We start from the raw sequence: 288358 nt of genomic DNA, 5'->3' as shown, positions 1-288358 counted from the left end.
GAGAGAGTACGAAACAACCGAACGAGAACGTTTGGATTATATTTTAAAAAAAACGGTTAAACGCTTAGAAGCGCAATGTCATTAGATTACTATTTTCGAAATACCGTTCAGCATAATCAACGGCTGCCATAATGAGGAAACAGGATTCAAACATCACAAGTAAGAAGAACAATCTTGGAATAAAACTTTTTCCTTCCTAAAGACAACAGGTTGTCAATGTGATGTGCCCAGATCACTATGTCAAGCCATTTTCCACGGGCACGGTCAACGAGACATCGTCGCTCTGATTCACTAACCCTACTCGCCCCCAGAACTAACGGATTCAAATATTCCTACTTCCCTCGTAGAGTAACCGACTGGAATGTTTTAGCATTGGTAGAAGATAAAAAACATCATCAAACGTATACGCTTTGTGTTTTTATTTTTCTTTCAGCGATTTTTGTATTTGTATGCATTGTATCGCCCCCCCTGCAACTGCACAATTCTGAAAAATTAAAAACAGCGCCCGGGTTTTAAAAACACCCGAAACGGAAGTGACCTCACGGGACCACCTGATTGAACACCTTGCGTGCGACGTCCCTGCTGTTACAGCGGTATTCTAATGCTCTACCGTATATCCAGGGAGAGAACACACGTGTACCCCCTGCTCTTTGCGCCAAAAGTGCAGTTACTTCAATTCTAGAAGCGTCCCTCGCCGCAGTGCTGGCTGCTCCCGCTTCGGGGCGGCACTGCCAACGCATCCCCCCACCCCCAGCCTGGCCCTCCTGGCGGTGCGGGCAAAGCGCTGTTTTAACTGAAGCCCCTTGATAATATCAAGGGGCTTTAGTTTTAACTCCTTTGCTGCTCCATCTAACGAGCGTGCATGCCGCCTCCTACGGCCAAGCGCGGACGGGGCACGTCGGAGGTCTCAGGCGCAGCCCCAGCCGACCGGTCGAGTTCCCCCTGAAGGTTTTCATCGCTTTCATCTCGGGACGCAGCTTCCCACCGACGACTGCTGCTGCTGCTGTGCCCAAGTGTGCTACACCTAACGCAATGACGATAGCCAGCAGAACAGAAAGGGCACTGAAAACACGCCGCATACCCCCCCACCCCCCCAAAAAGAAAACTAACTACAGTTGAACCTTGCTGTATCGAAGGGGCCCCCGATTACCTGCGTTAAGGCCGTTGCTGGTACGCGACCTTGGTTGAAACTGTCGCATGCCAGCGGGCTTACCCGTCACTTCGTATAAGGAGGACAACACTGCTGGCATTTAGTGTGCCGCCGAAGCGCGAACCTTAACACGCGCACCGAGCGCCCCCCACGCGACCCAATATACGTACACCAACCGAATATGCCAGCCTTATTGACACACGCGCGCACGTATCTTCAACAGCCGCATGGGCCTCGGTGCATGAAAAAAAAAAAAAACGGGTCTCTGAGGAATATTGAGCTCCATTTTCTTGGCGCTGAAGCCCATACGGGCCGCTGTCAACAGGGCGTGCGGCGGCGGTGTCGGTGCTTGCGACACCTACTTTGGTTGGCTTCGCCGCACAGATAACGAGCACGCGGGCCAGATCCCTCCTCCACCTGACAGGGGTGTCTTGTGGAGAATGCGTACGCCAGACCGAAGGTTCTGATGAATGGCCGCCTTCTGGTCGGCGGAAATCATTTTACATTTTCGATTTCCTCCGCTTGGCCCTGTGAAACCAGCAGGACCACTACACCATTAAGCACCACCAGCGGACTTCCAAACGGTTTTAACCGCCACGCGACCAAGCTGGGAAACAACTGCTCACAGAAGCAAGGAAGCAGAGGCAAATTCGCAGTGGGCTGTGTGCTGCCAGGAGGTTGGACAACGGAGGAACTGCAGTTTGCCACAACCAGTCGGTATGGAAGGGCACCGTTACAGATTCATATACTCGGTGCGAGATGGCCACTGAGGGCAGTGGAGGTTTGCTGTACCTATTGTAGGAAAACTTTACTCGGTAACAATGAGATATCATATCCATAGGTATGAAAAAAAAAACTGGTATTCCTTTGTTATATCCATCATTTTGTCACAAGCAGTTTCATGACAGTGAGGTTAGACTAATGAATATACACTGTCAGTGCTGGCTTATGACGCTGGTAACTTGGAGGCCAACATAAAGGGACAGCACAGCAAGGCATTAAAAGATGAATTAAGAGTATCATGAACAGAAAAAGAGAAGCGTTGATTACAGTATAACTGCTTATTATAGCAAATCACGGGCAGGAAATGAGTTGGGGGAGGCCATGTAACTTGGACAACAGCCAACCGTTAAACGAAATGGATTGGTTGGTTGCGTGGCTATCGGGAAAAGTGCACTAGGGTGAGAATTGCCTGCGCCAGGACTCGCGGAAATGGATAAAGGAGGGAGTGAAAAAAAAGGAAAAAATGGAGGTGTAATGGACCCTTGCAGTGGAGAGCTCTGGATCAACTTTGACTACCTGGGAATACTCTCAATTTAGCCTCCATCAAAATGCAGCCCCCTTGAAGCCAAATGTCAGAGCCACTTGGGTGGGCCACGGAAATCAGCGGGTAAGGAACAAATAAACAGACTCCACGAAGAATCGGGAAGCACAGGTCAGGGAGATCGGCTTTTTCCTGCGGTGGATATAACCTGGCCAATAACGACGAAAGCTCCCTCCCGGAGACAATGGCAAAATCGAGCAAGCTCTTCACTCCCTTTCACCAAGCATTTGGCATGTACTCTCTTGTCATAAATAGCATGTTACTGGCATCCCTCAGGAAGCTGAAAGTAGGATGGAAATTAAATTCGGGACAGTGCAGAGAGCCATGGAAAATAAAATTATAGGTGCTAGGTTAAAAGACAGGAAGGCAGCACAGTGGGTGAGGAACAGACTCAATTTAATTATATTCCTAGGCGAAATCACGAAACAAATAGGAATGGCGAAGGCATGTAACGCGAAGTGAAGGTAACCAATATGGTCCCCTGGGGACTGAAGTCAAGTGCATCACGGGTGCAGCAGCTAGTCAGGTGGATGGATGAGGGTAGGAAGTCTGCAGGGATAAGGTAGCCACCGCTGGTACAGGACAGGGTTAATCGGAAGTGAATAGTACAGGCTTTTGTGCTGCAGTGGACGTAGCTATGCTACTGAAGTTAAGCGTGCAGTGATCGCAAATCTGACAAGCAACTACTGGGTCTCATTTGGCTCAAAGTGATTCCACATTGATGGCAGCTGATTGGCACCAAGTAATATGCTCAACAGACTTGAGAACTCACTTGAGAAGACCCTCCTCAGGAACGAATTTCTTCCCAAGCAAAGGAACAGCAAATTCAATCTGGCACAACATACAACCAACAGGTGCAGAATTCTACTTGTGCAAGAGAATTCAGTGTAACCCGACGAAGGCCAACAACCGGTTCTTAGTACACTATGGGTAAGTAGCCAGGCAATCCAAAGGGTCAGTCATGCACTAAAAGCATTTGTCTATCTACAAGCGCTTGAATTTACAGAAAAGCCTCCATAGAAGGAAGCAACTGTGTGCATCGTTCACTGACATCACTCAAATACAATTAAAGCAACCTCCCAGTGGCAAGATAAGCGTGGTCATGGATGGCATCTAACAGAGAGATAACTTCCGAGTGACCAAGATCCAATGTCAAGCATCAAGGCAGGCAGGTCAACGAAGCAGCGGATCATGCGTACAATGGTGGCCTAGAACATAGAAGTGATCAGAGCAAGAAGAGCGTGCCATGGCATTGAGCAGCACACAGCAGCTGGAGCAGCCCACATGTTCCAGGGCACTGCAAGAGAGACATCTGGGCAGGAGCAACGAGTATGTGTACTGTTAGGGCAGTTGCCCATCACCTCTATGCAGGTGTGGCCTGAGCATATGAGTATGTGGTGGTTGCGAGCACACCTAATCCATTATACTATTATAGCTGCAGCCCGCAGTAAGCAAACCAGAACACCAGCATTCCGAATTTCAAGCCTGAGAATTAAAAGTACTGCTTAACAAATTAAGAAGGCAAAAATAATTATCAACATGCAGCCTTGGAGCAAATTACTTCTGTTCTTCAAAATGTCTTTGTGAAGAGACCTGCTTGACAGTCAGAATCAACATTAACACAGACCAGATATGTTTAGATGACTAAAGTATGGGAACATCTGTTGGGTACGCATGCTTTCAAACTGGACCAGCTGACAAAGTGCTGCCAGACACATCAGTTGACTACACTTTCCCTTCTTGAATTATGCTTTGTGGCTTGATGAATTTTGAGCAAGGACGAAATAGCCCCAAGAAAAATGAAACCAGCCACTTGCATCCCCTTTGGGTCTACGGCAAGAAAAAATGTTCACAACTAGTGAAACAGCTGATGATAGAACAATATTGCACATTACATCACCAGCAACACTTCCACTGTGCTTTGTCAAGTTCGCCATAGGAAGTGTCTGGCTTCTAGGCTGGAAAGCAGCAACCATGTAACCATGCTTGCCAGTTGTAACTGTTGACATCAAATTGTTAATTCAGAGGTGACCAAGACAACACTCCAATGGCAATTAGCGAAGTGCATATTCCCATAATCGTTACGAATGTCCTTAACCTGTAAAGAAAAGTATTCACTTCCTATAATCTTTACATATACTGCAGCAATAACTGAAAATCTCTATGTGGTTTCCACCTGAAAGTCATGCGTCAGGAGCTGTCGTAAGCACAGAACCCCGCACAAACTGCCCAAATAGGCTCATACGTAACTGGGGCAGTTCCTTCTTTCATTTTCCGACATCTTTTAGCACGAAAGGCGACATAGCGCAGATATCAGCGAGATTTCGCGCGGTAAAGCATGCAGCCGTTTGCTGGAGGGAGGGAGTAGTACTGCGAGTCTAGTCCGGCAGCGTGAGGCGCTCGACAAAACAGGCCCGGTGGAAGGGTTCATTCACGGCGCCAATTTAAACGGTTCTTAAGAGCGAGTTCAAACAACTGGAGCACCGCTTGCGCGCACACGGCACACAGCAGCGACGTATGAGTGCACGGGGGAAGAGACGAACAAATCGCTACACAGTTTACGGCTTCTGTGACGGGCAGTCATGATTCCTTATCGCTCCAAATTGAGAAATATTCGCACCCGCGGGCGCTTTTCCTCGAGGCGAACGAGGCTTTTCTCACGCCGGGCAGCACAAGGAAAAGCAGGGTGCCTATAATGACCGTGGAAAAACTAGCAGGAAACCACTCGCGCCTTGGCCGGAGAGGAAAAGAGATGGCCTTTGCGATGGCCCTCGCAAAGCGCGCACTGTTCGCGAGACGAGCATCGCGTGACGAAAGCGTCCGTCATTCGCGAGGCCCCGACAGCACGCCGGTCGGCTCGAGCGTCGGCCGACGATAACGCCCGGCGGTGATGCGCTGAGGATCTCCCCGGGCACGGTGAGAGCAACGAGAGCATCGCTGCTACCGGAGCGCCGCCGCCGTAGCGAAAACCCGCACCCACGGCTGCAGCCGCCGGTGCCGTCGACCGGTTCACCGCGGGGAGGAAAACGTACTACCCGCTTCCTCGAGCGAAGAAAAAAATGGGCCGCGAGGCTTTTCCGCCCGTTCGTTTTAGTGCTATACGTATACATTCGCGGAGCAGGTGCTCTGCGGACGACGAAACCGGTGCGACGACGACACCGAAACGCCGGCGCTCACCGCCGAAGCACATCGGTGTTCACGGCGTCGATCAGAGAGGAAAAGGAGCGCACCCGCGTGCGTGCTTACCTGGTTCGCCGGTCAAAGTGGTCCACGAGCGCTAAAGACGCTGCCCACAACACTCGCCACGCACAACTCACACAAGTGCACGTATCATGCGGACGTCTCGCACCACTCACACCACTCGCGATGCGTCTGCGGCATACGCCCGGCTCCGCCAATGAGCGGCCAGGACGGAACAGACGACAGCACCTCATGTTATTCCCTGGCCAATCGCTAACCAGTTTCTAACCGCCGTAATTTTAGCTAACTGCCGAGCACTTTCCCACTTCACAAGATAAAAAAAAGCAAAAATAATTCAGTTGAAAGCTGGTTTTCAAGCGCAATCATACGAGTACAACGTCCTGATAGTCCTTTTTATATGTAGTTGTTGGCATGCTGCGCCATCTATCAAATTCCTTAGGAAGCTTAAAAAAGTTCTCTCTGTTCCGTTGGTTCTTATTAACGTGTTCCTTTTAAGACCCCACGAATTTTAGCATGACTAAGTGAATATTTAGTTATGCAATCGAAATTATTTCTTGAGGTATTGATCTGAAACAAACTTCATGAAAAACGGCGGGGAAATCAAACGGCTCATTACGTCTGCAAATTTTTTTTCCTGAAAAAAAATGCAAGTTCCTGACTAAAAGGTAGCAATGCGTAAGGCTCGTCGCACGCCATCATATGCGTATATACAAGACAATCAATGGATGTACGCGTTCTTGTTCCGCACGGAAGTTATGGGTGCCCGTGGCACATCTGAGCGATCTTCAAGCGTGCGCCTGCACGCATTTTTATCGGCCAATGTAGTCGTTATCTGTCATCAGCGTAAGCGTGCGACGGGGATGCGATGACGGCGTACAGTGGTTGCAGGGCTGGTGGAGGAAATCCGTGACGATGGTAAAAAAAAAAGCACGCAAGACAAAGAGAATTACAGGCTTGAAAAAGTGACTGCTAGCGTTTTCAACACGACATGCAATATTCTTTTCAAATTTACAGGCACAGAATGGTTAAGCCCGGTGTGTGGCTTATGTGGAACTCCCGGCAGCAGAATGCAGAATTTAAGACTCTTGTTGACTTTCCGCTGTCGGCGTTGATTCTCGGTACAATGTAGCCACACATCCTCTTTAAAGGAATGTGATTAACATTTTCCTTTTCTTACCGCCCCTCCAGAAGCATTTGAAATGAAAGACTTGATAGAAGTTATCAGACTAACCATTCCAAGTATAGGCTCACCAATGCCCGCTTGTTGACATTTTGGATTACATTTCTGGCTATGTGCTGAGGAATGTTATTGACACAATTTTTTTTTTCTGACAGAAAAATGGAAGAAGTATAACATTACGTTATAACATTAAGTGTAACATTACGTGCAAGACAACTCAAACACAGTTGAAGAAGTAGGAAATGCAGATAAAAAGAAAGTAGGCAAGCAACTGAATCAAACAAGTATACAAGCAACACTTTTACAATCATTGAAAAAAAAACAAGGGCTTAATTACAATGCACATTTCGCAAAGAGGAAAAAAAATACATCAGTGGAGTTAATGGTAGCAATATCACGTGAGAGTTTATTCCATTCGCGAATTGTTTGGGGGAAGAAGGACATCTTGAAGAAGTTCATTTTACACCTGATCTCCGTAATTTTAAAGGCATGATAAAGACGCAGAGAGACATAGACATTAATTCCCTCCGCACCCCCTTGTTAATTTGTAACGATTTTTTTTTTTGCGCCGATGGGCAATTTGTTTAATAGCGCCGGAAGAAAGGCATGCACGAGGAGAGACGCATCGTCCATAAGTGGCTTGCGGCGGAGGAAACCACGATTTCCACGTGAAAGGAAGCACAGCGAATACGACGACCGCCCAGGATTCAAAGCGCCAGTTTTGATTTGATTTGATTTATGGAAGTTTATCGTCCCAAAGCGACTCAGGCTATGAGGGACGCCGTAGTGAAGGGCTCCGGATATTTCGACCACCTGGGGTTCTTTAACGTGCACTCACATCGCACAGCACACGACCAGGTGGCTTATCGTTTCGCCTCCATCGAAACACGGCCGCCGCGGTCGTGTTCGAACCTAGTCACTCCGGATCTCTAGAATTTCGCCTCCATCGAAATTCGACTGCAGCGGTCGGGATCGAACCCGCGTCTTTCGGGACAGCAGACGAGCGCCATAAGCCCTGAGCCATCGCGGCGGCCCCGAAGCGCGAAGGCCAGGGCGCAAGCATGGGATGCGTGCAGCAACACGGTGGCGCTGCTTGGTGGCACCCAATCGAAGCCTGTGGCGTGCTGCCTAGTGGCAGCATAGAACAGCGCGGTTGCAATCGTAAAAGTTTCAGGATGTCTTGCGCGAACTGCTGCGTGGTTGGATGCTCAAATGCTTCCAAAAAATGCCCTCCATGGATGAAATTCTGCCGTTTCTCAAAACGACCATTCTTCCAAGACCAGCGGAAGCGCTGGGATTTTCAACGTACGAACGTTTTGTGATGGGCCTAACCAAGTGCGCCTGTGCGCGCAACTAAAACCTAATTGTGTTTATGTCACTTTATGAAATGGTCATGGAAGAAAGTGAAAACCATCACTGACTCAGGCGTATGCATTGGGCGGCTAGGGGGCAGTTGCCCATCCCCCTCCCCCCAACAGAAATGGCAAAGGGGGATAAAAATTTATTCCATAGTGTTCCCTGCTACCAAGATGACATGAAAGGGAGCTACCATGAACTTTAGCCCCCCTCCCCTTATGCAGAGACATATGCATGCCTATGCACTGACTCACCCACAAAGCTGATGCTTCAACTTTGAGTTCGGTTGGATCACTCTACTTGCTCACCGAATTCTTCAGCAGAGTACTCGCGACTGCGATCCAACTCATCGATCAATCATATGGGTCCCCGGCCTCCAAAGCATGCCATGTAACGAAGCCGCCCATGAGGCAGCCCGCGCACTCACTTACCGGACATGCACCAGTCGTTTCTCGGGAGGACCTTAACCCAGATCACAGCCCTCGTCTTTCTTTTAAAGACATTACTGAGCACTATCGTGCCGAACACCGGCGCTGCCCGGTTTCTATGAAGGGACTAGGTAAAGGTCGCGAACGAACTCTCCTTAGGCTTTTTACAAACACCCTGCTGTGCCCGGCGGTTCTCAAACACTTTGACTCTTCTTTTGACGGTCGCTGCTCATTCTGTGGGGAGGTAGCCGACACCTTTCACATGGTTTGGGCATGCAGGCAAAATCCTTCTATCCCCCATGACCCCTTCGCCTACCCGAGAGGACTGGGAGGCGGCTCTGCTCGGCTGCCAGGAACTATCGGCCCAACACGCCCTGGTTTGGCGGACCTGCGCAGCGGTCAGGACCAACGGGTTCCCTTAATGAGGGACTCCGCATTGTAATGCAAGGGGCAAGACCCACTAGGGACCTCTCCCCGAGCACCTCTCTGTACATATAGCTAAACAAATGCTTTTCACCACCACCATCAACATCACATACCGTCCCTCCAAACTCGGCGCAAAATCCAAAGGCTCAAATTAACCTTTTTACTGAAAAATAACAAGCTGTCTGTCGCTCCCCATTTGTATCTTACAGCGCTAACGCAGGGCCGGATTAAGAAGAATGGGGCCCTGGGCTAATGCGCATGCAGGCCCCCTTTTCTTATACTGACCCCCCCCCCCCCTGTCACCTGCTATGCTACTGGAAATATGCCATGTTTCATTTTAATTCCACCAAATTAAAAAGAATAATAATAATCGATCAACGGGATTATTATTATTGTTATTATTATTGTAAGGAAAACAATAAAACTTGCTTGAAACACGTGCTGTTGTAAACACCTACACATATGTTCACTTTGTGATTAATCTGCATTCTGTTTTCAGCAAAAGCTATAGGCTGTAAGGAAATGTTTAGTGCACTCAAGACGAACAAGAGCGTAGGAAATACAACACAGCTCAGATGTCGATCCTTCTGAAGCTAGGCTTTGTTTGCATCATTAAGTTTAATCCCGTGAGGAGACGCATCGTTGTATTCAAAACATTCTTTATTAAAATGCAAGCATCAGACTGCAGTAATCGTTATACACGTTACTCTATAAATATGCAATAGATATATACAATACTTAAGGCAATACAAACACCATAAAAATGCACTAGAATTCAGATGAAAATTACCAACCGTCATTACAAAACATTTGAAAATATTTTCGTTAAAGGTAAGATAAGCAAGGACGACACCAAATAAGCGCGGCACTATCAAAAACAACAAAAATGCAGTTGCTTATAAGCACGCTGTTGGGGACGAGGGGTCCTTGAGTGAGCTGACTCTTTCAGCACCGCAGGTCCCTTCTCCGAATGACGTTGTCGTACTTGGTTATGAAGGAAACTGTACAGGGGGTTTATTTTACATTATTTACAAGATTTTGGAACCCATTGGAGGGTGATGGGGGAAGGTCGGAGGATCTGAGAAGATCTGAGGATGATCGAGGATTCTTTTCTCACGGCACTCGTCGTCCGGTTTAAAAAGGGTCCGGTCCCCAGGATTCCCCAGGTCCGGGAATGTCTTCGCCAGGTTGGGCGTGGCCTAACTTGCGCTGTCGTACACACACACACACACATAGGGACACGGCCCCGTCACATGCCTCGCCGGAGAAAGAGGGTGCCGCTGGACAATCGCCCCCACCAGAGAGAGCGTGTCTTCGCTTCCGAACGACAGTTCTCACGCTCCAGCCGGACACGTCTTCCGGGAAGTCCGAATGGGCGAGGCGCCGGCGAGCAGGCATAGTTGAAGGGGTGCTCCGGGCCGCACGATCTTCCGCGAACAATGTTGTTTTCAAACGGCAGTGGAATCCTCCGTCTCGAATCCAATAAACCTCGCGAGGACCGAGCGTGGGAACCCAGATGCCTATCGCCGTGCAGGGACCCCGGCTGCAGGTGTCCTGGCCGAATACGCAGCTGAATCAGACCACCGGCTGTCGCCAGAAACCTTACAGCTCCTCCGCGGCCCGAAAAATCTCGAATGTCCAGCGTTGACGACCGCTGGGCAGGAAGAGATGAGATGGCGTCCGTGTTGGTCCCCTGGATTGCAATATCATCGCCCCCAAGGCAGAACCCAAAGCACCACCAACAAAGGAAAGCGCAGGTGGGACGTTCCAAACAGCAAAGCACTGCCCCACCCGCAAGCGCTCGGACTTCGCCAAAGAATCACCAGGCTTCTTCCATTGACAACAATACACTTTTTAAAAAAATTGTGTTCAAATTTGGTTTAATGTTGTGCCGACTGAGCGCGAAACATCTCCTTTTGAAACTGCCACAGCCGGATTACTCGGAACAAAGTAAAAAAAAACACTCACACAGGAGGAGATTCCTCTTAGTTCTCCCGCTTACATCAGTCTGCTCAAGCCATCAGCATTTCTGTGCAGTTTCCCCTTCTTATAACGCACCGAGAAATTGTACTGTTGGAGAGCCAGACTCCATCTGAGCAAGCGACCATTTTGGGGGGACATCTGTCGCAGCCACGTTAAAGGACAATGGTCAGTCTCAAATACAAACTTTGCTCCGTACAGGTAACACGACAACTTCTGCGCTGCCCAAACTAAACACGCGCACTCTTTTTCGGAAGCGCTGTACGCTTCCTCTCTACTGGTCAGTTTGCGGCTGATGTACAGAACTGAGTGTTCTTCATGGTCGTAGCCAACTTGGCTTAAGACAGCACTCAGCCCTCTATCACTGGCATCACACTGGACTATGAACTCTTTCCCATAGTCAGGGGTCCTGAGCAAGGGTCGGGACACGAGTGCTTCCTTCAGGCTTTTGAAGGCGTTTTCTTTTTGGTTATCCCAACTTACGTTAGTAGGTGCTCCCTTTCGCAAGGCGTCAGTTAAGGGACTAGCCCGCTGTGTGTAGTTAGGAATATATCGCTGGTAGTACCCAACTAATCCCAAAAATGAGCGAATGGCCGTTTTCGTCCGTGGTTGCGGAAATGCTGCGATCGGGGCAATCTTTAACTCGGATGGGCTCCTAGTTCCCTGGCCTACAACGTGGCCCAAGTACGTCACCTGTGCGCAACCAAATCTACACTTTTCTGCCTTCAGTGTCAGTCCAGCCTGTCGTAAACTGGAAAACACGGTCTTTAGGTGTTCTAGATGCTCTTGCCAGGTTTCCGAAAAAATTGCCACATCGTCTAAATAAGGGAGTGCAAAGCACTGCATGTCCTTCAGTACGATGTCCATGAGTTTCGAGAAGCTGTGGGGGGCATTCTTCAACCCAAAACTAAGCATTAAGGGTCGAAAGGTGCCCGCTGGGGAGATGAAAGCGGCATACCTGCTCGCGCTTTCTGAGAGGGGAACTTGCCAATATCCCCGTACGAGATCGAGGGTGGAAATGAATTTCGCGCCGCTCACCCTTTCTACCCTTTCCTCTATGTTGGGAATCGGGTATAGCTGATCCCTGGTAATTGCATTAAGGTTTCTATAATCCACGCAGGGACGAGGATCTTTCCCTGGGGCCTCAACAAGAATTAGCGGTGAGGTATAGTCACTTTCCGCTGGCTCTACAACCCCTAACTCCAACATGCGCTGAATTTCCGCGTCCATTATTTCTTTTTGCCGCGGTGATACCCTGTCGGGTTTCGACCGTACCGGCTCATCAGAGGTGAGCTCGATTTCGTGTGTCAGGAGGTGTGTCTTTCCCGGGCGACTGCTAAATAGGTCAGCGAATTCGCTCAACAACTGCTTTAGCGTGTCGACCTGTGTCCCGCTTAGGAAATCTGCATTCACGGAGTGAGCCAGAATGTTTTCCACGTTGTCACTAGCGTCCGCACCTCCCTTCCAACCCTGACTCTCGCTGTCCAGCTCTTCTGGTTCATTTAGAGTAAGATTGACGATCCCGCTGCGTTCCACGAACGGCTTCATCAGATTGCAATGATAGATTCTCACCTGCTTTCCCCTGCCTGGAACCCTTAGCGCGTAATTCGTCTCCGAAAGTTTTTGCAACACTTCTACTGGACCATCCCAGTGAACTTCCAGCTTGTTTTTTCTCGATGGCCGGAGGATCATCACGCGATCGCCCGCGGTGAAACCTCGAAGGCGAGCATTTCTGTCATAATAGACCTTGGCGGCCTCCTGGGCAGCTTTCATATTTCGATTTACTAATTCCCTCGTGTTGTTAAGGCGGTCCAGTAGCTTAAGCACGTACTCAACCCCTGTCTGGTTCTCTCCTGTCCCTTCCCACATTTCTCTCAGCATTCGGAGGGGAGAGCGGAGGGCTCTTCCGTACACGAGTTCTGCTGGCGTAAACCCCGTAGCTTCGTGGGGGACTGTTCGTAAAGCGAAAAGTGTGGCCGGCAGACAATCCTCCCAGTCTGCTTTATGCTCATAACAAAGAGCGCGTAGCACCCGCTTCAGCACCGAATGCCATTTCTCTACACTGTTGGACTGCGGATGATACACCGAGCTGTGCAACAGTTTTATTCCGCATCTTTCTAGGAATGTGGTCGTCAAGGCGCTTGTAAAGACCGTCGCCTGATCGGCTTGGATTTCGGCCGGAAATCCTATTCTCGCGAACACTAACAAAAGGGCGTCAACTATTTCTGTGGAGCTCAAGTCCCTCAACGGAATTGCTTCGGGAAATTTTGTGGCGGGACATAGCATAGTAAGCAAGTACTTATAGCCTGATTTCGTGTTAGGCAAAGGGCCTACTGTGTCTATTACAAGCCGGCGGAAAGGTTCCGAGATCAATGGAACAATTTTCAGTGGAGCCTTCCATGTCTCTCCCGGCTTGCCCACGCGCTGGCACGCATCGCATGATTTTACGTAGCGTTCTGCATCTTTGAAACAACCCGGCCAATAATATTCCATTAATAGGCGCTCCTTTGTTTTATTGATTCCCAGATGTCCTGCCCAGCCATTTCCATGGCAGAGACTCAGAATGTCCGTTCTGTATTTTTCGGGCACGACCAGCTGATCAAATGTTTTGCCTTTTCTGTCCTGGTAGTGTCGGTATAGTAAGCCTCCCTTCTCATGCATCGTTATGTCGCGTCCCGCGATGCCCTCTTTAGCTGTAAGGTGCAGTCTTTCCAAAGTGGGATCCTGCTTCTGTTCTTTTGTTAGGAACTCCCTGTTCACCTGCAGAAGGCGATCAAAACTACGCGATGTTGGAGATAAAACGGATCCTTCAGCGTTTTCTGATTCCTCTACCGACTTAGTGGTTGAAGTCCCTCGTCGCTCATTTGCTCGGTCAGCTGTCTGGCTTTCATTCCTCGTTGGTTCACTTCCCTCTTCATTTGATTGCAACGATATGCTGGCTGGTGCGTCTCTGGCTACCTGAGGTTCGGGAATCTGACTTAGTTGAGATGCGAGCTGACGAGTTTTCGATCTTGTCAAAGCTTGTATCACCCCGCTTCCGAGTTTCTGGCCTCTCTCGCGTAGCAATTGGTCTGATCGATTCGAGAAGAGGTAAGGATATTGAAGTGGCACGGCCTTCGAAACTGCGGCCTCAGTGATTAGCTCTCCAAACGGTCCACAAATTATCACTCTAGCTATGGGAAGGCATACACTGTGTTCTTCTACTGCCTGTTTTATCCACGAGACTTCTCCCGTAAAATCGTCCACTGACACGTAAGACGGGTGGACAACGTCCATCGTCGCGGCGCTATCACGAAGCACCCTGCACGGTTTCCCGTTAACGTGCAGCTCGTGCAGGTATGGCTTAAGGAGCTCTAGATTCTCGACGCACGAGAACACCAAACGTTGCTTTGTACACTTGGCTGCAAAGTGCCCGACACCATTGCAGTTGTAGCAACGAAATGGCCTACTAGCCTCAAACTCTTTTTTCGCGGCTTTGTCTGCTCTCTGTCTCTTCGCCTGTTCTTCACGCTTTTCTGGCGCTACCTTCGATGCCTCTGATTGCTCCGAACTTCTAGCACTTCGCGTCTTTCTGCTAGGCCCTTTATCTCACATCGCGTTTCGAGCGTGTGACGCACCCTCTTCAGTGCTCAACCTTCTGCGCGAAACGTACTCCTCTGCTAGCTCAGCGGCCCTTTCAACTGTGTCGACTTTTTCCCTGCCTTGAACCCACAATTTCACCACTTGGGGAATGCTTCGGTAAAATTGCTCAAGGCAAAAACACTCAATGATTTTGTCTCGGCTTTCATAAACCTCGGCTCCTTTTAGCCACTCTAGTAGATTCGTCTTTAGTCCATTCGCGAAATCCGGATAGCCCTCGCTATCGTTTTTCATTGCGTTCCTGAAGCGCTGTGGGAAAGCTTCGGCTGACAGCCGGTACCTTTTTAGCAGGCTGGCTTTGACTTTTTCGTAGTCAGCTGCGTCTTGTGTGCTAAGTCTCGCTATGACTTCAGCTACTTCACATGGCAAGAGTGTCAGAAGCCGTTGCGGCCATGTACTGCGAGCAAAGTTCTCCCTTTCGCAAGTTCTCTCAAAGTTTCCCAGGTACAATCCTATGTCCCTTCCACTTTCATAGGGCTCCATGAATCTGTTCATTCTATATGATTGTACATCGCTTGCTCTTTCAGGAGACCCCGCTCTCGTACTGTCGCCTTTTTTTCGATTTTCGCTTTCAAGCTGCAATCGCTTTAGATTTCTTTCTTCTTTTTCAGCTTCCAACTTTTGCCGTTCTTTCTCTTTTTCCCATTCCGCTTCCCTTTTTCTTTTTTCTTCCTGTACCAAATTCCACGTATCTACCAGCTGATCGTCATCTACGTGTTTTTCAATTGTCTTGCATATTTCAAGTTTTGTGATTTTTCCCTGTACTTCTATTGACAGTTCCTCGCATAACAACAGCAAGTCCGACTTTGACAATTTCATAAGGTCCATGACAATGCTTTCTCCGCTTTGGCAATGCTATCTTCAAAATGTCGTGAGATTACCCTTTCTCAATTGACATACACTTCCCAGTGATTCTAGATTATTCCCTCAAAATCTGAAGCCTGGCGAATCCTATAGCAAAATGCCGAAACGCTTACCGGTTGAGAAAGCACGATGTCGCACGGTCCATCCCAGCTGCTGCCAACCAGTTGTTGGGGACGAGGGGTCCTTGAGTGAGCTGACTCTTTCAGCACCGCAGGTCCCTTCTCCGAATGACGTTGTCGGACTTGTTTATGAAGGAAACTGTACAGGGGGTTTATTTTACATTATTTACAAGATTTTGGAACCCATTGGAGGGTGATGGGGGAAGGTCGGAGGATCTGAGATCTGAGGATGATCGAGGATTCCTTTCTCACGGCACTCGTCGTCCGGTTTAAAAAGGGTCCGGTCCCCAGGATTCCCCAGGTCCGAGAATGTCTTCGCCAGGTTGGGCGTGGCCTAACTGGCGCTGTCGTACACACACACACACACACACACACACACACACACACACACACACACACACATAGGGACACGGCCCCGTCACATGCCTCGCCGGAGAAAGAGGGTGCCGCTGGACAATCGCCCCCACCAGAGAGAGCGTGTCTTCGCTTCCGAACGACAGTTCTCACGCTCCAGCCGGACACGTCTTCCGGGAAGTCCGAATGGGCGAGGCGCCGGCGAGCAGGCATAGTTGAAGGGGTGCTCCGGGCCGCACGATCTTCCGCGAACAATGTTGTTTTCAAACGGCAGTGGAATCCTCCGTCTCGAATCCAATAAACCTCGCGAGGACCGAGCGTGGGAACCCAGATGCCTATCGCCGTGCAGGGACCCCGGCTGCAGGTGTCCTGGCCGAATACGCAGCTGAATCAGACCACCGGCTGTCGCCAGAAACCTTACAACGCTAAATATCACAAGAACAAACAAGAGACGAACAACGAAGGTTTGCATATCTTGAATTACACTGCTCAGCGTTTCATTGCCAACGTGGAGGCTGGGAGGCGACACAACTGACTTATTGGTACTATTCATGTATAGCGCGAACAGTCCTCTTTTAAAATGGCATCTTTCGCGCCTTCGCTTTGGCGAAATCAGATATAATTTGTTGGAAGGATAGATCGCGGAGGAGGTCACTTTCGATGCACATGATAGCAAGCGAGTTCACCTTGTCGTCAAGGAGGCTCGAACGAAGGCGATTCTATATCAGCGACCACTTGGAAAACGATCGTTCGGTCTCACAGTTTGCCGCGGGTATATACGCTTAAGTAAATTCGCAAAGCAATAGAAAGGTTCGGAAACACATCCATAATCTTTCTTTCGTGCGGCAACTTCATTATTCCCAGGGGACGCGTGAGCTGGCACACAGAGTTGTGCAGAAAGTTCGCAAACTGAACGATTTCAGCGGAAAATGCTGGCTACAAATAATTCATTTTTGTAGGTTTTCGCCAACTTCTCAGCCTGCTGTGCCAGAGAGGCCTCGCTCCCAACTTCTGCCAGCAATTTTAAGAATCCGAACCTTTCGCAGAGTTCAGTGTAGGCAGCCTTTCGCACTCGCAAAGCATAGCCTAGACTGTCACGTACTTACAACATTGTAGGTCTCTACGATAAACTTTTTTCTACCTTGTAGCGCACAATCGTTTTTTCCGTCCGGGTGCTTATTCAAAACGATGCGTTTGTCCTCATCCTGATAACATTGATTGGTACTTAGCATGCGCGTGCTCTCTCTTCGAAGGTATCAAAGAGAGGTCGCAAAGAATTAACAAAGCCTTCTAGAGAGCTCAGCAGGTCTGCAGCAGTTGAAATGTCTAGGCCTTATTTCTGAAGTGCTACGCTCGTTTTGTGAAAACGCCCCAAGATTACACTCCAGAAAATGCAGTCTCTAGTTTTGTCATTTTCTTGAAGAGAGAGTGCGCTTCGTTCCTAATGTCACCGTTTTCTTCCTCTTTCTTTGATATAGCTTCGAGGCAACACAAGACTGCATTGAAATTTTTCAGAATGGCCTTACATGATTCAGCGTGTCTTGACCATCTGGTCTCAGAGAGACTTTTCAAAACAAGCTGCTGGCCAGTTCCGCCCACGCTGTCCAAAAGATACCTCCATCGCTTAGGTGAGGCAGAAAAGAACACATACAGTCTCTGAAATACAGTGAAAAATTTGACTGCCTCAAGGCAACTGTCAACGCTACACACGCCAACTAAATTCAGTGAATGACCAGCACACGGGACGTAGACTGCCAATTCGTTCAAGTGTTTGATTTGAGCTAGCAGTCCTTTGCATTTTCCTGACATATTACTCGCATTATCATAAGCTTGGCCCCTACAATCATCAATTGAGATGTCATTGGTCGTCAAGAGGGACATCACGGTATCGAAAAGATACAAGCCGGTATGCGATTCGATTGGAACAAATCCAAGAAAGCGTTCATACACTTTCCCATTCAAGTAGTATCGTGAATCAACTGACAGCTGATCAACGTGAGTAAGGTCTGGTTTCGAATCAACAATTAAAGAGAAGTATTTTGCGCGTTTCACTTCATCAAAGAGACGTTCCTTGACAGCCTTTGCCATATGCTCGACAAATTCACCACACATGTTTTTTGACAGATACGATGGGTGACCTTTTTCTTTGGTCCCGTAGCGTTTGATATGCTCCTCTTGAAAGGGATCAAACTTGCAATGGCCTCAAGCACTCCCATATTATTGTCATTTCTCGGTGAACCAAAAATCTCCTCACTGCCCCTAAACGCTAGGTTGCGCTCAGCTAGAAGCTTAACTACAACGACTACGCTCTTCAACACCTCTGTCCAGTAAGCGGTCTCATGCAGTGACAAGATGATTAACCAGCTCCTTGTCAATTGTGCTGCTCGAGTTAGAGCGGGCGAGCCATGCTGCCACGCAGTTCCGGTGCTCGACGCTATTTTCATGTACGCAAAGCTTTTCTTCTGCTCTTTTCCAATAAAAAAGCCGTGCGTGGTGAAAGCACTGAGGTTGCTTGAAATCCAAAATATTTTGCACATGAAACAGTATACAGAACCTTTACAGCTTTACAGCCTTTCGCACGAAAAGATGAAGTGACATATAGCGTTTCTGAGTTTTGTATTGCCTTTCGGAAGACAGAAAATTTTCTGCCCGATTTCGAAAATACAATACAATGGCCCTTTCTCAAGGCATACACTCCGAAAGCTGTCAGTAATAACGTCTGGCCACTTAGCAAGGTCACTTCGGAGAATCTTGCAGCGTAGCTCTTGCTGTGGGGATTGTCTGTACTTCTGTGTTGCCGCAACGAGAAACCGACTCATTCGTCCTCTCGAGGCACACTTTGTGGGTGGGAACATGATTATTTGAAACCAAACTAACAGGAAACAAGTGAGTCGGTTCTTGGAGTTTTCTTTCCTGGCACTCGTCAGTAGAAGGAGGCTCATCGGGGAGGTTTGGCACCTGTTGATCAGCAGTAGTAGAAATCGGGCGTGGCGGACCGGACACCTGGAGCTCTGTGGCAGGGGCCCGGCCGAGTAGCATAGACGTTGCTGACTCAGGAACAGGACAGGGCTCGATTAGCGTCGGTTGCTCAGAAATATGGACGACTGAGGTTGGCACCATCTTCACAGGGTCCAGACAACCAACATGAGTCAAACCTTGCTTCTTGCCAGGAAAACGTGGTGATGGAGTTGGCAAGTCCTCCACAGAAGCACAGTCCATAATATTGGAAGTTTGACATGGACTCTGAGTAGAGCGATCATACTGCTCCGCGGAAGCTGCTTTCAGTAGGTACTTTGTCATTTCTGGTAGCTTTTTTTCACGCTCTTCTCTTTCTAACTTCGCCTTTCGTTTAGACGCACCACTTTGATGCTTCCGACCGAGCATTTCCGCATGAATGGGTGCTAATTGTTCACCGCACCGGGCACTTCGTCAGTCCGACGCTACCGCAGCTGTCCAACGGTGGCCGTCCCGATGACTGGCGCACGCTGCCTGGATGGTCCGTGGCTGACAGAGAATTGTGCGTCCTCCGGGAGCTCCTCAGAGTTAGCGGGCTTACGCAAGCTTAACCGGCGGCTCGGGGCTGAATCGCAGCCCGCGATCAACTTCCTTCCCTAGACGCGCGCCGCGTATGTCTGTTACTAGCGCCAAAGCAGGCGTTCACATACCCATAGAGTTCCTTGTACAAATTCCCTCCTTCTCCGTACAAACTCACTCCTGCTCCCGTTCCGGTCTCGTCTTCCTATTGGTTAGGAGCAATCGTCTGTTCTGGGAGGTTCTCGCCTTTTCTTTCGCCCCGTCGACGCCGAGCGCGAGAACGAAGGGGAGAGGGCGACTCCTAGCGCGGGCGAAGTTACGCGCCCTCCGTCACCTCTGAGTCATCTTTTTCAGCTTCTTTCTGGAAAGTTCGGCGGCCATTCTGACCTACTTTTTCCGTCGAGCGCGCGCGAGGGTGCGCAGCCACTAGGCAGGAATGGCCCTGGAGACAGGCCTTTGCGTCCAGCTCTCCAACTTCCCCCTTCACTCTTCCATAACCCTAGCACGAACAGTGAACATTCCATGCCCCACGGCACGCGGAAAAAAGCACGTGTGACGTCTTCTTTTCTTTCGTGCCTAGACTCTGCCATCAGACTCATCATCATCTGCTATCGGACTCATTCTCGTCCGCCCAAATTACCATCACGGTAAAGAAAAGTCGAATGGGAGGCGCTGTTGGGTACTGCAGCTCATCCTTTCTATGAGAAGGACAGCGGCGGAACTATTTGAGAGGTGGAGGGTGGCGTGGTGGTGACGAGGGGCAAGGGACATTTAGGTCCTCGTACCGCACTACATATTTTAGGTGTTTCCCCCTTGCTCCTCCTCTCCAGACAGCACTGGACAGACGGACTGACAGGAAACCACGAAAACTCTTCCAAGCAAACGCACCTCGCTTTGTAAGAAAGAGGGCCCCGCCGGAGTGGCGAGGGATTCCTTTTTTTGCAGCTCGACAAGCTCTCCCCCACTGATCAGGCTAAACGCATGCTGTTACAATAGGCGGGGGGCCCCGCCTGCTCGTTCTGGTTTTCTTGCTTCATGCATGTCGCTCGAAGTTCCGTTGTCCATGGTTCCATATACTAAGCAGGTTGGAATAAATGGGCCCCCTTCTCCTACTGTCCGAGGTGAGGCAACACCCTCTAAATACTTTCTTCAGGCCTCTCCAGGCCCTCCTTTCCACACGCGCTACGTCACGCCAAGTGTCCGGTCAGGCTGCTCACCAAGCGCGGCTCCGCTCCGCTCGGTTGTCTCCCTCGATGTGCTCGCGCTTGCCCGGGCAAGCACAGACACGAACGCAGTCTTGCAGTGAGCGTCTAGCTGCTGCTTGAGTCTTTCAGCCTGGCGTTGGGTGCATTTCCGTTCGCTCCTCGCACGGCTGTGTCTGTTTCGTGTGGCCGTTTCTTGTGTGGCGTGCGTACCTGTGCTAGCGCACGAATGGGAAACTGATTGCCTGCCGTGTAGCGAGTGCAACTTCGTGAAACATGGGCCGGTGCTGTGTTCCCGGGTGCCGCGGGAACTACCAGAATGGTCCCAAAGTACGTGTTTATTGCTTCCCAAGAGACGAAGTACGAAGAAAAGCCTGGTTGCGAGCCATTCCACGGAAGGATTTCACACCTACAGAGCATTCGAGGGTAAGACTCTGAAATATTGCTTAATAGGCGCTGGTAATTATCTTAGTTGTGAGCTGTCGCTCCCGGAAAGGCATGCTGTCTTTGTAGGCAATGATATCACTTCTTACACTTATGTATGAATTGTCCAGGAAGCATTTAGTTCTGTGGATGTGCATAAGGCTTGTGTAAAAGCTGTGTAAATATGTAAAAGCTGTTCACTATTCAGACTCTTTTTACTTAGTGTTTTAGGCAATGGAGAGTCATGGCGAATGGCCTTGCTTCATTTTCTCGTGCAGGTGTGTGAACTGCACTTCCACGCAGGCGACTTCATTACGACGTTGTCACACCAAGATGAACTGACAGGGAAAATAATAGAGGTGAAGCGTGACAGGCTACAGTTGAAGATTGATGCTGCGCCTTCTGTTTTTCCAAACTGCCCAAAATACTTGTCCTCAACGCCTGGACGGAGTGAATCGCCAGAGACGAAAAAAGCAAGAAGGGAAAACGCTGCTTTGCAGGAGGCTATGAGGAAGTCACTTCAGTCTAATGAGCTTGAACAGAAAAGAAACAAAGTTTCATCTTACGAGGAGTTCAAATCTAAGTTGCCTGGAATCTGCAACACGAAATTCTGGACCGTTTCTGTCGATGAGCAGTGCGTTAGGTTCCTTCTCATCGAGAATGATCCTTCACCTAATGTGAAATGCGCCTTGGTAGTTCTCCCTGATCTGTCACTTTCTGTTTTCTTGAATGGAGTGAAGCTTCTGTCGCTTCCTTCAGGCAGGATTCTGCCAGCTCAAGTATGCGACACCTCCAGCCTGTCCTTGCTGCTAGAAGAACTCGAGATAGGCTTGCATAATATACCTGAGGTGACGAAAGAGTCGAAACATACTAAAGTATTGCAGTTTGTCGGTTCACTGCTTGCAGACCTCATTGAGGACAGTGATACGACGAAAGAACAGTCTTCTTTGCTGAAATTTCTGGTTGAGCAGATAGAGCTTCTCCTCGCGAAACAGCATGTGTATAGCGCAGAGCTGCTGGTATTCGCCAGTATTTTGAATTCAATTTCTCCTCACGCATATCACTTCACAAGAGCTGCATCAAGAATCATTCTGCCCCATCCTTCCACACTGCGCCGTGTTTGCTCAAATTACAAAGCTGACCCTCTTGTGGAGCAAAATCAACCGCACTGTCTCTCCTACATCCGAGAACGAGTCAAATCAATGAAAGACCACGAGAAGACAGTGACCCTGATGATCGATGAGATCCACATAAAACCATACTTCGACTACAAAGGGGGCACAATAGTAGGATCGTCGGTTCATTCAACGGAACCAGCAACAACAGCCCATGTGTTCATGGTACAATCACTCCTTTCTGCAAACAAGGACGTCATTCACATATTACCTGTGAGCAAACTGAGCGCAGAAATTTTGCACGAGCATGCTAAGAACATAATCATTAATGTTGAGAAAATGGGGCTCAAAATTATCGCTGTGATAACGGACAACAATGCTCTGAACCGCAAGATGATGTCGTTATTTGCTACAAGTCCTCAGGTGAGCATTGTCTATCCCCATCCAGCCGATAACGCTCGCCCTCTTTTCTACGTGGTCGATCCTGTGCATCTCTTGAAGTGCATTAGGAACAATTGGATTAACCAGAAAAACCCTGGAACATGCCTCTATTTCCCTGAAATGGACTTGAGTGGAGCAATGCCCGAAGGGCCTCCTCGTATGAAAGCTGCTTCTTTCGCAGCTGTGCGGCAGCTTTATTCTTCAGAGAAGACGTCGCTTGTGAAGGCTGCTTACAGACTGAACGCAAAAGCCGTGAATCCAACCTCAATGGAGCGGCAAAATGTAAAGCTCGCTCTCGACGTCATTAATCAGTTTGTTTCAAATGCCCTCAGGACACATGGTTCCGCGTTCAAGATTCCTCAAGCTGAGTCGACTGCTCTTTTCATTGACGTTATCCTCACATGGTGGCAAATAGTCAATGTTAAGACCCCTTGCAAAGGCCAGAGGCTAAGGGACAGCATGCAAGACCCTGTAAGGTCTGTTGATGACACACAGTTAGCTTTCCTGAGCGGCGTTGTGGACTGGTTGGACGCTTGGGCAAGAATAAACATCACCAGTGGCTCGCTGACGAAAGAGACTCACAGTGCTTTGCGACTGACATGCTATTCTCTGGTAGAACTCTCGCGCTACTGCTTAGAAGAACTTCACTTCAAGTACGTACTGCTGGGCAAATTTCAGACGGATGCGCTAGAAGACCGGTTCGGCCGTTACCGCCAGCTGGCAGGATCACAGTACCACATTTCCGTGCGTCAGCTCTACGAATGTGAGAAGAAGCTTCGTCTTCAAAAACTTTTGACATTTCCACGCGAGGAAACAGAGTTTGAAGACGTAAGTGAGGATCTTGTCCCATGCAACTTTTCTGTGGCTGTCAGCGACGACGATATTACACACGCCCACTCTGACATGGATGCTATTGTCTACATTGCAGGATACGCTGCTCATGCTGCTTTAAAGAAGCTTTCATGTTCTGCTTGCTTCAGCACATTGGTGATTGAAAATCGAGAGATCGAAGCGGAAAATACTGCCATGATAGCTAACCTGTCGAGAGGAGGGCTGAAGTTTCCCCAGCCATGCACAGTTCACATGGTACTGATGACTAAACTAGTTGCAGAGAAGTTGTCTTTTGGAGCAACCGCGGAAGATTTTCTCTCCTGTAGAAATCAACGTGGTGTCGTGATTTCACAGACGATTTCCCTCCTGGACGAACACGACATTGAGACATGTGAAAATGGCCACACTGCACAAACTCTCCTGCGCTTGGTAGTACGCGTTGCAACCAACGTTGTTCTAAACAACTTTTGCAAACTAAGAAATGATGCCATACAAGACAATGCGCAGCAGAAGGCCGCAGCCCGGAAAGCAGCAACGCTTAAGAAGAAGTAAGTTTTATTCCCAAGCAATAAAAATGCTTTGCGCACACTTCATTGCTGGTGTCTCGTCGTTTTTTATTGTAAGGGTCAGATTAGCTGTACAAATACTCAACAGCGCAACATTATTGTGAGTGTCATTATTGCTGTGTGTGAAAGCTTTAAGCAAAACACAATACAGAATAAAACTAACACAATGCGCAGTAGACGGTGTTTTTTTTTTCAATGTTCACGAACTTCTACTTTAACAACTAGATATACGCATGTGCGGTCTGTGCGGATGGATTTTACCGCACGGCAGACATCATGTACGTGATAGAACCTAATAATTAGATGATTAATTGAAATTAACTAATCAATTTTTTATTATAATGACCAATAATGCGAAATTGGCGGCCGTATGCTAAATTGTTTATTATAAAAAACTGTATTAGCAGCTCGAACTTTCTTGACAATAAGGTGTTCTGCAATAAAAAAAATATATAAAGCAGATAAAATGATAGCCTAAGGCGCGCACAAACTAGCGAATTTCTTTTCTGCAGCAACGACAAAAATGAAAATGAAGGAATCACTTATAAGGCAGCTACGTACGGCAGTACCCGAATAGTGCAGACGGGCGCGGCGCGCTGAAATCGCGGAGCGCGGGGCCTGCACGGTCCCTTGGCGTGACGTCACGCGGCCGGTGGAGAGGCCTTAGCATTGAGAGGGTGTTGGGTGAGGCCCTGGGCTGCAGCCCCTTTATCCCCCCCCCCCCCTTATCCAGCGCTGCGCTAACGTCCTGAACAACAAGGAATAGGCACGCAGATTCGCTAACATAGTATACTTCGCAAGAACTAGCACCTTCAAATTTTCTTTTTTTTTTCCGCACCTTAACCGAGTGGAACCATGCAGCTCTCTAGCGACTGTGAATAAGAGCACAGAGACAAGGGGTAGAGAAAGCAGACATGACCGGCGCTGTCTAACTGCTGTGGCTTATTAGAAAAGAAATTTCATTTCATTTCATTTATTTACCCTCAGGGCCGTTAGGCGTTACAGAGGGGAGTGGGAATAACATACAAGTACAAAAAACAAAACAGCAGCAGAAAAATTTGAATATAGTTACAGCACACACTGGTTTAATGTCAATAACAGCACTAGCAAAAGGCAGCATTACACAAAACAAACCACAAAAGAAAACAGCAGCTAATAAAATAAAACATAGATATAGACAGAGACATATAAAATTAGTAACAGCGTTACGAAAGGCAACGGTATCAGTAATTTCAGCAATATCGTGGGGAAGGGGATTCCAGCTAACATAAGTTCTGGGTATGAATGAATCGTGAAAACATCTCGTGCGACAAAGAGGGATCCAAACTTCGTGGCGGTGATCAATGCGTGCTGAAATATACGATGGTCTTTTTATAAAAAATATGCTCTTTTTTTCACAACCAGGAGCGCATGTGCAACACCAGAAGACATACCACGGGTGACATACTGATACCTTGCTAACAAACCGCAGTTGTAAGTCAGCGCAGCTCCTGTCTGCTTCATCTGACCCTTGTCTGTGCGCTGTTATTCACACTCAGTAAGTATATAGCTCAGCTCGCCCTCTCACTAGCACTCATGCTTTAGAGCAAGCCGTTTGTTGGCCAGCTGTATACGTTGAACCTATGTTTGGTCCTTCTTTTGTGGTACACTATTCAAAATTATGCCCCTCCTGCTAGGACCCTTCACTATAGGTCTGCAGTATGACGAAATAAATAAATAAACAAACAAAATGGTCTAGTCAAAGTGCCAAAAGTTTGTTGCGAGCACCGCCTTTCTATAGGTGTGCACTAAAGCTTGAAAAACGCCTTCGCGAGTGCATAGTAAGCATAGATGCATAAGAACAAGCGGATTTCGCAAGTTTGAAAGCAGTAGCCCAGAAGATAAAAAAAAAGCATGAACGCGTCACGTAGTACGGATCAACTATACGTTAGCTATAAAGTGTGCGCGGCAGACCTGTTTTGTACACGTCAGCCAAAAGTATCTCTCTGGCGTCTCGTTAAGGCGCTGAACACAAGTAGTCACGGTGACCAACCCACCAGATGGCGCCTCCCGGTTCACGCCGGCTTGGCGAAAGCTCGCACTGCTCTGGGCCCGCGCTTTATTCTTTGACACACACAAAAAAAAAACGTGCCCAATTCGGAATAGTTTTTCGCACTTACACTCCTTGAAGTCCCTGTCATGCAGCGTCCACAGCACGGAAGGCTGCTCGTTTTACGAAGATTGAACACAGGCTGCATGTGACCACGCACAGAACGACAAGCAGCATATCGGCGAGACAGCCGCACGCACGTCGTGCGCGATGGCCGCAGCCGATGGTGGCGCTTTAGCAATGGCTCGCTGCGGTGCTTTTGGCCATGGGCGCAACAAGCCGCCAGCGTGAGAGGTGCTGGGGTGTTACCAACATCGAAGCCCATCGGCGTTAGTTTCCACGTCGGAGGCACGCAGCGCTTCGCTATGCTCGCTTTGGCGACCGGAAGATGCTTCAACAGCGAGGCGCAGTCTTCTTCCCACCTTCCGGTTACCGCGGGCTCTGCTACGGAACCTGAGCCGAGCCAGTATGAGTAATCATTTTGTTTTCTCACTTTCGCACAAATGATACTACTTGTTTTATTTTAGTTCTTGCCCTTATCTTCGGAATAAAAACCACAAGAACACTGTTGAATCAGTAGTTCAGCAAAATTCCATGGCTTCATATCTCGCGAAATAGCTAACATTTCTTAATATCTTACACAAATAAATATCGGGGAATAAAGTGGTCAATATTTTCTATCAGTAATATATTTGCATAACCAACCTTTTCAGAGCGAAAGCTTTACATCGCGACCAAAGCTCCAAAAACCGTTTCATTGCTGAAGCCTGACCTAAGTAAATAAATAAATAAATAAATAAAGCAGCCTTGCCGCGACCGCATTTCTAACCCGCGGCGGTGCGAACAGATCAGTTTGCTGGCCAGTGCACTACATGAAATATTGCCGCAGCCGACCAGGCCTTGCGTTGTTGTTGTTGCTGTTGCCTCTGAGCGATACCCACGGTGGGCGATTGGCTAGAGTTTGGTGCAGATCCAAGCAGGAGAAAAAAATCATCCGGTCTTATCTCAAGTGGCTCATAAATAAAAATTCAGGAATCTGGAAAAGCGAATAATGAATTTTGAAATATTTTGAGGAGATTGGAATGAAAATCGCGAAAAAAACGAGGTGAGAATTAAAATAAATGGTTTAAAAAGTAACAACAGTAAAGAAATAAATTTTGAGAGAAAAGTAAAGGGAAAGAAGGGCTGACGCAAAAATCCCCAAGTCTCGATCACATACCTGTGAAGAAGCGAACCTCACACACCCGCTTACGGGCATGCCCTTTGACGGTGGCACCGAAGGAGATCGGAGGACTGGAATAGTAAGTGGCAGCACTAATCGAGTGAGGGGAATTTGCAAATAATTAATTATCTGTTGTGCAAACCGTTTGCAGGAGAGGATGAAATGATCTAAGGATTCAACGTCCCCGCATGACGCACAAACATTCGACGACGGAACCCAGAACGGAATAATAAAGGTTGAGATGAGGAATCCTGCAGCGCAACAGCGTCATGGAAACCTCACATTGCCTTTATGCGCAGGAACGTTAGTTCCACGGGAATTTTGAATGTTCGAAATCCGCTGTAGCAAGGAAGCGCGCACGGCTCAGGTTCTGAGGCAGTTGGAAACGTTGAAGGCTTGACACAGTCAGCAGGCTAAGGTTAGTAACGATTGATTTCGCTAAGAAATCGGCCATCGAATTTGAAGTAATGCCACAGTGCTCTCCAATCCACTGAAAACTCGCTTCTTTCCAATGAAGGGGCGCAATGAACATTATAGGGGTCGGTACAAGAGACTATAGTCCTCGCGCTTTCAAGCGCCGGTGGAACTTTTTGAAGGACCAAACCCATAGCGAGAAATTCAGCGGCAAAAATTGGCGCATAATCTGGGACCCGGACAGAATAATTGAAATGCTTGGGAATAAAACCCACCCACTGCTGCTTTAATGTCATGTCGAGAAGCATCTGTAAAAAATAACTGCGTGGCTCAAATATTTCTTTATAACGATGCAGAAAGACACTGCTACGCATGAATCACCATGTGATATTCGCCTACGACTGCTAAATAATTTATAATTGAATTTTTACTGTCGTGCTGTTTCGGTTTCGTGTTTAAACAGTCTAACGATGGCTGTGACGTCAAAGAGTGCTTTTGTTTCGCATTAGGCATGAAAAAACGTGCATGTAATAACTGCTTCATCGTTTTAATTTACTGCAGTGCTGAAGCCAGCCTTCTTCAAGAGCCGGAATGACAACGAATGTGAAAGCAGCGATTATATTGCAGTTTTTCATGTCGCACGTGACCTGTAAGTACACGTTGACGTCACAGTCCTCATTCGGCTCTCGAAACCGAAACATCACGAGAAAGAAATGCGAATATAAATTATTTAGCGGTCGTAGGAGAATACGAGGTGGTAAACCAGGTATATTAATGCCTTACGCATCATTACAAAAAAAAAAATACGCAACCAAAATTTAGATGTCTATATACTCCTTTATTGGCGGAAGCCAACAGTAGCCGAAACCAAGGAGCATAGGGATGTCTTTTTTTCTTAATTTTGCAGCTTTTATCAATGGGACATTAATAAAAGGTTCGCTTACACTACACACAAAAATTCCCGAAAGCAGAAAATTTGTCAGCTGTCGCGGTAGCTCTGTTGGAAGAGCACCGGACGCGTAGTTCTAGGTCGTGGGCTCGGACTCCACCGGCGGTATGTGGTTTTTCTTCTGCTTTTATTAATCTCCCATTGATAAAAACTACAAAATGAAAAAGACATCCCTTATGCTCCTTGGTTTTGGCGACTCTTCGCTTCCGTCATTTATGTCATAACGAACCTCTTTTTCCATTCTCTTGTCTTCCATTTACCACCTTGGCATTCAAGTATTTTGCATATTGCGGCAGCGTTTGGTCTAAGCAAACAGATGAAGCAGCCTGCACATTGCTAACGCATTGCATGGACCTAAGCAAGACTGCAATTCTAGACAACAGGTACTCTGTAAACACAAATTGAGGCAGCTTGTATTACGGCCAATGTTCATCTATAAAAAAAAAAGCGGGGAGAGTCAAAAAAGGCCGCCACCGTCTAGAAGACGTTGAAGTAACGAGCATTGGCTGTTTCGTTTACTAGAATTGATATGAACGAGATTAAAGGGAGGTACATCCACGTCCTTCTTCAAACACACTGTGGTTAAACTTTCGCCGATACGTGCGCTCGGCGAGCGCACCTGAGAGGAGCTCCCGAGGGAGGCGGCTCATTACGGATGGATGGATGGAACACAAGAGCGTCCCCTTTGAAACGGGGTGGATTGCCACGGTGGGAGGGCACAGCCAATGAAAAGGTGGGAGGGCGCAGCCAATTTTAATAGCCGCCATCTTGGATTCAAGGAACCGAAACTATGCCGCAATTTCGTCCCCTGACTTCATACTCGCATAGTTCCATCTCTATCCATCATATTGGACCATGACGTCATCATTGACACGCGGCAGGTGGTAGTTTCTACAATCCTATTGTAGATGGCGCATCAAGTCTTAATGCGAGATGTGAATAATAATAATAATTGATTTTCGGGGGAAAGGAAATGGCGCAGTATCTGTCTCATATATCGTTGGACACCTGAACCGCGCCGTAAGGGAAGGGATAAAGGAGGGAGTGAAAGAAGAAAGGAAGAAGAGGTGCCGTAGTGGAGGGCTGCGGAATAATTTCGACCACCTGGGGATCTTTAACGTGCACTGACATCGCACAGCACACGGGTGTGCTGTTTTCTATTTGCTGCCAAAGATGGCGATGTGATCTCAGGGTGGTAGCAGACCCCACGAAATCTCGAAACGTGATGAGTAAGAGCTAACGCTCTTAAAAAAATTAGTGGAGCCACTCCCGGCACAGGCTCAAGCCCCCGTAAAAAGGTGCGCACTGTGAGAAGCTGGAAGCGAGTCTTTAAGTCTCGCACATGGGCTTCCAGAAAAGGGACTACATTTGCCACCAATTTTGGCAAACACAGACAAAGACGTAGAGCGCGCCTCTCCAAAAGTACCAGGGGTTGAATTAAACTGCAGCACACTCTCGTGCTGTACATTGTTGTTGTTGTTGACTAAAAAACGATGGCACATACCCACGGTGGGGGATTGGCTAGGGTTTGGTGCAGATCCAAACAGGAAAAAATTCATCCAGGCTTATCTTAAGCGGCTTGTAAATTAGGAAAATCTGAGAGAGAAAGAAATCACGAATTTTGAGATGTCTTGAGGAAATCGGAATGAAAATCGAGGAAACAAAGCGGTGTGCGTTGAATAACTGAATTTTAAAGAACTAATCAGAAACAAAATAATATTGAGAGAAAATTAAAGGCATCGAGAAGTTAACACAAGAATGTCCTGGTTTCAATAATATACTTGTGAAGAAGCTGGCGCACCTGCCTAATGGCATGCCCTTTGCTGTACATTGCACATCTTCATCATCGATATCAGATCAGCTTATCTTCGACCAGAACTTAACCTGAGTCTAATATCGTCGCCAGACGCGCCGACGAGCCAGAAAAGCAAAACGATGAGCCGACTGTTCGAACCCGACCGCGGCGGCTGCGTTTTTATGGAGGAAAAACGCTAAGGCCGCCCGTGTGCTGTGCGATGTCAGTGCACGTTAAAGATACCCAGGTGGTCGAAATTATTCCGGAGCCCTCCACTACGGCACCTCTTTCTTCCTTTATTCTTTCACTCCCTCCTTTATTCCTTCCCTCACGGCGCGGTTCAGGTGTCCAACGATATATGAGACAGATACTGCGCCATTTAGTTTCCCCTAAAACCAATTATTATTTTATTAGCCGACTAGGCTTAGCATATGTTTTCGTACGTCTACTCGGTTTAATTAGATACGTTAAAACCCTACCAATTTTTCTCGGATTGTTTCGATTCGGAGGGCTGAAGGAGTATAGACGCCTGACCTTTGGGTGCGTGTTTTGTTTTTTTGTAATTATGCGTAAGGCATTGTTATGCATGGATTACCACCTGGTATTCTCCTACGACCGCTAAATAGTTTATGATAGCATTCTTTCTCGTGCTGTTTTGGTTTCGGTTTCAACGAAGACTGTCACGTCAACGTCAATATCACACGGGGATTCATGCGTAGTAGTGTCTTCCGCATCATTGTAGAGAAATACACATGCCACCAAATTTAGGTGTCTATACTCCTTTCAGTCATCACAATAAAATCTGTAACTGCTGCTTTGTTCCAGCACGGGCGATAACAATCACGCCTTCGATTGTCAGCATCGTGCGCTGAATGCTGATCTCTGTTAGTAGTGTAATGTCCATGTTTAGCTTGCTGCGATTTTGTCTGAACCGCACAATAAACAATGATAAGCATTGTTGGAAGTTTTTTCTATAATAACAAAAAACTATAGGCAAAAAACGCGCACTATCGATTGTAATCGCAGGAATCTTTCGGCGCGGGGCGAAAAACAATTTATAACGAAGAAAAGGTGTTCTGCCTTAGAAAAAAGAGCGCCGAAATGGGCTATACCCCGCGAGAAACGAACTCTTTGAAAGAAATCATGCAGCAGTTAATAGCAAACACATTTGAAAATTCAATAATCACTATTGAATAATAATAACTATTTTACGCTGGAAATGAAGCGGCAACTTATCCAGAGCTCCTTCCTTCCTTTCAAGCGTGCAGCAAGGTCAGAGTGTAAAAAATCACAGGATTGCACTTGATGAAGAGCAGAAATACGAGTCTTTTTCCTGTCATCTTTTTCTCCCTCCATTTTTTTATTTTTTAATTGTTATTTTAATTAATAATAATAATAATATTAATAATAATAATAATAATAATAATAATAATAAGTGGTTTTGGGGGAAAGGAAATGGCGCAGTATCTGTCTCATATATCGTTGGACACCTGAACCGCGCCGTAAGGGAAGGGATAAAGGAGGGACTGAAAGAAGAAAGGAAGAAGAGGTGCCGTAGTGGAGGGCTCCGGAATAATTTCGACCACCTGGGGATCTTTCACGTGCACTGACATCGCACAGCACACGGGCGCCTTAGCGTTTTTCCTCCATAAAAACGCAGCCGCCGCGGTCGGGTTCGAACCCGGGAACTCCGAATCAGTAGTCGAGCGCCCTAACCACTGAGCCACCGCGGCGGGGCTGTTAATTTTTTCAAGATTTTATTTTTATTTCTTTTCACTTTTTATTTGTCGTTTCTAATTTTGTATTGTTATTTTGTTTTTATTTTTTATTTCATGGCATATATGTTGCTTATCAACTGTTGCTTAACCAACTTTTACATTTTATTTTATTAACGCGACAGCGTTAAGGAGCTCTTGTGGCAGAAAAGCCGATGTCGTCGGCGTCTTTGGGCGTGAGCGAAAAATGGAGCATCTCGGTGGACACCTAACCGCGCCGTAAGGGAAAGGACTTTAACGCGACAGCGTTAAGGATTAATTGATTGATCGATGAATTTATTAATTGATATATCGATTGATCAATTGATTGAATGGTTGATCGATCGAATTATTGATCGATTGATTGATCGATCGATTTTTCCTTCCCTTACGGCGCGATCCGGGTGTCCAGCGAGAAATGTGACATGCGTCATTTACTTTCCTTAAAAGCAATTGTTCATTTCATTTTCCTTCCCTTACGGCACGGTTCGGGTGTCCGCCAAGATATATGTGAGACAGGCGTCCTTTCCTTAAATTCTCCAACGGGCCACGCGTCGCGCCGAACAGGCGATGGCGTTCCGTGTACTCCTCGGCAACGCTGCGACAGGCACGCTGTCGCGTCTCACTCTTAGAGACGAAGCTTAAGCGCCCTCCACTTTTTTTAACTCACAAATTATGATTGACAGTTTGTTCGGACAACGAATGGCAGCAGCGGCAGCAAGCTGTGAACATCGTTTGAAAAACTGCTCTTTTTGCAAGTTATATAGTAGCGCTGTGTTTCCATCATCATTGTAATATCCTTTCTGCCGCTGCGCTGCCGCTCCTGCCATTTACTGCCATTCACTGCTTTTGCTATGCTTTTCTGTATTACTAAAATCCATCTTGCGAGTACCCCGAACCCGACCGCGGCGGCTGCGTTTTTATGGAGGAAAAACGCTAAGGCGCCCGTGTGCTGTGCGATGTCAGTGCACGTTAAAGATCCCCAGGTGGTCGAAACTATTCCGGAGCCCTCCACTACGGCACCTCTCTCTTCCTTTCTTCTTTCACTCCCTCCTTAACCCTTCCCTTACGGCGCGGTTCAGGTGTCCAACGATATATGAGACAGATACTGCGTCATTTCCTTCCCCAAAAAACCAATTAATAATAATAATTAATTAATAATTAATAAGCACCCCTGTACACTTGCAATAATGTCTGATTCTTGTCAAACGTGCAAATCACCTGAGGATGAGCCTAGTGTGGAATGTTCCAAGTGCGAGAGCATCCTCACTTTGTAAAATGTGCTGGTTTAACTAAGAAGACCTTCAAATCCAAGTATGAGGCTACTAAGAAAACGTGGCAGTGCCCATCATGCAGAAGTGCAGGAAGCAACAACACTTGTGGCAAAGAGGGCGATGACTCTGAAACATATATTAACCTGTCATTCATATCAATTAATCAAAACCTAGAGAGGCTGATGCCCCTGGCAGGAAAAATTGAGAGCATGGAAGAGAGTCTTAACTTCATATCTACGACGTTCGATGAATTTGAGCAAAAGTTCTGCCATCAAGAGGCTGACATTAGACCTAAAAAAGAGGATGACTGAGCTTGAAGAAAAAGATGGCCGGAAACAGGTAGCCCAAGCTCAGTTGGAAAAGGCTATACATGACCTCAAATTCCGGAGCAGGCAGGTGAACTTAGAAGTGCACGGAATAAAAGAAGCACAGAATAAGGACCTGACAGTCATACTAGATAACGTGGCTGATAAACTTCGAGTGCCTCACTTGACAAAACAGGAAATTGCACACGTTCATCAACATCCAGCCAAACGTGATAAGGTGCCAGGCATCACTGTGCGTTTCACGAGGCAAGCGATAAGAGAAAGCTGGATTAAGAATAGGAAAAACCTTAAGGAAAGCGATCCACCCATTTTCTTGCAAGAAAACTTAACACGCCGCAACAGAGAGCTGCTTCAAGCAACAAAAGACTGCGCCAAAGATAAAGGCAATAGGTTTACTTGGTATATCGACGGAAAGGTTTTCGTCAGGAAAGCGAAGGAATGAGTGCCATTCATGTGAGGGGAAATAGCGACTTGGATCGGTTATAGCATTTTTTATCTTATCTTTTGTGTTTTCTTCTTCAAACATAACCAAAATGCATCACATGTGTTATCTGCCCAATGACCTGAACCGTGTTCCGACATCGCTTAAAGCTGTTAACTTGAATGCACGCTCTGTAAAAAACAAGACAATATCTTTAGAGGAATTCTTTGGTGAATTTTCGTTTCCTTTTTTCTGTGATCATGCTCAGTGAAACTTGGAGCACAAATGATTCTGACATTTTTAGGATGGCCAACTATACAACTTACTACTTGAACCGCTCTGGTCTCCGTGGCGGTGGAGTAGCCTTATTGGTGTCTAATGACATTGAATGCGACAAGCTGGACTCGTATAGCCTAATTACTGATGATTTTGAGGTCCTATCTGTCTGTACCGACAGGTTCATGTTTTCGGTTTGCTATCGTCCTCGAAGGGAAATGTGGTTAAGTTTCTGGAATTGTCCGACTGCTTTCTTCCGTTTATAACAGACGGCACATACACTCCAATAGCTGGAGGGATTTTAATATTGATATGTTGAGGGACAATTCTTTGGTTAGAGACTTTAACACTGTCTTGGCTTCCAGCGGCTTCATTAACCTTGTAGCCACTCCAACTAGGATTACACAAGAACGCGAGTCTCTTCTCGATCTGCTGATTACGAACTCCTCCCAACCAATAGCTGACTCAGGTGTAATATCATGTGCACTCAGTGACCATCTTCCAGTGTTTAAATATGTATATAGGACAGGACCGGTGAAGTACCGAAAAGAAAGAGCTATGTATCAATATATAACTAATAATACCCTAAATTTATTTCATAGTTCACTGGCACAAGTTAAGTGCGATAGCACTGACAATACCAGTGACGTAAATGAGGCTTACAATAGGTTTCTCCATGTGTTTACGCAACTATACCATTTTATGTTTCCCATTAAAAGTGCATGGAACAAACCGTAAAACTCGCAAACCCTGGATAACTTCTGAGTTACACCATGAAATTAAACTTAAGGAAAAGCTCTAAAGGATCTTTTTAAACACACGTTCTGCAGATGACTTAAGTAAGTTTAAGAAACACAGGAATAGGCTAACAAAAAAAGCTACGTCTGGCACGTACATATTACTACGCGACATTTCTCGAAGTTAATAATAATTGGTTTTTTTTTGGGGGGGGGGGGGGAAAGGAAATGGCGCAGTATCTGTCTCATATATCGTTGGGCACCTGAACCGCGCCGTTAAAAATGGTCGCCCCGATTTGCTGTGGTCACGATTAAATTGCTTACTAATGCGCGAGCAACCGCACCCTGCCCCACGGACATTAAGGCTTGATAATAAAGATATATCTGGGATAGAGCTAGGAGATGCCTTTAACAACTTTTTCACAACCCTCTCTCATACCAACCTATCAGTGGCGTAGCCAGAAATTTTGTTCCGGGGGGGGGATCATGTTGTAGGGCGGCCTCCACATAGAATTTGTGGAGGAATCAAAGGCATGAAAAATAACTGCATTGCATTGCCATTGACAATGCCATTGTGTATTAGATAGCGCTACGCACTGTCTAGACGAGTGAAATATGTATTCTTTAAATAAAACAATGTATTCGTATGTCTTAAAAATCGTGGCTGACATAACTGATATTAATGGTGCCATGTTTTTGCGTATTTAATTAGTAAATAAAATATCACACGAAGTCTAAAACTAAATCAGTCCGAAACCAGCAATGCAGTCCATGGCGCTGGTGTGAAAAAAGTAAGGGCATGAAATGAGCAAGCACAGGACAAACATTTGAATCAATCTTTGTCGTTCAAGAACCTTTAGATTTTTGTACATATCCAACGGGCACGGAAAAATGTCAATGATGCTGTCCTTCGTTCCAGTGTACTGCGCAGCAGCCGCTGTCACCGGTCATGTATTGCGAGTAATTGCACAGAAATTTTATTCGCAACAGCAAGCACATGTATAAAGGAGTTCTGCAAAAATATATATTTAATTGCGAAGGTAAAATGGAGTATTATAAATGCGAAGATACAACAAGTCACTGTATGTATGCACAAAACCTCGCAACAAGATATTTAAATAGACGTATGTCTCCATTAAAGCTACGTATCGAAGCAAAAGTCACTGCGTACAATGCGTCAAATAGGGCAAATAAACATCTTGAGCAATCGCAGATAGTAAACTTTACACACGGAAAGACAGACGATCCAGGCAAGAACAAAACTATTATAGCAGAAGTCGCGATATGTACTTGAGCCATGCTGCGGTCGCGACAGCACCGTCTGGTTAGAATACAACAAGAACAACGCAGAAATCAATACGAAAGTATGTATTTTTCCACTGCATGCACGGCGACTATTATTCTGCACCCTTAATTACGGAAGGGTATTCCTTTGATTCAAAGAAAAACTAAAAGCAGATAGATAAAAAGGAAAGAAAGGGACAAACAAAAGCCACGAATGATGCCGCAAGTTGAAATAACCAATATAAGAGTGTCTATAGGTTGGAAGAAATCGCGTGGGCAGGGCTTTCAATGAGCAAGATCGATCAAAATCGGTTTTTGATGCCCTCAAGAATTTCTTATTCGCATGTTAATTTTGATCATGATGCTAACTCTTACAATGAACGGCACAAATTTCTGCGGCATGAACAGTCATAATTTTCGTAATTGCCCGTTTATGCCCGTAATTGCCGTTCGCGCTAGAATGTCTTCTAGTATGAAAAGGGCATTGTACATGACAAAATCCAGAATGACTTCCGCCGCCGGTGGTTGTTTTGGTCAGCTGTGCGTGACAGTTCGAAAAAATTGGGGGGGGGGGGGGGCTGAAGCCTCATACTCCCCCCCCCCCCCCCTGGCTACGCCCCTGCAACCCATCACATGTTTCTAATAGCTACATTAGTTCCTACAATAATAATACAATATTTTTGAACCCGGTTACGGCAGAAGAAGTTATATCAGTCATACAGAACCCCTTAATAACAGTCATGCCTGTGACATTGATGGCATTCAAATCAAGCCTGTGAAGCACGTTGTAGCAGTTATTGCCCCTTTTCTTGCGAATGTATTTAAGTTGTTTTACTACCGGTATATTTCCTGACAAAATACAAATAGCCAAAGTAACGGTTCTGTATCAGAAAGGTGACCGCAACGATTTAGGAAATTATAGACCAGTATCTATACTCCCTATCTTTTCGAAGGCTCTTGAAAAAGTGCTACATACAAGATTGTCTCATTTCATTTGCAAGCATAACCTTTTGTCACAAAATCAATTTGGATTTTGTAAAAATAAATCAACCGAATTAGCGCTACTCGAGCAAAAGGAATATATACTAACACAGTTTGAAAGGAAGGCCTTCGCTATTGGTGTCTTCGTAGTCCTTTCGAAGGCATTTAATCTAGTGAACCACTCTATACTCCTAAAAAACTTAAGAGTGTTATGGTATTCGACGACAGACCCAGATGCTTCTGAAATCATATCTATCGCACAGAAAACAAGCTGTATGCATAGACAATATGAAATCTGAACTAAAACGTATTACTTCTGGTATCTCACAAGGCAGTATATTTGGACCATTACTCTTTAATATGTATCTAAATGATATCTCTAACATTAACTCCGCTGCGAAAATTATTACCTACGCTGATGACACAAGCATTTTTTTACTGAAAATGATCTTGATGACCTTGTTCAGGAATACAATGAAACCATGACTGAATTACAAAAAAGGGTCTGAATCCAAATGTTTGTGTATAAATGATAAGAAAACACAAGCTGTTATTTCTCGTCCTAAATATAAAGTGCTTCCTTCCTCCATCGAGCTTAGACTGAGCTCGCGGTGTATAGATTTCGTTCAACAATTTAAATGCCTAGGAGTAGCTTTTTCTTCCATCATGACTTGGGATCACCATGTGGACGGTATAGCAACGAAGCTGGCTCAACTAACCGGGGTCATAAGTCGGCTGAGATATGTTGTTACAAGAAAAATGAAGCTACTCCTCTATAATTCCCTTTTCAGCTCCTATTTAAACTACTGCCACTTAGCGTGGTGTAGAGCCACGTATAGCTGTCTTCAACGTATCTATATTCTACAAAAAAAGTCCCTTCGTCTTACTTACAATGTCCCCTGGGACTCTCCAAGCGCGGATCTCTTTCTACAAAGTGGTGTGGTAAAAATTCACAACTTGTATAAATATTGCCTAAGTATCCGGTTTCGACTTTAAACACGTAGGGATGTAAACTACATACGTGAACTTGCTGAATTACACGCTCGAGAAGCCAGCTACACGACAAGGTATGCGGAGACTTGGGTAGTGCCGACTACTCGAATAAATTCAGGTAGAGAACGCCTGCAATTCACTCTTAATTCCCTCCCTGTTAAAGGAGACCGCCTGGAACCTCCGAGGAGAGGGGTCGCGTTTTTCCGAGCTCCCGCTGATCCGGCTCCCTATCTCGGCGGCAATCGCCTCCCAGCATCTGGCCTGAGCGTTCGCGCGCGCGCGCGCTGTTTCCTGGATTAGCGCGCTGTGCCTACTTCGCCGCCTGCTGTGTCCGCGCTCGCTCGCGGTCGCTCCCCCGTACCATGGAGGTGCAGGTGCAGGGAGAGACCCTCCACCCCCGGGACTACGACCCAAGGGACTGGACCCACGTCCTTAGTGTGTCTGCCCGATCCCAGGACCTCTGCACGTCAACAAGACCTGCTGCATGCCAGTCGCACCTGCAAGCCACGCGCGCAGCTGCGCAGCGTTCGCGGCAGCAGCCGCCGCTCCCGGCTGCTGACTACAAAATAATATTCCGGTCTCGAGGCGGGCTACAGCTGGACCTCCTTCCGCCCCGACTACTACGGGAAACGATCCTTCAAGCGGCGTCACAGCTTCAGGAGCAGACGCGTACCCGAATCAGGGTTCATCCTACAAAAAACACGTGCACCATAAGTATGCCCCTAAAAGCTGACGCACTCGCGCTAGTTCGCATAACGCACATAAACTACCAAGCTAAGGACTTCGCAGTCACAGGCTATATAGCACCACCGGACGGAGTGGTACGCGGAGTCATCACAAATGCATACTGGGAGGAGACCCCGACAGCTCTCCTCCAGGACCTCGTCACCGGCAACCCGGAAGCCCCCATCGTGGACGCCCGTCGAATGGGGGCCACGCGTTCCATCCTAGTCACCTTCCGAGCTGGACCTGTGCCACGCGCCATTCTTTATGGAGGAGCCCTCCACAGGTGTACACCGTACCGAGGGCATATAGAAGCCTGCACGAACTGCCGCGTCCCAGGCCACCGAGCGGATGTGTGTGTCCACACAAGATCGCATAAATGTCCCCGCTGCGGGAAATCCCATCCCAAAGAAGATGTGCCCTCATGTACCCCCAGCTGTATTCTCTGTAGAGGCCCACATTTGACCGGAACTGAGAACTGCAAAGCACGGGGCCGTAAACTGGCGTCCCCGAGGAACGCTCACTCTCCTACATCTAAATCGCGGCTGTCTCGCCGTGATCAACAAAGCGCAGCAAACGGACGCAGCTCGACGGCTTCCCGGTCAAGTTCCAGAAACCGACAGAAGAGCAGCAAAAACTCCTCGCGTCTCACTTGGGCAGACCGCGTTTCCGGCAACTCCACCCGTCATCCCCCGCCACCCCAGTCCTCCCAAGAAGATTCGAGAGACCAGGAACTCCGGGCCTTGCGCGACGAGGTAAGCCGTCTCTCCTCCCTTTTAAGCACCCCCACCCCTTCTCTGCCTACTCAACCCGCACCCCCTCTCGCTAACCCGACCTCCCCATCCACAGACACTTCCAGCACCCCTCCTGCAAAGAAGCATCGAACCTCAGATGCCTCACCGCCTCCCATACCCCTAGAAATAGACGCTAAATTCGCTGCACTGGATGCCAAATTTGACCACAAACTAAAAGAGCAAGACACCCGCCTTGAGGCCAGATTCAATCACCTTGCCGCCACCCTCACCGAAAAACTTGAGCAGCGCATGGACGCTATGCTTACCAAGATGATGGAGTTCATGGAACATAACCTTACCCATCGCTTCACCCAAATTCAGACCACCTACACTCCTCCCCCCCCCCCTACTCCCGCAAGCACAAACCCCTTTGCTGAACAACACACACCAATTGACACCCGTCTCACTCCCCTCCTCAACCCCCCTACTCTCCAATATGGCGGGACGGAGCACTAATTCTCTCCCCATTTTAACCTGGAACTGCCGTGGTTTCCGGGCCAAGCGCGCACCTAGCTCTGCAACTTCTCCTTCCCCCCCTCACGCCCACTCCCCATATCCTTCTTCTCCAGGAGACTGCACACCGGGCAACCCTCCCCAGCTACACATCTACACACTCAGACACCACTAGTAAACCCAGGGCGTCCACACTCATCCACCGCAGCCTCACCTATAAAACTCATAACATCACGTCTGAGACGCCCTGCGTGATCACTGAACTTATACATAACACACATACACTTGCCTCAATCTTTATAGCAAATATATACCACCCCCAGTCCCAGCCGATGGCCTCGCTAGAAACACTTCTGCGAGAGCTACACCACCTAGCGGGGAAACATCCTCTACTAATCGGTGGGGACTTCAACAGTCAGCATACTGACTAGGGATACAGAACCACGACACATCGAGGTCGCAGGTTGTGGCTGCTCCTGCAGAACCTCCAACTCACTGTTCACAACACGTTTCAGAAGCCAACGCGGATCGGCAACAGTGTCAGCATGGACACCAGTCCGGACCTGACGCTGAGCCGTTACATCCGCGGCGTTACCTGGAACAGAACTCAACATACATTGAGTAGTGATCATTACATTATACAAATCACTGTACCGTACAAGCCACCCCGTCACTCCTATACAACACATAAACTGGTTAACTGGGATGCACTTCGCGCTGCACGCACCACCCACTCAGACACTCCCATCACAGACATCGACGCCTGGGTGCAATCACTCAAGCATGACGTTCACCACAACACGCAACACATTGAAACGACCACCGAAACCCCTACCCTAGACACACGCCTAGCCCACCTCTGGGAGGCTTATCAGAGCCTCATGGAACGCTGGAAAGGCAATAAATACAACAAGACACTTAAAAAGCGGCTGGCCGCGCTGCAGACACAAATCCAACAACACTCGGAGGAGCTCTGCCGGTCCAACTGGGGACAGATATGTGACGGCATCGCCGGAAACCTGTCCAGCAAACGCGCATGGCAACTCCTTCGACACCTCATCGAGCCCACAAACACCAAATCATCAACACAACACCACGTGACACGCCTCATACACCAACATTTTAACGATCCCGAGGTCCTCATAAACACACTTCAGAATACATACACCTCTCCTGGTGCCCCCACACTTCTACCCGCCTACACAGGACCAGCCAATCCAACACTCGACACAGACATCACTGAGACGGAAGTCAGAGCGGCCCTCCTGACTCTCCGAACCAACTCCGCACCTGGTGGAGACCAAATCACAAACTCCATGCTGCGTAATCTGGACGACCAATCGATAACCCAGATTACGCAATACTTCAACCAGTGCTGGAGGGAGGGTATCCTCCCGCAGTCGTGGCGCCATGCGAAGGTAATATTCATACCCAAACCAAACAAAACACTTACACTTCAAAACCTTCGCCCCATTTCGCTAACCTCATGCCTCGGAAAGCTCTTCGAGCATGTTGTGTTAGCGAGGCTCACAGCGCACATGGCGGACAACCATCTATACCCGCATAGCATGATGGGATTCCGCCCCCATCTGTCCGCACAGAACGCCATGCTTCAACTCACACATGACATTTTCGACCCGCTTCTGCCTGGTCACACCAAGGCAGTCTTAGCTTTGGATCTCTCCAAAGCTTTTGATCGCATCGAACATCAGGCGATCATGACTTCCCTATCTCCATTGAATGTGGGTGCGCGCACGTACACCTACATTCAAGCATTCCTCACTGACCGCACGGCTGAGATACGTTTTGGCCCTCTCTCTTCCCCCTCCTACACGCTTCAGAGTATCGGAACCCCTCAAGGGTCCGTCCTCTCCCCCTTCCTTTTCAACATCCCCCTCATCCCCCTCGCCCGAAAATTGGCAACTATTCCCCACCTTAAGCACACTCTTTATGCCGACGACATCACACTGTGGACCACCCACGGCAGTGACGGCGTCATAGAGAACACCTTACAGGAAGCAGCCACCCTCACCCAAAATTATGTACAGAACATCGGACTGTCTTGTTCCCCAGAGAAGTCCGAACTGCTCCTCATCCGGCCTAAGAACCACCGCTCCCCCCGCTCCCCCATTGCCATCGAACTGAATGGGGACCCTGTACCGGAGGTTGACACCCTCCGCGTATTAGGCCTGCATATCCAGAACGATGGCAAAAACACCACCACCCTCAAGAAACTCAAGCAGGTTGCAGGCGCGATATCGCATCTCATCCGCAGAGTTTCGGGCCATCATAGAGACATGAAGGAGCGCGACCTTTGTCGCCTCATTCATGCCTTTGTCCTCAGCCGTGTGCTCTACACTACCCCATACCTAGAACTATCCAAACACGACATAAATGCTTTGGATGCCTTGATCCGCAAGGCATTCAAAGTCGCACTTCATCTTCCCCTCAACATCCCCATAGACAGATTACTAGGCCTGGGTCTCCACAACACGATCGGGGAACTCGTGGAGACCCATCGACAAGCCCAATACATAAGGCTTACACAAACCTCCACAGGCCGGTATATCCTGGACTCCCTCGGAATCAGAAGACCGGCCAACGACCCAACCCTCCTCCCCATTCCTCGATCCCTTCACCGAGAGCTGGTCATCAAGCCACTGCCAAAAAATATGCACCCTTCCCACCATGAGATACGCCGCAGAGCCCGTGCGAAGGCATTCCACCGAGTATACGGCTCCGAGGCGGACGCCATATGGGTGGACGCCGCCTGCACGGGTGACGAAGCAACCGCAGCCGTGGTGGACTCCTCTTCATCCGCCCTCCTCACACTACCTCTCCCCCGAGACACCGCCCCAGAGGCTGCAGAGGAAGCCGCCATCGCAATTGCCATCACCCGCACGGAAGCCTGGTACATTTTAACAGACACAAAAACTGCAATTCTAAATTTTGCGCGAGGCAGAGTCCACGTCCCTGCTTTTCGCATACTGGACTCGCCCGATGCACCCCCACCCCGCCATGTAGAGCTTATATGGGTGCCTGCGCACTCCGGGAATCCCGGAAACGCGGCCGCCAACCTTTTAGCCCGCGGTTCTTTAAACCGGGCTCAGGGGGCCTCGGATCGGGGATTCGCGAGGGAGCGAATGCACTCGTTCAGCGAGATGACGCAGGCCTATAGAGCCTCGCGCCAGCTCTACCCCCCGCCCCACCCCTCCCTAGATAACAAACACGCAACACTCTGGCGCAAACTACAGACACACACACTCTCCTCACCCCTGACCCTAGCCCACTATCATCCCTCCTTCCCCACTCCTGCCTGCACCTTGTGCCCAGAACCCTTCGCCTCCTCCCTCCACATCCTCTCCCTCTGCCCGGCGGACCCTCCCCCGCGCGGCCTAGAGGACCTCAAGACCTGGGAGGACTGGGAGACCCTGCTGCACTCAGAGGACCCGGCCGTGCAGACCATCGCCACAGGCCGGGCTGCCAGTGTTATGGACCTTAGGGACATAAACACTTGAGTGAAGTGGGGTCGTGCGGGGACCCAGGGGCATGCCCTGATTTCCTCTGGACCAAAAGTTTTTCTATCTCTCTCTCTCCCTGTTAAACAGACACGCATATAAAAATATTGACCTCTTTAGCTCGTCAAAAAAATCTTTCCGTGCTATGTACACTGACATGCAGTATATGCTTATTCTTTTTCTTTGGTATCGATCAGTGTCTGTCGAGTGTGAATGTCGATTCAATGTTCTATAACGCTGTTTCACTTTATTTTGTAGTTTCATTATTATATACCTGCCAATACGTTGACCAATTGCCTTTGTTTTATAAGCCTTGCTGTCCAGTCGCGGCCAAGCGAAAGGGGGCTGCGGATTTGTCAAGCTGTATCTTACAGCTTTTTCTGCTACTCCGCTGTCTGTACCTTTTCAAGACAGAAATAAATTTAGTTTGATTTGAACTTCCCTCCACAAACTTCCGTCCACGCCACTCGTGAGCCAAGAAAGGTTTACGTGTTACAATCGAGGGACACGTCACCTATTGCATCTGAGTCTTAGCTTCCCGTTCGAAGACACGGAGCTGATCACTGAACAGTGCACTAAGTCAAAAGGACAATCGATCGGCGTTCATAGTTCAGGAGATTCTCCTCATTGAGGTTAGCAAATAAGGCCACTGGTGCAACACTTGCAAAACAACATATAATGAAGGAAATTAAGCTTCTTCTTGACGGAAAAACAGTAAGTGCATGGATCATCAAGCAGGTCAGCAAGTCTAGTGCATCCAAGCTTAGTGAAAAGGCTGCGAAGAATGACGCCTCGAACTACACAAACATGCCTAGAACATTTTAAGCCAGTTGCAGATACTTTTTGAGAGATCCTAAATGAGGCTGCATGAAGTGCTGACGATCAAACTAATTTAATAAAAAAAAATGGCTGCGGCATCCTACTTACTTTTCAAGCATTAAGAAGCCCAGTGCACACAACAAACTGGAGATCCTGGCTGAGTAGTGGTGGTAGTGGTTTTATTAAAAATAATAGTAAAAAGGAAGGAAAAGATTTTTGCTAGCCCCGGCATTTGCCATCGATACTGAAGCACCTGAGCTGGGGCAGCGGAAATAAAGGACAGCAGGCAGAATGGAGAAATGAAATGAAAGAGGTGAAAGGACAGGAATAGAGGACAGGGGGAGAAGTAATATGTACAAACTATTTACACAATAAGTAATGTGTCCAGGTTGTGCGCGTGATTAGTTCATTTTAGAGGAATGAAATCACACACGCGCACAGCACTGTGCAGGTTACAACTGGAGTGGGGCGTCCAGTTATTAATCGTTCAAGGTAGAACTCGCGGAGCGTTCGGTCACTGCGTGTAACTACCTGACGGAGAACAGACGGGACGTCAAGCCCGTGTGTTCGAGGAATGCACAGAGGCTCACCAAAGTTCGCTCACGAGTGCGCGCACTGCCCTGCGGCCACAATAGCGTCTTGATGGAGTCTGGTAGTATGCCCTGCGCCCTATAGCCCTCGAGCAGATCGCGACGAGCATCGGCGAACGCGGCACATTGAAGGAGCAGGTGTTCTAGTGTTTCCACTGCACCGCATCCGTCACACACATCACTCGTCGCGATTCCGTGACGCACCCGTCGTTCCCCGGGCCACACGCAGCCAATGCGCGCGCGGAGGATCATTGCACGTTGCGACCGTGTAAGTGCGCGACAGCCGGTGACACTGTCGATGCGCTCACCTCCCGCGATGCGTGGGTCGGGGTGCTGCTTTCGGAGATGGTCGTGAATGGCCGCACGCACGTCCTCCAGCGCAAGGGGCAGATCGCTGGCAGGTAATCTGCCCCTTGCGCTGGAGGACGTGCGTGCGGCCATTCACGGCTGAGTACGTTTTCAGTTTCCGGCAAATGCGCATAACCTTTCTGCAAGGAATTGAGCTGACTGGTTGGAAGCATGGGGGTCGACGGTGAAGGCATTGCCTCTTTAAAAGGTGCAAACCTTTATTTCCATGCTCAAGAACCTTTCCTGAGTGGCCGACGAGTGCACCGACATCAATGGAAGCCAAATACTGAATCACTGCTTGCGCTACCTTCATGTCAACAGCCGATTGATGGATGCGTTCCTGGACGTTAAGTTATCCGTGACGCATCAGCTTCTTTGTAACCACGCATATCCTGAACTGGTTGAGTACATCTGGACTCGACCCAACCAAGATGGCTTCTTGTTCATTTGATGCGGCTGAGAACTGCTGTGGTCGGCACGGAGGGGTACAGGTTTTACTAAAGCAGAAATTCAACCCTCATTCTCTGGTACATCCAGAAATTCAACCCTCTTCTCTGATACATTCACTGCAGAGGTCCTTTACTCCGCTTGCCTTAGTGTGCGCTGCAGGGCTCACTCCGCGGCGGCTCAATGGAGAGGGGTGGCCTCGCGAATGTCGACAGGCTTCTGCTTCGCAGTGCCGACACGAGGTGGCGCCACAGTAGCCTTCTCGATAGGATTTGCTGTCGCTGTCGTGGCGCCGCATGTGAACTTGCAGGCTCGTTGTTGTCAATAAAGTTGTTTTTTTAGGGAAAGGAAATGGCGTAGTATCGCAGTATCTGTCTCACATTTCGGCGGACATCTGAACTGCGTGGTAAGGGGAGGGTTTAAGGAGGGACTGAAAGAAGGAAGGAAGAGGTGCCGTAGTGGAGGGCTCCTGAATAATTTCGACCGCCTGGGGATCTTTAACGTGCACTGACATAATAATAATAATAATAATAATAATAATAATAATAATAATAATAATAATAATAATAATAATAATAATAATAACTTTGCATCAAACGCACATGATGCCGGAGGCCTGCAGAAAAAGCTGCCATTAAGGCAGCTTGACAAGGCCGCAGGCCCCCACACTGCAACTACACGTAGTGGTCAGCAGTCATGAACAAATATATACAACAAAGTGTGAAACAGCAAGGAAAAGTTATTACATTGAAAAAAGGAAATTTCCACAAAACCTGACTGTAACAAGAGGGCACACAATTTCAACAAATCTCATCGCCGGAGATATAAAAGACGATACAAATCAAAGTGATGGTTTGATATAGAATTTTGGGAGACTATTTTGTTGTTTTGATGATTTTTATTTTTTAGTTCCTAAAGTAGTGACGAAGTTTCTTGAAAGCAATATTCTCGGGTTGTATGTTCTTCTTATGCGACGTATTTAAAAGTCTTGGTAACCTGTTTTTTAACATTTGTAAACCATATGTTGTCCTACATGTTTCAACTTCCCATCTCTCAAAATTTCGCGTGTTGTATGTGTTGGGATGATTTTTCAGGTTGGCTATCTGGCGCAAGAACAAGTACCATTTTTTATCTCTTCTTTGTATTGTTTGCACAGATGATAATCATGTAATCGTTCCGAGGGATAGCACATGGGGACACTTGCAACAGCACGTAGAAACTTTTTTTGCAGAACATGAATTTTGCGCATATTGTTTTGCGTCGTAGAGGCCCAAACTAAATGGCAATAATTAAGTCTTGAACAAAACAAGGTATTATACAGTAGCATCATTACATTAGGTGGTAGTACAACTGCATTTCGGTATATGATACCGACTACTTGCGAGAGTTTTTTGTTAAGCAGTTAATATGTGCATCCCAAGATAGGGTCTCGTGAAATATGACACCTAATGTTTTAATACAAGGCACCATTTTAGCTGGGGTTGATTTGAGCAAGACAGTTTGGCGAGTTGTTGTAGGTTTATTTCTGGCGTGAAATAAAACTGCCAACTACGTTACGTACAACTACGTTAAAGATTTTTTGACAGACAGGCGAGCTTTTTTAGTGGCAGGGGTATCCAGCTAGAAGAGCAAACGCTGGGAAGCACCGGCACCCCACAGGGCTCCGTCATCTCGCCCATGCTCTTCAACCTCGTCATGATCGGGCTAGCAGAAAAGCTACAAGAACTCGAAGACGTCCGGCACACCATATACGCCGACGACATAACACTTTGGGTGCACGAAGGCAGCGACGGTCACATCGAAACGGCACTGCAACTAGCAATCGAGACAATAGAGGAATACCTTGTGGGTAGGGGATTACGATGTTCGCCTACAAAGTCGGAACTCCTACTCTACCGCCCTACGCAGAGGGGCAGACCACCCGGGTGTGGTCGGAATGCGGCAACGACCAGACGAGAATACGAAGAGATCAGACTACGCACGAGCAACGGAGCAACCATCCCGATAGTGAACAGAATTAGGGTCCTTGGCATGATAATAGCAGCCAATGGCGTCAACGGCGAAACAATTACTAAATTACAGCACAAGACGGCTAACGCCATGCGAATCCTCAAGAGGGTCACCAGCAGAAGAAACGGAATGAGGGAGGCGAGTCTCACACGACTCATACACTCTTTCGTCATGAGCCATACTGTGTACGTCGCAGCATTCCACAACTGGTACAAGGGAGAAGAAACAAAGATCAACGTCCTCATCCGCAGGGTGTACAAGATAGCACTGGGTCTACCCGAGTCCACCAGCACGCAACGCTTGCTCCAGCATGAGCTTCACAACACGCTTACCGAAATCGCCGAGGCGCAGCGCACTTCACAACTAGAAAGATTAGCGGGCACGAGAGCAGGACGCCAGATCATGGAAAGTGTCGGCATCCGTTACCATGCACAACGAGGCCAGAAAGTCGCTGTTCCGGACGCGATCAGAAAAACTCTAAGAGTCGACCCGATTCCACGGAACGTCCACCCAGAACACAACCGGGAAGAAGAGTGGCCAGGGCCAGAGCTCTCCTACACAGCCACGGAGACGAAACGGGGACAAGGTTCGTTGACGCCGCGGAATACGCATAACGCTCGCGATTCGCGGTTGCGGTCGTCGATTCGAGTGGCGAAACGCGCATAACGGCAAGTGTAGCGTGCGAGCGCGCAGAAGAAGCGGAGGAAGCGGCTGTGGCCCTCGCCCTCACGGATCCGACGTGCACCACAGTTCTCTGCGACTCGCGACAAACGGTCCAAAACTTTGCCAAAGGATGGACCTCACAGACAGCGGCCCGAATCCTGAGCAATCGAAAAGTCCAGCGGGAGGAAGCTTTTCAGACCAGAATCCTGTGGTTCCCGGCGCACATGGGAGAAATATCGGACACATATCGCAACCGAAACGAGACGGCACACGCCAAGGCGCGCGAGCTCGCGAACCGCGCCGGCGACCGTCGTCAAAGACTGCACCAAATACTGACCACCTACAACGAAATTACCAAGGCCCTCTGCCTGGCCCGCCGAACCTTCCCTCCGCCCAACGACAAGCTGGACAGGGCGCACGCGGTGGCCCTCAGACAACTGCAGACGCTCACGTACCCCAACCCGGCACAATACCACATACTCTACCCCGGAACATACCCGACAAATATATGCAAGGTCTGCCACACTGCTATAGCAACTTTACCCCACATGCTCTGGGACTGTAGCAAAAACCCTGACGGTGCTAACTCCGGAACCCTCCCGCCGCGATGGGCCGCTGCCTTGCGCAGCCCCAGCCTCGGCGACCCAACTCTGGGTCGTCCAGCCGGCCCGCGAGGCGACGGCGAGGCAACACATCGTCGTCCCCACGTGGGAGACCTAAGGCCCCGTCGGCAAAAGCTCTGCAGGGCTTTTTAATAAAGTTGTTACCAACCAACCAACCAGCCAATAAAACTGCCTTTTTTGTATGTTTATTTTTAAAAGGTTTTCTTCAGTCCATTTCTCTAGCTTAGCTAGGCTTTCATTCGCATGGCGAATTCCTTGATCGGTATCATTTGCTCAAAAAAATAGACCCGTGTCGTCTGCGTAAATGATGAACTTTGTATCTGGAGCTACGCTTACTATGTCATTCACGTAGAGATTAAAAAGGAGTGGCCCAACATACTGCCTTGCGGCACGCCACGATAAACTGCTAGCGAGTCCGAACAAAATCCCTCTATATCTACAATTTGCTTCCTATTGTTTAAATATGATTGGATTAACGAAGCAGCCACACCCCGAAAACCACATCTTTCTAGCTTCCTTAGGGCGCTCGACTACTGATCCGGAGTTCTCGGGTTCGAACCCGACCGCGGCTGCTGCGTTTTTATGGAGGAAAAACGCTAAGACGCCCGTGTGCTGTGCGATGTCAGTGCACGTTAAAGATTCCGGAGCCCTCCACTACGGCACCTCTTCTTCCTTTCTTCTTTCACTCCCTCTATCCCTTCCCTTACGGCGCGGTTCAGGTGTCCAACGATATGTGAGACAGATACTGCGCCATTTCCTTTCCCTAAAAACCAATTATTATTATTAATGATTTTCTCGAATGTCTTTGATAGGACAGGTAATATGAAAACAGGCTGTTTTCGTGCTCTTTTCAGCTCTTTATCTAAACGATTGCGGTAAGTTCTAAACTTCTTCAATGGCGTCTAGATCCTTGTTCTTGATAAACCTGCTAAACATTCTATTTTTCTCACGTATTTTTGCTGCCAGGTAAGGGGTTATCCATGGTTTACGGATTTTTGTGTTAACTTTCAGTCGCACAAAAGGGAAACAATCTGCATATAGAGGTTTAAGAATATTAAGCAGTTCTTCGTAAGCTGCGCTAGCATCTGTTTTTTTTTTGTGCACACTATCCCACGATGCGCTCACTTTTTCCTGAAATGTGGAAAGGTTTTCTTGTGAAATACGCTGTATTAAACTTGCAGGCGGTTTTTTTTTTGTGCTGACCTTTTTGGTACAGCACAAAAAATAGGCAAATGATCACTAAACTCAACCTTAGTGGCCCCTGCTCTGATTCTCTCCGGAGTTATATTTGTAACGAAAATATTTATTAATGTCGAAGTATGTAGTGTCGCTCTTGTTGGGAGATTTATGACAATTCTAAGACCATTCGCCCTCAACAGAACATCCAGTTTCAGTTTTGAGGAATCATTGCTTAACATGTTTATATTCACGTCGCCACCAAAAATGAGGTCAAAGGGAGAATTGTTAACAAATTCAAAAATTTTTCTAAGTAATTCTGAATACGGGGTCACCACTCCATTCGGAGGTCGATAAGCAACGGCAAGTACAGTGTGACAGTGAGACAGTGATAGATTCTCTGTTAGACTTTGAAGACAGATGTGATGAAGCATGCCCAGATAAGCAGCCTTCAAATGCAGTGTAAAGGCCTTCCACTCATGAACCGAATTCAGCTTGTATGCCAGGGCATGACCACGATGCGCACGTAGCTAAAAGTGACGGTAGACTTTTTTTCTACCTAGCTGCGTACGTTGCACGGAAATGTATATTGAAGACAAATTACCAAATGTGCATAACCTTGGTTACAATGCAGCCTCCTGACAAAAAAATTTTCCTTGCGAGGCTGACAGACTACCGCAGGGCTGCTATACCCATCGGCGCAGCTTTATGGCTTTGTGTTGAAACTTGAAAAACTTCTTCACAGAATGGCTTAGCTAAAAAGAATTGCATTCCGAAAGTATTCTTGATGGGTTGGAAGTGGTTAGAATTAGACTGCAGCAAGAAGTTGGTTGCCCCGTTCACGCAGAAGATCCTCCCTGAAGAAGTCGTAAGGTTTCATTTAGTAACTATAGACTGCACTTCTATACCTGAAATGAGTTAATTAAAAAAGACAGAGAAAAGCGAACGAGCGAAGCACCATGAAATGAGCCGTTGCTAATGCTGCTCTCAAGTGCTAGAACGAGTTGAAGGAAAAAGAGGAGGAATGAGGAAATGAGCGAGCATAAATATATGCAGTGATGACAAATCTGCCTCGTTTGTTTCAAACAGCAGTGGCTGCATGGCTGCCCAAATAAATAAGAAGTCACTATTATTGTTGTGTATAAATGGCTTGCGGATATATGTCTACGTGCCGAATTACTTCTACCTATCGTTTTCCTGCCCTTCTGTTTTCTGTCCATCTCGGCTCCTTGCGAATGAAAATAATTGTTGCCGCCGTCACTCTTAATTCCGCGTTTGTCCCTGGCATGAATCAAATGCCGCTGCACCACATGCCACTACTAACGACGTTAAGTATTACTAGAAATAGCTGTACAACCCCTCGGTGTGCAATACATTATAATCTCCAGCAATACTCCCTCATGCAAAGTCCCTTGTGAACCTTTTAGGAATGAATAAACATGTGCCCGGGCCAGAAATAAACTTTAATTCAAGGTCCGCTTAGCCATTTTGGTTACACCCCCGCGAATGTCGCGATAATAATTCAATTCGTCGGCGTGGCTACCACGCCTACTGCGACGTCAGCCGAATGCGCCACTCGTTTTTACCAGTGAAGACGCGGGCAGCGCCACCGCGCGCAGCCGCGCCCTGTCGACACCGGCGGGGTCACCCCGAGCCGTGCCTGTGAGCACACTACCTAATATTCTAGTTGACTATAACGGAGGGGTACAGGTTTTACTTGATCAGAAATTCAACCCTCATTCCCTGGTACATCCAGAAATTCAACCCTCTTCTCTGATACATCCACTGCAGAGCTCCTTTACTCCGCTTGCCCTAGTGTGCGCTGCAGAGTCGTCGAAGGAAATCAAAAGGACTATTAATCCAGCCTCGTCACACTACTCTTTCTTCGGTAAGAGTCCTAAACGCCTGAGTGTCCTAAAAAAATGGAAGACGCTCTCGATTTAAAGGCGAAACTGGTCCAGCCAGGCAAAATTCTGTAGCTTTCTCATGAGCGATCGTTGGCTGCGATCTTGAATGTTCTGGGGCCACTAATACTCTCGTTGGAAAGCATTTACGAAGATGGTGCACACATGAGCAATGAAGCTCGTGGACTATTGTTACAGCTACGTTCAGAAAAAAACGATTGCTGTTATTACACTTGTGGATAGTTTCCTGCGGCCGTTGACGTCTCTAAGCCATGCCATCAGAGCAACTACAACGATAGCGATGCGTCTTTGTCTGGTGATTGATGCAACCATGGATGCAACGGTGGAGCTTTCTGTAGAAGCAGTGCTCGAAGAAGTACGAACGTCAGCGGAGAATCTTTTTGAGGGAACTTTCATTGAGGTATTAACAGACGAGAACAAGAGCAACCTGATGCGTCAGTTAAGCAAGTACAAAGACCTAATTCTCGACAACCTTTTGCTGCGACTTGTCGACCCCACCAAAACTCTGCATGCGATCTTTCTACGGGTGCCTGTCCCATGCCATGGTTCTGTGGCTTGGCACCCTTACTTAACATACCCAACAATTCTTGACAAAAACATTTTTAGCGGGAAAGAATTTATGAGTTTATGAGGCCTTTCCCGCGAGGAAGCCTTCAGGCTGTGCAAAAAAAACTTCACCCTTACAAAAACAGAAAGTGGCCAACTTTTGCAAAGAAGTTGTAAATAGAAATGAGAAGCTGTACAAGCAGATAATTAGTTGTAAAGGCAATGCGTTGAAAGTGTTTTTTAGTGCCAAGAGCGTAAACCAGACGTAGCGTTTCGGACAATAGTTAGTGAGGATGGTACATGGCCGTTGCTTGTAAATCTGTTCCTGCAAAGATCTTTGCAACATCTGACCATTAATGACCATTTTGTTATAAAGGATCTGTTCTATTCGACACCCCACCAGGAGTTGTTCACGTCACTGAAACAATACATTGACAAAAGTGGCGTCGTTCCTTTGCAAAATTGAGCTGGTATGTGCGTTGACAATTTTTAACCCTTTTAGAATTTTACCTCCAAGGAACTTTTATCGCTTTTAACAACCAGCGCTACTTACAAACCGAAGTAATACGTTTGGGTCCTGCGTTGCTCCCACTGTAAGCGATATTGTTATAGCCAGCCTTGACCAGCTTTTAGCCTCCGCTTTTAACTCGGACGAAGTCATGAAAGTGTACCAATATGTTGATGTTTTTTTATCTTCTTGGACAAGTAGGGCACTTTACAGTAATGTGCTATGGTTAATAGAATTGTGGACGCTTTTAAACAGCATGGAACATTCACTTGCGAAATGCCAAATTAGAATCATCTTCAGCGTTTAGGTATACGTCTCGAAATTCGTGGGACCATGTGCATTGGGGCTACGTCCCACGTGTGCAAAAACAACTGCTGCCTTATGATTCAGCAGACTAAAAAAATAAAAAGAAGCATAGCGAACTTGTGCCTCTAATTAGCCCTTCAGAAATCGTGCGAACATGAAATGCAGGCCAACTTTTAATAGCCAACTGGCAAGAATTTTGGATTCGGGCTACCCTCGGTCGGTCGTGACGGCTGTTGCTGAGACCCTGCTGAAGAAGCTAAAGAAGAGCTCTACGACCATGAAGACCAGGAAAGCTGAGAGGACCTTTCCACTGGAAGTTGAACTCTATCTGCGCAAAATTTCGCATAACTTGAATAAAGTATCAAAAAGGTTACAGGTTCCGCTAGTTTTTTTCGGCCACCTATGCCCTCGTATCTCCGGCAAGGAGGCCACCAAAGCTGGATGCGGAAAAAAGCATGCCAAGCCCAATGTGCAGTACCAATCAGGAGTGGTGCACGAGATTTCACTGTCGAGCGGAAAATCTTATGTCGGCCAAACCGGCAGGAGCACGGAAGAAATTTTGAGAATGACGAAGATGTGAGCTTGGCTGAGCATTGCAGGTCTTGCAATGAATGTCTGCCGCATTTTGATAGTGCAAGGATTCTAGGCAAAAGCAAAGATCAAATTGCACGTGAACTACTCGGAGCATACGATATGAAGAAAAGGGGCGATAATTGCGTAAGTGATACTTCAATTCACTCGCGCAGATCGGAATACTACCTTTTCTCTGCCAAAAGATAAGATGTATCACACGATGTAAAATGTTCTAAGCTTCCGTTGGTGCGTGTCTTTCCTTCTTTCTTTCCTTCTGCATTCTGTGCGCATGAGCGGCGGAACATATATTTCCCATGCAAGCTTTCGTGAGATAAATCAGCTGTGAGTGCCGCGTTTGTCCGTGTCGTGAGTGTTTTCTTCCCTATGTGGTTGTTTTTTTCGCGTTGCAGTTATGTCCATGTTAGGAATGTAGTTGACAAGGCGCACATTAAATTGTGGTGTTTTAGCTTTGTTATTGGTAGGAAGCACATATATGCTCACGTCTTGGTTTATATTTCTTTACTAGTTCAGTTATTGAGTTAATGGTCGGGATGCGCAAAGTGCAAGTTCTTGTACATATGTAAGCAATTGTTGTTTGTAACAGGCGTATAGTCATATGTATAGATGTCTCAGTGCCATGCAAATCGTTTTGGTCGATATCAAAGCTCCGACATGCTGCTTTCACGCTTGTGTACGGGGCTGAACATGGATTAAATTTCTTGGTGTGTGTGTGTGTTTTAAGAATTGAGTTGACCTGTTATGCCCAGTGCACAGGTGCGCGTGTTTTACAGTCTTTCCTATACCATTGTTACGCGAGTGGTGTAGAACAGTTAGTTGTTTATAAGGTATATTTCTGGAAGTCTGAACTAGTGCGTTGTTTCTCGGCACATTTTATGTAGTCCGTTCTTTAGTTTTCTCTGGTATTAAGTACGTCTTTAGTCCTTGCGTAAAGTCAAGTGATAGTTCGCAACTTTTGTCATAAGTGTTGGAGTCATAAACGTTTCTAGTCATACGCGACACACCAACTGCTCAAATAAAGAATTAAAAATTACTGCCGCTTTTCCTCTACACTCAACACCCCCGTGGAAATTTAGAAACCCCTCCCCCCATAATTTCAATTCCTGGGGAGACGCCTGGGTGCTACTTCGTGAAATCGGGCTTTTATACAATTATCCACAAGACGTGATGTCGAGTACAAAGCTGACAAAGTGAACAGCTGCTCAAACCATCTCGAATTAAAAGTTCAGGTCGAAGGCAGAGGACGATACAAGCGTTTACGGGTAGCTTGGCTGGAAACGCCGACTGGTAAGAAAGAAATGTGACGTTTGCGTCGCCACCCGTGACGTCAAGAATCATGTGACTGGGGTCGGTGCTGGAAAGATATTCCTCTCTCACAGTCGTCGTCCAATCGCACGGTCCGTTTCATATACCCGGCGGAAAAAGGGTGTCACACAGTCCGGAGTTGCGTATACTATAGACGGCAGGGGAAATCTTAGATGGATGGAAAACTTTATTAGCCAGCGAGTTTGGACCCTTTAAGGTCTCAGCGCCACCGCACAGCCTTCACATTACGCGCGTGTGTCCAGGCCACGTAGGGCCATGGCACTGGCAACCCGGTTCACACAGCGAAGTTGGGTGTCCGGGTTTTGCGACTCAAGGAGGGCCTCCCGTTCCTCCCATGTTTCGATGGCGGGCTGTCCCCGCGGAGGAGGACCGGCAGGGCAGCCGAAGAGGAAGTGGTCCAGGGTGGCGTGCGGTTATCCGCAGAGAGTGCACTCTGGGGAAACAGGGCGGAAGTAGGACAGGAGCTGAAGGGTGGGAAGAGTTCGGGTCCTGAGTGGCCTCCAGATGATTCGTTTGGTATGGGATAGGCGGGCGCCGAGTCGAACACCATTCCGAAACTTAAACAAAATGGAGCCGAAGCGGCGCCGCTCTTCGCTCAATGCGCGAGGGCAAGGGAGGACGGAAGGAAGTGGTCGAAAATGTTTGCATTGGAGAATGTGCATTGATAAGCACTATCTCTTAAACCGCACTAGTTTGGTGTCCTCCAAAATATCAGCCGAATTAGCATTGGTTGAACAGAAAGAATATATAATGACGAGCTTTGAAAAGAAGGTGATTGTTGTAGCTGCTTTCGTACATTTTGCTAAGGACTTTTATTACGTCGATCTCATAGCATCTTGATCGAGAGAAGCTAGATGTGTATACAATTACCGCGGAAATTCGGGGACAGGCATTATTCCTCATAACATCACACCTGCCCTAGTAAAGAACAGAAGTGACAACCGAAAACATTATTTCTAGGGCTAGAGATGTCCGATATGCTGCGCCTTAGGCAGGCACCCTGGGGCCTATATTTTCCATTGCTTATTTGAATGACATTGTCAATTTAACGCTCATTCAAAATTTACGTTTTCCGCAGATGACATAATAGAGAGTTTTAGTTTCACGTACGTACAGAGCTCACGTACGCAAACGTGAAAAGTCTACGTAGCATACGCGCATGTCGTTTCAAACCCCTTTATACTCGGGGACACTTTTTCTTGGCAATGGAGCCAAAGCTACGGTGCCGAAACGCATCATCTTCCTACGCAGCTGAAAATAGCCCCTAGTTGTATGAGCAGTTTCCTGCAAAACAAATTGAAATTGTCACGGTACCAATTTTCCGAAATGAAGTTTTCAAGCCTAAAACATTTTTCTTTGTTCCGCCGGGTTTTCTCGTCTCAAGTCTGTCGCGGGTTTTCGACATGCCCCGACCTTGCAGACAAGTAGCGACTGCCGACTGTTCGGGTTGTTCCGGCTCGTCCACTTCGCAAGGGTTGGAAGCGTTTTCACCAGACAATATTCGAGTCAAGTTCGAGAAACGCTGGCTGTCGAGGCAAACGAAGGAGATGATCTGCAACATGTATGCCGGCGTGAGGAATAGTGACCCAGGACTTCCGACCGCATGCGCGCACCGGAAAGTAAGGGACCTGACCGGAGTGAGCGAGCGTACCATCGGCCGCGTCAAAAAAGGAGCTTTGTGCAACGGTCTGAAATCGCCGTAACGAAAGCGGCTGAGGTGGACGCCCGGGAGTGTTTCAAAGAAAACTGGGAAGACGCGACTGCAGCGGTATGACTCATTTACTGTCGGTGCTCTGCGGCGAAAAGTGCATAAGTATCTTTTGCGTAACGAACTGCCGACTGCTGCAAAGATCCGGAACGACGTGATAAATGAACCGGGCGTGGGCATGCCGAACGTGTGTGCGTACAATGCGCAGGATGCTCAACGACATTGGGTTTGCTTTTGAAAAGCGCGAGCGGAACTCTGCGCTACTTGAAAGAGACGATATCATCGCGTGGCGGCGAAACTGTCTGCGAACCATTCGGGAGGTGCACAAACAGCGCCGGTACGTACGAATTTTTTCGTGTATTTGAGAAAAAAATGGGACTGCTCTGCGCATAGAGTACGTGTCACGTTGACACCTTTTTCTCTGCAGCGGCGCCTCCACCATCACTCAGTCGTCGACAGGGGAGCTGTGCATGCAACTGATAGGTGTCGAAAGACTGCCTGCGTCGGAATTCGAGGAGTGCATGAATACATTATTATACTTGTCATCATGGTGGTATGTACATGCCTTTATTCTGGGCTACAACTTATGCGAGATTATAATTTTGTTTTGCAGTGCCATCTACTACATTGTGTGGAAATACGGGGGGAACAATGCCTTTCGCCCCGCCCGCACTCCCACTCCGCGGATGCAGCGTTCCCGCTCGCTAACCGCGGAGGGGTTCGTGCTCTAGGGACAAAGGGAAGGGAAGACAATAGCGTTAACACTCATATGCTATTTATTACACTTGCAATCAATACACAGAGCGGGCCAGCTAGCTACAAAACATCAACGAGGCATTCCTCGGAAATAGAAGGCTACGGAAGAAGGACTTCCGACTTACCGGCTGGGGCAGGGGCGCGACTTCGGAGGTATCGGCGGCGGACGTTTGTATGCGCCGATAATGGCGGCCGGGTTCTCCCGTGCGCGCCGCATCCTTGAGGCAAAGCCTTTCCCTAGCACTTGCCGGGGAAGGCGACCAGAGCGCGCGTTTGCTGCGCTCGCTTCGCTGCCTGGAACCAGAAGTCCAGCGGCAAGGCACAACGGATCCCCGTGCGCCTGCCGCGGAAGGTGACGGGAGCGTGCGGCTCCAACCGCTCACGACGCTGGCCGGATCCCTAAGAGCTCTCTCCGGTTCCGCAGAATTCCGCGTAACCTACGAGGTGGCGCTCCCGTCGCCGTTCCCTTTCCCCCATGAGGGAGACTTCCCTCCTCGCCCAGCCGAGAGCTGTCCGTCCCGACGGCCGATGATGAAGATGGGCCGCATCGAAATGGAGGGGGAAACAGGTTCTCCACAATTGATGAGACGTGGCTGAATGCTGGCCATATATACGAAAGATAAGGTTTGGACCGACACGACCGTGAGTTCACGAGATGAATCATTCCCGCAGGGCTTGACTGCTGGTCTTCGCGTCAAAGGTGGCAGGCTCATCATTGCACACGCAGGGAGTGAAGAAGGATTTGTCGAGGGAGCGCTCCTCATCTTTCGGGCAGCCAAATGAGCTACTGATTACCACTCAGAAATGAATGGTGCCCGATTCGAGAAGTGGTCGACGGAACGATTTCTGCCAAGTAGTGACCTGCCTCGTGATAGATAACGCTTCTTACCACAACGTTCAACGGGAAAAAGTGCCGTCGACGAGCAACCGAAAAGTGGAGATTCAGTCTTGGCTTACGGAAAAAAAAACATACCGTTTTCGAATGACCATTTGAAGTTGGAACTGCTGGATTTAGTGAAGCAACACACGCACAGGTTATCGGGAAGCCGCATTGATCTTCTGGCCAAGTACGCTGGCCACGAAGTAGTACGGCTGCCCCCGTATCACTGTGAACTGAATCCAATCGAACTGGTGTGGAGCCAGGTGAAAGGCTGCGTCAGTTCAAATAACACCGCTTTCACCTCGGCCGCTGTGGAGGAACTGGCACGCGAAGGTGTGTCCCGTGCACGACCGGCTTTATAAAGCCGGTATAATAAAGCCAGTCGTGGTCCCGTGTATCCCGAGAAAATTGGTCGCGGGCCTGTGCGCATGCGATAAGGCTGGAAGAGGAGGCATGGGAACGAGATGGTTCCATGGACACCCACCTGGACAGCCTAATAATTACTCTGCACTCAGTTTCCAGCTCATCCGGCGAAAACAGCGACATAAGTGGCGTCGAGGAATTGGAATGAGGGCATCAGTACTGCTGAATATTGTTGGTCGTTCGCCGCTACTGCTTTATCTGGTTTCGATCGCGGAGTTCTAACTTCCCGTAGCAATTCAGGCTACGAGGGACGCCACAGTGAAGGGCTCCTGATGTATTTAGACCACCTGGGGCTGTTTAACGCGCACTGACATCGCACGACACACGGACGTTTTCGTATTTAGCCTTGAATGAACTACTGCCGCTAAGCCTGGGATCGAAACCACGACCTTGCGACCAGCAGCCGAACGCCAAAAAAAACTGACACCACGCGCGTGCTGCATAAATTGTGCACACTGTTTTTTCGTCACTGCAAATAAACGCCTGCAATTGGTTGAGAACCAGAACAAAAAAAGAAATCCTGTTTTCCGTCCCACACCGCTATCACGCGGTTTTCCAAAATTTTTACTGGCATTTCGTTCGCGTACAAAAATTCGAAGAATTTTTTGTATTGGTGCTTTATGTATTCTGAAAAAACATTGCGAAAGTAGGAGCAAAACTGAAATCTAAACCGAAAGCCATGCGGTTGAACTACTTGGCGGAGTGACACATTTAAAGACGCCCCGCCTCCCTAACTTCGCGCCCATTTCCAAGAAAAAGTGCCCCCGACTACAGTTGCACATACGCGACAGACGCCGCGCGTAGGATGCCTCGATGCCAGCGCCGCCGTTTAGGGTGGTGCTATCCTTTGACCACCCCCACGCTAAGGTGGGGTTCTCTAGCCACCCTACCCACGCCGCCTTTTCTCGCTGCGACGCCATTTTGAATCACGGCGGACGGGCGCAGTTGCTCGGTGCAAGCATCTGTGCTTGCGTTGTTCGAGGCACAGTGGCTGCGTATGACTCGCTGTGGTTCTACTTGTTTGAGAGTGTTTGACCGCATGATTGACGAGCTTGTCAAGTACACCGAGCCATCACGACGGGCTGTTGTGTGCCAATGCGCTCCTGGTCAACGCTTAAAGGCCTGCGTTGTTTTCGCTTTCCACAGGACTCGGAGCAGTAATTAGGATAAATTTTTAGGTAGCAGTTATTTTTCTAAAAGCTTAACCTATTACCACCCAATTTTGTAGGCTAAGTAGGAATTGCACACACAGGCATCGTTATTATTTGCAGTTTTTTTTAACTAAACAGTTTCTGGCCGATTCTTTTTCACAAAGGATGACTTTTCAAAGTCGATTACTTTTATTTCGGATTTAAAATTGTAAGAAAAGAATTACTGCATTTGTTTAATGACCCGTAATTCACCCTTTTAGTGTAGGTTTATATGGATGATTTATTAATGAGTACAGATGGGCTTGAATAAAATAAATACAATGGAAAAAATATATGCGGAAATGGGTTTCACGAACTGAGGAATCGCAGTAGAGATACCGGTGCGCATGTCTATGACGCAAGCGAAGTCAGCTATGAGCACACGCAAGAGCACTAGCTCGGTGTTTGTGCGCCTGTCAGAAAAATGAAAGGATCGAGTGAAAAACTTGTAATAATCCTTTACCCTAAAGCCAACGAGGGGCAATCAGTTTTCATGGGCCTCGAGAAAGAGAACGCAGGCGGAGTGGCAACGTTGGTATACGGTGGCATCATTTTTATATACAAGCGCCCGCCTGTGAAAAAATATAATTGCACCCCTGCGAGCAATAAACAGGTGAGCAACTCGAAGTTATGCTTTTATAGATTAAAAGAAGACAGACATCAGCCTTTTCGAGCACAACAAACGGAAACAGCCCGCACGACGAAAGGGAAACCAACCGCAGCGCGCGAGCGGCTGTTTTAAAGCGCAGGACATGAAAAACCAAAAAGCACGTGGCGGTCGGAAAAAGAAGACGAAGACCTAGTGGGTGGCTACGTGTCTGCTTTTAGGTCCGTGTTTTCGCTTTTTGCTGTCTTCTCGCGTGGGGCGTGGGTCGGACAGTGCCCTCCGTGAGACCGAATGCTGACGACGCCCCTGCGGAGAATTTCCCGGCACGGTGGACGCATTCTCAAGTGAGAAAACCCAACCGGAACCCTCAGGGGCAAGCTAGGCTTAGCTCGGCGCTGCCGAGCGAGGCCGCGCTACGCGTCTGCATGGATTCTGCGTTGTCGACGACATCTACGCGGATACCCGCTGTGTTGCCACCTGACGCAACCTCCACGTCCACGCAATCGTCAGCGCCTCTGGGCCTCCAGCCTGCGCCGTCTTCCGATGCTACGACTTTGGCCTGTGACATGGACTGCTCTACCGCCTCCGTGCCCGTGGCACTCCCTCAAGAAACTGTGCCCGTCGCGCAGTTTAGTATTCCCACCAAGGGCCGTCACCAGCTTCTCAGCCTCCTCCACAGATGCCTCCCGTGAGTCAAGGCTCTCTTCCGCCTGCTGCGAGCTCGTTCCGCGTTACCATCAAGCCTACATTGCGCTTTGATATGACTGTCATCCCTGCCCGGAATGTTCAAGCCACAATTGACCACGCTCTTGGCTCTACGAACTACTGCGGGTTTGTCGTCCATCGCCCATCGAACACCATCACGATAAATTTGTCATCCTTGATGGACGCCCAGAAACTTTGCGCAGTTACGCGGATCCCCCTGGATGACAGCAAGCATGTCCCGGTGCATATATATTTTGCATCTGGTCCTGACACGCTCCGCTGCATGGTTTATCATGTCGACAGCACGAGCCCTCCCGAGGAGGTGCGCGCACATATTCGCTGCTCAACTCACGTTGTACTGCAAGCACGGCCTATGGGTCGCCGGGGCTCATACCTGCCCATCCTGCAAGGCCCGTTGACTCTCCCGAAGTACCTTACCTACTACGGTGCGATCGTCAAACCACAGCCTTTCCGACCTCGTCGTATTTTTTGTTATCACTGCCACAAAGAAGGACATATGCAAAAACCTGCCCTAATCCAGCAGCTGTGGCCGACATGAATGAACCAACAGTTCATTGTGCCCTGTGCAAATCGCCGGACCATGACATTCGCTCCCCCGCTTGTCCAAAGAAGAAGCAAGCGAAGAAGTTTCACAAGTCGCCTGCAAAAATGGATGTTCCTACAAGTAATCGCTTTGCAGCTCTCGCATGTGACGACAACGACTTCCCTGAACTTCCTTTATCTGAGCCCACTGCTCGCCATACGTCTCCTCACCAGCGTACATATGCACAAGCGGCTCACCTTCCCGGATCAAATGGTACGCCAAAACGTCCAGTGCATCCATCACAAGTGGATACCACAGATGAAGACACAGCTTTAGACAATGCAATCGCGGAGGCTCGCCGCCGACTAGACGAACTCACCCAGCGCCGGGAACAGCGTCGTTCTCAATCCTCTCGAAGAATTCTAATAACTCGGGAGCAATCATCAGAGGAATCACCTAGGGTAAGCACTGGCCCACAATCAGGTGCCGACCACCTGTTAGCCGTGACTACCTCGACAGTGGATAAGATATTAGCGCTGATGAAGCAGGTGACATTCCTCATCGTGGAAGCTCTTCGACCTCGTCATGGATAGCGCATCATCATCGGTGTTGGTGCAGTGGAACTGTCGAGGATTCGCTAATAAGGCCTCTGAAGTGAACATCCGCCTTCGCGACGGAAAGCTGAGGGCATGGGCGTTCCTACTGCAAGAGCATAATGCACTCCCACGCCTTTCATGTTTCTGCGCATACCATTCTCCCTCTATCCCTGATCGCCGTTGCACCGCCTTTTCCCTCAGCCCAGGTAAATCTGATTTTATATTCACAGTTCAGTTCCGCACACACCGCTCGACCTTTCACGGTGGTGCAACACACGTCAAGAGGTTGTCGCCCTTCTCGTAAAACCTGCACGCACACCCCTTATTCTAGTTTCTTTTTATAGTCGTCCTGGCTCCGCATCTCCCAATCAGGGATGGGTTCGTTTTCTACGTTCTAGCAACTCGGGTATCCCTATTCTAGTTGGTGGTGACTTCAACGGCGCACACACTGCGTGGGGTTACCCATCGGATTCCTCAAGGGGTGCACACATCCAAGGAAGCTTTTCGGATCATTCCTTTCAACTTTTAAACCACCCGAATACTTCTACCCGCCCACGAGGTGGCCCGTATTCACCTGATTTGACTTGGTGGTTAGGCCCCGGTAACCCTCGTTGGGCTGTTGATTCTGATCCTTGGGGTAGCGATCACAGCCCTATTTTTATCTCCCTCACGCCTACGCGTCTACGAAAAATACGCCGCACTGTACGAATAACATCATGGGACTCTGTACGCGCAGACAATCATTTATCGACATTCAACCCCTCTTCAGCATTGTCTACTCTCTCTGCTGTTCTCGCTACTCACACTATTACCACTACTGCAAATGAAGACGACCCAAACCCGGATATACATCTCTTGAATCTGTGGGCTCTTCGTCGCCAGGCGGATCTTTACGCTACTCGTCACCCCGATGACCCTTCGTCTCTTCCTACTCTTCACCGCGCTACCGCACGGGCGCGGCGCTATGCAAAGCGGCTAGGCAGGCAACGCTGGGCTGCATGGTGTGCCCGCCTGTCCTCTACGCAGGGCAATCGACATCTTTGGAGAGTGTTTCACGCCAGGGAGCGCCCTTCTCAGGTTGCAGATTACAGAGAGCATTCGCCTCGCGCTAAATGTGGATGAGGACACATTTGCACAACAAGCGGCCCGTCAATTTTTTCCAAACCATGACTGCACCGCTACGTCTCCACCTGACTTATCGGTAACAGAGCCCCCCGATGGGATTTTTTCTGACCTCACCATGGCAGAGCTGCTGGCCTCCATTGAACGTTTAAAGACTACTACTACTCCCGGGCACGACGGCATACCTAACTCCTTATTCCGTAACTTGGAAGGGAGCGCTTTGCAAACCCTACTTGATACTTTTAACGAAGTGTGGCTTTCTGGCGTCATGCCGAGAGACTGGAAGCATTCTATTGTGGTTCCAATACCCAAGTCAGGTCAGCCTCCAGTAGATCTCTCGGCCCTTCGTCCAATTTCCCTTACGCCTACCATCTGCAAGCTTTATGAAAACATTCTAGCCGCACGCTTGTCGTGGTGGCTGGAATCCCATGATTGTTACCCAGATTCCCAAATTGGTTTCCGCCCACAAATTAGAACGGAGGACGGCCTTGCTACTTTGGCTGCTGACGTGCTTGACCACTCTCCGCAGAGTCACCTTGTACGAACCGTAATCGCTACAGACATAACAAAGGCATATGATAACATCCTTCACTCTGCCATTCTTGCCTCCCTTCAAGCTCTTGGTCTCCGTCACCGGTTCCTCCTCTCCATTCACGCCTTTTTAGCAAATCGAACCTTCAGCGTGCGTGTCCATGGGAAGCCCTTTGGTAACTTCACTTCCAATAGAGGAGTGCCGCAGGGCTCCGTTCTCGCCCCCACATTACTTAATTTGGCTTTAATTCCTTTTTCTTCGAGCCCTAGAGACCATCCCTTCTATCCGCGTGCTTGCATATGCCGATGATATCACCTTGTGGTGCTGTCATACAGATGCGTCAATTCATCAGTCGGTCCTTCAACACGCACTGGATGTCTTGACATCTCGCCTCCCACCTCTGGGTCTAACACACTCTCCTACTAAATCATGTTTCATTCGAATTGGAAATAAAGCCGCCTTACGGAAAGCTCCCCCTTTAAATATTACGGTACATAATTCTCTGATTCCTCAGGTAGAAACTGTTCGTATTCTTGGTCTTCTTTTCCATACATCTGGGCCTGGCACCCCGTGGCTGACAGCCACCCGTAAATCGGCTCACGCTACTCTAGGTCTGATTCGTCGCATAGCTATGCGCTCTGGTGGCGCACGTGCTCATACGGCCCGCCAGCTTGTGCGCTCTATCCTTCAGCCACGGATAGTATATCAGGCACAATTTCAACGTCTCACCCGCAGACAGTGGGACTCCCTTGAAGCTATCAATCGTGAGGCTATGCGCGTCATAACATATCTGCCTCGTTTAACACCCATACCTGTGCTACAGGAGTTCGCCCAACTTAATACACTCAGTGAAATCATCGGCAAACGGGTGGCAAATAGAGCTCGAAAACAGTCTCTCAAACTTCATCGTTTAAAGACACTTCCCCCGTGGTCCTATTGCCTGCTCACTGACAATCGCCCCACTGTTTCCCCGTCGGTATCAGCAGCGTATCTGCCTGAAGGGTGCATATTATACACGGATGCATCACATTCTGCAGAGAGGGGAGTTACTGCTGTCTATAGTCCATCTCATCCGCATCTCAACTCTCGCGCGACGTATACTGCGGATACGTGCACTCCCCTGACATTGGAACTTCAAGCCATTTATAATGCCATTGCTTCCCTTCCGCTCGTTCCAACATTCAATACAGTTCATATTTACACCGACTTCCGCGCCGCCCTTAAACAGCTTAAGGCTGTTCGACGAACGTTCCAGATTTCACAATCTATTCATGTGCTCTGCGCAAAGTATCCATGTCCTGTGCGCATACACTGGATTCGCGGCCATGCCCAGGATCCACATAACATTCAAGCGGATGCTATGACTCATCTTCATACATTAGACGATCCGCCACCTTCCCCTCTTCCCCCAGATCCGTTCCTGTCCCATGTTTCCGATTCCGAAGTTCTGCGCCAGCGAACACGCGCTCTAATTCCTCCGTGTTCGCACCCTCTCCCCCGTAGTCTTACTCGGCAGGAGGAGGTATCCGTGCGTCGGATTCGGGCAGGGGCGGCTCTGACACCATCTGTCCGTCATCGGTGGCGTGCCAAAGATCTGCCAGTGCCTGACAGGTGCCCTCACTGTAGCGCTGCACCGGACATTTGTGATGTGCGGCACTTGTTGTGGACGTGCCCAGCGACGGCTGCTATCAGAAAACGGCTCCTCAGGGAGGTGGGCCTTCGGTGGAACCGCGACAGTGACTTCGTGAAGTGGACAATGGACAACCGCTTCATTAACAACCTCTGCGACTACCTCAGCGCAACGGTTCTTCACTCCTTCTTTTAACTTTCAATCCCGTGCATTCCTTCCCCCTTTCCTTTTTCAACTTATGCCTCATAGCACACTTCTCGAATAAAAAAAAGCACGCAGAAAAAGAAAGAAAACTATTTCTTCCACTCTCACGGAGCGGAAGCACCTGCTGGGCAACGGATGTTTAAAATAATAGCGCGTTTTTCAAACCAGCAGACGGCACACTAATTTTTCAACCTCGACCACTCGGGGCCCTAAAATTACGTCGTACAATTACGTCTTCGACCTTCGGATGTTAATATGGCTATTATGAGTATAGATAGCGCAGTGCGATACTGACGAAAAATACTGTTCAAGTCAAAGCACTCTGAAGCGTTCCAAGAGCATGAATGGCGCCGTAAAGAACACTAGCGAAGCTGATCCCGTGTGATTCAATATGGCGGCGCCGTTAAAGTTATCTCCACCCTGAACGGCGGCGCTGGCATCGAGGCACCCTATGCGCGCGTAAAGTCACTGGAACGGGAAAAGTACCGCAACCATCACCGGAGCGCCATATTTGGTCCAGCACCGCTGAAGCGACGGCCGTGCGCAGTCTCTACGCAGGCATGAACGGCACAAGCGTCACTACGCGACTGGCAATGCTGTGCACGCTTATCTCGGCCCATAAGAGCAAGGGCTACGTAATGCTCCGGACGATCTGTGTGCCGGCGGCCGCGAGGAAGCAGCGAGCGGACCATTTATGGCGGGGAATGACCACGTCACCGCGTAGAACGAATCAGGAGCGCGCGCGCGCTGGCCCGCCGGCGCGGCGGCGAGAGAAAGCGAATGCGGTACTTTTCCCGTTCCAGTGACTTTAGCTGCGCGTTCTTCCTAGCGCCATCTACTGACAGATGAAGACACTTGCTACCATAATCTAGCTATCGCTACAAAATTGGCGGTGGTTTAGCTCTGGTTAAACCTGGAGTGACGCGATAGCTACAGCTGGCCGAGTGGAACTCCTTGGCTGCGCTGTGGCGGCGCAGCCACAGGGTGGCGGCGCAGCCACGGGGCGGCGGCGCCGCCACGCTGAAGGCTCGAAATGCTACCGTAATGTAGCTATCGCTACAAAAACCAGCGAAAAAACGACGCAGGACCAGCAGAAGACACACACAGACTGTCACGACAATCTGTGTGTCTTCTCCTTGTCCTGCGTCTTTTTTTCGCTGTTCTTTTTCTCTTGAACATGTACCAACTCGCCCAGAAATTCACGCTTCTGAACACACACACGCGTGCTCGTTGAGGGGGGACACGGCAGCTAGGATACATTTTCGGTCACCGTGCATGCTGGCAGGATCCAAGCGTGAGTTTTTCGACTGCGGGAGTGACTTGCGGCGCCACCTCGTTCGTTGTAGCCGAATGGTGCGGCCGTGGTTGTTCGTTTTATCTGAGAAGCGGTGCTGCAGTTCTAATACACATTTTGGCGGTAGCTCCATCCTCCTTCCAGATAATCGAGCATAAGATAAAACTGCGGCCGTTTTAAGTGGGCTCGCAAGTATATGGAAATGTCGGCACCGTCACACCATAGAAGAGGCATGCTACTGCAGCTTGCAGTCCGAATATGGCTGTTGAGGGACCGGCAATTGCAAAGAAACTGACAAAAACACACAAAGAGGTTTCAGCAGAAGCTGCAAAAAAATTTTATATCTAATGCTATCGCATTCCACTCTAGAAGGACTAAAGACACCAGAGTTGTTCCTCGCGTGTTCTCTTCTTTGAAATGATGCATTATACATTATGATATTGACCTCGGACCGCTGAACAACTGAATTATTCTTGTCGCTGGTTCGGTTTATCTACCGAATGAAGGCTGTTACGTGTAGTTGACCTTTGGGTCACGTGAGGAAGAAAATAACAGCAATATAACTGCTGATACATCGTTTGCTGTCACTCCAGCTCTCGAAGCAGGCTGGGATCATTGTTGTAGTAAATTAAAACTGCACATCACCGTTTACATTTCAGGCCTTTTCGTGCCTCAAGGTCAACTATACGCCACAAGCATCGTTTGGTCGATGAAATCGAAACAGCATGAGAGAAGAAATTCAATTCTAAATTATTTAGCGGTCGTAGGCGAATATCACGCGGTGATGCATGTGTTCTATATCTAACACATCATTTGAAGGAAGAAGAAACGATTGGTTGGTTGGTTTTTTGGGGAAATGAAATGGCGCAGTATCTGTCGCATATATCGGCGGACACCTGAATTGCGCCGTAAGGGAAGGAATAGAGGAGGTAGTGAAAGAAGAAAGGAAGAAAGAGCTGCCGTAGTGGAGGGCTCCGGAATAATTTCGACCACCTGGGGATCTTTTCCGTGCACTAACATCGCACAGCACACGGGCGCCTTAGCGTTTTACCTCCATAAAGCAACTAAAATTAGGTGTTTATAATATAGTAGGATACAACTTAAAAAAAGCAGCAGTTGCTAACACTGGCCATGGTGCGCGGCATCCTGTATCACTGCGCTCACTAATTAAAACAGTGAACAAATTCAGCTTTCTTATATAATTGTTTGTTGTAACGAAAAAGCCAGAGGCATTACAACTGTTCAGCTTATAATATTGTCTCGTCACAAGAAAAGCTTTGCCAACGGTGTACTTTTTGCCACGAAGGAATTCTGTTCGGCGGTCTTGAATGTAGGCGGAACTTCACCAAGGAGGATATATAGAGCTCCACTGCAGATTTAAGTTGTATCCGACTATGGTTTGTTGCTCGCACCCACCATTCTCTGAGCGATGATACTGGATAGCTGACTTCCTGCAGCTCGCAAATTAATCTTGTTGTTGTTGTTAGCCTATCAAAAGATGGCACATACCCACACTGGGGCATCGGCCAAGAATCGGGTGGCTATTTACCTGAACGCAGTTAATAAAAAGGAAAAGCACGTGGGAGCGCAACACCGATGAATTCTTCATCTTTAACAGAAAAGGAATGAGAGTTTTGATTTCAAAATTTAATGAATAATAATAAAGAGAGGGATTAAATAATAATGATTAAGTTAAAATGTAATAATTGATGGAAAAGAAAAGTTTGGAACACTTAGCAAGGCAGTCGGTGAGATTCTATTAGGAAATTTAGAACAGCGGTACAAACAGATCTGTGGCTGAACCCAAATGTGGTGGCGCCAAATGATAGCAAGAGCGGGCTGCTCAAACTATGTCCAAGATGCTGCAAGGGCTCCTCCAGCAACCTTTTCTGAGAGAGTTGAATCGGCGACAATGCAGCCAAAAATGTTCTATAGATTAAGGCTCACGGCAAAATGCACAAAGGGGAGAGAGCGCCAAACCCGACTTGTGTAAATAGAAATTTAGAGGGGGGATGCGGCAGCGCAGCCTCATCAGTGATACTTCAAGCTGCCGAGAGCAACAAATTTTCCTGGTTCAATAATATTTAAGGTGCTCATAATCCGCCGATGTTAAAAGTGTTGTGTCTTGCGTGCTTAAAAACGCACGTCGCCGAAATCTATATGCTGTAATAAAGGCTGTAACCGGGATGATTGGCAACACGGGGCCGCTGAGGGAAGCCTTTGCGAGATTGTCAGCAATCTCTATTACTGTCACACTGCTGTGATCGGGAACCCATACTAAATGAACAAGGCACAAATGCGGAGGAAGTAGGGATAAGAAAGTTGTTAAAATGGGACCGTCAACATGTGCAGCGAGGGACGAACACAAAGATAAAGAATCAGTAATTACTGCAACTGCTGTAATAGAGGGGTCTAGCTTGCGTAGAGCAAGTACAACTGCTAGAAACTCTGCTTGAAAAATAGGTGTGAAATCTGGAAGGCGCAGTGAAAAGGACCAGTCTAAATGCGAGCAAAATATTCCCACACCTGATTTTTCATTGCATTGCGATGCGTCAGTGGCTATTGCTATATCTGTAGGTAGGGTCCTCAGATGATCTTCTAGAAGACCATTTAGAATACTCGGTGGCAAAAGTTTTGCATTTTTTTGGGAATATGTCGTCGAAAACAATGTGAATAGCGGGCCCATTTGCGAAGCGCAGGAAGGATATCATAAATGTTTACATCTAAAGGCTGAAGGAATCTTTGCACAAACAATACCTAAGGGGAATTGAAACGAGACCAGGGGCACCAAAAAGGAGGTTGGCTGACAACAGAAAATGCTTTGGGAACGGTGGAAATGGGATTCATAGATCCTGAGGTAAGTTTGCACAGTTAAAAATTGAAGTCGTGATAAGAGAGGCGGAATGCGGGCTTCAAGGTACAGCACATTGATAGCCACAAATTTTGGAAGGCCAAGGCACATGCGAAGTGCTTCCCTCTCTAAAAGGACGAGAGGACGAAGTTTATAAGTAGCCGAACCTGAAAACAACACTGATCCAAATTCTAAAATTGGCCTGACATAAATTGTGTAGATCATTAATAGCGCATCTCTGCGCATGCCGTACCGGTGATGGCATAATCTTTGTAACATGCCCACGGCACGAGTCCCTTTCGCCGCGACATGGTCAATATGAGGTCGCCAGGTGAGTTTGTTGTCATAAATGACCCCAAGGTATTTTAGGGATTGAACCTGCGGTATTATTTTTAACTGTCAAGTGAGAGAGACCACTACAGGAGTGTATAGAGGGAAAACAAGGGTGGCGCACTTGCCAACATTTAACTTCAGGTGTAATGCGCTCAACCAGTGCTCAAGTGTATTCAAATATGACTGCAACAGACCATACAGGGAATGTATATCCGGGGCAGCAGCAAAAAACGCAACGTCGTCCGCATAGACGTAAGTGCGTACATGGCGGTGGAGAGGAATTGAGCTTAACAGAATATTAAAGAGCACAGGAGAAAGAACAGCTACTTGCGGTACACCTCGCGTTTGCCTGTACCTCTCTGAACACCATTATGGACGCAAAAGAATTCCCTGTTATAAAGAAATGCAGATAGCCATGCAACTATATAATCTGGAAATTGAAGAGACTGTAGCCTATGTATCAGGATGGAGTGTTCTACACTGTCGTAAGCTTTGGCGACGTTTAACGTAACCAAAGCCGCGACCAGGTGTTGACGACGAGCAAGGATAATTCTGCTCTCAAGATCAGCATGCACATTCTATATCGAACACCGTGGCCGGAAACCGAGTTGGCACGGGCTGAGTATAGTTTTGCGGTCCACAATGGCTGACACCCGAATTAGTAACACCCTTTCTATCAACTTTACCACGTTGGATGTTAAAGAAATTGGCCTAATATTATCCAATTCATAGCCTCCACCCTGATTTTTAAGTAAAGGGATCACCTTGGACAGCTTCCACTCAGAAGGTATCCAAGCGTGTTTGAGAGAGTAGTTTATTAGGTGCAAAAAGGAGTTGTGAGACTCTTCAAAGAGAATTTTGAGCATCTTTGTAGTAACACCATCAGGACCAGGAGCAGCAGCTGGCAATCTCTGGACAACTTGAGATAGCTCTGATAGATTTACTTATGAGGCATTATCATTTGGCACGACTGGTGCAAACAACATTGGGCGCAAAGGTAGTAAAGACGAGAACCGCTTTTGCAGGCCTGAGGCAATTAATTCAACCGCCTGGATAGCTTCTTCAGGTGACATAACTAATGACTGAAAATTATGTGAGGACATGAGCTGTTTCCTAGACCGTAGAAAACTGAATAGTGCACGTTGGTTGCCCGCCTTTGCAAGATAATCGAAGTGTTCTGAGTCATATTTTTCCTTCGCGCGAGAAACTGTGCGTTTAAAGGTGACTGCAATAAATTTATAATCACTCCAGTTATTCGGGCATTGGTTATGAAGAAGCTTTTTCCATGCTGCCTTCCTCCGCCTGTAATCTCTTGTACAGTCCGCATTCCGCCGGTTATAAGAATTCCCTTTTGTTGGCTTCACCAGGAACTCCGACTTTTTACGGCTTTCCTCTATAGCCAGACATATGCTTGCTGACTGGTGGGCCTAGACGATGTTGGACACTGAAGCAAGGGCAGAGCGCAACGCCGTCTGAAATCTGTCATAATTTACATGTGACCGCAACTGAGAAGACGCCGGAGTAACACGACATATGATATCATAATGAATAGGTATATGGTTACTTGAGGTGCCGCTATCAACAGTCGACCAATTCGTTACGCCAATTCCAGGACTAATGAACGTGAGATCTAAAACAGATTGAGGGTGTGAGCGAAGATAAGTGGCCGATCCTGAATTTAAGCACATCAGGTTGTGAACAGAAACCCAGTCCCAAAGGCGCTTGCCGCATGTATTAGTCCTAAAACCCCACGACACATGGTGAGAATTGAAGTCCCCAGCCACGAAAACTGGTTTTTTCCAGTTAGCGAGTAACAAGTCTAGAGGTCTAACATCCTGGACTCCATTGGGGAAATAACAATTTGCTATTGAAAATGGAGAGCACCCAGGAAGTACAATGTCTAGTGCCAAAATCTCAGTCAGGTGACATTTGTTGAAAAGATACCATAACCCCGTGGCAAAATTTTGAAGAGACTACAGTTAGTAAACCCCCTCCTCTTGACTGGCGGTCTAGGCGAAATGAACGGTAATTTTTGATATGAAAATGTTTGTCGGTTGAAAGCCACGTTTCTTGCAGAATTATGACATCCGGATTAAGCTGGGTAGAAATGCAGTGTAAATCTGGTGGAAGCTGATAGAGCGACAGTTCCACAAAGCCCGCTGAACCGCAAAAGGATTAGGTTTGCTGAAATACCAACCAGAAAACAAAAAAAACTCAGGACGGATAGGACCATGTAGCACAAGATTCAGCGATAAATGTTGAGTTTAGTCATGTGATGCACCCCTGCACTGGCAGGCGGCTGTTCCAAACAGAGCCACCCGTAGGCTTGTGTGACCCAGGTTGACCGGCGCAACCGGTGGGTGGGTTACGCCGACGGCGACGGCGTCGACGCCGACGCCTAACAGCTATCGCTGTAAAACGTCATAAACGGCATTGTGGAGTAAGGCCAGCGGTTAGAGGCGCCGGTTACGAATCTAATTGGCTTGGTCTATAACCCCACGAATGCCTATATCCTTCAACACGAATTTTATTGCGGTGAGACTTTTGGGGCGTGGACGGACGTAGAATATTTGTAAAAAATGCGTGGTGAAAATGTTGCCATTAAATGCATCCCTGGAATTATTTAAAAATTATTTAAAACTCATTTTTCACCCGGGATCACTCAAAAATATATTACTCGGTCCGCGTATTCTCTCCACTTACGCTGAAAGTTGCTCCACGATGTCAATGCGGGGTCACAGGAACAAGCAACGGGGAAAGCAAAAATTCTATGTCGGGTCACAGTCACGTTTATATACCGCAGTGATGAGAGCATTGCAGCTGGACGTCACTGCGGAGACTGGGAGCGCGATTGCTCCTGAGCGCCCGGGGATTCAGTCTTGTTGCGTTCAGGGTGAGCCTTCTGGGTCTCCTCCATTTGAGCCAGCTCCTTGTCAGTTCGACGGAGCTCCACCTTGACGAAGCCATCCAGGAGGTCCCCGTACACGATGGGCTCCTTGACGTCCGTCGGTTTCATCGTGTGCCACGACAGCTCGACAGCGCCGCGGTCTGTGGGCGCGCAGACTTCCCACTGACGCCCCACCTGGCGGAAGTGCGTCGCCACTTCTATCCGTTTGAAGGGACCCAGGTGGGCCTCTTGGACCACGTTTCCGATTTCCGAGTAGGTGTAATCCTCGGTCATTCGCGACAGCTGGAGCATGTTGGCGTCGCTCAGCGAGCAGGGCACCTGGCCGATGTGCGCCTTGATGAGCCGCATCCTCTCAGCCGATCCCGGCAAGCCCACGTGCACCCACCGTTCGAAGAGGGGCTCCAGGTCCCGCTGGAGGAGCCAGGGCTTCCTCGCGGACGCCACCACGGCCAGCTCTTCGTTCTCCGACGAAACCGCTTGCCTCAGGTAATCGGGCAGCTCGCGCCGGAACCGCTGCGCGTACTCCATCTCGTCCGGCGCTAGTGTGTTCCCGTAAATGGTGTCCAGCAGGTAGAAGAACACCATCTTCACCGTTCCCTTGCCCTTGTCCGCGGTGAAGAGGGACTGCAGTTCCTTCTGGCAGTCGCGCCCCGGAGTGCGGCCCAGGAAGTGCTTCACCCGAACGTAGTGCACCTTCCAGCGGGGGTTCTCCTTGGCCGCCAGCTTGGCGAGGTAGATGAAGGCCGAGCCGGACGCCCCGTACAGGAGCATGGTGCGGCCCTCCAGCGGATATCCATGCACGAAGCTGAGCAGCTGCCGCTCGGCGGAGAGGCAGCCTTCCAAGCGCAGCGTCTCCTCGGCCGAGCTGCAGCCCCCGGGTGAGGTGGGCGAACCCGAACCCCTGCTCTCGTTGAGCAAGATGACGGACTCCATGGGTTGGCACACGCTGAGCCGGCGGCGGGTGCCCGCCAGCGCGGGCGGCCGTGGGGGCGTCTTGGTGGGCGTTGCGTCGGTACCGGAACTGCCGTGACCGCTCCTGCGCGAAGCACGGGTGCCGCCCGCTCTTCTTCTTCCTCTGCTGCGCCTTGGACGAACATTGCTAGGCCCCACACTGGGGAACGTCCAATCCGCAACGAGAATGGTGACGATGGCGATCGCGGCTACGCTCTCTGTGCCAGAAATTGTAATTGTTGCTACGATGATGAGCACGATGATGCGGCCATTCCCTCCAGATTCTAAGTGATCAAGCACTGCCTCGCGGGCGAACCCGCACACGCAGGAGACAGAAAGGCATGGAATTCTTCAGTAGCTAAGTCACAGTTGAGTTAGTTCAGTCGATTGCCTTGAACGCACTAGTAAGGAATTGGCTAATTTGAGAAGGAGCGGATTTTAACATAACGGCTAGAATTACAGAAAAACGAAGTTAGAAGCCTACCACTTTCTTCTATCGTAAAAAATCGCCATTTAAAGGTTGTGAACTTCATAGCTTTCCAACCAAATAATTTATGGATCTCTAGCATACTCGGGGACTATGCACTAGGTTAGATATTTCGGTCTCCGCAGGGTAAAGTTTAGGTGTTATTTCGGTTTCGCTTCCGTTTCGCAATGCGCGCTAAATACTTAAATATTACAGCTAGTTTCGTCGAATAAGAGCGGTTTCCAGTAACGCTGATACAAACTTTATGCAACCAGTAATTTTTTGCTAGTTCTTGGCGTTTCTTCGGAGGAGCACAGGGCCTCTCCAAACGTGAATTCGACTGTGTTGAGGGAGCAGACGATGATTGATGCCAGATGATGGAGAGAAAGAGAAAATATATTTACAGGATGTACATTGGCAAACTGCGTTACAGGCTGAGTCACACAGACAGTCGAACTGTCACTTAAAATAAAAGATCTCACACAGAAAAACTAGACAAGACCTTACTCATCAACACGAGGTTAGAGCCTTGGTCTGTAGAATTACGTGCCACTGCACGGAGCCTCTAGCTCAACTAGACAAGACTACTCTCCAATGATTTTACATGGAATTTTAAAGCTTTTTCAAACAAAAAAGTTAGGGCGGGAATATTTTGAGGTCCGCCCTAACCTTCGATAACCAATGGAGGTAGTAGCCACAGCCCCTGAAGGTTGGACCCAACTTCGAGCCCGGGGCCTGGCTAAAAAAAGAAACACATACAGAAAACATTCTGAAAACCCTCTCCCCCCCCCGGGGGGGGGGAGTTCTCGCCCTTATTGCTTGATGCTTTCCCCTTCCCTGCCGCACCCACGCGTCGCCTCTCGAAGGATGAAACGTTTTTTTTATTTTCAGCTAATTGGCGGTACCACTAATCCGCTGCTCACCGCAGGAATTTCAGACGGCGGAGAACCGCGACGCTTCGGTGCCATCGAGAATGCCAAAAAAGAAAAAAAGGGGCCCTTCGCGGAATGCGAGGTGGTTCGTATTCTGCCGCTGTGGGAATGCTTCCTAAGACCAAGCGGCACCACGTGCTCGTTGTTTGCGCCTCGGATGCATTCCTGGTGCGCTTAACAAAGCCAGGTGTCTTCGGCCGTCACAGCTGTGCTGTGACGGCCGAAGCAGCCAGTGCCTCCTGCGCCTTTGCCACTGCTTGGGGGGAGGGGAGGGGGGGTAGGCGGGTAGGGGGGAGCTCGGAGCTTCACTGAGAGCTCTCCACGTAGACCGGAGGCCCGCAGTGACCGCAAGCTAAGGGGAAAAAAAAATGTACGCGTTTATGAAGAGCGGCCTTACACAACCTGTGGGCATGAATTAAAAAAAAAAAGCAGCGATAGTGTGAGTATTGTAATACAAACTGACCCACACGCGTAGCACGGGTAGGAGGAAGAGGAAGACGAAGACGAAGACGTTGTTCGATCGCCTGTCGCCTCAGCTCTGTTTATTTAGCTAATTTTTCCTAATTTACCTAGTTTTATTTGAATATTCGAGGACGGCAGCATCTTCAAGGCGGTACTGTACCTACGGGAAGAGTGCGGCTGCTCCGGCGCCGGCAAGCCTAAAGGGACCACGCCATTCAAAGGAGGCTGGCTCGGAAGAGGCGGACATGGCTTCCCAGGCTGAGGAGCGACCAGAACATGGACTCGACCACCCGTCCAGCCAGACCTCATCGGTAAGTGGGGCTGAGTCAACGATCGTGGACGGTGACGAGTCAGTGGCCGATATGGCTGACGTGGACAACGAGGGCTTCAAGTTGGTGAGTCATCGCAAGCAACGAACGGTAGGGATCCCGGTAGTGGTTGAGCCCACAGAAAAGGGGGTTGATTTAAGAGAGAAGAATCCCATCTTACTTTTCGCGGCCATTCAATCACTGCTGGGATCAGCTCCGATTCGAAGTCGGTTCACCATGCTAGAGGCTCTTCAGCTGGATGTCTCGACGGAAGAGCAGGTGGACAAGCTCCTGCAGAGCTCCCAGATTTTTGGCATCAAAGTTAACGTGCGGTTGCGCCATTCCTACATGGAGAACGCCTGTGTTATTAAGTGTGTACCAAAGTGGTATTCAGAACGCGACCTACTTGATTATCTGAAACCACAAGGTGTACTGCACGTGAAACGACTTGCGCGTCGTGCGGAGTCTCCAGGAAAAGAATGGGCTGCGAAACCTACAAACTCTATCGTGTTGACATTCGCTCCCAACTCAGAGCGCCCCGAAAAAATTGATCTGGGATTCACAAAACACACAGTTGCAGATTTCACTGAAGCTCCTCCACGGTGTTTTAGATGCCAACGGTTTGGGCACGTGGCCAAAGTTTGCACAAAGGATCGACGCTGTAAGCGGTGCGGAGGCGACCACAGCTTAAAAACCTGCAGGGCAGATTTTGCTTGCGCCAATTGCGGTGGCGATCATCCAGCGAGTTTCGGAGGCTGCCCCTTCCGTGTGAGCGCTCTGCCCCATCGGATGTCCTTTATTGCTGGTCCAAAACCCCCACCGACTGAGACGCCTGTCTTAGGATTAGACGAGTTCCCAGTATTGGAGTCTGATGTTGTTGCGTTGCCCTACAGTGTCCCTAAGAGACCTGAGTCCAGCAAGACGCCAATGCCCAGTGCGCGCGAGTCGACTGTTCGACCTCCAGCAAAAAGTGTCCATGTTCCTGAGCGGCCGGATCACAGCCAGACTCCACGGCAAGGGGGACCCTCATATGCACAAGTGACAAAAAAACCAGCTACTGCGGCCAAGAGTGTGTCCCCGTCGGCATCTTTTGCCGATGTTGTGAGTGCGTTGCGCAAAATAAGGAGCTCAAAAATCAAGGTATGTTTGACCTTCTTCATGTTTTGTTTGGGGCCCTGCGTTCACATGTTCCAGCGATGGCGCCTGGTAACCTGAAGAACTTCCTACAGCTGGTGCTTTCTTTTGAGTCCCTAATTTCCACCTTCGCAGCAAACTTCCTTGCGAACTAGAATGGATGGGGCTAAACCTCGTGGATCTCATATGCACCGAAAAGTGCCGTTTATATTGCAGTGGAACTGCGCTGGGATTTTAAGTCGGTTAGCTGAACTCAAACTATTCTTGAAAGAGACTTGTGTTCCAGTATTGGCCCTGTCAGAAGCTGGCCTGCCAAGCGGGAGATGTTTGACTGGATATGTCGCCCATAAAACTGCAGCATAACGTCATTTTCTGCAGGAAGTGCTGCGCTTTACATAAGAAGAGAAATTCCACATGTTTCTCTAAGCGTTGCCGATCTTTGCACGGATGACATTGAGGTAGCGGCTGTGAGAATACAGCTCTGCTCTCGAACCCTTTCTATTGCATCCGTGTACGTGTCTCCGCGGAAGAAGGTAGCATTAGATTTGTTTCTACAGCAGCTCTGCGACCGCTGCCCAGCACCTAGAATCATCTGCGGTGATTTCAATGCCCATCATGCCGTTTGGGGTGACAGGAACACGGATTCCCGTGGACGCAAACTTGTAGAGGTTTTTGACAGTTTGGACCTGTGTTGCCAATGACGGAAGCCCCACTTTTTTCTGGCCTCCAGCCTCAGCGACAGCTATAGACCTGACACTGCATTTACCTGACGTCCGCGTGAGTTGGTCAACAGCGCCTGACCGCATGGGAAGTGATCAATATCCGATTTTTATGTTTGCTGCCGACTTTCGTATGCATGGTCCTAAAATTAGCAACGTGGTCAACTGGGACAAGTACAGAAAACACCTAGAACGTGTTTCTGGTGATGTTGTTGACAAAATGATTTCTAGTAAGCTAGCAGCAACTACGGCGGTCAAGTTGCCTGATCATTTTCCGGCCCCGGATTTAAAACTCAGGAACCTTTGCGCAGCGAGAAGGGCGGAGCGCCAACTCGTGCGGAAGAAGGACGACAAGCAACTGAAGACGACCTTCAATAGGCTGAATTCTGCTATTAGACGGCACACGAACAAGCTGTACAGGTCGCAATGGGCCTCATTCTGTGCTAGTTTGACTGTTCTCACCGATGACGAGGATATGGCGAGTTATTGGCAGCCTTGCTGGAGAATCTCGCCCTTCGAAGCCTTTTGAAGCTCTTGCAAAACGCAAGGAAAAACCTATTGTGTACTTGGCAGAGGAATTTGCAGACACACTCGTACCTAATAATTCTGGAATATATATATATATATATATATATATATATATATATATATATATATATATATATATATATATATATATATATATATATATATATACCACCTGAGTCCTCCAGGTCTATCATGGACGTCCCGTTCACGCTTCGTGAGCTTCAGACTGCACTCAGTGGTGGCCTGCGGCGCCGGTGTTCACCAGGTCCCGACGGCATCACCAATCAAATGCTGAATAATCTGCCCTTGCAACTCAGAAAGGAGCTCCTCAACTTCATCAATCGAGTTTGGGAGACTGGCGATGTTCCTCCGTCATAGAAGGTGGCACATGTAGTTCCGGCACTGAAGCCTGGCAAAGACATGACAGACCTTGCCTCGTATCGCCCTGTGTCATTGACCTCCTGTGTAGCTAAGTTGATGGAGAAGCTGGTAAATGAACGCTTATCATGGTGGCTTGAGGACAGCAAGGTTCTGCCATCATGTATGGCAGGATTCCGCCGAGGGCTTAGTGCCCAAGATAGCGTCTTAGACTAGATCAGTCACATTGAACACCAGAGAGCTTTAGGCCTTTCCACATGTTTCCACAGACCTTAGCCATTTTTCTTGATGTTGCGAAAGCTTACGACAGCGTGCTTCAGAGCTCGATTCTAAACAGTTTGCAAGGCATGGGCATACAGGGCCATATGTTAAGATTCATTTACAAGTTTATAAGTGATCGCGCGGTTCGTGTACGGTTAGGGAGTACGTTAAGCACCGAACGGGTTCTATCACGAGGTGTGTCTCAAGGAAATGTTCTTCCCCCACGCTCTTTAACGCCGTAATGGCTGGCCTACCCGATTCGTTGAAAAAAAGTTGCAGGCAAGTGCGTATGTCACTTTATGCTGACGACATCTGTATTTTGGATTACTGGCTACCAACACAAGCGATTAGCCCTGATAGCTCGACAGGCTATACTTTCGGCACAAGCTGACCTTCAAGGTGTGGGGTTGTCTCTGTCAGTGGACAAATCCGGCTTTATTCTGTTTCTAGGTGTAGGAAGACGTCAAGCGCGGTTGAAGACAGACCTCGGTCACTCTTGCATCCGTCAATTCAACCACACACGTTTCTTGGGCGTCATTATTGGCTCCCGTCTACAGTGGCGAAAAGCTGTAGGCGCGATTGTTTCATCTATATCTTCTCGTCTCAATGTGATCCGTAGAATGGCACGTGAGCAATGGGGAAACCATCCTTCTTCAATGGTCAAAGTTCATGAAGCGCTGGTGGTCAGTCGTGTAATGTATCAATTACCTTTAATTTCCTCTCGGCATCCCAACTTGAACGTCTCGAAGTTGCCCACAGAAAGGGCCTAAGAAGAGCCATTGGAGTTCCTCAGGCGGCTGCGAATGAGGCAGTACTTCATGAGTCTCTATCAAAACCTCTTAGCCTTGTCGCTTCTCAAGAGTCTACTAATGCATCTTGGCAACCCCCTGGTCTTTTCCGACCCTCGACTGTAAGGTCACAATTCCCCATGTGAGCGCAAAACGCAACTCTCCTTTGGCAGCAACGCGTTCGCTTGTACTGGAATACTTGGAAACAGAGTATGCCTGCCATCTTCAAATTTTCACGAATGGTTCTGTGGACAAGGTCAAACAAGCTAGCGCAGCGGCTTTTTACATTCCTTCTTTGGACTGTAAGTGGTCCGTACGCTGTACTGCTGTCGTATCCTCCACAACGGCTGAAAGTGTTGCTATTGAGGCGGCTTTACGGAAGTTAGGGTCTTGTCCGGCTCAAAACGTTGTCATCCTAACTGATTCAAAATCTGCCCTTCAGAGGTTAGAGCGCGGATTCCCTACTAACGCCTTGTCTCTAAGCTCTCTGCGCTTGGTGCAGAATCCGCACACCAGAGGCTTTACTCTACATTTCCAGTGGGTGCCCTCTCACATAGGAGTCAACGGTAATGAGGTGGCAGACAGTCTCGCCCATGAAGCTCTCTCAAGGATTCCATCAAAAAAAGTACCTCAAGATGGGAAAAGTCTCTGCAGGAAAACGGTGCTCGATCACTTCAGTACCCTGTGGAGTGCGTTCCACAAACCATGTGTGACCAAGGGACTGAGAAGATCTCAGGCGACCCTTCTACATCGAATTCGCACGGCCTCTGCTCGCACTCCTGCATGGATGCATAAGACCGGCATAGCATCGTCTCCGCTCTGCTCTTTATGTGGTGTGTGCGGGGATATCGAACATTATATTATGTACTGCCCAGAGTACAACGCGGAAAGGCATGTGATGTTCGCTTCCTTCAAAAAGACAGGAACCCGTCACAGCACAGTGCAGGACATTGTCTACCCGAGTGGAAACCAGACATGCAGAAGGGAGGCTGCACGCCTTCATTTAACATTTGTGCAGAACACGGATCTTGTTTTTAAATGGTGACAGCAGGAACGGACTATGGCCTACTGTGATTGAATGTGTGCGTAGATGGTGTCTTCCGGAGTGGAGTACTTTATACTGTGAGTGAATGTGTGTATGGAGTGTGGCACTACAATGGCCTATGTTCTACTGTGACTGAATATGTGCATAGATGGTGACTTCTGGAGTGGACTGTGATGTGAACTGTGTGGATTGATTGTGTGCATAGATGGTGACTGCGGGAGAGAATGTGTGCTATTATAAGAGACTGTGCGCTTAGCGGGGTAGATGCGGCATTGCTAATATCGAAGGGACGCTGCGGTGGAGCAATTGCCGGCAGATAAAGCAAGGCTAACCCCACCTGTAGCATTCAACACCTCAACCTCAACCTCATCCTAGCTCCCATATTCGGGCCAACATATGCCGAGACATGTCAGATAACAAGACTTCCTGAGCGGCGGCTGATCTTAACGCCATTCGCGCAACGCAAAGGGGCGGAAGTCTTAGACGGCCATGAAGTGTCCCACTTTGACCTGTTGGCTAACAGACTGATCACGACGTTTAACGACTCTCGAATGCGATAATTAAAATCGAAAGCAATATTTAGTGGCAAAACTTATGGGTTGCTTGGCCTGGGTTTTGTAACAGGCTTTGTTTTCAGTTTGAATTCACGCAAACACATAAAAAACTCGTGCACACAGTGTTTGCCCGATAGCCGCAAATGGTACACGGAGCACGCCCATGCTACTAATTGCCGTCCCATAATTTCTTCCTGAAGCATTTTCTTTCTGCCGACTCAGGCCGGCGACAAGGCGCCTCGTTCTTGGACGGGGACGTTTCTCTCAAAAACTTGGGGCGGACGTATACACCTAGAATATATAGGCTATATAAAAAATCCATCTTTGCTTTGACGCTGCAACGCGGAAAGTTGTGCTAGAAATATGCGATGAATTACGAATATTTCCGGTACAGTTTGTTTCAAGGGAATGCATTTGACTGGATGCGCACTCCCTTTCATAAAAGGGGACAGCCTACTCCCATTTTTCTTCGATACGGGCCCATTCTTGTTTAGAGCGCGGGGACTGTATTCCGCTGCCTAAGGAGAGAGAGTGTTTGGTCTCTTGAGGGTTGGCTTAATTGCCAAGCAAAGTTGTAGCAGTGTACAGCACCAGCTGTAGGGCGTGCACACTGCAAATAGCCTGCTGCACGCCAAATCCTACCACCACATAGAATCGTAGTTGGTTCTATTTACGTTACCGCTCCGAGTTCACCGCCTTGATTTCCTTGCCGGTGAGCAAGGCTGCCAAGGAGTCTTGTTCTGATCCTCTCGCTGCGACGAATCCATCTCGGTATTGACACAGGAAGCGTACAACAATACGATGCCAAGTAAAGAGAGAGATAGAGAGAGAGAGAAAAAAAAAACTTTTATTTAGAACAGAATTCACATGAAATCTTTCAGAAGCATTAGAGTTCAAAGATGTCGATACTTCTGCATCAGCCTTCCCGCTGTTTTTTGATTGGGAGAAGATCACCTTGCTACAACAGCGTGCAATGTGTCAAGTATCGCTGCTGCGGCCTTCTGGTGCTTTTACTGGTTTCTCTGTGTACATAGAGTGTGTCGCAGCTAAAAACAGCCAGGGATTGAAAATATACCGCGGCACTCTAAGTCAACGCGACCAATTGCATGTTGCTGGCTGCTGTACAGAGCAATCCACGCTATTTCTTTAATTGTGCTTAACTGCATAATTAGTCGAGATTAATTAACCAACTTCGCAAGCAACAAAGATAGGCGAAAAAATTCCAATGTCTAAATTGTAGAACGGTCCGCGAAGCATCCCACTGAACAGTTTCTAACTTTGTACCTATTACTTATCGGCTTTTTTTTCGCTCTCTGCAGATGTCCGCGAAATACAAAAAAAAACACCACGTGACATGTCCGCTTGCGCGCCACGCTTGCAGCGCTCTCAAACGTTCCGCCCAACAAACAAACAGCTCATTTAGCCAGGTGTGCTGCCGCTTGAAGGGTGACAGGGCAACGATAAAGGCGCTGGCTGTGGGATTTACGCCAGCACAAGCGATAAGGGCCAGCGTATGCTTGTCGCTGTCAGGGACCGCCACGAGCGAAGCATATTGCTGGCGTTAATCGCACAGCCACTGCTGCATCGCTGCCCTGCTACCTTTTAAGCGGCAGCACACCGGGCGAAAGATCTGTTCGTTCCGACGCGGAACGTTTGAGAGCACTGCAATCCCTGCGCACAAGCGATAACATGTCACGTGGTATTTTTTTTTGTATTTCGCGCGCGTCTGTAGTGAGTGAAAAAAGTTCATACGTAATAGATGGGAAGTTAGAAACTGTTCAGTCGGACGTTTTGCGGACCGTTCTACAGCTTTCTCAGAGGAATTCTTCGCCTATGTTCGTTGCTTGCGAAGTTGGATAATTAATCTCGACTAGTTGTGCAATTAAGCAAAATACAAAAATAGCGTGACATGCTCCATGCAATAGCCAGCTGCATGCATTTGGTCGCGTCGTCTAAGAGTGCCGCGGCATATTTTTAAACGCTGGTTAAAGTTAGCTGGGACACACTGAATAACATAATGCTCCCACTATTCTGCTGAATGCAAGATTTACACTAGGTTGGCGCTTCCAAGTGCGTGCCTACTCCTTAATTCACCTTGTTCGGTCTGGCTTTTGGTGCTTGTGGAGTTCGCTGACCTTTCCGCGAACTCGTTGATCTTGTCTTCGCAAGGAAAGCCGCTCCAGTGGGGTCGGAAGTCCCCAACAAAGGAGCCCGTCCCGTCCCTGCCTCCCCTTCGTGCAGCGGACGTCCTCGTTTAAACCGCGCCGTCACTGGGATGACCCGCCGGGAAAAACGTTAACCATGTACAGCTGACGACATGTGGTTGTTAAGGGGTTGACGAGGTTTCGGGGGCGCACGAGATACGGCTGAGTATTAGCCGAGTGACCGGAAACCCACTATTCCTGTAACGACTGTCTACTTCCCTTAACGACTGTGTTCTCTTTGTTGCTGTCAACAACCTGAGTCATCGCCTCGTCGGCACATGTTTCTAGCGTCTGTGGTGCCGTGGGTGGCGTGGGGAACGGAAGTGGCATTTGTGTTGCTTGTCTATTTGATTGCAACCTCTCCTTTCCCAAATGTTTAATCAGTACTTTTTCCCCAATCTCTGATCAGTGGGCGGACCTTGTTTTCCTTTCCCTAACCACTGATTGGCGAGATGGGTCGTCTGTTATCTTATTGGTTGCTGTCCCCGCTAAGGGCGGAGACAGAGGGTTTAAAACCAAGCGCTCTGGGTTGAGCGGGGGCTGAATTCGTCTGATCCACGATTTAGTCATGTAAATAGTTTTCTCCTTGCTTTGTTTCTTCTCGTTTTTTTTGCCTATGTTGTAAATAAATAGTTAACCTTCTCCTTTCCTTGAGTAATGTGAATGTTTGCGAGTAGAACCACCGGGTCATCAAGAAACCCCGATTTCATCATCAAGTAGTTTCCTCTCATCGCCACCGGAAGGGGAAACTCAACTGGCGCAGTCGACACAGGATCTCAACTGGCGCAGTCGACACAGGATCTCAACTGGCGCAGTCGACACAGGATCGCAACTGGCGCAGTCGACACAGGATCGCAACTTCTTTCTACTCGAGGCATTGGACGGAAGGTGAGAAGAACAAGTCGGTGGACAAGCTGTTTGTCCTAAAGGAGAAAACGTGAAGCTGCGTCGCAAGACTGACGTCGAAAGCTTCAGGATCACGGGTCGAGTTCGAGAGGACGTCGGAGGCTCAAGTCAGTTAGGAGCTGAAGGAGCCGGGCAACAACAAGCCATCGAGGGTTCGAGTCAGCGAGCTGCTGAAAAGAACCAGGCGTCCACATCGAACGGGTTCGAGTCAGCGAGCTGCTGAAAAGTAACGAGGCGACCAAGTCAAGCCAGTCAAACGAGGCAAAAGTCAGCGAGCTGCTGAGAGATCCAGAGCTCAAGTCGTCCGCATCGAGGAGCCTGTCGTCATCACGGAGGACGACGAGATCACCGGGGCAGAGAGCAACCAGTAAGGTAGGAGACCTTTCTGCTTTCTCCGAATTCACCATGTCGGTGTAGTGTTTAGTGCTAGAAACGATAGCACGGAAAACGGAGATGGCTGCCGTACGGTATGACCAGGAGGGCAGGATGCGACGTGTTGAGCAGGAGGAGGCTGAACAGCTGAGTGAAATTGAAAATTTGAAATTCCAAATTGAACTAGAAAAGAAAAAACTTGCACAGATGCAATTGAAATTAAGGCAGGGGACGTAAGTGGATAGCGAGGTCTTATTCGCAGCAGTTCAATGTTATACCTGCATGAAATTTGGACACTCGATGATTGACTGCCTGAATTCAAAGAAAAAACAAGATGTTCCCGCTGTGAGGACAGATGTGTGCAAACTAGTAGCTCAGGTAGAATTACGGGCGCCTGATAAGCTACATTCCCAGTCGGAGATGACTGTTAATAAGGTCAGTCAACCAGATGGGATGGATGATCCGGCATGCGGAGACTTGCATACCGAAGGTCAGAGCTCTGAAACCTGTGTGGATTCAGGGACTGAAATAAAATTAACAGGAGACCAAATTCAGTTACGTTCTAGGGGTGAGTGCTCTGAAGAAACAAAACAGGAAGGTGCGGTTCTCCAGGTGGCGGACGTTAATCTGACGTGTGTGCCGATGACTACAGCTTTGACAGCTGCAGCGGTTAGACAGCAGGGCCTTACCTTGTGTGTCGTGCCAGAAGAGATAGGCATAGGAGTGTTAGTCACTCCTGTGACGAACATGCTGTCAGATCAACCCAATATAGACCAGACCCAGGAGACACTTCAGTGTATTGCTCGCGAACAAGAGTTCAGCATCGCGCCCCAGCCAGTGTGCGTTAGCTCTGACGCAGCATCAAGGGTCGAGGACGGGGAGAAGGCGGATCTGATAGTGAGAACGCTCTTCGCTGTAGATAGTAATCCAGCTGCCAAAGATGAGTTGTCTTGCCAGTCGGTGCTGACACTGCGCGCGCTGACAGATCTAGCTGAAGGTGTAGGGCAGCTAGTAACATCGGAAACACACTCGGTACTAGAGCAGCCAGAAAGGAACCAGCCAGATGAAGAACATCAGAGCTCAGATTTCGATGAGCATTTCAGAATCTCGCACGAATCTGTTCGAGACAGACTCGAGGCTTCAGTGGAGCGTCAGGCAGGTCCCGAAGCTGCAAATGTTTCTGCATCAGATTGGGAGCTAACAGGGACAGCTGCAAAGAATTTCGCAGCGGATAGGACACTGGTGGATGCAGGCAATGCCTCCATTCCTGTAGGTTTCCACATGGAGCCACCTGCCCCATCATCAGAAGTGTGCAAGCTCGGCGGCGAAGGTGATCGTAAAACGATAATGTGTGAGGGCAGGCTCTTCTCTGAGGAGAACACCGGCCGCCGACGCTGTAAACAGCTAGCACTGCCTGAAACACGATGTCAAACTGCAGGCCAAATTGCCGATGACAGGCCTAACCCGACGATAAAACTAAAGGTAAGGGTGTATGCAGACGCGATGGCAGCAGCAATCTTCTTAGCCCGCGGGGAGCCGGTGAGCTCTACTGATCCGATAGCGGCGGCAGCCTTTGCAACCGGCGCTGTGCCGGACAATTTGAAATATTGGTCCACTCTTGTTGACAACGCTAAAAAGAAACATGAACTTCTTTTTCGAGATGTAGGCGGCTAGAAGTAATTTCTGCCAATTTGGTGCACCGATCTGACATGGTGGATTATGGAATGTGCAGATTGGTGTCCTAACCTTGTGTGCACGGAACGAATTGAGGCTGTGTATGTGTGTGCGCAGTGCTGCTTGGAACCTTGTGGCCGGACTTTAATGTCACACTGACAGCAAGTGTCCGCGTGACATTCTTGGTTGGGAGGTGTGGAGTTCGCTGACCTTTCCGCGAACTCGTTGATCTTGTGTTCGCAAGGAAAGCCGCTCCAGTGGGGTCGGAAGTCCCCAACAAAGGAGCCCGTCCCGTCCCTGCCTCCCCTTCGTGCAGCGGACGTCCTCGTTTACGCCGCGCCGTCACGGGGACGACCCGCCGGGAAAAACGTTAACCATGTACAGCTGACGACATGTGGTTGTTAAGGGGTTGACGAGGTTTCGAGGGCGCACGAGATACGGCTGAGTATTAGCCGAGTGACCGGAAACCCACTATTCCTGTAACGACTGTCTACTTCCCTTAACGACTGTGTTCTCTTTGTTGCTGTCAACAACCTGAGTCATCGCCTCGTCGGCACATGTTTCTAGCGTCTGTGGTGCCGTGGGTGGCGTGGGGAACGGAAGTGGCATTTGTGTTGTTTGTCTATTTGATTGCAACCTCTCCTTTCCCAAATGTTTAATCAGTACTTTTTCCCCAATCTCTGATCAGTGGGCGGACCTTGTTTTCCTTTCCCTAACCACTGATTGGCGAGATGGGTCGTCTGTTATCTTATTGGTTGCTGTCCCCGCTAAGGGCGGAGACAGAGGGTTTAAAACCAAGCGCTCTGGGTTGAGCGGGGGCTGAATTCGTCTGATCCACGATTTAGTCATGTAAATAGTTTTCTACTTGCTTTGTTTCTTCTCGTTTTTTTACCTATGTTGTAAATAAATAGTTAACCTTCTCCTTTCCTTGAGTAATGTGAATGTTTGCGAGTAGAACCACCGGGTCATCAAGAAACCCCGATTTCATCATCAAGTAGTTTCCTCTCATCGCCACCGGAAGGGGAAACTCAACTGTGCTCGTGCGGAAAAAGTAGAATTCTTATTGTGCGGTGTGAAAAATCACACTTGAAACGTGTGCAAAGTAAACGAAGCGACAGAGCGGAATATTGTTGCCATTATGAGTTCATTACCTGCAAAGATAAAAGCAGTGCCCAAGCATCATGTGTTTTTTCTTGCAATAAAACGTTTTTTTGGTTACTTAGACGTTCGCCCTGCGTGATTTTTTTTGTTTTTCTTGGAGCCCTTATGCACAAAAGCAAGTGGCGTAGCTTTAAGCATATCGACAGCAATGACCTGCAGCTGGCTCATGGCTTGCTCGATATTGAATGAAGTCATTTAATCCCTCTCTCCACTATTACTGTTCTAACATCGAGAGGGTGATTAAATGACTTCATTTATTCATTCGATATCTCGCAAGCCGCAGGCTGCTGGTTGCGGGTGGGCAGTAACTGCTTAATATTCCCGGCGAAGCTCTCAAGGTTATGAGGAGAGGGACCCAAGACAAAAAGAGGCATTATTACAGCTTGCTATCGGTTATTGGAGTTGACGGCGGATGGTCGGACAGAGGTCTCAAAGTGATCGGCTCTTACTTAGCGTGGCACTGGCATATGATGTCGGGCCAAGGTCAAATTAGAATTTGACCTTGGTCGTGTATCGGGTGCTGCCCGGCCCTAGGTCGGGAAGTCGGCTAAACGCACCGGGCAGGCTATGTCGAGGTTTGGAAGGCCGATGTCAATCCCTGTCCCCAGTCCAGGTCGGCCCAAGCAGTTTTAGTCGGCTTGCTTAAGTAAGGTCCACTTTACGCCGAGCTCGTTTTGCACCTTGGCTACTGTCGCAGGGAACATATCGCAAGCTCGCAAAATGGGAATAGACTAACAAGGGGAGTACAGTTTGGGAAGTGATCACAAACTTATTAGTCTGCCGATGGGAGCTCTCATCTAAACAGAAATGCAGAAAAGGCAAAATGGGAACGCAAAATTAAACGACGAACAAATAGCGCTGATAGCAGCCGGCGTTGAGGAAGCAATAGAGGAATTCCCCATAGAAAAGTGCGATTATAATATGTTATAACTACTCATCAGTACAAAAATAAATAAAAGTTGACCACTGGAAAGGAAATAGGAAGCAGCTAAGCTAGTGGAATACGGTAATTATGGAGGCCATCGAACAACGACGGGTGGCTTCAAGAGAACACAGAAAGGCCAAGAAGGCGCAGTTAACTCAAGAGGAAATAGACCCAAAATTAGGATCTTATCGACAAAAGAAACTGGAAGTGCATGTTAATATCTTGGGTCAAATAAAGCAGTCCACTGATCGCTGGATGGCTGGCAATCGTTATGCAGCTAAAAGTGGGCCAAGAAAATTCTGGAACCACATAAACTGGCTGGGAAAAAGAATCAAAGCAGGAAAGGATTTAGGATACCGAGGGAAGGCGTTTAGAGGAAGACGACGCTGTGAACTACATTACAACAATTATAGCTCAGCCTAGAGTCACTAAATAAAGAAGTCTTTATTTAGTGACTATAGCTCAGCCATTTGTGAGCGATGATAGGCAACACAGGACCGCACAATAGAAAGGAGTAAGAATTGACCAATCAAAACGGAAAAAGGCGGAAGGAAGTATTCCTAAATGCAGTTCCGCATAGATAGTCGAAATTCCAATCAAGCTGATGAATGAACGTGGTGCAAGAAGCAAGGAAACGTTGTTAAAAGGATTGGAAACAGTCATAACAATTAAGCAAATTCCGGACAGATGGCGACAGGGTTTGGTTTGGTTTATAGGTGTTTAATGTTCCAAAGCGACTAAGGCTACGCGGGACGCCGTAGTGAAGGGCTCTGGAAATTTCGGCCATGTGAGGTTCTTCAACGTGCACTGATATCGCACAATATACGGGCCTCTAGCATTTCGCCTCCATCGAAATGCGACCGCAGCGGCCGGGATCGAACCCGCGTCTTTCGGGTCAGCCGCCGAGCGCCATAACCTCTGAGCCACCACGGTGGCTGGAAACATTGCAAAATGAGTTTGATTTTAAAGGGAAGAGCTTCCCTGCGCTAGGTAAAGCAGTCGTCGGGAAGGCAGCACAACGACCTTGAACGGCCTCCACCCCAACCATGGATAGCCGTGTATGACCATATGTGGTACAGTTATGGTGTCGAACTCTTGACCACTGACCTTGACCCATGACTTTTAGTTGACCTTTGACGTTTGACATTTGGTGACCTTCGGGTTAATATCTGATGGGGTGATGTGAAGGCATGTGATGTCATCCGATGAGGGTGTCGTAAGACCATGTGATGCCACGTCATAGCCACGGGGTCTTGTGGGTATATATAGAACGGCTTTTGCGAGCGTGTAGCGGCGCTGCCATGGACGAGCCTCAGACGCTTAGCAAGCATGCTTGCTTTTCGCTGAATTCCAAGGTTAGCCAAGTTAAGCCACTGCCATTTTCTAAGGGAAAACGAGATAGGATACACATAAAATCCTTCAGACCAATTAGGATAACATCTGTTACATGAAGGCTGGCAATACAGGCGGTGAAATTAAAAATGTAGTCATGGATATAAAGCAATAAGATGATCGGAGAATTTCAGAACGGGTTCAGAGGTGGTAGGTGGTTTGATGACAGTCTGTTCGTGCTTATCCAACGTATAGAAATAGCTAGGGCGCAAAAAAGACCTCTTTATCCAGTGGCAACACTGCCAGCAAAATCTTGAAAGAACATGCTGAAGTCTCCAGGAAGTTCGGAGAAATTCCTGCGGACGTCCCTCAAACATCCTTTTGCCCGCAATTTTTGGAACCAGGGGAGGTCTGTAGGAAGTCCCTGAGAATTTTCATAGGCCTCATCAAGGACATGTTGGTTGTATTGGTCAGATAACGGTAAATTTCCCCGGAGATTTTTATGGGCTCGAGAGAGAAACCTTGTCGGCCCTCGTGAAAAATATTCACAAAGCCTGATTTACACTTTCAGCGATTTAGACGTGAAGAAAGATATGACTACAGCTGATTACAGTGGAGTAGTTGCTTGGCTCAGTGCTGACATTTTTACGGGTAAAATCTGCATAGCATCATACGCTGTCATGGCGAGCATGTCGAACAAGAAGCATATGTGAAACACAACAGAAAGCCTGCAAACCAGAAGTAATGCAGCACCAGCACATTGAGCATGCATCCACAGAACAAAGAATTTCCAAGAGCTTAGATATATAGCCCAAATTTAAGACCTTCCGTTAGGACCATGTGGCTATTGCTCGTTAAGCAATATTATTTCAACCAGTTACTAATCTATGATGAAACAAACAAGACATGAAAGTGAGCAGGCCCCGTTGCAACATCTTCTATCAGAGAGAGAGAGAAACTTTATTGTCAGGAAGATGGTGACCCTCTTGGATTACTTCAGCCCCTCCAGGTGGTTGGCAGTTTAAGTCTATCGGCGACCTCCTGCGCTCGTGCCGTGGCCCGTGACTGAATGTCCGGGCTGGCGAGAACAGCTTCCCATTTTTCAAGCGTGGGAGATGTGACTAGATTTGTGTCGCGAATTCGTAACGCCTCCCCGACTGCCGAAGGGGAACGCTATTGCGTGCAGGTTCGAACAACACAAGACAACAAACAGATCAGAGAAAACAAAACGAAGCCGTATTTATAATTTATAGGAAAAGAGCCGATACGAAACGAAAGCAAGAAGAACACACACTCAACAAGCGTACAACACTACAGAATAAATGAAAGAGTTCACCGAGTAATGAGCGTCCCAGGTGAAGCGAGGACGCCTTGCAGACAAGGTGGACTCGGGTGGATGTAGTGCGATGCGTCGCTGGCGTTGCGTCAAAGGAAGCGGCAGAAGGGAGCCAGGTGTTAGTAGGAGTGGAGAGGAACACAGGGAGACGCCGGTGGACTCCCGTCAGCAGCCCCAGGAACTTGGCATCAGCAGAAAAAGTGGAGCCAAAACCCGTCGACGGCGTCCCGAAACGCCGTAGGCTGAAGCAGGCTATCCAAGGAAGCCTCTTGGCAGCACGGACCATCAATCCATCGGCTGCCAGCAACAAACTTGTAAGGAACGCAGGTGGCTTGCGTCGGTGATCCAAGGGATGCCCACGGCAGCACGGACCCAACGTCCGACGGCTGCCACCTCCACGCTTGAATGACACGATCTCCCGCTGCGCTGTCTCCCTTCACACCTCGGTTTTCTGACACGTCAGCTCTCCGCTTTTCGTCGCCGTCGCCTCGCACACACCATTTGCACGTGCACACGCGCAACGCTGGGTTGGCACGCGCAGCACTCCGCTGTCGACTCACCACCATCGACGCACCACACTCAAAAATCCTCCGGCGATTTGGTATCCACCTCACAATCTGCCGGAGGCGGATCCTCCGTGCAGTCCGAGATTAAAAGCCACCGCGGAGGCTCAGTGGTTATAGTACTCGGCTGCTCAACCGAAAGACGCGGGTTGGATACCGGCCGCGGTGGTCGCATTTCGATGGAGGCGAAATTCAAGAAAACCGTATATTGTGCGTCGTCAGTGCACGTTAAAGAACCTCAGATGGCCGAACGTATTCGGAGTTCTCCACTATACAGCGTCCTTCATAGCCTGAGCCGTTTGCGACGGTAAATCCCCCAAACAAAACTTTCTATCAGAAAAACACATAATAGCCCCTTCAGCTATGTTTGTCTCGAACATTAGGCAAACGAAATAAGACGTGATTGAAGTAAATATCCGTAATGTCACCCGAACGGGATATCCACCAGATAAAGTATCAATACATCTAAAGCAAGGGCTTCCCATGGACATCCCTCGCAAGTACTCAAAGATGCTAGGATATTTGGCTATATGATTCGGATAACCCTGGGACCTGGTGTTGTCACTAGGTGTTAGCCTTGCTGCACATAAGCGGTGCATACGACAACGTGAACAGGGAACTCTTGTGGAACATACTGAAAGATGAAGGTATCGGTCATAATATAAGTGATTTCCTGCAGGAAATATATCGAGATAATAAAGTTGTATTTATTTATTTATTTATTTATTTATTTATTTATTTATTTATACAAATACCTCACAGGTTCCACACTTGGAACATTGTGTGAGGGGAGGGGTTACAATATTTAGCAGACAAAAGATGGTACAAAGTGGAAAGAACAAAAAATAAACAATATTAAATACATTGGACTGAAAACAATGATTACACCGTACATGAAAAAAAAAACCGTAATATATTGACACAGAGGAAAAACAGCAAACAAATAGTGGCACTGCATGGATTTGACAACACATACGAAAACAATTTATGTACAATATCATGGATGCATGAAGGTGGTCAATTCGTTTTTGAAGATTAATGGGTCACGTATGGTAGCAATGCAATCCGGAAGGCCATTCCAACACTTGATAGCACGTGGAAAAGCAGAAGAATTAAACGCGAGTGTTCGGCCGAATAGACGTTGGAAGCTAAGATTATTATGTAGGCGACGTGAAGTGCGCATTGGGCGTGTAAGTGGCAGTGTGGACGCGTGACAACTGTATATTAGTTTCTGTAGTAAGCAAAGAAGTGCGATATCCCTACGTGTCTGTAAACTTGTTAGCGATAAAGATAACTTGATGCTTGTTACGCTGGAATGACGATTGTAGTCGTGAGAAATAAAACGCGCTGCACGGTTCTGAATTGCTTCGAGTGAATGAATTAAATAAGCCTGATGTGGTGACCAGATGGCTGATGCATATTCGAGTTTGGGACGGACAAATGTTAAGTATGCTAGCTTGCGGGTAGAAACAGGTGCGCTATGAAGATTTCTTATCAGGTAGCCAAGCGTGCGCGATGATTTAGCAGTTATGCATTGAATATGTTCCGCCCAAGAAAGATTTGAAGTCAGATAAACGCCAAGGTATTTATAGGAAGACGTGCGGGATAGTGTGACACTGTTAAGAGAATAAGTGAATAGCGAGTTTGAATGCTTCCGGCTAACTGTCATGATTTTACATTTGTCAGTATTAAGTGTCATTTGCCATGATGTGCACCAGTTAGTTACACATTCAAGGTCCTGCTGAAGAATTGCATGGTCAGTGGTTGAGCGGATTTGGCGATAAATTATGCAGTCATCGGCGAACAGTCGGACCGATGATGTAAGATGCGATGGCAGGTCATTTATGAAAATTGAAAACAATAAGGGACCGAGAACACTTCCCTGAGGGACGCCAGAAGTGATGTCACTAAGGGGTGATGAAAAGTTGTTTGTTACCGTGAACTGCTTACGAAAAGATATGAAGTTCCGGATCCAGAAGACAGTTAGCGAGTCTAAATTAAGCGACGATATTTTAGCTATAAGGCGACAATGGGCAACACGGTCAAACGCTCTGGAAAAGTCAATGAATATGCAGTCAGTCTGGTAGTTTTCATCCATGTTCTTGAATAAATCACTGGTAAGTTCAATTAGTTGTGTATCACAGGAAAACCCTTTTCTGAATCCGTGCTGGCGTGGGAAAAAGAAATCATTGTTCTCGAGATGGCGCGCGACGTTAGATGCAACGATGTGTTCAAGTAACTTACATGGAATACTCGTTAGTGATATGGGGCGGTAGTTACTAACTGTGTTTTTGTAGCCAGATTTGTAAACAGGGATTATTTTGCCAATCTTCCAGTCATAAGGAATTTCGCCGGTTGCTAAAGATTGCCTGAAAATATTACACAGAATGATACTAGAGGGATGTATGGTGTGTTTGAGAATTTTTGTATTTATTCCGTCTACCCCTGAGGAAGTTGATACCTTAAGACTGTTAATTAGAGACGCTACGCCTTCTGCTGTTATATGTATTGTAGTCATGAATGGGTAATTGAGTTTTTGGGGTTGAGGTAGGTTGGAATAGTCTTCGGTAGTGAATACTGATGTGAAGTAGTCATTAAACGTGACTGGACAGTTCTCTTGGGGTATTGGACATTTGTTTTCATCAAGCAATGAAATGGTGTCCGACGTGCGTGACGGGGAAATTGTTTTCCAAAATTTTGCGGGGTTATTTTTTATGAGCGATTGAAGGTCCTGTGATAAAAATTTGTTTGGCCTTCCGGATGGCATGGCAGTATGATGCTTCACACAGTCTGTGCTCAGCATGCGCAGAATCAGTGCGCAATCATTTCGCGGCTCTGAAAAGACGTTTTTTCTTGTTTTTCAATGCTCGTAAGGAATTGTTATACCAAGGTTTAGATATGTTGACCCGTAATGTTATTCTCGGAATGTGTTTGCGCACCAGTTTCGCTATTTTTTCTTTGAACAAAGTCCAGTTTTCGTTAACAGACCGGGATGAAAAATCACGCACAAAAATTTCGGAGAAATGCTCGAGACAACGATTAATAGCGTCAAAGTCAGCCTTCCTGTAATTTAGAATCTGTTTTGGTTGGGTGCGGCGTGAGTAATAAGGGGCATTAATCGATAACTGAAGAAGCTGATGATCACTGAACCCGTCATTATAAGATATATCACTAACCCTCTCGGGAGCAGATGATAAAATAAGGTCTAAAATATTAGCATCGCGTGTTGAAGCATTGACTAGTTGAACAAAAGAAAAGTCGAGTGTTAGCTGCATGAACTCATTAGAGGCAGATGAATGTGAACATAGGTTCAGCCAATCAATGTCTGGGTAATTAAAATCCCCGAACAAGAAAATGTCAGATTTAGGAAATCTGGTTCGAATAGTCGTGATATTGTCATGTAGGTCAGCGACAAACGTGGCAGGGGAGTCCGGGGGCCTGTAGCAGATGCCTAAGACAGTGTTACCGAGGCGGGATGCTATTGCTACCCATATGATTTCCAGTTCACATGGAATATCCACAAGGAAAGACAAAATGTTATTATTAACTGCAATTAATACTCCGCCGCCCCTTTTGCTTATTCTATCGTTTTGGTAAATTTGAAATCCGTTGCTATCAGGCAGAAGTTCCTCGTCAGCCATATCTGGACGCAACCACGTTTCCGTTAGAAGTAGTATATTACAGTTGCTATTATCAAGATATGAGCAGAGTTCGGTGCGTTTAGGAAGAAGGCTGCGTATGTTAGTGAATGTCAAATGGAGAGGTGGGCTTGGAATGCTATCTATAGGCGACTGGATCGGGTTTTTGGTAACACGTGCATTGCTTCGGCATCTTAGCTATCGTGAGACTTCTATTACTTGGTCAGTGTCAGAGTCGTACATGTATACTGAATCACCCATGCGCAGTTTGTCTACGCTGAGCTTGTAGGCCGTTTTTTTTAGATTTGGCAAATTCCAAGAGCTTTTTCCAGGCGAGCCGCGTTTGTAGTGAAAAGTCCTCACGCACTGCATAATCGGTGTCTTTAAACTTCTTTCCGTTTTCGAGAATAAGTTGTTTATCCTTAAAATATGTAAGTTTTACTATGATTGGCCTGCATTTCTCAGTCTGAAACTGCCCTAGACGATGCGATCTTTCAATTTGTGTAGATTGAAGATTAACCCCTAGTTTTTCGGAACAGAGATTTATAACTTTATTTTCTGCTGTCGACCATGTTTCAGACATCTCGTCCGGAATGCCAAAAAACAGCAGATTGGATCGCCTAAGTCTGTTTTCCGCGTCTTCACATCTCGATTCGATTTTTCGAAGCTGTGCGCCAATAGTACCTGACATATTCGGTCCGGACTCGGATGCTGCCGAAACCTGCTCAATCTTACGTTCCGCCATATCAACTTCGACTGTGCGAATCCTTTCAGATAGTTGCTTCAGCTCGACGTCAACACAGGCACGCCAGTGCTTAAGCGCAGTCAATTCGCTCCGAATGTCGTTTTGACCTAATTCTATTCTTTGTACCGTAGCGAGCACAGTTGACAGTACATCCTCGTTTCCGGGGTTGGGACCAGGGTTTGTCTCCACGTCGCCGCAGAGCATCAAGAGCAGGTTACTAACGCCGTGAGCGGCTTTGCCGTCAAGCAATCCTAACACATCACACAACAGCTCAGGGCACGACACCGCAAAGAAACAACGATTGCTGGATCTAACGCAACGGCAAGCGTTTAGGTAACTGACCTGGAAGAAGAGGCGAGGTGAGTGCACCATTCTGAATGCGGTGTCGTGCCCCGCAGGGGCGGCTGCTGGAGGCTGCTTATATTCCCGGTGGTCATCGCTGATAGTGGTGGAAAGCGCTCGTTGTTGCCAGATTAGTCGCTGGTGATCTGTCGTAACTGGTTGCTGCGTCCAATCCTCGGGCCATTGCGTCGAAGTCAAGGCACAGGCTCGCAGGGAGGCCGTGTCAGGCGTCGCAGCAAGTATTCCGAGTACAAGGCCAGCCTGGAAGAAGAGGCGAGGTGAGTGCACCATTCTGAATGCGGTGTCGTGCCCCCTTGGGAAATATTCAGCAGTACGACAACTGTCTAGGTACGCGAAGGGTTGTCCTCTATCATCACTGCTTTTCATGCTTTGTGGGATAAATATATGAAAGAAGACTACAAGAAAGTAATCTAGGCTATTATCTGTCGTAAAGATTTGACGGAACGGTCGTAGCAGCGGCTCCCGAGTTTAATGTATGAGGAAGATATTTCCCCGAATCTTTGTAGTGTTTTTTAGTGTTAGTGTATGTTACATCCTTTATTGCCGGAGGCAGGGTACAGACTAGCGGGAAAGCCGCCGTCACGTGACACATAATAACACAGGGTTGGTTGGCCCCAAGATTGTCCCGCTATAACACTCCTCCCCCCTACGTCACGAAGTCCTGGCTGCGTTGGCGCTGGACTTGAAGGGATGCGCTCAGTTCACGATCCTCGCCACAGTAACCAGATTCGGTACTGGGCGTTGCAGCCTCCTCTCGTATTTCTCCTTGGTCCCGTCTTCCAGGGTCCTCTGGGCTTGAAGGCATGCCAAGTTCGGAACACCCTGCCGGGGAAGCAACCAATGGTTCCTCCTCTTCGCACATCCCAGAAGTAGAACTGTCCAATGCGTAGCTGGCAGAACGACTTCTGAGTTGATCGACATGACGTCTCCATCGATGTTTATCCTTGCTGACGACCAAGTACGGCACTGGTCCAATGACAGCATCCACAATGCCTGGCAACCACTTGGGCCCCTAGAGATAGTTGCGCACAAACACTCGATCTCCCACTTCAAACAGTCGCACTGCCTGGTTACGGTGCTGCATCACCTGCTCCTGTTTCTGCTGCACTCTGGACTGCAGGTCAGGATGCAGACGCTCTAACACAGTTGAAAGTTTCCTGCTCATTAGCAATTCGGCTGGGCTCTTGCCTGTTGCAGCATGAGGCAGGATATGCTGAGTCACTAAATACCTAGTCAGACAGGTGTCGATATTGCCTCCAACCATGCGTTTGAGTACTTCCTTGGTTTCGCGCACCATCCGTTCTGCTTGACCATTCGAAGAAGGGTGATATGGGGCAACGGTCACATATCGGATTTGATTTCGGCACATGAAGTCTCTGAACTCCACCGAAAAAATGCTGTTCTATTATCCGAAACAACAGTTTCTGGAATGCCATGGGTAGCAAAAAGAAAACGAAGCTTCGCACAAACTGCAGCTGAAGACATGGAAGTCATTCGGCACACTTCCAACCACTTTGAGTGAGAGTCCACCGCAATGAGGAAGACGTTGCCTTGGAAGGGCCCAGCAAAATCGATGTGTAGTCTTGTCCAAGGACGCTTGGTGAATTCCCATGGGTGATTTTTTGCAGCTGCTGGCGCATACCTGGATTCCTGACAACGTGCACAGTCCCTCACTTTCTGCTCAACATCTTTGTAAATTCCGGGCCACCACACGGCTCCTCTGGCGAGCCCCTTCATGTTTACAATTCCTGGATGAGCTGTGTGAAGAATGTCCATGACATACGGTCGAGCTGGCTCCGGAATGACCACACGACTGCCCCACAGCAAACAAACTTGGTACACCGACAGTTCATGCTTGCGGCTCACAAACGCTCATCTGGTAGCTTGGCCTCTGGCCACCCATGCGGCACCCAATTGCAGACTCTAGCTTACAGCCTGTCCCTTGACGTAAGTCTTGCCACCTTCCTAGAGTTCCATGTTACTTCTGGCGCCATTTCCAGCATTCCTACTTACCAAAGACGCTGCTCCTCTTCCTCTGTTTCACTGGTAAACGAATGAATGCGTCAGCATTGGAAAACTTCTCCGCTGGTCGATACTCACTTTCATAGTTATATGCCGATAACGTGAGAGTCCAACGCAGCATCCGTGGTGATAGCACCTGGGGAATGGGCTTGGCATGGTGCAACAGCCCTAAGAGAGGTTTGTGGTCCGTCACAATTTTGAAATGCCTCCCATATAGATACTGATGGCACTTCTTTACGCCAAAGCCTATGGCGAGCGCTTCTCGGTCTGTCTGGGCATAATTCCGTTCTGCCGCGCTCATAGTTCTCGATGCATATGCAACAGGTGTCTCGCTGACATCTTCACCCACATGACTCAACACAGCACCAAGTCCATACGGGGACGCGTCACAGGCCAGCACTAGGGGCTTGTTGACATCATAGTGCACAAGAACATGCGATGACTGCAGCAGACCTTTCGCCTGGTGAAATGCGTCTGCATCGGCTTCCGTCCAACGCCACTCGCGACCCTTGTCCAACAGCCGCTACAGTGGCTCCAAGACATGAGCTGCTCCTTGAAGAAATTTGTAAATGTTCAGAGCTCCCAAAATGTCTTGAAGTTCCATTTTGCATGTCGGCTCCGGGACCTCGTGAATAGCACGCACCTTGTCTTCTGTCGGCTGCACTCCTGCAGAGTTGACACGGAATCCCAAGTAACACACTTCAACACAAAATTGACATTTGTCAAATTTCAGTCGCAGACCGTCTTCATGAATTCTTTTCAGCGCTTCTTGCAAACGAGCATGGTTCTGTGCCTCATCCTTTCCACCGATCAAGATGTCATCCAAAAACACAAGAACACCATCAATTCCATGCAACAGTTTTTCCATGTACCTCCGAAAAATAGCCACTGCCACGCCAAATTGAAGACGGGTTACGAGGAACAGTCCCCGGTGTGTGGTAACCGTCAACAAGTCAGTTGTTTCCTCATCAACAGTCTTTTGTTGATACGCTTGTCCCAGGTCTAGCCTTGAAAACTTCGATCAACCTGCCAGCCTGGCCAACAGCTGCTCTGGGGTCGGCAGGGGATACGTTTCCCACTGCACTATACGATTGACTGGGCTCTTGTAGTCCCCGCAGATCCTTATCGATCCATCTTTTTTGACAACTGGAACGATAGGTGTTGCCCGCTTCGAGTTCCGTACAGGCTGGAAAATGCTTTGGCTCACCAACCTGTCCAGTGCTTCGTCGACCTTCGGTTTCAATGCAAACGGTGCTTGTCGTGGCTTCAGAAATCGCGGCTGAGCTGCCTGGTTCACCTCAATGCGCACAGGAGGCCCCTTACTTGTCCGAAGTCCAGGCTCAAAGACTGAAGAATACTTCTTTATCAAGGCAGTTGTTTTCTTACTGCCAGTTCTACTCGGCTCGCACACACTGTGAATACCACTCAGACTTATTCCCAAGGACTTGAACCAGTTCCTACCGAGAAGTGAAATACTAGCACCCTTAATTAACCACCACCAAGTGCTGGCGATGCTCCTGTCCCTTGAATTTCACCGTCACGGTCAGTTCACCCAACACTCGTAGTTCCTTGTTATTGTAAGCTCGGAGATGAAGACTACTTGGGCGCAACGCCCTTTTCGGTATTCACAGCTTCCGCATAGTCCGGTCGTTGATGACTGAACACACTGCACCCGAGTCTACCTCCATCTCAAGGGGACTTCCGTTGACGCGCACTTCCACTCTCACGGCTGGCTCCTCACCAGACAGCACGAACACGTCGTGAACGTCCGACGCAGCATTCCTGTGGCGGCCCCCATTGGCCCGTCTTCTGTTCGGAAAGCTGGGTTCAGCCGAAGCGCGAGCTGCTGTCTTCCTCCTGCATGCTCTTACTATGTGCCCTCGTTGTTTGATGAAGTGTCACTGCACATTAATGAATGGGCAACTGCATGCTTGGCGAATGCGCACCCTTGCAGCGGAAACATTCGCTTGTGCTCCCAGGCGAACCAGCCTGCTTCTGGGTACCCTCCTTGGCTGTCACTGGCGCAGAGACATTCGTAACACGTGGGTCGAAACGCTTCCCGCTCACGCTGAAAACTTCAGACGATGTGGCATTGCCGCGAATTTGCTCGGTCTGCCGCTGCGCATATCCCATTGCAACGGCTTTCTCCCGAGCTGTCGCAAATGTAAGCTCCGGCTCCGCCAGCAACCGACGCTGAAGAGTCTCGCTTCGCACCCCGCACACCAGCCGGTCGCGCAACATGTCGAGCGACGCACTGAAATCGCAATGTTCCGAGAGACGTCGTAGTTCTGCGATGTAGTCGGCAATAGGCTCACCGGGCTGCTGCTGACGCGTGCCAAACATGAGACGCTGTACTGTCACTGACGGTCGCGGCGAGAAGTGGTTTGAGAGACGCCTGACGATCTCATCGTAGGCCATCGCCGACGGCACATCCGGAGAACAAAGGGAGCTAACGATGGCGTATACGCTGTTGGGCCGCAAACGCTGCAGAGCGTTGCTCGCTTCTTCTCGTTACCGTCAATGTCGTTTGCTTGAAAGAAAAATTCCAGGCGCTCCAAATACAAAGGCCAAGACGCCGCCTCTGTCGGAACGAATTCCCAAATTGTGCCCAGTGCAGCTGCCATTTTCTCTACCGCCAACAGCTTCGGCTAGCAATACGCCCAATCAGGCCTAAATTTCGATCCTTCGTCGCCAATTATGTTAAATCCTTTATTGCTGGAGGCAGGGTACAGACTGGCAGGAAAGCCGCCGTCATGTGACACATATGGTAACGCAGGGTTGCTTGGCCCCAAGATTGTCCCGCTATACTAGTGTAGTGTTTGTTTGTGTCTTCCTCACTGCTTCGACTTCCGTCATCACTACGTGACAATATTGTATGATGTTATGAGACAGAAGATTTGCAATCTCTGGTTAATTCTTGAGGACACGACGGAAACGCTCTAGGCTTCGCTCTTAGCGCAGTTAAGTAAGGTCTGATGATTTTCAACGATACAACTGATCAGGTGCTTACAGCACAAGGTCATGAAATACCCAGAGTGGCAGAATACAAATATCTCGGGGCATGGGTAAATGAAGGGCAGATATACATGGAAAAGCACGAACTGTCAGGGCGAAAGGGCGAAGATACCACGAAATTGAAACATGGGGGTGCAACAAGTATGAAGTACTGAGCGATTAAATTTAGAAAGGAATAACGGTACCAGGGCTTACTTTCGGGAATGCGGTTTTGTGCCTGAGGGCAGAAGTTCAGTCGAGACTATAGAAATAAATCAGAGTTATTTACTGTTGGAAGATTAGGCCTACGTGCCTGCGGCAAAAAACACAAATGAGTGAATACAGAAGATATGAGTTGGACATCCTTCGAAGCATGAGAAGCCTACAGTAAAATATCATATGAAGAACGCCCGAGGGAATTGTACGATCGTAGGTGGGCAGCTAAGGTGTTCAAATGCTTACACAGAAAGAACGTTGACTCACAGTGGCGGAAAAGGACTAAGAAACTAACCACTAAGTAGGCAGTACACAAGGACGGAGAATAAATAGCTTTAAAAGCAGAGTGTAGAAATATATCGAAGATGTAGAAGGCAGATGAGGAAGCAATCGTTCTATGAATACTGAAGAGGCAGTGCCCTACTCTTCGAAGCTAGATCAGGACGTCTTATAACGCGAAGCTAGAAGAAATTTGACCAAGGAGACGGCACATGTGCAGTTTGTGGTATATCTGCAGAAACAATTGAACATCTCATGCATAAATGTAGTGGTACCCATCCAGATGTCGATGCAGGCACAGTCATTCTCTCTCAGGGCTGTGAAGCTCTATGGCTCAGATGTAACAATGGTGATGTGAATGAATCTGCGATGCAGGTTAGCAAAAAACCGATTGGAAGATTGGTGGCTGAACTGCTCTCCATCATCAGCAAAAAGGTTTCTAACCACAAGAGACGCGCACGCTTTGAAATATTCGCATACGCGTGTTGGTATCGAAGGCAGCGCCGCATAGAGCAGTGTAGGCATGCTGAGTGTTTGCCTACACCCCGCGTCGCTGCCGCCCGCAGCGCCACCTTTGTTTACAAACAGGACGCTTGTTTACAAACATGACAAAAAGCTGAGCATGGTGGCGATTGCCATCACCCCGTTTCAAAGCGGACGCTCCTATCTTCCATCCATTCATCCATCGTATAAAAACTGTTGAGCGGTCGGCTCCGAACTGAAGTGGCAGTAGAGTGGGCCACGGGCAAGCATGCAGGACACATTAGCTTTATGAACACTGTATAAAAGCTTGGAGCGTTGACAGAAAACCAGAGTGTTTAATCTATGTCCCCTGAAATAGCTTTTCTTCGGGCTTATAGACCAGCTTTTCACGCGCTCAAAAGAGGCAACTCCAGGACCTCTTGCGAGAGTTTGATGCGTGCTTCACGTCGTCATCTAAAGTGCGCCAAACGTCGACAAACACTGCATCATCACGCATGAAGGAGCTCGACCCATCCATCAGCAGCCCTATCATGTGTCCCCTCGGGAGCGAGATGCTATACAAACACAGGTCAAAGAGATGCTCAAGGACGGCGTCATCCAACCGTCAAGCAGCCCGTGGTCATCTCCTGTCGTCCTCGTGAAGAAGAAAGACGGAACACTGCGATTCTGCGTCGACTATAGGAAGCTTAACAGTGTGACCAAGAAAGACGTGTATCCGCTGCCGTGTATCGACGACTCCCTCGACCGACTTCGCCAAGCCAAGTACTTCTCTTCGGTCGACATCAGGAGCGGTTTTTGGCAGAAGTCGATGAGAGGGACCATGAGAAAACCGCCTGCAACACAGCGGACGGGCTCTACGAATTTCGCGTCCTCCCATTCGGGCTCTGCTGCGCTCCTGCCACGTACGTTCCAAAGAATGATTGATGCCGTCCTCACAGGTCTGAAGTGGCAGACATGTCTTGTTTATCTTGGCGATGTCATCATTTTTTCGGCAACGTTCACGGAACATCGGCAAAGCCTCAGAGCTGTCCTCGAAGCCGTTCGTTCCGCCAACCTCTCCCTCAAACCATAAAAATGTCACTTTGGGTTCACCGAATTGAAGTTTCTCGGGCACGTCATTAGTGCTGACGGAATCCGAGCTGACCCAACGAAGCTTGCTGCCGTTGCTGTCTCTCCGGTCCTCGTTCACAAGAAAAAACAGTCCGATGTTTCCTGGGCCTATACTCTTAATATCGTCGCTTCATTAGAAACTTTGCCCAGCTCGCCAGCCCTCTGACGCTCCTAACCCGGGATGACGCCTCAGTCTCCCGGAGCAACGAACAGCAGACTGCCTTCGACGAGTTACGACGCCGACTGCGATCGCCGCCAACCCTAGCACATTTCGACGAAGACGCCGACACGGAGGTACACACAGATGCGAGCAACGTCGGTGTTGGCGCCGTTCTAGTCGAGCGGCAAGACGGTGTTGGCAAAGTAATTGCCTACGCCAGCCGCGCACTGTCGCGCGCTGAGTTGAACTACTCTGCCACCGAAAAAGAATGTTTAGCGGTAGTCTGTGCCGCCGCTAGGTTCCGCATATATCTGAATGGCAGACAATTTTGTGTCATCACCGACCACTACTCGCTGGGCTGGCTGAAAAATTTAAAGGACCCTTGCGGCCGCCTCGCACGTTGGGCATTACGCCTGCAGGAATTCGATTTCAACGTCACCTGTGAGTCCGGCCGGAAACACACCGACGCTGATAGCCTGTCACGCGCTCCCGTCGAACCTCCTCCACAAGACACCATCGACGACGACGGCTTCCTTGGAGTGGTCAGCACATCTGAGCTCGTTTCCAGACAGCGTGCCGACGCCAAGCTGCGTATGCTCATAGAACATCTAGAAGGTGGGCACCCTGAGATACCACGGTACCTAGCTCATGGGATATCATCGTTCTGCCTCCCCAGCAAACAACGTATCTCCCCATGTGCGCCCAGAAAGGATGGAATGTCCCTGTCCCAGTACAACATTTATCAAACATTTCCAGGCCGTAGAGGCAGGACATAGAAACACAAGCAAAAGGGCAGCGCTCCCGCTAAGTGTCTAGAAACGTTTTTCGACAATGTTAAGCAGAAACAAAAACGAAGCATAGCATTTTGGTTCAAGAAAGGTAACTGTGTACAACGTTTTTGGCACCAATGCTTTTCAAGAAAAAATACAGATTGACTCCTCGCTCTCTTTTCTCTCTCCCTCGCGCCGAAAGCTGCGGGGATAGGTTTTGCTCTTGCACTCGCCGTTTTGAGAGATCAAACAGTTTCGTTCGAACAGCCGAAGGAAGCACAGTTAACCTCGCATCTCTCTCGTGGGCCGTCGGCTCCATGCTGCAGGCAGGCGACGGCGGTCTGCCTTTTCATCGCATCGCCAGGAGCGGCGGTCACCAACGTGCCCGTCTTCTGCATGTAGTGTTTCCAACTTCAGCACGGTGCGGTGGTCCCTGCAGGCATCTCCAACTACCAGCAGTCCTCGTTGCGCCGCTTTCTATCAGAGGAGCAGTAATGGCCTCCCGTCGCTCACCGGCTTCCTCGCTGGACGGAAGCCATCTTGCGCACAGGTATTCCCGCAGCCCCGAGCCGCTCGCGCGCAAGCCCCAACGCGCGGCAGCTCTTCCATTCATCGCTGGGCTGTCGTGGACTTCGTAGATAAGGATTCACGGCAACCTTCCCGCGCACCTCGGCATGCCCACATAATTCCTTTTGGAACTGATGCAGCGGCGCGCGGCGCATCGCAAGTCTTTTGCACAGCTCCACGGCCCTACACCATAATGGCGCTCTTACAGGCGTCGTTCGCGGAAGCGGATTTCAAGGCAATGGGCAACAATTCAAGGACAGAATTAAGGCTGCGTTGAATTCATATATATAGTTGCAGCTGTTGCAGAATTTTATTTCATTCCCGGGTTTCTGCTGGCAACGTCGTAGAGGTATGTTGGTTTATGCTCATTTTTTTTTTATTTTCGCCTAGTAGAATTTTTTTTCCTTTTTTTATAACACGTTGCTGTAGCTTACTCCGAGGCTCGCGCGAGAGGCAAAGCGAGAGGGAGGTTTCAACCTGCAGAAAATCCGCGACCTGAAAGCGCGCATCTGTATCGTACGCCCATATCATCTTTTCTTTTGGCACCCAGGTTGCTCTTTATATGCGTTTGCTTTTTCGTGTGCATATATGCTCTTGTACCCTTTAGAATGTTTGCTTAAGGTGCATAAACTTTCAGCCTGTATTATGTTTTATTGCTTCATTTTTTCGGATTTCTCAGAGCTAGAGAAAAATTTGGCCATTATTATATGCTAGTGCCGTAGTGCTACGTACATTGTGTGTTAAATGGTGAATACATATGCGTCTCCTGTTTGTATTCATTTAAATGCAAAGAGCACATCTAATAAACTGAAATTACATCTGTATTGCGCTGCTATTTTCTGCTATATGGGCGGGATCGGGCGACTTTTTGAATTCATATTTCCTTTGTGGGTGTAAAATTCTAGCACATTTGATGTTCTTGTGGCGGGAGCAGCGCAGCACGAAACAAAGAATAGAGAGGCGGGAATCAATGCTGACTAACAACCAGATTTTTAATCCACGTTCGATCGAATATATACATCTTGCTCGTGCAATAAGGAAAGAACAGAAGCATGACAAACGCATAAGATGTACACGTGGTAAAAGATTAGGACAACGCACGCAGATAATCAATTTTGCTGTCACGAGACGCTATAGAACGTATGCTGACGCATACGTGGCTCTTTTGTCGGATGTTGAAGGCTTCTTCAATCTCCCTGGTCCGTTGATCAAAATATGACGTGATGTCCATTGTGTTGCTAAGCTGCGGATCACATTCATGCCCTCTGCAATGTTTTGCTAATTCACTGCTGATTGCGCCTTTTAAGGATCTTTTGTGCTCTCGAAGCCGTTCATTCAAACAGCGCCCTGTTTGACCAATGTAGGTGCGTCCGCATGACAGAGGCATTTCATAAACCCCGCTTTTCACAGATTTCACGTTTCTTCTGGTGCTTTTTCTTGTATTAATTTTTTTCTTTGCTCGCTGTTGACTTTGGCGCACAGGCTTCTTAACTTGTTGGGTGCTGACATGAGCACTTTTACACCAGCTCTTTCGCCTACCTTTTTGAGACTGTGGAAATGCCATTAATGTAAGGAATGACCGCGTACGGCTTCCTTTCTTCTGATGTGGTTGTGACATATTTTCTGCCTCTAAGTGCTTGCAGAATCCCTTCTGCAACACTGGATAGCAGTCTCGTCTGGTAACCTGCTGCTTTCAGCCGACTGTTCTTTGCGTCAAAACTGCCTTGAACTTCATGATGACAAGATCTCGTCAATGCGGCTCTCATTGTGCTTTTGCTAGGGACTAGAAGAACTAGGACTAGAAATAACGAATGAACTCCCAGAAAACAACGTTATGCGATTTCTTGACTTGACGCTAACCTTTCTAGGCGCTCACAAATGCTGGCGGTACGGACCACGAAGCTAGAAGGGACTGCTCCCCTACACACCTGCGCACTCCAAGATCATCAAGCGGGGGTAGAAAAAGACAGCAATGAGAGCTGCATTGACGAGATCTTGTCATCATGAAGTTCAAGGCAGTTTTGACACCCTGAACCGTCAGCTGAAAGCAGCAGGTTGCCCGACGAGACTGCTATCGAGTGTCGCAGAAGGGGTTCTGCAAGCACTTACAGGCAGAAAATATGTCACAACCACATCAGAAGAAAGGGAGCCGTACGCGGTCATTCCTTACATTAATGGCATTTCCCAGTCTCAAAATGGTAAGCGCAAGAGCTAGTGTAAAAGTGCTCATGTCAGCACCCAGCAAGTTATGAAGACTGTGCGCCAAAGTCAACAGCGAGCAAAGAAAAAATCAATGCAAGAAAGAGCACCGGGAAAAAAAACGTGAAATGTGTGAAAAGCGGGGTTTATGAAATACCTCTGTCATGCGGACGCAATTACATTGGTCAATCAGGGCGCTGTTTGAATGAACGGCTTCGAGAGCACAAAATATCTCTAAAGGGCACCATCAGCAGTCAATTAGCAAAACATTGCAGAGGGCACGAATGTGCTCCGCAGCTTAGCAACACAATCGTCATCACGTCATGTTTTTATCAACCAGGGTGATACCAGGCCAGGGTGATTGAAGAAGCCTTCAACATCCGACAAAAGAGCGACGTATGCGTCAGCATACCTTCAATAGCGCTTCGTGACAGAGAAATAGATTATCTGCTTGCGATGTCTTAATATTTTACCGCGTGTACATCTTATGCGTTTTTCATGCTTCTTTCCTTTCCTTCTTATACTAGCGAGATGTATATATTCGACGAACGTGCATTAAACATCTGGTTTTAGTCAATGTCGTGCCTCGCATCTCTGTCTCGTGCTGCGCTGCTCCCGTCACAAGATCATGCACCAACCAGCCGAACTTCTCACCTTGTTAAAGCACATTTCATGTAAACAGGGAAGTCCGAACGGCCGAGCCAGCATGCATTCACGCGAGTGGACAGATTTATTACACCACCTGTAACATAAGCATGTGCCTGAAATTTCGCACATATGTGCGCTTAGATGCCTGAAGTCTGCATGAAAAAGAATAAATAATTTTATTGAGCCAGAGCCCAAAAATCCAGCATTAACCTTTCTGGGTTTTCCCTTGGACGCACAACGTTTTGGACACGGATAGTTGTGGGGAAGTTTTTTCGATGTGTTCGCGAAAAATGAGCACCTCCTGGGGAGATTCCAAATCTCCTGATGGGCTATTTATGGGAGATTTTGAGGAGGTTTTGTGTTTGTTGTGTCCGGAGCGGGGTGCTTTATAAAAGAACTCTACTTCCAGTCCGACAACTTACCCGCTCGTCATACCGTCCGATCTACGGGATGAAGTCCTTCTTGCCTGCCATTATGAACCGACTTCCGGCCACCTTGGTGTTACACGCACCTTATCCCGAATCCGGCAGAACTACTACTGGCCCCAGCTCACTTCAAGCGTCAAGCTTTATGTCCGGACGTGCCGGCAATGCCAGTGGCGGAAAAGAACCGGCGATCAAGCCTCCCAGACTGCTTCATTGCATCGAGCCGCTACAAACACCATTCGACAAAGTCGGTAAGGACCTTCGGGGGCCATTTCCTTTCTCGTTGACAGGCCACAAGTGGATCGTAGTCGCCGCAGACTACTTGACCCGTTACGCTGAAACGAAGGCCCTTGCGCGAGGTACTGCTACCGAAGTTGGCCACTTCTTTATGCACGACATCGTGCTTAGACACGGCGCTTAAACACATCGACCATCATTACTGACCGAGGCAAGGAGTTTGGAGCCCGGCTCTTACGTGACATCTTAACGCTTAGCCATACAGCTCACTGACCAACGACAGCGTATCATCCTAAACCAATGGTCTAACGAAACGGCTCAACAAAACATTGGCAGACATGATCTCGATGTACGTTTACTTTGAACATAAAATGTGGGATGAGATCTTGCCGTACGTCACCTTCGCATATGATACAGCGACGCAGGAAACTACCCAGTTTACCCCGTTCCGTCTCCTCTATGGCAGGGAGGTCCGCATGATGTTGGACGGCGATGCGGAGGTACCCCCTGAAGCATGCAAGCCACTTCGTGGAAAAAGCAGAGCAAGCCCGTCAGCTGGCCCGCTTGAACATCAAGGACCAGGAATCCGTCGATGCTCGACGCTATAACCTTCGGCACAGGGACGTGAAATACGAGCCGGGTGACCAGGTATGGGTGTGCACACCCATGCGCCGCAAGGGGTTGTGCAAAAAGCTTATCCATAGGTATTTCGGCGCGTAAAAAGTTCTGCGCCGCCCGAACAGCGTCAACTACGAAGTTGTTCCCGATGGATCTGTGGTATTCGGCCCTCAGCGTCAACGGCCTGAAGTCGTCTATGTAGTGCGCCTAGAACCGTGCTTTTCGCGTGACTGAGCGCTGTGTAAATGATGTGTTTCGTACCTTTATCCCCTTACCCCACGCGCGAACTTGACTCTCCTCACCTCTCAACTAGCGCTGATGTATAGTTCACCTCACCTCTATTTTTCGTATTTTTCCTTCTCTCCCTGTACATAACCCTTTCCACATCGAGACAATGTTTGCTTTCGCGAGAGGGGGGGGGGGGGTAGGGGAATAATGCCACGAGCCTAACGCGCCGCGCTGCCTCCACGCTTAGTCGAAACGACGACGAAGCGGTGGTTGGCTCTCGAGGCGCTCTGGCTCTCGGACCTGGACCCTGGCTCACTAATAGCTCTCAGTCTTGGGTTCTCTCCGACGCCTACCTGCATGGCTCCTGAGGTCGTGACAATAGGAACATTGCACTGTCGTGGAGGGACCTAGGTGGTAGGTCTGTCCGCACAGCGACGGTCCAGTTATGGAATGGGAGTGGACTGTTGACAGCGCTTGGAGCACTGAGAGGTCACTCTTAGGAAAACACAGGACACAGCACTGGAAAGTCCGGTTATGGAATGGGAGCGGTCCTATGACCGCCCGAGGAGCACTGAGAGGTCACACTTGGGAGAATGACACAGCACTGTGGGAAGTGAGGGCAGGAAAAACTGTGGTGAAGAGGGAAGTTATACACCCCGAGTTGTTCATTTGGGGCTGACATGGGCTGGCAGAGTATAAGTAACAGACGCACAGTAAAGCATTGGTGTGCTCTTATACGAGCTAAAGTCAGTGTGGATTAACAGAGAGAGGCACCCGCACACACTAAGGATAATGGGCATTCATGTTGAGAACCAATTTGAGCTGAAAGGTAACACAGAAAATTAAGTTGTGCACTGGCTTAGGAGGAAGTCCATTTGCACAGTAAGCTAACACAGAAAAATGTATTGTGCATACGATGGGAGCAAGTCCATTTGGACTTTAAGGTAACACAGAAAGATGGCTTGTGCACTGGCTAGGGACGAAATCCATTTGGACTCTAAGGTAGCACAGAAATATAACTGTGCATTGCGGAGGTGGAGTAAATAGTTGTAGGTATAAGGCCCACTAAGAGTGGGAAAAAAATGTTGCGTGCAGGATTGGCGAAAAGTGTGAAATTTGAGGTAACAATGATACATGGGTACTGAAATTGTAGATATGGAAAAGGGTATATGACAGGGTGGTGGTGGTGAAAACATTTATTCAGAACGGACAGGAGGTGTTTGGCTCAGCCCGTAAGGGACCGATCCTTACAAACACTAGGTGGAGGTCCCTAGTTTGGTTGGGACCCCAGTGGCGGTAGCCGCCACCCGGGCGCGCCCGACTAAGGCTTGTTGGGCCTGTAAGTCGTGGCAGCCGAGCAGGGTCGCCTCCCAGTCCTCCCGGGTTGGGTTGGGGATGGGGGGAATGGCCGGGTTGGAGGGGCAGGCCCACACCATGTGATAGGTGTCCGAAGACACCGCGCTACAGTGCGGGCAGTTGCCGCTAAAGGAGGAGTCGAAATGTTTTAGGGCTGCCGGACACAGCAATGTATTGGTGAAGAGGCGGAGAAGAAGCCGCTCATCCGCCTTCTTGAGGCCTTTACATGGGCTAGGGTAAAGGCGATGGCTATCTTGATAGTAGGTTGCGATATTTTTGAACGTATAGACCGGATTAACATCGGGTTCCTGATCAGGTGGGGAGGAGGAAACAGCCCGGTGAGAGAGCGCGCGGGCGGCTGCGTCTGCTGCCTCGTTTCCTGCCAATCCCTGATAAGCAGGGGCCCATATGAGGTGACGGTGTGCGGGGTCCGTATCCCGTATGCAATTTTGGTATATTCGATAGGCTAGGAAGGGAAGTGTTAGGGCCATAGAACTGAGGAAAGGCTTGTGTGGTCAAGGAAAGGGAGGAGGTGTTGGAAGGCTCTCAGGATGTGCCGTTTGGGGAAGAGGAGGTGGTTTTCAGATTCCGCGGGCAATCCGAGCTGTCCGGAATTGTGAATTAATGTTTTTCTCTGCCAGTCATATGCCGGGCAAACGAGAAGATGACCAATTGTCTCAGTACCACCACACTGAAGGCAGTTTGGGTCTGGGGCTAGACTGTGGCTGAACTTGCGGGACCTGGTCCGGGGCTAGGCTGGGCTGAACTTGCGGAACCTGGTCCGGGTGCAGCTAATTCTCATACGAAGTAGAAGGGATCGCTCTCTTCTTGGGAGGTTTGCTGGGAGGCGTTTGAAGGGGAGACCTGAGGAGACTCTTGTGTCAGGATGGTAAGAAAGTACATTGTTACGGAGATGTCTTTTGGGGTAATCTAGGAGTCTGACTGCTGGTGATACGCCAGTGGAAGTAGAGTGAGCCAGTTTGGCTAAGGCGTCGACAGCTTCGTTACCTGGGATTCCGGAATGGGAAGGAATCCATTGGAGAGAAATGCCATTGCCCGCATCCTCTTAAGCCATGAGGCGAGCCTTGCGGAAAGCTGCGACTGAAGAGGTATGTTTTGGGTGTTGTGGGCTCAAGAGAGCAGTCTTAGAGTCTGTCAGGAATGAGACGCTGTCTAGAGGGTGAAGTTCAATAACGTCTGCAGCTAGATGGAGAGCTGCTATTTCTGAGGCAGTTGAACTGGATGGAAAGCCAAGCCTACATGTTTTGGATATTTTGAGAGAGGAAATGAAGCAGGCGGCAGCGGCCTGACCAGTTTGAGGTAAGGCAGACCCATCTGAGAATATGAGGAGCCTGCTCCGAAGCTCTTCGTGTAGAAGTGTGGCTGCTGCCTGTTGGAGATTAGCCGCTGAGGTACGATGTTTATGAAGGCGTTCGAAAGTAGTGTGCAGATCAAGAGGACGGCGGATGAGAGGAGGAGAGACTGTGCGTGGTGGAGGAAAGTCTTCGTCAAAAAGATCTTCAAATGCCGCGTAGGGGATACCTGCCCTGGATGAGGAACGTGAGGAAAGTTTTGAGAAAAGCTGCAATCCTTCAGGAAGATTGTAAATGCGATTGATGTGGGTGAATCCTCTTTTCAGAAAGAGGAGGAGGAGGACTCCAGCCTCGGTCATGGTAGGGGCAACTTGAGAGCTGTTTGGTACACCCAAAAACTTTCTGATGTCGTTGCAGCCAAGGACTTCGAGTTTACGAAGACATGGGAGGCGGAGAGAGACGAATGGGAGTGCATAGGGGATACAGGAAGTCGCTGCGGCTTCGAAGAGAGTTATGGCCCATTTGGTGCTAAACCCAAGCCCACCGGCTAGTAGCCTGGTTATGGCCTTTTTTGTCAATTGTTATGGCCAGATAGCGGACTTGATTCCGCCAAGCCAGAGAACGGCCATTGATTTTGAGTTTCGTTAATCTGGCAAGGCAAATTTTTGGGTGGATGAAAAGGGTTTCAGACTTCTCTGGAGAGAGAGAGCAAGGCTGATGCGGGAGATGTATTTCTCGAGAGCAGACAGAGCCTGCTGAAAGTGTTTTCGGGCAGTTGCAAGATGTCTTGTAGGACAGCGGATCCAATTTTAGAGCGCAATGTCGTCAGCACATATTGATACATGTATTTAATATGAAGAGTATGTGGGGAGGACAGTGGGTAGACCTGCAAGAGTTAGATTAAAAAGGAAGAGGCTAAGTACAGACCCTTGAGGAACACCAGAAGAGATACGGTGGGCGGAGCTCATGGTGCGACCTAGGCGAACTTTGATAAGTCGTTGGCGGAGAAAGGAGCGGATGAAATTTTTCAGGTGTGCCTCAATCTCTAAGGCATCGAGAGCTATCAGGATGGATGAGTGGGGAAGGGAATCAAAGGCTGATGTGACATCCAGCAAGACAAGGATACTTGCATCCCCCTGAGCTCGAGCCTCCTCTAAAGTATAGATGACGTCGATGATGGAGTCGATGGTGCAGCGGTGCCGTTGAAATCCTGTTTTCTGATTAGGAAGAAAGTTCCTGGCATTTGAGATCCATGTAAGTCTCTCGAGGGCAATAGCTTCAACAGTCTTGCAGACGACATAAGTCAAAGCAGACAGGCCTGTATCAGGAAAGGTTGGACAAGTGCTTATTATTCTTACATATCAGCACAACAATGGCTAATCGCCAAGGGTCAGGAATGTCCCCAGAGATCCATATTCGGTTGAGGAACTCAAGGAAATCGTCTTTTTCAGGACTGTGGAGGTTCCTGAGCATTTCCTTTGTTATTCCGTCGGTGTCTGGAGCTGATTTACGCTTTGAGCGATTTAGGGCAACAAGAAACTCATGATATTTGATTTCTGAATGACAAAGGTTATGCATATGTGAGACCACTTCTGTAGCGAGAGATGTATTAAGTGAGAGAAAGTCTGCGGCACAAGGAGGATTATGCTGAGAAAGAGTGTGATAAGGACGAGTGGTTTCAGAGAAACGAGCTGCAAGACGGTCAGCAAGCTCCTTGTCTTTTATGCCCCTAAAAAAACGGCCACTCCAGGAATGGGGTTACGAGGGACTTTTCGTGCCAGCATAGTCTTGAAGAGCCTGTGACAGATGAATATCAAGCCTGCCCTCCTGCGTCTGTTGGCCTGCTTTCGGCAATCACCGTCGATGCTCCGGAATGTAACCCAATCGGATTGTTGTTGGGTGCGAATGGCTTTACGTTCTGCTCTGCGTCGAGCTGCCCTAAGTGAAAGGAGTCGGAGATCAGGGGCAGGTGTGTTGGCTGGGATGGTCCCCGATACAGTTGCCAAAGAGGCGAAATTAGTGATGTGGGATAAGAAATCACTGTCCGTTGGAGAATCTTTGTTAGCTCCCTGAAGTTTTTCCCATTTATGACTTTGTATTCCTTTTGCTTTGATCTCCGCTTAGATGAGGGGGAGATAAAGATAGGAAAGTTATCGGATCCCCAGGTGTCAGGGGCCTTGGTAGAGGTATATCCATGTATGTTGGCGGTGAAAGCCAGGTCTATTGTGGAGGACTGGCTGCCTCTTATGTAAGTGGGCGGATCAGGTGCCAACAGGGAAAGACCAGCATTGAGGAGAGCAGCTTGCAGATATCTCCCTCTGGTGCTGGATGATGCACATCCCCAGTGAGGGTGTTGAGCATTCAGGTCTCCACAGATGATGGCCACCAGACATGAGGGGTCCCAGGGGCAGTTTGAAATTACATAAATTGAAGCCACGGAGGTGTAGCTGTTCCCAGTTCTAACTCTGACAGAGCAGCATTCAAGAGGTGATTGAGCAAGGTCGGAGAGGTCTATGACTGCACGTGGAAGGGAGGCACGAACGTAAATAGCACTTCGGGGTCCTGCCTGAGGGTGAGTAGAGTTACGGCAGGGAGCATTGTCACAGTGCTCTAATGTACATGATGTGACACTTGCCTATGCAACGTAGCCTGGGAGTCGCAGGGAGTCTACAGGGCAGTGAACTTCTTGAAGGGAAAGAACGTCGAAGTCAAAGTTTCCTCTCCGGATGACTTCGGAAAGGTCGGCATGACGGGGACGGAGGTGGTTGATGTTCCACTGGAGAACTCTGGGGCCTCCACAACGTCTCCTATCCATGCTGGCCTGTAGGAGGTAGGTGAGATGCGAAGGCTGCTTCGCAGAGGAGGCGCTCGGGTGATGTTTGAGGGAGATGAGCTACTAGGGCACGTACAGCAAGAATGAGTGCGGCATTGAGAGATGAAGGCTGCCCTGAAGACTCATGTGAGTGTTGGTGTGACCGGAGAGAGCGAGTTGACTCATTCAGGGGGTTGCCTGAACTCACAAAGTGTGGGCTGCCAGCAGCTTATGAAGCAGAGGCCTGGGGAGGAGGAGTGCTAGGCGAGGCTTGTGTGGATGTTGGAAGGGAGAGAGGCTGCGCAGAAACTTTCTCTGTCCCAGGAGTGTTCGTTCCAGAGAGGGAAGCAGGGTGAGCCATGGGCGCATTGCTGGAACGGTGAGCGTGGAGGATGGCCCTGCGTTGTCCCAAATCTTCCAATGCTCTTAAGAGCAGTAGAAAGCTGGCTTTGATTTTGCCAGAATGGACAGGAGGGATCTGTGGCAGAGTAGGGACCGCGACAGTGAAGACATCTGAGGTGGGTGGAGAGGCAGAACTTGGACAGGTGCATACCAGCGCACTTGGAACACCTAGAATTGTTGACGCCGAGGTGGCAACGTGGTTGTACCCTGAACAGCGGTTGCAGAGGACAGGTCTCTCGGATTGTGCAGCGCATACCCCAGAGATATACAGTCTGGAGGAGAGGTAGCAGCAAATCAGATGAGGTAAGTTTGACCAGCCTTACGTAGACAAATCAATCAATAAATTAATCAATCAAACAAACAGTTTATTCTGCACTGCAAAGACACTTTACAGATTTAGGCCTGCCGAAGCCTCTTTGGGCTTGTATGGCAGCGCCTGGCAGGTAGCGAGAAGTCGTGTGCGGCGCTTGCAAACTAAGAATAACAGAGAGCAACAGAAAAGTGTAGACACCAATAAAACGTTGAACACATCACACCTCAAAGTTAATTAGAAAAAACGCTGAATCCATTAACTACATCAACAACAAATGTATATCAGGCAATGTAGGCGATGAAAGTCCAGTAATATATGATCATGAAAGGAACGACGAAGCAAAACAGGCGATAAATTATACCAAAAATTTCAACACAAAGTTAAAGGTCAGATGAGACAGATGAACGCAATAGTTTTTTAGTTTATAATTTGTACTCACAGAAAACGCACTTGACGGCAACACATTTAGTAACGAAGGAACATAGAATGCACGAGTTCTGTTACTATAGCGAGTGGAATACCGGGGAATGTTATATCTCTCATTCGGTCTGAGAGATCTACTCGGAACATACTCAACTTTATACGCACTTTACCAAAAATGTTGGAGTACTACAGTTTCAAATAAGAGGGCATTAAAGTTTGGGAGCCTTAAAGAACTAAAAACATCACATTCCTTTGGAAGTTGAAAATCGTAAGCACTGTTTTTTAAGATTGAGCGCAAGATGGAGTTAAGTCTGTTTTGCCAACGAAGCGCACGATGGCCATAAACTGTTATGCCGTACCTTAAAGCACTGTAACCCAAGGCATGTCTTATTGCTTTTCTAACAGAAAAAGACATGTAGTATCTTATATTGAACAGCAAGCAAGAAAGAGCGCGTAACATTTCTGACAGACACGGTGAAGGTGAGATTTCAAAGATAAGTCACTATCAAACAGTAAACCAAGATATTTTACACGGGCAGCATAAAGGAGTAGAGTACAGGAGCACGGGGCACAATCAGATGTATGTAAAAGTAAAGACCGGCCAAGCGTCAACTTCTTTAATGGGTTACAGAAGCATATCAGATTTGTTTTAGATACGTTAACGTTGATAAGATTGTGAGCGAACCAGTCCATAACTTTTGTTGAAGTACTTTGAAGATCATTAATAGCATCAGAAAAGTGCTTCAGGAAATGATAACCGTATCATAAGCATATATTGAAACCAACCACCGGGCACTGAGTTAACTAGATAATTAACAAACATATTAAATAGCAAATGGCTCAGAATGTATCCTTGGGGGACACCAGTATTGATATTAAAATAACTACTGCGAAAATTGGCGACCGAGACTAGCTGCTGTCTGTTCTGTAAGAAATTGGTAAGCAATAGCAAAAACGAGCCTCTCAATCCTAACATTTGAAGTTTAGTTAAGAGCTAGGCTATGACAAACGCTGTCAAATGCTTTGCTGACGTCTAGAAACAACGCACATGCAACCTGGTTAGACTCAAAAGCAGAATTCAAAGTATCAGCGAAATTTTCAAGAAGAACCTGGGTGCCTCTGCCCTGCACAAATCCGTACTGGGCAGAAGAAATGACACCATGTTTATCCAAGAAAACCTGCATTTTCTGAAGCAAGTGTTTTTCAAGTATTTTGGATTTCGCTGGCAAAATTGACATGGGTCGATAATTCTCTACCCTAGCTATTGCGTGCTCCATTTTTGAAACATAGAATAATAACAGCAGTTTTCATGAGGGCTGGTATTTCGGCTGTTGAAATAATATGATTCAGCATTCTCAGTAGCCCACATTTAATGACATAGAAATTACTGCCTAAATCAGCAATTAAGATTCTATCGATGCCAGGAGATTTACTGGATTTTAGGCTTGCAAGCTGACATTGAAGGTCATGTTCAAGGGACAGGTAGGCAGAGTCTGCCAAAGGGTGATTTAAGGAACACGTGTTCGGGTGTGGCCTGGCTACACCTACTATACGAGAAAAATAACTGCAAATTCTTGCACAACCATTTCACCATCGCTCGATAAATGTTCAAGAATATATCTGTCCTTGCACATGGCAGAGTTCTCACCTCGTAAGTCGTTGACAAGCATCCACGTACGTATATATGCTGTCAGAGCGTGCATCGAAGAATTTTTTCCAGCAGTGTATCCGCTTGGCAAGCCTAACCATCGCATTGGTTCTGTTTCTGCACATATTAAACCTGAGTCGCAACTGGTCGCAAGAAGATTCACGCCTTACTTGCGTCCACAGTAACTATTTTTCTTTAATTGCTGCCAATATTTCCGCTGACATCCATCTGCTATCAACACTACGCTGCTTAATATGGAGACACCCGCTTGGCGGCCTGCTTAAATTTCTTGAACAATTTAACGAATTCTTCATACATCTCACCAGGAGGCACATTTTTTAAGAAATTGTACCAGTCGTATTGTGCTAACAACTCGTCAAATATTTTAGGGTCTATGACAGCAATTTCTTTCCTCCAATTCTTCGTGGACGCCAGGCTACACGACTGGGCGAATTCGCAGTAGCTGAAGTAGTGATCAGCAAGTTTTTGACGAACAACAACTGAACGCGTTGTAAGATTGTGAGCATGAACACTGATATGGTCAATACACGAGACAACCAGACGGTTAGATAATCTCTTCACGCGTGAGTTTGTGAATAGTATTCTGGATACCCCACTTCGATAGCACATCTTGATAGTCACGTGTTAAACATGTAGAGGTACGATGGGCATCAATGTTGATATCGTCGATCAAACATAAGTGTTTTTCCAATGGCAAAGCTGAGACATGAAGAATCCAGATCTTCAAGGAAGAGCCGCCCATTGTTACACGGTGGACAACAGACCGCTAAAATTACTAAAGAAAAGTTTGATATGAAAGGCGCAAGGCTACGACCTCAGCCTGACAGAAATGGACATTTATTTCTTGCACTGACCAGGTACCTTTTGGAAATACAGCCACACCCCCACATTTACCTGTTGCGCGTGTGTGTGCATATATCTGAAAACCCGGTATGGAAAAGCACAAGAGGCAGTTTGATGTAACGTTAATTTCTGTTAGTACTAAAACGTCAAAGAACGATTGCAAGGGCAAAGTTATTGCACAGAAGTGATCGCAATGTTTGCAAATGCTGTGGATATTGGCGTGCAAAATGCGGATAGCGCAGTTGTTGGCTGTGAAAAGTCTGTGAACTTTCGAAAATTCAGTACAAAACGATGGAACGGAATTATCTATGACTACACGATTTTTTCAAGATCCGATACACATTCCACTCGAACAACAGAAGCGCCCTCCGATTTTCCGGCAAAAATCTTTCCATCTCATCATCATCATCATCAGCCTTACTACACCCACTGCAGGGCAAAGGCCTCTCCCATGTCCCTCCAATTAACCCTATCCTTTGCCAGCTGCATCCACCCTTTGCCTGCAAACTTCTTAATCTCATCCGCCCACCTAACCTTCTGCCGCCCCCTGCTACGCTTACTTTCTCTTGGAACCCACTCCGTTACCCTTAAAGACCAGCGGTTATCCTGCCTTCGCATTACATGCCCTGCCCAAGCCCATTTCTTTCTCTTGATTTCGACTACGTTGTCATTAACCCGTGTTTGTTCCCTCACCCACTCTGCCCGCTTCCGATCTCTTAACGTTACACCTATCATTTTTCTTTCCATGGCTCGCTGCGTTGTCCTTAACTTAAGCTGAACTCTTTTCGTTAGCCTCCACGTTTCTGCCCCGTAGGTGAGTACCGGTAAGATTATGCTGTTGTACACTTTCCTCTTGAGGGAAATTGGTAAACTGCCACTCATGATCTGCGAGAATTTGCCATATGCGCTCCACCCCATTCTTATCCTTCTAGTTATCTCCCTCTCATGATCCGGATCAGCTGTCACTACCTGCCCTAAGTAGACGTATTCCGGGACAATTTCTAGGCTCTCCCTGCCAACTGTGAACTGTTGTTCCCTTGCTAGGCTGTTGAACGTTACCTTGGTTTTCTGCATGTTAATTTTTAGACCCATCGACCTGCTCTGCCTGTCTAACTCGTTGATCATGATTTGCAGTTCACCTCCTGAGTGACTCAGCAAGGCAATGTCATCAGCAAATCGCAGATTATTTAGGTATTCTCCATTTATTCTTATTCCCAACTGTTCCCAATTCAGGCCTCGAAAAACCTCCTGCAAACATGCGGTGAACAGCATTGGCGAGATCGTGTCTCCTTGCCTGACACCCTTCCTTATTGGAATTTTATTGCTGACTTTATGGAGGACTATAGTAGCTGTGCAGTTGCTATATATATCTTCCAGTATTTTGACATAAGGCTCTTCTACCCCCTGATTACGCAATGCCTGTATGACTGCTGAGGTTTCCACTGAGTCGAATGCTTTCTCGTAATCAATGAAAGCTATATAGAGAGGTTGGTTATATTCTGCGCATTTCTCTATCACCTGATTGATAGTGTGAATATGATCTATTGTGCAATATCCTTTACGAAAGCCTGCCTGATCATTTGGTTGATTAAAGTCTAACGTTGCCCTGACTCTATTAGCGATTACCTTAGTAAATACTTTGTAGGCAACGGATAGTAAGCTGATCGGCCTGTAATTTTTCAAGTCCTTGGAGTCTCCCTTCTTATGAATTAAGATAATGTTTGCATTCTTCCAAGCTTCTGGTACAGTCGAGGTCATAAGGCATTGCGTATACAGGGTGGCTAGTTTTTCTAGCACGATGTCCCCTCCATCCTTTAACAGATCTGCTGTTACCTGATCCTCCCCAGCTGCTTTTCCCCTTTTCATTGCTTCTAAGGCTTTCTTTACTTCATCTTTCGTTACTGGCGAGATGAAACATTGCTGTGCACTGCTGTTCTCATTAGCGCTCCGATTACATTGGCTACTGTACAGGTCTGTGTAGAACTCTTCGGCTACGTTAACTATCTTATCCATATTGCTAATGACATTGCCCTGCTTGTCTCTTAATGCATACATCTGGTTTTTACCTATGCCTAGTTTCCTCTTCACTGTTTTTAGGCTACCTCCGTTCTTTATAGCATGCTCGATTCTCTCCATATTGAACTTCCTTATGTCGGCTACCTTGCGCTTATTTATTAACTTTGATAGCTCCGTTAGCTCTATTCTATCGGTAGTGTTAGATGCCTTCATGTTTTGGCGCTTCTTAATCAGATCTTTCGTCACCTGAGATAGCTTCCCGGTATCTTTTCGAACTGTCCTACCGCCTACTTCTACTGCGCACTCCGTAATTATTGATGTCAGGTTATCGTGCATTGAATGAACATCAAGATCATCTTCCTCAGTTAAAGCCGAATATCTGTTTTGCAGCGCTATCCTAAACTCTTGTGCTTTCCCTCTTACGGCTAACTCGTTAATGGTCTTCTTCTTCGCTAGCTTCTTCCGTTCCCTCTTCAAGTCTAAGCTAATTCTAGACCTTACAATTCTATGGTCGCTGCAACGCACCCTTCCGAGGACGGCCACATCCTGAATGATGCCAGGTTTAGCGCATAGTATGAAGTCGATTTCATTTTTAATCTCACCATTCGGGCTCTTCCAGGTCCACTTCCTGTTTTCTCGTTTGCGGAAGAAGGTATTCATGATCCGTAAATTATTTCTATCCGCGAATTCGACCAATAACTCTACTCTGCTATTTCTAGAGCCTATCCCATAGTCACCTACTGCGTGGTCGTCAGCCTGCTTCTTGCCCACCTTCGCATTGAAGTCGCCCATCAGTACAGTGTACTGCGATTTTACTTTATTCATTGCTGATTCTACGTCCTCATAGAAGCTTTCAACGGTCTGGTCATCATGGCTGGATGTGGGTGCGTAGGCCTGCACCACTTTCAGCTTGTACCTCCTATTCAGCCTAATTACTATAGCTGCTACCCTCTCGTTAATACTGTAGAACTCCTCTACGTTACCAGCTATATCCTTATTAATGAGGAAACCCACACCTAGTTCTCGTCTATCCTCTAACCCGCGATAGCATAGTATGTGTCCGTCCTTTAGTGCTGTATACGCCTCACCGGTCCTCCTAACTTCGCTAAGCCCTATCACATCCCATTTAATTCCCGCTAGTTCCTCAAACAGCACTGCTAGGCTAGCCTCACTAGCTAAAGTTCTAGCGTTAAACGTTGCCAGGTTCAGATTCCAATAACGGCCTGTCCGGAGAGAGATTCTTAGCACCCTCCGCTGCGTCACAGGTCTGACCGCCGCTGTGGTCAGTTGCTCTGCAGCCGCTGGGGACTGAGGGCCGAGGGTTAATTGGTTTGATCATAGAAGGTTGTGGCCAAGTACTACACCAGGGTGGCCAAATCCTGCTCTGGTGAGGGAGTGCGTTGTCGTTTTCGTCACCGAGATCAGGCCGCACTCCAGGCCTGGTTATGCAATTCCATCGACACGCGGATTTTTTTTTTTTAAACCCGGTGGAGAATTGCGCGGCACCAGGATTTGAACCCTGGTCCTCTTGCACGCATCTTTCTATCTCATGCCCAAACATATTTGAAACCTTTATGCTTTCCCTTCACACGGGCAAGGTAGAAAAGTTCACGATTTGTCAGGGTCAGATTATCATTGAAAAATAACTACGGAAAAGTGCTAATTTGAGCTAAAGCCTCAAACCCCTTTTTGGCTCCAATCCATTTCGGTTTCGAGGCGAGGCTAGCCATTTCTACATGGACGGGTGGAATAGTGTTAGCCTTGGCCGGCAGAGGGTGAACAGCAGCAATTTCTGAAGCATGAAAACCTGAGGGCTCTAGTTTGACAGATAACTATTGAAGAAATGACATCGTTTTCATCAGGCTCAACGGGATTTCCGTGGATTTCAAAATTGCACTTTCGGCTGTATTGCTCCAATGTATTCAGATCACCACTTATCTTCTCAACAAGTGAATTCTCGGCAACCAGGCGGGAGAGAGAGACTCCACTTCACCACGCAATGTCTTAAGCTCCTCTTGGTTGGAAGCTGTAGTGGTGTATACTCCCACGAAACACAAGAACTGCTACGGAACGCGTAACAAACATCTGCAAAAGAATCCTGTAATGTCTGGAAGAAATCTAGTTTCAGATGTTCTGCAGACTATGAGGCAAAAAGAGGTGTTATAGGCCTGCTAATGCTCCGCCAAAAATGATATAGAAAACTTCTTCGGAAAAACTCGTTAAGAACATATTTATACATTTTTATTTTTGGAAATGGCTGCTTATATGAAGATTATAGACTCAAGATCAGTATGCTAAATATTTAGAACCCTCTAAAAACAACCAGTGGAATTTCCTCAGGTTTAGTGCTCATGCTTTTTTCAGAGCGTTAGCTCTTACTCATCACGTTTCGGGATTTCGTAGGGTCTGCTACCACCCTGAGATCACACCGCCATCTGTGGTAGCAACTACTCATCACATTTCGAGATTTCTTGGGGTCCGCTATCACCCTGAGATCACAGCACAACTTGCATTGATTCTTATAACGCCAGCTATAATCTGTACATTCGTTCCGCTATATATTGTCACGTAGTGGTGACGGCAGTCGAAGCAGCGATGAAGACGGACGAAAGGGTCTTCTAAAAGAGCTGTTTATTGGGCTGACTTGCACCCAAAATGGACTGAATCACTCGGCGGCGGCGAAGCGACAAGCGTGCTCGGCGGTCGTCGAACAGAATGCCCGCCGCTGTCGGCCGTGCTCAATTTAAAGCTGATAGCGAACATTCGAGATAAAGGGCGCAGAGTTACTAGAACATTCCGGAACAACGTAGAATCAGCTTTGCCTGGCTACGATCAATCGAGATAAATCTATAGTCGCGTCTTGCGTCGCAAACAAAGCGATAAGGTAGTGTCGCGGCAGATTTGAAAAACAAACAAACACTGGAAATATTCGCGGCATTACTCCCCTCTCAAAGAAGCATCGACCCGATGCATTAAAACAAATAATGCGACTAGTAAGAGAAAAAAACGGATCTTGCGAAAATAGAGCATGGAAACGCAGCGGCCTTTAGCGCGCATAATGCGGCTTCAGACGGACTACATGGACAACTTCTGGTCGTACGCGGCGTCGCTGGGATGCAGTCATTGCGTCAGGGATGACTTCATAATCCAGTTCACCCAGCCGACGAAGAACCTTGTACGGGCCGAAATAGCGGCGCAAAAGCTTTTCACTCAATCCACGGCGGCGAATGGGCGTCCACACCCAGACTTGGTCTCCTGGCTTGTATTCCGCGTTGCGTCTTCGTAGGTTGTAGCGTCTGGCGTCGGACCGCTGCTGATCTTTGATCCGTAATCGGGCAAGCCTTCGAGCTTCTGCGCGTTGAAGGTAGGCGGCAACGTCGACGTTCTCTTCTTCTATAACGTTGGGCAGCATGGCGTCTAGCGTGGTCGTGGCATCCCTGCCATGGACGAGCCTAAAAGGCGTCATCTGGGTGGTCTCCTGCACTGCGGTGTTGTAGGCGAAGACGACGTAAGGCAGGATGACATCCCAGGTTTTGTGTTCGGCATCGACATACATAGCGAGCATATCGGCGATGGTTTTGTTCAGGCGCTCGGTCAGTCCGTTGGTCTGCGGATGGTATGCAGTTGTCCTCCGGTGGCTGGTTTGGCTGTAGCGCAGGATGGCTTGCGTGAGTTCCGCCGTAAATGCTGTTCCTCTGTCCGTGATGAGCACATCGGGGGCACCGTGTCGAAGAAGAATGCACTCCACGAAAAATTTGGCCACTTCTGCTGCTGTTCCGTTCGGTAGGGCTTTCGCCTCGGCATAGCGGGTCAGGTAGTCGGTCGCTATGATGATCCACTTATTTCCAGATGTTGACGTTGGAAAAGGGCCAAGCAAGTCCATGCCAATCTGCTGAAAGGGCCTTGAGGGAGGTTCAATGGGGTTCAGAAATCCTGCTGGTCGTGTGGGAGGAGTCTTTCGTCGCTGACAATCTCGGCATGTTTTCACATAGTGTGCGACATCGGCAGACAGTCGGGGCCAGTAATACTTGTCTTGAATGCGGCGGAGGGTGCGAGTAAACCCGAGATGTCCAGCTGTCGGCTCGTCGTGTGAAGCCTGTAGAACTTCTTCGCGGAGACAAGTAGGTACAACAAGGAGGTAGGCTGTTTTGTTCGCTGTAAAGTTCTTCTTCACAAGGACCTCATTCTGCAAACAGAAGGAAGACAGTCCTCGCTTGAATGAAGCAGGGGGTGAAGAAACCTTGCCTTCCAGGTACTCGATGAGGCCTTTTAGTTTGGGGTCCGAGCGTTGCTGCTGAGCAAAAGAGCTTGCGCTGATGGGTCCCATGAAGGCGTCCTCATCGTCGTCCAGCGGCGGTGCATCTACAGGGGCTCGTGAGAGGCAATCGGCGTCAGTGTGCTTGCGTCCGGACTTGTAAACGACGGTGACGTCAAACTCCTGGAGACGCAGACTCCATCGAGCGAGTCGGCCAGAGGGATCCTTCAAATTGGCTAGCCAGCAGAGCGCGTGGTGGTCGCTGACCACCTTGAACGGCCGTCCGTAGAGGTAGGGGCGGAATTTAGACGTAGCCCAGATGATGGCAAGGCACTCCTTCTCAGTGGTCGAATAGTTAGCCTCGGCCTTGGAAAGGGAACTGCTAGCGTATGCGATGACCTTCTCCAGCCCGTCACTTTTTTGAACGAGAACGGCGCCTAGTCCCACGCTGCTTGCGTCGGTATGAACTTCCGTATCGGCGTTTTCATCAAAATGCGCAAGGATCGGTGGGGACTGTAAACGACGCTGAAGTTCCTTGAAGGCTTCTGCTTGCGGCGCTTCCCATTTAAACGGCACGTCTGCCTGCGTCAGTTGGGTCAGGGGCTCGGCGATGCGCGAAAAGTTTTTAACAAATCGTCGGTAATATGCGCATAGTCCGAGAAATCTGCGCACTGCTTTCTTATCGGCCGGCGGTTGAAACTGTTCAATAGCAGCTGTTTTCTGCGGGTCTGGGCGTACTCCTTCCTTGCTAACGATGTGGCCTAGAAACATCAGCCCTTCGTAGGCAAAGTGGCATTTCTCTGCTTTCAAGGTTAGGCCAGACGACTTGATTGCGTCTAGTACTGTTCGAAGTCTTTTGAGGTGCTCTTCAAAGTTCTAGGCGAAGACAACGACGTCATCTAAATATACCAGACAAATTTTCCACTTCAGGCCTGCCAGCACTGTATCCATTACTCGCTGAAACGTCGCTGGTGCGGAACAGAGACCAAATGGCATCACCTTGAACTCAAACAGCCCATCCGGAGTTATGAATGCTGTCTTCTCGCGATCTCTTTCGTCGACCTCAATTTGCCAGTAGCCGCTCTTGAGGTCCATCGATGAGAAATATTTGGCGTTGCAGAGGCGGTCCAGTGTGTCGTCGATGCGGGGGAGGGGGTAGACGTCCTTCTTTGTTATGTTCAAGCGGCGGTAATCCACGCAGAATCGAAGTGAGCCGTCTTTCTTTCTCACTAGAACAACCGGTGCCGCCCATGGACTGTTTGAAGGCTGGATGACGTCGTCGCGAAGCATTTCTTCGACTTGGTCCCGGATGGCTTGTCGTTGGGGCTGAATAGTACTTATTGCAGCGGCGTAGGTCATGGCCTGGGGTTCTGTGGCCGTCGGGGTGCCAAGTGCCTGTTGCACTTCTTCCCGTACCACATCCATCAGAGTCGCTGCTTGTGGCTGTGGGGAAGATGGCAGTAATCGGCGTAGCTCCTCTCGGACGATTTCGCGGATAACTTCCCGCAAGCTGTCGCTGGTGGTGGCCGGCGTGTCCGAACGGATTGCACAGGCAGAGGAAGGGCGATTGTACTGCCGAGCTCGAACGTCGAGGGTATTCTCAATCGTGCGTGCTTCTTGCATAAACTCCTCGACTGTTTTTGGCGGCTGGCGGACGAGGCTTGCAAAGAGTTGTTCTTTTACGCCGCGCATTAAAAACTGAACTTTCTTTTCCTCGGTCATCCCGGGATCGGCGCGGCGAAATAGGCGCTTCATCTCCTCGACGTAACTGCGGACGGGCTCATTCGGAAGCTGGATCCCGGACTCGAGGAGTCGTTCGGCTCTTTCTTTCCTCACGACACTGGTGAATACCTTCAATAGTTCTCTCTTGAATAGCTCCCATGTCGTAAGGGACGACTCGTAGTTCTCGTACCACGTGCGTGCGGAGCCATCCAATGAGAAAAAAACGTGTCCAATCTTTGCCGCATCATCCCACTTGTTGAATGACGCCACGCGCTCAAATTGGTCCAACCATTCTTCAGGGTCTTCGCCTAGGGATCCATTGAAAGTTGGCGGCACCCGCGGCTGCTGCAGTATGATCGGTGTCGACATCTTCGGTGAGGTTGCGGTGCTCGTAGCCGCGTCTTTTCGTTGTCTGGCGCGGTCCGGCAGTTTCCCGACCTCAGGCTCCTCTCCCTGGAGATGTCGGCTGGTTCGCTGAGCTGCTGGCTCGTCCTCGGGTGCGAATCGCTGAGGGCTGGCTTCACGACTTGAAGGGGGCGTCCGGAACATGGAAGGCTACCCCGCACCTCCACCAGATGTCACGTAGTGGTGACGGCAGTCGAAGCAGCGATGAAGACGGACGAAAGGGTCTTCTAAAAGAACTGTTTATTGGGCTGACTTGCACCCAAAATGGACTGAATCACTCGGCGGCGGCGAAGCGACAAGCGTGCTTGGCGGTCGTCGAACAGAATGCCCGCCGCTGTCGGCCGTGCTCAATTTAAAGCTGATAGCGAACATTCGAGATAAAGGGCGCAAAGTTACTAGAACATTCCGGAACAACGTAGAATCAGCTTTGCCTGGCTACGATCAATCGAGATAAATCTAGTCGCGTCTTGCGTCGCAAACAAAGCGACAAGGTGGTGTCGCGGCAGATTTGAAAAACGAACAAACACTGGAAATATTCGCGGCAATATACTCCGACAAAGGGCACCCATCCCGGAACAGCTGCGTACCTAATTTGGTAGGCAAATAAAACCCTATGGCTTGTGGTATAGAAATAAAACCACAATTAAATAATAGGTAAACATTGTATACATGCAATTACTAATTGAAGCGTACCATATCGCACCGCAGGCCGAATTCTAGGCCCACCTTGACCCCCCAAACGAAGCATATTCCGTTTGAGACGTATTCCTGGGGGGGGGGGGGGGGGGGGGGGGTGTAGCTCGACACTCGGTAGACGTGCATCGTAATTTCTCAGATCGATGGCACTAGGCGTCCATCGCTCCCGTTCGGAACAAATTGCTTTTAAGAAACCTCGCTATAAAGCGTTCCCGAGTAAACTTCTCGTCAGAGAAAGTTTTAAAACGTTGCGTGGAAAACATATATTTAGAGAAGTTTTAAAACGTTTATGAATAAACCTCATTTGTCAGTATGTTTTTAAAACGTTTGTGAATAAACCACTTTTGTCAGTAGGTTTTTAAAACGTTTGTGCATAAACCTGCAATGCTGAGATGTTTTTTAAACGTTTCAATCTAGAGTTAGACGTTGCTAGATGTTTGGAGTTGTTTGAAGACGTTTTATAGAAGTTATGTGTTTCGTGGGCTGCGTCGATCATATTTCTCGGAAAGGAACTCAAGTGACTAGGCAAACTTTTCCGCTGTTGCTTTGAAAGTAAACATCTCTTCTAGTTTTGACATAAGAACTCCAACAGTTCCTGTCAATTTGTCTAATTTTTTTGCTAACATCGGATAGTTGTTGCGAAAAAGAGTAGTCTTTCGAGGTGGACATGGCCTCTGCTAAGTCAGATGTACATGATTTACAAGTACACTTTTTTCGTTTCGCAGCAAGCATCTTATCATAAGTGCTAACCTTAACAGTCGAGCAGTTTTTCCCAACATGGAAATATTCATCACGCTTTGGACAGTTCAAAAGCTTTCCATCCTGAGACAGCTGTTCTGAGCAAACATTACACGTATTGGCCATAATGGTGCAGTCAGCGGCCAAATTCACTTATTGATATAACGTATCGGACAACACTCACCGGCCCAGTTAAAAAACAATGTTCAGCACCGCACAACGGCTCGCCGCTGACTGCGACGAAGTTTGGTAGGCACAGGCTTTAAGTACAGGCCATCGGCATCACGTGGCATCGATGATAGGTCAAGCTGTTCGAGATGGCGAAGATCGCAGTCTGCCGTAATCCAAACTGAGCCCAGCAATGATGTCCACTTCCGCCTCTATTGACTGTGCTGCTGCCGAGGGGTCCAGGGTGTTTTTGTAAACCCCTTAAGTGCACCGACGGAGCCATTGAATTTCCCTGCCTCAAAGGCGATGACTGGAATGTCGCCCAGGGCTTTCAGGGAAAGATGTGATCGGGGGGGAATTGCGACACGAACTTCAGCGACATGTGGATGTGCATAGAGGAAGGCAGAGATATCTTCCCTGACATATAATCTCAGGGAGACACGTTTTGGTTGGAAGAGAACTGCGGTCCTTTTCTCTTTGGTAGGAGTGAGTGGGCATCCTTTGTGACAGACTTGTACCCATGATTCTTGTACACGGCTAGGTTAGTCCCCTGCCCTAGCAAAAAAAAAAAAAACATAGGAAACCAATAGCCTATAAGATAATTGACAGCTATGGGTGTGTAAGTGTACTGGTCTTATAGGCTTGCTGGAATATTGGCCTTATTGGCCAAATAGTGTATTGGTGTATACCAACAGGCCTTTAAGTCTAGTACGCTGACACACCCGTAGCTGTCAATAATCTGATAGGCTATTGGTTTCCTAATTGTTTTGTAGTTTCAATGTTGTATTGGTCTCATTGTGTCTACTGGCTCAGATTTCTGGAGGGTATGGACAGCAATCTTCCTTGTTCTTCCAGAGCTCAGAAGTTCCAGGAATGAAGAGTTAGGCAGCAGTTTCATGTAAACACACTTTAATACACAATGAGAGCAGCAACTCATAATGGGACATCACCAAAACTTTGACTGCAAGTAGAGGTGGATTGCAAGATTGTGAGCTCCGGCCCAATGGTGCAGTCTCTTTAAAGATAGGGCACTTGAGAAATAAAAAAAGCACATTGCAGTTTGCAAGATAAAAAAAAGTGATCTCAAGAGCAAAACACCGCATCACTTGTTCAAAAAATTTGTACTTTCCTCTGCACAGCAGTGACATGCCACTGATGCATGCATGTAAATTCCTTGGTGCATTAAAAAAGAAGAAACATCTCCGATACCATGCAGGTCAACGCACAGCTGGTCTCTCCTAGTATGACACCGTATGTTTGGAAGAACTGTTCGAAAGTTCTGGCAGGTAAATGAGCCTGGAAAAAGCCCTGTCCACTCTGCTTTCAGCTCCAACGCGACTATGCGCAAGCTACGGTCGCCGGTAGCACGCGTGGCTCGGCCTGCTGGGCGTTGCACGATCTGATACGCGAAGGCGCGTCGATATGGTCTCTTGATACGTCTTTTAAGCTTGGAGCATACCTGTGCCAGCCGATTACACCAGCTATCGACCTCCGAGGCAGCGTGCGCTACCGGCGACCACCGGCGGGAAGATAGTCGCGTTGGAATTGAAATTAGAGCGTTCAGAGCGACCCCCTGAACCTCGACAGTGGGTGTAATCGTCACGCAGAGGTGTGCCCAAATCTTAAAACGCCAAAGCAAGACGTTATATGGACGCGTATCCGCGTGAAGGGTGGGGAGGCGGGGCGCCGCTATAGCGCAATGCCAACGAGGGAACTGCCGAGCTGCATGCAGCTCGGCAGTTGCGTCGCAAGAATGAAGCAAGTCTCGGTGCAAGCTTGGCTTCTTGCATGCCGGCGAAACAAGCGTTACTTTGACTCCCCTATCCGGAATAAAAAATGGGGTAGACAAGACGTATCTAGAAGGCACTACTGACGGAAAATTGGGATTAGAATAGGCTGCGAGTGCGGACTTGACCCAATCTTCCGTGCTGAGCTTCCGGGGCACGACATTGCCACTTGAAGAACAAAGATAGCAGCACAGCCGACAACAAAATTGAGGATACAAAGTTTAAATGCTCCTATCAAGAAGTCGTGCCTACAATATTAAAACTCTCCACCGCATTCCATCATATACGGCGCGATTCAAATTCCTTTGTACGCGTGGAAACGGCCGTTACGCAGCGCCACAGCGCAAAATGAATAACAACCGCAGCCCGCGATTGTAACTAATGCTTACGCACCTCATTAAAAGCCGAACTAGAGCTGGAATGTTGATACCCACGAGAAGCGTCTTGCAGAACTTGGAATTCACGGCAGCGTACACCGCGGCAAGAGCGGCGGCCCTCTCCAGCCGCAGAGCGAACGAATTCGCAGTGCCGGACGGTGAAATTCGCAGCATGTGAAACGGGCCTCGCAATGAACTATGTAACCGCATTGTCCGCGGCTTGCGGCGTCAAACTCAAAGGTAGTTTGTTCGAGAGCGTTGCGCGCCGGAACGTGAGGCGGCAGTTTTTCTGTATGCATCAGCGAACTTTATTCTTAATGTGGAAAACAATTTACGTTACTGAAATGCTTCATAAGCGCCATGGGATCGGCATGTGTTAATTTTGAGATCAGCGCGTTAGCTGGATAAGGAAGCAATGAAAAACAACTAGAACCACCAACCGACCGGTCTTGTAGCACCCGCTGACTAATGCATATCAGTCTGTCAGTCCCATGGACAAATAGGCATTGGTGTATGTGGCAAATATGTATCACTCTATAAGGTGTACTGGATTCTCTATTGGTCTAATAATTTTCATATACAGCTCATAGATAGACCGATACAGTCAATAACATAGCCTATAAGACATATATGTATCGATCAGTAAGGTGTATCGGTTTCTGTATTGGTATATTACAAATGCAGACACAAACCACAGAGAAACTATAGCACCAACAGAAATTTTTACAAGACCAATACATCTCCCTATGAGTTTTATTTGCTAGGGTGGGTTCTTTGGGAGGGGGGGAGCTTGGAATGAGTGGAGTGAAGTTGAGGTCATTGAGCTCTGGAGGACTCTGCTTGTCTGAAGGTAAGCTTTGTCTGCGCAGCACTGGATCATCATAACCAGTGAACCAGGGAGGAGAGTTATGCGAAGCTTCCTCCTGATGGGTTGGAGATGATGCATCAGTAGGAGAGCATGGAGCACTTCATTTGGATGGTTTGTTCGTGTGGCGCTGGATCATCAGAGCCAGTGAACCAGGGAGGAGAGGTATGGGGGACTTCCCGCTGATGCGTACGCAGCTGGTGGGTGCGCCGCGCGCCTACATTACGTTAGCATTTCGAGCCTTCAGCGTGGCGGCGCCGTGGCCACCGTGGCAGCTGCCGGCGGCGCACCGGCGAAACCGAGTGGGGGAGGAGGGGAGAGAGTGAATCCATGTCGAGGGACGAAGATAAAGAAGGAACGCCCAGCAAAGCGCAGCGGCGAAAGACTGACTTTGCCATTCGTAACAAGGTGATGGAAACAATTGAGCGCTTGTGTTTGTCCCCTGAGTTCTTGCTGCGCCATGGAACATAACGTATTTGCGATTCAACCGAGCGAGTTCCATTTGGCCAGCTGTATAGCTATCGCGTCACTCCAGGTTTGTCCAGAGCTGAACCGCAGCCATGTTCTCACGTGACGAACCTTGTGATGTGCTTCCTATTTTCGCCGAGTCGCTTCACTGTGGAGACCGTGGAAATTCATGTAACAGCTTTGAATAAGTGAAATGAGATCCGAGAGCTGCACAAGCGCATGCATGAACGTCTTCCTCGAGTTCCAACCGAAATATACCCTCACTCTGCGAAGCTAGAAATAAATAGTTTTATTGCTTCTTATTTTAGAACTTACATTTATGTGTGCGCATTCTGCTTCATCGGAGTGGTTTTGCTGTGTTCGACGATTCTGATCAACCTACAATAAAAAATTCCTATAATTTGGCAAATTACACTGCGTGACTTTGCCGAAACCTTAGCGCCGTTGGACTACGGGTCTTGAAACGACACACTTGTTGAAGGTCGTGAAACTGAAAATAAGAGAAAACACTACGCGCCGTGCGTGCTACTACACGAGTGCGTTGCTGCTTGTTGCAAATGGGTTGCAAGCCCCAAGGGTAGCGTTGGCCTGGCGGCCTGGGGCAAAGCTGGAAACATCCGAAGGTCCCGGCAAAGGATGAGTCGACTGGCAACAGAACAACTTGTTTATTCTGGCATCGCAAAAGAGCAGCCGGTCAGGGCGACCACGTTACTCGAAGGAAGGAATCGAAGTCCCTCGTTGGCGTCCGGGGCAGCTCCCTTTATACCCACGGAGTCGAGGGCAAGAAGGAACGGCTTGGGATGAGGCGTCCGATACGGCGACGCTCGAACATGTTCAGACGTGACGTGCGCGTCCGCCGGGCCGGCGCCGGTCAGACCTCCTCGCCTCCCAGTTGGGGAGCTCCTCTCCCCGGCTGCCGCGCTTTGACAAGCGTGGGCACCAACATGCACACACACACACGCACACACGACGACACGTGGCATTGAAACCTGCCTGGACGCGTTGGCGGGAGGCGTTGCGGCAGCGATGAACGGGCCCAAAATGACCGCCACTTTGAACGAAGCCGCGGCGTCCGTTGCATCCGCGCCGGCTATACCGCGCGTCGTAGGCGAGACGTAACATGCTTCAAACGTCGCGCGCTTAGCGGCATGCTGTGAACGCTGAAGACAACTGTCGGCAGCTTTTTGAAATTCTTTTTTTTTTTTGCCCGAAGTGATGCTCGGGAAGTTGTTCGGGCAATTAGCATCATAAAATGGCCCCCTGCGTTCAACTTAGGATCACAAGCATATAGAATATCGCACCTAAACTTATGCTGGGAGCACGACAGAATGGGAACGATTTGCAGGTGTTGTATACTTGATTCATGCACTGTTCGCCCTGCGACCGAAAAGCAACGGTGTGGATTAAGAGACGCGAACTTACTGATTAGATTTTAATGCAGAAACGCAATGGTAACCGCGAAGCCGATCCATCACCGAACTTGTCCTGTTCCTTAATTGGGCCCTGCCCGTCGCTTTCGCGCCTACTGACTGCAATAAACTCGTGAAAACTTATGCCGCTTCCTTTCCTCTGCATTGCGGCTCAACCAACTGCGCCACAATTCATCGGCCCGCCTTGAATTATGGCCAAAAACAAGCAAGCGTGGCGCACTCAATGCCTGCGGACGGCCCCGCCTTTTGCCTACACAACGGCCCAGGTAGCACCGAACATTAGAATAGTGTTATAGAAATGCTATGTAAGTTGCAGTAATGTTACATGTTCCATTGTAATGTTACGTTAATGTTAAAAATTAACATATAACATTGTGTGTTGTAGAGAAAACACTATTTTAACGCTCTAAATAAACATTATTTTAATATAGTCTTCGAAACGTTACTGTAATATTAGAGTCATAACTATAGAACAACATTACAAATATATTCGAGTACTGATTATCAGAACCTTTCCCACTGCTTTTACTGCAAAGACGTCTTTCAGCTAGCAGTACTTTGCAACCACGCCTCTTAGATAGTACTCATCGTAGATTGCGTGCACAGCACCACTGTTTCGTCAGAAAACTTTGGTTATTACCCATTCGCCACTATCACTCATGGGACACCCCTCAGTAATGGGTATATAAGCTTGACTCCATGATATCCGTTCGGAGGAGTTGCATTTTGTGCTGTATAGCGTTGTAAGTTGTAAAGCGTTGTAAGTTGTGTGCCAGCACAACCAGCGGGCCTGCATGCTTGTGCAGGGCTGCTTCACCATTTTCGAGAATGTTACATTTGTGTTACATTTATATTGTTGACATGTTTTATTAATTTTCGGGGCAGGTTATTCTAACATTCAATAACATTACATAAAAAGGACATTAACATTTGACCATAACAAAAATGTAACGTTGCCGCAACGTTTCGGTGCTACCAGGGGAAAGTCGCCAGCGCCGCTGCATCTCTTTGACGTCACGGCCTGACACCTGCCCATATATACACCATTCATATTGGACCCTCCTCCTTAAGCACGAGGCGATGGTCCGTTCAGTGAATTGTTTTTAATCACGACCACAGAGACGGTGTAAAGGATGAAAACAATTCAGCAGATTAAGCTGATAATATCTTTTTTCAAAGAAACTGATTTTGCTCCTCTGTTCTTGTTCAGGGCAATAAGCAGTTCTCAGTGATGAAAATCATTGGTTTCCAATGGAAGCTCCAATTGGACTGTCCAGTTGTGTGCTCCAATCGGGCCTGCCAATCGTATGATCCAACTGAAACCAATTGGGCTACCAATTTCGATTCATGGGTCCAATTGGCGTACCTATTGAGTCCATGATCCCAACTGGATCCAACCACGGAATACCCAGTTGGAAGGTAAATCAAGTGGACTGTCTATTTGGGAATCTCCAACTAGAATCAAGTGGACTCAATGGACTGCCCAATCATGAATCCAACTGGCTTTCCTGTTCAGTCGAATTGGATTTAATTGGTTTGGACCCAATCTTTGTTTTTTTTCTGTTTTGGGACAATGTATGGCAATGTCTTATGCATCACTGCAAAGAAGAAAACATACAATCAAAATCTGGTGTCTGTACCAGGTGGTTGAAATCGTCCGCAACCTTCTGTTACGGCGCGCCTCTTTATTTCTAATTTCTTGCTTTCACTTCCACCTTCATGCCTTCCCCGGCGGCACTGTTGAGGCGCCCAGCGATTAGTCCTTTCCTCAAAACCTCGTTTTTGTTTTAGTTTCAGAGCGATGAGGTCGCTGGGCAGTGCCAGGCATGGTGAAAGAAAGGAAGGTAATCCGAGGAATTTTCGCTTTGCTGTCATTCCGTCCAGTACGGTGGCTTCCGTTCGTGGCGAGCCAGTTCCGATTCTGACGTCACGCACCGACGGAATTGTTCGCTTGAGATTCGAGTCATATTCTCCCTCTGGTTCGCCACGGCACCCGGATGCTGTTCGCCTAAGTTTACCGAGAACGGGGCTAGCTAGAAGCATGTCATGCTTAAAATTTCAGGGCCTAAAAGTCGATGTGCGCTCTTGGTGTGCTGCCCACGGCGGCACGGACCTCGTACCATTGAGGTGGAAATGCGGACCACGCTCCGTCCTTCACAGACTTCTGTGTGGTCGAGGCTAGAAACTAGAACTTCGCACTAACAGAGGTCTAGACGCGGCCTCGGCCTGCATTCTCGTATTTTGCTAGCAGTTCGCAAATTTAAATTGCGCGCCTCTTAGCGTGCTGCATACTTTCACGTCAACTGTCGAAATAGTTTTGCCCTGAGAAAGGCTGCGTGCCTGCGCCGGTGGTAGCGAACGCTGCACGAAGGGGCAGCAGCTCGAAACTGTGGTATCACCCGGCGTCGTCGCATCGTGTGCCTACTTTGGCCAAGGTGGACCTTGGTCTAGCTGCACCCAGCCAACAGATGCGTGCAGGTGCGTGGCGCCCAGTGCTTTCGCTGTCCGCAGGTGTGGGCGTGTGCGGGCGCGCTAGGAGATGCTGTTGTTGCGCTCCGTGCGCGTCGTGCGTGTAAACTTTCGTCGGTGCGTGTTGCCCGTGTTACCTGTGCCTGTGTGCGGCTGTGTGGTGGCCAGTGTGGTGGAAAGAAGGTTTTCGTGCAGACGAGTCCCTCGCTGTGGATAAGGGCCCCCACGCCGCGCGGCATTGCGGAAATTGCTAGCAGAGTTCATGAAGACGTCTCCAACAGTGACCGAATTGGCCGCATGGTAAACAAGGTCGCCGGTAATTCTATTCACGGCATGGGGTAACCGTTGGCAAATGCTTAAAATTGGCGAAGGTTAGTTAGCCAAAAGAAAAAGTAAAAATAAAAAGATGGCGCAGAGAGTACTCGAAAGTTGCTAGCTTGGGCCAGCTGGTGCATGGTTGCGGAAAAAACCGGCAGAAAAGGACGTGTTTACGCGAAGTAGTAGTTGTGTTGTAGTGAGATAGTTACCCTGCCACCTTTCCTCAAAAAATTTTTTTTCTTTCAATTTTAGAGCGATGAGGTCGCTCATGCTGTGCCAGTAAGGTATTTCGTCGAGTGCCTGGGCTCCCGACATCAGCGCATGGACGGAATGATTCAATCGCCAAGTCCGCCAAATCGTGTTTTAGACCGTTTGAACAGCCCTTTCAACAGTGCTTTGTCGGTTAAGTTAATCCTTATAAAACAAATTTCTCGTGACAGTTGGACTCGAATGACATTTTATCCGTCTTTAATGAAACTTCCACATACTTGAGCTTCACATATGAGGTATCATCAAGTTCTTAGGCTTGCTTTAGACTTTTTCTGACGATAGCCACGTTTAGTGGAGTTAGCTGCTCACACTAAAGAAAGCCTGTTGTCCTACACCTCGTCACATTCTAAACTTGTGGAAAGGGGTATAGCCAACCACAGCCTAGGTAATGCCCTGCAGAAAGCTGCTCACACGTTCTGTAGAACAATTTTTTAGAACAGGTTTGCCACCTGCAGTCAGCTGGTTACCCTGAACAGGCCCTGGTTTCTGTTGCTAAGTCATTATCTTGCAAGCTGAAGTCTCAGCACATGCCTCACAATGAATATGCGCCGTGGGAAGAAATGAGATCGACTGTGACGCCGTACATGCACAAAGTCTCGCATAGTGTTAAAAAGGTTGCCACAAGATACAATGTCAATGTTGTCTTTTCTGCGCCCACAAACTGTCGTCATTGTGTGCCTGCATCTCAGTAAATAAGAGTACAAAAAAGAAAGGCAAAGTCTAGCACCACAGTATGATCTCCAAATGTACAACCAATGTTGCTTGCTCTCTCCCCCTGTCATGTGGAAAGCCTGACATCGGTCAGACTGTCCAATGTATTAACGATCACTTAAGACAGCATCGCTGCAACCTGATAACACAGCCAATCTACCTAAACAATGCTACCATTGTAAAGACTGTACCGCCCTCTTCAGTAATGTCGGAATCATCATCCACGGAAAAACACGAATAGAACGAGAAATCTGTGAAGCATTTAAAGTCAAGAACTTAGGCACTGAATGCGTCGGCGACTGCTCAGTCTGGTTTACTGCGAGAGAATACAGTTTCATAAATGGGACATAGTTTGCTGCGTACAAGATAACAGCACCCGTAACCTGCACCTATCAAATTTTTTTGTTTGTTGTTTTTTATTTGCCTTGTTGCTTACACACATGTGGCCAGCTCTTTTGTGACAATTTTCACTGGGCAAAATTCAGTTGTGTTTCCAGCGTCATCTTGTCTACTCCATCTTGTGAATTCATCCTTTTTTACTGTTTTTTTCCATGACATAGCTTTCAGGTGCATCGCGTGAGAATGATACACGCTGTAGTGTCTCTGTACATACATAAAGTTGTGTACTTACAAGAGGAAATCCGCAGTTGCAGAAAAGCATAAGCTGCAACTTCGCTGGGTTGTGTTACACACTGTTTTTGATGTGCAGCCTTTGTCATAAGTATACAGCCATTCTGAGCCCTGCAGCACAGCTTGTTTTGCCTCCTCAGAGACCGTATTCTCTCGAAGGTGGGAAGGGCTGGCGCCCTCTAGTTTAGGACTGCCAAATGTACTAGAGAGCCCCACTACATGGCTTAGAAGTACAGTCGTGCCTCGTCAATACGACCTCTGTTAATATGGATGGCTCGAATGTGGACAATTTTTCAGGGGACCAAACTTTTCCAATGTATTTCCACCCCGTTATTATGGAAACTTGCTGCCCGAACAATGGCCAGGACAAAAATTCACAGATCTCATTAGCACTTGTCTATTTTTTGTCGCATTAATATGAACAGCAGTGAGAACAAATTCTCTACTGCTCCAACACGATCTTTCTTTTACTTTATTTTGTGTGCAGGATGCCAGCGAAAGGCAGTGCAAAAGTGCACCCCTCCCGCACCCCCGTCCAATGATGGCCTTTTTTTGTGGTTTCATTCTTTACAGTGCCCGGTCGATGAGCCACATGCCATTGGCCTTATTGCATAAATGGCTGTGAGGAAAACTCTCTGCAGGTTTGGCTGTGTTGAAGACTGGATTCAGCAGCTGCCAGCAGAGAGAGTACAGAATGTTCCAGCAGTTCATGTGATGTTAATACCCATACTAGAACCTAGGTGACCAGGCCGTGACACTCCAGTACGCATCTCATGGGCCAGTAAGCACTTCAAACTAACTGCACTGCATTATTTGGAGATAACAGCAACTAGGGTAATGCAGTTGAAATTCGAAAGATTTTAAATCGTTTCCCCTTCACACTGCTCCCCTCTAAACAGAGACGCATACTTTAATCATGAGGTGTCTTTTTTTTTTTTCTGAAAGTTATTTCATGACTCGTTATTTGGATGATTCACTTTATGCACAGTTTTATTCGGGAACAGAAGTGTCCATATTAGCGAGACACGTCTGCGTACCCCTTGGGCTGTAAATTTCTGACAAAGACTGTACTGGAAGGCTCCTTCTCGAGTTGCGACATCATGGAGTTGTTTTTGTAAGCACTGAAATTGCTGTGAGTGCTGTATGTCCAGTTGGCACCAAGAAGGGCATTGTTAAGCAGGTGTACGTGACGTGAAGTGTGGGCCTGGCATCAAGGAGGCCAGTGTGCAAAACCGCAGAGTCACCACTGGCTTGAGGAAAGAATGTAGATAGAGTATTGGAAAACATTTAGAAGTGGTAGCTGTTTCTGCTTACATGTTAGCCGTGCCGAAGCTTTACCTAGGTGCCTCTGTGTCTTGTGCATATCTAGCACACTCGGTAAAAACCTTGCAGCCATTCTTCTCTGGTGTGCTGTAGCCAAAGAGACCTTTGATTGTGCCGTGCTGGTATGTGGAAGTAGCCCTGTTGTGCCAGATGTGCAGAGATGTTCTATGTCTTTCAGACATATTCCTCTTGGCTGAGTGGACGACGAGACCTCCTCACAGGCCTGTAATGTCCTGAAGGTTGCTAAACTATGAGGTAAAACACTTGCAGTATCAGATGATGTATCACACTGATTGCTCAGACCTGTGCCTGGTTTAGGCTACCCCCACAAATTTCCTAATCTCATCCCCCCGTGACACTGCACCTGATTGACCCTGGCTTTGTTTTATTTTTATTGGAATCCACTTTGTTGCCCGAACAGACCACCAGCCATGTGTTCTCTGCATTGCATGTGCTGCCAGAATGAATTTCCTCCTCATTATTTGTGATAGGATATTGTTTACTCCAATTTACTCTCCTAACGTATGTTGCTCTTTTCCTTTTTCTTGGTGTTGCCTGTATGATTTACTGTTTCATAGCTCACTGAGCTGTCATTAATCTCTCCATTTTTCATGCCTTCCCACTTTCATTTATCCCATCCCAAGAACGGCCGCCAAGGTGGCTCGGTGGTTGTGGTGCTCGGCTTCTGACTCCAAATATGTGGGTTCAATCCTGGCACTTGCATTTCGATGGAGGCGAAATGCTGGAGGCCCGTGTACTGTGCGATGTCAGTGCACGTTAAAGAACCCCAGGTGGTCGAAATTATCCGCAGCCCTCGACTACGGCGTCGATCATAGCCTGTGCTGCTTTGGGACGTTAAACCCCATAAATCAAACAATCCCAACAAGGTGCTTTGTGGCAGTTTGACAAACGCTCATGTTCTTGGGCAGCCGTCATTTCTCTTGTCTTATGAAAGTGCACCAGGGGCTTGCAAAGGGACTCTCTTTAATGTGTCTGGAGGGACAGGATGATTACTGGTGTGAACAGGAGCCTCTCATTTCGGATGCCGGGTGGCCTATGCTCTTTGGATCAGCTGCACCCATACATGCTTATTCACAATGCTAGTGCACATTCTTGCTGCCTGAATGGATTCGGGAGTAAAGATATGCAGTCAGTCACAAACTGACCTGCCTACAGGAAAAATCTGTGGTCTGTCGAAGTGTCAGTTGAATTAAGAGTTAGGAGATGGCATCTCATTAATGGCTATAGGAAAGACGACAATCCATTTTTAAGTGGAGTGTTCTGATGAGCGCTAGTGCTGATGCTCTTCCCGAGGCATAGTTTGGCGAGCTCATCTGCAACTGAAAAAAAAACAAGCCGTACCCAAAACCTATTCGCAAACTTTCTTCATGTTCTATAATACTTTGTGCAGATAGCACACAACTACTTCCAGTCCGCAAGGTAGTTTCACTTTTTCTCGTCTTCACGTTCATTTTGTGTATCAGTTTTTTCACAAGGGTCTCGGCAGCAGCTGTCATGACCGTCAAAGGGCCGCCTGAAGCCAAAATTCTTGTCAGTTTGTTATCAAATTGGAAAAATTGGAAAATTGGTTTTTGATGTAAGGAAATGGTGCAGCAATTGTTTCACATCTCGGTGGACATCTCGGTGGATACCCTGACCACGCTGTAAGGGAAGGGAGGAAGGTGGGAATGAAAGAACATTTTGGTGGTAAATTCAGCGTGGAAAGACGAAAGACACTGGAAGGGGGACAAAAGAAGTGCTCCGCCCCCTTCCAGTGTCTTTCATCCCTCCGCGCTGAACTTACCGCCAAAATGAACTACATCCAACTCGCCCAACTCACCATTCTTCTGAAAGAAGAAAGCAAGAAAGCGGTGCCGTCGTGGAGGGCTCTGGAATAAATAATTTCGACCATGTGGGGATCTTTAAGTGCATTGACATTGCACAGCGCACGGGCGCCTTTGCGTTTCACCTCCATCGAAATATGGCCACTTTTGCCGGGTTTGAACCCTGGAACTCTGGCTCAGTAGCCGAGCGCTCTAACCACTGAGCCACTGCGGCAGGTTTATCCAATTGTGCATTTATGAAATGAGAAATTGAGCATTTGTGAATTGCGGGCCAGCTGTGATTACCAACGAGGCTACAACCGTGAAATCGAGAGTGAAAGATGGAGACAATAAATAAAGGTAAAGGTGACGCAAGAATGAAAAGGCTAAAACCAGGCTAAGACATATGGAGGATGGAAACAACAAGTAACAAGAGTAAAGGTGCAGGGTGAAAAAGGACAGTTTTTGCTCTCTCGATCTTTCACTCTCGGTTGCACAGTTGTAGCCTCGTTGTTACTTTGTTAATGATTCCCAGACACCTTTTACATTTAATCTTGTTTTGTGATTACCAGTTGGCACGAATTTTGGCTTTGGGCTACCCTCTGTTGGTCGTGACAGCTCTTGCCGACACCCTTCTGAACAATGTGAAGACATTTGCAATGAGCCTACAGATGAGGGCGAGTGAAAGGACCTTGTGACCAGAAGTCCCCTACCTGCACAAAGTATCATACAGCATAAAGTTGCGAGTAGGTTTGGGGTACCGCTCGCTTTTTCATCTCCGGTTAAGATCGTGAAACTGTGCCCTTGTATCTCTAGCAAGGAGACCAGAAGAAATTGACGTGGGAAAAAGCATACCAGGCCTTATGTGGAGTCAGCATCAGGAGTGCTATTTGAAATATTACTTTTTCAAATATTTTTCAGAAATTTGGTGTCTCCACCCCTTTAAGCGATGCTTCAGTTTTCTTGTACAGATCGGAATTCAATTTTTTTTTTCTGCCACAAGATAAGATGCTTCTCATGATGTATGTCGGCTGCAGGTTTGCTTTTGACTCGCGTCTTTCTTAGATTATTCTGCGAGCACATGCACAACGCAACCTTTATACTCAGCATGTTTTGTCGTAATAAACCAGTTGTGAGTGCAGCATTCGTCCATGTGTGGGAGTGTTTCTTCCTAATAGGAATGTTTTTATTGCGTTGTAGTTATGTCTCAAGAATGCGGCATGGTGATGGCACGATGATGTCATTATGTCTTACCGTCTTAACAGCTTGGCATCAGCATGGGTCATAAGCTTACCAGGTTCATTAAGAAAAGAGACATCAAATAAAATATTTTGTGGAAACGTAACACTGTGCAGTCTGCATTAATGTAGTGTGTTGCCGGACTAGTTGGTTGTGTATGCTAATATTTAAACAAGATGCAACATGAACAACACACAAAAGAGGACCATGAGCACAGGCATTGCTTCCAACTACTTACTGAGACGTAGGAGCATTTGTGTAACAGCGAGGCATGCCCACATTTATGACTTTTTGTGTGTAGCTGTTGCCGAAACTTGTCGTATCACCATATCACCAGATGCACGCTAGTCCCAACAGTCACCTTCCCTTGTTCCTGCTTTTATCTTTTCAATGCTTACTTCATTCAAATGCAGCGTTTTGGTCACACACATAGATGGCATTGCTGGCCTTGTCGTGGCCTCATACATTTGGCAGCTTGATCTGCCCAGTTTTCATCTGAATAAGACGCAAATTGTGATCTATTGTCACCATGCTTTAACAGAAGTTTCCAAATTGAACTTTGCACACGTAAGAAGGCATGTATTGCTCTAGTCTGGGTTTTGTGGCACTTCTGGAGAGAGATGGAATGCATGTACTGCTTGGAGTCTGTTTTTTAGGGAGAGCATGGCACATGTGCAGCCCATCTCCTCGAGGAAGAGCTGTAATTGGACTTTCGTACTTGGTGCTGTCATTGTACCTCGTGCATGCCCTGATCTTTTCTGCACTGTTTCTCTGTTGTCGCAGGTTGTGGTGCTGCCTGGTGGTGATTGTGGTGATCAGTGGTGTGTCAGTGCTGGTACTGCTGCCACTGCTCGAGTCACCCGGGCACCACCCCCGGCTGCGGTCACGTCAGGGCGGTGCCTCGCGGCTGCATCTTCGCGCTGGCACACGACCGTCAACCACTGTGAGGTTCCATGTCACGCACAGGTTTCTCCGGCATGCATGAATACCCTCGTTAATCAGGGATGGGCCAGCTGCGCCAATTGTGCCGTTCTGACACAAATGAGATTTTCTGTGCCAGTAGCATTAAATTGGCCTAAATTGCACAAAATCTGTGCCGAAAGCTAGGCAAGCCCAATTTTTTTCCGGTATTTCTATGGCTGGCTTTCTGTCTCTGTGATGTGTGAGAATATTCGAAATTTGGAATAGTGTGCAAACAGCGTTTGCTGTTCAGTTAGGTTCACATCATGCTTTAATTATTTTAAGCATTCGTCTGATCTAAATATTCTCAAATCCCAAAGTTTTTGTGATTAGAACTTTCACTTAGCTGTTGCGGCGTTTCCAGACGGCACTCACCTGTCCCAGTATCTTGCACTTGTCAGATGAGTTAACCTCCTAATTCGTCACTGAATCGACTGCCAGCACGCTCCAAAGCGCTCGCACAGTAATGCTAAGCCTTCCATAAGAACCAGTGTGTCGACGACTATACGGTGGTGTGGCCACTGCGTGCTCGCAGGTTGGATCATGAGGTGTGGCACCACGCACGGCATGCCGTTGTTTCAGGCCACGGTGCAGTCTATGAGTGGCAATGCACCACTGAAGAAAGTGAATGAGCGCCATTGCAACTAGCACTTTATAAGAGATGTGACATGCATGGAAACGGGTCTTGGGAGCATAGCAGAATGGGCAAAGCTGCGGCAAGTGGTTGCTCCTGCGGTCGCTTCATGGAATCCGATTCTAGCCTGCACATTTTAAAGAAAAAGAAAAACCGGATGACTGGAAAAAAAGCCTCGGAACCAGCCTGCGCAGCTGCGTCACATGCAGTGTGACCAGCATGGTGCATTGCACAGCGCATTTGCTTTTTCTCGCCTTCAGTTTGCGACAACATTTGGGCTAGTCCTGCGTCTTGCCGTGCAACAGAACTGATGCGTGGGGGATGAGCAGTTTATGCCCCGTTCAGATCAGTACGTTAGAGACAGCATTATACTGTCAGCGCTGTACCTACAGGCACCACAAGGAGTGTGTAAAAGCTGGTCCCGCTCACGTTGTAGCGTGAGAGACCACTGTGTGTCTTCCGAGGCGTCTTGTGTTTTTCCAGTAGTGTGGTTTACCACTGGCGCCTTGTCGCTCTAGAATGGAGCAGTAGTGAGGGGCAGTGTGCAAGCGCAGACATTGGCTTATGGCACGGTACAGAATGCAAGCTGCAGACTGCGCCGATTGCTGGCCGATGGCATTTTTCTTGAATTTTTAGTGGCAGGATTTTCATGTGTTTGAATTTAATTGCAAAAGTGATTCGAGATTAGCGGTGACAAACTCAGTGGAGGGAAAAAACTAGACCTCACTGAAATTTGGGGACACGTATGTTCGCGTATGTTAAGCAGGGTTAAAGTATTTGTGCTCGAAGTAGCTCCAAAATCCTCATGTTGCGTTGCTGTTGCAAAATTATTATATTCTCTGTAGCTGCTCCAGGATGCACATTTTCTGCTCTAAGAGCTACTCCAAGAGCTGCTCTAGAACGCATATGTTTCCGCTCCAAGAGCTGCTTTAAAACTTTCTTTGACTGTCCTACCTTTTGTCCTACCCCTGGTATTGTGATGTGTGATACGGATTTTCTGGAAATAGAACAAGCTTTCTGTATAGTTGGTTGACATCACTTCTGCAGCAGCATCAAGAAACATGGTGACAAGACAAAGCCGACGCACTGAAGTACTGATCAACGAAAGCGCTCAGCACTGCTTTTGTTCATCTTTGTCCTGTCATTGTGCTACTTTGTGCTGCTACAAAAGAATTCAGCCGCCGCGGTGGCTGTGTGGTTATGGCGCTCGGCTGCCGGCTCGAAAGACGCGGATTCGATCCCGGCCGCGGCGGTCGAATTTCGATGGAGGTGAAATTCTAGAGTCCTGTGTACTGTGCGATGTCAGTGCACGTTAAAGAACCCCAGGTGGTCGAAATTTCTGGAGCCCTTCACTACGGTGTCTCTCATAGCCTGAGTTGCTTTGGGACGTTAAACCCCTATAAACCAAACCAAACAAAAGAATTCACTGTGACAGCTTTTTACCCCTTAAAGGGCTCAGTAATAAAAAAAAAAGGTACTGAAATGGCTAACGTTTTTTAAGATGTGGAATGCTTCAATAACATGTTTAAAGCACAAAAATATCAGTGAAAACGTTTCATGGCAGGAAATAATGTTTTATTTGCCATTATGTGTTGTCCAGTTTCCTATTCAATTTTCCAGTTCAATTCAATTTATTTCCCCATGTACACATGGTGAGGGTCGAGGGAAAAAAGCCAGAAATTGTGGCTTGACATGCCCCTTGCCCCCACATTGCAGGGCAGCAGGCAACATGCAAATTACATACACAAGTAACGTTGCAAAATGCAAACAATGGTTTTAAGAACGGTTGGCCCATCATTAGAAAGAACAATGAGGAATGAAGTGCATACAAAAAAATAACAAGAAAGCGTCAGAAAAATATACTTAAGAGCCCACAACAGAAAGGAGCGTTTGAGCTTTGCTTTAAAGTACTTGTACTATGTAGAGTACAGGCCACCGAGCGTCCATGCCGCGTACGTCCGAGACCTCAAAAGCGAGCGGGAAATTTACAATAAATTATAAAAAATTCCCGCTTTCGCACCTCGTGGCGAGGCGCGCTGCCGGGCTTTTGCGCGAAAACCTGGCAGACGACGTCTCTTGCAAATGACGTCAGCAGCCGGGGGTAATCATTGGTTCACAGCGCCAAATTCTTTCAGACGTCATGCGATACCGCGGCCTCAGCCACTACGTGCGTGCCGTAGGCGGTGGAGGTAGGGGAGGGGCCGAGTGAGTGGGGCCGGCGGAGCAGCGGCGTGCGAGAGGAGAGGAAAAGGCGCGAAGACGCGGAAGTTCAAATTTTGTCTGCACATAACTCAGCTTCCACAAAATGCATTAAAATAATTCTTGCTGGAGGATAATTATGAACCGTCGTCTTTTAACATCCCAGACATATCGCACCTTTATTCAGAGCCCCTTTCTGTGTCCCTTGAATAGAAAAACAGGTCTTTGGTTGAAGTTTAAGTTTATTTTGCAACAAAGTGTTGCAAATCAGGTCAACACTTTATGGAAACGAAAGAGATAAAGAAGCAGTGAAAGCATGGTGAAAATCTAAAAAGTAGCGCGTACATCCTGTATATCTTTGCTGCATGCTCGTGATATATCGACTTTTGCAGCGTGAAACTTATTTAAAAGACGAGGCAATGTGTTTGCTAGGCTATATGCACTGTATATTGTGCGGCATGTTGGAATATGCCACAGTTCGCTGTGTTTGCTAGGGTAAACTTGTACATTTAGCGAAAGGTGTGCCGTGTCATGCAAGTAATTCACATTTTATGTCCTTATATCTTTTCAGCCAGCATAACATTATTAACTGAATGCATAATTGCTCTTTTCACGAGCTTCGAATGGGCTGATGAGCAATTGTGCATTCAGTTTTTGACAATTTTGTAAAGAAATCATGTGAGCACAGGTTGGAGCAAAACTGCCACAACCAAGTAGATCGTTTGACGCAGGCTAGTTACACTTCAGAAGTTTTGGTTTCAGTTGCAGAAAAACTGCAGAAAATGTTGAGGTCTGATGTCAAAGCAAAATTAAAAAGGAGAAACTGAAGAAGTTGCCGTTGTGCCATATCTGCACCGGGTCTTGCACAACCTGAAGACAATTGGAGAGCATGTGGGGGTTGACGTGTTTTCGGCACCTATCCGATTGTCGAGCCTGGTGAAGAAAGTTAATTTGGCCAACAGTGAACCACGTGGCTGCTTGAAAAGGCATGCAAAACAATTTGTCCCCTGCCAGGAGGGAGTCATCTACTCTTTGCCGCTATCATGTGGGAAGCAATACATAGGCCAAACCGGCCGATATATCAACGAAAGATTAAAAGAGCATGATTTTAATGTCACACGTGGCCCCATCGTAGGCCATGTAGCCAAACACTGCTGAAACTGCACAAGTGATGATGACGATGACGAAGATGACGTCGATGCCTGCGAGCCATTGTACAACGAGTGCATTGTGATAGGCAGGAACCGCGACTTTCTGGCAAGGGAAATTATAGAAGCACACATGATAGCAAGGCTCCCGGAAAAATGTATAAGTGCACCCTCTGTATCGCTGTCAGAAAAAGAAAAACGCTACCTCGACTGCGAATGTTGAAACGTGCGTGCTATATTTCGAGTTTTTCGATATTTGTGTTTCCGCTGCATGACTTGTGTGCGTTACTTTCCATTTCTGGCTGCCAGTTGGGTACTCATCCTGGCTGGCAGCTAATAAAGATTTCATTGTGAGTCAGCGCTGTGCTGGGTCGCTGCCTATCTATGTCCTCCTACGTGACATTCGTTGCGCTGTAGTCATGGAATTTTGAATCGCAGTACACAAAATGCACCATTCATTCATTGATTCCCTCCAAAATACGGGGGCTATCAACGACTGTGGTAGCGATTAAAACACAGCGGCACTCTGCGCAAGGCCTTCTCATGCTCGTGCTAAGAGGGTGAGTCTCAGCACACAAGGAACATCTTCTGCAGTCTAATGTGAAAGCTCTCATTCAAAAAAAGCCAGAATGAAAGAACGGGCACTGCTATGTTAGGTTTAAATGTGAAAACACCATTTGTTGAGCACATTTTACCAAAAGCCATTTAGAAAACAATGAAGCACCCATGACAAGGTGAGCTCATAAGCAAAAAAGCGGCGATAGCTCGTGACGAGCTGAGGTCGTTGTGAACACATAAGGGGTGATGAGCCTAATTACCCGCCTCGACTTATGCCCATTTATGCCTGTTTGGTGTCGCAATACCTGCTCAATATCGTGCCTTATGTTTGGCTAACTCTGGGGGGAAATGGGAGAGAGAGCGTCGACAGTAATGCAGGGCAGTCGTGCTGAAGCAGCCGTTCTCCGATCAACACCCATGCGTAGCACAGGGAGAGGAAATCCAGTGGTGTGATTGCTGCGCCAAAAGGCAAAGCCTGCTCATGCTGCTACATTATGACAAAATATGTGCAATCTGCGCCAAGGTTGTGCCAAAACTTCGTAGTTTCTTGTGAACAAAATTATCTGGAGCCATGTATTATCCTACCTGCGTTAGGCAGCACTGGCGGAAAACTCAATTTTTCCGAGAATCCTTCACTCAATCGTTAGTGTATATACGTGAGCGGGCGTCATGCTGGCTCGGTGTGCTGTCGCCCCTCATAATGAAAACAGAAGCGAAATAGGTCTGCAGCATGCAGAGGTTTACTCTGGTCATTCCTTGGTGTGGAAGGCATGCCAGCAATGTGCATGGCACAAACATTTGCAAATGGCTCCAGTGTTGACATCTACATCATTGCGTGGCCGAAGTGGGAAAACGGTACGCTACCGTGAAGTTCTCAGTGGGCATCAATTTTGTGGTTTGCTTCGTTGCCCTATCAAAACGAAGTGGTAGTCCTGGGTAATTTTTTTTCACTCACTTGGCACTGTCTCCCTGCAGTGCAGTTCATTCACATTCTCCGGCGCATATATATTGAATGGCATGCAACTTCAATTTTGCATCGTTATCTCCTTTGTCTCGCAGGCGGCGTCATTTTGAGTAAAAAGAGTGTACAACGCATGCAAAGCCATGCTGATGCAACGCCGAAATCGAAACTTTTGAGAGTATGATGATATGACTGGACTGGATGCAGTGGAGGCGCGTAGTGCGTGCCACCTCCACATTCAGTCTGGTTGTTGTGAGATTTTGGGATTGTAGCCGTAGGATAAAGTTATAAAAATACAGTTTTTCCGCAGTACGATCCGCGTTCCACTGCCATGAACCGCATCCGTGGGGAGATATCTGATGGCTCTGAGGAGCGCATACCTGCCACTGCGCAGGCATAGTTGAGTCCCCGCGGAAGCGGATCACAGTAACGGATTGTGCTGCTCTAAAGCTGTAACACTTCGATTTAATTTTTTCTTTTACTCATCGATTTTCTTTCAAAAAGTTTCTAGGAACGGCAAACGGTGGTGCATGGTGGCGCATCATTTTTTGCCATATTAAGTTGCACCGACGAAAAATGAAAAAAAAAAAGGCAACTTATACACTGGAAAATAATGTATATATCTCCTTCGTATGCTCACTTTTCGACGCCAGGAGGTACTTCTGGTTACTCCAAAAGCTGCTCGAAAGTGACTTCAGCCATTCATGTCACTGGAAACCCGTGGGAGGCAGTTAAGTTAAAATGAAGCTAGAGATGATTGTAGGGAGCGCAGGCACCTGTCTTCAAAATGTGAGATTTGGCAGTGACTGTTTCATTGTGAAAAAAAATCAAGATTTTTTTATTTTTATTATTTATTTTTATTTTCATATACTGCTGTTTTGTGTATTAAGACATTGCAGGAGTGAGTACTACATGTGCAAACAATCGAGTTACAGCAATGAGTGTGTGTAAAAAGAAGAAAAAATTAATGCATATGACTTGGCAATTGGTTTACAAATTCAGCATGCGGTTATGTACGAAGTGACCCGTCCAGTTTACTCCCGAGTTCTATGGTCTGGGGGAAGAGAGGATATCTCGAATTCCTGGCCCATGCATTGACCTAAATGATGAAATGCATCCTTAAGCAGTGGTCATCTGCCTTATGCGCTCAATCTATGGTAGGGAGAGGGCGCATAGATAGATTTTTTTATGACACAAAGTGAACCAGGGAGGGTGAGCTTAGCCTCAGGGTGCTTAGCCAACATTTCAACAAGGGGACTTGTCTCCATCTGGGCCCTTGTCTTGGGCTTGTAGGCATGCAATGACAGGGATGGTTACAAAACATTCCTTTTTTTCTGCTTCTGGTGCTGCTACTTTCAGCGAAAGTGGTCAGTGCTCTGTCTACTATTTATGGTGTCAAAAATATGGGGCACAGTGAGGAGCAGGAGCCGGATTGAGGAAGGGACCAGTCTGGCATGCTCCCTGTGATGCAGGCGACTTTTTGTAATGAGTGCCTCGTTTCCCTACCCTTGTCTATTTTGAGGATCGGCATGCACTTTCCAGTCTTGGGCCTGGTGCCTCACATTGTCAAGAAATTGGTAATAGCGGCCCCTGTCTGTTACTTGCTACTAGACAACTTGCTCGCCATGAGCGTAATGCATGTTGAGGGCAACGTGAATCTTGAAATAACTTGCAGATGCTTAAACTGGACTTAGCTGCACATATTTTCCGTTTTGCAGGCAGCTCCTTCGGGATCAGCTGCTGTTCCTGACGCATCACGGCTCGGGGTCATCCACAATGCAGAGGATCAACGGGTCAAGGTGATGTGGCAGGGGCCGGCATGACGAGTTGATACTACTTAAATGTGTGCACCTGTCCTCACATGAGGGGCTGATGGCTTATGGGGTGCTACATCATGGTGGTCAGAGCAAATGAGCCTGCAGCTGTCAATTAGAATAAGTGAACACGGCAGTTGGGTGCCGTTTGGCCATGGTCAGTGCGTCCTGGTTGAGTTCAGTGCAAAAAATGCCTATGTGCTGGGATGTTGGTGCAATTCAATGAGCCCTTAGTGGCTGCAGTAATTATTAATGCTTTATATAAAGTAAACGTATGTGATAAGTGCAAACAAGGTGCACTTGCAAGAAGCCTGGCTGCATGTAGTGCCAAGGTGCTGCTGGGAGGCCCATCCACCTGAACCCACTGAGCAGGCCACGATCTGTTTGCCAACATGACGGGGTCATGTTTGAGAGTGCACATCTTCTGCGCTGGTGGCATGCTGCAGCTTGTCATTTTAAAACATGCTCATGTTTGGCATCAAAAGTAAGGAAGTAAAACTTGCAGCAATGTTCAGCCAGTTACAGTGGTTCTACATTCACGACCATACCACACGCAGTGGTGTACACTGAAAATTTCCTCACTTTGAATGTCTGTTTGAGTGTGTAATTTTCTTTTGAATTCAAAATGAACATGATAGAACACTGTTCCTGGCTCCTTGCAATGCCCGAATTATAATAGTAACATGACTGATTGAAACATTTCCCAAACAGTGAGAGAATGAATTGAATAGAGGTTGGATGTGTTGTGCTTGATATTCTGGTTGTGGGTTTCTTCATATGAAGTGTAAGAAGAGCAGCTCTATTGACAATTCCAGGGTGTTAATAGCTTTTCAGAATGTGCTGTTATGTCAGACTTGACTAGAAGTGAGAAGTAATTGAAAACAAAAAGAAGAAAAAATGACAACAGGCATGTTTGTGGTGTGTAGTTCTATGTCTGTCCTTGTGCTGCACTAAACCTGTAGTAGCACTGTGTCACAAACTAGCCCATCACTCCACACCTGCACAGAAAATGTGTCCTGTGTGTTACCATATTGGTTCCACTCGATAAACAGAGTGCTAAGCAAAGTCGGAGTAAAAATGGCTGAACTATTCAAGATAAGCAATAAATATTTGCAACTAAAGCAATGCCATTGCTCTACTATAAGAGACTAGTGGACATCTGAAATGGGCACGTTGGTGTCTGTTAAAAGACTTAAGTGCGGCTTAATTATGCTGCCCCTAAAAAAATTAGCTGTTTCTGATAGGCACTTTCTGTTGATGTATTGACATCATTGTAAGACACTAGTGAAAAGGGCTGCTACTTCTCTCTGCCACTTCACGGCCTGTCATTTGCTCATTTGTACCCATGGCATTCGGCAGCTTTTTACTTTGACTGCTATACTGTGTTTGTTTTAGAGTCTCAGATTAATGATGTATCGGACACTCTGGTGGTGCAGTTGTTTAACAGCCAGGGAAAGGTTGGACTCTTGACAGAGTTGATGTGGAGTGTGCGTCCTTGTGGCTTCGGATTTGTTTCTTCTTGACTCGGTTGCCTTCTTGCACCACGGCATTAGTCTTGTGTTTTATTCAGAAGTAGCTCGTCTTGTCAAACAAATCTGTGGCTTTGCTTAAGAGGGCATGCAGCTTAGAAGTCTCCAAAAACTCTAAAAAATTTTGATTTCTTTAAAATTGTTGTATCTGCTTTTATGCCTGGTTTTTTATGCTGTCCCATAGTTTTATTGCTGAAGTCAACCGGAAATTACTCGAAAAAAATTGTTTCATGGACCTGGGTGGCTGTGTTGCGGGGAAGCGCTCAAACAATGGGCATTTTTCTCCGTAACAGTGTTCTGCCTAGATACTCACATTGCAGAGCAGATTTCTTGTTGCACTCTTAGGACCGTAGTGCAGGTCAGGCCATTCTTTGTTTTTCAAATTTATAAATTTTAAATTCTTTGTACGGAATTTTCTCCTCATTCTAGATATGTCGACGGGCACTGCATCGCAAAAATTCAAAGCCAAAATTTGTGCTTTGCAAAAAAAAAAATTAAGAAAATTTTTACCTGTAGCACGCCATTAGGAATGCAGAGAATGTTGACCCAGCCTTCTGCCCCATTCTCTTAACTCTGCAGCTTTTTCAGAAGGTTCAGAGAAAAAATATATATCACAGAACAATTTTGTGAGATAACTGTATTTACTCGTGTAATGAACCCATTCGCATAATGTACCCACCTTCCACATTTGTGGTTGAGAATTTTCTTTTTTTTAAGCGTTGCCTATTAGCACGTTTCTCAGCTTCGCTCCATTCGCAGTGCAGACTTTGGCAGTGCGCCAAGATCCCGTGCACTGATAACATCATGGCTCTGACGAGAGCTCGTGCGGGGTGGCACACTCGGTGAACATGGCAGAGCGCCAAGACGCTGTGTGCTCTTGACAGGAGCAGTGGCGGCAGTGGCTTGGTCGGCGCAGTGCTGTTTGCTCGGCTACGCCAGTGTATGCTTAGAAAGTCGGCGAGTGCTTGAGTATCAGAGAGGAGCGTAGCAGTTTAAACCAGATTAGGGTGCCTCGATGCCCGCGCCTCTGCTCAGGGTGAGGGCAGCTGCGTCGTCTGCTACGGCGGCCGCCATTCTCGCGCCTGTGGAATGCAGGTTTCGTTCTCTGGGGGAGGGGAGGAGGGTTGCTTACTTCTCACTTGCTGCGGGCACTTAAAATAAGAAAAATAAGGAGTCTTGCGGTGCACTTTTGTTTTACATGAGAATAGAATGTTAAATTTTCTTGGAGGGCCTTGTGTTTTTAAAGACCGGACAAGCAGCCAACGTTAAGGCATCGACGGTAATAAGGAAAGCGGGTATGTCAGTGAAGCATCTCTAGAATCTATCGCTATAGTTCAAAACCTATCTCTTATGCACTGACCTCGTTGGTGCGTCGAAACAGCACTCCACCCCAACATACATTTGCATCGTCAGCTAGCTTACCCGCGTCAAGCAACCATCCTCTTAGAGAAGCAGAGGGAAAAAAATTCCTAAAAATGTCTATTTACCGAGGTTTGTGATAGATTACGATGAAAGGAACCGTTACGAAGCAGAGGAGCATGCAATAAAAAGTTTTGAGCCCCTTTTAAGATGAGCTAAATCTCGATGACGGTTATGTCAAGGCATATTCTGCATACCACTGCGGGTATTAGCAGACCCATTTGTGTTGTCCTTCCTATGCGTGTTTAATCTCCGGGCAAAACAAAGGGCTTGAAAAATGCCACAATCCACTGCGTGGGGGGGGGGGAGAGAGAGTTTGAAAATTTATTTTAGACCACACCTGCCTCGATTGAAAGCGTTTAATTCTGTTCACTTCTTTTGTAGTTAATTTCAAACTACCAAGTTTATTAGAATTGCTGAAACGCATCGGGTGATTTCTGTCCAAGCTTTTTTGGCGTTTTTTAAATTTTTAGCTGTGAATGTCCCAGTGCAAGTGAGTGCTATGGATCAGTAAGAAAACTGAGCAGACTCGGTCAATGACACAGCGCCTTGGTTTCGCACGTTTTGAAGAAACAAAGATTATCAGCAACGGTAATAAAATATAAGCACTCGCCTGTTCGTCCGAGTGTACCTAGATGAACACATACACTGTTACCCAAGCAAGCATGAAATCATTTATTCAGTGGCTATGAAAACACACGATAAAGTTACCAATATTTCTGTTTATGGGAACACGAACATTATTACACTTTTCCAATGTAGACATCTATGTTAACTAGATGACTGAAATTGACAGAATAGTTGTGATTGCATATATACATAGATGCAGAATTCAGGCTTCGAAGCAAAACTTTCACGGAACTTCATATTTGGGGCTTATATATGCAATCATACTTCATATATGCACAACTTCATATATGCAATCACAACTGTTTTGTCAGTTACAGTCATCTATTTAATGCAGATGTCTACTTTGAAAAAGTGAAATAATGTTCACGTTCCCATAAACAGAAATATTGCTAACTTCATTGTGTGTTTTCATTGGGCTTGAGCTTCTTACATCTGTCCGCGCGGTTTTGTTCGAAGCTCTTGTCTTCGAAATGAGCCTGCAGATTATTTTGTTATTGGAATTAGCCCCAGATTTCCTCTTCGAGAATGAAAACAACGAACACAGCACACAAGAAAACAAAGTAGTCCAAATATATCAGTCGAATTACTTGAATGAGCTCCTCAATCTGCACATAACATATTCTGTTAATCTCATTTACTGACCTAACGCGACGTTGTTGGACGAAGGATCGGGCTGACAGGAAGCGCACGCTACCCAACGCAGTATACGTGTCAAAAACTAAAAAAATCGTAAGTAAATTAATCCGCATTAGCTCCTAGACGACCCCGATGCACAGTAATTGCAACAGCGTATGTACCCTTGCTTGTTCTCGTGCTCTGTGCCTCGATTCGTGCCATCCACGGTTCGCTGACAAGCGCCTCGTAAAGGCAATTATTTTCTAATGAACAGAAATGACGAAAGCACATTCGGTACGCATTCACGAGCAAAACATTGTCATGCAATTTCAGATGCGAACAGGCAAGCGTCAGGCAGTGGCCGGTTCAGCGCTGAAGCGTGCCTTTTTTTTTACGCCGAGCGAGACGAATAGTGCGGAAATGACATCTGGCCAATACAAATGTTGTATGAGACTTAGCTGGCTAAATGAAGAAGTGGTAAATCGCAACAAAACATAACTGAAGCAACATGTGGCACTTACACTACAGACACATGAGGAGTTCGTCAGTTGCCACTTGTCACGCCTGATCCGGACCAGCCACAGAAGCCTCCTTTTTGGGTCTCTTGGAAAATGGAACATCCTCCAACCTTTTCTCGCATGATTGGAGCACTGAGGAACACAACATCCTGGCTTCACACGGCGATGAAAGCCACGCGAACGCAGGCACGCAGCAGTGACGTCCGCACGACAGCAGAGCGGCAAGGTCGGCGCAGGCAACACAATGGCGGAGGGAGTGCATGAAAACGGGTTTAGGTGGTGTCGAGTGGTTCAAAGGGTGACTTCACTCTAGTGGGAGCGCCCGCATCGAGGCACCCTGAACCAGACTGCTATAAAACGCCCTCTACACTCAAATGCCATAGAGGAAGCAGGACCTTCTGACAGGCCACCAAGTGATTTGGCGAGCTTGAGGTCAGGAGCAAAAATGCCTAACCCCTCTCACACCACAGCTAACGCTTAAACATTCACATTACACACTCGGAACCGTCCTGCTAATGTTTTTTAATCTCACTTAAAAAACTTGCACCTGACCTTCAGGGCCGGTGTTCAGCTTGTTCACTTTATCTCTCCGCTATTGGCTGGTGCCGTCAACTATCACAAAGTCATCGGATTGTTCTGTGATACAGCAAACACCTTTTGGAAGCGAGCAATGCCAAACACTGGCGACATGAATGCGGCTGATCGCGTGCTTTAATTGATGATGGGTGGATGGAAGGGCTGGCGGTTTGGTGGGCAGATGTATGATATGAAATTTTGACTCTCGCAAAAAAAATCTGTCAACTTTCTTTTTTTCCCAGTGTAAGCAACCCTTCCCCCAAATTGATGTTAACTTTTCTGGAAAAGCGGTAGTTTCATAACGTGAGTAAATGCGGTAAACATAAAATAATTTCTCATAGGCTGCTGAAAGCCGCAACCCCCTTAAAGTGGGGTGTGACATTGTTTTTGAGACTTCGTTTTGTCAAAAAATTTGATTTTGAGATTTTGCGACCATCTCGTAGAGAATTTATTTGTCTTTTAGAAAATATATTACACTTGGGTATTTGCGATTAAAAAATAATTTTTTTGCTCTGTTTCTTTGTCACGTTGACCGAAAAAGTGGGTGCACCTTGACGTAGTCTCTTCGTTTTGGATGCTTGCAAAAATTCATTGCTCTGAAGTTTCTTATCAGAAACTTAGGTTTCGGTATGCAATTTGGCCCAGTTCGTAGTACATTTTCCAGTCACTGGGGCTCCCCCTGTAGTCTTCTGTCAAGGCAAGATTTGGTGAATTGGAACGGTTTTCAGAGATTTTATTGCCGTTTTTCTCAGAAAGCATTTTTGGAGGTTTGTGTACCTTTTTTCGGGAACTATAAGGCATAAGTAGGGGCTGGACTTTTCGTTTTTATTTTAAAAAAATTCGGTGGACTTTTTTCGGTTTTTATTTCAGGACACTTTTTTTTTTTTTGGTGAATATTATTTTCGACAAATGAAATACTGACTTTTTTGGTGAGTTAATGTAGCAATTCTGTGTGGTCAAAAGTCATTTAAAGTCTTATCTCGGTATTTTTGTCATCCTGATCAATTTATGTACCAGTAATTAATGTGTAAATGGTAATATTTAAGCTGTGCTTGTAGCAAAGATTGGTACCCTCATTAAAAGAGTAATTAAATTTAAATGAGATAGCCAGGAGACAAAAACAGAAGTTGAAATTTATGTCTAATAATTAGGTTGACAAATTATTGCAGTCATCGTTCGGCTGTTGGACTGAAACGAAACACCACGAGAAAGAAATTCGATTGTAAGCTTTGAGCGGTCATAGGAGAATACCACACTGTAATTCATGTATAATAATGCCTTACGCATCATTACAAAGAAGAAAACGTGCCAGATGTTAGGTGTCTATACTTCTTTAAGTGGCAAGGTTACCGTGGCACCACATGTAGCATCAAAGTACTTGAGAAGTACCAGTGAGGATCAGCGCTGTTTCATTACTTTTTTAAAGTCCGAAACCCTCTTACTGAGGACAAGTTGACAAATTATTTCCTTACTTCCTGTGTTGGGTTCAGCCAATTTTCATGGCTGTCCATATTTGTTGGAATGACCTGTGCAGGTGGAAGGCTACCACCAGCATGCCTTCAACGTGCTCATCAGCAACCGTCTGGGAAAGGTGCGAACCCTGCCGGACACACGCAATCCCCTGTGAGTCCCCATAGCCTGTTGTGGCTAATGTGCGTTGGAGACACCACTTTTAATGCGGCAGCATTTAGGTTGTCGTCTCAAAAAAATTTCTGGCTTCACTTTCCCGAAATTTCCTGATTGGACAAGGAATGTCACGTGACCTTGTGACATCTTCACAACCTGCTCACCAGATTGTGAGCGAACTGCCCACTGCTGCCAAATTCAGCGCAGTTTCCACCTGCCCACCGTGGCACTCTGCATGAGCCTAATGCTCAGGAAAAGTAGCCTGGGTCTCACAAGCCCTGCCCGCTTTGTTTGAAGCAGCCACCTGCCGGGGCAGTGGCACATTGCTTAACTCTTTCCCTGCCGTGGGGAAAAGGACCATTCTTTGTAGGTTTCAGTAGCTTTGTTTTTCTGTAAAAACTAATGTATTTGAACTTTTGTGCACCACACATAAACAAAGCTAGATAAATGGTATTTTTAGACATATAAGTTTAAAACAAGATTTTAGGAAAAATTGAACAAAACTTGTAAAACCACGCTTGTATCGTAAAATAAAATGTTAAGAATTTTTTGAAATATGCAAAATGTTTTGGTATTCTGTTGGCCGCTATCTGAAAAAAAATCCGAAGTTCTATCTTGAATAGTATTCTTGCTCCAAACAATGATTGGAAACCCTATAGTTGGGAGTGGAGCGTGGCCACCTGTCTCGAAAAAAAGGCATAATCTCTGATGGAAAAGCGTCATCTTCAGACTCGCTGCTGCTCGGGTCGTCAATGACATCAATCACAGACAAAGCATAGTTCTGAGATTTGTGATGGTTTCGAGCACATGTCGCGCATGCATACATTGCTTCCATGGCCTCCTTCATTTCATCTATGATGCTTTCTAGCTTGTTGTTGATTCCTGTAATGGCGGCTTCAAATTGTACCTTCGTACCGAAGATGTTTTCCAATTTTTCGTGATCTGTACATGGAAGTCTAAAGAGAGGGGGAGGGGGACAGAGGTGGGAAGTGGGGTGAGACGAAAGAAATACGAACAAGAGTCAAGAATAACACTAAAATGGTGAAGGCTGAAGATGCCCCCGCCCCGATGGACTCGTGCCTCCTTTATATGTGGGAAGCCAAGAAGAGCATGGAAAAAAGACTGAAAAGACAGAGATGGAACAGGAGCCTTAGGAGGCGAAACACAGACACAACAAAGAAATGGAAAAACATGCTTTCAGAGTATGCGAGCAGGACTGGCTCCAGATACGTGACGACATGGAGAAACAAATGAGCCTCCCCAAAACGTGGAACATACTCTGGCACTTGCTCTGCCCTGAGCAGAATAAAACTGAGGTGAAAGTAAACCAGCAAAAGATCAAACACACCTTCGAAGGCTCCGAAGAAGAGTTTTTCGAGGAACTCAGGAAGACCTACATTGGCGACAGTGTGGACCAGGACCTCCCACCCTACACTGCGGCTACCAATCCGGAACTGGACAGACCTATAATGGAAGCGGAAGTGAGAGCGGAAATTATGAGCCTGAAACGCAACACTGCTTCAAAACCAGATGGTATAACCTATAGGATTCTCGGAAATCTCGACGACACTTCTATCACCAAACTCACAGACTACATGCAGCTAGTCTGGGGACGAGGAAAACTCCCTTTACAATGGAGAACAGCGAACGTCATATTCATCCCCAAGCCTGGCAAACCGTACAAACTCGAAAACTTGAGACCCATATTCCTCACCTCCTGCTTTGGAAAACTCATGGAGAAGGTGATACAAACGAGGCTTTCTAACTACATAGAGTCTTAAGGGCTCTGGCTCCACGAAATGGTCGGCTTCAGGAAGCACCTCAGCACGCAGGACGTAATGCTGCGACTAAACCACGACATCGTCGACAAGGGGTACTCAGGTGACACGAAAGCTATTCTGGGGCTTGACCTCAAGAAGGCCTTCGACAACATGCACCACGCAGCCATTCTTGTAAACCTCAGAGACATGGACATTGGAGCTAAAACCTTCGCCTACGTCAGCAGCTTCCTCTCGGAGCGAACAGTTACGCTGGCTTGGACGCGAAATCATCGAGCATAAACATAGCAGGGATGGGCACACCTCAGGGATCCGTCTTGTCCCCCTTGCTCTTCAACATTGCGATGATCAAACTGCCGCAAAGACTCAAAGCCATGCCAAACATCAATTTCAGCCTATACCCTTCAACACGACAGGGGCCCCACCCCGAACGTTAGTCTCGTTAACGGGTACAGACACAACCTATACATCCCGTTGACGCTAAAAAACATGAGCCCACTTCACGACGAGGAAAGGATGCAAAACAGAGCCAATGCCATAGCTAAAGATATGGACTCGAAACCACCGGAAACAGTGGCATACATGGATGCAGCCACTGAAAATCTGGGGCCACGGTCACCGCGGTGGTAGACGGGGCAGGCATCCTCTTAATTACAGCATTGGTTAAAACGAGAAATGCTGACATCGCAGAGGAAGTTGCTATTGCACTCGCATGTGTCGGGGCGCAAGCCAGCACCATAATTAGTGACAGCAAGACGGCCATCTGGAACCTCACCAAGGGAAGGGCGGCGGCAGAAATGAAGAAAATTCTCACATTCAGGGAGATTTCCCGCAAAATCAAAATTATTTGGACCCCTGGCCACGAATCGGCACTGGGGAATGAAGCCGCACAAGCGTTCGCTCGAGACGTCTACTGGCCGAACGCAGAGCGGCTCGACGGCCCGGTGCCCGAGGAGTGGGTGAACACCTTCAGAGATATTTGCGACCACTACAAACTCGGTAGACAATCCTACGCCACACCGCACAAATAACTGGACAACGAACAAGCCAGGAGCCTGAGAAGACTCCAGGCGGGCAATTATCCGAACCCGCATTGGCTATACCTCCTTAGCATAGACGGCAGAGAACATGACAGATGTAAACAATGCACCCAGAGAGGGACACTGAACCACATAATCTGGCAATGCCCCTATTCGCCTGGTGCTTCCGTAAACATTCGTGATGAGGAAGCTTGGGAGTCTCTGCTTCGAAGCTTGAAGACCAACTCGAAGCCATTTGCCTGGCGACCAAGGCCTCGAAGAACCAAGTGGCTCGCCACACAGGCCTCTAGGCGCGGAGTCCCCTACTCCCTCCCGGGTCTGCGTACCTGAGTTGGGAAGGTAGGGATGGCTCCTATATCCGTGGACATTAAAGTTTTTTTTTCTCTCTCTCTCTGTTGGGCATGCGGAGGCTGCGAAGCGACTTTTATGCTGTCTTGCGGGAAAAAAGGAAACTACATCGAGGACTAAACTTCACTACAATCCAGACGCATGGCATGCCCGTAAGTAACGCACAAGGTTCCGACATCGGTGTGCGAAGTCATCTTTAGCGGTCTAATGGTGCTCAATGGGTGCTGTAAGGAAAGAGTTAACTGCTGCACCACTGCGCCAGTAGGTATATGAGGACTCTCTGTGATCTGTGAATGTAATTGAGAGGATTGTGACATCATGAGAACCACGTGAGCACCAGTGGACAAATCGTAGGGCTCCACTAAATTTGAAAATCTGAGGACCTCTAATATATTGGAAGTAGATCCAACCCAGAAAATGGATTAGGGTGGATTATTGGGTGGATTAATGTGGATTAGTTGGTTGGATCAGTATAATCCCATATGAAATGGAAAGTAGTGGAACATTCTAGAAGGTGATGACTCATGCATACCATTTAAGGTGGGTTCAGACGAGCGGACCGGATCGCAGACGGTCCGCACGCGTCAGCAAGGTTATTGTGACACGTGACCAAGCATCCGCGAGTCGGTCTGGACGTCGAGCATTCACTCGAATGCAGCGGACAATCCGCACGTCCTCTCTCTTCCTCAGCGTACTTGCGCTATTTGTGCAGCTCCGAAAACTCTGCTACCGAGAGTTTCAAGGACGCCCAGTGAAAACGTCGTCTCGCTGCACTGGCTGTACCCATTAAAGCGTCTGAGGACGACGAGGAAACCTTTGCTGCTAAAAAGCGGTTTTGTTGGACAAAGCCGTGGTTGGAAAAGAGCACGAGTAAAGCTGCCGCTTGCAAGCATAAACTTCGTCGGCGCCCTAGCCGTCCTTCGTCGCTCTCAATTTTTGACGCTCATTTCGAAACATTCGGCACTTATTTCCAAACAGCGCCTTCAAGAATCCTACGTAGTGGATCGTTACAAAGTAAAATGCACAGCAAGGGCAAGTTCAAAAGCCCACTTAGCTCGAAGGTTTCAGTAAAAAAAAAAATAAAAACATTGTGTACCGACCGTGTACGGGGCTGACTCGGGATGTCGCACATCCATTTCCGGGGCTATCTTTTGCCACAAAGTATTCCTTAGCGCCATGTTGAGGTGGTCAGCATGTTCAATATTCCATATAGGTTGGTAGCTCTCAACGAGCGCTAAAACCATGACGGTTGCTTCGTCACTGAGCGCCTTATTTACAACTTCACTCATATTAGCAGAAACAACAAAACAAAGCTGGCACTCATGCACGCGCACACGCTCAAACACACAATAACGACGCAGTGCAGCAAATACGCAGTGAACAACGCAGTGAACGAAACGCGATAAGGACTACACACAATGCTGCCCTCGAGCTGCAAATACGGAGAAAAGCGCGCCAAAATGAAAGGCGCCAGCATGGAGCAAAGCCGACTTCACTCCGGATAGCTAGCCGGACGAGCGCTCGAGTGAATGTTGACTGACCTAGAAGCAAAAAAGAGCAAAAACAATCCCGGTCTGCCGCCAAGCCCGTGGACTGAATAAGGCGCTCGCCTTTTTCACTTGGTCCGCGGTCCGGGCCCGGAAAAGACCGCGCCGTCCGTCCAAGGCCACTCGGAGCAGTGACGTTCACGTTATGTGGCACGCGGACACTGCTGACGCGCCCGTACCATCCGCGATCTGGTCCGCTCGTCTGAACCCACCTTTAAGGGCAATGGAACTGGTTCCAACCAGAATTTTTGAAAATCACACGGAGAACATTAGACACTCATTGTAGACTCCATAGCTTGTAGACTGCACAGCTAACAACCTAAATGTTGTTGCGTTTTCTTCTTTAAGAATGTAGATAAAAAGACCCCCTAAGCTTTTTTCATAGCGTTTTTGCTTTTGAATGATATGATAGACACTAGTAAAGATAGATCACCTTGTGGAATTTGTCTGCGCTTGGTAAATAATTTGTACTAATTTAGTTTTTTCTTGCAGCTAGTCTGAGCAGTCATATGGCAGTTGTGAGGGCACAAATAGGCATGAGGTCACGCACTCCGTGCACAAAAACTGGGACATAATAGTTGTTTGTTCGCTCGCTGTCATTCCAGCTTCTGGAGAACATTAGTGTTAGAGTTGGAGTGAATTAACATGACAGAGCAGTGATATACGTACATAGCACTTTTCATATCAATAAAACTTGTTGCCAGGCTAGTTGGTGACACTTACCTGAATAAAATGTAGCACAATAGAGACGGGCATGGGAGGATGAGCACAGTGTTTGTGGTGACTTCCTCCCGTGCTCGTCTCTTTTGTGCTACATTTTATTCAAACTTTTTGTGTACCTCACACGATGTCAGAGCTACTTGTGACGTCACAACCACCTTTCAGCTGTTGAAGCCAAAGCCTAAACTGGATTTTAGAAGAAACTAAATCATAAATTATTTACTGAGCACAGGTGAAATGTGCACAGGGGTCAGTTCTTAATAATCGCTTATGCATCACTCCAAAGCAAAAACACACTGCGAAAAATCTGGTGTCTCCACTCCTTTAGTTGAGCTTATCAGTGATGGAATGAAATTGAATGTCATGGGCCAGAAACCCAGTGCGAGACCTTGCGTCAGGGGCTCTCACAGTGAACCAAGCTATGCCACTGTCTCACTAAACTGGGTCATTTCCTTCCTTGCCACTGGAATGGAAGAAATGACGGGGAACAAAAAGAAGCTGGGACATGGTGAACACAGTCAGTGAACCAGTTAGTCTCCAAGTGTATGTATCTTGTTGCATTCTGTGCTCATTGCCAATGGTTCACTGGCCCAGCTGCTGTGGTATTGTGAATGATGGTTTAATGGTTAATTACCTTGGACAGAAGGCAGGCTGACCTAGCAGAAATGCTACCACTATGTGAGCCCAAGTTTTGCCAAGTGGGGGAATGCTTAACGTGTAGCTAGGCTTTGCATTTGGGCCAGTCGGTCCGACCTGAAAGAACATGTCCATCCATCCTGTGTACTCTTTCAGAACACAGTGTGCTGAGTCACTGGACAGGGCAGAAAGCAGCTATTATGATGTGCTGTGTTAACACTGTTCTTTGCCTCAAGAATGTGTGGCCAGTTGTGAAGCATTGTTTCAGTGTAGTGTACAGGTGTGTATGCAAGTAAATGGAGCCTTTGAACTCTATTCACACATTGCCTAATCACAACAGGGGGTTGGGATTGCTGGTGCGGTTTTAATGCAATGGCATTAAGGTTCTCATTGTGAACAAGGCTCCTGTACGGGAGTCGAAACGTCATTTTGTTGTTTTTTTTGTTTTTTACTTTTGGTCGGCGTCCTCCTTTTAAGTTTTATTATGATCGTCCCCGACCAGATGAGTTTTCGTCCAACTCTCGACTTCGGCATTAAGGTTTATTTTTTTATTTTATTTATAGATACTTTGAGCCTATACAGGCTATACAGGAGTGGGTCACAAGGCAAAGAGCGCAAGATAAAAGAACAGCATAAAATATGAGACCTATCAATGATTATTTCCGAGTAAAAATAACTAAAACCGAGCACAACAAAAAGCGCAAAGTGCAATACAAATAATGCTAGGCAACGGTCAAGAAAAACAAGGAAGAAAATTCCAGTTCTGTTAATATGGGCAGCAGAGAAACAATAGCAAGCGTGATGAAAAAATTTCCGGCTTCTGTGTCACAAAATTCCCCGATTTCCTGGTGGAAAGAGGTCGTGTGACCTTGTGACATCATTGGATTCTACTCTGATGGGCTACTCTGATTGGTTGAGAGAGGTAACCTGTCCACTGTGGCAGGTGCCAAATAATGATTGGTCCAGAGAGGTCATATGACTCCTGAAGTTTTGTAACTAGGCCCGCCCCAGAAAATGGATTAAGGTGAATTGATTGGATTAGTATAATCCCGTATGATAAACCAATGTAAGGTACTGAACACTCTAGAAGGTGATGACTCATGCATACCATTTCAGAGGAGTGAAACTGGTTCCAACCAGAGTTTTTGTGGGAAAATTGCAAGAACAACACTAGAGACTCGAAAGATCACAGGAGGTGGTGAACTAGTAAATGCTGTTGCATTTTCTTCTTTAAGAATGCAATTAAGAAGGCCCTCCCCCCCAGTTTTTTCAGGGCACACAATGCTCATTGATTTCTACTTGGACAGGAGTGATTGTGTTAAGGAGAAAATTCTGTGCTTTGTTATTTACATCCGCATGTGTACTCGGAAAGAGGCACTACTGCTGCCTTACTTTGCTACCCATTCAGCTGGTATTTGCTACTTTGGATGCAGCATGCTTGTCCCCTCGCCATTCCGGGCTATTCAGCGAAACTAGTTTAGATGCGAACCCACGTGTGTGTTGGCAGTGAGCTAAATGTTTTTTTGAGTTGATGAATATCAAGCACAGCTTTGTTGAACACCTCAGTGGTAGCCTTGAAGTTCCATGTGTTCGCCTGCAAGTTAACATTACAGTGGGTGTAACTTCACGCTTACTTTTTAATTTTTCTGCATTTCTTTCCTGTGTGACCTGAAAACCTGCTAAATTTGAAAGCATTAACATGTTCTGGTGTATTGAGAATCAGTAACATTTTATTGTAGTATTTGTGAGTTGGTCCAGTTGCAACCTGGTATCTCTATCACCACTGTTTGCTCTTTCCTCGGGGAGTACGCATGCAAAGGTTGCTTTGCCCCCCTCTGTGTTCTTCACAAATCAAGTGGCTAAATTCCCAGTGCATTTTCGTTGCTGATGCCTGTTCTCGCTGGTGCCCACTGTAGCTGCCGACAGCAGGCCTTTGACGAGCGCTCACTGCCCACGGCCAGCGTGGTGGTGTGCTTCTACAATGAGGCCTGGTCGGCCCTGGTGCGCACTGTCCACACCGTGTTGGAGCGTACCCCGCCCACGCTCCTGCATGAGCTGATCCTCGTCGATGACAACAGCACCCTGCGTGAGTCCAATAAGCCGTCATTGGGACCATTGATGGAAACTGTACGACGGCAGTTGGCCCCGTTTTTTCTCTCACGGGTGTGTAAGAGGGGAGGGGGGGGGGACGCGGCTTTCAGCACAATTTTTTTCATTTCTTGATCGATTTCATGTATTTTTGACCGTACGAAAAATAATGTTATAACTGCTGTCATAGTTCCAAGCTTTATATTTCAGTGCCATTCTTTGCTACTTATTTTTTTCCTGAATCTTGTGACAAGCCTGCAGAGCTAACAAAAATGTGGCAGAAGGCTTGCTCGGCATTTATTGTGCTTCTACAGGCATGCTACAGGTCAAGTCATACTTTCAAGCTTTTTTTAGCGAAATGCAAGTTTTCAGTTTCGAATTTTTGCAATGCAGTGTGTACTAAGAGAGAAATTTCATACAAGATATTTGAATGACATAAATGTGAAAAACAAAGAATGTCTTAACCTGCGGTGTGGCCCTTGAAGTGCAGCAAAACAAACGGGTTCAAAATAGATAAAGCAGTTGTGAAGAAATCCGCTTCACATGGTGAGCATCTAGTTAGAAAAATGCCGATTGCTCGAGTGTTTCCTCAGTACGCTGAGCTACCTTGGCTCGTGAAACAATTTTCTTTAGAGTACTTCTCAGTGGATTTCAGCAACAGCACTTCGGAATATCATAGAAAACAAGGCATACGAGTGGTACAATGATTAAAAAAAAATGATTTCTTAGCCATTTTTCGCGATTTGCAGGCCTCGTTCCCCCCTTAAACAGATGGTTGCATTTGTAGTTCCTGGCTGCACTGGCTTTGCTGCCTCTAGAATGATCATCTTTTATGTTTATAGATACTCTTCTTCTAATGACCCAGTTGTGCTATGGAAGACTCGCACCTAATTATAAATACAGTAGACTCCCATTAAGACGAACTCGTTTAAGACGAATTCTCGGATAAGGGGAACAATGTGAGATAGTTTGGTTGGTTTCCCGTAGGACTCAATGTAAAGAAAGACCCACTTCAGGCAAACTGTTTTGCATGTGCTCTGGTTAATACGAACAAACTTTATCAGCAACCGCAAACTATGGTCATTGACAAGGGGCTTAAAAACCCAGGGGCTGATCAACTGATGCAGCATTGCAACACGTGTTATAGTGCCGCAGAGCTGGCCAGGTATTGGTGCCGCGTGCATTGTCTGCGGCAGATGAAAAGGCATTTGGTGGGCCTGCTTGCGGAGTTGATTGAAACATCAAGCACCCATTGTTCGATGTCGGTATCTCTGTGACACTTATCATGGACAGGGTTGTGGGAGTGGGGGGAACGAGATCATTTAGACAATGCACTAAATCACCTGTTTTTTCATATCTTCTACTAAACTGTTAGTTTGAACTGTTGTTTGTTCCTCTGGCATCTTCTGTTCTTGGATGTGTGTGAAGACCAAGAACCAAATGTAGCTGTGGTCGATTAAGTCATCAGGGCCTTGTATGGATTGAAGTGAAGTTCACAGTGGAGTTGCAGAAAGGAAGATGCATCCAGTTTTTGGACGTAAAGGTCATGTTGCAAGAAGGACGTGTCTGCTGGGAATATTGCGCCCGGTTGGCAAAGCCACTTCTGAGCTACGAGTCAGGACATTCTAAGACTGTCAAGCAGGGGGTGGTGGCCACATGTCTCAAAGCGTCACTGGCTAAATCATGCTCTCACAGAGTGGAAGCTTCCTTACAAATGCAAGTAGATCGCCTGAAGGAAGGTGGTTTTCCTGAGGTGACACTGGGGCAGTTATGCGAAAGAATGGCCAAGAGAATGAAAAAAAGGTGGCCTCTCCACAGGACTGTAATAATTCAAGGAAAAAAAATGGGGCCATTGCATACGCACACACGATATCACACCGTTTCAAGAAGATTGGTGATAGGTATTGGGTGAGAGTGGTCTTCAAAGCTGAAGATAAACGAAAAGGATATGCCCAGCGGTCAGCAGACGGTTGAGTAACGACACCACGAGGGGGTGCTTTGCTCGTTATGAAGTGTCTTTTGTGTTCTACAGGGAAGGGGTAGCTTTTAAAATTCCTCTTTCTTGTGGTAAGACATATACATAGGGTAAACTGGGAGGTAGGTGAACACACGTCTGAAAAAGTATGTGGATTCGCTGGGAAAACCGCTTAGCTCTAATCTTGTTCAGCACTGCTGAGACTGCAGAAGGTGTCAACCCAATTTGAAAGGCACACGGATACTATACAGAAATCACAGCTAAGTTTCACGTGAGGTAGTTGCAAAATCACAGCTAAGTTTCACGTGAGGTAGTTGCAGCTTTTTCTATTTTTGAAGACAGCAAAGGGTGTGTGGCAAAGGCTTCAGTGACCCTACACAAAAACGAGATTGTGATCCTGCAGTCTGTGATTTCTAGGCCAGAATGGCTATGACTGTGCATTGTGCCATCTTTGTCTTGTGTTTTTGTTCTTAGGGGATTAGCGCACATGCAAACTTGCCAGGCTGGTATCTGTTGAAACTTTCTACTGTCATTTTTTTTAACTTCCAGGAGCTTTAGGTAAAATTGAAAATTGGTTTTTGAAGAATGGAAATGGCGCAGTATCCACTCACATCTCAGTCGACACCTGAACCATGCCGTAAGGGAAGGGATAAAGGATAGAGTGAGAGAAGCAAGGAAGAAAGAGGGGCCGTAGTGGAGGTCTCCGGAATAATTTTTCGACCATTTAGGGATCTTTAACGTGCACTGACATTGCACAGCACACGGGTACCTTTTGCGTTTCACCTCCAACAAGACGCGGCTGCCACGGCCGGGTTCGAACCCGGGAACTCAGGGTCAGTAGCCGAGCACTCGAACCATTGAGCCATCGCGGCGCGTAGAGCTTTAGCAGATTGTTCTCGTTTTCTGCAGCCTATAAATATTGTCTATTGTTAATAAAGCATTGTAATGTTAGTCAGCGCCGTGTTTGTCTCGCCTCGTTTTCGTTTGTCTCCATTTTTGCGCTGTTGAAATATGGAATCAAACCAAACTGCCCAACTTTTTGTCCTCCAGGAGTATTATACTCCCTGTCACATGGGCACGGCTGAGATCCTTTCAACCAAGGTCATCTTCATCTTGTGTGAGATGCGTGCCATGCCACGTAGCAGTCGTTAAGGAAGATGTTCCTAGTGTAATGAGATCGATCGTCTCCCTCGAAGGGTGAAGGAGAGGGAGGGAGCATTCTCGTTTCCAATGTGTTTTACTTCTGAGTGAGTAAAAGTTTTAATGCAAGGGCATTGGTACCACCATGTTGGAAAAAATTGTCTAGTGTCGGCAGTGTTGGCGACCACTTGAACCCTCACAGCCGGAGCAGCCAGAGCAACCGGCCATTCCGGCAACCTAGGCAGGCCACCGAGTCCATATGACCTTGTGACATCATCACAACTTCCCCCTCCGGATTGTGAGCAAACTGACCACTGTGGCAGGTGGCAGTTAAATAATGATTGGTCACGAGAGGTAGCTCAGGAAGGGTAACCTGTGGTACACAAGCCTTGCGGTGGCAGCACTTGCCATCGTAGAGCAGTGGCGCATCGCTTAGCCGCTGCACCACTGCACTAGGAGTGGCACGGGGACTCCCAGCAATCTATGGCTTAAAGTAGAGATTGACCTATTCCGCATATACATGGGCATTAACCCATTAACGCTATCGCATCATACCCTTAAGTCAGAGCCTAAGTGTCCCCTTCAGTTTTCTTTTCAATAATTTTATTTTTACTAGCAGTTATATTAGTTTTTATCAAATAAAACATGTATTCAAGCTTGGTTAGATTTATGTTTAATTTTATCAACTGCACTATACTCTTGTTGGAGCTAAGGCGAGGAAGAACCAGCTCCGACAGCATTGAGGCTCGAACTGTTTATTTGCGCTGCTCGTGCTCGTGCAGCCTAACCCAACTTCCTCTTTCTTGTCCGGCGACGCATGCCATAGCCTGTGAGCCGAGCGCGACGCGAGGGGTGCTACACTCTCAAACCAGGTGCTTGACGGCATGCCTTGACTTGTTTTTTTTTTAATGTTATGTTTAGATAATTGCATTTGTGAGAAAAAAAGAGTATCAAACACATTTCAGTTGTTTCGAACGTTATTCTTTTGTGTGTTTGTGCTAAATGAGCAGTGCCTAAAGAGCCACTGGAGTCTCCTTTGGAAAGCCTGTTATAGGTCGTGTGACATGGCGACAACCTTTGAGGCAAAACTTCCTTGCGCTCCTTCAAGGAAGTTCAAAGAAGTGTAAGTCAGCTGTGTGACAAGGCTGCTAATAACATTGATGGAGCTACTTGACTTTTTCTGAGTGAGAAGTGTTTTTTTTATTTTTGCAAATTGCTTAGAAATCTTGATTTTGTACGATAGTTAGACAATCGGTCATGAGTCAGATGAATGTATGATTGTGCGTTGTAACTCTGGGGACAGGAGATGAGGAATACAAGCATGCAGGCTGAAGGAATAAGCGCAGTCACAGGGGAGAGTCGCTTGTGATTGTAGTGATTCACTGCACCAGTGGTAAAGCAAACGTGGGTGTGAAGAAGCAAAGACTGCAGTGCAGCAACACATTAATGTGTGTGTAATCTTGGTTGTGCCATCTTTGACTGGTGCTGTAAGGAGAATTAAAAAAAGGTGCTGGAAGGATGCGCTGACAGTTGACTGGGATGAGCAAAGCTGTGTTGGTGTTTGCATCAAGGGGCATTTCTCCTGTTGAGTGCAAGCAGATGCGATCTGTCTGTTTTCTATTTGGCGCCGCGTTTATTTCAGTGCTGTTCGGAGCAATTCATATATGTTTTATAGCAGGATTGCTAATGGGGCACTCAGACATTTTTTCAGAGTGCTAATTTTAGCTTCCCAGCAAATTCTTTGTGCCATGCTGCTATCGCTTCAAAAGAAATTGCAGAAATCAGCGTACAGAAAGGAGAGCCCTTCACTTTGTAAGATAAAAAAAAAATACACACACCAAAAAATGTTGAAGGGATTCCAAGTGACGAAGCTGGCTGCTTTCAGTTGAACCGGCACCTTCCATTGGCTTAGAGGAAGCCTGTGTGCCAGTCAGTGGCTACCTGCAGTTTCGCCATCTGATGGCATCATTACCATGGCTGCAACAACAGCGTGGGTTACATGCGAACAGCTAGTAGACATTCTCATGCTCTCATTCTGCTGTCAGCTTTAACAAATATGAGCTTTACTAACCTAAAAATTTTTTGAATGCCAGTTCTTGTGACTCGCTAACGGTCGAGGTGAACACGAGCTTGTGAAGGTTTATAGAAGGTGGTTTGTAGTATCATGCAGCAATTGGTGTCTTACATCCTCCAAAACTGGTACTCGCCCATTTGCAGAAGTGGATCTTGCAGTACTGTGCTATGCAGTAAGCACATGATGTCACTAAATTTCTCAGTTAAGTACTATAGGGGGCATTCGAGTGACATCATGGGCGCAAATTTGTCATCCAGCTCATAGCTTCAGCATTGTAGACTGGAGCAGGAGGCAATAATCCCATTATACACGCTAGCAGCCTTTTGCATTGTTCCACAGACAACAAAATGGCGGCTGCTGTGACGTCAGTGAATGCTCCCTATAAGGTCTGCAGCTGTTAGTGCGCGCAGGGTGCGTTACAAGCAGGACGTTGCGTAAGGCCTGCAGCTGTAAATGCATGCAGGATACGTTAAAAGCAGGAGGTAGCAAAAGGCCTGCAGCGGTTAATGCAAGCAAGATGCATTAGAAAGTGGTTGGATCTTTGTATCATGCAGCAGTTGGTGTCTTACACTCTACAAATCCGGCACTTGCCCACAGCACAGGGTGCATTACAAGCAGGAGGTTGTGTAAGGCCTGCAGCAGTTAATGCAGGCAGGATGCATTACAAGCAGGAGGTTGTGTAAGGCCTGCAGCAGTTAACACAGGTAGAATGCATTACAAGGAAGACATAGTGTAAGGTCTGCAGCGGTTAATGCAGGTAGGATGCATTACAAGCAGGAGGTTGTGTAAGGCCTGCAGCGGTTAACACAGGTAGAATGCATTACAAGGAAGACATAGTGTAAGGTCTGCAGCGGTTAATGCAGGTAGGATGCATTACAAGCAGGAGGTTGTATAAGGCCTGCAGCGGTTAATACAGGTAGGATGCATTACAAGCAGGAGGTTGTGTAAGGCCTGCAGCGGTTAACACAGGTAGAATGCATTACAAGGAAGACATAGTGTAAGGTCTGCAGCGGTTAATGCAGGTAGGATGCATTACAAGCAGGAGGTTGTGTAAGGCCTGCAGCGGTTAACACAGGTAGAATGCATTACAAGGAAGACATAGTGTAAGGTCTGCAGCGGTTAATGCAGGTAGGATGCATTACAAGCAGGAGGTTGTATAAGGCCTGCAGCGGTTAATACAGGTAGGATGCATTACAAGCAGGAGGTTGTGTAAGGCCTGCAGCGGTTAACGCAGGTAGGATGTATTATAAGCAGGAGGTTGCGTAAGGCCTGCAGCGGTTAATACAAGTAGGATGCATTACAAGCAAGAGATAGTGTAAGGCCTGCAGCGATTAACACAGGTAGGATGTATTACAGCAGGAGGTTGTGTAAGGCCTGCAGCGGTTAATGCAGGCAGGATGCATTACAAGCAGGAGGTTGTGTAAGGCCTGCAGCGGTTAATGCAAGTAGGATGCTTACAAGCAGGAGGTTGTGTAAGGCCTGCAGCGGTTAATGCAGGCAGGATGCATTACAAGCAGGAGGTTGTGTAAGGCCTGCAGCGGTTAATGCAAGTAGGATGCTTACAAGCAGGAGGTTGTGTAAGGCCTGCAGCGGTTAATACAGGTAGGATGCATTACAAGCAAGACATAGTGTAATGTCTGCAGCAGTTAAATCATGTAGGATGCATTACAAGCTGGAGGTTGTATAACGCCTGCAGCAGTTAATGCAGGTAGGATGCATTACAAGCAGGAGGTTGTGTAAGGCCTGCAGCAGTTAACACAGGTAGGATGCATTACAAGCAAGACATAGTGTAATGTCTGCAGCGGTTAATGCAGGTAGGATGCATTACAAGCAGGAGGTTGTATAAGGCCTGCAGCGGTTAATACAGGTAGGATGCATTACAAGTAAGACATAGTGTAATGTCTGCAGCAGTTAAATCATGTAGGATGCATTACAAGCTGGAGGTTGTATAAGGCCTGCAGCGGTTAATGCAGGTAGGATGCATTACAAGCAGGAGGTTGTGTAAGGCTTGCAGTGGTTAATACAGGTAGGATGCATTACAAGCAGGAGGTTGTGTAAGGCCTGCAGCGGTTAACACAGGTAGGATGCATTACAAGCAAGACATAGTGTAATGTCTGCAGCGGTTAATGCAGGTAGGATGCATTACAAGCAGGAGGTTGTATAAGGCCTGCAGCGGTTAATACAGGTAGGATGCATTACAAGCAGGAGGTTGTGTAAGGCTTGCAGTGGTTAATACAGGTAGGATGCATTACAAGCAGGAGGTTGTATAAGGCCTGCAGCGGTTAATACAGGTAGGATGCATTACAAGCAAGAGATAGTGTAAAGCCTGCAGCGGTTAACGCAGGTAGGATGTATTATAAGCAGGAGGTTGCGTAAGGCCTGCAGCGGTTAATACAAGTAGGATGCATTACAAGCAAGAGATAGTGTAAGGCCTGCAGCGATTAACACAGGTAGGATGTATTACAGCAGGAGGTTGTGTAAGGCCTGCAGCGGTTAATGCAGGCAGGATGCATTACAAGCAGGAGGTTGTGTAAGGCCTGCAGCGGTTAATGCAAGTAGGATGCTTACAAGCAGGAGGTTGTGTAAGGCCTGCAGCGGTTAATGCAGGCAGGATGCATTACAAGCAGGAGGTTGTGTAAGGCCTGCAGCGGTTAATGCAAGTAGGATGCTTACAAGCAGGAGGTTGTGTAAGGCCTGCAGCGGTTAATACAGGTAGGATGCATTACAAGCAAGACATAGTGTAATGTCTGCAGCAGTTAAATCATGTAGGATGCATTACAAGCTGGAGGTTGTATAAGGCCTGCAGCGGTTAATGCAGGTAGGATGCATTACAAGCAGGAGGTTGTGTAAGGCCTGCAGCGGTTAACACAGGTAGGATGCATTACAAGCAAGACATAGTGTAATGTCTGCAGCGGTTAATGCAAGTAGGATGCTTACAAGCAGTAGGTTGTGTAAGGCCTGCAGCGGTTAATACAGGTAGGATGCATTACTAGCAAGACATAGTGTAATGTCTGCAGCAGTTAAATCATGTAGGATGCATTACAAGCTGGAGGTTGTATAAGGCCTGCAGCGGTTAATGCAGGTAGGATGCATTACAAGCAGGAGGTTGTGTAAGGCTTGCAGTGGTTAATACAGGTAGGATGCATTACAAGCAGGAGGTTGTATAAGGCCTGCAGCGGTTAATACAGGTAGGATGCATTACAAGCAAGAGATAGTGTAAAGCCTGCAGCGGTTAACGCAGGTAGGATGTATTATAAGCAGGAGGTTGCGTAAGGCCTGCAGCGGTTAATACAAGTAGGATGCATTACAAGCAAGAGATAGTGTAAGGCCTGCAGCGATTAACACAGGTAGGATGTATTACAGCAGGAGGTTGTGTAAGGCCTGCAGCGGTTAATGCAGGCAGGATGCATTACAAGCAGGAGGTTGTTTAAGGCCTGCAGCGGTTAATGCAAGTAGGATGCTTACAAGCAGGAGGTTGTGTAAGGCCTGCAGCGGTTAATGCAGGCAGGATGCATTACAAGCAGGAGGTTGTGTAAGGCCTGCAGTGGTTAATGCAGGCAGGCTGCATTACAAGGAGGAGGTTGTGTAAGGCGTACAGCGGTTAATACAGGTAGGATGCATTACAAGCAAGACATAGTGTAAGGTCTGCAGCGGTCAAATCAGGTAGGATGCATTACAAGCAGGAGGTTGTATAAGGCCTGCAGCGGTTAATGCAGGTAGGATGCATTACAAGCAGGAGGTTGTGTAAGGCCTGCAGCGGTTAATACAGGTAGGATGCATTATAAGCAAGAGATAGTTTAAGGCCTGTAGCGGTTAATGCAGGTAGGATGTATTACAAGCAGGAGGTTGTGTAAGGCCTACAGCAGTTAAGGCAGGCAGGATGCATTACAAGCAGGAGGTTGTGTAAGGCCTGCAGCGGTTAATGCAGGTAGGATGCATTACAAGCAGGAGGTTTTATAAGGCCTGCAGCGGTTAATGCAGGTAGGATGCATTACAAGCAGGAGGTTGTGAAAGATCTGCCAGAGTTAACTCATGTAGGATGCATTAAAAGCAGTAGGTTGTGTAAGGCCTGCAGCGGTTAACACAGGTAGGATGCATTACAAGCAGGAGGTTGTGTTAGGCCTGCAGCGGTTAAGGCAGGCAGGATGCATTACAAGCAGGAGGTTGTGTAAGGCCTGCAGCAGTTAATGCAGGCAGGATGCATTACAAGCAGAAGGTTGTGTAAGGCCTGCAACAGTTAATGCAGGCAGGATGCATTACAAGCAGAAGGGTGTGTAAGGCCTGTAGCAGTTAATGCAGGCAGGATGCATTACAAGCAGAAGGTTTTGTAAAGCCTGCAGCAGTTAAGGCAGGCCGGATGCATTTAGAGCAGAGGGTAGTGTAAGGCCTGCAGTGGTTAATGCAGGTAGAATGCATTACAAGCAAGACATAGTGTAAAGTCTACAGCAGTTAAGGCAGGCAGGATGCATTACAAGCAGGAGGATGGTAAGGCCTGCAGTGGTTAATGCAGGTAGGATGTATTAGAATCAGGAGGTTGTCTAAGGACTACAGCGGTTAAGGCAGGCAGGATGCGTTACAAGCAGGTGGTTGTTTAAGGCCTGCAGCAGTTAAGGCAGGTTGGATGCATTACAAGGAGAAGGTTGTGTAAGGCCTACAGCGGTTAAGGCAGGCAAGATGCATTACAAGCAAGAGATAGTGTCAGGCCTGCAGCAGTTAATGCAGGCAGGATGCATTACAAACAGAAAGTTTTGTGATGCCTGCAGCAGTTAAGGCAGGCAGGATGCATTTAGAGCAGAAGGTAGTATAAGGCCATCAGCAGTTAAGGCAGGCAGGATGCATTTAGAGCAGGAGGTAGTGTAAGGCCTGCAGTGGTTAAGGCAGGCAGGATGCATTTAGAGCCGGAGGTAGTGTAAGTCCTGCAGCGGTTAAGGCAGGCAGGATGCATTACAAGCATAAGGTTGTGTAAGGCCTGCAGCAGTTAAGGCAGGCATGATGCATTACAAGCAGAAGGGAGTGTAAGGCCTGCAGCGGTTAAGGTGGCGGTTCCACTGCCGCCATCTTGCGAGTAGTTCAAATTCTGCCACCAGGCTACGACACTGATCCATGACTGGGAAAGTGTCTACCCGTCTTGCCCCTGAGCGACCCGAGACTGGTTCTGGTTGAGATGTGTTTCAGGTCCTTTCTTGACCCGCGTGCTGCGTGAACGCTTTTCTTTTGTTGCTGCGCCTGCCTTCAGAGGGTTACAGATGAACCATGGCAAACCCGGCTGCTTGTCCCCGTCGTGCGTGGGGGGAGGTGTTGGCTGGGGTGGTTCGGCATGCTTCTTTCTCTGCCTGCTCCTTGCTGGTTTTTCCACATCCACACACGGTAGCCTTCTGCGGCTATGTAGTCAAGGCTAAGCATAGAGGGAAGAAGGGCCTTGTCGTCGCGAGTGGAGCTTCCTTTGTTCGGGTTATGGTTGTGGAAGGGTGAAGGGAAAAAGTTGGAGAGCCGGGACAAAGAGGGTACCGTCTTTGCCCAAACGGCATCGGAGGGGGGATTATCTTTGTTCGGGATAAGGATGCGCGGCACGGGAACAAAGGACCGCTTCCCTCCCTCTCTTGTTTAGCCTTGGCTCATTTGAGGGTATGTGCCGCTTCGTTCTTGCGTTGTACCCGACTACAGACTTTTCTATTTTCAATGTCGATACATATATTAGTGTTGGCAAAGAAGAAAGAAAGAAAGAAAAATAATGCTGCCCAGCACGCAGTAAGCGAAAAGGGAAAGCGGACGACAAAAATAGAAAGGTGTGATATCATGCAAATTATACATGCTTTTTTATGTCCCATGTATATACTTCTGGCGTTTTTTTTTTTGCAGTGAACCTTATAGTTGAAGTCGGTGCCTTTCTTGTGTTCTTCTTTCAGCCCTCGTCTTTTGCGCGTACAATCACTTCGTCCCTGTTGATGCATAGTAATATTAGTAGTAGTCGGAACACTCCTGGTCTAGAGTGCAACCTGCCAACTCGAGCGCTGAAAAAAGAAAATATTTTTTTATCAAATAATGTTACATCTATGATAATACAACTGTAACAAAGACAGCTAGACAACTTCAGACAACGCTCGACGGATGCTTGTCCAACCATAGAATCTAGGGTTGGTGAAGAACAAGGTTTAGAGAAGTGGGCAACTGTCAATTTCTGTTTACCGCTGAGATGAATCGATATTGCACAAGAGACGTGAAATTGCTACCGAGAGGGTTATCACCGTAGCGTGTCTGAATGAGTTCGCCTCAGAAAAAAATATTCGTCATACATGCGGCGGCACCTTGCAACCAATTCGGGACGGTCAATTTGAACAGAATTTTGCCAAGGTTTACAAAAATGCAGTATAGATGCATATCATTCACGAAGCGGACTAAGTCTAAACACTGAACGAGGAAGGGGGGGGGGAGAAACGTTGTCAAGGCCAGTTATAAAGGGATAGTTCTGTAGGCACTTAGGGCATCCCCCTCCCCTCTCCCGTTTGGACCCTGAACTGTGTGCTCTTATTTATGTTAGACGTACACCCCCTGTCAAAAGTATACGGCCCAAGGGGTTTGCTTGTGAGGCCTGCTGCGTGCCTCGTTATGCATGCTCAGCGACCGTGACCTCTCGAGAGAGGAATAGCATCGCTTCCTCAACCCTCCCAATCTTTGGAGTGCTAGATGTGCTAGGGAGCCCCGCTAAACAGCTTAGAAGTAAACCCCTTGGGCTGTATGCTTTTGACGGGGACTGTACGTCTTTCTTCTTGCATCCAGTTTGCCTTATTAGGTTGCTTACTGCCTTTAGAATTTTCCATCGCGTGCTGAAATGTATATCTTACTCGCCTTGCGTCGATTTGCCCCGATTTGGGGTTGGTCAAAGATAGAAAAAGCGTGCGTGCGTGTGTGCGCGTTCACGCACGCGTACCTGGAAATTGAAGCGACAGCTGTTATTTTCACACCGTCCGTTGTCAGGCAACTATAACATCCTTGTAGTCATTTTTTGATATTTTTTTTCCCGCGATATTTTATTTGACACTGAAATGCGATGTCAAGAGCGGCACGCTATGGAAGAACGTTGGCAGCTGCTTCCTTGTCTTGCTTCAGCTTCCCGTAATAATGCACGCGCTAAAAGCAGAGTGCATGCCTTTGTAGTTTTCGAACCAATATATTGGGCGGACTACTGTCCATTATTTCAATGTAACCGGAGTGTATTGTCATATTTATTGCACAGGGAACACGCAAGAAACGTGTGTACAGTCATGAAATTTATGAGCGTGAATACGGGAGCGCATGGCAAGTATCCTCAAGACCTACTTGTGGCAACACGCGGCGGCTGCTTTTATCAACGTGGTGGAAAGGGCTATGCCGCCTTCCCTGCTTCCAGCAAGCAGAAGGACACACATCCCTTTCCACTTTGTTTATGAAGGCGACCGCCGCGTATCGACAAGAGTAGGGTTCGAGGCTATCTGCCACGCGCTGCTGTGTTCACGCTCATAAATTTCATGACTACTTTCGTGTTGAGCCCGCCCTTTGGTTTCATGGGTTAGTAGCAAATCATTTTGAGATGGGCCAGTTGCCATGCATTCACACATTCGCAGCAAAATAATTCGCTAACGATTTTTATTCCATACAACACCGTCCATTGCGTGCGAAGCATTTTTTTTCAGCAAATACTAAATGATTAGACGCACCGACCAGATCGCATTCTGTCGGATCTGGAATGCGCCAATTTTTCAATGAATTTGTCAAGTAAAAAGAAGGCGAAAGCAATTACATGCACAGTTTTTACTGGTCGAACCAGTTAGTTTACTGTAGACGGCATGCACTTTCATCGTAGTGGTTATTCGGCTCCCCATGGTAATTCATGAATAGGCTAATAGATGTCACAGAGGTAAGGTAAGTGGTTTTATTGCATGATAAATGGAAGGAAAAAGATTATTGCTAGCCCCGGCAACTGCCATTGCTGCTGGAAGCACCTGAGCTGGGGCAGCGGAAATAAAGGATAGCAGGCAGGGTCTAGAAGTGAAATGAAAGAGGTGAGGGGATAGTAGAAAGGTCAGGGGGAGAGGTACACTGGCAATAAATCTATTTACTTATTAACATATATACAGGTAGCACGCACGTGAAGGTCTTGTAGAGCACAGTGCAAACACACGCGCACGACATAAAGCCAATACAGCTGGAGTGGGGGCGTCCAGCTGTTCATCGTCCAAGGTAGCACACGCGGAGCGTTCCCCGTCTGTTTGAGGAATGCACAGAAGCTCACCACTGTTCGCTCGCAGACGCGCGCACTGCCCTGTGGCCACAACAGCACCGTGAGAGCGTCTGGGAGAATGCCCAGAGCTCTGTAGGCTGCGAGCATGTCACGACGATCATCGGCGAACGCTGTTCTTCGTTCCAATGTACTGCGCAGAGCAGCTGTCACCGGTCATATATTGCGAGTAATTGCACCGAAATTTTAGTCGCAACAGCGAGCACATGTATAAACGAGGAGTTCTGCAAAATATGCATTAGAAGTGCGGAGATAAAATGGAGTATTAGAAATGTGAAGATAAAACTTGATAAAGGACAAAAAAGTGTCAATGGAAACAAAGTCACTGTATCTATACACAAAACCTCGCAACAAGATATGTAAATACACGTATGTCTCTATTCACTCTTCATGAGGCGTCAAACAAGGCAAATAAACATCTTGCGCAATCACAAATATTAAACTTTGCACATGGAAAGACAGACGATTTAGCAAAGACCAAAACTATGATAGCGGATGTCGCGATATGTACTTGGGCCATGCTGCGGTCGTGACGGCACCATATGGTTAGAATAATAGAGGAACAATGCAGAAATCAATAGGAAAGTATGTATTTTTCAACTGCCTGCACGGCGACAATTATTCTGCACCCATAATTACAGAAGGGCATTCCTTTGGTTCAAAGAAAAAAATAAAAGCAGTTAGATAAACAACAAAGAGAAGGACAAGCGAAAGCCACGAATGATGCCGCAAGTTGAAATAACCAATATCCAAGTGTGTATGTTGGGAAACGCCGCGTGGGCAGGGCTTTCAATAAGCTAGGTCAATCAAGGTCGGTTATTGATGTCCTCAAAATTTTCGCATTCAGAGGGTAATTTTGATCATTATGCTAACTGATGCTTGCATTACGTGACTCCAGGTGCATGGGCGTTGCCACGAAATACGACCTGTGTTAGCAATGTTCGCGCCAAAATGTCTTTTCTAGTCTGAAAAAGACATTGTATGTGACAAAATCCAGAATGGCTTCCGGTGGTTGTTTTGGTGAGCGGTGCTGGCTGAAGCCCCATAAGCACCCCCCCCCCCCTGGCTGCGCCCCTGGTAAGTACGTTACCCGTTACAGTTCCGAAATGGTAACCAGTACGTTACAAAGTTACCGAAAAAAAGTAACGACGTTACCGGCAACGCGCTAGTTTTTTTCGGTAACTTTGTAACGTACTCGTTACCATTTCGGAACTGCAACGGGTAACGTACTTACGTTACCATTTTTCGGTAACTTGAGGTGTCACGTTACTAGTTATTTCTTATTTCAATTGCCCCGCTCCGCCTATTTTTCAGAAAAAGAAACGCCGAAAATGTTGTTGCAAATAAACAACATCTACAGGTGCTCTCGACGACCCTTGTTGGGGCTCGCATGCATGCCAGAAAACACCTGCCCTTGACGACGCACTCAAGTAAAAAAAAAAATGCACGAACACGCATTCACACACTTGTCCCCACACCACTCACGCACGGAACTCTCTAAAGAGTGCACGCATGCCGAGCCACCAATAGACCATTTGCAGAAATCTGTAAGTCGGTTTCTCTGTAAGCTTGTTTTCCAACCAAAAGGTCTTGTTCCTAGGCAACACTCTCGCATTCTTTGTGGAAGCAGTTCCCCCTTCTGAGTAAACTCAGGAATGTCGCCAGTTTACTTCAAGATGGCCCCAAGAGAGCCGTCGAAAGAGTACAATGGTACAGAACAGAAAAGGGGACTGCAGTCAACCGGCTTTAGCACTGAAGTATCGGAAAAAAGAAGGAAATGGGCCTTTGTCCCTGTGCCGGCAGTAGTGAGCTACCTCATACTAAACTTTCTAAAAACTTTCTGCTCAACAACACTGTCACTCCAACTTTCTCCCTTCATAGTCATACAACCCCCCCCCCCCCCCCTTTCTCCCCTATCTTGACCAAGGAACAACCCACTCCCCAACTAACAACCCCACTAGGTAGCGAGGCAAGCTGTCCGATGACAGCTTTGCAGTGCAGCTGCAGTAACAGCAAGTTGTAACTATTAGAAAGTTGTCGTTGTTTATCAACATTGATTTCAAAATAAATTTTGCTTATTTCTATCTGCAACTGCGGCTACGTTTCTGTTTATTGAGTTCCTAAGTGAGCGAGGCTGACCTTGAACACCTTGACATAAACACTAACATTTTCGTGATATTTATGCAGGTTCAAGTGACAAAAAATGTTCATGTGCGCAAATACATTTTTTTTCCTGAACTAAGCATTCCTTTATTGCTACACAATTTCCGCGTAATTTCTTAAGCAGGAGCACACCAGAATTACTGTAAGTTTGTTGAGTTCAGCTATGTTTTCTTTGTGAGGTCGGAATTATGTGAAAAATGAGCTTTATAAAATTGTTATTTTCAGTTCTTACAGCGAAGCCGCAGTGTAATTATGGCCATGGAGTAGCGGCAAAGTAACGTGCGATCCTTTTTTTCGGCAATGGTAGGTAACGTAGGCGGTAACGCGTTCTTTTTTTTTAGCGTAACGAGTAACGTATTTAGTTATTTTTTTTCGATAACGCCTACAACACTGGTTGTACCCGACTTATAGATCCGTTCGATTCGCCTGTACCACATGAACTGGTTCCCGCGGCACTCCAGCTCACATGGCTTCATTTCAGCGGTGAAACAAGGTGCGCTCTGAACCACGGCATTCGTTTGAAAGTAGTGCGAGTGTAGTTCAGGAAAACTGCAACCCTTCTCGGTGGTTAGTGCCGAAATAGTGCAGCTGCAGCCGCCATGAAGGCAGATGATGGTTTGCGCGTAGTGATAAACGGCGGAGACTCAAGTAATTCCACTCGTCGACAAGCTAGAACACTGCTCGAGTTCTCCAAAAAAAACGGCTACACGTAACTGACATCACTGTAAAAAACAAAGACGTGCATGCAGCATGATGCACGTCGACACAGTTCAGTCGCGTCGTTTCGCGCCAGCTGTCACGAGGTGCACATGCACACATCGAGGCTGGTTCATGGCAACATTTTATTGTGATGTGCTCTTTGAAGATTTCTTCACGAGATACGAGATGTTGGCAGCCGCTGATGTGGGGTGTAAACAGAAACAGCTGGCTGCAATTCACTGGCGTCACCAAGGCTAGCAGACAACCAGGCCTGCACTCGACCATCCGTTTTGGAAGCAGACAGTGCCAAACTGCGCTCAAACCACGGTGAAAGACATAGCCTACTCTTACACCGTGGCTCAAACTGCCGGAACTAGCGCTACACTCTCAGGGGCACCGCCGCACAGCTTTGCGAAATGGTACAGCGAGTGCAGGCGAATCGAGCGCTCTCCAACTTCCCCTCCACAGCGCTAGCCGGAACAACGAACAACCGGCGGCACGAGGCAAAAGCCTGTCTCCTTCCTTCTTCAGCAATGCCAAAGCTGTCCTCGAAAAATAAGACGACGCCTAGAATGCTTTTCGTAGCATCAGGGAGAGGCGATGGAGAGTGCGCGGCAGCGGCGGTGGCCCCGGCACGCTAGCTATGCGCCGCTACTGCGCATGCGCAACTGGCGAGCGCGGCGGCGGCACCTCTGAGTCACCGCCGCAGCGACGACGGCGGGCGCCGTGTGACGTCACTGCTCCTCGCGCATGCGCAGTACCTCCTTTCCTCAGCTCTGCGAAATGGCTAGGCGACTCGCGTAGTGTTGCTTTCACAAAAAGCAATCCAGCAAAGCAATATGGTGTAAATCTGCTCGGAAGCTACAGAGGGCAAAATGAAAGGGAACATGCAAATATCGTAGAGAAATGATTCCCTCTCGTGAACACCTCCTGATTTTAGGTGTTTGGCAGCGCCACACTTTTCATTTTTCTGAACTGTGACCATTTAGTACATGTGCGCTAATGTAGATGGCGCTACTTACTACATTTATCGCATGTCGCTGCGTTATTGCTATTATTGTTTGTAATTTGTGGACTTTGTAGTCGATAATTTTTACAAGTTGAATAAAAGAATAAGAGCCCGATATTTTAAGAGTATATTTACCTGAAAAAATAGAAGCTGCGGAACGTTCCGAGAGCTTGTGCCCTTCATAAGCACAACGAAAAAGGTAGCTAAAATCAACATTTTTTCAACTAGACAGTGCACGTTCCCCAAAAGCCGTAGAGTAAAGGCGATGCTTAGCCGCGTAGAGCGCAGTACTAAGTTTCTTCACGCAAAATCTCAGAATTGTGAAGTGCTGGTTAACTGAACAGTATTGCATTCCGTTTTTAATTATTTCGAAAAAACGCTAACTTTGATCAGGAATAACTTAAACTAAACAAGGCAGATGAATGAAATTTTCAGAATAGATGAGCGATTAGACGATCTCAAACTGTACAAGAAGTCGCCGCAGTGCAATGCATATCCCAAAAGTTATTGCAGATTATATTCTGTTTTCTATGCTTTTCAAACAAGCGTGGCTAATAAACTAATCTATACACGTACTTCTAAATGCTTAAATATGCGCACTAGCATCACATCTCAAAATATCTCGAAAGATATTTCTCTAGGTGCAAGAGGTTTTTCACAATTTTGCATTTCCTGAGACAAGTTGAGCTCAACTGCCAGTTTTCATCTTTGCGTTTTCTTTTACAGTTGAAACAAATTTGCAGCTACCGTTAACAAATGCACCTTTTGAAAGCAGAGAAAACTAGCTTTTCGGAGATATCTGAACCATATTTATGAAGCGAACGAGGGAGGTACAGTCGACGTACAATTATCACCAAAAATGGTTCCCGCTCACCGCCAGAGTGGGACCGCCACCTTAAGGCAAGCAGGATGCATTACAAGCAGAAGGCTGTGTAAGGCCTGCAGCAGTCAAGGCAGGCACGATGCATTACAAGCAGAAGGTTGTGTAAGGCCTGCAGTAGTTAAGGCAGGCAGGATGCATTTAGAGCAGGAGGTAGTGTAAGGCCTGCAGCAGTTAATGCAGGCAGGATGCATTACAAGTAGAAGGTTGTGTAAGGCCTGCAGCAGTTAAGGCAAGCAGGATGCATTTATAGCAGGAGGTGGTGTAAGGCCTGCAGCGGTTAGGGCAGGCAGAGTGCATTTAGAGCAGGAGGTAGTGTAAGGCCTGCAGTGGTTAAGGCAGGCAGAATGCATTTAGAGCAGAGGGTAGTGTAAGGCCTGCAGTGGTTAAGGCAGGCAGGATGCATTACAAGCAGAAGGTTGGGTAAAGCCTGCAGTGGTTAATGCAGGCAGGATGCATTTAGAGCAGGAGGTAGTGTAAGGCCTGCAGCGGTTAAGGCAGGCAGGATACATTAAGAGCAGTATGTAGTATAAGGCCTGCAGCGGTTAAGGCATGCAGGATGCATTACAAGCAGGAGGTAGTATCAGTGTTCTAAGCGTTACCGAAAAGTAACTAAATATATTAGTGGTTAGGCTATGAAAAGTTGACGCGTTACGGTTGCCGTTAGCGAAAAAATTACCGCACGTTACTTTGCCGTTACTCTATGGCCGTAATTTTTTTTATTGCATCTTTACTGCATGAACTCACGATAACAATTTTATAAATCTCATATTTCACATAATACTTCTAGCCCAAAAAACGATTTTAGCTGAAATCCTGATGTAATGAGAATTTTTTGCACAGATATGCAGGAGCTTAGCAATGTTATAGTGGCCTAAAGGAGTCGGATACAACTTAAGTCAGCAGTGAAGCACCGCCCACATTCAGCCGCTATACACAGATTTTCTCCACGACGAAAAAGTAGTCTGCTGCATAAATGTTTCTTGTTACCTATACCAGAAGCTTATCACGAGAAAATAATTGTGAGGTTTAGAATTTTGATACGTGAATTGTTTGATATAGGCAAACTAATTTTTTGCTGGAGGAGTAATACAGGGCTTAGCGGATGGTGGCCCAGTGTTACAAACTGCTGTTTTTATAAGTTGTATCCTACTTATAACTCAGTGGCACATGGTGAAGCCATTTTCTGAATGTGACATTATAAACTCAAAATGACACTTGGATCATCAATTCTAAATTCACGAAAAGACATTGTTGAACTCTCAACAAACTTACAGTAATTCTGAAAAAGGTGATGTTTCAAAATGCCCGGCATGCTTCCACTATTTCGAGAGTTGTGTGTGTGAGTGGTTTGCAAAGTGGAGGTAGGTGAAGGCAAGTGTGTGAATGTGTGTTCGTGCACGAGTTTCGTTATTTATGGGTGCTCTTTTTCTTTTAGTTAGGTTCGTCATCAAGGGCAGGTGTTTTCTGGTATGCATGCGAGCCGCAACAAGGGTCGTCGAGAGCACCTGTTTGTTTTGTTTACTTGCCACATCACTTTAGGTGCTCTGCACTTTTTTTCTCTAAAAAAAGGGGCGGATGAGGGGAACAATTGGAATAAAAAGTAACTAGTGCCGTGACACCTCACATTACCGAAAATTGTTAACGGAAGTATGTTACTCGTTACAGTTCCGAAATGGTAAAGAGTACATTACTAAGTTACCAAAAAAAGTAACGTGTTACCGGTAACGCCATTACTTGTAATGCACTACTGCCAACACTGGGCAGTATGTTGCTTGCAGTGGTTAATGTAGGCAGGATGCATTACAAGCAGGAGGTAGTATAGACCTTTCCACTGAGGGTTCCTAGGCATCGCCACATTGCTTCCTGGGCTGTTGTGTGCACTTGGCGCTAGTGCTGTGGAAGCGGCAGCTGTTTGCCGCAGGTGAGAGAGGAGGCATTTCAACTCCTTCTTGCCTGATGGAAAGGTCTATAGAGCCTGCGATAATTAATGCAAGCAGGTTGCATTAAAGGCAGGAGGTAGTACAGGCCCTGCAGCGGTTAATGCAGAGAAGAGGTAGTATATGGCCTGTAGTGTTTAATGCACGCAGGATGCATTACAATATGTCCGCAGTCACGCCCAACTGGCATACTGCTGCTAAAAATTGTCACTGCAAGCTGGTCATGTCAAAGTGACATGTCAACTTGAAGACTCATTTAAAATATTGAGTACTGCGATTTCACCACTCTCACTGGATGTATGGGTATCACCATGTTGCACGCTGCACAAATGAACAGGAACTACATGTGTAATTTATTTATTCATACTGCAGCGTTCCTCAAAATTTACTACAAGAAAGAGTGGAGCCACCGGCTATGTGAGTTTAGCCCTTCAGCCTCCAACCCCAAGCTGTGCTCGCCATGGTAGATTGTACCAGTATTGCCAATGACAAGTCGCACTTGTGCACCTTGATGCTCTGTGGCTCCCACCTCAAAAGACAAGTTACAGTCAGCAGTTGCATTGGTTGCAATTTTCAACACTAGAGGGCGCTAGTTGTTCCTTTAGCGCATGTTTTAAGCCTGACAACAGTTATCTTCACTAAAAATTGCCCCCAATATTTGGCAATTATGGTACATTTTTAGGAAATTAATTTCGCAGTTGAAAGGTTAAGGAGCGCTTCATCCACTGCGAGAATACCGGGAAGATGAGGAGGTTCTGTATTTGGCTTGGCCAGTGTTTTAGAAGAAGATATCGTGCAGCACAATGGGACAAAGAAAAGGAGCACGCAGGACGAGTGCTAACTGACAACAGACGATTTATTCCAAGAAACCACTGGAAGAAAACAGCAAAGCGCATGCCCACCCACACGGCGAAAAACGTAACCAGAGATTTGGCGAACACAAAAAGCAAAACAGCTATTGTTGAGTCAAAAACATGGGTTCTGCTGCGGAAACATGACTGTGACATGATACGGTGGCTAGATCTGGCCATAGCAGCCGAGGTGCTCTCAACTCTGTGCCAGTTAAATTCTTGTAATGGAGTGTGTTTTACTTCTTTAACAAATCTGTCCTTAAGTGAACATTTGGGTATTAGGCTGGTGTAAAAAGTTTCAATAGTAAGCACAAAATTGCAGTATATTGGGGACCCTGTTTAATGTATCGTCCTTGTCATTATTTTCCTGTCCTTGTGCTTGCTCTGCACCAACTGCGCACACTTGAAGTGTTTACTGCTTATGCGTGCATCTGGCAGCAACCTAGGCTCTTTGTTCTCATTACTTCCCGATGGCTCACTGGTTGTGGCATTCTGGTACTGAGCCTGAGGATGTGCCCCCTCATTCCTTGCTGCAGTGGCCACATTTTGATGGATGCAAAGCAGGAAAACACATCCGTGTGCTGTGTGATGTCAGTGCACGTTAAAGAACCTGGGCGGTCAAAATCAATCCACTATGGCATTTTTTTCTTCTTTCACTCCCTCCTTCATCCCTGGCATGGCATTGCTATGTCGTTTCATTCCCTCAAAAACCAATTTTTTCATTTTCGCTTTCCTTCGTGATGTTTGCAGCCGAGCTGGGCTTACCACTGGTGCAGTACGTGGCATCTGAGCTGCCCGCTCACGTGCGACTCATCCGCACCCCGGCACGTGAGGGGCTCATCCGTGCTCGCATGCATGGTGCACGGAATGCCTCGGGCCAGGTGAGCAGAGCTGTTGAGGCACTGCTGGTGCCCATATGGCATGTCAATTCTTGGGATGGCTCCTTTTGTTTGTGCCATGGGCTCTTTTTCTCAAATGCTGTCGTGTGCTCTTTCACGGGGGTAGCCATGTGGAACCACAAGTGGCCCCGGTGTGTGTCTGATTGTGACTGACATGGAATGGTTGTGACTGACATGGAACACACAGTAGACCACTAAGTGGTCTACTCTGTGTGGGATCCTGTGCAGAGGATAAAAGTTAGTAAGATATGGGAGGCCTGAGTGTTGCATGTGCAGACTTTTTCTGCCAGTTAGTTTCTGTGGAAGCCTGTCCCTCAGTAGAACTTTGCCTTGTAACACCGTGAGTACTTCTTTTTCACTTCTGCAATTATCTTGCCTTAACTACTGTTTGGGTGAACAGTTTTTTATGGTTGCTAAAGTGGATGTTCAGGCTTGTTTGTATTTCATGGTTGGTGAAGCAGCACAGGAAAGACACGGACAAATTAGTATGGTGCAGGATGACAGAATTGCTCTGTCATCCTGTGCTAGTTCTTTGTTGATGTCTTTTTTGTGCTGTTTCCTTGACCTCGTTGTTATTCTTACTTTATATAAGGTTGAGGAGGAAAAGCACTTTTGTGCTGTGGGAACTATAGCACCCCTCACTGCGTATGAAGCAAGAGGGGCTGCTGCTCCAAAATCCCATAAAAGTTTCACCGCTTTCTTGTCTGATCAGTTTTCTGCATGCAAACGTCTTCATGCCCCTGGACTGTTATGTGGGTATGCATCAAAGTGGTTTTCGCAGGACAGAGAGCTTGTGCTCTCAGAAGTTCCAACATACCAACCATCAAAGTGTGTTCTGGGGTCCCTGATGGCATCTTTGATTGACTTCCACCACCAGAGTACTGAGGGGCTTAACGTGCTACTACTGGAAAACAACACAGGACAAAAACAAAGACCACAAGACAGCTCATTACGTACAAGAAGCTAGCCCCGATTGCCGTCTTTTCTCTGCTAGAGTTGCTTCGAAACCAGTCAGTGCACAGGTGCCAATGGTGATCGAGCCCTATGTGCTCGGGGGCAATTTCTTTACAATAAAACTGTGCACCGGCACACATTGGAACATACAGACTGGGGCACCCAGGTAAAACTGTGTGCTGGTGCACACTGGGGAAGACCCAGTGCATACCGATGTCGCTTATTGAAGATACTTTGAGACTGATTGGTTCGCAGCAAGCTATGGGAAGGAAAATTGTTGAGAGACAGCTTCCTGTCTCTCAGCGGGCAGAGTAGGTCAAGGAACAAATGCATGTTAATGACATCCTAGTAGAATAAAAGAGTAAGAAATGGGTTTTGCATGGCATGTAATGTGTACTCAAGATAACTGATCATCATAAAGGGTAACAGACTAGATTCCAAGGGAAGAGAAGCGAAGCAGGGGCGGCAGAAAGTGAGGTGGGCGGATGAGATTAAGAAGTTTTACAATGATAAGGTAACCGCAGCTGGCACAGGACAGGTTTCATTGGAGAGATATGGGAGAGGCCTTTGTCCTGCAGTGGGCATAGTCAGGCTGATGATAATGATGACGATGGTGAATGATGTCGTTACTTTTTAGTTATCCATACTAGCAGTCGGTAAGCACTGTAAATGATGCTACTTCTGCTCCTGTTATTGACCCTGTGAAGCAACTTTGAATGAGTGAGTGAGTGAGTGAGTGAGTGAGTGAGAATACACACCAACAAATAACTACTGCAAGGAGTACTAAATGCATGAGCATTTCAGTAAAGCCCAAATTTATTGTAGTGGCATGAAATGTGTGCCTGAAGGACTCCTCGAAAGACTCGAAGTGTGGAGGTGGCACTTGGTGAATTTCTTTTGCATTGTGACAGGTACTGGTGTTCCTGGACAGCCACTGTGAGGTGAACGTAGGCTGGCTGGAGCCCCTGCTGGCACGCATCGGTGCCAATCACACCACTGTCACCTGTCCTGTTATCGACATCATTAATGCAGACACCTTCGAGTACAGTGCATCACCCATTGTGCGCGGTGGCTTCAACTGGGGGCTGCACTTCAAATGGGAGTCACCCCCGAGGCTTCGGGGACCTGGGCATGCCGTCGACCCCATTCCGTGAGCAACCCCTTGCAGTGCACATTCATGGCAGTCTGCTGCTACCCGACAGATAGTTAAAGCGATGACTGAAACGGGTTATCCAGATTGCGGTGAGGCGTATGGAATTTCAGCTCAATCCTGGAGAAAAGGCTTGTTGCACACCATCAATAGACTTGTGTCTCCTGTCCGCCACTACTCTCACATGAGGAGGGAGCAGAGAAAAATTCCCAAAAATTCTTTTCCCTTTCTTTCGAATATTTTTTGAAAGTATACATATGTGTATCACAACAGGAGCTATGACCTTTTTTTTTCTAAACCAACTCCTTCTATAGAATCTCATTGAGATTCTTCTGCTTCTTGTTGTGCTTTAGAACAGTGATAATGAATGGCTTTGCAGAATACTCGCGCACTTGGTATGGCACTGAGATGCACTGAAAGCACCCTCATGACTTAGTACAGTTAGCCAGCATACCTCTACCACTTGCTTTGGAAATGTGAAAGTAGGGTCAAGGAAGCAGCCTTAGGATAATCAAGGGGGAGAGGTGGGGTGGAGTCTTCCATTGTGTGCATATTACGGACAATTTATTTGAGCGTTCCACTTCTTTTGATGTTGCATTTCTGTGACAGCCATACTTGGCGTCCTGTTGGGCATTATGTCATGCATAAAAACAAGTCTTATCTGTTGCATATAGGGGTGTGAAAATATTGAAATTTTCGACTACGAATTGAATGCAAATATCTGTTCAATATGAAGAAAAAAATTTCAGAAAAAGATAGGCAAATGTTGTTGCACCTATTTTTTAAAAATAGTGTATGGTTCTTGCAGCTGAACTAAAGAAAACTAGACTGACCCAGCCCCATATAAGGAAACCTGATGTGCACAGAAATGTATACTGCTTGATTACACAGCATAGCAATATGCAGTCTTTAATGCAGTCATTGAAAATGAGTTGCAAAATGAAATCCATGAATGACACATGACTCTGGCAACTAAAAATAACATGATGGCTAGTAAAACGTGATTAATTTGTAGTTCAAGGGACTGGAAGAAATGTCCAAATCATCCAAGGGTTGATTTACAAATGCTTTGCACCCCTGAAAAAAAAAGAACAGGCAAAAATACAAAAATGCGGTGAGGCCTTAGGAGGAGGCTTAGTCGCACAAACACCGAAAAGATCATGATGAGCGTGCAGTTTCAGTGTGCTGGGAGGACAACACAGATGTTAGTGAAAGGAACGCACACTAGCGTTGCTGAACGGCGAAATTGTTTTTAAAGAAGAAAAAAAGAAGTGACTAGTGACCTGCCAGTCAACGTCTGAAAGCAGCGCACAGCTGGATTCGGGCGACCGGTGAAGTGTAGGCTGGACAGCTACCGTCGCCGTGGTCGAGTGGCAAAGCTCAGAAGCCAAAACTGCGTGGGCAGGCTATTTTTTGCCTTGCAGCAGGGGCCCTCTGGTCATCATCACACCTGCCGTTATGCGCACTTAAGAGATGCAAGGGTTACAATGCATCATGTAATAGGCGGGATTTTAATGCAGGAATGCATTTAACGGCCAAATCTTAGCCTCTTGTAGCGACAGCTACATTACAGTAGCATTTCGAGCCTTCAGCTTGACCGTGCGGCCACGGTCACGTGGCTGGTCACGTGGTTGGCCACGGTGCGGAGCAGATGCCGGCGACGCAGCGCCGTGGCTGGTCATGGTGGTTGGTCACGCGGTTCGTCACGTGACCAGCCACGTGGTTGGTCATGTGGTGCGGAGCAGCTGCTGCTGCCGGCGGTGCGGCACGCCGGCGAAACCGAGCTGCAACAGCTGTGCGCATGCGCCATGTCAAGTGGGACGAAGATAAAGAAGGAAGGCCCAGCGAAATGGAGCGGCGAAAGACTGACTTTGCAATTCAACTGAGCAAGTTCCGCTCAGCCAGTCGTAGCTATCGCGTCACTCCAGGTTTAACCAGAGCTAAACCACTGCCAATTTTTTCTTGGCAAATTTTGTCTGTGTGGTTTCCGGCCGTCCTCCTCCTGACTATTGCAACGCTAAATGCGCTCCGTAAAATGCTTCTCTCCTAAACCGGTCACTTTTGAGTGCTGAAATTTGATGCAGATATGGTATACGACAGTCAGCACGATGTACTTGCCTGATTAGATCAGAAGTAATTAGAAATCGGTGTTGTCTACGGCATCGGCGACTGAGAACAAATCTTTCGCATAGGTGATACCAGTGGTACCATCTAGTGGCTGTCCAAAGAATTATTTTTTTGCCATTGAAGCTGCAATGATGGTGGGGGGGTAGGAATGAGCGGCTTTTTTTAAGATGCTTTTCTGTCTGTTTTTGCTTAATATGACGTTGAATCGGCCAGTGGCGCGGGCGGGAGCGCTAGTGCTAAGTCTGCAGCCATTAAATCATATCGCCATCTGTCATCACATCTCGTTCTGCTTGCCATCACTTAACATTTCGTGGAGATGCTGGGCTCCGGAGCCTGCTGTCCACCAAGGTATTCTGTGGAGTGCTCGTGGCTTCACACCCCCCGGCACTTCCTCAGCCTGCCAGGTATGCCCGATGTGGCGACCGCCACCACTCACCTGAGACCCCAGTGACCGCCCACACATAAGAACTTAGAAGACACGATGACCTACGACCCCACTGAACCGAGATTGCCACCACTAACCAGAGATCTCACTGACCACCCACCCACACATGAGAACAAAGCGCCCCAGCCATGCCGTTGGGTGCATCCACGAGCCTCCACGTTGGCTTCTGGCGACCGATGGCTCTTCAGTCTTCGTGGACCTGGTTTCACCCGCCCATCATCTGCTCATCTCTTTCTTCGTGACGGCAAGCCCTTCATCGTCTCTTCTCTCTCCATCCCAAGGACCTGCGTGCCCTAAACTCCCCTGTGTCCATTAAAGTTTTCACCACCACCTTCTGCCACGGCGATCTTCATGTCCTGCATTTCATCGTCACTGCCATTCTTCTAGTTCACGCGCTCGGGACGATCGCTCGGTGGCGCGGGTAGGAGCGCTCGTGCTAGGCCCTCAGCCATTAAATCATATCATCGCCATCTGTCATTTCATCTATCGCCATCGCCGTTTTTCGACTTGCCGTCACGTAACAGTATTGTTAAAGCGGTTGCATGGACCGACCATTTTGACTTGCTTCTGAACATTTCACTAGCTAACTATGCTGCTATGACCTAACACAATGGTGTCAACATATGCGGAGCTCCCCACAAGTGTTGCTGCTGATCGCCGATTATGTGATCGCCTTCAGTAGAGACAGGCGAGATCTTTAACCACGGGAGGTCACTAACAGTGCGGATCGCTTAAAGAAGCGCCAGGCAAGGTGTTTGCCAGCAGAAGACTAGCATAAATTATGTATCGTACTTCAGCTATCACATGCCGTTGCTCACTGTCCTGTGTAACAGCACGAAGCACACACATGAAAAAAGTACATTTTTCTCAAAAACCGTTCTTTCTTTATGGCAACTTATGGCAGCGAAACATAGGTCAGCACACACGCATTCCTGCTTTGGGGTAGTTTAGGCGTAGCATGGATTACACCGCTACTTTTTACATGCTTTCTTACCCTGCTGTCACATCTCTACTCACCCCTTCGGGAGCCTCATGCAAAATTTTGCAAGTGGGCTTTTCCGCATATCATTTTTGATCAAAACGAAGTGGCAGAGGTCATGCTAGAAAGTTGTGAAGGCGAGTGAACCAGTGCTATGGGTGTGGGCTTTAGGTATGTAACACATTTTGGAAGGGTCAAGACACAGGCAAGAAATTGCACTTTCAGTTTGTGATTGTTCAAAGCGGATGGTTGGCCTTCTTGTTCACATCAAGGGTCATGTGTCGGAAAGTCCACTTGCGGAATTTGACATGAGGTCCAATCCTAGCAGCATCCGAATGTGATCGGTCCGCACGATACAGACGGAGAAGAAGGCGAAGAGGATGCCTTTGTACGGTTCTGCTGGCACTTTAACCTCAATCTTCAGATAATTTGCCGAGATACTGTGGCTTAGCCATGGTAAAATTATGAAAGTCAGCGTAGTATTTGATTGCTGGTGAATATTCGAATTTTTGGGAATTTTGGAATATTCCGAAATTCTCGAATATTGGTTTTTCGAATATTCCGAAATTCCTGAATATCAGTTTTTCCAAACGAATGTGAACAAAATATCAAACGTGCGTATTCATGTTACAAATTCAAATAATTTCGCATTCGTAATTGCAAAAACTTGGAGGTGTGAACTCAATGTACATTGTGTGTGTTGGTTGGGCATTGCGCATAGATAGTGTTGGATTGGAATCAGAACTACTACTATGTCTGTTGCAGTAAGTGCAGACCGTGAGGAAGGAGAGTACCCTTTTAATTAAAGTGTGAGGCCGGTTTGAAAGCTCAATATTAAAAAAAATAATTTACTACATTTTGCTTCTTCAAAATACCTTTTCATTCATGAAAAAATTGCAAAAAGAATTATGCTTCAAACTTGATTCACGTTCATAGTATTCCAGCGCAACGGCACATAGTCAAAGAAAAGAAGACGGAAAAGAAGAAGGACGAACACACTTCCAAAGAAACAGCCAATGTTATAACGCCCGTGCATCTTGTGAAACCATAACTAGAAGTTTTCCAGCAAAATATTTTCCTAATTAGAAAAATCAGTTACTTTGTTGGTTAATTTTTTGTTTAGAATAATGATTGTTTCTTAATCTTCATGTCTAATTTTTTTTTTGTATTTAATACTAAAACACTGACAAGAGGGACGCATGTCACCACTTCGCGCACTTTTGCGTGCGCTCCCAGACACCCTTAGAGTGCGTGGGGGCAGCGGCCTCGGTCACAGAGGAGATGCCCTCGACTCAGCATGGCAAGCTCAGCCGGAGACCAGCTACCAAGTCACATGGGGGTTGGTCGTTTGGTGCCCAGCTTTCCCCAGTCGCAAGCCAGAGAATGGGTCGGAGCCAAAGGTTAACAAAACAAAACAAAGTTTATACAGCTAAGAGATGATACAGAGGAATTTACAGTCACTCGTACGAGCACATACAAAATGGTTTACAAATACAATGCAACTCATGCAAAGTAACAATCGAGAGAGATTACAATTTAACAGAACCTTTGCACCTAAAGTGCACTAACACATAGAGAGACAAACAACCAAAACACGTTTTGTTCACCGGGCACTGCGAAAGTCCGACGACCTGAGGAGCACGACGGGGCCGATCCGCAGACTGGTGCACGTTGCCTCGCTGGTCCTTGGCTGGGCGAGTGGTGTTCTCCCGGGAGTCGAGCGGGCGCGCTTCTTGGAAGCTTGAACGGCGGCTCGGGCAGCAGTGAAGCCCCTCATTTATAGGCGCAGACCGTGTCTGTTTTTCGCGCCAAGGCAGGTGCGCACATACACGCAGCTTCAACTGCACAAACTCCATCTCCTTCCCACGCCGGCCGCGCAACCCCATTGGTCGAGCGTGGAAACCACCTTCTAGAACAATCTAGGTCATTCACGCCACGCGGAGTTATCGGCGCAAGAGCGAAGGGGAGAGAGTATCACTTTAGCGCGGACAAGGTTACCCCCTTTCCGTCGACAATGAGCAGAAAGTACTCCGACATTCTAGAAAAATCGATGCCGCGCGCGGCCATGCCTCCCTCGGCGCCTCACCGGCGAGCTGAGTTGCAGCAGTACGCGCAAAGCTACGCACTCTCCGGGGGTCCTTCCCCGCTGTTTTTATTTTATTTTACCACGCGCAGGCGCGATTGCTTGAACGCAGCGCCAGTTTTTTTCGAAAATGTGCCAAATTTTGTGATAACGCGCGACGTTTGAAACACGTTGGTTGGTTATGTCAGCCTACCGAAACTGATGTTTGGTTTGTATGATGCTGTGTGTCATCTCAACAACGGCAACAGAGTGACGCTAAACATTCTGGAGCACATTGGGATCGAGCCTAGTCTGCACACCTTGAAAGCTTGCCTGATAGGTGACCAACAGTGTATCTGGCTATCCTCAAATCAGCCTACCAATGGCGTAAAAACCACCTGAGCTGCCACGCGACCAAAAGCAAGACTAAGGAAGGGCTGAGTTACAGATATAGTGCATTTTAAACCCTGTTGGACACGGCTTTATGGCATCCAATCTTTTTCTTCTTTTTCTCGAAACTCACTTTTTGCCATCCCTTCTTATGCAAATGGGCCTAACTTTGACTTCCGAAAGACTTTTCAGGGAAACTTTGTAGACATATTTATTATATATCTAACTTTGCAGTGAACCACAATAAGTAAGATCACGCAATAATTGTTGTTATTGCTGCATTTTCACTCAGAAGATGCCTATACAGGAACCATTGTTTTCGGTTGTGTAAGTATGCGCACTGTCATGTTAACACGTGCCCTTATGGTGTGCAGTGCGCATGCTCATGCTTGTACCTGTCCTTATATAAGCAGCCCCTTGTCTGATAATAAACACACTTTGTTCCGTGCCTCCGGGCCGTTCACAGGTTGTTCCAGTATTATGCAATGACAAGTCATTATATTGTAACTGTTTTGGTTCATTGCACAGCTGAGGTTCCTATGTATATAACTGCAAAAGCAGTTTGCCTTGTGATGAACTGAATTAACGTTATGGCTGCTGACATCAGATGCATATTTGGCACATTTTTGAAAATAAAAGTATATTACAATTTTTTTTAGCTGTTTTAATGTTTTGATTAGCATAAAACAATGTCATTTTTTTAAGATAGGCAATAATTTGCTGTTTATGTCTGCTATTAAATTTTTTTCTTTTTCCTGGAGGTGGCTTAGCACCATTAAGGTGCACTAAAGAGGATTTTGATTTGTTCATATTATCGAAGGAACTCAATCTAGATGCTCTGATCATACCTGAAAACTTCAAGCTATTATTGCGTGTGGCTGGTTCCTCTATTAAATTGGATCAAATGTCCCGACTATCCCACCAGGGAGAGTAGGAGGAGTCAACCAACATGGTTTGCATGGTGAAAAACATGCTCGGAGTGCCTTTCAGCCAATCCAGGGGCAGCTTTCTGCTCTGCTGTTGGCAAAGTAATATGCAGAGTGATCTTCGAAAATTTGTGGGTTGCTGTTCGGACTATTTTCAGCCAGAGCAGATGGTTGGGCGCATCATTTCTGTGACAGCAGACGATGGGAGTTGAATAAATAGCTCAGTTACTTCGGGCTTGTTAATTCAGTGATATGCTCTGGACTACCAATCTGTACTGATTTTACTAAACTGTCACTTATGTCATGCCCAGAAAGAGTGATAAAATTAATTGGGGTGTCTTCACGGATTATTATATTTTCTTTGGCCATTGCAGAGTGATGAGGTTATGTCTTGCAAAAGCTAACAGTCCACGCATATATATTTTTTTTCGTGGGCTTAATTCACAGCTTTATTGTCTGTGACTGAAACTTTATTTAAAGAAACCGAGAAGTCAAAATAAGAGCGAAAATGAATTTTTCAGAACGCTCCTTAGTCCGCCTTTAAGGATGCTCTTGAACTGAACAGGCATTCATGTGTTGCTCTGCTTCACTAGTGCAGCTTTTGCTGCTTGTTCATATTTGCAGCCTGTGCTTGTCAAGCTATGTTGGTATGGGACTTTTGATGTTCCATGGTGCAGGTCGCCCACCATGGCAGGTGGCCTGTTTGCCATGGATCGGCAGTACTTCCATGAACTGGGCGAGTATGACGATGGCATGGACATCTGGGGCGGTGAGAATCTGGAGATCTCCTTTCGGGTGAGCTCTTTTCTACTTGCTGAGATTGGAAGCAAGCCATGCCTGACACTCTAAACATGAATACACCCATCTGGGAGTAAATAGGGTATTGAACTCCCTTCTATAAGAGGACAGCTGACTCCCTTTTTTTTACTCCTTTCCGTTTAGAGTGCTACAGGTGTGCATTCTGGAGGCTGCACTTGTCCATAGTCGCAGACAGCTGCGCGGTTGTGGACAAGGCCTTTTTGTGGTTGAAGAACTCTGTGTGAGCTGAGTGGCCTGGCACAGGGCTTTTTGTCTTGTGCATGTTCTACTTTACTTGTGCACAGACATACTTACCAAAACTACTTGTCAAGTCCTCTTACGAATGGGATAAGTTTGTTTTTCGGTTCATATTTAATTTGGGAAATAGTTATGGGAAAATTTCTGAATATATGGTTACGATTGAATACCGCCAAGTTTCGTAAATTCGGCCATTTTGAAACCACACTAGCCTAGCAAATTACCAAAAATCCAAATTGAAAGCATCGGAAAAACAGTCCAGAAGTGTCCTCCTCACTTTGCTCTCCATCGTTTATCATCTGGACTGTCACATTCCGTGGCTTATGTCGTTGGACGTTGCTGGCCTAGCATCTTATGCGAAATTCTGAAAGTGGGCTTTCCAGCTTCATTTATGGACATCCCGCACGTCGACCTGTACATATGTGAATTTTTGTAAACACTTGTATATAGTCCCCGACCTTTCTCCCCGCCTATCCTTTATGGCTGTCCCCTCAACTCTCATTTCATTTCTCCAGGCTGCCTGCTATCCCTTTATTTCTGCTGCTCCAGCTCAGGTGCTTCCCGTAGCAATAGCAGATGCCGGGCCTAGCAAAGACCTTTTCCTTTCTTTTTCACTGTTTTGAATAAACCACTAGTACTACTTTTCAGCTTATCACAGTTTATCAAACCAAATTGGCCGACCGCCCACCATGGGCAATCGCAGCGCAAAAAAAGAGTTTCTTTTTTTTATTCTCCCATAATGTGTTTCGTACTTCACGCACACACCCATGGCACTCATACTGCTGCCCTCAAATCTTCTAACATGAGCTCCACCATCTTGTTTTGATCAGGTGTGATATGCAGGCAAACCCATTATCAGAATTTCACTGGCAGGGCAAGTGACTGCAGCTTGTGCACCTCTGGTGTGTGCTTATCGACAGGCATTACAACGGTCAGAGAAGCGCCGTCGCTAGGCCAAAAATAGCCCGGCCATGTAGTTTTACTTTTTGAGCTCAGTTGCCAGCCCGCGGTGGCAGTGTTTATCGTCAGCGCATCAGCCTGCAAAATGAAATCAGCTGCGTGCCACTTTCGGATGCCAATTGGAGCACTGCTGGTCATGTCTGTTTACTGGATTAGCAGTACTATGACTATTTGTCGAGGTCATGGAGCGTGATATGTCAGTAGCAACTTCGAGTGAAACCAGTGCAGTCAGTGTCCATAGCAGAGAGCAACTAGTGTTCTTGGCATGACTGAATGGCACTCGGTGCAGTGGTCTGCGCCTGCTAGGTTTGGCACTATGTGTGCTGCGTGGGGAAGCAGACATGCTGTTTTCCGCTGGCAGCTACACCTGTCAGGGGTTGACAACAGCCTCTCCTCCTGCACTCAGATCTGGATGTGCGGTGGTCGGCTAGAGATCCTCCCCTGCTCCCGAGTGGGGCACGTGTTTCGTCGGAGGCGACCCTACGGATCACCCAGTGGTGAAGACACGCTTACCAAGAACTCACTCCGGGTGGCACACGTCTGGATGGATGAGTACAAGGTGGGCAACATGCTGCTGCATTACGCTGCGATCCGAGTACACGCCAGCACCCTGGCCTCGATGCCATTGTTGGTGCGCCTAGCTTCCATAACAAAGACAGGACTTGAACCGCATTCACTTTGTGCATACGTGCTGATCCTTGTCTATACTGACTTGTGTGCTACTTTTTCCAGCTTTCTTTTGCACATGAAACGATGTTAGCTGACATTCTCAAAAACCTTGGCTGAACGCTCCTCCGAAATTACCGTGAAGTTATCAAAGCCAGCAGTGAAACTGAATCCAAATGCGAGCTGAAACTTCGTCTAAAATGCAATCACAAACGAGAAAGTAGAGATATTTCCAAGCCCTCCCAACCTGAATTCGAAAGCTCATCAGCACTGAGCCTGTGGATTCCTCACCTGACTCCCTAGACCACTTAGTCATCACCATGGTAGTGATTATGGTTAAATCCCACTACAATAAATTCATAGGGTCCATGAAAAATTTCGTTGATGTGAAATTTCGTTGTCATGAGACTGGTAGAGAACATTGATAGATTGTACTGGATAATTCATGAACAACGTTTATTTCCAAAAATCTCTCAGCATTGGTCTTTGGCTGTTTCGAAATCGATGCCATGTCATGATTTTCGGGATACTGCAGAAATCAGAATTCTCGAACAATAGATGTGTTTGCATAACGGATGCGTCCAGAACACTGGCTAAAATGCCGTCCTGTTTTGCGGTTTTGATGCTCACGATGTCCTACCAACTGGCTTACAACTAAACCCTTCTAAAAAGAAATATATGAGCAGTTGTTTTTATCCTGTGATGCGTTCATACTGAGACCATGCACGTTTTTGGCATTGACGAAGAATGCATGTGCTCACGTCACTGCGTTAAATAGGACCCCATGTACCTCAAAATCGATTCTATGAGCTACGCGGCAGAAATGCTGTTGCTAGGATTCTTTGAAGATGTGCGATGCGTGTTACAAACATACCAATCACTACATGCCGCTTTGTTGAGACTCCACCTGGAACTGCTGTCACAGCAGTGCAAATACCAGATGTACCAGAAAAAAAGAAAATGGTGGGCTTTCAACGTAGTTAAACTGAGATGTGCAAAAGCATGCGTTTAGCTTGGTTGGCTTCTGGCTTTGCTTTGCTGGGTCGTCAGCATGACTGGCGACGATATTAGACTCAGGTCAAGCTCTGATCGAGGCTAAGCCGATCTGACCTGTTCGCGCCGCAGATGGAAGTTGTTGAAGATGACGATGTGCAGCACACAGAGTGTGTTGCAGTTTAACGAGGTGTGATTGGACGGGCCAATAGCAAAGGGCTCTCGTACATTGGCCAACAAAGCTGACCTTTTCGCACCGCTGTGGTTTCGAATCACAGTCACGACAATATTTATCTATTTATTTATTCATTTAAGGTCAAAGCTTTAGCGATGGCCCAGCTTTTACAGCTTTGGTCATGAAGTAGAGCTTTTGCTCTAAAACGTTATCATGTTGCTTGCCTGTGGTGCAACTTCCTGCAACGACGGGCCGGCCATCGACACACCAGCATAGAGTTTCTAAACATTAACTAGAGGGAAAGCTGGCAGCCCTGCATTTCAACCATTAAGGATGCCTGATGCATGCCGGGAAAATGTGGTGGCTTTTAGACTGTTTTACGACCGGGTTTTTTTGGTTGTTCAGTTTAAAGTTTATTGATGTTTTGCACTCTATCCAGCTGCGCACGCAGTTCATTTGGGATCTGAAGCATCTGAAGGCTGCAGTAACTGCACTGAAACAAATATTTTCACTGCAGAGAATCTGCAGGTAGCAGTAAGTGTGCATCGTCATGCTTGATGGCATTAGTGCTGCATCCGGTTGGTGGTGGTTAGATGATTTGAGAGCCAGCAAGCTTCTTCAAGCTCTGGATCCCAATGTGGGTTTCATGCCGGGGATCAGCATATTCTTCTTCTGTACTTCACTGTACCGCATCTGCACTGTACTTCACCTCATAAGTTGTTTGCTGCACTGTGAGGGCTGCGGTGATCTGAACCAATCAACGGCGTGCTCTGCAAAATGTTTTTCTGCGCCACTCACCCCGTACAACTGGTGGCTCCATCGCTGGGAAGAAAAGAGCACCAGTATTCAGCTGATTTGGCGAACGCCATGTTAATGAATGGTGGTGCAGCACTTCATAGTAGGCCTTTGCAGTGCTGTGTTCGTATGGACTTTCTCTGCTAATTTAACCAGTGAATGAAATGCTCGCTGTACTTTCAAAACAACATTCCAAGCTACCTTCGCAATTATTGGAGTAATTGTTTGAAAAACAGTCACAACTCTACTCAGATATTTGAGGGGCTATTGTCTGCCTTTCACAGCACTGCAAACAAGTTGTGAGATGAAACATGCGTCCACTCCAGTTGACCCTGTTCTGTGCCAGCTGCTATGTTTTACCTTCGCTCGGAACCCACTCTGTACCCTGAGGTATCATTTGCTACCTTGCCCTTGCATTACATGACTTGCCCATGTCCCAGTCGCTTGCCTCAGTTTCCTTGTGCTTTTTGTGCTGGTTCTACATGTGTGTTAAGACACATGATTTGACTGCATATGTTTTGGTGCCTCGCCTGCATTCCTGGCCTGTGTGTGTTCTTCAGTGCCTAGCCTCACCTGCCCCACCTCGTTCCATTCTCCTTTCAGGCCTACTACCTGCAGACACGGAGGGATGCCCGCAACCAGTGGTTTGGGGATGTGTCTGCACGGCAGGCCCTGCGCAAGCGCCTGCGGTGCCACTCCTTCGACTGGTACATGCACCACGTGTACCCGGAGCTGCGGCCACCCACGCCTGAGGAGCTGGCACCCCCCAAGAAGCGGAAGAAGTTTCCTCCGCCCAGGAACCTTGAGCTGCTGCGCCGGAAGGTGCCCGCTATCGTCGGCCGCTTCCAGGTATGCCCCTTCTCCATCTCCAGACCGAGCACCATGTTTTCGGTGCCGTCGAGGTCATTCCATATGGAGCATTTCTTGAATGACTCTACGAAGCAGCAGACACCCATTTGGCGATCTGCGACGCGTATGGCCGCTTGGTTCTTCTTGAGGGTGTCAGGGCTTGGTTCAACCGGTTCCTATCGATGTACATTTTTCACACTCTGTCTTTCTTTGAACAGTTTATTTAGGCAGACGTCCAGTGACAGCAGCATAGATGTCATCTCCCTCGATAATAACAACAAGGCGTATTTTTGAGTCCTCCAGCTACTTCTTTACTATAGGCACTAGGTGTCCGTGAACTGAATTCAACACCAGGATTGACACAGGGTGAAGAAAACAAGTGTCATACTGAGCACGTGTTGCTATCATGTGGACAGTAGCAAGCAGTAACAGCCAAAATAATCGCACCATGAAAGATGCCATCCGTAAAGAACATGACGCAAGAGGCACAGGATCCCAACGCATACAACTAATGTCGTTTTGACTGGTTTTGACCTTGGATGGATTGTGACTTAGGTTTCATGGTACTCACATTGCCAACATAACGTCACAAAAATACCTTGAACCGCCTAGTCACAAAACTACCTAGCAACCAAAACCTAGTTGCGATTGTTTCAAAATGGGTTCACCATGGAACCTATTTTATTCATTGTATCATTGTATTCAATTATAATGTGGGGGTAAACTTTAAGAGACAAAATTGGGGAAAAAGCTCGTGTTACATTCAGGTAAAAATGGTATTTGAGGGGTTCAGGTAAAAGTGGTATTTGTGAGGTGTGTGATCTCAAATTGCGTTGATGTGCACCTGTTGCTTTTAAGTGGCAACTCCATGGATGCCCTCTAGGCATACTTAGCGCCACCCTGCAGTGGGCATTGGAAAGGGACACCCATCTCTGTGTGCCTTTTGCTTGTGCTGTCATGCTTGATTAGTGAATTTTACTAGGAGAAGAGTGGCTGCAGCAGCTACAGTCAGTTCAGACTCGACCAGTTGGAGTCGAGGGAGATATGCATCCTCCAGTTATTGCATGCTGCCATGCCGGTTCCGATGTGTGTGCACCGCAGGTACAGATCTGGGTGCCTGCTTGCGTGTGCCGCCGTACACTTGCAAAGAGACCAGCTTCGGCATACGTGCAGGTGCTTAGGCATGCGGTGCATACACCTTGCAGTTGTCCATGTAGCTGGGGCTTTGGCTGCATTCACGTCGCAGTGGCATCCTTGAAGAGGTACGCTTAACCAAAACCAGACGAAGCAAGCAATCCAGAAATGTTATTCGCTTGAGGCGAATACTGCGAGGTTTCGAAAATGATACATTCAGACCCAATTGTTTATCGAATACTTTACCGCTCAACTACGTATTCAGATTTATTGAATATTCGTGCAGGCCTACTGTAACCTGAATAAAAAAAAAAATTAAACCATATTTTGAGGAAAGAAAAGGGCGCAGTAACTATCTCACTTCTCAGTGGACACCTAAACCACACCTTGAGGGAAGGAATGAAGGAGGGAGTGAAAGAAGGGAGAGAGAAAGAAATGCTGTAACATAGCAGTGTAGAATAATTTAAACCATCTGGGATCAACCTTGAATGTGCACTGACATCACACAGCACAGCCTTTTGCATTTTGCCTACATGAAAACACTGCTGCCATGGGCGGGATTTAACTCACGTCCTAAGACTCAGCAGCTGAGCACCCTAAACACTGAGCCTTTGTTGTGGGCTGTACCATATCATACTATACCATAGCAAAGCCGTCGTGATGGCTCAGTGGTTTTGGCACTTGGCTGTGCACCTGAAAGACTCAGGTTTGATCCCATCCGTGGCGCTCGCTTTTTAATGAAGGCGAAATGCCAGAGGCCTATGTACTCTGCGATGCCATGCCATGGATGGATGGATGGAAGGAAGTTAAGAGCATCCCCTTTGAAATGGGGTGGTCGTGCTCGGCTCTTTTTATTTTTTTTTCGTATATATCCGTCAAACATAACGGCGTTGTCTAGAAATTCGCTAAATTCACTAAATAAAATTTTTCATTGTGCGCTCAGAACCTGACATCATCGCCCTGCTTTTGAGCCACCAATCATCTAGTCGCTTTTTGCTAACTTGTAGTGCACACTCTTTCACATGACCTTTGCTATCTCTAAAGCCTACGGCCACAGGGAGAGTGACTATGTCTGCGTCGACATCCATATGGATACCATCACATTCTCATGTAAGATGTTCAATTGTTTCTGTAGAATTACCACACACTGTACACGTTTCATCTTGGTTAATTTTCTTCTTGTAGCTTCACTTTCTAAGACACCCAGAAGTAGCTTCAAAAAGTACGGCATTGTCTCTTAAGTTATTATACAGTTAAAACTCGATTTAACGAAGTTGAAGGGAGCCGTGAATTATTTCGTTAAATCGAGAACTTCGTTAAATTGAATGAGGCATTTCTTGGGCACATAATTCAGTACATTCGATTACAGTAAAACTTCGTTAAAACGTACCCGCTTAAACAGTACTTTCGTTTTAAAAGTAGTAAAGTCAAGTCCCCGACTGAGCACCCTTTGAACATAATGCATTTTGCATCCGCATAAACCGTACCAGCTTATCGCGGTCGTATCGGTTAGCACGTACCATTTTCACTTTTCGTCGCACTCGCGCGTGACGAATTCATGCCGGTAGCACCGACCCAAAGGACGGTTCGGCTAGCGGCGCAACAATCTTCCCTAAATACCGCCGACGGGACGGCAAGCCACATAGCTAATGACAAATTGGCGCCAAAGTTGGTAATCATACAACTAGCGCAATCTTTGGGTGTCCGTATGGTCATCGTCATGACCCCCCGCGCTACTTTCGAGTGGGTAGCGCCAACACCACGACCGGCGCCGCTAGCGCGTATGAAAAGAAACAACAAAAATTCTTACTCGACAAGAAAGGCCCGAGGGGACTACAAATTTATTTTCCGCCAAAGAAGTCGGTGATCTTTGCCTGCGTGCGCTTTGTGAGCAACGGCCGCACCGATTTCTCGTAGGTCTGAAGTGCGTCCAGCGCGTCTTCCGTCCCCTCGTGTGCGCCGGCAAAATGTCGCAGCAGATCGCGAGCATCCATCACCTGACCTGGTGTCGGCACGGGAGCTTCGGCACCTGCAGGGTCGTCGGCAGCGTCTTCAGCCGTCACTCCCTCCACGCTTCCTACAAGCCGCAACATATCGGCATCAGTCAAAACTTCCGTTGTGACTGCGTTTGCGTCTGCGTTCACGTAGTCTGAGAAACTTATGCCTGTGGGCATTTCATCCACTGAGCGAAGGTGTTCCCAGGCATCTTCATCCTCGTGCACGGCGCTCGCGCAGTCCGGACCAGCTTCGGCAGTTTCAGTGCCTAGTGTACTGAAACCGGCAGTCCTGAAGCAGTTGACAATTATCGACGGCCTCAATGCTCTCCAAGCCGCCGCTACCATCTCAACCGCCATAAAAATATCTATTTTCGTCTCGCGCTTCAGCTCCAGGTTGAGGAGAACTCTGTCGACGACTCGACGCTTGTATGCGCACTTCACGCTATTAATTATCCCTTGATCCAAGGGCTGAACCACGGACGTTGCGTTTGGGGGGAAGTAGCGGAGCTCCACGCTGGTCAGCTCGACCTCTGCAACGTAGTGGGCCGTGCAGTTATGCAGCAACAGGCACACTTTCCTTTTCTGGCGACACATGTCGCTGTCAAATTCCTTCAGCCATGTAGCGAAAATGGCACGCGACATCCACGCCTTTGAATTGGCAACGTACTTCACAGGAAGCTTTTCGGTGCCTTTAAAACAGTGCGGCCTCGCACTCTTTCCGATGACAAGCGGGTCTCGTTTGTCGGTGCCGTCCATGTTGACGCACAGCAAAAGAGTCAGCCTTTGTTTGCTGTGTTTGCCGCCGTGGCACGCCTGCCCCTTCAGGGCGAGTGTTTTTTTAGGCAGCATTTGGTAGAATAGACCGCTCTCGTCGGCGTTGTAGACGTCGCTGGGGGCATATTTTCCCAGAATGTCGGGCACGTTTTCAGACTGCCAGTCGCCGACTACAGCCATGCTTACGCTGCTCGTTTCACCGCTAAGCACTTTCCCGACGATGCCGTGTCGTTCTTTGAAGCGCGACAGCCAGCCGGGACTTGCCTTGAACTCGTTGTCGCCCAGCAAGCACGCGAAAGAGCGAGCTTTTTGTTGGAGCAGGTCTCCACTCACGGGAATACTATTCTTCGCCCGCAAATCCATAAACCAGGCGAAGAGGGCCTCTTCCATTTTGCTTTGAGGAGTGGTCTTCAGCGTTTTTTTGCGCGAGAGATTCCCCGACGGAGTGGCGCGGAGGATGTCATCTTTCCCTTTCAATATTGTGGAGAGAGTACTCGCTGGAATGCCATGTGATGCAGCCACGTCACATTTCTTCTGTCCACTTGTCACAGCACGAATTATGTCCGCTTTCTCGTCCAGGGTAAGCCTTTTTCGTTTCTTGCAGGGCTCCATCTGCTAGTCAGGAGGGTTAGCGGCGCGCTTGCTCGCACACACCACGTCCGCGTTCACGATAGCAAGGCTAGACTGATGGAGGCCTAACAAGCTGAGCTTGACAAAGACGTGCGTTCAAAGGCACGGGGAAATCCGCACAAGAGCGAACACAGAGCACAACACACAAACACACACACAAAAAAAACACGCGAACTGCAACAGCGCCATCTATGAAATGTGGCACGAAACTTTTTTACTGCTGGCGCCATCTCGTGAGCTCGACTCAAAATTAAAACTCGTTTTGCGCCACGCAGTTTGAAAAGAGCGACGGGATGAAGATGCTCCGCGCTGTTACCGCTGACTCGCAATCAATAAATTTTGGGGTGCTGTCTACAAAATAGACCAAAAATTAACACTTTTTCACCTTTATTTCTCGAAAAAAGGTTCGTTAAATTGGGACAGATCCGGAACCGGTTTCGTTATTTCGGGTTAGTCAAAGCATTGAACCCTATGGGCGTCTGAGGGGGAATTAGGATACCTTCGTTAAATCGAGATTTTCGTTAAATCGGGTTTCGTTAAATCGGGTTTTGACTGTAGATGGATTCCTTTTTGATTTCCCTTTTCCCATTTCTATATACTATACTGTGAAAGCTCGTTAATTCGAACCTCGATAATTCAAATTTTTGGATAATTCGAACTACAATACTTGGTCCGGCCAAGCTTCATAGAGATCTGTGTATAACAAAGCCTGTTAATTCAAAAGCGAGTTGGTTCCGCTACGGATAATTCGAACTACGCGCTGCCGTATCTGGGTGGCTTGGCACACAGCACGTAGCCAAAGAAAAAGAAAAGAAGCACCTCCACATAGTTACAGGCTGTGCACGTCCTAAACGGGGACAAAAGATGGACCCAGATAAAACTGTGGAAGAGTGGGTAAAACCTAAATGGCGCCATCACTGGCACGGCAGCCGGCGGCGCCGGAAGGTACGGGTTGGTGGGCGCATTGGTGGCTAGAGGTGTGCGCCGAGGCATCGGCGCGGCTCCGCCGCCGCCGCCACCGTTGTTTTCACGCGGCACAATGGTGCACCCTCTAAATATGAATATATATTTTCCCCGCAAATCTAGCTGCGTTTGAGATTTGGTTTTTCCCTGTTGTGGGGACCTGCCCTGCAGCCCCCTGTGTTTGCTTTCCCGTGTGCTACCGTGAAGCAGCAGTCTCACCTCGAGGAGGAACGCATTCCCTTGTCAGTTCCATTAACTGGCAAGAGAGGGCGCCAGCGTCGCTGCGCGGGAGACTGCTGAAGCCCGTGCGCGGGAGAGGGGGCATGGGGCGCTTCGGCTGGAATCGTCGGCGCGAGCGGACGTGTTGCGCGCGGCTCCGCTCTTCCCCGGCGGGGCGAGGAAGCGGTGGGGAGACTGGATCCCGCACTCGTCCCGTCCAGGGGTACAGAGTATCCCTTGCCTTAGCGCGGGCGAACATTCGCTCAGAACCTTGCTGGTGAGTCGGACGACCTTGATTCATTAGCGTACCTTGTTGCTAGCTGGCCTTATTGTTGCTGTAGCAATAAATGCCTGTTTGTGTCAGCCAATGTGTCATTCCTTTGTTCCCTCAGAGCAAGGCCCGCCGTGGTTGGCGTGCGCTCGGTAGTATACACGATCACGGGATGGGGTCCGGGCGGCTTTGAACCGTGTCAGCCGCGATTCAGTGGGGAGAACGTACTTATCTCTCCAAGTCAACCTCACATCTGGCGCCCGACGTGGGGCCCGAACCCATGACCCTGAGATTAAGTGTCTCATGCTCTACCGGCTAAGCTAACCGGGCCAGATGTGGGGTTTGACTAGGGGAGATATAAATACGTTCTCCCCACTCAATCGCGGCTGACACGGTTCAAAGCTGCCCAGACCCCACCCCGTGATCGCGTACGCTACACCGAGCGCACGCCAACCATGGCGGGCCTTTGCTCTGAGGGAACAAAGGAATGACACATTGGCTGATGCAAAGAGGCATTTATTGCTACAGCAACAATAACGCCAGCTAGCAACAAGGTACGCTAATGAATCAAGGTCTTCCGACTCACCAGCAAGGTTCCGAGCGAATGTTCGCCCGCGCTAGGGCAAGGGATACTCCGTACCCCTGGATGGGATGAGTACGGGAGCCAGTCTCCCCGCCGGTTCCTCGCGCCGCCGGGAAGAGCGGAGCCGTGCGCGACACGTCCGCTCGCGTCGATGATCCCAGCCGAAGCGCCCCATGCCCCCTCCCCCGCGCGCGGGCTTCAGCAGTCTCCCGAGCAGCGACGCTGGCGCCCTCTCTTGCCGGTTAATGTAATTGACAAGGGAATGCGTTCCTCCTCGAGGTGAGACTGCTGCTGCACGGTGCCTCGCGAGAAAGCAAACACAGGGGGCTGCAGGGCAGGTCCCCACACTGTCTGAGGCATATAATTATGTCAAGGAATCAACATGACAAGTGTGTTGCAATGAATCAACACAAAACAAACAAAAGCAACCCTGCTCTCCGCACGTCTGCGCATGCGTATCGTCCCTAGACAACGCAACTCTAACGCAACGTGGCATTCCGAAACTTCATGAAAAGCGCAACATGGCACAACGAGAAAAAAACGAGGGTTTTGGAACATCAAAATCATGACTTGAGGGTCGCGGGCACTGTGGCTGCGGGTGGAATCAGCGATATGACCCAAAACTGCATAAGTGCATCATAACATATCTAAGCTAGAAAAATGTTCACCTGCTGCAAAAAAAATATTTTATTTCATTTTTATTCCGGGAAAATTCTCTTATAAGAACTGTTACTTTAAACAAATTGTAATTAATATTCAGAACAAGTGATTTCACACACTGTCCAGACGGAAATGTTTGTGTTATAACATCTACTGATTGGTTGACAGCTAAAGGGCTGAACCTAGCAAAAGTTGGTCATAGAAGAGGTCTGTTTATTTTTACGTAAAGAATAATGTATAACCACAATCTAGTTTAGAACAAATGGAAGTACGATTAACATATCGAGCGTCACGTGCGTCGGTGCCGGCTTAACAATTCTAGGCTAAGTGACTGACTCTGTGTGATGGAAAAATACCTGTAGGCTGTATAACCGAAGGATAGAAAAAAAGAAAACAATTGCAACTACCACTCAGAAAACAAGAAAGGTTCTGCACAGTCGTGAGCAAGAATTATATAACACAATGAACATACGCACTTGGGATATGTGCCTAACTTTTTTTTAATATGGCACCTAAAAAACAAGAGATTTACAGAAAAATTTGCATTTCTCTAACCCTTCAACTCCTCTGTATTCTGTGTTCTGAGCCCTTAGGACGAAAAGCCCTAAAATTTCAACCAGTTTAGCAAAAAAGGCTGTAGTGAAATGGCTTTTTAAATTTGTGGTTTAGCTTTCCATGCAGCCGGTGCCGCCGCCGCTGTCGAAAAACGGCCTTGCGCCGCCGTCGATGAATACCAGGCGCCGCGCCACCAATGCCGCCGCCGTTCGAAACCGACATGGCACACACCTCTAGTGGTGGCTGCCTACTCTCATTTCCGCACAGCCTCCAAAACTCGCAACTAATACTCGTTAATTCGAGCCCTGTTGATTCGGAAATACGGATAAATACTGTCGGCGTGGTCCAAGTCAACGCCCATGAAAGGCTATGACTTCGGACGGGCGCTACAAATTACGTGCGAAAAACTCATTTTTCTTTGCAAGTATCGTCTATCCTTCCACCCATCAGTCGCTAATAGAAGCACGCGGTCAGCCACGATCATGACGCCAGCGTTTAGCCAAGACCTACTGGACTAGAGACCTGCACATTTGGCACTGCTCCAGCGCGCGTGTTCTAGTTCATGCCTTTTGCCACCAGGGAAGGGCAGCTATGGGCGGCGTGGCGCTACAATTAACCTGTTGAGCAAGATGGCGTCGGTTATTTTACTTCAAGGATGTAATATTTTTGCCATTTGTCTACGTTTTTAATATTCTTCATTCATCCATTGCCTAGCAAAGATGCCAGAAAGTCTCACGCATGCATGTGCGCCATAGAGTTTCTAACTATTAACTAGAGGGAAAGCTGGCGGCGCTGCACCTGAGCCACCATGGGTGCTCAAAGCATCATGGGGTGATGAGCTACTTGGTGCAAGACAGTCGGTTTTTTTTTTCAGGAACAGAGAGTGGTGTTACTGAGATGCCCTGTTCCGTCCACGGCGCGAACGACTTTGGCACAAACGTAGTGCGCAAAAGCCATAGCAGCGAAAACGCAACAGCACACGACGCCAATAAAAGGTTTTTGGTTTCTGAAGTGCCATTAAAAAACCTGTTAGTGTTGAAGCAACAAAAATCTTTTTTTAAACATATTTCTTTTTAAGAAATGCCCCTATTAAGCACGAAATATTGGGTTTTGTGGTCTGCAATATTTGGCCAATAGGAGAGCAAGGCATCGCTTATTTTGGGCAAACTTTACATTTACCTGCTTTCCTGCTTGTTTGTTGCTGTTTATAGACAGGATATTGAATGTTAGAACATTCTTGATTATCGAACAACGTTTGTATTTTTATTAATTTTTGGCCAAAATTGTAGTTCTGCAGTCGGCAGCTCTCCGCCCCATGATGCTTAGAGCGCCCATGGTGGTACAGGTGGTCTCGAGGAAGCTCTATGCAAACTCCCATAGGCGGGGCACCAGCTTTCCCTCTAGATAATAGTAAGAAACTCTATGATGCGCGCAAACTAAATATTCACTGCTAGGATTTAAAGAAATGTCATATTTGCATCGTTCATTACTAGGTTTCAAAATAATAAGACAGGACAAATGCACAGGGAGGCAGTGAGAGGAGTGAAATCATTTGTAGAAAGCAGACGATGATGATGATCATGACAGATGGATGGATGGACGGACGGACGGACGGACGGACAGACAAGCGGGCGGGCGGGCAAGCGGGCGGACGGACGGACGGACGGACGGACGGACGGACGGACGGACGGACGGACGGACGGACGGACGGACGGACGGACGGACGGACGGACGGACGGACGGACGGACGGACGGACGGACGGACGGACGGACGGACGGACGGACGGACGGACGGACGGACGGACGGACGGACGGACGGACGGACGGACGGACGGACGGACGGACGGACGGACGGACGGACGGACGGACGGACGGACGGACGGACGGACGGACGGACGGACGGACGGACGGACGGACGGACGGACGGACGGACGGACGGACGGACGGACGGACGGACGGACGGACGGACGGACGGACGGACGGACGGACGGACGGACGGACGGACGGACGGACGGACGGACGGACGGACGGACGGACGGACGGACGGACGGACGGACGGACGGACGGACGGACGGACGGACGGACGGACGGACGGACGGACGGACGGACGGACGGACGGACGGACGGACGGACGGACGGACGGACGGACGGACGGACGGACGGACGGACGGACGGACGGACGGACGGACGGACGGACGGACGGACGGACGGACGGACGGACGGACGGACGGACGGACGGACGGACGGACGGACGGACGGACGGACGGACGGACGGACGGACGGACGGACGGACGGACGGACGGACGGACGGACGGACGGACGGACGGACGGACGGACGGACGGACGGACGGACGGATGCCCAATGCCTTGGATAAATCAGCCCCACTGCTTTCCACTGTAGGGTGAAGCCCTTTACAGAAAAGTATCAAGTGTTCAGCCGTTTCCTCCTCCTCTCCGCACGCAACGCACAACGTGTCTACAGTTGAACCTCTATGTAACGAACCTCGATGTAACGAATTCCTGGATTTTACGAAATTTTTCAATTCCCCAGCACATCCCCCATTGAAGCCCATGTATAGGCGACCTCCATGTAACGAACTCGTTGCGGCAGTTGACCTTGATGTAACGAATCCGTGGCTCTGATCATCGAGCTGTATCTTGTAATGTTTTGCCCGAAATTTGACCGGGCAGTGCGTGCGCAACTTTAATGAATATTGTTTAAGTAAGTTTTTATATTAAAAGGTAAAGTAGACCGCGAGCAGAACGCTTGCAATCGCAGCAAACAAGCAGACCTCAGTGATGATGATGTTGAGCGCCGCTATCGCCGCTCCGTGGCAAGCGTAGCAACTTTTAAGCTTTCATTTTGTAGCTTGACACTAGGTGGCACTACTATGACAAATTTTTCGTGGTGTTGCGGCGCAGTTATGGTAAGCCTTCTTCGTCAGCGTGTTGACGTGTGTGTGTTGGTGTGTGTTTACGGTGTCGGTTCGTTACGATGAGTTCTGCTGTGAGGAAACGCAAAGTTTTGTTGCTTGAAGATAAGCTCTCGATTTTGAATGCGGTTACCGCCGGCGAAAAAAAGAAGGATGTCGCTGCCCGCTTCAATATACCAGCCAGCTCCCTGTCAACCATTCTTGCTGCAGAACAAAGCATCCGCAGTGCGATGGAGTCGGGCACAAGCGCCCAGAAGAAAAGACTGAAGACATCGACGTATGCTGATGTGGACAACGCCGTGTTTGCATGGTTTTTGGACAGACGAGCACAAAACGTGCCCATAAGTGGCGCGATTTTGCAGCAGAAAGCCATAGATTTTGCTTGTATCCTGGGCCACGACGACTTCAAAGCGAGTAACAGCTGGCTACAAGGATTTAAAAGCCGGCACGGTGTCGTCGGAAAAGTGGTATCTGGCGAGTTTGCCTCCGCAGACAGCGATGCTGCTGCCTCGTGGGTGGCCAAGAAGCTTCCCGGCATTTTCAGCCACTATGAAGCTGCCGACATTTATAATGCTGATGAGACGGCCCTGTTTTTTTAAATGTTACCGAGCCGCACGTTCTCACTGAAAGGAGAAGACTGCCGCGGTGGAAAGCAAATTAAACTCCGCGTGACGGTTTTGCTTTGCGCCAACACTGATGCCAGCGACAAGCGAATCCTGTTTGTTATTTTCCGCAATGCCCGATCCGGATGTTTTAAAGGAACAGGGCGGATGCCAGTAAAATATGTGGCAAACTCCAAAGCTTGGATGTCGCGGGCAATTTTTTACGACTAGCTGAAGGAGCTCAACCAAGATGTCAAGCGACAAGTTCGCAGCATTTGTTTGCTGCTTGACAACTGCTCCGCGCACCATGTGGAAGGCCTACAGCTTTCTAAGGTCGAGCTGCAGCATTTGCCACCTAACTGCACTTCTCTGGTACAGCCCTTAGACAAATGGGTTATTAACAGCTTTAAATGCTGTTACCGGCGTCGATTGATACAGAAGATGCTCCTGGACATCCGCCTTGAATGGCCAACAAAAGTGGATATCTACCAAGCAATCGAAATGCTTGCTGCGTCGTGGCAAGAGGTCGGATCACAAGTGATCACCAATTGCTTCGCCAAGGCTCAGGTAAATAAGGCCATTCAAGCTACAGTCACTGAAGACGAACCTTCAAGCCCACCCGAGGTCGCAGAAGCGTGGGATGAACTACGCATGAACGGTGGGGTGCCCGACGGTGTCGAGCTGTGCAACTTTTTGTTCGTGGACAACGGCGCCGTGGCTACGGAAGAGATGACTGATGCGGCACTTGTCGAAACCGTTAAAGATAGCCTTGAAGGTGACGGTTCGTCAGAGCCTGATACGTTTTGTGCTGTTCCCACCGCGAGGGAACTGATGGACGCGGTGGACGTTCTGCGCCATTTCGTCGGCTCGCAGGACGATGAAGCAGCCATGGATGCCTTAGTTTCCTTGGAGCGCCGAGTAGTGGCTTCGATCGGGCAAAAACAGCAAGCGAAAATTACGCAGTTTTTCTCTATTAAATAAATTCTTTGAATGGCGAGTTCACTTGAATTGATATCTGTCGAATTTTTATTTCGTTTTGGCATAATCCTTACCAGTCTTAACCCAAAACTGCATGTAACGAAAACCTGGATATAACGAAAAATTGCGAACTTTTTTCAATTTCGTTATATCCAGGTTTGACTGTATCTCGTGGTACCTGACTCTATATGTCCGCAAAACTCCCATCCTGGCTTCAAACAACAAAGATCTTCCCCTACAATTATCATAGATATTTTCTTCGGGAATTTCCTGTTTAAAGATCCTATATGTTCCCAGTGCCGATTTCGTAAGCATCCCTGTTTTCGACAGGGCTCTCTCTGTTTCTTTAACCTTTTTCTTAACCGATAATTGCTGGTTTGCCCCCCTACTGCTGTCCAGATATTTGCTTGTCAATTTTCTAGTTCGCTCTCTCCATTTCGTGTCCACATTCCTTATGTGCAGTTATCTGAAAACTTTCCTAGCCCACTGCTTTTCCCCAATTTTTTTCAATCGCTCCTCAAATGCTATCCTACTGCTAGCTTCTCTGCTTTCGAACGACGCCCATCCCATATCACCCTGTACCCCCTGATTTGGTGTATTGCCATGTGCTCCCAAAGCTAGCCTCCCTACGCCGCGTTGTTTAATTTCTTACCTTGCTTGAATATCTGGTCTCATGCACAGGACCGCATTACCGAAAGTCAGGCTAGGACCATCACCCCTTTCCTGTTCCAGATCCTTCTTACCACTTCATGCCTATTGTAATTCCATCATCATCATCATCATCATCATCATCATCAGCCCTACTACACCCACTGCAGGGCAAAGGCCTCTCCCATGTCTCTCCAATTAACCCTCCATAGTGCCCTATTATTCATGACAGCTGCATTGCTACTAGCTTTATTCATTACATATTTTTCATGCTCTGTCAGATACTCAGCACCATTATTTATCCACACCCCAAGATACTTGTACTCATCCAATACTTCTAGCGTGAACTCCTGTATTCTATGCTCGCCGACCTCATCATTAAATATCATGACTGCAGATTTTTTCTTACTAAACTTGAAACCTAATCCATCTCCCTCTGTACCACATATGTTTATCAACTTCTGCAAGTCTTCGTTGTTGTCAGCCATCAACACCACATCATCCGCATATATCAGTCCCGGTAATGACTGTTTAATCCATTTCCCCCCTTTGCTTGAAAAAAGAAAGGTTGAAGCCTAGTCCGCTCCTCTCTAGCTTGGTCTCTAACCCTTGCAGGTACAACATGAACAACAGGACAACCGAGCGCCCTCAATGGCAAAAAGTTAACAAAAGTTGGCACACGCTGTCCCATAGGACCCCACCATATGTGCAGGTCTCTAGGTCAGTAGGTCTTGCTTTTAGCATCGCCTGGCTGTCAGCCGCTGGCCGGAAGCTGCCAATGTGGGCTGTCAGCACGGACCAATCAGGGTGCAACAGTGTCTGACTTCCGCCCACTTCTACAACATGGCCGCACCTGCCAAGGCGGCCTCTCGCTTCACCACGAACTCGTCGTTGCCGCTACACTGTGCCTCATGTTCACGACAAACAAAAGTCGCACAAATCTTTCAGTTTGTCTGAAGATGCCCACAGCACAAAATTTTAGCAATGAAACGTGCCAGATTTTCAGAGCTGCTAGGCTTAGCTACTACGCGTCGGTTGACGTCAGGAAGCGCAGGAGGTTCAAACAGGTTAACTACTTTGGTTCTGAAAGGGGTCACAAAGAATAATTCATCTTCTTTGTTGTCATTGAATAAATAATAGCTTAATTGTAAATGCACAGCTGTTCTTCTCAGCGTTTTACGAAGCATATGGAATCACGCCGTTTCTAAATCCTGGCGGCAGTGGTCTGGCGGCAGCTGCCCGTTTTCCGCCGCTTGTGGTGCTGCACAGCGGCGATGTGTCGGCGTTCCGCCGCACCGCTCAAAGTCCGCAGCGCAAGTTTGTTCCATGTGGGTCGCCCTTAAGGGGAACGTACTGAAAACGAGGCTTGCACAACCGGACAAGCGCTGGCACTCTGCAAAGTTCGCTTCTCCCCCTTGCTAGTGCTAACGTCAGAAGGTAAACACACTGTGATGTTATCGCTGCGCAGCATCTTGGTGCACTGCCAAGAAATGCGTTGTGGGCACGGAGGGAAGCGTTAACGACTGAAGCTTTTTTTTTTTTTCAAATTCTGAGGCAAAAATCGGGGTGGGTGGGCTCATTATGCGAGTGAGTTCGTTACGCAAGTAAATACGGTACATATACCGTAATGCAAATGGTTCTTGTCAGTTGTTTCGAAGCCATTCAATAATTCGAACATTTTTCCCGGTTCTGTGACGTTTGAATTAACGAGCTTTTATTTACCTGTTGAATTTGTGCCCTCGCGTAATTTTTGCGCTCCTAATTTATTGCTCTAGTTTATAAAAAAACTTTTATTTCCACATTTTGCTCTCTATGCTGCACCAGACCACCAGCATGCATGCGGGTGTGCACAAGGTAGGCTTGGGAAGGTTGGCATGGCCGCATTGCCATGAGCAGCTGCAAAAGCTGTGAGTGGCGAGGGCATGCCACCATGCTGGCCCTGGAAAATTTGAATTGCGCACCATTTACCAGACTCGCTCTTGCTGGTGGTCGCTTTCCCAAATGAGCAGTTGCAAGAGTGAACTTCCGGTAGCCTCCGGCGTGCGCCGAAATTCGAATTTACCAAACCATTTGCTGGTTGGGCTGCTGCTACTCAGCTGGGCTGCACACGAGGGCATTGTTTTATCGCCTTTTGTCTCCATTTGCCCCTGACTGCTTGCGATTGTATCATTGCACATTTATAATTTTGAGCTACATTTGCACCGTCATGCCATCCCGTGGGGAATTACATAACGTGGGGCGGTATGGGAGGGGGGGGATATGCGTCACCTTGTATTTGGAGTCAACCTTTCTTTTCTTTTTTTAGCCAGCAAGGTATGTGAGTTGGGGGCTGATGCATCGGTGTCAATTTATGGTATATATTGTGTGTTATGGCCTTTATAGTTTTTTAGTACGTGTTCATGAAATCTCCACATAATTGGCGCTCCCCTTTTTTGAAGCATTAATTTAAATAAAAAATTAATTACGCGAGTAAATTTAAATTACGCGGGTAAATGTGTAGTTCTACAGTCTGCTTCCTTTTCATTGAATTAATTCAATTCTTACCATCTGCATTTTTTACCAGTTGTTTAAAGCTCTTTAAGCCCCAGTCTGAGATTTCGCTGATGTTTGTCTGTCCAAAGCCCCTCTCCATGACCTTGGGGTTTCTCCGGAAGAGCAACCTGGGTCGCGCAAGTCTCACCAATGGCAACATCTGCCATCGCAGGGCAGGGGTGCATCACTTCACTGCTGCACTACTGCACCTGGAGGGGCATGAGGACTATCAGCGATCTGTGAATATAAAGTAGAGAAGGACCAATTAAACATATGTGGGCATTTAACCTTTGGCACTATTGTGTCATACCCTTAAGGCAGAGCTTAAGTCTGACTGAGGGCTGCTTGACCTTGAAAACTGAGCCTTGAACTTAAGCCAAGGTGAAAACTGAAGTGCTAGTGCACCTAATTTGCATTTGGCCTAACCATTTTAAACCGGCCGCCATTTTCACTTCGTCCTTTATTCTTGCGTACTTGCTGGTTACTTTCCAAGGTGCGTCAGACACACTGTAGTACCATGCGAAGCCATGCCATTTGATAAACTATTCAGGGAGGGCTCATTTGGCAGTAGTCACTTGTTAAGTGAAATCCCTCGTGGTTCAAGAATGGTCTGTCACACACTTTCTCTATCGGCTATCAGTGGTCACTGAAATTTGTGCGGAGAGCGTAATGGGGGACAGTTGTTCAGCATAATTTTTTCACTCTTCCAGAGAAATGCAAAGAATTGCAGATAAAAACAGAAGTGACCCTGGTGATCATGCTTGTAATAGTGCGTTCTGGGATAGCTGGACAGAAAAAGAAAGATGTTGGCAACAGGAACAGAGAGTGGATGCTATGGATGCGAGTCGGGAGTAGAGTAGTGTTGTGCAAACGTGAAGAGCTGAGCTGCCAAATTTCTTTCTCTCTTTGTTCTTGAGGCGGTCCAAACCTTGATTCTTCCTTTCCTGTAATATCCCTCAGGAGAAAAGTATATAACAGCTGTGTCTTACTGGCACTCACATACAGGGCAGAAGCGTGGAGGCTAACAAAAGAGTTCAACTTAAATTGAGGACAATGCAGGGAGCTTGGGAAAAGGAAATCATAGGTGTAACATTAAAGGGGCATTGTAATGTTTTTTTCAGTGCTGATTAATCTGATAAATGGATTCCTTATGTGCGTCGGAGACTAATGCAGAAAGAATTATTCAAATCGGAGCATGCAAACGAAAGTTACTGCACTTGGAAAATTCAGGATAAAGAGATCAGACGGATATGGATTTCTCTTTCCCATTTCACTCACCCAGTGCTGAGATTGGTCGCTGCCAATCAGAAACACTCCTTGCACACGTGCAGTGGAAGCTTGTGTGCAATTGTTGCTTTGCCATGGCAGCCACGCATTTTGACGGTGTCATCCCGATAGGTGTGCACAGAGTTCTCTATTAGGAGGAGCCAAGTTGTATCGCAGTGCCGCCCACTCCAACCCCCTCCCACCTAGGCCCTTACTGTCGACACCGAGTGCAAAGATGATGAATGTTTCTACAGCACTTATTTCAATGTAATGGAATTGCAAAATGTACAAAATATTATTGAGCAGTAGTTTTTACTTTCATGTATAACATCGACAAAGGAAGGCAGGCCCTGCGCTGCTGAGGCTTCAGTGTAACAGTGCACTTCTGAAGGAATTTCCATTCTCTCTAAACCACTGAAAATATACGACACATCTGTCTTTGTTAACTGCAAAAAAGAATCTGAAAACATTGCCTCAAGGCGACCCTGCAAGTAAACAGCTCTTGGAATGCAACATCACGAGGTCTGACAAAGTAAACGTATGGGGCAGACATGGCGCCCTCCTTAGATTATTAGGGGGAGCGGCCGTACGCCCTGCCCCTCCTGTACGCTTGCCAATGGTCATCCTTACACACACATGCCGTAGACGGGGCAGGGGTGGCTAACTCAGCAAAGGAAGCTTCCCGATGTTTCTTTGTTGCCAGGATTGGAAGACTAGTATCAGTCCCCTTCCCCTCTGTCTGGCTTATCTCTTCAAAATTTTGGGCAAGGTGTGTCGACTGGCTTTTATTTTTTTTTGCTGCCTTCTCATTGTGGTTTCAACAGTGCTTGTCTCATCGAAAGTTTTAAGTGAACTTGAACGTGTCGTCCCTAGCGTTATTCTTATTAGTTTTCATTTGGTTCCACTGTTTCTTTCCAGTTTTTGTCGCACGCAAAAAGCTTACAGCACTCTTACTTTAGATCCGTTTCCCAAGTCTGGAGGAACTAGGTTCAAATTGGAAGCCCAACCAATCAGAAAGGCAACACACAATCTGGGTGCCACATCATTTCCGGTGCTGAAAATTGCCACTGTGTTTTGACATCATCGGCTTGAAATGAGCCTTTCTAGGCAAGATTAAAATATTAAATATTACGATTTCGGCAATCCCTTTGGGTGTTCAGGCATCACTAAATATTGTACTTTGTATGCAAAAAAAAAAAAGATTTCATGCTTGATTAATGTCGTAGGCCCTCTTTAAGTGACAGGTAAAGAGCAGAGTGGGTCAGGGAACAAACGTGGGTTAATGACATCCTAGTCGAAATAAAAAGAAGAAATAGGCTTGGGCAGGGCGTGTAATGTGAAGGCAAGATAACAGATGGCCTTTAAGGGTAATGGACTGGATTCCAATAAAACAAGGCAAGTGTAGCAGGCGATGGCAGAAAGTTAGTTAAACGGATATTGGGAAGTTTGCGGTGATAAGATGGCCACGGCTGGCACAGGGCAGGGCCAATTTTTGGAGATATGGGAAAAGCCTTTGTCCTGCAGAGGACGTAGTCAGTCTGGTGATGGTGACAGTGATGACATCTGTTACCTTTCCATCCCTCTCTCCTAAGTCCCATTGCTTCCAGCTGTTCTCCCACCAAAGCACTCCCGCTGCATGTGCTACCCTGCATGGCCAGCCTCATGCCAGGGTGTCTCACTGGTTGTCTTTTTCCTTTTGCCTGATGTGCAGCTGCAGCTGTCTGGCACACACCTGTGTGTGGAGTCTGAGGATGCCGTCACCACTAAGGGCACTGTGTTCCTGTTGAAGGAGTGTGCCAACATCAAGCGCCAGGTGGGTGGGGCCTGTCTTTCTAGCACATCTTAGTTGGATGCAGGCACTAAGATATGTGGGACGGTGGCAGTCTGGTAATGGCCCTGCCTCTGGTGCAACGCACGCAACTGTGTGCTCGTACACCAGTATTCCTTTATGTGTGGTCCAACAACAGATGTATTGGGCACAAAGTGCAGTGCACTGAGGATACCGTATTTACTTGCATATTGAACCCACATTTTTTTTCCATAAAAGTTGACATCAATTTAAGGGGAGGTTTTATCATGTGGGGAGAAAAAGTTTCGACAGATTTTTTTTTTTGCGAGAGTTCAAGTTTCTTATCGTACATCCGCCCGTCCGCCTGTCCGTTTACCCATCATCAGCAAATCACGTGGTCAGCCTCATTTATGTTGCAGGTGTTTAGCATCATTCACTTCGAAAGTTGTTTGTTGTATCATAGGTCCATGGCACAGTCCGACGATTTTGTGACAGCTGAAGGCGCTAGGCAATCGCGGTGAGATAAAGCGAACATGCTGAACACCGGCTCTGAAGGCCAGGTGCGTATTTTTTATGTGAGGTTAAAAAACACTAGCAGGACAGTTCTGAGTGTGTGATGTGATTGTTTAAGCGTTAGCTGTGGTGTGAGAGGGGTTAGGCATTTTTGCTCCAGATCTCAAGCTTGCCAAATAACCTGGGGTTCTGAAGGTCCTGCTTCCTCCATTGCATTTCAGTGAGAGGATATTTTATAGCAGTCTGGTTTAAACTTCTGTGTTCCTCTCCGATGCTCGAGCACTCGGCGTGCAGCAGTGCGCCGAGCAAGCCACCACTGCCGGTGTTCCTGTCAAGAGCGCACAGCGTCTTGGCGCTCTGCCAAGTTCACCGAGTGCACCGCCCCCTCAGGAGCTCTTGTTTAAAGGTCACTGCGTGATCGTGCAAAAGACCACACCTTAACTTTTGTTTTATCCCTTGCTTGATTAAAACCTGTGACGTCAACACAAAAAGGTAGAGCTGTAAAAATATAAAATTTTTGGTTGTGAGCCGAATACGGAAAATAAAAAATTTGTTGCGAATTGAATCAAATATTTTTGAATGCAGTCAACCCGGATATATCATACTACAAGGGAATTGCAGAATAGTTCAATATGTCGATAATTCTATATATAACAAATGACCAATAGGTAAGCATATCTGTAACATAGAAGCAAGGATACAATGCACCCACGCTAGTGACTCGCTCCTTGCATCGATGTTCCGCCTGCCGGTGCACTGGCACTGCATTGCTTGCTGGGCGTTGCTAGGCCTAACTTGCATTGCATTGAAGCCGCATTGGACGTTTCTTTAGACCTAGTCACTGCCTATCATAGTGTGCCTAAACTTACCATCAGTGCTTTAAAAATATAGTTAATAACATTGGGGTGCTGTTAATATCTGAAACACTATCGGCAGCGAAGCACGCCAGGTGGGATGCGCCGCTAGGCTTTACAGTTAAGCCTGGATGTAACAAACCTCCATAAAGCGAATTCCTCAATATTACGAAGTTTCTGAATTGCCCAGCGCCGCCCCCATTGAACCGCGTGTATTTCAGACCTCCATGTAGCGAAGGTGTTGCGGTGGTTGACCTTGACGTAACGAACTGGCTATGCCATCTATCTGTTAGCTAGTGGTGAGCCACTCAAAATTCGGCAGAACCGCACGATCCCGGCCGCGGCGGTCGAATTTTGATGGAGGTGAAATTCTAGAGGCCTGTGTACTGTACGATGTCAGTGCACATGAGAGAGCCCCAGGTGGTCAAAATATCCGGAGCCGTTCACTACAACGTCCCTCATAGCCTGAGTCACTTTGGGACATTAAACCCCCATAAATCAAATCAAACCATGAACCACGAACTGAAATGAGAGAAACGGCACCTGCCCACTGGCTCTAGCTGAGCCACAACAGCTGCCACGTGCTGAAAGTAGGTGCTAATACAACAGGGCAGATCCCGGAAGCAGTGCAGTACCGGGCCAACCGGTGCTGGAGGGCTTCAAGCACTCCGCTATATTCCAAAAATAAGTTTAATATCTTGGGTCCAAATAGGACCTGTAGCAGATATTAAATCTGGAGCGCTGCCAGCCCATCTCTGGAAAATTGCTAAATTGGTTTTTTGAGGCAAAAAAAAGCTGCAGTAATTGTCTCACATCTACACCAGAACCACACCATAAGAGGAGGAGGAAGGTGGGAGTGAAAGAAGAAAGAGAGAAAGCATGCTGTAGTGGAGGGGAATAATTCGACCACCTGGGGATCTTTAATGTGCATGGACATCCCACAGTACAGGGGTGCCATTTTGCATTTGTTTTGCCTCCAGCTCCGCCTCCATCGAAAGGAAACCAAAGGCAGCGGCCTGGGTTGGAACATGGGTACTCCCGCTCAGTAGCCAAGCACCCTAACCACTGAGCCACAGCGCTTTCTCTTTTGGAATGTCATACCACGTGGCATTACAACACATGGAGCAGCAGTATCGGCAGTGGAAGATGGAGACAGCATACCCAAAATTACGGCCTCGTCACGCACCCGAGACATAATTACGGCCGAAGAAGTTCCAATAATGCTCGCTTGGTTGGCACCCGAGCATACATAATAATTAGCGACAGCAAAACAGCCATTTGGAATATTGCGAAAGGTAGAATTTCGGAGGAAGCCAGACGCATCCTCTCAACAAACCCAATTGATAGAAGAATATCCACCATATGGATACCTGCGCAAGAATCTGCCCCTGGCAACGAGGCTGTTCACGCGCTCGCTCGAGATCTCTTCTACTGAGCGGCCGTAGAACAGCCCGGATGCAAGGCAATGAAAGATTGCATCATTATATACCACGAACTTATCGAACACAATAAATTACATAGAAGGATATTTCTACCCCCAGATTGGTCTCTCTCAAATAATGAGGTGCACATTTGGAGGTGGTTACAAGCTGGAAATTACATCTGCCCAGTCTGGGTCTACCTGACGCAGACTGGAGATGAAAACGATTCTAAATGTAAAATTTGCGGTGAAAGGGGCACCCTTGATCACATAATTTGGGAATGTGCCGATTGGGCACCAGTTCCCCAGGCGCCGGCTTAAACATCAACAGTAGAGAAGCCTGGGAAGTTTTGCTGCAGAGCAAGGACACTGTCATCCAGCAGCAAGCCACCCACCTGGCGGCTGAGGCCGTGAAGAAACAATGCATCTTCACTAGTCCTTAGTCTGCGGAGCATCCCCTACCCGCGTCCCAGGCCTGTGTGCGGGGACGGACAGTGGATTTGGGGCTCCTTCTCGGTGGACCAATGAAGTTTTCATTCATTCATCCATACAGCAGTTCATGATCAAAAGGAGCAAAAAATAATAGGGCATAGCAAAAAAAAATGAATGTGGATTAGCTCAGCTAATCCAGGATATACAAAGTGAAAAAGGAAAAAAAGCTGCTGTGGGCATTCAATGTGTGCATTGGCGTAGACAATGTTCTAAACATGGATGATTTTGAGGAAAGGAAGGGGAACTGGATCCCTGGTTCAGGGGACACCTCAGTTGTGCTTTGAGGTATGTGGTGGTGGTGAGAGAGAGATGTGGGCTGCATGGGTTAGCACTGACAACCTTGAGGTTGACAACATTGTGGCAGACGCGTGGCACTGCAGCAACAGGCTGCAGTGTTCATTTGGTGACCAACCTCTTGGGATCAACCATAAACTGCCTATCCAGTGTGCGGGAAGAAAAAAGTCAAAGTATGTTTTTGCAGTTGCGCACCAACGCCAGCCACATACATGAAAGTGAGATTGAGGTGTCCACTGACTCTTCCTTTCTTTGGTTTTTAAAGAAAGGAAAAGGGGCAGTAACTGTCACATCTTGGTAGACACCCGAACCAAGCCATAAGGGAAGGGATAAAGGAAGGAGGGAAAGGAGAAATGGAGAAAGAGGAAATTGAATGCCTAGCCCAGGCACCGGAAAACTCACTTCTACTAGCCATAGTGTAGCTTTTGCTAAAAGTTAGCTGAGGTTTAACTACTGCTGAACCTGGTTAGAGAGCAAAAGCTGTGGTGTATCAGGCAAGTAGGCCCTGCTTGGCCTCTGTATGAGTGGGTTCTGTTCCCTTCTGCACACTGGATAGACAGGGTGCCCACCCTGCCACCCTGGCAGGGGCAGTTAAATTAATGGTCGATCGCTAGAGGTTGGTCAGACAGGGAACGTTGCTGCAGCCTATTGCTGCAGTGGGCCTATTGCTGCAGTGCCGCCTGTCTGCCACAACATTGTTAGCTCTAATGCATGCAGCCCACACCTCTCTCTCACCACCTCCACATACCTGAAAGCATGGTTGAGGCATTCACTGACCAAGGGAGCCCGTTATGCGACCTACCTTTCCTCAAAATCATCGGAGTCTAGAATGTTGTCAACCCCAACACCAGCGAACACAATGAACAAGAGCGAGCGCTCGGTTTCAGTGGTGGTGGCTGTGCGATGTCATAGTTGTCATGTGGTTTCTCCTCGGTTCAAGGTCAAACTCGCCCACACTGTGAAGAAACTATGGAGGGGAGTGGTAAAGGTTTTGCTTTAAAAGGAATGACATGAGCAGTGCATGGCCATCGTTGCCACGTGGTTGCTCGTGTGATTCGGCGCTGGTAGCTCTCGAGCGTCAGCAACAGGGACGGTTGAGAGCGCTGGCGACGCAAGGTGAGGAGTCCGTTTCCTGGGGCAACAGTGAGGGGAAGACCGAAAGAGGGAAGTGCATGAAGAAGCATGTACTTCCATAGTCGGTCTACGGCGACGGTGCGCGCGTTCACATTTTTCCAGTGCGACTACGATCAGTTTGACCACGGTGCCCCTGCCTCCCCCACCCTCACCACCCCACTCACCCCAGTCGGATCAGGGCAGTCGCGAAATGCTTCTCCACTTGTATGACTTCCAGTAACGCTGTTTTCACCTACATTTATTTATTCTGGTTTCCGTTCTGCAGTGTCCTTTCGACTCTTCTCGCGAAAAGTGCATGTAACGAAAACCTGGATGTAACAAAAAATCTCACACCTTTTTCAATTTCGTTATGACCAGGTTTAACTCCAGTCACTTAGGCTGGCTTCATCGCAAGACAGCAATGTAGGGTGGAAAATCAGTACATTTGATTGATTACTACCCTAAAGCACACACCACATTCACCTCGTCACTTGGCTTCACAGCCTTTAGCAGTGCCAGCGGGTGCTAAGGCTGCACAGCCAACTCGCCTCTGCGTGTGGAGAGCGCCCTTAGAAGGGCACGGCACGCATTTTGATTTATTGATGAACCGACAAATTTGGAGCTTGATATGCTGGACCTCTGTCCTGTACGTTTACACAGGATATTCAAGGGGATAATATGTGTGTTGGATATAGCCAATAATTCAAAATATTCGGGTTCGACATATTCTGGCTGGACTGTACTAGCTTTGAGTATTTTCAAGCAATTTCTGATATCACTACTGCTGGTTCACTAAAGGCAAATACTCTTCCCCAAAGCACAGCTATGAAAAAAAACATAGATATTGCAAACAAATTTTGTTCCCCTCCATCATCACAATTTGCAATACTTATAAGGCTTACCAGGCATTAATTAAGGCAGCTTGGGTAATCGTGTAGTGGTAACAGTAGTAATAAACTTTATTTTGTAGATTACTACCTTGTTTTTTCTTCTCAATTATTTGGATAACAATTGCACCATGAAAAAAAAAGTCTAATATCATAGTTTGAGTCAATGATTCTCACATGACAATGGAGTTTACTGAATGTTGTCAATGAAGCAGTATAAGGTGACGTCAGCGGCTGATCATCGCAACAAAATGCAACGGACCAGCTTGCGAAATGGAGACAGGAGCAGCAGCCTGAGCTGCAAAGTGAGCTGGATCATCCCTTCCATGCCCTCTCATGCTCCTGAAGACAAAAGGCCGGTTATGGAATGCCGCTCCAAACGCAATGTTTATGACAACACATAGCCTGCTGCCATCGCCATCTGCCATCGCAGGGCAGTGGCACAACGCTTAACCACTGTACCAGTGTGGCAGGAGGGGTATGAGGAATGTCAGGGATCTATGAATGTGAAGTAGAGAATGGCCTTCTGCATATATGGGAATTAACCCACTGCGCTATTGCATCATATGCTTAAGGCGGAGCTTAGGTGTCACCTCCAATTTCTTCTTGTCCTCTGTGGCCTAAGGTGTGCAGTTGCTAGATTCTAGCTGGCGGAAATTGAGAACGATCAAAGTGGTCGTGCAAAACAACCACCGCAACGCACGGGGGCCACAACTTTGCCCTTTCTGCTATCCCCCACAATCTGGAGCACTTCCATGCACACTGTTTCTCAAATCGTAATGATCTAAAACGAGAGGATCTCTGCCGGTCATGTTCACAGCCAGTTGTCCACTGAATTGTGGCACGACGCAGTGGCGTGCTGCGTGGTGCTGCATTTGGGTTTCCTGGCTCCAGAGCGCAGGGTGGCCACATGCTCGCAGCTGATTATATGAAGAGAGCGCAAGCTAACTCATACAGGTGCCAGATACTCCTGTGTGAAAATGTCACGGTGTCCTGCCATGCATTTTGATGAACAATCGAATTGTTTAGGAGGTCTGTATGGTTCGAATAGTGAAAGTGCGGCACAGAAGTGAATTGAATTGTAAATACTGTTCGCGCACCCCTACAGAAATGCACTCCATGGTCAACATTGGCAGGAATGGAGCACGAAAAACTGTCTCGACGTCATCGCAATTGGTGTGTAAAAATGGCTGGTGGGGGAGACAGCTGTTCCAGCCTGTTCCAGCTCATATGAGCTTCATTTGCAGCGAAAGTAGAGTATTTGCCATTATACTGCGGTAATATACCGTACAGGCCAACTTTGACTTGTTTTCACTATAGATTTTGTAAATACTACCTAGAGGGAAAGCTGGCACCACCATTTGTGCAAGTTTCTCAAAAGGGCACTTCATCCACCTAGAGAATGCCGGGAAGACAAGGTTTCTTGACTCATCCGGTATTAGCACTAAACAACAACTACGACTGCAGAAATATAAATTTTTTGAAAAAAAATGCAAGAACACGTTGTTTTACAATCAGAATGACCTATAATAAAATGTGCTAACTGTACGTTGCAATAAATGAGCAGAAAAGCAGATATAGATGTAAATGAGCACTGAATTTGCCGTTGGTGAAAGAGGGCTTTCTCTTCAAGTCATCGTCAAATATAGCTAACCGTTGAAATCAATTTTTTGCACTTAACAGACACACTTTTTAGAGCAAGTGTTCTTAAAAAATTGTTAATGCTTAAAATAGAACACTTTAGAAGCTTCTGTCTTGGCACTGTAAAAAATAGAAACGTTTCGTTGGTGTCATCTGCTATTGCGGGTTCACACCCTAAGTTCGTGCCATGAGAAACTTGCCCAAACTCGCACCCTCCTATGAAAAACTTGTTTGCGTGCAAAGTGCTGACCCTCACCCTGTTGCAGCACATGGATTGGCATGGCAAAGATTTTGCAAAGAGAAATATGAACTAGGAAACACAAACCCTCCTACTGCAAGTCCTAAGTGATGGCCATGTTCATGCTGACTCATGCAACCTCTGTGCTTAGCAAGGTTGAGTTGTAGGCCAGTTGGCGATCCATACCAATCATCTTGTTTCTGTTTGCTACGCCAAAGCACTTTTTTAACCTTTTCTGACCCAGGCTGCAAATGAACCACTCTGGGCGCAGTTTACAAGTCAACCGTGGACTTGTGCTTGTCAACCAGAGGAGCTCGTAAATCCGCGACACAAATGTGGTCGTGGACCTGTGTTGTTTATGACTGCAGTGTGTGTGTGCTTCATTTTCTTTTCTTTTTCTCACTATCCCAGCTAGGACGCTAGTACTGTGACACTGCTACAAAGGGTCATGCCAAAATATCATCATCATGGTAGAATTACTGTATAAGCTCCCTGTAGGGAGTCTATACAATAATATACAATAACTCTAAACATTAGCTTTATCACCAGAAGAAAGTTTTGTCCTCAGCAGACCTTTTCAATATTTGCCATGTTACTAATTCTTGATTGTAGCTACAATTGCCCTCTTATTAAAGTCAGAATGCTCTAATTTTTTTTTTTGTATGCACCCTGCTAAGGTCTTGGGAGCAAGATTTGAGTATGAATAAAACAATCAATAAATAACTAGATTTTGGAAAAAGAGCCAAATAAGCTACTCGTAGCTTAAGTGAAGATTTAATATCTAGTTGTTTTGAAAAGTAGCTAGATCTAACTTTAGTTGGCCACCTTGCCTTCTGTGCGCCACCCTTTAGCCCGTTCCAAGTGTTGTTTGTCCTCAGTTACCGACAAGGGGATTGTTCTTTTTTTTTTTTGCGACTCTGCCTCAGAGTCGTGGCAAATGGAACATTTTATTTGTGCTAATGGTTTAGTGGCAGTGCTGAAGACCAGGCCGGTGCACTTGCTGAGGCAAAGATGGGGAAAGCATCTGTGGTGGGATCTGATTGGCTAATCGCACATGCAGTTCTCAACGACAAGCGGAATTTCTTGTGGAGGCAGAATCGAGCTCGAGCCACGAGGCAGGCGGTACAGGCAAAACACTTTTTGCGAGAGAGGAGTTTGTCCTGTCGAATACCCTCAAGCGGCGCCAGCAAAGATCACATCAATTTTTAAATAAATCAATTTGTGCATGCGGCCAGCATTGCTGTTTGTGTGTACTTATTTTCACTCCCCTGCACTGAATGAAAGGTGAGGGTTCACACATTTATCAAGCTTTAAGGAGGTGCGTGCTTTGAAATGAATCCCCAAAAATGGCCAGGAAATAAATTTTTTGAAAACTGTTGTGTCCTCTTGTATGCCTCTTTTCTTATGCCGTCCAGAAGTACATGGTTTAAAGTGGCTGGGAAGTGCACTAAAACGATTGTTTTTTGAACTGTGGCAGCTGTGCATTGCAGGGAAATGTGTGAACAATGGGCATTTTTATCCATTACGATTTTCTGCCTAGGCATCTCGCCTTGCGGAGCAGAGCTGAGCATGCTTGTTGCTTTCACCGCCTCCAAGTCATTCAGTTCTTCATGGGTGTCAGTCAGCCCAATAAACAGCTTCGTTGAGAAGCCCTTCATTGTGCTTCTGAAAGTCCAGTAAAGTCATAAAATTATTTTGAATTTGCTTAAGACATTTTATGTGAATGCATCAAGAAATAAAAAAAACTTTAGCTCAAAGCTGTCTCTCCCTTAAATAAAAATCTGTTTGTCTTTCTGACTTTATGTTGTCCACCTTTAAGCGGTGTTTACTTGGGTTCATTTGCAGGCTTGTTTGTGGAAATTTGTGTGCATGCTTTTAAGAGTTATATTGAATATGATGAACAAATTTTTCTTTAAAATCTGATTTCATTGTAATGAGGTTCAACTTATTAGAGGTGATGTGGTTATGAAGCATGGTTTCGCACTTGCCATGTCTGTTTTTCTTCCCATGAGGGGATCTCCTTCAATGTTTCCTGCATTACGGCGAACTTGGAAATTAACGCTGCTCTATTTTGTTTGCGTGTGTACTCTGTCCATGTCATTAGTAGTTGTAACTGAACTTGAACTCATTGTCAATTCCAGGGGTGGCATGGGCAGGGATACTTTATTTTTCGTTCTTTTTATCATCATTATCAGCCTGACTGCACCCACTGCATGGCAAAGGCCTCTCACATGTCTCTCCAATTAACCCTGCTCTTTGGCAGCTGCACCTAAAATGCTTGTTAATAGACCGCCTCCTTCTCTTGTGACCTGTAAGTCGTGTCTCGCATGTTGTGGCCTCCAGCAACTTAACAATGTATTCCAATTTCTCGGGGGGTGGTGCACAGCTGTGGTACGAGACAGTGCGGCACGACCTGCGGTTGGCCCAGCGGCTCTGCCTGGATGGAGGCGATGAATACCCTCGGCTCGCCAAGTGCCACGAGATGGGTGGCACCCAGGACTGGCGCCACTCGAGCAATGTAAATGCACCTATCTCTGCCTTTTGTTGTCAGCTCTGACACGATGATCGGTTTTGCAGAGCTTTGAATTATCCTGTGCCAAACTCGCCAGCTTCTTGATGTGACGGCGACTTGTAGCAGCGGTCCAGTTGTGTAGAGGCCTAGAAACTACTTTGTGCTCTAGATGTACTGGAATCAATTCTCAGCAGTGCAGTAATTTTTCAGTGATTGAATGTAACAAAAAGAAAACCAAGCCAAGTGTTGATGGCATTGAGACCGCACTTGGGATGGCGCGTGGTCCTGCAGCAAACATCTCCGAGGACCAGGGCATGCTGATGAGAGCAGAGCCACATTAGAAAGGATCAATGAGTGAGCCACAAAATCGCAGCACTTCACCAGAGCCTGAGAGTTTGTCACCTGATGTAGCATACTTGGCTAACATCTCCCCATATGAAACGAGCAGCTTTCCCCCCCCCCATTTCTTCAGTTCCTGGTAGCAGCGGAGCAACTGATCAAGCTAGCAGTCAAACATGAGACACAGCAGTGGGTGCTAAGAGTCTCAAGATCTGGACAGGCCAGCATTGAAAACTGAACCTGGCAACGTTTAAAGCAAGAATCTTATCAAGTGAGGGTAGCCGAGCAGCGCTGTTCAAGGAGCAACCATATTTACTGGCGTAATTTGCACCCTCGCGCAATTTGCACACCCCAAATTTATTACTCGGATTTATATTTTTAAAAACGCATATTGCACTCTGCTGCGCAAGCACACCAGCATGCATGCGGGAGCGCACAGGGAAGGCTTGGGAAGACCGGTGCAGTTCCATTGTCGCATGCAGCTACTAAAGGTGAGTGAGTAGTGTCAGAAAAGGTCGGCAATTCACTTCTAAATTGGTCCTGGTGAAGGAAAGTGAATTGTGCGCCGCTTACCCGGCTTGCTCACGCAGGCGTTCGCTTTCCCAAACGAATGGCTGTGAGAGCAAACTGCCAGTACCCTCCGGAGTGTGCATCGCACCATAATCTGAAATGCTCTGTTCGCTGCTACTCAGCAGGCCACATCTTAAGGTGCCGTTGTATCACCTTGTATCTCCATTTGCCTCTAAGTGCTGGCTTTGCGATTTTATTGTTTCGCGTGTTATTGCTCTGAGCTGCGCACACACCGTCATGCCATCATTTAGGGAACTACATAACATGGGTCTGGGGCGGTGTGTGTGTGTGTGTGTGTGGGGGGGGGTGAATGTGTTGACTAAAATTTGGAGTCAACTTTTTATTGACTAGCGAGGGGCGCGAGTGGCAGGGTCGACTTATACGTGGGAATATATACCTTACATATTGCATGTTATGACTTTGTAGAGTATTTAGGACGTGCTCACGAAATCTCCGCTTAATTTTCTCATCCCCTTTCTGAAGCCGTAATATTAGGGAAAAAAGTGCGTAAATTACGTGAGGTACAGTTTTGGGCATTAGATAGAGTGTCATAGAGCTTATCGATGCATGAGATGTATGCCTCATACATAGTGTAGGGTCTGTCATACAGTTGTGAGGTTCTGTTATCAGGACGTGCTGCAAAGGTAAGAACCTGGTGCAGGGTTCTTGATCACTAAGCATATAGCTGGCACCATTGACAGATTGTTTGGTGCTGATGAGAAGGTGGCAGTTATTGTAATCAAGCTCATACTCCATTTGATACATAGCAGGCAACGCAACGGAGGCTGTGGAAGTAATGTGCCCGCCAAACCATATAACTCTGTCACATATCATTCATTCCCTTCGAATTCTGGGTGAGTATTTGGACCAAAAAGCCATGAGGTGTTGAGTGTTCACGCTCAAGCTGTAATTTTTCTTGAGTGTGCACTACTTTTTTTGTCACGGGTGGGGACAGAGCGATTCACCCTATCAGCTTCATATCATAATGCTTCATGTTAATCTTACATATCGAAGTCTTGATGAATCGCAAGATCGCAAGATGAAACTGTTGCAAGAGGTGAAGCGAAGTGCAGGAGGTTGCCAGTTGTGGTACTTGATACTTGTCAAAACGAAATATGTCTATGTTCACTCTGGTTGTATGGGGAACTACTATTCAGGTGCGGACTTAGCTTGCGCGAACAGGTGGAAAGGATATAGTGAGAAGTAAAAGTTGGAGGTGGTGCTGGCATGCTTACTGACATCAAGTACCAATGATGACATGACTGAAAACTTTCATGCAGATGTCGAAGCAATAATTTACGAATTACAGTCGCCGACCGATTTTTCGGACTCGAAGGGACCAGAAAAATGGTCCATATAATTGAACAGTTCGAAAAATTTGTGAAGTACAAAAAAATCACTTTATTGAGATGAAATCGGCTTAAAAATATCACTGATTTTACCTTGCGGAAAATTTCTCTTTCTGGCGACGATTTGTGTCTGTATTTGCGCCAAAGGCATGCTTTCACTGTACACGCTAGACAGCAAGGTCACCCCATTTAGTTGGAATACTTCCCATGCTTCTTTGACGGACCTGGCGGGGCCATGTTGTCCACAACCCGAGTGTGCACCGCACCGCTCGTCAAACACAGCCAAAGATAAGGCACTTTTCGTTCAAAGTGGCGGAACCGCCGGACGCAATCACAAAACGGCGAGCGGATGTAACTTCGTGAAGACTGAGCACCACTCTGTCGACGTGGTCAGAGAAACCCAAGTGACGAAACGGCGTATGGCGAATGTATGAGACCCGCCGCGGTGTCTCAGTGGTTAGGGCGCTCGGCTACTGATTCGGAGTACACGGGTTGGAACCCGATCGCGGTGGCCGCGTTTCTATGGAGGCGATACGCAAAGGCGTCCGTGTGCTGTGCGATGTCAGTGCAGTTAAAGATCCCCAGGTGGTCGAAATTATTCCGGAGCCCTCCATTACGGCACCTTCCTTCCTTTCTTCTCTCAGTGCCTCCTTTATCCCTTATTGCCGAGATGTGAGATAGCTCCTGCAGAATTTCCTTCCCCCAACTACCAATTTTCAACATACCGGACAAGCAATAACTGCCCACGACAACGTCAGCGACAAAAGCAAGTTCACGCCGATGACAATCCGGCTGCCACCTTGAAGTGTCAGAGATCGCAGGGACCTCTACTGGCAACAATGAGGTACCGAAAGTATGTCAAGCCAATCCAACTGCAGCGTAAATCCACCTCAACCCAAGAGGGCGCCTTTTGCGCCGGCAAAAAACCAATAAGTTGGCCGATTTTGGCCCATAGACGACTGAAATTAGTCCGAAAAATTAAACTTTCGGAGTTTTGAAGTCCGAAATATCCGTCCCGAATATATATATGCTTCTATGGGGTGACTGACGGTGCCTCATCGAGGTCCGAAATATCCTACAAGTCCGAATTATTGGAGTCCGAATGGACCATTTGCAGAAAAGCGAGTGCCGCCTGTCGTGCGAACAGGGAAGCTCCGCCAGCACTTTTGGTTGGAAAGGGGCTCTCCAGCAAACATGTGCAAGGCAGCGTCCAGCAGCTCACGCGCACTTATTTTGTTGTTTTAGTGGTTTCTTTGCCGGAAACGTGCATTTTCCAATGAAAGTGGATGATTGAGGAGGAGAACATCCCATTTCCGTTTTTAGAAACTGGGTGGAGCGAAGACTTTTTGCGTTATAGCCCGAAAAACGACCATGTGTGGCAATACCTGCACTCTGCTACCTCATCTGATTGCCGAATGACCAAATGAAAATGTGGATGAATGTGCGCCTATGTGCGGGCGAGTGTAACAATGCCCTTTCCTAATGCGCTCAGACATTTATGTTTGCGCTTCCTTGATAGGGTAGTAGTTTCTGCTAACTTCATGCAGCACCTTTTGCCGCAGGCCACACTGAACAGATTAGTAAACGACTTGTACTATCTCAATCAGGGCTTGTGCTGATATGGCAGAGCGTTGCTTTGCGTGCTAACGGGCTGAATGCGCGGATATACGCAAGGCTGCGCTCTGCCGTGCTCCCGCTGCTCAGATAGCACAGCTTGACATTGTAGCATTTATGGTGAATGATCATACTAGTATATATATCATTTGGTTTTCACCGAATACGTACGTACGTCGATGCTAAAACTCGTCTAGAACGACCGAGCTGTGTAGACTTGGCAGCAGGCGCGAAATGTAGCAGGAACACTCATTTCGAAACGTACTGGATGCGCGCTTTACTGGCTCCATCAACGGCTTAGTCTTTTGCGTCTTGTATCTCGTCGCGGCTTTTATTACGTTGAAGTCTTGCAGTTGCAAAACGTGTGGTTAGTTTAGCTAGAAAAACATTGCAGTTACATGCCGGTTACGTGGCAGTTACAGCTGACATCAGTCGCCGCACTACAGCGCAGGAATGCATGGCCGGCTCATGTTTTCCAACCAAAACCAAATCGCCTACAGAGGGTGCTGGCTGCGCCTTCATTGCGCATGCGCAGAAACTTTTCCCCAAATGGTCAGTTACCCGTCGGCTACTGTACGAATACATTCTTCTGCAGATGCAAGGACACAAAACTTCAACAACAATGCTGCTCATTTGGCGCACTGAGTGCAAGACAGAATTATAAATAGCTTTTGTCCACAGTGAGGTTTAAGTTTCCGATGGCTTGAGATGTGCTTGCAGTTGACAACAGCATAGTATCTTACAGACAGAGATGTAATGTTTTTAATGCGTAGCATTTAAGCCGTTTTCTTGCAAAAACCACTGGGTTTCTCCATAAACGAAATTCCCTGATTGGTAGGGAGGGTCGTGACATCATGAGCACTGTCAAATTTGAAAATCTGAGGACTAGAATGTTCAAGTACATTCAGTTGGACCATCATGTGGGATTATGCTAATTGAACCAACTCTTCCATCTCAGTGCCCACTAATCTACCTTAATCCATTTTCTGGGGTGGGCCATCTTCCAAATGCTATCACGTTTTCTTTTTTAATAATGTAGTTAAGAAAGATCCAAGTTTGTTCACCTTTCCACCATACAATCTCATGGGCCGTAATCTGGGAGTCACTATCGGCCGCAGCTGCAGTTTCTGTGAGCTTGCAGCTTCCTCCATTAATGCATCTTCCTGCATTAATGCAGTTTAATATTGGCACATGGTTCATGCACAACAACTGCTTCTGTTATGGCACATGCGCTGCTCAACCTGTTTTTCAATGTCATGTTGGCTATCAGGCTCGCAGCAGTTGAAACTGAAGCCTGTCCACAGGAGGTGCTTCATGGTCAAGATGCCTGGGATAGTCTAAGAGACTGCTCTGGGTTCCGTAGTTTCAATCAAAGAGTATGGCTGCCAGTAAGAGAGGGCATGGCTTTCATCAAAAATGTTATTTTCTTCATTAGCAGACTAGGAAAGGGAAAAGAGGGGGCTCGTTATGACATAAATGTGTTGTTGCGAATTGACTTTCTGAAGGGGAATTTTATCGCATGCATATTTGAGCAAGAGAACAAAGAAAACAAAACGAGGCCATATTTATAATTTAAAGGAAAAGGGGCCAATAACAAACAGTTTGAAAACAAGAAAAACACACACTCAACACGCATACAACACTACAGAATAAAAGGAAAGAGTTCACCAGGTACCCAGTGTCCCAGGTGAGGCGGGGATGCCTTGCAGAAAGGCGGACATGGGTGGTTGTAGTGTGATGTGTCACTGGCGCTGTGTTGAAGGAAGCGACGGAAGGGAGCCAGGTGGTATTAGGAGCGGAGAGGAACACAGAGAGACGCCGATGGTCTCCCGCCAAGAGCCCGAAGAACTTGGCTGCAGCAGGAAAAACGTAACCAGGTCCCGTCGACGGCATCACGAAACACAAGAGGCTTAAAGCAGGCTATCCAAGGGTGCCTTTAGGCAGCACAGACCCTCAGTCCATCGGCTGTCACCTCCACACTCACAAAGAATGCAAGAAGCTTACATCGGTGATCCAAGGGAGGTCATGGCAGCACGGACCCAACCTCCGACGGCTGCCACCTCCATGCTTGAAAGGAACGCAGGAGGCTTGCGTCGGTGGTCCAAGGGATGTCCACGGCAGCACAGACCCAACGTCCGACGGCTGCCACCTCCACGCTTGAATGACCCGACCTCCGCTGCGCTGTCTCCAGTCATACCTCGGTTTTCTGACACGTCAGCTCTCCGCTGTGCTGCGCTGTCCGACGCATCACTGTCGACGCGCTGCGTTCGAAAATCCTCCGCAGATGTGTTGTGCACCTCACAACATGATGGAAGCAAACAGTCACCAAAACCAAGGAGCATAGGAGGTTTTTTTGAAGAATATTTTTTAGGCTTCATCAATGGGAAATCAATAGGGTAATTATTTTAAAGGTAATCAATTCGAAAGCAGAAGAAAAAACAACCACATGCCGTGGGTGGGATCCGAACCCACGACTTGCGAATTTCATGTCTGGTGCTCTACCACCTGAGCTATATCGACGGCTCTCCAATCTTCTGCATCAGGGGGTATTTATGAGTAGTGTAACTCAACCTTGAGAGTGTTCACAAGCGCCACCCTCGTCACATTGATGAACATCACCACATTGATGAACATCACATTGGTGACCACCACAAATTATATATATAAAAAAAAATGTAATGTTATTTACTTCAAAATTTTTTTAGCATATTAGAAATAATTTTATGACAACTGTCACGCAGTTTCACTGTTACATCTCCAAAAAATTGTTTTGTAAAATATATTTTTCCTCTGAATCTTGTGACAAGGCTGCAGAGTAAATGGGACACCGAGGAGAAATTGAAGTTGGCTTGTATCGATAGAATACTAGCTCCTTATCACAAAAACGCCACTCTTACTGAAAACAAAGCTCTTGTAAGGTAGAAAATAGCAAGAACTAAAATACAGGTATTGCCGCCACAGGCCAAACTCGCAAGTACGAGCGTGGTGACGTCGTAGGACAGAGACGCCACCTTGGAGGAATTTTCCTTCCTACATGGCACCGCGAATCTCTGAGGCTAACAAAGGAAGGTTGCGCGGTTCAATATTGAAGTAAGTTTTGTTTTAAAACCGATAGTGCACTTATCACACAAGGAAGGCAGACAAAAGACAACCTGAATGTTGGAAGCAAAGAAAACCGATGCTTGGCAGTGCCACAGGTGGCCAAGAGAGTTTCGATTTTTTATAGTGCTTCGCGTCTATGAGCTTTGCGTGCCCCGTGGTTTAGTTTTGACGCGCCTCGATATACAAGCGCCGAACAGCAGAGGAACTCCAAGTGCCGCTTCAAGTGCTAGTTTACCTTTGAAGGAGCCTGTTAAGGCTTGTCAGATGATCGCCACGGTCGGTGAAAAACTATGATGGCACGATGGTCGGTGATCGTACAAGGCAGCACTTGTGCCTTCGCACGCTCGCCCGGCGAAGCATTCCCGGTTGTGCCAGTCAGCTTCAAACTACTTAACGGAAATCGTTTATTAGGGACGGGAGACAAGGTACAAGGCAGTTCAGAAAAATTGCTGATGGCCTAGCTCTGTGAAGCCAAGATATACGTAGCGAAAGCGCGGAGATTTCTGCATCGGAAGAGTGCATTCACTAGATGCGCCTTTATTGATAATTGTAACTTGAGCCGTCGTGGCGGAATGGTAGCGTCTCCGCCTCAAACGCCGAAGGCCCTGGCTCGATTCCGTACCTCGGCACATGATTTTTTTTTTTATTCAGTGAGTGGGCGGGGGGTTTCAGTGGCTCCCATAGATGCCGCCACCGAATATGTTGGTTAGCGGTTAAGCGCAGGCCCTGTTAAGGCGCGTTTATGCTCCGTCGTAACACGCGCGCGCGCGCTGCACGGCGACGTCATGTCGGCCAAAGCGAGACCCTCTATACTCCAACTGCGCTTGACCGCCGGCGCGTTCGGTGGCTTCGGCGCACTCTGACCGCACTGGCGGGGAGACTTGGAGCATGCCTCTATTTCGCGCCGGGTGCGCCAGCCGCCGCCGGCCCGGCCAGACTGATTTGGCTCCGCGGCAAGGTGCGCGTTGTGACGTAATTCAATAGCTTCTGCAGTTGGGCGGAGCTGTTCTTTTCGAGCTCTCGGCTAATTTAATCCATTCACAGTACATATCTGAAGGTAATACATGCAAGTAGGCGAGAGAGCCCGATCCAGTGGACCCGTTGGATCTAGCGGAAGCCGTTGAAGTGTCGTGCGCCGGCTTTAGTTTTAAGCCGCCAACTTTAAATGCGACCACCTTTGAGCACCCATCCATTTTTTGTGGCAAAAAAATAAATAACTTGGCCCTTGCAACCGTGGGAGACCTCGACGCCGCCTGCTGCATTGCGTAGCCGCGCCGTTCAAGGAATCACAATCCGTTGGCCCCAAAGCCCCGGCCAGCCTCCGATGGGCGCAAGGCGTCGACCTTGTCCTGGTGCCTTGCGACTCCCCGCACTGGGGTTATGATATTTAGTTTGCAACGGCTGCTCACTGAGGAAGGGGGAAACAACCCGCCGGCGCCTAACCTAACCGTGCTCCCTCAAAAGCATCCCACGCTCTGTGGGGTTGAGGTCGCTGAAATGCGGGCCGGAGTTTTTGCGAGAACTACGTCGTCGGGTTCGGGAACGGGATTCATCACAACGCTGGCAAGACGCCGGTGCAAGCGTAAACAGAGCGACGGTAGCGACCCCCGATAGATGCCTTCAACGTGCGGCGGCAGTAGCTTTCATTTCGACAGCTGCTAGACCGTACCGCTAGCCACCAGAAATCACGGAGTCTCCGTTTACGTCACGTTTCACGTCACTCTGCCCTGTGACGTCATAAGAGTTCTCCGTGACGTCATAAGAGTTCTTTAGTTTGAATCGGAGCGGCAGGAAAAACTTCTTCAACTTCGAATCCAAATTTCTTTGTAATAAATGCATCTTTCGCTGCCGGACAAGCGGTAACAAAGCCATGAAATGCCGGGCTATCAGATTTTGCTAACAAAAAAAATTTGATAGGGTTCTTCTCAGTGTCCCTTTAAGAAAATGTGGCAGAAAGCTGGTTCAGCATTCACTGTGTTCCTACAGGCTTGCTATGTGTCATGACATTCTTAGTATTTTTTTATTTCGCAATGCATAAATTTTGGTTTTGAATCTTGAGATGCAGTATCTGTTGGCTTACCTACAGGGAGAAGAGAATTAAATTCAAGAAATCTAAAATTCACATTTTTGACCTGTACTATGATCCTAGGAGTGCATCAAAACAAACATGGCCAAAGTAGATAAAGCAGTCATGAAGAAATCTCGTCTATAACAGGGTAAGAATGGCCTTATAGCCTTTTACCCATGATGCAGAGCTGCCGCCTTTCATGAAACAACTTTTTTTAGCATTTCCCAATTGATTTGACCTATGAAACTTCGGGACAGCATAAAAAACGAGGTACACAACCAGATACAGCAATATTGAAAAAATTAGTTTTTTGGCCATTTTGGGATGGCCCCCTTAAGAGGCTAAAACTGGCAGGTTGACAGACAAGCTGAAGTTGCAACTGTGGGTTTAGTGTACTTTTCAAGGCAGAGCAATTAGTGAAGGCAGCACTAATGACGCACTCCCGTCGGTAATCTGGAGCACGTTGTTTTGCTCCAAAAACTGGAACTCCTGTTTTAACGGGTGAATTGGATTTGAGTCTTGGTTTCAAATTGTGGATCAGGACCGACTCATTCCACAGCTAGTTGTCCTGCCTTGCCCCACGCAGCCAGGAGCGCGTGTTTTGTTTTATTCAGCTCAATAGTGGGTTTAGAGCAGTGCTCTGGATTGCCAATTGGGATATACCATAAGAGATAGAGCGTGAAGAAACTTGGGGCCTTGTTAACCACATTCTTGAAGAAGAAAGTGCAGTACCATTTAGCTTGCTTGCTATGGTATCTACAATGAATGTCTAATGTTGGTCGTGTAATTTTCCCACCAAAACTTGAGTTAGAACCGGTTCCATTGCCCTTTATATGGCATGCATGAGCAGTGTTGTAGGCGTTACCGAAAAAATGTAACTAAATATGTTGCTTGTTACACTAAGAAAGAAGGAACGCGTTACCACCCTACGTTACCTACAAAAAAAGGTAACACGTTATCGTTACCGTTACCGGAAAAAAGTACTGCAAGTTACTAGCCCAAACAACGATTTTATGCGAAATCCTGATTTAACGAGAATACTTTGAACAAATGTGCAGGAGCTTAGCAATGTTATAGTGCCCTAAAGTGTCCTGTAAAGTTGCCCTCTGGCACATGGTGGCACATGGTGAACCCTGTGGCACATGGTGAAGCCATTTCTGAATGTGACATTAAATACAAATTGACACTCCTACATCAATTCTGACTTCGCACAGAAAACATAGCTTAACTCTCAACAAATTTACATGAATTCTGAAAAATGTGATGCTCCGAAATGCTGGGCATGCTTCCACTCTTTAGAAAATTGTGTGTGTGAGTGGTTTTGGAAGGCGAAGTAGGTGAAAGCAAGTGTGTAAATGCGTGTTCGTGCACGTGTTTCGTGCTTTATGGCTATTCTCACTCTTTTATTTTTTAGTTGGGTGCATCGTCAAGGGCAGGTGTTTTCTGGCTAGCATGCGAGCCGCAACAAGGGTCGTCGAGAGCACCTGTACGTTCTTGTTTATTTGCAACATCACTTTAGGGGATCTAGCTGCGCTTGTTTTTCTAAATAAGGGGCGGAGTGGGGGACAATTGGAACAAAAAAGTAAAAAAAAATGTTAACGTAAGTATGTCACCTGTTACACTTTGGAAATGGTAACGAGTACGTTACTAAGTTACCGAAAAAACTAACACGTTACCGGTAACACCGTTACTTGTAACGCGTTACTGCCACACTGTGCATGAGTCATCACCTTCTAGAATGTTCATGAACCTTCCATTGGATTATCATGTGGGATTATACTAACCTGACCACTAATCCACATTGAACTACTAACTAATCCTCACTAGTCCACCTTCATCCATTTTCTAGGGTGGGCCTGCTTCCAAAATTTCAGGGGTTCTTCGAAATTTTTAGGGTTGGGCCCACTTCTAAATTTTGGAGCACCACCTGTCACAGTGGGCAACGTTGCTCACAGTCCGGTGGCCAGGTTGTCACCTGCCATGGTGGGGAGGTTGTGATGATGTAACAAAGTCACGTGACCTCTCTCAACTAATCAGGGAATGGAGAAATCAGAAACTGTATGACGACAACCTAAATGCTGTCGCATTAATATAGGGGAACAAATGTGAGTTTATGATGTTCTAGCTCAGAATGACATGGAGAGAGTATCTTGCCAAGCTAAGAGAGAAGATACCTTATTTTTCCAATCAAATTTGAGGAGGTACCACTTGTTTAACATGTGCGGATTCGGGTATGTGCCCATCTGTAACCGCCTCCAAATGGCTTCCTCCTTTTTGCTGAGCTTGCGATCAGCTTCTGGGTATAGCTTCTGGTTTAGTGTATAGTGCTCAAGTATATCCTTGTATCCTACCAGCCTATCTTTGTCCGAGTTGTGTGTGTCTGTGTGTGTGTGAGAGAGAGAGAGAGAGAGGTAGGAGCCAGCTTCGAAAGTATGGCCTCGAGGCGCCAGTTCGTTTGCCCCTTCATTCCCTGCTAAAGCCTGGTGTGCAGGGGCCCAGAGGCAAGGAGTGGCTGTGACTGTTGTGACGTGCTCATTTGCAGAAAAGCACTGCCCTTTACAACCTGGCGGCCGGCCTGTGCCTGGGAGCCAAGAAAGCCCGGCCTGGGGAGCACGTCACGCTGGAAATGTGTGACGACTCCAAGGTGGTCCGCCACTGGGACTTCCGTCTGATCGGGTCACACTGACCCCCTCCTGCTGGCTGTGTCGCCACACAGTGTGTGCACCCATCATTCTCTCACCATCCCCAAGTCAAGGGGTCCGTGTGTGTGGCTGTATGCCCAGGTCGTCTACCCTGAGGTGTGAATCTCGTGTGTTGGGGCGGGGTAGTTCTTTCTGGTTTAGCATCGTCAGTTTTTAAGGGCTGATATGTTTTTTATTTAACTGTGTTGAATCTGTTGTGAAGTCTCAAAGACGCAGCAGTAGTGTTTCCCGGTGAATGGTTACATCGCACCTTCCCAGATGGATGGCGCTGTGGGCATAACCAGAAGGTAGATGTAGGCACAAGTTGCATGCCACAAAACATGTGGTGATGATATTACTGAGTAATGCTCAGCGTTGCACCTCCACCAGCGATGTGTGGTCACTGCCTCTATGATGAATCTAATCATGCAGGTGTCCGAGTCTTGTCTCCAGTGGTAGTGTCATTGTTCCCATCGTCGTACGGAAAGCGTCGCTTGCCTCCAAGGTTGCCTGCCGCCAAAGGTGTGTGGTGCCTTCAAGCTTCGCACTTTACAGAGTAATGCATTTCTTTCTCTCTACATGTAATATTCCTGTTGCAAAGAGATTCACGAGCCCTGTGAAACAATGTGTCCATTCCAGCGAGGGAGGAATCTCTGTGGTCCTCTTATATGAGATCATGTTTTTGTTTCGTACAACAAAGCATGAAAGACGAGAGTCGTTCTGCAATACACTGGGGAGTCTTATAGTTGAGGGTTCGACGGAAACCCATCTGGCGAGGGAAATTCAGCATATCCAGAAACAAACACTCGCCAAAGTCTTATAAGAAAAACGTAAAAGCATTGATGTTTCGGCACCACTAAGTGTGCCTTGTTCACAACAGGATGAAAACGAGATGGGCTGCTGCTTATGTAGGAAAAACGTTACGTATCGTGCGGATGTATATCTCGGGTAGATTGCCCAGTGTCCTGTTAATCGCTTGGCTTGTCATTTGTTTGTGAAGGGATTCCTTGAGCAGGCGAGTAGATAATGATTTTTCTTTCTCAAGTATGCGCGCGGAACCCCAGTCAAACAAGTGGCCCGTGTTTTGCTGGTGTTTGGCGAGAGCGTTAGAAGTCACTTTTTTGTTTCTGACGTCACGCTGGTGTTCTTTGAAACATCTCTTGAAGGCCCCAGGTTTCGCCTATATAGGCTGCACCGCATCCTTTGCAAGGAATTTTGTAAACTACACCAGGGTAGCTTGTCTTTTCAAGCGGGTCCTTTACTCGTACCATATGGTTTCTGAGCTTGCTGGGTGGGACATGGGCAACTTGGATATCATAGTCAGCCAATATCCGGCATAACGTCTCGCTGACATCAGGGTTATATGGGATGGCTGCACGTGTTTTATTTTTGGCTGCTCTTGCTTCGGCTGGAGGGGCCGCAGCATGTTGCTCTTGTGACTATAGTACTTGATATGGGTATCCGTTCTTTGTCAGCTCCTTTCTTATGCGACGGACTTCATGAGTTCTCGTGCATGGGCTTGAACAAAGCTTGAAGGCCCGATTGTAAAGCGCCCCGGCAACAGAGCATTTTCGCTCTATTGGGTGCGCAGAAAGAAAATTCAGGTGCTTCCCTGTGTGGGTGGGCTTCCTGTACACGCTCGTTGTGATGCCGTTCGCTGTTCGCTCGATGAGGATGTCGAGGAATGGGAGGCGCCCATTGTTCTCTTCTTCCATAGTAAATTGTATGCTTTCTTGAAACGAGTTCAGGTGCCGTAGAAATTTTTCCACATCCTGTCGTCGGATGTGAAACCTGGCTTTTTAATGATTGTGATAACCCATTTGTGGCCACTTCCTGTCTTTCGTTCGTGTCATGATTTTATGCTGCATTATACTCTGTGTGTGATAGGCATTCATTTTGAAATATTCGCATTATATTTCAGTATGCATATGCTGCATTGTAGCGAAATATCAACGTGCTGTGGCTGAGGTGATAATGCGAGAATTGTTGCCATGGCTGTTTTGAAATTGACGGGGATGCCAAAATTATTAAGTACTAATATAGACTTACTGTTGGTTATTGGTACTTCATAGTATTCAGAAATGTGAATGAGGTTAAAGTGGGCAATCTCCGAGCATGTCACAATGGCTCACATTTAGGAAGGTGAGTCATCTGCAGAATTCGTTTGTGATACTAGGAGTGAGTGGGGCAAAAGTAACATCTTGTAACGTAGTGCTCCCTAGCTTTTTGTGTGAAAGCACTCGTATGGTCACCAACGCTGACCAGGAATCTTGTCACCGTACATACGTTCACTGTACGTGCTTACAATTTTTTGCCGTTGTATAGCAACCCAAGTAACTACCCGAGCTTACTTGAGTTGGCCACATTTAGCGAAAACCGTTGTTGTGGTAACCGTAGTTCAGCGCACCTGTATGACAAGGGTACTACTCGGGTAAGTTTGGAGGAGTGTTGCACCAGCTGCGCGAGAGGTTGCTCGGGGAGAGAAACATGGGTTGCACAACCCCTACCGGTGGCTGTGACAGGAACAGCCACCTGCCAGTGGAGTGGCTCATCTCTTAAAACTACCACCACAGTGGTGCATCTCTTAACTGCTATGCCACTGCGCTGGTAGTGGTATGAGGACTCGCTGCCATCTACAAATGTTAAGTAGAGAATGACCATTTCTGCACTAAAGATATCACGTCATACCCTTGAGGCAGAGGTTAAGTGCCCCCTCCAGTTGAAGAACGAACACCTGCGGTCCCAAGTATACTTGGTTTAAGGTAGACCGGCCACATGCTTGCTATAGAAAGCGGCTGGAAACGCACTAAATTCTGCATGCGACGTTTTTCAAAACTGTGCTGCTCAGTAAACCTGGCGTCCTAGATTAACGTAAGTGTTTAGTTGTCATGTCTGGTTGTGTGTCTTATTTTATGCAAAGTTTACGAATATTTGCTTCTCGGATAATCAAGAGTGAATTATTTTGTCAGAAGGCTGCATGTGGGGCAAAACGCAATGTTGTGGTGCTCTGGAGGGACTAAAGTAAATGCAATGGCTTTATTGCTTTGCTCTAAAGCTTCACCCATGTTTTCCTGCTCTCTATCTAGGCTGGTCTGAGCATATAAGAGGAAAGCAATGAGTACCAGCTAGTGCGCAGGAAACACGAAGAAAGCTCTGGAGAGACGTGAGCTGTGCCAGTGCCATCAAGCATTTTTGTGCTCCCAGAGGCACCCACCGCATAATAGGAATGAAAATCAGATAATATGAAAGGCAGGCATTGCATAAAAATTCGTGCGAACCTCAGCATCACACTCTGTCCAGTGGGCATAAACAGCTCTTTTTACAATGCATTCTGATAATAAAGCAAGCTCAGTTTAGTCTGGCCTACAATCGCATTCAAAGCCTCATGTTTACATGCTAGGAATTGCACCAAGTTGCGTGCACATTCAACACAGCTGAGCAGAAGAGCATCAGCTGTGACAGTAAAATGAAAGAAAGTTGCAATGAAGGCAGGAGATTCAAAAACTTTTCATAGCCAGGCTACACACAGAGCCCGGTGGTAGAACTGCATAAACTGTAGAGGGCCATGTAACAAAACAGTGCTGGGTTCAGTCTACGTGCAGCATATTTCTTTCGAATAGGCTCGCAAAGATTGTTTATATGTCCATGTAGCCAACTTCATGTGTGTTCAATGCAAGGACGAGCACTGTGTTGATTTTGGAGTAGGGTCTTGTTCTGCCCTGTGCAATGTCTCATTTTTATCTAAGGGCTGGGGCACAATGCCACATTTTGAAGTTTTAAATTTCATTCAATTTTACTGCATTCCTATTCCACTGGCCTTTTCATATTTGGTGAGCATGGTGCAGGAGGCAGGAAATAATTGAGCAGCAATTTTTTTCTATCTGTGGAGAAAAAAAAGCTAATGATGACTGTTTGCAAATTTTTGTCGTGTTTTGCCCAAATTCTCCCCTAATGGAGAAAGAGTGGTGCAGCAGCAGTTGCACTCAAAGCTGGCTTAAGCAATTTATTTATTTATTTATTTATATATTTATATATTCACTAATCCATTCACAGTTGCCCCTAAAGACACTCGTAGAAGGGTACTACATAGGGAGGCTGGGAAATACATAAGATAAACAGAGAAACAGCAACAAGACAAGCAAGGCACAAAAAAAAACAGTATCGAAAGTGTTGGGTAGCAGTTGAACACAATACAGTAGTTAGTGCCAACAAAAGACTATGTGAACAAGTAGGGATAAAGAAGTGGCAAAAATTGATGCAGCTGCCGTTGTGCTTTAGACCAGCCTCTATATTCAGGTGTGACGGCATCATTTTCAGCAAAAATTTTCTCTTCTTTGAAATGCCACCCGGGACTAGTCTTCAGTTGATAATGGCTCGATATTAATCTCGGTGCACGAACTTGATCCATTCTGTGGGCTAGTGTCTGTATTGGTATACAAGTTGCGGCCATTAGTCACCTCCATAGTCTTCCGGCAGTACCAGATTAAAAATTAAGTTTGACAGTTTTGTTTAACTCTGGTGCTGGTAACTATGCTATCTGCTCACTTTACTCTTGATTGGAATAAGAATTTGACGTACGGGAGTCATGCCGTATTGATGTGACAGTGTTCAGAAGTCCGTGTCGCAGAAAAGCTGGTTTTGTCATTGGCGTCCATTGTCGGCATCATTGACCGTGAGCGAAAAATTCACGAAAAATTCCCAGAAAGGAACCTAGGTGGGTAACCTAGGTGGCAGGGGAGCAAGAGGTCGCTCGGGAAGAGCAACCTGAGCCGCACAAGGCCCACCGCTTGCACCACTGCCCCAGGAGTGGTATGAGGACTCCCAGCGATCGATGAATGTAAAGTTGAGAATATATATCCAATTCTGCATATACGGGCATTAACCCATTATCGCTATCACGTCATACCCTTGAGGCCGAGGTTAAGTGTCCCCTCCAGTTTCTTTTTCTTTTTTTCTGAGGCACAGGTCAGTGGAACCTGAATTGCTCGCAAAGGAAAAATGCTGGCTCTTCAGCAACAGTTGTGCGCCACCATGGTGGCCGACAGGTTTACACTTTGGGTGCTCTCGTTGGAGCAAGAATTTGCTTCTCAGTCTCACCATGAAGTCTTCTCATGTACACTGCTGGAGATGGAACAAGGTATCGTGTAGCCTTTCTATCTGCCTAGCTGACCATATGAAAAATATGCCAGTCAGACATTACATGTTGCTTTGGTATGGGTGTGTTGTCCATTTGCTAAAGACACATCTTCACGCACAATGTGTAGTTCGTACTTGATACTGTCATGGCTTTTAATGAATTTTAATGAAGGCATTTAATGGTAGACACTGGCAGGATACCGAAAAGGTCCAAGGTGAAATTGTGGACGGCGCAGCATTCTGTGGAAAGGAAAGTAATGGGTGTAACTTTAAGAGACGGGAAGAGAGCAGAGCAGGTCAGGGAACACATGTGAGTTAATGACATCGTGGTCAAAATCACTGGATTCTAATAGAATGCAAGCATGTCAGGGGGCAGCGGTGTGTCAGGTGGGCAGATGAGGTTTGGAAATTTGCAGGGATAGGGTGGCTGCAGTCTACTCAGAACACGGTTATTGAATCATTTTGATTAAAGTTAAGCTAATTTCAAAGCAATGCTGCATGATCAACTAGTAGCAGGACAGGCAACTTTCAATGTGAAAAGTACAGAGGCAGTCGATGCAGATGTTCCCGTGATCCCGCCCTGCTGCCAAGCATTGCCAAAAAATTTGAGCATTTTGTCCTCATCTGCCTGTCGGCATGCAGAGCCATGTGTTGATCAGTGTGCAAGGTACAAAAGGAAGCTTGAAGACTTGAAAAGTGTCCATTGCAGGTCGGTGGCAGTGGCCTTTCTCCTGCTGTGGACTGATGATTGTGATGATGAATTGAAATTGCTCAGAGGCTGTGTACTGCATGTGTTCTCAAGGAAGGCCCAGATAACTTTCTAGCCTTTTTCGGAAGCTTCGCCTGCCACACGGGCATCGCATGAGTACTGCACCATGTGTAAACCACCGCTCGGGAACGAGGGTGGTTTGTGTGAATTTTGAGCCACAAGGCCCTGGCCTGGTACCAGGATTTTTGATGGACAGGTGTGTCTGACAGAACTTGTCAAGGCAGTAGGCAGTGAAGAAACTGACAAGCAAACAAGTGCAGCGGCTTAAGGAGGGATGTGGCTTTGAAATTTCCAAGAAGGGCCAAAAAAATAGATTTTTTTAAAATTACTGCATCCACTTGTATGCCTCGTCTTTTGTGCTGTCTCGAAGTTTCATAGCTAAAATCAACCGGATATACTCCAAAAAAATTGTTTTGTGAAATGTGGCGGTTATATTGTGGGGAAACGCTCGAACAGTAGGCGTTTTCCTGTATTGTGGTTTTCTGAGTAGGTACTCGCCTTGAGGAGCTGATTTCTGCATGGCTGTTTTATTTATTTTGGCCCCGTTTCTTTTGTTGCACTCTCATAGGGAAGGTCAAGACATTTTTTGTTTTTCAAATTTGTGAATTTTACATTTCATGTATGAAATTTTCTTCTCTTTCTACATATGTCAGCGCACACTACACCGCAAAAATTAAACAGAATTTGTGCTTTACAATTTTAAGAATCTCCTGACCCGTAGCACGCCAGTAGGAACATACTGAATGTCAAACCAGCCTTCTGCCACGTTTTCTTGTATGCATTGCCACATAGGTTAATGAAGGGCTTGCAAGCCCGCTCCTAATGAAGTACCTTTAGCGAAAAAGTGAGGCTGACAACACCGAGGCATACGATGAAGGAAAGCATTGCTTGCACGCAGACTATGAGCTTGTTCTGGCCAAACAAATTGGCCATCAATCTGGTTTCCAGCAATTGTCATCGGGAATAAATCTTGCCTATGTTCAAGAAGTACTTTGGTTTGGGCTAGTTGGTTCATACCTGTAGTTGATGTTAGGACGGCGCGAAAGGAACAAGGACAAGTGAGGCACAAGAACACAACAGGAGTGCAAGGAGGAGCTTATGGCCTATGATGATTATTGGAAATCGAAGTGATGGCTGGCTTGTTTGAACAGAATGAGCAACGCTTGTCTTCATCTGCTTCAATATTGTCAGCCTGACTCCTTTGCTACATACTGTACTTGCACATACTGTAGGCATACGTTAAGAAGTACTCGGTTAAGGCGAACAATTTGAGAACAGATGATTGCTATTTGCAAAGACTCAATCTAAACACTATAGATGAGTAATGTGGCAGAGGTGCGTTAGCATTAGTGTTCCCCCCCCAAAGGGAGCAGCCACTGCTGCTGACTGGTTTAGACGGTGCAAGTCAGTCTAAACTACACTCTCCCCCACCCATCCCCTCCCACCCTCTCTTCGTCTTCTCTCTCACTCCCCTAAAGTGGAGAAGGGGATTTCCCTCTTTCCACTTTGCCATCTGTCAATCAATCAAATCAAACATCTTCTCTCTCACTCCCCTAAAGTGGAGAAGGGAATTTCCCTCTTTCCACTTTGCCATCTGTCAGTCAATCAATCAAATCAAACGTCTTCTCTCTCACTCCCCTAAAGTGGAGAAGGGGATTTCCCTCTTTCCACTTTGCCATCTGTCAATCAATCAATCAGATCAAACACCTTTCATCCTCTCTTTGTCTTCCCACTTTTCCTCTCCCACCTCCTTTGAAAGCTGAAAGCGGGATTTCACTCTCTCCACTTTGTTACCTGCCAACCGAGGCATCAGATGGATGGACCGATTTCTTCGACATGGGGGTTCAGTGCAAACACATTAAGAAAAGTCAGCTGAAGACGAGCTATTTCGCATGTCCTGTAGAAAATGGAACTTTACAGCAATCACAATCCATGGCGATTTCGCGGAATGGTACTTGCAGAGCATTTGCACGGCACTCTCGAGGCTAGCAAGAGAAAAAAAACACAAAAAGACGGGACAGTTCTTACAATGTAGCTGATTTGGCGATGTCTGTTTCCAGTGGTGAAGATAAAATTGTTTATTCTTTATCATTTTTCTTCTTCTCTGGTAGTGTGTGTAGTGTCACTGTATTCGGATCTCTCAGCGTGCTGTGTTGCTGAGGGGGGTAGCATTGGTGTAATGCGGGTTGTCACTGCAGGCTGACCATACAGCATGCAGTGTATTAGCGTGGCATGGTGTTATGTCGATACCACACAACAAGAAAGCATAAACAGCTGGTGGCATAAGAATTGAAATAATGCTTGTTTACAAGGAAATGTACCTCGAAAAAGAGCTTTCTCGCATCAAGTGCTCATCCCCTTAAGGTAGCTTCCCCACATATTCTTGTGAAGGTTCCAAGTTGCTCCAAATGGTGGTTCCAAATGGCGAAGTATTGAAATGTCCTAATGGATTTAATTATTCGCTGTTCCTTCACTGTCATTTTAATTTTTTAACAATTTCCTCCTTGCTGTTCACTGGTACAAATAGCATAGTTTGTCTGGGCAGGCTTACTGCTGCGTGCACAAAGCAAATGATTAGGACATGAAGCGGCAGCGGAGCCAGCCACTGCTGTTTTTAGCTTGTCTGACAGTTGGTTGGATAAGGGCATTTTTGTAGATTTGTGTATTGCTGTTTATTGTTCTTGTCATTTGGTTACGAAAGCTGCAGTTTTTTCTCATTGCACACATGTTTTTAAGTGAATCTCACCAACGGCTTAGTGTGTGCATCACTGAGGCTTGGAATGCAGTTTGCAAGCTAAGCTCTTTGTTGGCAGTGTGTCTTTTCTGTGGTTAAGATTCTTTGGCAACTTGGCACCAGCCTTCCCTACATGGAGGTATTCACTGAACTTGCAATACAGAGAATTTAAAGTTGACACAACTGGGAGCCTGCCAGGATAGGATTGATTGTTGCATGGCATGCATTGGCATGAAAGGAGATGTGAAAAGAAAAAAATGGGCAATGGCTTGGCATTGTGCCAAATTTTACCTGTCATTTGATTGGAGAAATCCCTGTCATTTGCTCTAGTACCAAAGGCAAAAGGAATCACTTAATGGGCTATAGACACCTCATTTTAGTTGCATGTTTTCTTCTCTAATGATTCGTAGAATACATGATTCATCATTTGGTACTTCCCTACGGCCACTAAATAATTTGTTGAATTTCTTCTTGATGCTCTCCTGCGACTAGTAAATAATTTGTAATTGAATTTCTTCTTGAAGCTGTTTTGTCTTCATCAATTTAGCAATGTCGGTGATGTGCAATAAGTGTTTAGGTCACGTGAGACATGAAAAAAAAAAAAGTTGCTGGTATGTAATTTGCAGTCATTCCAGCTCTTGAAGCAGGCTGGATTAATCATTTGTAGCGAATGAAAACTATGTATTAGCAATTATATTGCTCTTTATTTTATGCCTCACATGACCTAAACACTCCCTACATGTCACAGCCTTCGTTCGTTTGATGGAGCCAGAACCAAAGCAGCATCAAGAAGAAATTCAGTTATAAATTATTTAGTGGTCTTAGGGGAATACCATGTGGTGAGTCATGTATATTCTATAAATCATTACAGAGAAGAAAATACTGCGATTAAAATGACGTATCAATACTCCTTTAAGCCAGTGCTTTCACAAATTGTGTAGCATGAGTAGGTTTCTGAAGCAGTCAAATTATGCGCACTCTGTACATGAATTTTATGCAGTCATTAATATATGTGTCCCAGATTTGTACCTGCAGTGCAAGCAGTATTTGTCAAAACTGTGAAGTTGTGCTGTGGTTTTTAATGTCCTGTCTTAGATTTCGCTGGTATCTTGTATAAGCAGGTGCAATGTCTGGCAGAGCATGCATGTTCTTAAGAGGCACAATTGAGGCCATATGAAACACTGTGTCATAAGGACCTTACTGTGAAGTGCTGACACCCTCAGGTAGCACTGCCAACTGCCTTTTGGCAACTGTCGACGAGTTCTACAGATTGTACTTGCCATTTGTGACCATATCTGTATTGAGCAGGCCAGACTGCTTTTGTTTTCTTGCTTCAGTGCTGTTTGGTGGCCTTCCAGCAGACATTTGTCATGAGCCTGCTTATAGTGATCGTGGCCACTTAGAGACACTGAAGTTGAGCCACTCTTTTCACTTAATTGTGATGCGCTTTTGTACGTATGTAGCTTATGCAATAAAAAATTTGGTGGACTGCTTGTCTCACGGGGAAGTTAATATAATTTTATTCTTTTGAACACTTTTTTTGGCTTTTGTCACTCTTTTGTCCCTTCCCTCAGCCCTTCTCCTAACGGTGCTGCACAGGTGTTCACAGAATGCAAGACTGTCACTGCGCATTTCACGTCTCATATTCAACCTCATATTTGTATGGGACATACTGTACTATTTTACAGCAAAAAGCTGTTTTAGGGAGCTCACCCACACCGGAAGTTGAGTCTCGTCACAGGCGCAGGTGGCCCTGCTATTCCAAGTGTAGATGAGAGGGGATGGATGTCGTAATAACCGGCAAAGGCTGTTGTCATAATTAGCTGCAGTCGTGACGTCCCCCTTTCTCCTGGGCCCTCCCCCATTCTCCCCTGCCCAGCATTCCGGGAAGGGTGAATTCGGAAGGAAAAAGCAGCCACGGCAAGCTGGAGAAAACACTGTGTTGTACTAGCGGCTGCTACTGGCTCATTTGCGGTCGACTAGTCGACGCCCGACCAGCTTCAAAAAGGACATAACATTGGTTCCTAGAACCCACTATCCAGGAAGATGTGGGGTGAGACACAGTGGCGGCCAACTTAAAAAGAAGCACCGGGATGTTTTCCTCAGTGCCAATTAGTCTGATCAAATGGATTCGTCATGCTTTCCAGAGACCAGTGCAGAAAAAATTATTGAAATGGGAGAATACAGGCAAAAGTTATTCCGCTTAAAAATTCAAAATAAAAAGATCAGACGAAAACATGTTTCAGTGGCCCATTTCACTCGCCCAGTGCTGAGACTGGGCGCTACTCGTCAGGACCGTGCCTTACACATACTCAGCTGGATGGGCGGATGGACGGGTGGTAGCTTGCTCCACCTAGCCTATGATTTCCCTCTTGTTAAATGGTAAGTTGTTTCCTCTCTATTTCGTTTTTAAAATGTCTGATTTAACTACCTTTTTCTCTCCAGATTCACCTCTTTTCACTTCCTCCAACAATTTCCAACCTCCCCTTTGTTAAAGCTACACCTTTCTCATCCATTCACACGTCCTCCTCAGGAAATCCTAGCGCCCCCTCCATTTCTGCCGCTGTTCTCTCGGGAAGGGCAGGGCAATGTTCTGTGCACCTCAAAACTAAGTACTCTATGGTCTCCATTTCAATTCTACAGGTAGCGCATAACACGTCTTCAAATTTCGACCTGAATGTTTTCATTCTCAAAACCCCTGTCCTAGCTTCAAAAAGCAATGAACTGCTCTACGAGTTATGAAATAAATGCTCTTTCTTTGTCCTGTTTTTGTGCCCTATATATACTTATTGCTGATTTTCCTTGCATTCTTTCCTTCCACATCTTTCTTTTTCTATCCTTTACCTCCGTTTTCACACTAGTATTTTGTTGAGCCCTATCCCTCACCTGTAAGTATTTCTATCTTAGCTTTCAGGTTCTGTTTGTCCATTTTGTATTGATACTTTTCATGTATAGATACTTGCACACCTTTCTTGCCCACGTTGTTTTCTCCATTTTGCTTAGTTCCTGATCATATTGCTGCCAATATTTGCAGTGTTTGTTCGTTTTTCAAATCTGCCGCGACACCACCTTATCGCTTTGTTTGCGACGCAAGACGCGACTAGATTTATCTCGATTGATCGCAGCCAGGCAAAGCTGATTCTACGTTGTTCCGGAATGTTCTAGTAACTTTGCGCCCTTTATCTCGAATGTTCGCTATCAGCTTTAAATTGAGCACGGCCGACAGCGGCGGGCATTCTGTTCGACGACCGCCGAGCACGCTTGTCGCTTCGCCGCCGCCGAGTGATTCAGTCCATTTTGGGTGCAAGTCAGCCCAATAAACAGTTCTTTTACAAGACCCTTTCGTCCGTCTTCATCGCTGCTTCGACTGCCGTCACCACTACGTGACATCTGGTGGAGGTGCGGGGTAGCCTTCCATGTTCCGGACGCCCCCTTCAAGTCGTGAAGCCAGCCCTGAGCACTTCGCACCCGAGGACGAGCCAGCAGCTCAGCGAGCCAGCCGACGTCTCCAGGGAGAGGAGCCTGAGTTCGGGAAACTGCCGGACCGCACCAGACAGCGAAAAGACGCTGCTACCAGCACTGCAACCTCGCCAAAGATGTCGACACCGATCATACTGCAGCAGCCGCGGGTGCCGCCAACTTTCAATGGATCCCTAGGCGAAGACCCTGAAGAATGGTTGGATCAATTTGAGCGCGTGGCGTCATTCAACAAGTGGGATGATGCGGCAAAAATTGGACACGTGTTCTTCTCATTGGATGGCTCTGCACGCACGTGGTACGAAAACTACGAGTCGTCCCTTACGACATGGGAGCTATTCAAGAGAGAACTGCTGAAGGTATTCACCAGTGTCGTGAGGAAAGAAAGAGCCGAACGACTCCTCGAGTCCAGGATCCAGCTTCCGAATGAGCCCGTCCGCAGTTACGTCGAAGAGATGAAGCGCCTATTTCGCCGCGCCGATCCCGGGATGACCGAGGAAAAGAAAGTTCAGTTTTTAATGCGCGGCGTAAAAGAACAACTCTTTGCAAGCCTCGTCCGCCAGCCGCCAAAAACAGTCGAGGAGTTTATGCAAGAAGCGTGCACGATTGAGAAGACCCTCGACGTCCAAGCTTGGCAGTACAATCGCCCTTCCTCTGCCTGTGCAATCCGTTCGGACACGCCGGCCACCACCAGCGACAGCTTGCGGGAAGTTATCCGCGAAATTGTCCGAGAAGAGCTACGCCGATTACTGCCATCTTCCCCACAGCCACAAGCAGCGACTCTGATGGATGTGGTACGGGAAGAAGTGCAACAAGCACTTGGCACCCCGACCGCCACAGAACCCCAGGCCATGACCTACGCCGCTGCAGTAAGTACTGCTCAGCCCCAGCGACAACCCCCACGTCCTCCCCGAGATGAGCCAATCGTTCCACAACGCCGCCTCCCAGCCCCCGCCCGCCCAACCTATGACCGACGCTCAAGCCCCAGGAAATGCGACGCCTGGAGGACTTCCGACAACCGGCCGCTGTGCTTCCATTGCGGTGAGGCCGGCCATATTCTTCGTCACTGCCCGTACCGACGTATCGGTCTTCGAGGATTTGCCGTTAACGCCCCACGACCACCCTTCGGACAACGTCCGCACGAAATCGACGAGTACCTGCGTCGAGAAGAGTACACGCCGAACCGCTTTTCGCGCTCACCATCGCCTTCAACCTCGCGCTTTGCGTCGCCACGCCGCAGCTACGCAGCCGCGGTACGAGGAAGGTCGCCCAGCCCCCGTAGGGGAAACTAAAGGCAGCAACCTCTGGAGGTGAGGTTGCTCACGAGCTAAACGCCGAAGATCCTCCACCGACCACGCCCCATGAAGACGCTGCACCCGCGACGCCGCATGAAGAACCGACACTCGCTGCACCGACGCCGCACACAATGAGAACCTCGACCACGACGCAAGCTACCTTGAAATCGACGCCGCCACCCAGAGGAGCTTCGACCACACGCCCAACCCGTGACTCGCATACGCGACGAAGCCGTGACCCGACGCCGAGAGCGACATGCAATGCAAGAGCCAGGACCTCCGACCTAGAAGTGACTATCGACGGCCGGAAAGTCACCGCTCTAGTCGACACAGGAGCCGATTACTCGGTGATGAATGGAACATTCGCTGCGCAGCTCAGAAAAGTCACAACGGCTTGGGACGGCCCACAAATTCGCACCGCTGGGGGCCACCTCATTACGCCATCAGGACGATGCACAGCGCGAGTGACTGTCAAAGGACATATCTATCCTGCGACCTTTGTTGTGCTACCGCAATGCTCCCGCGAAGTGATCTTGGGTATGGATTTCCTTAACGAGCATCAGGCGATCATCGACCTGCGATCCAAGCTGATCACGCTTTCGACGAACGAAGCCATCGCTTCGATGAAAATTCGGGAAAATCACGTTGCCCTAAGTGTCCTGCAGGAAGAAGTGAGCGTCCCACCCCGTTCAAGCGTTATCGTGACCGTAGGCGCCACGAAAGCCATAAACACTGAAGCCATCATCGAGGGGAACATGCAGTTGCTACTAGACCGAGGAATCAGCATCGCAAGAGGCATCGCACATTTCCGCAATGGCCAGGCAGAAGTACTGCTGACTAACTTCAGCGAAGAATACCGGCATATTAACAGAGGAACGACGATTGCTTTCTACGACGAAATATCTGACGTACGAGATTCCTTCGCCCTCTCCGACCCCTCCGCAGAAGATCCGCCTGACCAAGAGAATTCGCCCACTTTCGACATCAACCCAGCCCTGCACCGGAACAGACAAGACCAGATCCGCAATCTGCTTCAAAACTACAGTGAGTGCTTTTCGACATCGCCGAAGGTGCGACAGACGCCAATTGCCAAGCATCGCATTATAACGGATCACCACGTCCGACCTCTCCGTCAAAGCCCCTACCGTGTGTCTCCGCGAGAACGACAAGCCATCCGGGACCAAGTCGAAGAAATGCTTCGCGACGACGTTATCCAGCCTTCAAACAGCCCATGGGCGGCACCGGTTGTTCTAGTGAGAAAGAAAGACGGCGCACTTCGATTCTGCGTGGATTACCGCCGCTTGAACAACATAACAAAGAAGGACGTCTACCCCCTCCCCCGCATCGACGACACACTGGACCGCCTCTGCAACGCCAAATATTTCTCATCGATGGACCTCAAGAGCGGCTACTGGCAAATTGAGGTCGACGAAAGAGATCGCGAGAAGACAGCATTCATAACTCCGGATGGGCTGTTTGAGTTCAAGGTGATGCCATTTGGTCTCTGTTCCGCACCAGCGACGTTTCAGCGAGTAATGGATACAGTGCTGGCAGGCCTGAAGTGGCAGATTTGTCGTATATTTAGATGATGTCGTTGTCTTCGCCTCGAACTTTGAAGAGCACCTCAAAAGACTTCGAACAGTACTAGACGCCATCAAGTCGTCTGGTCTAACCTTGAAAGCAGAGAAGTGCCACTTTGCCTACGAAGAGCTGCTGTTTCTAGGCCACATCGTTAGCAAGGAAGGAGTACGCCCAGACCCGCAGAAAACAGCTGCTATTGAACAGTTTCAACCGCCGGCCGATAAGAAAGCAGTGCGCAGATTTCTCGGACTATGCGCATATTACCGACGATTTGTGAAAAACTTTTCGCGCATCGCCGAGCCCCTGACCCAACTGACGAAGGCAGACGTGCCGTTTAAATGGGAAGCGCCGCAAGCAGAAGCCTTCAAGGAACTTCAGCGTCGTTTACAGTCCCCACCGATCCTTGCGCATTTTGATGAAAACGCCGATACTGAAGTTCATACCGACGCAAGCAGCGTGGGACTAGGCGCCGTTCTCGTTCAAAAAAGTGACGGGCTGGAGAAGGTCATCGCATACGCTAGCCGTTCCCTTTCCAAGGCCGAGGCTAACCGACCACTGAGAAGGAGTGCCTTGCCATCATCTGGGCTACGTCGAAATTCCGCCCCTACCTCTACGGACGGCCGTTCAAGGTGGTCAGCGACCACCACGCGCTCTGCTGGCTTGCCAATTTGAAGGATCCCTCTGGCCGACTCGCTCGATGGAGTCTGCGTCTCCAGGAGTTTGACGTCACCGTCGTTTACAAGTCCGGACGCAAGCACACTGACGCCGATTGCCTCTCACGAGCCCCTGTAGATGCACCGCCGCTGGACGACGATGAGGACGCCTTCCTGGGACCCATCAGCGCAAGCTCTTTTGCTCAGCAGCAACGCTCGGACCCCAGCCTAAAAGGCCTCATCGAGTACCTGGAAGGCAAGGTTTCTTCACCCCCCGCTTCATTCAAGCGAGAACTGTCTTCTTTCTGTGTGCAGAATGAGGTCCTTGTGAAGAAGAACTTTACAGCGAACAAAACAGCCTACCTCCTTGGTGTACCTACTTGTCTCCGCGAAGAAGTTCTACAGGCTTCACACGACGAGCCGACAGCTGGACATCTCGGGTTTACTCGCACCCTCCGCCGCATTCAAGACAAGTATTACTGGCCCCGACTGTCTGCCGATGTCGCACATTATGTGAAAACATGCCGAGATTGTCAGCGACGAAAGACTCCTCCCACACGACCAGCAGGATTTTTGAACCCCATTGAACCTCCCTCAAGACCCTTTCAGCAGATTGGCATGGACTTGCTTGGCCCTTTTCCAACGTCAACATCTGGAAATAAGTGGATCATCATAGCGACCGACTACCTGACCCGCTACGCCGAGGCGAAAGCCCTACCGAACGGAACAGCAGCAGAAGTGGCCAAATTTTTCGTGGAGTGCATTCTTCTTCGACACGGCGCCCCCGATGTGCTCATCACGGACAGAGGAACAGCATTTACGGCGGAACTCACGCAAGCCATCCTGCGCTACAGCCAAACCAGCCACCGGAGGACAACTGCATACCATCCGCAGACCAACGGACTGACCGAGCGCCTGAACAAAACCATCGCCGATATGCTCGCTATGTATGTCGATGCCGAACATAAAACCTGGGATGTCATCCTGCCTTACGTCGTCTTCGCCTACAACACCGCAGTGCAGGAGACCACCCAGATGACGCCTTTTAGGCTCGTCCATGGCAGGGATGCCACGACCACGCTAGACGCCATGCTGCCCAACGTTACAGAAGAAGAAAACGTCGACGTTGCCGCCTACCTTCAACGCGCAGAAGAAGCTCGAAGGCTTGCCCGATTACGGATCAAAGATCAGCAGCGGTCCGACGCCAGACGCTACAACCTACGAAGACGCAACGCGGAATACAAGCCAGGAGCCCAAGTCTGGGTGTGGACGCCCATTCGCCGCCGTGGATTGAGTGAAAAGCTTTTGCGCCGCTATTTCGGCCCGTACAAGGTTCTTCGTCGGCTGGGTGAACTGGATTATGAAGTCATCCCTGACGCAATGACTGCATCCCAGCGACGCCGCGTACGACCAGAAGTTGTCCATGTAGTCCGTCTGAAGCCGTATTATGCGCGCTAAAGGCCGCTGCATTTCCATGCTCTATTTTCGCAAGATCCGTTTTTTCCCTTACTAGTCGCATTATTTGTTTTAATGCATCGGGTCGATGCTTCTTTGAGAGGGGAGTAATGCTGCCAATATTTGCAGTGTTTGTTCGTTTTTCAAATCTGCCGCGACACCACCTTATCGCTTTGTTTGCGACGCAAGACGCGACTAGATTTATCTCGATTGATCGCAGCCAGGCAAAGCTGATTCTACGTTGTTCCGGAATGTTCTAGTAACTTTGCGCCCTTTATCTCGAATGTTCGCTATCAGCTTTAAATTGAGCACGGCCGACAGCGGCGGGCATTCTGTTCGACGACCGCCGAGCACGCTTGTCGCTTCGCCGCCGCCGAGTGATTCAGTCCATTTTGGGTGCAAGTCAGCCCAATAAACAGTTCTTTTACAAGACCCTTTCGTCCGTCTTCATCGCTGCTTCGACTGCCGTCACCACTACGTGACAATATTTCAGTTTGCTGATTGCCCCTTAACTTCGAACAACGCCCAGTCCATGTCTCTCTCTTGGGACTCCCTCACTCGAGTGTTCCCATGTGCACCCAAGGCTAACCTGCCTACTCTTCTTTGTCTGATTTCAAGGCTTGATTGCACTTCTTATTTCATGCACAGGACTGCATTCCCGAATGTGAGGCTGGTACCATTAATCCTTTTCATACACGTCTACCAACCTCATACCTTTTATTGTTACAAAGTGCTCTATGCATCATAATGTCTTAAATCCTTTTTCCTTCAGAATCCTTCCATGCTCTTCCAGATATTTTTTCCCTTCATTTAGCCATATACCTAGATACTTATAGCTCTTTACATGGTCAGTCTTAGCATTTTGTATTTCTGGCAGGTCTCCTCTCATCATTATATACCATTCTCCTTGACTTCTGTCTATTGAATTGAAGTCCTAACTTGTCGCCCTCCCTGCCATAGATCTTAACTAGTTCCTGCAACCTATCCTGTTTGTGTACTAGCAGTACAATGTCGTCCGCATAGATCAGTCCAGCTAGCAATTGACTTACTTTCTGGCCTTCCTGCACGTAACTCTTGTCAACTCCTACCTTACTCTCTTCTTAACTCTCTTCCATTTATCGCATGTATATCACGAAAAGTAAGGGTGATAGTGGACAGCCCTGTCTTAGTGCACCTTTAATTTTAGTTGGTTTTGTAGTTTTTCCATCCCATGTTACCACCACCTCATTGTCATTGTCATACATGTTGTAGAAATTCGACCAGATTTCTGTCTAAGCCATGTCCCTTCAATTGGCTCCAAAGCTTTTCGTGATTCATATTGTCATATGCCCCCTTAATGTCTAGAAATGCTATCCATAGAGCCCGCTGACTTGCCTCTGCTATCGTTATGCACAGAATTATAATGGATAGATTGTCCTCTAACCTTCTGTTCCTTTGGAAGCTGTTCAGAAGCTCTCCTCATATTCTGGCCATCCTTCCGTTCTCATCTTTACTATCTGCATTGCTAGCCTGTATAAAATTGATGTAACCGTAATTGGTCAGTAAGATTTGATGTTGTCCTTGTCTCTCTTACCTTGTATTTATTAGTCTCATCCTGCTCAATTTGCAATCTTTTGGCACACCTACTCACCCTATTGTTTCTTCAATAATCTGCCATGATTTCAATTTGCTTTTTTGACCTAGTATGTTAGTATCGTAGGTATGCCGTCTAATCTGGTCCTGTCACTGTGTTGGCTGGAACCTTGCTTTCTATTCTGTCCGATTCCCTTGCAGTCATCGCCCTCAGCACTTCGTCCCCTGCCCTGTTGCTGTCATTGCTCTCCTCTATTTCGTCCACCTCAGGTTCTGCAAATGCTGCTTCCTCTCCCTCTGCTCTTTTCCCCTCCTGTGTGGTCAGTGAGTGCTGGATACCATCTGTCCTCTTCCCCTGTAACCCGAAACCTGTCTGCAGCTTTTCTATCTTTTTGTTTATCTCCGTCATCCACTAGACCCCCTCTTTTCCTATTTTGGCTCAAATTAATGCAGACGATGCATCCCTTTCGCTCTCAAACTTTTTATTCCATCTTGAATTCACTTCACCTGGTGTGACCCTCCTCTTTTTTGCTAATTTGTGTTCCCTTGATTCAATTACATTTATTTTACCAGAAGTTTGGAAGGATATCTGGGCTAAAAGCTGTAAATCACAGCTTGACATGGCCCAGAAAACCTCTACAAGCCATTGCCGACATAGTTACTAACAATAGCTAAGAAACAATGGAGAGATCGAGAAGAGCAGATACTGTACAATATTAACTTTGCATAGTTTTCAAAGAACAAACACGCTTAGTTTCTAAATATTATCCGAAATAATACAAGAATACATCATACATGCATATCTGAATAAAACTGTAGATTTATACAATCATAACTGAAACCAAGAAAGCGTACAGCTACGAGAAATCATAGATCAGTGAAGCAAGCTTATATCAAAAACACTATTTATAGTTTGGAAAAGGATTCTTGAAGTTGTTTAAGTGAAATTATCTTGGCATGTTGATGCCGATTGAGTATTTGTGGAAGCTTGTGCTGCAATGACTGAAATTTCTAGATTGTGCGGAAATGCAGAGTATGCCATAAGTCAGTACTATGAGTAGGTATAATTGTTTTTTTTTTGGGTGTACGACTTGCAGTTTGTACTAAAAAATTCTTCTGCTCGGTAGTTGAGAAGAAGAAAGAACGCAAAATACGGAAATCGTATATGCTATAGCTCTGATGATTTTGTATGAGGGAAATAGCATTTAGGTCTAGTGTAGGAACGGAACGTTGGCAATATAGCGAATGGCCTTTTTTTCTAGGACAAGTATTTTTTGAATGTTTGTTCTTGTCGTGGTAACGCAAATAAGGCTACAGTAATTTAAATGAGATTAGAATAGAGCGTAATATACTTGCAGCTTTGCATTCGTAGGGAGAAATGTTCGGTAATGAGAGTGCTCCAGTTGTTGCAGAGAGTTTTCTACACAGCCTTGAAGGTATTGGTGAGCGCTACCAAAATACGGAAAGGGACGAACACACAAGACAAGCGCTTTCTAACTGTTTATTCTCTGAAGAAGCATGACTATATACACATGTTAACGCCAAATCATACACAGAAGAGGGAAGAGCACATGACGCTGACAAGAGCAATATGAGGGAAAAATATATAATAATAAAATATCAACACGTGCCTTTACAACAGCCGAAGATTACTACTCCTGAGGTAGTTTAATTCAGTTCTCCCTAGCATCACTGAAGGGGAGTTGACGCATTGGTTATCTGGAGCAACATGCATAGCTAAAGCTTCGATACTTTCGCGTTCCCGTCTGTTTCTGACCCTACCTATTACCTCGGTGTTTTTTAGCATCGGGGTGCATTTGCATTGTGCGCAATGTGGTGCCAGATTTCCGGATTTTGCTACTTGCTCGCATAATCTTTCGTGCTCTCTGAGCCTCTTGTTCAGGCATCTACCCGTTTGTCCTACGTAGGTTCGTTGACAGCTAAGTGGAATGCTGTAAATGACGTTTTCTTCACACTCTACATAGGTGATGTCGTGTTTGACGTTGCACCCAGGTTTCTTTTTGTGGTGTTCATTCTCGTTGACCTTTTTGCACATTCCAATGAGCTTATTGGGAGCTGAAAAAACCACCTCAACTCCGTACTTGTTCGCTGTCTTCCTTATTCTGTGGGAGATGTTATGAATGTATGGCATCACAATGGGGCGTCCCTCATAGCTCGGTTTCTTATTCTTATCGGACCCAGTAACTTCCCTTAGTAAGCATTCTGCAATGCCGCCAAGTAACTGCTCCGGATAGCCACTAGCCCTCAATCGGGAAACCTGTTGAACAATGCTGCGAATAATCGAGTGGGGGCATGGTTTTTTTATAGCTAGTTTTAGGCAAGAAGTTGCTACAGCTCGTTTAACAATTTTAGAATGACCAGAATCAAATCGCAACAGTGGTTTTTCTTCCCTGGGCTTATAAGCCCAGTAAGTGTGGTTGTCGCTGCAAATCACCAGCAGGTCTAGGAATCTAATCTGGCAACCCTGTAGGGTTTCAGATGTGAACTCAAGGTCAGGAAAAGCACTCTTCCATTCATTAAGAATACCTTCCACGTTAATGGAGTCGGTTAGGCTGTTGGGAAGGCAGAGCACGTAATCATCAACGTACCTAAAGCAAGCTAAAATATTGTGCGTATTTAGTATGCTCGATATCTTCCGATTGCCCTGTGCCAAAAAAATGTCGGACAGCACAGGTGCCAAACAAGATCCAATACTTATGCCTCTTTTTTGCAGAAACATTTCGCCTTCAAATTCCACGTACAAGGAGCACAGGTAGCATTCAACCAATTCAAGAAAGCAGTTAACATTCATTCCACTCTGGTTTTGAAACCTAACAGTTCCGAAGTGTTCAATGCTTTCTTCTACAGCTTTCAAGACGGCGCTCCGTGGAATGCTATAATACATATCAACCATATCAATTGAAAGGCACACCACTGGGGGGCTTGATCTTAAAAAATTTACGATTTCCTCAGAATCTTTAGCCATGAACGGGTCCCGAATCGGAACGATCGAAAGATGGGCTCTTAAAAATTGAGACAAGCAGCGTTGCCAGGTCTCTCAGTCTTCAACAATGACTCTGAAAGGCATGCCTTCTTTGTGAGTCTTGATTGTGAGGATAGGACAGGTCGCCTTGCACTCTGTGATCTGTTTCTGCAGCTTTTCATTTCCGGTGGAGCCGCATTTCAAAGCCACACTGCTCCGAAGTTTGGCAAAATTCCTTTTGCGGATTTTGGCGGGATCGAAGTTCTTTCTTAGTCCTTCCAAAGCCTTACTTCGATACACGCCTCTGTCAATGACCACGAACCGACCTGTCTTGTCCGAAGTCATCAGGCAGAGGCTGTTGTCTCTCAGAAAGGTGAAAGTATCCTTTGCCGTGTTGTCTCGTGGCTTCAGCTGGTTAACCTGTCTGATGGTTCGCACTGCTTCAATAATGCATGCGGCTCTTTCCTTGTCGGGCAATCTGTCTGCTATTTCATGAATCCTCGCGAGGTTCTCAGCCGGCCCGGGCTTCGGTTGAAGTGCAAATTTTGGTCCCTTGTCTAGGATGTTGCTGACCTGTTGAGGCAGCGTGCGTCCCGAAAGGTTGATTGCTCCGTGATCATTAGACAAAAATTTTTTTGGTCTATGGACTATGGATTTGGGAATCCCAGCTAAGGTGAGATTAAAAAATAACTCCAAGGATCTTGTGTTCATGCAAAATATAAGTTTGTTGTCCAGCATATTTAATAACATGATTAAATTTGAGCTGCCTTTAGACATTGTGCTATGGCTGCCTTAACTTCCCTGTCCCACCAGCTTTTTGGTGTATGTTTTTCCTTCTTTCTTCCCTTTTTGATTTGGCCCTTCTAGAGCTCCCTTTGAAAAATCCCCACTAAGTCATCGTGTATTCACACCCTATTCAGCTGCCTGGATACTACGTCTTCAATGTGTTTCGACACTTTCTGCAGCTGTGCATCATTGAGGTTATGTTTACCGTCCCTCACTTGAATTTCTATTGCTGATACTGACCTACCAAATTTAATTTTAATTCTTCTGTGATCGCTCCCCATTCTTTTCATACCTTGATCAATTTCCACGCCCCCTAACCTGTCATGCAGTTTGTGGAACATTAGACAGTAGCCAATAGTTCAGTGGGAGTTATTTCTTTCCCATGTTTTTTCCCCCTCTCATGTTCTTTCTGTATTAACCATTATTAAATCATGAGCCTCTCAAAATTCTCTTGATCTGCTCTGTTGCATCTATAGCTCTGTTAAAGTATTCTAAATGAGCACATCGCTGAACATAATTTCCCGTACACCTAACTCCCTTATCTCTTCAGACAGAATTCGAAATGCCCTGTATTCTCTTCTCTCGAATCATTCCCTGTTTTAAGGTATACAGACCCTAGTATTGTCTCTGGACTCCCCACTATGCCGTGGAGCCATAGATGCTCCCTGCCGCTCTCTCACTCTTTTCCAGTTTTGACCTTTACTAATGCCCCTAGGCCTCCTCCTTTACGGTCTTTTCTGATACACCCTGTTCAGGTGTAACCTGCAATGTATGGGGGTTCTTCCATGTCTCTCAGGTTAGTTTTGACAACCCCATATACTATAAAATTTTCAACTTGTAGTTGTTCTTAGATTTCTTCCAACTTATTTCTTCTTCTTCCCCCTTGCATGTTTATGAACCCAACATTTAGATGTTGCTTCCGTTTCTTTTGCCGTGTCTGTCCTGCAATCACCCCTCTCCTCTGACAATTGTTGCTTACCTCTTGGCCTGCAGGGGTAACCTGCATTCCTGTAAAAAAAAAAAGGCCACAGTCTGGAAGACGAAGTAACGAGCGTTAGCTTTATTGACCATGCATAAAACGAGTCTTTCCGCATCCAGCGGGACCAGTGAAGAAAACCCTGAGCGGTTCAGAAAATTAACATAACTTTTCCACCTAGATGCACATCTACCCATTGTCGAGTTACACCGCCTTAAGATTCCTCCCAAATGGAATTTGTATGGCTCTTTCTTCCTTTCTTCTTTCACTGCCTCCTTTATCCCTTCCCTTACAGAGGGGGGGGGGGGATATGTGAGACAGAAAACTGCGCCATTTCCTTTCCTCAAAAATCAATTTTCAATTTCTTTGTTTGTGGGGTCAAGGTGGGCCTAGAATTTGGCTTGCATGTGATATGGTAACGCTTCAGTTAGTAATTGCATGTATACAATGTTCACCTATTTATTTAATTGCTTTTATTTCTGTACCACAACCCATAGGGTTTTATTTGCTTACCGAATTCGGTACACAACTATCCCCGGATGGGTGCCCCTTGTTGTAGCTGCTGAATGGTATTGGGACATTTTTCCTACCTGTTATAGGATAATTTTTGGGGGTGAGGGGGAAAGGGATGGGAGGGCACAACCAATTTTAATGACCGCCATCTTCGCTTCGAGGAAGCGAAACTATGCCTCCATTTCGTCCCCTGACGGCATACATAGTTCCACTTCTATCCTTCATATGGGACCGTGACGTCATCACTGACAAGCGGCAAGTGGTTGTTTCTACAATGATATTGTAGATGGGGCTACAAGTTTCAGTGTGAGGTCTGCTTTTTTCTAGTTGCTTGCACAGATGGCACTGTGATCTCAGGGTGGTAGACGTGCGTTGCGTGCGGATAGAACACTTGATACTTTTCTGTAAATGGCTTCACCCTACAGTAGAAAGCAGCGGGGCTGATTTATCCAAGGCATTGGGGTTTAAGGGCAGTGAAGGGAAAGTAGATTTTAAGCGGGCAGAAGTAACCAAGCGAAGGTTATCTGATTGGTGGCTAAAATCAAGACATGAGTAAAATTTCACAAGTCATGGTGTCACAAAATTTGGCTCATATTCGAAAAAATGGGGCTGCGCGTAAGCAATCGCGGCCGCGCGCAGTAAAATAAAAGAAAAAAAACAGCCGAGAATGAACCCCGGAGAGCGTGTAGCTTTGCGTGTGCACTGCCCTGTCCGTTTTGCTCGCCGGCGCGGCGCCAACGGAGACATGGCCGGGCGCGCCGTCGATTGTTCCAGAAGGTCCGAGTAGTTTCTACTCATTCTCGACGGAGAGGGTGGAGCCTCTACCATGCAAAGTAGTGCCCTCTCCCTTTTCCCCTCGCGTCGCCGACGGCGCAAGACGAGAGAGCCCTCGATGCTTCTAGAACCCGGTCTCCGAGCTTGACCAATGGGTCGCGCGCCCTGTGCGAGGAGGAGCTTGTGCAGTTGATACTGCGTGTATGTGCGCGCCTACTTTGGGGCAGAGAACGAACAGACGCGGACCGCGCCTATGACTGAGGGCTTTAACCGCTGTCTGTCAGCCCGAGCCGCCGTTTAAGCCCTGAGAAGCGCGCCCGCTCGACTCCCGGGAGAACACCACTCGACCAGCCACGGACCAGCGAGGCAACGTGCGCCAACCTGCGGGGCGGCCCCGTCGTGCTCTTCAGGTCGTCGGACTGTCGCAGTGCCCGGTCAACAAATTGTGTTTTGTTTGTCTCTCTTTGTGCTAGTGCACTTTAGGTGCAAAGATTCTGTTGAATTGTAATCTCTGTCGATTGTTCCTTTCCACGAGTTGCATTGTATTTGTAAATCACTTTGTATCTGCTCGTACGAGTGATTGTGAAATCCTCTGTATCGTCTCTTTGCTGTATAAATATTGTTCTATTTTGTGAACCTTTGGCTCTGACCCATTCTCTGGCTTGCGACGGCGAAATCCGGGCACCAAACGACCAACTCCCTTGTCACTTGGTGGCTAGTCTTCGGCTGAGCTTGCCACGCTGAGTCGAGGGCATCTCCTTTGTGAGTGAGACCGCTACCCCCACACGCTGTCTGGGAGTGCACGCAAATGTGCGCGAAGTGGTGACACATGGCTAGGTGGCTTGAACCACCGCCCGATTTAAAGGGTTTAGCCTTATCCATTCATCCATCCGTCCGTCCGTCTGTACACCCGTCCGTCCATCCATCCATCCATCCATCCATCCATCCATCCATCCATCCATCCATCCATCCATCCATCCATCCATCCATCCATCCATCCATCCGTCCGTCCGTCCGTCCGTCCGTCCGTCCGTCCGTCCGTCCGTCCGTCCGTCCGTCCATCCATCCATCCATCCATCCATCCACCCTTCAAACAATCCATCCATCCATCCATCCATCCATCCATCCATCCATCCATCCATCCATCCATCCATCCATCCATCCATCCATCCATCCATCCATCCATCCATCCATCCATCCATCCATCCATCCATCCACCCACCCACCCACCTGTTGCTCCGGCTCCCGCTGCGTGGAGTATTCAACTTTTGTATCCATCCATCCATCCATCCATCCATCCATCCATCCATCCATCCATCCATCCATCCATCCATCCATCCATCCATCCATCCATCCATCCATCCATCCATCCATCCATCCATCCATCCATCCATCCATCCATCCATCCATCCATCCATCCACCTGTTGCTCCGGCTCCCGCTGCGTGGAGTATTCCACTTTTGTCCCCGATAGTACATACGATGCAGCACCTAAGCCGGGTGTAACTTCATCTGCGGGGAACACGGCCAAAAAAGCCGGTACGGCATTACCGAGACTGCTGCTCCTGCTTCCAGTTCCATTATTTTAAGCGGCACTCCCTCAACACACGTTGTAAAGCATGTCGGCTCTTGACGTGGTTTCTTGAGCGTTGTCTGAAACAGTGGCTCGACGTCTGCCTCGGTCTCGAACACGCCAAAGTTTTGCATCCGGGCAACTTTGAGCCGTGAGTCTTGTCCGTTCGCTTTTGGAAGGTGCGAACTAGACGTCGGCTGGGAGCGGAGCGCTTTCTTAGTATGCCACTCTCGGTGGCATCGAAAAGACGTAGTTTTTCGGAATCGGCAATCACGGTTGCGATGACGCAAGCCACATCGCATGCTCGGCGAACCGTCCTGTGGCCGGCCTCCCTCTACAGAAAACTTCTGAAGGTCCTCCTGGGTTGCCCTGCTAGGCCGCCCCTCTGTTACATCATTGGAAGCCACCTCTACTGATAATGCGATCCCAACCGCCTTTTTGAAAGTCAGAGACGCATCCTCAGCAAAAAGTCTCTTTTGGATGTCAGCCCGTACCAAACCACGTACAATCTGTCTCTCAGAGTTTCTTCTAAGTTCTTTCCGAAGTTCCATGTTTGTGCGGATTGCTTGATGCCCGCCACGAACTCCACAATGCTCTCTGTTTCTTGTTGCATTTTTCGGTGGAACTGTGCTCTTTCTGCAAAATAACTGACGACTTGGACGAAATATGCTCTTGTAATGCTTTCTGTAGTTCTAGCAAAGACTGACTGGCTGGTGTGTTCGGGGCGGTCAAACTCCTCAATAAGGTATATTTCTTCGGACCCATGATAGTCAGGAAGGCGTCTGCATTGTTGGCGTCTGGAATCTTATTCACTCGCAGGAATGCGTTAATCCTCTCTTCGCATGTTTCCCAATCTGACAGATTCATCAAAAGGTTCCACTCGGCCAATCGTCTCGTCTAGGAGGCACCATGGATCGGACTCCTCGCATTGAACGAGGTCTCCTCCCTCATCCTTGGGAGGCGCCGGACACCCCAGTTTTCCTGAAGCCCTGCGAGCGACCCTGCTCTGCCAGTACGTTTTCAGATCGTCCGAAACGAACAAGAAAACTTATACGCCCAGCAAAAAACTTCCTAAATAGAGTGCTGGCCCACGGGCCTATACATGGGTCCAGAGCTGAGTAACCTACTTCTTCGCTATAGCTTCAGCCGTCGCGGTGGCTATAATAAGTGATTATGGGGCTCGGCTGCTGCGGTCGAATTTCGATGCAGGCGAAATGCTAGAGGCCCGAGTATTGTGCGATGTCAGTGCACGTTAAAGAACCTCGGGTGGTCAAAATTATCTGGAGCCCTCCACTACGGCGTCCCTCATAGCCTGAGTCGCTTTGGGACGTTGAGCCCCCCATAAAACCAAACGAAACCTTCGCTATATAGCTTCAACGAACTAAAAACTACTTCCCTAATCTAATTCTCCAGTCCTACCTCTTGTCTAAGTCTGCCGCCGCTCGCTACTCCGTAACACACAACTATAAAAGTAGCTGTGGTTTAACTCTTTTAAACCTAGTGAGAATGAAAGCATTGGCTGTTAGCAGTTTCTGCCAATGCCTTCCTCCGTCGCCTTTCCCCGGCTTAACCGCTGCTTAGCGAGTCGTTGCTCACGTTCTTCCTCTGTTTCGGCCGCTTCTTTGGCGCGACTAGCTTTTCGCTTTCTCTTCAGTGCTGCAGCCCGTCGAGCCACATCTGCAGGGGGCTCCGACTCGGCCTGCTACGGTTCTCGCAGGCGTTACGACCACATTGCCCGCCGCTCTGTCCTCCATGGCGAGACTGATCGTGCACAGCTGCTTCACCACCTTATTTGGCGAACTGCAAGTCACGCCGTTAGCCGTGCGACCACAGCTGGCGGTGCGGTGTTGAGCGCTCCGCACAGCGACGGCGGCAGCGCAGCGGATACAGCTGCAGCTCATCCCGTGTTATGACGTCCGGCCACACCTCCGGCGCTCCTCCGGTTGAAGGCCACGCGGCGGCAGTCGATGACCTGGCGAAACATGTCGTAGTGGAGCTCTCGCTCCAAAAAACAAAGCAAAAAAATTGTGAGGGGCACTTTGTTGACCTAAAGTGCGGTGAGGCGAAAGCCTTTAGCGCGGTGTTGCTGCTTGTGTCGCTGATGAGTGGTGAAGATGTTGATTAAAGATTGCACAATTGTTCGCTTCACGACACTTCGCCGACGTTCATTAGCGCTCGCACGCTTGGTTGCTGGAGACAGAAGAGCGTTTAGGCGGCAACCTTCCAGATCGGCATTCAGGAGGCGTCTTTTTTTTGTTAGTGGAATAATTACTGCCAAAACAAATAGCCAGATAGTAGATAGAATATCGGACCACAAAGCTGTACTGCTCACTACTGCAGACGCCGCTTTAGATAGGAAAGAACATTCATCCTATCTAAACTTTTCTCGAGCTTTTCTCGAGATACATTATAAGTATCTCGGACTCTTGATCACTAATGACTTCACTTGAACTAAGCACAATGACTACATAGTGGCTAATGTTAAGCGCGAGTTGTTCTTTCTGAGGAGAGCTTTGAGACTTCCTAATCCTTCTGCCCGACTGCTCGCAAACAAAAACATAATTCTGCCGATACTAGACTATGCATGCGTTATTTGGGACACTTTTACTAAAACTTACACTAATAAGATAGAAATGGCGCCAAGAAAAGTAGCTCGCTTTATTTAAAATAGGTTTGGACGTATGTAAGTGGCAGAACTGTTAACCTAACTGGACTTGCCCCCACTAACGCAATGAAACCATGTGTTACGACTAAAATTCGTCTTTGAATTTATAAATCGCCACTATAAGGCAGATCTCACGAGAATAATTTCTTTTTCATGTGGTTACGCCACTAGCCAAAGATATAGCCGCACAGCAACGCCATTTACCACGCGTAGTAACCATTTAAAGTATTCTTTCTTTCCACGAACAGTAATTGAAGGAAACCCCTTAACAATAACCACGTTTCGAAATCATAGCTATGTCGACATTCCTTTTCAGTATTGTTTAAAATCAGTTGTGTATGCTTATTTTCCAAAATTTTCAAGCTACGTTATTCTGCTTTGTTCTTGTGTTCATTGCCTGTGTTATTACGTTGTGTTTACTTATCTGTATCCCACCGTGCTAAAATCCCGCGTGGGGATTGCAGTATAAGCAAGATAAATATAGTAAACAGTGAAACGTTATAAGTGCAGGGCACATTTATGCATGCAGTGCGTGCCAGAAGTAAAGCCGGAGTGATAGTTTAGGGCCGAACTCGTAACTGTCACGATTTTGTCTCGCGTATTAGCTCAAACAGCTCACACGCACGTACCCGCACAAACACAACAGCATAAGCATCTAGCCTCTCGTTCAACAGAGCATTGAGGGCTTGTCTTGTATGTTTATTACTCAGTAATATAGCCAGAAGTTGCAGACAGGAAAATATAACTCGAATTTTAAAATGACTGTTAGTGAGGGTGAGGGGGGCCTACGATGTGAGGGTGAGGGCGACGGAGGGCCAGCAAATTTTTCGAAGTGAGAGTGAGGGCGAGGAAGGGCCGGAGATCTTTTGAAAATGAGGGCGAGGGTGAGGGAGGGCCACGGATTCAAAAGTGAGGGTGAGTGAGGAAAAGTAAAAATGAGGGCATTTGCCCACCTCTGGGGACGACACGTCGCCCGCTCCCCTTTCTTGCTTCCCTGTTCATCGTGCTACTGCCGCTGCTGGAAGCTCGAGACGGTTCCAGGAACAGACCGGGAAAAGTTCCGAGAAAAAGGAAGGTTCTGAGCATTTTCATTGGGATATGCGTCGACGACTCTGCCCAAGGGCCGCGGCGACGAAACCAGCTGCTTGGCGGTGTTACGTTTGGAGACGCCAACATGCCAAGAATATTCAAGCCAATGGGAATCATAAATCTACCGAGGCTTCAAAGGGCCGCCGATGTGGTTGCAGCGCTACGAGTGCAGGTGGTGGCGTCTACAAGGGTCCTTCCCCCCCCTGCTGTTTACAGGGTGAAACGGCTCTCCGCTGTGTGAGAACGGCTTTGGTGAACCTGTCTTTTGTTCTCAACGCCGGACCCACCCGGGACATGTTTCTCCCGGAGGGGACGACGGGGGAGCCGGCGAGCGGCGGAACTGCAAATGAGCCGTGACAAATGCGGCCGGGTTTGACTAAGCCAACGTCTCCGGAATCCTCGTGCTTCGAAAACAACTTCGTCTTAGACTGTGCTTTCCCACGCTCTACGTGAAAGCTTCTGCGAACTGCGGTGGGATCCTTTCGCTCCCACGCTACCGTTGTGAAGTGCAGGTGACTGACCTTCGACGCGGCCATGGGACCCCCTTCGGGCTATTCATCACTGAAGCCTGGACAGCGCGGACCCTAATCTGCCAGAAGTGGCAAGAGTGTGTGGCTGGGGGCGGACCCGGAAGACTGGACACGTGATCTACATCACATTGATTCGACGCATTTTTAATGAACTAGATTCCCCAACTAGGGACCTGGGGACAGCGGACCCTATTTAAGCACCGATCTGGCGTGTGATCAGCCAGCTCCCGATTCACTCTTTCGAACTTTGTATAAATGTAAATAAACCCTTCGGTCTCTTCTTCACCTCGAAGACCCTCTCATCTCTTCGTCAACCCCACTACAGCAGTCTCCCGATCCGGAACCCGGGGACACCGACCTTGGCTAGAGACGGCACAGGCGAACCAAGGGCCCGCATCTAACAACTGGTGGCAGCGGTGGGATCGAAGAGCAATCCCCCAACACCAGTGGCCTGCTACGGGACAGAAGCCCCACTCCTAACAACTGGTTGGCAGCGGTTGGATCGACCATGCGGCGTGGTGTTGCTTCCGTGGGTGAGTGCTTGAACTTTGCTTGAGATTCGCCATGGGCTTCAATTGTTTGGGTTAATACATTGAACTGCTGGGAATCGAGGGAAGTTGATCAGTGAGTCTGATTGCGTGTAGCTCACGTCAACAGTTGTTCAGCAAAGTCAAGGCTCAGAGCAGCAAACACGGATCTAATGAAGTTGCTAAGGTCAGATTTGCTGTCATTGTGTGAAGAGTTGGGTGTAGAGGTAGAGGAGATGAAAAAGTCACACATTTGCACATTGCTCTTGGAAACCGCCAATGAAGAAACAGTTAGTGATACGTGGGAGCTCCTCAAAGCTGAGCGAAAGAAAAAGGAAGATGAGCGAAAGAAAGAGGAAACTGAGCGAAAGAAAGAGGAAAATGAGCGCCAACGGCTAGCGGCCGAGCGAGAGGAACGGGAGCTCAGAAGGTTGCAGCTTGCGAATGACCAAAAGAAACTGGAATGTGAGAGTTCGAGAGGCATGACTCCAGAGAGAGTGAGTCAGGCCGAATCGTTTCCTATGGACAGATTGATGCAGCCGTATAAGATTGGCGAGGATCTTGGTTATTACCTCGTGAATTTCGAGAGGACGTGTGAGAAACGGGGTTACGCTAAGGAGACCTGGCCACAAAAGCTACTAATGGTGTTACCCTGTGAGGCGGCCACTATAGTCACGAGGCTTGACGCGAAAGATGCCGATGACTACGAGAAGGTGAAAGCGAGTTTGCTAAGAAAGTACCGACTTTCGGCGGAAGAATTCCGACAGCGGTTCAGAGGTGCCAGCAAGAGAAGCAGCGAGAGCTATGCAGAATTCGCATTCAGTTTGAAGGCCAACCTTACAGAGTGGTTGAAGGGCGCGGAGGCATATGACACCAAAGATAAGGTTGTCGAATGTGTAGACCTCGAGCAGTTCTATAACAGTATCCCTGAGGCCGTTAAGTTATGGGTGCAAGACAGAGAAAATGTGAGCACAGTGGAGAAAGCTGCAGAACTAGCGGACGAATATGCAACACGGAGAAAGCTGAGTTCCGAGTCAAGCGAGTCTGAAAAGAAAGCGTTCGGTTTAAGGAAGCGTTTCATTCCCAAAAATCGATCGCAATTTAGGAATCGCGAGACAGTTGAGGGCACTAAACAGGCCCGAGAAAAAACTGAGGATCGTGCCAAGCAGGCCGAAGCTCAGAAAGCATTGACGAAGGAGTTCGAGGCCAGGAAGCCGTTCCGTTGTTTCAACTGTCAGGAAACTGGACATATTGCAGCAAGGTGTACAAAGACGCGATTAGCTTTCTCATATGCCAACGACAGTGATGAGAATTTGGAACTTCTGCGTCCATATATTCACGAACTCCAAGTAAATGGAAAATTGTGCAGGGTCCTTCGGGACAGCGGGGCAACAATGGACATTGTTAACCCCTCATATGTCAAGGAGGAAGACTTTACTGGGGAAGTAGCATGGATAAGACAGGTACTAGAAAATCAGAGTGTGTGCCTGCCTATGGCAAGGGTGGCGATTTCCGGCCCGTTCGGCGAGCTAGTGACAGAAGCCACCGTCTCGTCGGCTGTTTCATTGCAGTACCCGTATCTATTCTCCAATAAGTCAAATCAGCTGCTTTGCGATCGAGGTCAGAAGCTGGCTGAGGGGACAGTGAAAGCCCTGACTAGGTCCAAATCACGCGAGCTTGCTTCCAAGCTTAGGTACAGCCAGGAATCAGCGGCAACTGGTGAGAGGGAGGGAATTCCCGAGATTGCGGAACCAAGCAAAGAAAATGCAGCTCGAGCACTTGAACAGCAGCAGGAACCTGTTACCGAAGGTAGCCCAATCGATGCCAGCCTACAAGAAGCGTGCAGCCCAGACTCCATGTTATTACCCACCTCCCTGTGCATGGATCTCTTGTTGCGCGTTGACAGAGACTCCTTAATCACAGAACAGGAAAGAGACCCTAGCTTGTCAAAGTTACACTTCATAGCCAAGGAGGGTATTGCTAGGCGTAACGTGACATTGCACCACAAAGGCGGATTGCTGTATCGCCATTACAGGGACAAAAAGGGGAAGACGCTTGATCAGCTGGTCGTGCCTGAAAAGTACCGCTCTGACCTTTTAGGCCTCTGTCACGGAAACAGTTGGTCAGGGCACTTAGGTGTGAACAAAACGAAGGAAAGGCTGCTTGGGGAATACTACTGGCCGGGATGTTTCCGAGATGCTGAACGCCACGTGCAGTCATGCGACGCGTGTCAGCGCACCGGAAAACCAGGAGAAAGATGGAAGGCCCCGCTAAAGCTGGTGCCGCTTATCTCGGAGCCTTTTCGACGTCTGGTCATTGACACCGTCGGGCCACTACCCAGAACTAAGTCAGGCTATAAGTACGTGCTCACTATGATATGCCCTGCTACCAAGTTCCCGGAGGCGGTGCCGCTAAATGAGCTTAGCTCGGCAGAGATAGTGGACGGTCTCCTGTCCGTTTTCGCTCGAATTGGCTTTCCGGCAGAAATTCAGGCTGATCAGGGGACAGTTTTCACGAGCGCACTCACAACCACGTTCTTACAGAGGTGTGGGGTGAGGTTGATTCATAGCTCCGTTTACCACCCTCAATCGAACAGCGTTGAGAAGTGGCACTCAGTGCTCAAAAGAGTGCTACGTGCTTCCTGCTATGAGCACAAAGACGATTGGGAAAGTTGCCTCCCGGCAACGCTGTTCGCCCTGAGAACAGTACCGCACGAAGCGACGGGCTTCACTCCTGCAGAACTAGTGTACGGAAGGGCTCTTCGTTCCCCACTTAGGATGCTTAGAGAAATGTGGGAGGGTACAGGAGAGATTCAGTCAGTAGTGGATAGGATAGGAAAACTTTTAATATCCAACAGAAAGAGGGTAGCCAGAGGGCTACCCGCCTAGACGACGGCCGAAAGGTCTTCACTCTCGGCGGCGGCTTCGGCCATTCGGACGAGTTGTAACTGAGTCGCCGGGTCGGAGCTCAGTAGTAAGGTCTCCCATTGATCTTTTGTGTTAATACCTCGTCCCTCCCGGGGAGCATGAGGACATTCCCATAGTATGTGGTCCAAGGTGGCCCTAAGTTCGCAGTTCGCGCATTTTTCTGAAAATTGCCCTGGGTACATAAGACTCCAGAGGGCCGGGTTTGGAAATGTGCAAGTTTGCAACCGGCGCCAGTTGATGGCTTGGTATCTGGACAAGGATCTATCCGCTGGAGGAAGTCTAGCTCGTTGCAAACGATAGTGTTGTGTAATTTCTCTGTAGGTCACCATGCGATCCCTGTCTGTAAAGACCACCTCGCTCGGGTCCGCCCGGAAAGAAAAGCCTCGGGCGAACTCGTGGGCCGTCTCATTACCAGGCAGGGATGCATGTGCTGGTGTCCAGACTAGCGTAATTTTCCGGTCTATTACATGACGGCTTAGAATTGTATTCGTTAGAGGGGAGACCCGGCCCCTGCTGAAATTTAGTATGGCAACTTTGGAGTCACTGATGATGTATCTCGCTTTTGTGCCTACACAAGCCAGTGCTATGGCAGCTTCCTCTGCAGTCTCTGGGTTACCCGAGAGTATGGAGGCACTGATTTTGAGGAGTTGTTTATTATTGACGACCGCGACGGTCATCGTGTTCTTACCATACTCAGCGGCATCCACGTAGACCACGTCCTCGTCTTTGTAGGAGCGGAAGCGTTTCTCTAGCGCCTCTGCCCGCTTGGCCCGGCGCACTGAGTGATGAATAGGTTGCATATTCCTGGGTAATGGGGGTACAACTATATTGTCTCGAATTTTTCCGAGCATGTCAACTTTGGCGGTTGTTCTGTTATCTCGGCTAAGATTGAGTTTTTCTAGAATGGCCCTGCCGGTTGTGGTCCTGGCTAAGCGTTCGATTTGGGACGTTCTCACTGCTTCCGTAATTTCTTCCAGGGTATTATGCATTCCCATCTCTAGGAGGCGGTGAGTGGATGTACGGATGGGCAATCCTAGAGCTTGTTTCGTGCATCGCCTGATAATTCCATTTATCTTTTCCTTTTCTGAAACTTTAAGATCAAGGAAGGGGGCAGCATACGAGATACGGTTTACTACGAACGCCTGTACCAGCCGTAGGAGATTCTGCTCTTTCATGCCGTGTCTTCTGTTGGCAATCCGCTGTATGAGCCGCATAGTTTGTTGCGCGCAGTTTTCCATCTTAGTTATTGCATCACCGTTATACCCGTTGCTTTGTATAATCATTCCTATAATTCTGATTTTTTTCAACATGAGGAATCTCCGCCCCTTGAGTTTGTAATTTGATGTTAGGGATGGTTCTAGTTTGTCTTTGATGCACAGGTCTATAAAAAAGAAGTTCAGACTTCTGCGGCGAGCATTGCAAGCCCCTACGGCTGACATAGTTTTCGACCTCATTTATGGCCTTCTGTAGCGTACTTTCGATGTGCGCGTCGTGGCCACGGGTCATCCACATGGTGATATCGTCCGCATACATGCAGAAATTCAAGCCATCTATCCCCTGCAGTCTCGTCGGGAGCCGTATCATGGCCACGTTGAAGAGAATAGGGGGAAGTACCGAACCCTGAGGGGTGCCTATGCTGCCCAAGTGTATGTCTTGGGACTGACTTTCACCAAAGTGGATGCGCGCTATCCTATCCGAAAGGAAATTGGCAATGTAGTTGTATGTGCGCTCCCCGACGTTTAAAAGAGCCAGGTTTTCTAGTATCGCCTCGTGTTTTACATTATCGAAAGCTTTAGTGAGATCAAGTCCCACTATTACTTTCGCATCCAGCGACTTAGTGTCTAATATGTCATGTGTGAGCTGTATCATGACATCTTGCGTGGACAAATGCGATCTAAAACCTATCATCGAATGGGGGTATAAGTCGTTGTCTTCCATGAAATTGTTTAGTCGCGTTTGTATGACATGTTCCATCAGTTTTCCAACGCAAGAGGTGAGGGATATAGGCCTTAGATTTTCTAGATTGAGCGGTTTCCCTGGCTTAGGTATGAAAATTACCTTAGCGGTTTTCCATTGTTGGGGAATCTCACCCTTCTCCCAGCATTCTTGCATGAAATTGGTCAGCGCCGTTATAGATTTGTCATCTAGGTTTCTAAGCATTTTGTTGATTACACCATCGGGTCCGGGGGCTGATTTGGTTTTCAGTTTTAGTATTTCTGCTCGAACCTCGAATTCGTGAATAGGGGCGTCTAGTTCGCTGTTGGATTTGCCCTCATAGCGCGGTAAGATAGTTTTGGTGGCGGAGCCTGTATATCGACAACGAATTGCATCGAGGAGTTCCTGCTCCGAACCTTCAAATTTATAACCTAATTTCTGTAAATTTTGTCGCTGTGTTAATTTGCTACCTTCTGAATCGAGGAGGTGCCGAAGGAGGTTCCATGTTTTGGCGAGGCCGATATTGCCCTCAAGCTGGTCGCACATTGTTTCCCAGTTCTGATCGCAGAGTCTAAGTGCATATGCCTCAATCGCTTTGTTGTGGCGCGCTAGGCGTCTTCTGAGATTGCGATTCCACTTTTGTCTCTTTAATCGCTTTTCCATACTAGCTTTGGCCTCCCACATATGAAGAAGGCGGCTGTCTAGTACTTCAAGTTCCGCGTTGTCGCCGAGCGTTTTAGTCGCATTCTTGGCATCCCTGCGGAGTTCCTCCGCCCATTGTTCTATGTTTGTGACGCGGAAAGCGACCCATTCGATAATATGCGGGGAGCGCGTTTGGCGCTTGGCAGGGCCAACGTCAGTTTCCGTGACAAGTATGTAATGGTCACTGCCTAGGTTTAGCAAGGAGTTGGACCAATTAGCTGTACCCGCATTCTTCACCAGGGTGAGGTCTGGGGACGTGTCAGCGCACACGCTGTTACCCATTCTTGTGGGGGTAAGAGGATCCGTGAGCAGGGTGAAGCCCATTTGCTGTATGTCTAGCCATAGCTCTCTCCCCTTCGTACAGGGCCGCGGGTAGCCCCACGCAGGGTGGTGGGCATTGAAGTCACCTAGAATAACCAGTGCGTGCTTGTTGCCGATACGCATCACTTTCCTGAAGAGGGAGTCGAATTTAACTTTCTTTTGACTTGGAGTGCTATAAATATTCAGAATGAAAAGACTGCGTTGAGTTTTTGTGGCCGGAATAAGTCCGACGAGGACGTGCTCTATGTGGCGGATGCCCGTGTCATGTTCAATGGCCGTAATGTTCCTTCTAACGAATGTGGTAACATTAGGTTTGTCGCCTATGGCGTTAAAAGCTTGATAACCAATTAATTTTGACGCGCCTCCAGTCTCCTGGAGGGCGATAACCTCTGGGTGGACCTTCAGAGACGCAAGGAGCTGCTGGAGGATCGGCCTTTTCCGCCGATACCCCCGGCAGTTCCATTGCCACAGCAAGTAGTTGTTATTCTTTGTGTATATGGCCATGTTGAATTTGCTGAATGGTATGTTCCACAGTTTGCTGCCATATATTGATGGCTAAGAGCTCATTCCTGTGTCCTTGTGTTACGTCTGTGAGTCCCTGTATTGCGGAGAGAATCGACTGAATTTGGTTTTGCATGTTAGTTTCAAATGCCTGAAATTGCGCTTGTATTTTGGTATCCAGGGCCTGAATCTGGGTTTGAATGTTGGTCTCCAGTTTATGGCAGACTTCCTGCAGCGTAAGTTCGGGTTGTGCGCCCTCTAACGATTTTCTCTTGCTGGGTGATGGTAGGGATTTCTCCACCACCATCGTACTCTCCTGGGTATTATGTGGAGGTTTTTCGGCTTCCTGTCGTTTCTTATCTATCTGGATCTTAAGCGGCAGCTGCTTCCTAAGTTCCGCGTTTTCATTTTGAAGGGCCGTAACCGCCCCGGTTAATTTTTCCACCATGCGTTTAAGTTGTAAGATGTCCTCAGACCCACCGGGTGGATGAGTATGGGAGTATGTGTATGAGTATGTGTATGAGTAGTGGAGTATGTGTTGCAGTTACTAAACCGCCTGAGTGCCACACGAGAACTATTGGATCGAAATCTCAAAACGGCTCAGGACACGGCGAAGAAGTACTACGACAAGAATGCTAGACTGAGAACCTTCAAGGCGGGGGATCGTGTGCTTATTCTCAGGTCCGCACGCAAAAATAAAATGGAAGTTCACTGGGACGGGCCAGTGGAAGTTTTGGATCAGATTTCAGAAACCAACTACACTTTGAAAATGCCAGGGAGAGGACAGCAGATAAAGATCTATCACTGTAATTTAATGAAGCCCTATGTAGAAAGGAGCGGGGTTGTAAACATGGCCGTAAATATCCCCGAAGAGCTACAAACCGAAAACCCTGAGTGGAAAGGCAGCATGAAAGAAAATGCTACCAACAGCATAGAGGAAATCATGTCCCGATCCGCGAGCACCATGGATCTAGAACCAAAGCAACTCCAAGAATTGAGGCAACTGCTGTGCGAATTCCGGGAGAGTTTTAGCGACCGGCCGGGGAAGACAAATCTCATCACGCATGAGATAGAGCTAACTTCGACCGATCCAGTAAGATCGAAAGCCTACAGAGTTTCTCCAAGGCAGAAAGAAATAATTGAGGCGGAGATAAAGCACATGCTGGAACTTGGCGTGATAGAGCCAGCAGAGAGCGACTACACCTCCCTGCTGATACTCGTGGAGGCACCAGGCAAAGATCCGCGACCATGCGTGGACTACAGGAAGCTGAATACCATAACAAAGGACCAGCTGTACCCAATACCGAACATCGAAGAAAGGATCGAGACAGTTAGCGCGGCACAGTACATCTCCACCCTTGACCTAGTGAGAGGGTACTGGCAAGTCCCCCTCTCGGAAAGCGCGAGTCGGTATGCAGCATTTATTTCTCCTATGGGGGTATTCCGACCTTTGGTGCTCAGTTTTGGGCTAAAGAATGCACCTTTTAGCTTTTCAAAGCTAATGGACATCATCCTCAAGGACATGCACGATTTCGCGCTGCCTTACCTTGACGATGTGGCCATTTTTTCTAACTCTTGGGAAGACCATGTTTCCCATCTCAGGAGGGTACTGACGAGTTTGAGGGACGCTGGGCTAACCATTAAAGCCGAAAAATGTAGTTTTGGCTGCTCACATGTCACCTATCTTGGTCATGTTGTCGGTAGAGGGACGAGGAGACCGTCAGACCTCAAGATAGCCCCTATCGCTGAATTCCCGCAGCCCCGAACTAAGACGGATGTACGGTCATTTCTCGGTCTTGTGGGGTACTACCAAAGGTACATACCCAACTATTCACAGCTAGCAAGTCCTTTGACCGATGCGCTTCGCAAAGAAAAGCCGAATAGCGTTATCTGGGACGCAGCAAAAGAAATTTCGTTTCAGAGCTTGAAGAGCGTGCTGGTTTCGCGGCCCGTGTTACGTGCGCCGGACTACAGCAAGAAATTCGTGGTCCAGTGTGACGCCAGCGACCGGGGTATGGGGGTCATATTAAGCCAAGTCGGAGACGACAATGAGGAGCACCCTATCCTTTATGCCAGCAGGAAGTTAACCGTAAGGGAAGAAGCCTACAGCGCTTCGGAAAAGGAATGCGCTTGTCTGGTTTGGGCCGCGCAGAAGCTAGCCTGTTATGTTTACGGGGCGAAATTTACTTTCGAGACAGATCATTGTCCGCTTACATGGCTGCGTCAAATGTCGCCCAAGAATGGCCGCTTGCTTCGATGGAGTCTAGCCCTCCAGCAATATAACTTTTCTGTGCGATACAAAAGGGGCAAATGTCATGGAAATGCCGACGGATTGAGCAGGTTATTCCCATAATTGAGGTATCCGTTCGGTGGCAATTCGGTGCCTTTTCGTATTTTTTTAGGTACTAGTTAGCTTTGTTTTGGAGTGGTGTCCTATTATCCTTTTTCTTTTGCTTCCAAATTTGCCACCTCTCTTCAAGCCGTGTTCGGCGAATCGGGCTTTGGCAGCGAATTTGGCAGACATGGAAGCTGTTCTTAGTAGCCGAGATTATTGCTGTCAGCTACAAAATTTGTGCTTACGTTTACATTGACAATGCAGTAGTATTGCATAACAGCCTGGCGGCTCTCGGGTGAATTTCGTGCACTGCCTGGGGAGTGGCGCCATGTTGAGTGGCTGATTTCGACTAATGCCTCCGTTGTCCGAGGTTTAGGACTCTACTCTGTGCTTGCAGACAAGATGAAGAAGGGCCTCCCACGCTACAACTCAAGTCATCTCTCCTCGACCAGGGATTGTGACCACTGGCCGATCGAGATTGTCCTGGCCGCGGAGGAGCTGTTACGTTTGGAGACACCAACATGCCAAGAATATTCAAGCCACTGGGAATCATCAATCTACCGAGGCTTCAAAGGGCCGTTGATGTGGTTGCAGCACTACGAGTGCAGGTGGTGGCGTCTACAAGGGTCCTTCCCCCCCCCCCCCCCCCCCCCTGCTGTTTACAGGGTGAAACGGCTCTCCGCTGTGTGAGAACGGCTTTGGTGAACCTGTCTTTTGTTCTCAACGCCGGACCCACCCGGGACATGTTTCTCCCGGAGGGGACGACGGGGGAGCCGGCGAGCGGCGGAACTGCAAATGAGCCGTGACAAATGCGGCCGGGTTTGACTAAGCCAACGTCTCCGGAATCCTCGTGCTTCGAAAACAACTTCGTCTTAGACTGTGCTTTCCCACGCTCTACGTGAAAGCTTCTGCGAACTGCGGTGGGATCCTTTCGCTCCCACGCTACCGTTGTGAAGTGCAGGTGACTGACCTTCGACGCGGCCATGGGACCCCCTTCGGGCTATTCATCACTGAAGCCTGGACAGCGCGGACCCTAATCTGCCAGAAGTGGCAAGAGTGTGTGGCTGGGGGCGGACCCGGAAGACTGGACACGTGATCTACATCACATTGATTCGACGCATTTTTAATGAACTAGATTCCCCAACTAGGGACCTGGGGACAGCGGACCCTATTTAAGCACCGATCTGGCGTGTGATCAGCCAGCTCCCGATTCACTCTTTCGAACTTTGTATAAATGTAAATAAACCCTTCAGTCTCTTCTTCACCTCGAAGACCCTCTCATCTCTTCGTCAACCCCACTACAGCAGTCTCCCGATCCGGAACCCGGGGACACCGACCTTGGCTAGAGACGGCACAGGCGAACCAGGGGCCCGCATCTAACAGCGGGAAAGGGCGGGAACCGGAGGCGGAAACGCTATAATAGAGCGGCCGTCTGGCTCATCGGGAGGACTTCGCTCATCATTTCTTATCTTGTACAGTCTTTCATTTGCTCCATGACGTAAATAGAAATGTCTTGTTCTATGTAAATAGAAATGTCTCCTCCTCATTTATATTGCGGGGCACCGCTGCGGACCATGGCATGCAACAACGTGCGTGCGACGAGCACTTGACCATGCACATGGAGACAGTGGGCGCGCCGGGAAAGCTTGCATGCCACGCCGACGCAAAGGAAGAGAAAAGGTTTTCTCCTGCGCCAAGGTAGAGGAGAAAGTATGGGGTCTCTTTCAGTAGAGCAGGCCATTACTTTGCGGTGCGCCGCTCATAGAAAACGGACCGGTGGATTTTTTTTTTTGCAATCTGGGACTGACCGCGAGAACTCAAGCGCTGCCCCATCCTCTTTTCCCGGTTTCCCGATGCCAGCGCCGCCAACGGCGTGCGCTACACCGAGGCTCTCAAGCAGTGTGTGCGTGGTTGCTCGACTGTGCGGTCAACCCCGAGGAACTCCCCAGCCAGCTTTGCCTCGAACAGTACCAGATGATGGACATCCAACGCTTCTTCAATCGTCAGCGGGCATGTAACGGAGCTTTATCCAGCCGCCCGGCCAAAGATTCTAGTGTGTCACATGACAACGCTGCAGCATTTGACCAGAATGATGCAAGCATTCATCAGCGGACAGCAGCGGAGGTCGTTCACTCATGGAAGGGACTCAAGCAACAGCGAGCTCCCATGACGTAGTAAGCCGTGATGATTCACTTTCTCCTTGCTTGGAACTAAGTTACGTTAACAACACTGAGAAAGCAACCAACCTGTCTCAAGAATGTGACTTGGGAGAGTTTCTAGACACAGCTGAATTCACAGGAACATTCGCAGGAGCTAAACTTCAGGAACACTGCGCTTCTTCTGCTGGCAATGAGAAGTACACTTCCATCCGCGTTTAGAACATGATCATCACAATCTGTGGCGACATCCTGAGAGAGCAAATAGCCGAAGCTAACACAGCGTTTGCTTTTTCCGTCGTTCCGGACGAAACTGCACATATTGTAGGAACAGAGCAGATGTCTATAGGCATTCGCTTCATTAACAAGGCAGGAACCGAGGTTTGCGTTTGAGAGGAGTTTTTGGGATTTGTAGAGCGGGAGCAACTTAACTCTACGGTCGTCGCTGCTGCTGCGACTTCGAAGTTTTTAACGGATGCCGGGCTGGTAATTTCAAACCTCGACCGTTGTACACGAGTACAATTGATCCTCTACAATGGCTGGAAAAGAAGCTGGAGTGAGCAGAATACAGAAAGAGCTTCCAAAGGCACTATTCTTCCACTGCGCGAGTCACATACTGAATCTCGTGATCAACGATTTGAACGAGGTCTCTGAAATTCGAAACACAATAGGGATCATCAAACATAAACTTCTTCCGTGAGAGCGTGCTCCGAAGGAAATTAGTGCCCAACATTATGATGCTGTGTGAAACAAGATCGTCTGCAAAATACAAGTGAATTACGATCTTCTCTCAGCATTACGTGGCCATAGTCGAAGCACTCGAGAAGCTCGCGTCAATGGAATCAAGCTCGAACGCTGCAACTTGTGGAAATAGGGGGGTCAGCCTTCCGCCCCGCACTGCTACACCGCGGATGCAGCGTTCCCGCTCGCTAACCTCTGCATCCGCGGTGTGGGAGTCTGGGGCGGAAGGCTGACCGCCCTATTTCCACAAACGATATAGGCAGCGAACTCACATCCTATATTGTGGAACAACAAGCTCATCTTTCATCGTTTGCTTGCACATTGTAGCGAAGTCCAGCGCACGACTGGAACCAGTTACGAACGTTCTGCAAAGTGCACCCACGGACTTCTATTCTGTACATCACTGAGTTGCAGAATAGTTTTCGCGGCCATCGGACTAACGGTGAAGAGCAGTTCTCTGATATGAACACAGCAAGTGAAGCAGCCAATCGTTTAAACGTGTTGATATCTGTACCCAGACAAGCCCCTCGTCACATCCACCGAGACAACTAAGGGATTCCTTCGTCGGAGGCATACTATCGCGTGGCAATATACGTGCCCTATACTTGGACTCTCACTGCCTCTTTGGCTCGCAGCTTTTCTGAAAGCAATGCGAAGGGCTTCAGACTTCTCCTGCTGCATCCAGCAAAAGCGAAGTATTTGAGCCATGTTGAGTTTGTTGCCCTCGCTGAAGAACTTCATGGCTTTTACTGTATCGAAAACTTCAAGAAAGAGGGTATCTCGTGGTACGAGATGTGGAGAAGCAAAACTGGGGACTCGTCAGAAATAATTTTCTCTGAACTTCTGTTTCAGGCCAAGGCATTCTTTACCGCTGTTGCACAAGCCACTGAAGTGGCTCTGGCGTTGCCAGTTACTACTTGCACTGTCGAACGCTCCTTCAGTGCAATGAGGAGAGTGAAAACCTAGCTACGCTCAACAATCACAAATGACAGGATGATGTATGATGAGTGTGCATCGAGAGCATGTAATGAAGCGCCCGAGTCATTGCGCAATTTGCCCAGAAAAACCAGAGACGTCTGCAGCTGCTTTGTGTTGTGCGCTGGTCAGGTCACGTTAGTCGAGAACCCGCACGCAGCGAGACTGACCATTCTTCTTCACAAAGTGACAGTAACATTTCTCGTATTGCTTGTTAAGTTGAATTTTTTGTTCATTATTAAAATCCAATGCATCCTCTCCAAGCCTAGCACTAGTTTGCTGTTTCTAATTTTTGTGTCATGTGCGTAGCTTAGACCACAAATTGTGCCTTTTTTGTGCTAACCTGCCGCCTCTCCCATCCCCGGCCATCGAGTGCCCCCCCCTCCTCGCATCCTGCAAAAACTTCTGCGGACGCCCTTGCAGCCGAGCACCATACAGCGACTCGGACGCAAAGGCAGTGTGCGCGCTCAAAACATCCTGCAGCTATATGGCAGCGCGTTTGGCGACCTTTTCGCACGCCCTGAAGGTTGTTCAGCGGGCCGTGGGGAGCCAAAATGCGCGTTTGTCGCAGTGCAGAAATCGGAGCAAGCTGGGTGCTGCCTTGCTGCCCCGAGCAGAGGCGTCCTCACCCTGATCTCATGAGGATTTCACTCGGTGAGGTGAGGGTGAGCGAGGATGGGCACATGAAAATTCATGAGGACGAGGGTGAGGGAGGAAAGACGTGACGAGGTGAGGGTGAGGGAGAGCAAGATGCGCTGTCCAAGGGCGAGGGTGATGGCCTGAACCATACTTCGGGCTAACTTTTTTCTCTCTGCAGTCCGTTATGAATTCCCATTTTAAAG

General features: G+C 47.6%; 4 protein-coding genes across 8 annotated transcripts in view; 2 read left to right on the top strand and 2 right to left on the bottom strand.

Moving 5' to 3' along the window:
* Positions 1-5859, bottom strand: part of ATPCL (ATP-citrate synthase) — a 67567-nt gene extending 61708 nt beyond the window's left edge. The window contains exon 1 of one of the 2 annotated variants that reach the window (XM_077657445.1): positions 5721-5859. The gene's annotated coding sequence lies outside the window, so the exon portion shown is untranslated. The remainder of the gene's footprint in view (positions 1-5720) is intronic. The other variant, XM_077657446.1, reaches the window with a different exon arrangement.
* Positions 5860-74216: 68357 nt separating this feature from the next.
* LOC144123800 (uncharacterized) lies at positions 74217-75230 on the bottom strand. Its single transcript, XM_077656548.1, has one exon. It carries the CDS (start codon positions 75228-75230, stop codon positions 74217-74219), a length of 1014 nt encoding a protein of 337 aa, XP_077512674.1.
* Positions 75231-137386: 62156 nt separating this feature from the next.
* Positions 137387-247983, top strand: LOC144124642 (polypeptide N-acetylgalactosaminyltransferase 11-like). 4 transcript variants are annotated; one of them, XM_077657442.1, is made up of 15 exons: positions 137455-137534; positions 137721-137825; positions 140956-141032; positions 144623-144782; positions 152018-152098; positions 158935-159023; positions 167012-167181; positions 188940-189070; positions 190954-191192; positions 198799-198916; positions 200544-200696; positions 203370-203615; positions 222072-222173; positions 231988-232119; positions 243698-247977. In XM_077657442.1, the coding sequence occupies exons 3-15, from the start codon at positions 141028-141030 to the stop codon at positions 243839-243841; spliced, it is 1770 nt and encodes a 589-aa protein (XP_077513568.1). In that variant the 5' UTR covers positions 137455-137534; positions 137721-137825; positions 140956-141027; the 3' UTR covers positions 243842-247977. The 4 variants fall into 4 exon arrangements, with proteins under 4 accessions (XP_077513567.1, XP_077513568.1, XP_077513570.1 ...); XM_077657441.1 differs by lacking the exon at positions 137721-137825 and having other exon boundaries at positions 137387-137534; positions 243698-247983; XM_077657444.1 differs by lacking the exon at positions 137455-137534 and having other exon boundaries at positions 137722-137841.
* Positions 247984-271021: 23038 nt separating this feature from the next.
* Positions 271022-287830, top strand: LOC144123799 (uncharacterized). The gene is made up of 3 exons (XM_077656547.1): positions 271022-271124; positions 275041-276642; positions 287826-287830. The coding sequence occupies exons 1-3, from the start codon at positions 271022-271024 to the stop codon at positions 287828-287830; spliced, it is 1710 nt and encodes a 569-aa protein (XP_077512673.1).
* Positions 287831-288358: the final 528 nt, after the last annotated feature.

Source organism: Amblyomma americanum, chromosome 3 (genome assembly GCF_052857255.1).
Source record: "Amblyomma americanum isolate KBUSLIRL-KWMA chromosome 3, ASM5285725v1, whole genome shotgun sequence".
Classification (NCBI taxonomy): Eukaryota; Metazoa; Arthropoda; class Arachnida; order Ixodida; family Ixodidae; genus Amblyomma; species Amblyomma americanum.
This window is presented reverse-complemented; position numbering and strand designations above follow the sequence as displayed.

Excerpts from the sequence above, each read along its gene's own strand:
- LOC144123800 (XM_077656548.1), bottom strand. The coding sequence starts at position 75,230 with ATGGAGTCCGTCATCTTGCTCAACGAGAGCAGGGGTTCGGGTTCGCCC.
- LOC144124642 (XM_077657441.1), top strand. Across the intron at positions 152,099-158,934 it reads CAGAGGATCAACGGGTCAAG|GTGGAAGGCTACCACCAGCA; the intron begins GTGATGTGGCAG and ends TGACCTGTGCAG. Across the intron at positions 200,697-203,369 it reads TCTGGATGGATGAGTACAAG|GCCTACTACCTGCAGACACG; the intron begins GTGGGCAACATG and ends TTCTCCTTTCAG.
- LOC144123799 (XM_077656547.1), top strand. The coding sequence starts at position 271,022 with ATGGATCGGACTCCTCGCATTGAACGAGGTCTCCTCCCTCATCCTTGG. Across the intron at positions 271,125-275,040 it reads CGAGCGACCCTGCTCTGCCA|CTCACGTCAACAGTTGTTCA; the intron begins GTACGTTTTCAG and ends GATTGCGTGTAG.